The 256,605-nt window shown below is 45.1% G+C and overlaps 6 protein-coding genes across 19 annotated transcripts; 2 read left to right on the forward strand and 4 right to left on the reverse strand.

Moving 5' to 3' along the window:
• Positions 1-8,534: 8,534 nt before the first annotated feature.
• Positions 8,535-12,388, reverse strand: LOC143838474 (uncharacterized). The gene is made up of 4 exons (XM_077339811.1): positions 10,328-12,388; positions 9,688-9,771; positions 9,425-9,508; positions 8,535-9,145 (listed from the first exon to the last, which is right to left on the reverse strand). The coding sequence occupies exons 1-4, from the start codon at positions 10,947-10,949 to the stop codon at positions 8,604-8,606; spliced, it is 1,332 nt and encodes a 443-aa protein (XP_077195926.1). The 5' UTR covers positions 10,950-12,388; the 3' UTR covers positions 8,535-8,603.
• A 24,197-nt stretch (positions 12,389-36,585) lies between these two features.
• On the forward strand, positions 36,586-81,939 carry AKR1D1 (aldo-keto reductase family 1 member D1). 2 transcript variants are annotated; one of them, XM_077339812.1, is made up of 9 exons: positions 36,586-36,839; positions 60,273-60,440; positions 62,017-62,133; positions 65,846-65,923; positions 67,988-68,110; positions 76,684-76,793; positions 77,892-78,057; positions 80,143-80,225; positions 81,498-81,939. In XM_077339812.1, the coding sequence occupies exons 1-9, from the start codon at positions 36,744-36,746 to the stop codon at positions 81,538-81,540; spliced, it is 984 nt and encodes a 327-aa protein (XP_077195927.1). In that variant the 5' UTR covers positions 36,586-36,743; the 3' UTR covers positions 81,541-81,939. The 2 variants fall into 2 exon arrangements, with proteins under 2 accessions (XP_077195927.1, XP_077195928.1); XM_077339813.1 differs by lacking the exon at positions 36,586-36,839 and adding an exon at positions 51,175-51,300.
• A 1,676-nt stretch (positions 81,940-83,615) lies between these two features.
• On the reverse strand, positions 83,616-94,266 carry LOC143838477 (protein mono-ADP-ribosyltransferase PARP12-like). 4 transcript variants are annotated; one of them, XM_077339815.1, is made up of 9 exons: positions 94,088-94,266; positions 93,604-93,687; positions 91,516-91,722; positions 91,035-91,155; positions 89,731-89,827; positions 88,983-89,067; positions 86,994-87,124; positions 85,607-85,758; positions 83,616-84,541 (listed from the first exon to the last, which is right to left on the reverse strand). In XM_077339815.1, exons 3-9 carry the CDS (start codon positions 91,597-91,599, stop codon positions 84,261-84,263), a joined length of 951 nt encoding a protein of 316 aa, XP_077195930.1. In that variant the 5' UTR covers positions 91,600-91,722; positions 93,604-93,687; positions 94,088-94,266; the 3' UTR covers positions 83,616-84,260. The 4 variants fall into 4 exon arrangements, with proteins under 4 accessions (XP_077195930.1, XP_077195933.1, XP_077195929.1 ...); XM_077339818.1 differs by having other exon boundaries at positions 85,607-85,754; positions 87,005-87,124; positions 93,544-93,687; XM_077339814.1 differs by having other exon boundaries at positions 93,544-93,687.
• Positions 94,267-98,983: 4,717 nt separating this feature from the next.
• On the reverse strand, positions 98,984-142,408 carry LOC143838478 (cystine/glutamate transporter-like). Of its 8 annotated transcripts, none has more exons than XR_013231398.1 (15): positions 142,240-142,408; positions 135,268-135,354; positions 122,383-122,670; positions 117,555-117,681; positions 115,748-115,863; positions 113,990-114,115; positions 112,030-112,129; positions 111,862-111,906; positions 110,361-110,484; positions 107,924-108,027; positions 106,833-106,929; positions 105,298-105,447; positions 101,223-101,397; positions 100,584-101,016; positions 98,984-100,472 (listed from the first exon to the last, which is right to left on the reverse strand). XR_013231398.1 is itself a non-coding variant. In XM_077339822.1 (15 exons), the coding sequence occupies exons 4-15, from the start codon at positions 122,576-122,578 to the stop codon at positions 100,952-100,954; spliced, it is 1,425 nt and encodes a 474-aa protein (XP_077195937.1). In that variant the 5' UTR covers positions 122,579-122,670; positions 123,030-123,134; positions 135,268-135,354; positions 142,240-142,408; the 3' UTR covers positions 98,984-100,951. The 8 variants fall into 8 exon arrangements, 7 of the variants coding, with proteins under 7 accessions (XP_077195937.1, XP_077195936.1, XP_077195938.1 ...); XM_077339822.1 differs by adding an exon at positions 123,030-123,134 and having other exon boundaries at positions 98,984-101,016; XM_077339821.1 differs by adding an exon at positions 135,853-136,071 and having other exon boundaries at positions 98,984-101,016.
• A 5,025-nt stretch (positions 142,409-147,433) lies between these two features.
• Positions 147,434-169,738, forward strand: LOC143838482 (cystine/glutamate transporter-like). The gene is made up of 12 exons (XM_077339829.1): positions 147,434-147,762; positions 150,649-150,775; positions 152,143-152,258; positions 154,245-154,370; positions 156,493-156,592; positions 158,380-158,424; positions 159,070-159,193; positions 160,281-160,384; positions 162,146-162,242; positions 163,889-164,038; positions 165,212-165,389; positions 165,987-169,738. The coding sequence occupies exons 1-12, from the start codon at positions 147,549-147,551 to the stop codon at positions 166,049-166,051; spliced, it is 1,446 nt and encodes a 481-aa protein (XP_077195944.1). The 5' UTR covers positions 147,434-147,548; the 3' UTR covers positions 166,052-169,738.
• On the reverse strand, positions 168,219-226,455 carry KDM7A (lysine demethylase 7A). 3 transcript variants are annotated; one of them, XM_077339826.1, is made up of 20 exons: positions 226,100-226,455; positions 204,350-204,435; positions 200,730-200,847; positions 198,696-198,856; positions 197,754-197,895; positions 195,177-195,363; positions 194,344-194,506; positions 191,772-191,859; positions 191,103-191,209; positions 188,965-189,056; positions 188,707-188,796; positions 187,976-188,185; positions 185,068-185,192; positions 184,297-184,454; positions 182,669-182,766; positions 181,035-181,180; positions 180,092-180,297; positions 175,003-175,085; positions 173,774-174,050; positions 168,219-172,764 (listed from the first exon to the last, which is right to left on the reverse strand). In XM_077339826.1, exons 1-20 carry the CDS (start codon positions 226,225-226,227, stop codon positions 172,670-172,672), a joined length of 2,760 nt encoding a protein of 919 aa, XP_077195941.1. In that variant the 5' UTR covers positions 226,228-226,455; the 3' UTR covers positions 168,219-172,669. The 3 variants fall into 3 exon arrangements, with proteins under 3 accessions (XP_077195941.1, XP_077195942.1, XP_077195943.1); XM_077339827.1 differs by lacking the exon at positions 226,100-226,455 and adding an exon at positions 225,035-225,249; XM_077339828.1 differs by lacking the exon at positions 204,350-204,435 and having other exon boundaries at positions 226,100-226,270.
• Between the last annotated feature and the right edge of the window lie 30,150 nt (positions 226,456-256,605).

Here is a 256,605-nt window from a genome sequence, read left to right on the forward strand (position 1 = left end):
ACTTATCAACAAAAGTCATGTAATCTTCTTCTGCTTTTTGTCTAATGTTGGCAAAGGACCCTACAGGAGCCTCAGCTTCAGAGAGCTTATGCCACACATCCTGTCAATTAGTCTGATTTGGTCCAATGACTCCTTTGGGAGAGAGCAATTTATTGATTAGTGGTGGGATACAAACTTGTCTAAGCTCACGGCCACATTATTGTTTAGATTTTCCATTGCCTGAGTAGCTGCAGCATCCTTCCATTCATGTAGAAAAAGAACATATTGGAGCTGGGGAAATAAGAGCCTTTATCAGTCTGAGGGCACCATATTCCCTGCCCCTTGGAGACCATCCAGGAACCGTCTTGTGAAAGTTCTATGCAAACCATTATCTAATGCACTTGGCTTTAATTCTTTGTAGACTCCAGAAGGGAGGCTCTCATGGACACGTTGTTCCTGTTGGTTTTGCATAACCAGGAAAACTGCAAGCATGGGAAGAACACATTCTATGCCCCCTGGGTCAGAGCTTGCTGCTGCCCTAGCCACCATTTCTTAAATGGAGTTGTTGTTTTGACAACCTCTACTAATGGAGAAGGTAGGGAAGGCATGGAAACACTGGGAAGCACGGATGGTAGTGGAGAGCAATGCGCTGATGCATTTACAGTACCAGGAAGATTCAGCAAGGGATTGCTGATTTTTAAAACAGCTTCGCGGCAGAGATGCCATGTATGCAGCAACTCTACTGGTGCTGGTGGGTCTTTATGTAGTTTTGCCCCTATTTAATCCCAATCAGTCACATGTAGGGTCTCTTCTTCGGGATACCATGGGCATTGTTGGTTTATCTCCTTGATAAGTTGTTCAACTGCAGAAGACATGCCATGGTGTCCTGCTTTATGTGGCAAAAATAAAAGATCTTTTTAATGCTTGGTTTGTGCTGTGGATAGGTGATTCCCTATACTCACCTGGGATCCTTGGAAGATGCAAGGATACGTCTTGCCAGGTGAGGTGAGTCAAATGTTGTCAGGCCCCGCGTTCAGGTGCCAGATGTTGGAATTATGCACACGTACAAAGAGCTGGTCCAGTCAACTCCGACTCCCTTCTCCTTGGCCTATTATGCACAGCCGCTGAAACGGTGGCATAGAGGACGAGGAGGAGGAAAAAGCGAAGCAAACCAATTACGCACGGGACGGAACACAACGGCGGCAAAACCCAGAGTATCCGATTATGCACACGGATACTGTGGAGCCACTTCTGGTTGCACCCTGGTCCCGGGAAGCTCCACTTTCTTCCGCATCTCGCTAACATGGCTTTTTCGGCGGCATACGTTGACTCTGCGCATGGTTGCCGCCTGCAGCATGCATAATTGGTGATTTTAGCTGCTGCCATTCCACCCCGAATGTGGACTTTCCACTCCGTGCATAATGGGCCCTTGAGAGGCTGTTTTTTATTGAAACATAAAAATCACTACTGCACATATGTATAGTTATTTCCACTTCTTTGCTCAGATGATGCATAGTCTGCTTGCTGTCATCTGGATCCTCATAAGCCAAAATTAAATCATCTACGTAAATTAGCATATAAGTCCATTTCCCATTTTGGACTTTGTATACAAGCATGCATCAGCTTCACTTCTTGTGAAGTTTGCTTGTAGTAATAAGTCATTAATTTTCATGTTCCAGGCAAACAAGATCTGCCTTGTCTCTGTCCATGAAATCTGGAGGCTGTTGCATGTAAATTGTTTATTTCAGATTGCCATGCAAGAAAGCCGTCTTGATGTCTAGATGATCAGCATGCATATTCTTGCAAGCTGCAGCACTTAAAAGTGTCCTTACAGTGGTATGTTTGACAACTGGAGCAAAAGTTTCATCAAAGTCCACACCATATTTCTGTGAGTATCCTTGAGCAACAAGCCTAGCTTTGTAGCTCTGGATCTCACCTTCTGCATCATGTTTCAGCTTAGAGACCCATTTACAACCGATGGCTTTTCTTCCTGGAGGTGGTTCTGCAAGTGTCCATGTATTATTTTCTTGAAGTGAGGGTATTTCATCTAGAGCTGCTGCCTTCCATTTCTGCGCTCCTGTAGTGTAGTGTAGTCAGATGTGGTGTAGTCAGTTCTGCCATTTTTGCAAGGTAGGACAGTCTGTCTGGTGGGATGTTCTTCTTAGTACGTTGGGATCGTCTCAGCTGGGTTTCTGTGTTGGGTTGGATCTCGGTGGGCATCTCTGGTGTCTTGTCCAAGGCCTCTTCTGCATCCTGCGTAACACTGGAAACTCCCTCTGCTGGACTGGGATCCCCCTCTATCACTGGTGCGACATCTGGAACATCTGCAGGCATCTCAGCTGCATGTCTGGAGTCCTCTGCATCAGGCTGCATCTGGTCAGGATTCACAGTTTCTCCTTCTGCACTATAGCTGTCATCTGTGGTATAGCTGTCATCTGGGTACACCATCAGGTCTCCTGCTTCGATAGCCACCTCCTCTGAAGCTTGAGGTCACTGGCCTTCCTTGAAGTGGACTGATCTCAAGATGGTTACCTGTCTTGTGACAGGATCAAGAATTCTATAGGCTTTAGACTGAGCTCCATAGCCTACCATAATGCCTTTCTGAGCTCTAGTGTCTAGTTTGTGCCTCTTTGTGCAAAATTGCATGTCCTTCCTTGCTTGCATTAAGACAAAGTCTATTTCCAATAAAAACAGGTGTCTCAGGAATATCAAACAGTTTATAAAAGAATTCAGCTGTATTTGAAATGTGATCAGTGCATCCCGAGTCCAATATATATTTATTGTTTGTTTGTTCCAAACTGACAGAGTAAGCTTTGTGAGACTTTTCCTCACGGTTAGAGTTCATCACTTTACTTTTCTGGCTGCATTGAAAAGTCTTATGTCCAAGCTGACCACAAAAGTAGCATCTGACCTGTCTGTCTCTCTGCACTTGCGTTTCTCTGCTGGATTCAGTGACTTTTCTTGTGCTTCCCAACTGGCCTGGAGTTGTTCTTTGCTGCCTCTTGTGGCCGGAATGCGCAGCTCTATTGACACTCGATACCTGGTCAGTTTCTGTCACGTGACCTTCCCAGCCACCTCTGGTTCCATGGCATCTCGTTTATTGCCATGCAAATTGCGATATTGTGGCCTATCGTGGGGTTAAACGAGTCGGGGATGGATGCCAGCAAAACATTCATCTGTGCTGCTTCCGCATATGGCTGATTACAAGCAGCAAGTTCATGAAAGTATGATTTCATAGTTAACCTATGCTCTTCAAATGATTCTCCTTCCTCATATTCCACTGCGTGCAATTTCTTCATCATTCCAGAAGGATATGCCCAGCCTCTCTTGCACAATTGTGATTCCAGAAACTTTAACATGTTGTGGGCTGACTTTAAATTCAATAAATCAGGAAAACGAGCCGTACTCACTGTGGAGGTCAATAAAGTGGTTCGCCACTTTGTATAATTCCTCTTCTCATACTCTGTAGCTTGAGGGCTAGGAACGGCAAGCAGAGGGTTCTCAACAATGCTTGAAAGGGTTGAAATGGTACAGAGGAGAGCGACGAGGATGATCTGGGGCCAAGGGACCAAGCCCTATGAAGATAGGTTGAGGGACTTGGGAAGGTTCAGCCTGTAGAAAAGGAGGTTGAGAGGGGACATGATAGCCCTCTTTAAGTATTTGAAAGGTTGTCACTTGGAGGAGGGCAGGATGCTGTTTCTGCTGGCTGCAGAGGAAAGGACGCGCAGTAATGGGTTTAAACTTCAAGTACAACGATAAAGGCTAGATATCAGGAAAAAAAATTTCACAGAGTAGTTCAGCAGTGGAATAGGCTGCCTAAGGAGGTGGTGAACTCCCCCTCACTGGCAGTCTTCAAGCAAAGGCTGGATACACACTTTTCTTGGATGCTTTAGGATGCTTAGGGCTGATCCTGCGTTGAGCAGGGGGTTGGACTAGATGGCCTGTATGGCCCCTTCCAACCCTATGATTCTAATGTCCAGCAAATTTTCTGCTGTGAGGACCATGAAAAAGTGCCCACGCCTGTTGTGGAAGTTGTCTGTTCTCAAGGGAATGAGTCCTGCCTTCAGTTCAGGCTTCCTGGGCTCAGCCATCGTTAAAATAACAATATTAGTTAAGTACCATGTTTGTGAATGTGTGTTTCTTTGTTTGTTATTTTCACTCCACAAGCACTCTGTGTCACTTGCCTCATCAAGGCACTCTGCTAACTTTAAGGATATTAAGACTTTACCAATCCTTAATATCCAACAGGTTTTGGGCCCCAACGGTCATAACCTTCAGCTCTCCAAATTTTGAGCTCCAGGTATTTATGATTTTTTGCTAAAAGGCATATGTGCTTATTTGAAGTGGCAGAGAAAACTTTTTGAATGACTTGTGAACCCCAGTCAGCTCAGAAACTCAGAAGCTAGATGGGCAGGTTTTGCACAAGTCAAAGAGAGAGATCCGTGCATGTTTCCTTGAGAGCACAGCTTGATCTCTATAACTACTGTTTATTAAACTACTGCTTAATAAAGAACTTAATACTACATACTTAGTCAGCAAAGACTAAAATTAACCTCTTGCCCTTTATACGACTTCACCAAAGCCCTGCCCATATGTTCAGTTTCAGTGCACTAACCACACATAACGTGAGAATGTGCTATCCATGATCCTTCTCATATGCACTGGAGTCATTTTGTGTGAATACTAGAATGTGTGGATTTTTCAGGGCCATTTCGCACAGAGCTCAAAGTTGCTATTTGGTTGCCGTTTGTGAAAGCGCTACTTCAAGTAGCGAAATGTAACTAGCCGTGCCCGTAACGCACAGCTGCGGTTTTTGCGGAATTTGGCACTTTCACTTCTCGCCACTTTCGTAACCCACAGGCTTCCGGTTCTCCGTCTTATCGCTACAAAGGAGGTCCCTTTTTAGCGCTTCTGGCCTCCCGTGCCCGTCAATCAAACTGCAGGCACACCTTTGACCTCGACCCTAAAGCCGAACTTGTCGGGGTCCCCTTTTTTTTAAAAAAACCCAGGAAACCCCGTAGCAACGCGTTATCGTCCGATCATTGGCGCCCTTGGAACGTGTTTTCTATTGTTTTCTAGGAACCAGATGCATTGACATGTTTGATTGGTTAATCCCCGCCCACAGTACACGCCCACAGGTTACCTGCTTATATGCACCTGGGCAGACACGCGGTCGGCCTCACTCTTTTGTTTGCGTAGCCTACTGCCCGCAGCACAGGTCAACGTTGCAATGGAGAGGCTTATTTTTCAATTGCTGGCTTACATGCTCGCGGTGCTCCAGCGCATGAATACCGCCTTGTCGCGTCGGACGTCTGCTATCGCGGAGTACCGAGAACGGGTGCCCGGAACGCTGACCAGCAGCAGAAGACGTTCTGTAAGGGTAACCATGGCGGCCAAGAAACGCTGGCAAGCACTGGCAGAGGTCCGGTTCCCCAGACAGTTCTGGGTGGACGAACGATCCTCTGACTGGTGGGAGAATTTTGTGTGGACTCGCTGGGATGATGACCACTGGATTGCCAACTTCAGGATGTCGAGGGGGACATTTTTTGAACTCGTGGAGGCTCTACGTGGACGCATGGAGAGGCAAGTCACTGGCATGCGGCGCCCCGTTCCAGTTGAAAAAAGGGTGGCTGCCGCATTGTGGTACTTGGCCACCCCTCAGTACTTCCGGACAGTAGCCCAGCAATTCGGACTCGGAGTCACTACGGTTGGCGATATCCTTAAGGAGTTCTGCCTCGCCATGGAGGCGGAATTGTTCAGCAAAGTCGTGTGCCTCGGAGACCGGCTTGGAGCGGTGAGTGTCATTCTATCCCCTTTGCCCTTTAAATTTTTTTTCTTGTTTGACAGGTCAGCAACGAAGACGCGATACACCCCACGCTGACATGCAATGGCTTATATTCTTTTCTTTCCCTTATTCCAGAGTATGGACGGGTTTGCCAGGCTTGGATTCCCGCATTGTTTTGCGGCCGTCGATGGAAGCCACATCCCTATCCGTGCCCCCGGGGGAAGCATAAAAGAGTACGGGAACAGGAAGGACTTTTGCTCTGTTCTCCTGCAAGGAACAGTGGACTTCTCCGGCCGGTTTATCGATGCCGAGGTGGAGTGGAGTGGCAGGAGGCATGATGCCCTTGTTTTCAGGGAATCCAACCTCAGGAAAGCCATGGACGAAGGGGTCTTTGTTCCAGGAAACCCCACCGCCACCATTGAGGGCGTGCGTGTGCCGCCGTTGGTGCTCGGGGACGGAGCCTACCCAATACGACGCTGGCTCATGACTCCCTACAAGCGGCCAAGGACAGACGTGCATAGCCACTACAACCTCACTCACTCCCGGGCAAGGAATGTAGTGGAGCGTGCCTTTGGACGTTTGAAGTCCCGGTTCCGTTGCCTGATGTCCCGACTACACGTGCATATAGACAATGTGACTCCGCTGATCATCGCGTGTGTCATTTTGCACAACATATGCGAGGACAAGGGACATAACATCCCCTTCCCTGTGGATGAACCTGATCCTGTTGTCCTTGAGGACACACAAGACATCCCTGAAGCAAGGAGAAGAAGAATCTATGCAGAGGGGTGCAAGGTTCGGGACGCCATAGCCACCCACATCTACAGAAACAGGAGGCGTGTTTAATTGTTTTTCCCACTCTCTTGTTGGTGAATAAAGTTTTGTGTTATTTGTTTAACCTTGTCTTGTGCGGTTTGTGTACTTTGCCAGCAAAAAAACGGGGATTCTCTGGTCCAAAAGCACTTTGACAGCCCTAAATGCTAACTCCCAACTGAAATTGACAAACACAATACGGAAGCGCTGAATGGGGAAAGTTCGGGGAGGCGGGTAGCCAGGAAGTATTGGCGACCCCTGTCAAACCGGAGGATCAATCCACTTATGTTCCAATGAATAATTTTATTGGTGGGCAGCTTTGATACATTTAAAAAACGGGGTGGTCTATCGGAGCAACGCACGTTCGTTCCCTAACCGTCATTCCGAAGATGCCGAAGCCACGGAAGGGCTCCTTCTGGCAGCGCGCCGAGGCTGAGGCACTTCTGGAGCTTGTGCTCCAATCGAAAAGTGTTGGCCGCCTTATGGCCAGCACCCACTGCCACACCAAGGGTGCTTACCTGGTGTTGGCTTCAAAGCTGAGGGAAAGGGGCTACGTCCGGACCTGGGAGCAGGTCCGGACAAAATTCAAGCGCCTTAAGCTGGACTTCCTAAACAGTCTGGAACAGTGGGGGGGGATCCCGCAGCCAAGTGGGAGGACGGTCTTCCACGACCAGATGGTAAAAATATGGGAGAAGGCTGGGAAGCCCCCCCTGGACATGAGGAGGCATATGGGTGAGTGCTGCCCTCGTTGTGTTTTACCCTTAAACATGCATGGAATGACTAGCTGCCTCTTTCCCCTACTGTCCCCAATGAAATTCGAGAAAGTATTTAGATGCTGTCAACCCCCTCAGACTTAGCCAGCCAGTACTGTAGAACCACTTTGGTTATGCGCTTAGACTCTAACTGTGGTGTGTCCACCAGCTGTGTTTCATCTCTGTTTTGTGTGCTTTTAATTATGATTTGTCTTTTTCTTTGCCCAGCCACACAATCACCATCCAAGCTGGCAACAGCACCTGAGCGTGAGGAGGGGGAGGAAGAGGGACCTTCCACCTCGGGACAGGCTGCAGGTGAGAGTTTTATGCCTGTGCGGGAGACCCATGTGTGTGTACCCCCATGGAGCCATATGGGAGCCTGCTGTGATGCTCCCATTTGAAGTGTTATTAAATTCTTTGTTTGATTTCTATAGCTGAAACTGTGGAGGCAAGGCTGCGTGCGATGGAGGCCAGAGTTACTTCCCTGGAGGCTCAAGTGGCAGAGCTGAAAGGGGAGATTGAGCAGCAAAGGCAACAGAGGGAGGCGGAAGAACGTAGGTTATGTTCCCCACTGCCCAACTCTTCTCACACTGTGGCTAAGGCCACTTAAAAGTGTATGCATGTAAACTAAAGAAATTTGAAAATATGTGTGGCACTAATGTGTACTTTTTCTCCCTCCCCACACAGTTAAGAAGAAGGAGGATGAGGACCTCTTCCGCCGCAAAGTCCGGGGGTCCGTGGGAAGGTTGAGCAGGAGAGTGAGGGAGATGGAAGGGGCTGGGCAGGGGAGCAGTGGGACCTGAGTTTTGTTTCCTGTTTGTGTTTTGGGGTAGGGGTTGGGGGGGGGGCTCCAAGTTTCATTCCCTAATGTTTTTCCCCTGTTAAATGTATAGTTTAGTTAAAAAAAATAGGTTTTCCAGGGGGGTGGGGGGTGGTGGTGCTGGTGGGGCTCCAAGTTTCATTCCCTAATGTTTTTCCCCTGTTAAAATGTTTTTTAAAATAAAATGTTATTGCAAATTTTATAACAAGACTCCAGTGTGACTTCTTAAACTCGCACATATTTAACCCCACACCACACTCCTAAAACTCCTTGAACTAACACCCCTCCAACCTCCAACCCACACAGCAGTACCACAATATAGACAATCACTAGAGAGGCCGCTTTCGGCCTTGCAGATTCTACAGTAGGGTACACAGAGACAGAGTCAAAAATATAAACTTTATTCAACAAACAACAAAACACAGATAACATGAAATAGAAAAAGTGGGCAAAACTAGGAGGGGGAGTACTTGTCTGCTGGTTTTATTTTCCTCTTTCCGAGAATAGTCCTCCTTCGTGTTTGGGTGGAGGCATTCTGAGAGGGAGTCGGTGGGGTGGGTGCTGGAAGTGGTGGTGTTGGTGTGGGTGGTGGTGGGGGTGGTGGTGTGGGTGGTGGTGGGGGTGGTGGTGGGGGGGCGGGGGCGATTTGTGGAGGGTAGGCCCTTTCCATGACCACTACAGCCCTCTCCATGAGTCTCCTTATCAGTCGCACCTCCTCCACGCCTTCGCGTAGGATTTGGTTTGTCTCTCTAAGGACTGCCCTCAATTTTCTCCCCTCCTGGGCAATGAGTGTGAGCATGGCTTGGTCAGCGGCAGCGGCACGCCGTGACTCCTCATAGCAGTGCTCAAGGAGCCTCTCTCCCACGCTTGTCAAGACGGAGACGCGCCTCAGCCTGCCGCGTTCCCTCGTAAGCCTCTCCTCTGCTGGGAGCGCACCTCTAGGTGGTGGGCTGCCTGGAGCCAGGGGTGGTTCCTCCTCCTCATCTGAAAGAACCTCTGTTGGCAAAAAATGAGAAACAAAACTGTTAGTGACATCAATAAAGTCAAAACACACCATGGTGGACATGGTGTTCTTTTTTGTCCCCGTGTTTTCCTGCCAAGAATTTAAACAATCCCCGGCGAGCACATGGCTATTGTTTGTTTGCCCATGGTGTGCTTTTACTTTTGCCTACTTTCACAGCAGGACTCTCAACAATTAAAAGGGAGCACATGGTTAGTGCCTAGCGACATTGTCCTGCAGCTATGGCTCGAAAGGAACAGGTCATGCACGCTCACCATCTTGAATCTGTATCCGCCTGCGCCGTGCAGGAGGTCCAAGCAACCCAGGCTGTTCCTCCTCCTGTGTTCCGGGTATGAAATCTGCAAAAAAAGGAAAAAAAACAGATCTAGGACCAAAGGGTGGCAAAGCCAGCTTCAAAGGCTACACCAGCAACGCAGAGGGACTCTCTTCTTTCTCTTAGCAGTGCTGCTGCCCTGCACAAACAGAAAAGCACAAAGCAGTCAAAACAGCCCCCCCCCCTATTTTAACTAATACTTACCAATGTTAGTTGATGCCCCCGAATCACTATCCACGTCAGGTGCTGCTGGAGACTCGAGGGGCCCCGTCCCTGGCAACTGTGTCTCTGTGGACAAGAGCAGAAAATAGTGAAAAATGAGCAAGCATACACCATGAACCACAAAGCAAGCTCCCAAAGTAGTGAGCCAAAGTACTGCAGAAGGCCTATGGGCGAGGCATGCAGCAAATATTTTGGGGCTGTTGGTTAAACATGACCGTTTCAAATACTAACCACATCAAGCACTCCACAGCCAACCATCTTTTAAAATCTTTTAAAAATTAAAATTAAATTATAAAATTAAAACCGTTTCAAATAGTAAACACAGCAAGCACTCCACAGCCTACCATCTTTTAAAATCTTTTAAAAATTAAAATTAAATTATAAAATTAAAACCGTTTCAAATAGTAAACACAGCAAGCACTCCACAGCCTACCATCTTTTAAAATCTTTTAAAAATTAAAATTAAATTATAAAATTAAAACCGTTTCAAATAGTAAACACAGCAAGCACTCCACAGCCTACCATCTTATGCGTTGCAACGAACTGACGAGAAAACGATGGCCAAACGTCAGAACACACATTTGCTCAAAAGGAAATATAAAATAAAAATAAAATCACTTACCGGAGGCAAGGGGCGTTTGCTCAGGAGCCTCCTCTGGCTCCCCAGGAACGATGGCGATGAGGTCCAGCGTTACCGATTCCGCGGCTCGTTGCTGGACGGGGGGTGGAGGGCGAAAGCTGGACGAGGTGCCCTCGCCGGGATCCTCCTCAGCGGGTGGTTCCTCGACCGGGGCAGCCGGCTTCCGAACCACCTTAAGGCTCCGGCCGACGCGCTTCGGCCTGCCGGATCCTTCCCCGTCTCCGTACAGCTGGCGCTGCTCCTCGAAGTAGGGGCAGGTAACCTTCTCGTTGCCGGAACCCTTATTATGGTTCACGGCACGCATATACTCTGCCCTCATTGTCTTGGTCTTCGACCGGCATTCAAGGCCGGTCCTGTTGTGGCCCAGGGCGCGCATCTTAATGGCCACTTGTTCGAATACCTCCCTATTCCTGTGGGAGGACTGGAACGCGTCCTGGATTTTCTCCTCCGAGAAAATCCCGATCAGGTCCCTGATCTCCGCGTCCCTCCAAGTTGGGCCACGGCCGGTTGCAGGGACGGACGAGGCTTGAGAAGACGATTCCATGTTGCTTTCGCTGGTAGCTGAGCAAAATGGTGGTGGAAGGTGCAGGGTGCAACGGATCATATACCTTCCCGCACACAAAGACAAAGGGACTAGCCGGCTCCTGATTGGTAGAGGGCAGTAGGGGACACGCGCATTGGCCACATTAGGTCACATGTCACGTTCAAAACTCCTCGCGCGGGAACAGGATCTGCTCCTAATGGCCAGATTGGCGCCCTTGTTGTTTGACTTAACGCATGCGCTGATTCGTTTACACGAGAGAAGAGCAGTTTGAACATGCAGCGGGAGCCATTTTAGGAAAATGTCCGCCATTACACAAACGCATGCCGGTGTTCAACCGAGAGCAAGTGCGGCAGTACTCGGCAGTTCCCCAATAATATTCACCAGCCACAGCATAAATCAACCAAACATGACATGTTACTGGCGTACGTTCGTTGGCACGCTCAGAGGAATGTTTTTTAAAATGAACGGGGGACGGCGACTCCGCTTGCCGGAGGTATAGCTGCCAATGGAAGGGGTTGTCCGCACCCAAGCACAAGCACGCACCGGGAACCACACAAAGACCCACTACACATAAGCCGCCCCTCATGATATCACCACGAATCATGTCTATTGAACCCCTCTAAGCTAAGCAGGAGACTGCGAGCGGCGACCGTTCGTTGGCACGCTCAGAGGAAAATTTTTTAAAATGAACGGGGGACGGCAACTCCGCTTGCCGGAGGTCTAGCCGCCAATGGAAGGGGTTGTCCGCACCCAAGCACAAGCACGCACCGGGAACCACACAAAGACCCACTACACATAAGCCGCCCCTCATGATATCACCACGAATCATGTCTATTGAACCCCTCTAAGCTAAGCAGGAGACTGCGAGCGGCGAATGTTCGTTGGCACGCTCAGAGGAGAATTTTTTAAAATGCTCCCTGTACGTTGACTCCGCTAGGACTGGCCGATGGTAGACGGGGTTTTAAGCTTTGGCCAAATTTAGGGAACGTGACGGTGTGTGCCACTGTGCTTGTGAAAAACTCTTGTGGTGTCCGGGCAGAATTTCCTAAAGTGATCGTGCTTGAAAGCCAGTCGCTGTCCCGTTGCCTCGTAGATCCCCGCTCGCTCGGAGAAAAAAAAAATGGCGAACAGTTCGCCGGAAGTTTCGAGGACAGGCTCGGGAGGAGGGACTTTGAAGAACCCGCAACAATGGTAACGCACAGGTCTTTAGCGCTACTGTTGCAGATTGGTTGCAGGAGTGTATCGCTATCCGGAGGGTGAATCCAGTTTTCTGGATTCCCCTAAAAGCGCTACAACGAAGCGCTTTTGGCGGGTCGGTTTCAGGATTGTTGCAGATCGTTAACGACGTCGTGCGTTATGGCAAATTAGTAGCGTTTTCAATCAGCAACCATTGTGCTATTTTTAAGCCGTGGGAAATGCCCCTCAGTTTTGATACACGCAAACTGAAAACTGGATTTTAAATGAAGGCATTGGCTCATACTGAAGCTGAACGTGTATTTTTAAAAATGTTCTCTATCACCTTATTCATACAAAATGGTGACCATCCACTTGTTGTGCACATTTCCATTACACATAATTGGCATGTCCAAGTAAAACAGGGCTCTGAAGAGCAAGGCTCTTAGGAGCATTTGTATGTATTCACTCCCTACTTCCTGAAAGAACCAGAACTTCCAAGTGGTCTTATTATGCATGTTGTTATGCTTTGGAGGAGAGGGGTCTGGAGGTTTATGGCATTCTTGTAATATTTGCTTACTGCTTACAAATACAAGTACAGCGCAACTGGGATCCCTCTTTGAGGGTACAGATCCTGTACTCCCCAGAGAAGAAGAAGAAGAAGAAGAAGTTGGTTCTTATATGCCGCTTTTCCCTACCCGAAGGACGCTCAAAGCGGCTTACAGTCGCCTTCCCATTCCTTCCCTGTGAGGTGGGTGAGGCTGAGAGAGCCCTGATATCACTGCCCGGTCAGAACAGTTTTATCAGTGCTGTGGCGAGCCCAAGGTCACCCAGCTGGCTGCATGTGGGGGAGCAGGGAATCAAACCCAGCTTGCCAGATTAGAAGTCCACACTCCTAACCACTACACCAAAATGGGATCCCAAAATTTCAAGATACTTCCATTCACACCTGTCTGCTTACTATAGTCTCTATTCCAACGCAAACTGATCTTCCTTCACTGTCTGCATCCTCAGCTGAGGTCAGCTTCCCAAACATCAGGCTCCCCTTAGGCCAGACTCCCATTGATCAGACACCAAAGCAACAGCAACCGTTCAAACAATGATGAACTATCTAAAATAAATTCAGGTGGGCAGCCATGCTGGTCTGAAGCAGCAGAACAAAGTTTGAATCCTGCAACACCTTTAAAACCAATAAAGTTTCATTCAATGTGCAAGCTTTCATGTGCATGCAGGCTTCTTCAGATACAATGAAACAAGATTTCCTCGACCATAACATATAGGGAGGGGGAGGGGGAGGGGGGGTTAATTGCCAGAAAGGGCTAGTTGCATGCATAAGAAACTAGATTGCCAATCTCATCTATAATCACCCAGTCTTTCCAAGCAGTTACCCCACAAACACATCCCGGTATGTTATGGATGAGGATTTTTGGTTTCATTGAATCTGAAGACATGTGCATGCACACAAAAGCTTATATCTTTAATAAAACTTTGTTGGTCTTAAGGGTGTCACTGGACTCATTTAAAAGAAGAGACATTTCTGTGAATTCCCCCCCCCCAGATCCATTGATGCATCTGATTTGACTAGTAATTTCAAAAGAGCGCTTTTAAGGCTAACCATGTTATTCCAGCATCAGCTTTTTATGAGTCGGACTTCCCTTCTTCAGATGCATTTGAAATGGAAATTTTAGATGGAATTTTATAACCAAAATCACAAGCAGAAAGGTGAGTGAAGGAATCGTGGTAAAAGACACAAATTGTAAATTCTGTTGTAAATCATTCAAGTGTGAGTCTCTGTGGTTGTTATTCCACACTCTCATGGGGTTCCTTGATTTATAACCTGTCCTTACTAGTTAAGTAAGGACTTCCAACTCCCTTCCCCTCTTGTGATCAGTATCCCTAGGCTGACATCGCCTGGACCACGAAGAGTGGACAGACTGGAACAGCAAAGTTGAGGCTCCACGGGAAAGAATATGGTATTGTTTGTTAGCACCATTGATGGTTTATTGAGTTATAATTAATGTACTGGGGGTTTTAATGGCTTTTTATATTTTTATCGTAAAATGCCTCAAGCCGGCCTGGCTGAGAGGGGCATTCTAGAAATTAGATTATTAAATACATCAATTTATCTCCTACTATTTATCTCTTCCTCAGCATCTCCAATCATAGAATCATAGAATCATAGAGTTGGAAGGGGCCATACAGGCCATCTAGTCCAACCCCCAGCTCAACTCAGGATCAGCCCAAAGCATCCTAAAGAAGTGGTCCCCAACCCGCGGGCCGCGGCCAGGTGCCGGGCCGCGAAGGCCTTGGTGCCGGGCCGTGGCTCCTTCTTCCCTCCCCCCCAAGCGAGAAGCCCGCCAGGCCACGAGCAAATCGGCCACCAAAGCGGCCAATTAACTCGCGGCCCGGCAAGGTTCTTGTTTCGGGAGGGGAGGGAAGAGAAGCTTGCCGAGCCGCAAGCTAATCGGCCACTTTAGCGGCCGATTTGCTGGCGGCCCGGAGGAGCCGGGAGGGGGAGCCGCGGCCGCCGGCATGGCAGCGGCGCAAACGCGCGTGCGCGGACTGCTGCGCATGCACGTTTGTGCCCCTGCTGGGCGCAAACATGAGTGCGCGGCAGTCCGTGCACGCGCGTTTGTGCTGGGGCTGCCGCGTGTGCGCGGGGCCCCGGGCCGCCCTCTCCCCCCACTCCGGAGTGGCGGTCCGCAGTGGGTGAAAGCTTGTATGAAAGTGCGTATCCAACCTTTGCTTGAAGACTTCCAGTGAGGGGGAGCCCAACCACCTCCTTAGGCAGCCTATTCAGGTAGTATGTGATGTGGATGACCTCTGCCCAAGACCCTGAAGAGCTGCTACCTGTTTCAGGGGTGGTCAAACTGCGGCCCTCCAGATGTTCATGGACTACAATTCCCATGAGCCCCCGCCAGCAAATGCTGGCACGGGCTCCTGGGAATTGTAGTCCATGGACATCTGGAGAGCCGCAGTTTGACTACCCCTGGAGTGGATGATACTGATCACTCAGGACCATTAGTTGGATTCACTTTTAGGCAGTTTCATGTGTCCATCTGTATCTACAGAGACTTAGTGTGGAAAATCTACTTCTAGTTCAGCCCGGTAACATTACACGCCATGAAAATCCAAGCCTGCGTACATAAAATTCCATTAGCTGGTGTTGACATATGTTAAGAAATACACTCTTATGGTTACTCTCAGCCAGGGACGAACTCACAGTTCCATTCTAAGCAGAGTCACACCCCTCTAAAACAACTGAAGTCGATATGCTTTGAAAGGTATGACTCTATTTAGGATTGTACAGCCAGACATGTACAAACTGGTGGAGAAGTTCTTTGAATGAAATTCTTGGGCTGCAGGAGCCAACCCGGTACCAAGACTGTGGTCTGTGAGTCACATTTTACCTTTGCAAATGTTCCTGTCAAATCACAATGGGGTGTTTATAAGTGCTGCTGCTGTCAGGTGGGAGGGTTCAATTTTAACCAGGTTAGTAGAAGCTGTCATGTTGGGGTTGATGTCTTGGGATGATTAATGCTGCCACATCCTACAGAGATGTCCTCCCCACAGAGTTCATTACAGTGACCTCAGTTATGCCACCAAGACAACATGAGAATCACATCTCATCCTACGATAGGCTGCCCCCAGCAGAGGGATTCCTCCAGCCTGTCGTCCTCTGATTTCTCCTTACAAGACACTGGTGGCCTTTTCAGGTCAGTTCAAGCTGAGCAACCATCAACTTGGCTTTCTGTAATGGCTATCAGTGGCTACCAGCCCTGGTGACTGAAGAGGGTCAAGCTACAACAAATAAAATAATGCATTAAATATTTATTATATAGTGTGCACATATGTGAAATTAAAAAGGTTAAGTGTCTGAATATCAGACGGCACAAATTACAAGCATTCCTAGTGGATGAGTGTGTCTCTTGAACCACATGAGTGTGTCTCTTGAACCACATGGCCTCTATTATTATTATTATTATTATTATTATTATTATTATTATTATTATTATTATTATTATTATTATTATTATATTTATTCCCCGCCACTCCCTTGCGCCTCGTGGTGGGTTCTACAGGCTTCCTCAGTGGTCAAAAATACATTAAATATACAGAACACACATTCAGGGAGTATTATATCTTTTTCACAACCCAGTGTTCTCTCCTATATATTAGGCAAAGATTTTTTATATATACAACAGAAGAAGAAGAGTTGATTTTATACCCTGCTTTTCACTACCTGAAGGAGTCTCCTAACTCTTCCCACAACAAACATCGTATGAGGTAGGTGGGGCTAAGAGAGCTCTGAGAGAACTGCTCTATGAGAACAGCTCTAACAGGACTGTGACTAGCCTAAGGTCACCTAGCTGGCTGCAGGTTGAGGAGTAGGGAATCAAGCTTGGTTCTCCAGAATAGAGGCTGCCGCTCTTAACCATACCAAGCTAGCTCTCAGGCTACTCCTCCTCATGATGCCTGTAGTCACACAAGCATCTTCAATCTGGAATTGAATTTCCAATAGCTGTGGATGTGTGTAATATCAACCAGTAGATAGAGTTGAGTAAACCTCTGAACTCCAGTGCCAGGGGACAACATCTATGCTTTGTGGACCAGTTCTGACTATGCCTTCAATGTATTTCTAATAAAGAAACTTTATTTCAAAGAGTTTGCTTATATAGAACCAAAGTGTCTCACAGTTAGTCAGAACTCCCTTGGAGTGCTACGTGCATACTCAACATGTAGGCGGAGGAAAAGTCTTCAGAAACCTGAATGGCAGAGGCCGCTATGGAGTGAGAGATGGCTGTCTCCACTAAGGAACCCGAGTAGGGCAAGAAGAAGAGAAAGGAGAAACACACTGTGCCACGGTTATCAGAGACGGTGAAGGTAGTGGGCACGCCATCCTGGTGTGGCTCAAGGACATCCCAGTACATGATGGAGTGTTGAGAAACCTGACCTGGTATAACGAGGACCCCAATCTCTCTGGTCATCTGCAGGAGCAAGGAGCTGCCCAGATGTGGAGACAATGGTTGGTTGCATCATGCGCAGGCTGCAAGAGAAACTGGATGGTGGCCCAGACCTTCTTGCTGTGATGTGTACAGGAAAAGGCAAGAAGCTGAGAGGAGCCGGTCAGCATTCCCTGATCGAACTGGGTAAAGAACTCCCCAAGGAATGGGACAAGGAGTCCTCATCAGACTCAGAATTGGAGTCTTCAGACTCTGACACTTTAAACTCAGGAAAGGGGGCTGGAAAAATGGCAACAGGAGTGGGCCTGTCCACACCACTGGCAGACATGCCAGGATCAAGCCAAGGAACAAGAGCAGTGGATGGCAGGCCCATGCCATCAGGATTGAGGTGGGATGCCCCCCCAGAAGCCCCCATTTGCCTTTTTAGCCACTGAGTCACACTGCTGACTCATGTTCAATGTATGGTCTACTAAGACTCCTAGATCCTTTTCGCACATGCAACTGCCAAGACCCCCCTTCAAGGATCGCTGCCTTTCCATGGCAAGGGGGCTTGCATTGCTCAGTGAAGCTATGAGCTATGCCATGCAGGTCCACCCAAGACGGACAGATCATAGCAGAGAGCTCTGACAAAAGGTGATCCACTGGAGAAGGAAATGACAAACCACTCCAGTATCTTTGACATGAAAACTCTATGGACAGTTCCAAAAGGCAAAACGATATGACGCCGGAAGATGAGCCCCTCAGGTTGGAAGGTGTCCAATATGCTACTGGGGATGAGCAGACGGCTAGTACGAGTAGCGCCAGAATGAATGAAGCGACTGGGCCAAAGCCAAAAGGACGCTCAGTTGTGGAGGTAACTGGAGGTGAAAAGACAGTCCGATGCTGTAAAGATTTTTATTCCATAGGAACCTGGAACGTCAGATCCATGAATCAAGGCAAGCTGGACGTGGTCAAACAAGAGATGACAAGACTGAACATCGACATTTTAGGAATCAGTGAACTAAAATGGACAGGAACGGGTGAATTTAATTCAGATGACCATCAGGTATACTACTGTGGACAAGAATCTCGCAGAAGAAATGGAGTAGCCTTCATAATCAATAAGAGAGTAGGAAAAGCAGTCTTGGGATACAATCCCCAAAACGACAGGATGATCTCAGTTTGAATCCAAGGCAAACCATTCAACATCACAGTAATCCAGGTCTATGCACCAACCACTGCTGCTGAGGAGCATGAAGTTGATCAGTTCTATGAAGCCCTACAACACCTTCTAGAAGCAAAAAATGATGTGCTTATCATCATGGGGGATTGGAATGCTAAAGTAGGAAGCTAAAAGATAACCAGGATAACAGGCAAGTTTGGCCTTGGAGTACAAAATGAAGCAGGGCACAGGCTGGTAGAATTTTGTCAAGAGAATACAATGGTCATAGCAAACACTCTTTTCCAACAACCCAACAGACAACTCTACACATGGACATCACCAGACAGTCAACACAGAAATCAGATTGAATATGTGCTCTGCAGCCAAAGATGGAGAAGTTCTATACAGTCAGTAAAAACAAGACCAGGAGCTGATTGTGGTTCAGATCATCAAGTTCTTGTTGCAAAATTTAGGCTTAAATTGAAGAAAGTAGGGAAAAGCACTAGGCCACTCAGGTATGAACTAAATCATATCCCCGGCAACAAAACTAGAATTGGCCAAGAAATGGAAAACGTAAGAACTACCCTCGACAGAAGACTGGGTGAATAAACTAGCTGATCTTACCAAGATAGCCAAACTGACACTAAGAGGCCTTTCAAGAATAATGGGGCCCTTACCTGAACTATTTACAAAAGGGATTAAAAATGGGGAACCAAGTGTATCAAATGAAGAGTATAGCTCTCCTTTTCTGTATTAACAATGTAGATTGCATGTATCTCACTGTTTTCAACTCTGGAAAATAAAATAAAAACTTTCTATAAAAAAAATAAAATAAATCATATCCCCAACAAATATACAGTAGAGGTGACAAATAGATTTAAGGAATTAGATCTGATAGACAGAGTGCCTGAAGAACTATGGACGGAGGTTCACAACATTATACAAGAGGTAGCAACTAAAAGCATCCCAAAGAAAAAGAAATGCAAGAAATCAAAATGGCTGTCTGAGGAAGCTTTACAAATAGCTAAGGAGAGAAGGGAAGTGAAAGGCAAGGGAGAAAGAGAAAGATATACCCAATTGAATGCAGAATTCCAGAGAAAAATTTGAAGAGATAAGAATGCCTTCTTAAATGAACAGTGCAAACAAATAGAAGAAAACAATAGAATGGGGAGGACCAGAGATCTTTTCAAGAAAATTGGAGATATCAAGAGAATGTTTCATGCAAAGATGGGTATGATATGGGACCAAAATGGTAGGGACCCCACAGAAGCAGAAGAGATTTTTAAAAGGTGGCAAAATTATACAGAGGAACTATACAAGAGCGAGTGTAACATCCCTGATAACCATGATGGGATAGTTACTGACATGGAGCCAGACATCCTGGAATGTGAAGTCAAATGGGCCTTAGGAAGTCTGAGCAACAATAAAGCTAGTGATGGTGACAGCATTCCAGTTGAATTATTCAAAATCTTAAAAGACGATGCAGTAAAAGTGCTACACTCAATATGCCAGCAAATTTGGAAAACTCAACAATGGCCACAGGATTGGAAAAGGTCAGTTTACATTGCAATCCCAAAGAAGGGCAATGCCAAATAATGTTCAAACTACCGCACTATTGCACACATTTCTCATGCTAGCAAAGTTATGCTCAAAATTTTACAAGCTAGGCTCCAGCAATATGTGGACCGAGAACTTCCAGAAGTACAGGCAGGATTTTGAAGAGGCAGAGGAACTAGAGATCAAATTGCCAACATACGCTGGATCATGGAGAAAGCTAGGGAGTTCCAGAAGAACATCTACTTCTGCTTCATTGACTATGCTAAAGCCTTTGATTGTGTGGAGCACAACAAATTGTGGCAAGTTCTTAAAGAGATGGGAATACCAGAGCATCTTATTTGTCTCTTGAGAAATGTATATGCAGGTCAAGAAGCAACAGTGAGAACTGACTGGTTCAAAATTGAGAAAGGAGTTCGGCAAGGCTGTATACTGTCGCCTTGCCTATTTAACTTGTATGCAGAGCACATCATGAGAAATGCGGGATTAGAGGAGTCACAAATTGGGATCAAGATTGCAGGGAGAAATATCAACAACCTCAAATATGCAGATGATACCACTCTAATGGCAGAAAGCGAAGAGGAACTAAAGAGCCTGTTGATGCGAGTGAAGGAGGAGAGTGCAAAAGTTGGCTTGAAACTCAACATCAAGCAAACAAAGATCATGGCATCCGGCCCTCTCAATTCCTGGCAAATAGATGGGGAAGAAATGGAGATAGTGACAGATTTTATTTTCCTGGGCTCCATGATCACTGCAGATGGGGACTGCAGCAAAGAAATTAAAAGACACTTGCTCGTGTGGAGGAAAGCTATGGCAAATCTAGACAGCATCCTAAAAAGCAGAGACATCACCCTGCCAACAAAAGTGCGTTTAGTCAAGGCTATGGTCTTCCCAGTTGCAATGTATGGCTGTGAAAGGTGGACCATAAGGAAGGCCGAGCGTCAAAGAATTGAGGCTTTTGAACTCTGGTGCTGGAGAAGACTCTTGCGAGTCCCTTGGACTGCAAGGCGAACAAACCAGTCAGTCCTAGAGGAGATCAGCCCTGACTGCTTATTAGAAGGCCAGATCCTGAAGATGAAACTCAAATACTTTGCCCACCTCATGAGAAGGAAGGACTCCCTGGAGAAGAGCCTATTGCTGGGAGCGATCGAGGGCAAAAGAAGAAGGGGACGACAGAGAATGAGGTGGCTGGATGGAGTCACTGAAGCAGTAGGCGCAAACTTAAATGGACTCCGGGGAATGGTAGAGGACAGGAAGGCCTGGAGGATCATTATCTATGGGGTCGCGATGGGTCGGACACGACTTCGCGCCTAACAACGACTGCCAAGACAAGTCTCCCCCATCTTTTATTGGTGTATTTGGTTTTTCCTACCTAAATGCAGAACTTTACATTTGTCCCTATTGAACTTCATTTTATTCAGTTGAGCCCACTTTAATTATTTCTTGACATTTCTAACCCTCTCCGTTTGACCAATCTTGCATACCATGCTCCAGTTTCATGATGTTTCCTGATTGCATCAGAGCATCATAGAAAGTGTACATTGGCCTTGCCTTGTTATTTTGATTAAATATGAAATCATTAAAATAATCTATCAGTCTCTCTCTATATTATGATACAATATACTTGCTCCTTGCAATATCTGCCTTTCTGTAGTAAAACTCATTGCTTTTATGGGCTGTCCTAATGAAGGTTATGAGCCTCTTGTGGCGCAGAGTGGTAAGGCAGCCGTCTGAAAGCTCTGCCCATGAGGCTGGGAGTTCGATCCCAGCCGTCGGCTCAAGGTTGACTCAGCCTTCCATCCTTCCAAGGTCGGTGAAATGAGTACCCAGCTTGCTGGGGGGTAAACGGTAATGACTGGGGAAGGCACTGGCAAACCACCCCGTATTGAGTCTGCCATGAAAACGCTGGAGGGCGTCACCCCAAGGGTCAGACATGACTCGGTGCTTGCACAGGGGATACCTTTACCTTTACCTTTAATGAAGCTTATTTTCTAAGGCCTCTACACCTATGGCCTTGGCAATTCCGGCCCCAGTACCTATCCCACCCAAGATTGATTCAGTGAGAGATCATGGGTGCCTTGTTTTTATCCAAGACTCAAGGATAGGTGCGGCCCACCTATTACATTGTGATTCTATTCTAGATACATTATATGCAGTAATGTTGATGCTAACATGATAAATACACCTTTGAGAGTCCTCCATATCAATAGTAGATGGGTGTGCTTCGCGTACCTGATATGCTCTAATGAATGAAATCAATATAAAAGAAACAATAATGATAATGAGATATCTTGCCCCTTGCAACCTACCAATTTGGGGATTATTACTCTGGCCAACTTTGCCTGTGGTGCTTGGGAGCCACCTCTTCTGGAACATGAATGGTTGCTCACACAAAGAGATGGTGGTCACATTTTCTTCACTATAAGCTGGCCAGCAATACATCCAGAAGAGGATCCACAGCATTATTCCCCACCACTGCATTTTTCCTGGATCATATAGGCAAAAGGAGAGGAGTGACCATTTTCAGCCCCAGCACACTGAAGGCAACAAACAACTGGTAGAAGGGGAATCCCTGTGCAAGCACTGGGTCATGTCTGACCCTTGGGGTGACGCCCTCTAGCGTTTTCATGGCAGAGTCAATACGGGGTGGTTTGCCAGTGCCTTCCCCAGTCATTACCGCTTACCCCCCCAGCAAGCTGGGTACTCGTTTTACCAACCTCGGAAGGATGGAAGGCTGAGTCAACCTTGAGCCGGCTGCTGGGATTGAACTCCCAGCCTCATGGGCAGAGCTTTCAGACTGCATGTCTGCTGCCTTACCACTCTGCGCCACAAGAGGATCATAGAAGGGGAATAGCATCACAAAAATATCTAATACTCATATGGTGCCAAGGAAAATGTAAGATGTTTTCTGGGATGTTTCAGTTCTGCGATTCTACACTAGGGCCTATCCAGAGCCCTTAGAAGAGATGACAGCATGAGAATCTTCCCAATTATCATACCTAGGCTCTCCTTCTCATTAAATGAGATGAGGGAAAGTGGATCCTAGCCAACTTTAGATCCTCCTTAAACTTTCCCAGCTACAAAGGATTTAGATAAGGATTTAGATAAACATGTTTTTGTGAGCTATACTACTTCCTTATCAATGTGACTTAGCAAGAAAAACAAAACACAAGAAAGTGGAAGAAATACATATATGTGATGTGAGCGAAGTCAAGGCCTGCCACTGACTCCTCGTCACGATCTCTTCCACATTATTGCCCATACAGTAACCTCGCATGGCGAAGATGGTAAAACACTGTGTGAGCTACTCCCATGACTTGGGCCTCCAGCTAATTAGGGTGGCATCCAAGATCCCCCTCAAATTCATGGCCAAGGGCAAGCTAATAAACTGCACCCCAGTCAAGGTGGGAGGTGCACTTCCTGACCCACAGGACCTCCATCTTAGAGGACCTGAGTTTCAGGCAACTCTGCTCCAATCACCAGCCACAGCTTCCAAATATCTGGCAAGTGTATCTGGGGGGAGGTGTCATCTGCATACTGGTGACACCCCAGCCCATGACTCTGGACCAGCTGGGCCAGAGGGTGCATGAAGATATTAAATAATATAGGGGAGAGTATCGCCCTCTGTGGAACCCGACAAAGGAGTTGATAGGGGCGCAATAACTCTACCTCCACTGCTACCTTCTGTGTCTAGTTCCGGAGAAAAGAGCACAGTCACTGAAGGGCTGTCCCCCATATCCTGACCCTGGCAAGGTGGTGGGCCAGTAACACATAGTCAACCATTTCAAACATGGCTAACAGATCAAGCATCATGAGTATGGCCGACCCACCCCAATCCAACTGGTGCCAGAGATAATCTGTCAAGGCAACAACACAATTTCTACCTCGTGGCCAGGACAGAAGCCCAAGTGGTATGGATCAAGCACCAAAGCTTCCTCCAAGTACACCAGGAACTGGTCTGCTGTGGCCCTTTCAATCATCTTGCCCAGAAATGCAGGATGTGAGACCAGGTGGTATCTGGCCAGGTCCCACATTGTTTTTTTCAGCAAGGGATGAGCCACCGCCCCCTTCAGCCCCTCTGGGAACTCCCCGGTAGACAGGGAAAGACTGACAATATTTCCCAGGGGGCCTCCTATCTGTCAGTCACCTGATTTGAGTAACCAAGACTGACAGGGATCCTGTGTTTATATAGGTTATATAGTTTCTCACAGTGGCCAACCAAATGCCCTCAGAAGGCCTACAAGAAAGACCTGGAGGGCAGAACCTCCACTCCTTGTGAGGTACACTGCCTCTAAGCATGGAAATGTCATTTGGTTATCACAAATAATGGGTCTATCTTCAAGTTTGACTAAACCCTTTTAAAAACTAAGTTAGTGGCCATCATTGCACTCCACACATTCTACTAGTAAACTGTACAGAATTCATTCTTAATCTTCTGCTTTCTGCCCAGTTTCTCTTTATGTGGCTCATCAGTGTCTTTTAGTTTGCCCACTGGAGCTCCATTCATGTAAGGGCTTTGAGAGGACTGGCTCTTTTCATTTCAACAAAATAATACTGTAAGATAGAATTGGAACTTGGAAGGGACCAACCAGGCCATCTAGTCCAACCCCCTGCTCAATGCAGGGTCAGTCTAAAATGTTTGGCATCTTTCTTTCCTTTAATCCAATTGTTGTTTGGCTGCGGTGTGATGGGATGCATGGGAGCCAGGACTCTCTAGCACTGGCTGTTTTCCATTTTTCAAAAAAAAAATCACCTCCTATGATTGTTCATGCTGTATTGGAAAAGTACAAGGAAATTAATGGCACATAAACAAAACTTTCACAGTAAATTCCATAGTTAAGGCAATGTACGTCGACATAAAGTGCATAATTTCTAGATGGAAAATGAGGTCACTTCTCTGCCTCCAGCCTTTTTCCACACTTCCCATGGCCTCCTTTGGTTCTCCATCCAAGAAAAATGAACAGCTGGTGCATGTTGCTGGGAGTAAGAGAATCTGACAGCTGCCTGGGTAGTGTCAGGTACCGTCCCACAGGACTCCAGAGGATTACTGGCACGCAAAGTCAGTTTGCTTATTCAACCACATTCACCAAACAATCCAGGCTAACAGATTTCAGGGACCACAAAACACAAAAAGGAAAGGAGCTGATATAAAGCCATCTTCAGTAGAAAGGAACCCAAGCACGAAGGCCACTGGAAACTCAGGCAGAAACTTCTTGCAAGTCATCTGTTCCTTCTAAAGCCAGTTTGGTGTAGTGGTTAGGAGTGCCGACTTCTAATCTGGCATGCCAGGTTCGATTCTGCGCTCCCCCACATGCAACCAGCTGGGTGACCTTGGGCTCGCCACGGCACTGATAAAACTGTTCTGACCAGGCAGTGATATCAGTGCTCTCTCAGCCTCACCCACCCCACAGGGTGTCTGTTGTGGGGAGAGGAATGGGAAGGCGACTGTAAGCCGCTTTGAGCCTCCTTCGGGTAGGGAAAAGCGGCATATAAGAACCAACTCTTCTTCTTCTTCTATTCAGAATTTGACCTCCCTGTTCCCTCAAAGGAAGGGCAGAGAGAAATGCTAGGCTAGTACAAAAAATGACTGTTAGCAGGCAGAAGGCTGGCAATTACTGTAGCAGCCATCAGTGTGATCTCTTCCCTAGCTTCAGTGGTTGCATGGTTGATGATCTGTCTTGGAGAAAGGCAAGTCTGGCAAATAGCAGTGTCCTTTACTCTGTTCAGGCTTCCCCACACCCCTAGAGGCTGCAGCCAGAACTGCCTCAAAAGGGAAATCACTGGAAAGGCATTGGGCAGGATGCAGCATGAGGAGCCCTCCAGCTGACTCCCACCCCCAATTTTGTCCCCAGTCCTACTATCAGAAGTCCGTTATCAACCATGCTGTTCAAGATTTATGTAAGATCGTTGGATGAAGTCCATAGTTTTGGAGCTGAATGTCATTCACAGGCTGAGGGTACCTAGTGATATATTTATGTCAACCAACCAAAACAGCTTTCTCAGTTCTTGGCCAAATACCTGTCCACTGTGGTTAAGTGGATGAGGGCAGAACAAGCTAAAGCAGAACGTTGACAAGATGGAGGCAGCATTGGCTGACAAGACTGACTCCACTTTTGGCTGTGATAATAGGCGTAGGGACCTAAATGGAGTCAGAGCTGGAATCCAGAAGAAAAAATTGAGTTCTGTAGGCAGAACCACATCATGTATTATGGTCTCCTGTGTCTGTGTAAACACAGATGGAGATACAAGCTGTTAGAAACACAAACAGAAATTTGGAAGTAGTATTTGTATTTCTTGTGCATCCCAACACAGGGCATTGAGCAGTTATACTGACCCATTTCCTGAACCATCTCATTCCTCCCCACCCCATTTTTGTACATTATGTCCTGCTGGGTGAAGTAACTGCTCGCTCAGCCCAGAAAGATTCTGTGTGTCCTTGGGCACACCATCTCCTCAGATCATGGTTGTTATACAACATGTACCCTGAAGTAGGGAATTAGGTCTTCCTCTGCCCTGCCCTGAAACATCCTAATCCTCCCTGGTCCACCTTTGTACATAGCATCCTACCAGGTGATGTAACTTCCGTTGTAGCCCAAATACACTCTCTGAGCCACTGTTTCATGGGTCACAATGATTGTGTAATGTGTACCCTGCTGTGAGAATTAGGTTACTCTGCCATGCCCTGGAACATCCCACTCAGCACAGTTATGCCAAAAAATGCAACAAGCGTAGAAAGATGGTAACAGATTGTTTTAATGGCCACTCCGACAGAAATCACCCTGCCATCTTAATCACCATCCAGAAAAAAAAATCATGTTTCCCTGTCTTCCACTGAGCACTTTTTTGACTGTCATTTTCAAAGATGCTGTTTCAAAGCCGCAGTCTTTGCATGTTTTTTTCTAGAGCAGCCTCATTGAAATTGACAGCAGTTACTTCTGAGTAAGCAAGCATAGGCTTGAGCTGCAATCTTAGGGACCTACCTGGGCTTTATTGTATCCACAGGTTTACTTCCATGAAACTGCTCTCACGTTTGCAGTTATGTTGAGAAGCAGACCTGTTCTATAAATAGAGACACAGACAGGGCGAGCCCCAAGCAGGAAATGAAAGGTTGTTACTATAGAATGAATCCTGGCCCCGGGTCACGGGTGACATCACAGCAGTATGTGCCTGGCTTGGGATCCTTTTGTATTACAAGGCAGTCCTTGCCAGCTAGTAACTTGCTTGGGAATCCCTCGCTATCACACAGGGAATCCCCCCAAACGCACCAATCACAATTGAGTGTTGTAACTGTCAAATAAAGTCCCGCAAAAGGTCCACCTTCTTCATAACACATGCTTCCAAACCTCAAACGGAGTTTAAAACAACCAACACGGAGAGGCTTAGAAGAGATGGTGTTAGACCAATGTTTCTCCTAGCACAATATCTCACTTCAGTCATAAACAGAATGTGACTCTGCAGGCATTTGGGAGCTGCTCTGAACATAAGTGTGGTGTGCTTTCAGCATCCACTCGCACCCATTGGAAGCTAAATGGGATGGAGCGTAGCACTAGAGCAGCCGGTTAATAGCAAAATTGGGTCACTGCTGCAGTGTCACCAAACCAAGGACATAATAGCAGGCACCCTGCTGTCACACAAGCAGCAGGAAATCCAGGCAGCATGGGTTACCCTGACTCGGTATTAAGGCCTTGTCCTGCCTGTGTACAATTCCAGGTTCAATCCTTAGCATTTTCAGTTCAAGGATCTTCGGTTCTAGGATAGCCCCATCTCTGCCTGAGCTAGAAGAAAGCCATTCGCTATGTCTGACTTAACACCTTTATATTTTCCACTTTAGGAGCATGGGGAGAATGTAGGGATGATGTCAGTTCTCCACAATCATCACTAATTTCCTTTATCAAGGCCCTCTGTGGGCAGCAAATAGAAGAGCTAGCTTTAATGCCCTGTTACTAACTGATAGCTCGAAAACCTGCAGAGAGGCTAGACACCAAAATAAAAGAATGAGGCAGATTTTAGGAATGCCTCTGTCAGCTGTCTAAGACCCAATCACTGGTCAGTCATTCTCAGCCTAAAGAGAGCCAGCATGGTGTAGTGGTAAAGAGTAGGAGCCTGTAATCCGGAGATCTGGGTTTGATTTCCCCACTCCTCCACATGTAGCCAGCTGGGTGACCATGGGCTAGTCACAGTCCTGTTAGAGCTGTTCTCACAGAGCAGTTATCTCAGAGCTCTCTCAGCTTCACCCACCTCACAGAGTGTCTGTTGTGGGGAGAGGAAGGGAAGGTGACCGTAAGCCGCTTTGAGACTCCTCTGGGTTGTGAAAAACACAGTATGAAAACCAGCTCTTCTTCTAAACACTGGCACACAGTTATGAGTACAAAATGGACTGGGAGGAAGGTATCTGTATATACCACCCTGTTCGCCTTTGTTAGAATGGCGGTTTTAAAATAGAATAGGATACCTCTGTTCTGCAATATAGTAATACAAGCCAGGCTTCATAAAACCGCTATGTTTACTGCAATAAAACACCCAAAGGTCTATGCCATACAATTGCTAAGGGTGGAGCTAGAAAGCAGAGCTGTGTGGTCCTTTAACTAGACCCAGCATGGATTTTTTGAAGTTCTCCTGTTGTTTATAACCTGTGAAATAATTACACACCAGTGGTGTCAGGTGTCTGAAGCAGCTAAGTTTTATCGTTCATTCATACTGGTTTAAAATGGCTCTTTAAATGATAGACCTCATGATGTCAAATGTAGCCATTTAGGACACATTAAAGGAACATTCACTAGTGGACAAGGAAATGAAAACTCATGGCTGTTGTTGTTGGCATCTCCACCGGGATTCCCATGGCTTGGATCAGACCAGCGGCCCATCCAGCCCAATGTCCTGTTTAATGCAGGGGCCCATCAGCTGTCCTGAAGGACCAGCAGACCATACAAGCCAAGGCCCTCCCCTGATTGGTACTTTGCCGTGTCATCGTGATCTGGTTTAGAGAATTTCTATCCCATCTTTGTTCTTATATCCCGCCCTTCCCATGAGGCTCAGGGAGGGCAACATCAAAAGATACAATCATAATAATATTAGAACATTAAAACAAATGTTAAATTAAGTCAAAGACATTTTACAGTTAGCCAGTTGATGTAGCTATTGGAGAGGGTTGATTTCTTTGGGTAGATGGATCTGTTCTTGGCCAGATGTTTCCTCAGGGCGGGAGGGCAGCCAATAAATGTTGATGGGTGTTGTATTCTCAGCCTCAACCATAGGTCTGGTGGAACTGATTAAAGCCAGGAATGCAAACCACTAATCTGGTGATCTGGGTTCAGTTCTGCACACCTCCACATGCAGCCAGCTGGGCGACCTTGGGCTTGCCACAGCACTGATAAAGCTGTTCTGACCGAGCAGTGATATCAGGGCTCTCTCAGCCCCACCTCCCTCACAGGGTGTCTGTTGTGAGGAGAGGAAAGGGAAAGCAACTGTGAAACTCCTTTGGGTAGAGAAAAGCAGCATATAAGAACCAGCTCTCCTTCTCCTTCTGGGCCCCAATCTCAGTTGGCAGAGCATTCCACCAATCCGGGCCCAGGTCTGAGCAAGTCTTGGTCTGTTGACTGTAGTGCTCTTTGGAGGACATAATGGCAGAGGCAGTCCCACAGATATGCAGGTCCCAGACCTTTAATATACCTCTGAGTACAACATACTGAGAATAGGGAATTGTTATCACCCATATGCCCTGGTTTCATACAGTTTCCTTAAGCCTTTGGCTTCCTGCTGTTGGAGGCAGAGTTTTGGATTAACTGGACCTTTTGCAGCAAGGTAACAGCTAATTTCCATGCCAGGTATTCGGCTCCCTTGTTAAGTTCATCTCAGCCTCGCATCTAACTTTGCCTTGGGATCCTTAAACCAGCAACAGTAGCACAAAAACCAGCATCATCACTACCGCAGCAAAAACAAACAAACATTTGGAATGGAACTCCATCAACCTTACAAAGAAACTTGCACAGGTACAGTCTGATATATCCTTTCTTACTAAATGCAAACACCTGGAAGTACACTGAATTCTAGGAGACTGATTGGCTGTTTTGACAAAGGATTATCATTGGCTGTATTTGGTTGTGACACAGTCTACTGATGTAACAGAATTGATTTTTGCTATATATTCCCTGTCATGTAAGAAGATCATAGTCTGACGAAGAGTGCTTGCACTCGAAAGCTCACGCCCGGAATAAATCTTTGTTGGTCTTAAAGGTGCCACTGGACTCTGATTTTATTGATTAACATTTTGACAGTAAGACATGAGATCAGAATGAACTTTACCTGGCACTTGGTGAGGAACAAAGGTGGTGGCAGCGGAGGCATCAGGTCTCAGCCAATTGATGGTGACACCATCAGTATTTCAAGGGATAAACAGAGGAGGTTCACTGTTTCCTTCCTCTACTCAGCAACCCTCATCTTCCTTGGTGTCTCCCATCCAAGTGCTTCCGGCTTTTTGCAGGGCCTGCAAAACAGAACTCTTCCGCCAGTTTATGGTTGAGGCCAGTGCCAGAGGAAGATCCGAAGCCCCCCCCCCTCCCGCCCGGAAGATACGATGCCACATTGGCTCTATTGTTGGCGTGACCAGTTGTCATATTCACTCGCCACCCCGGTTGACAGCCTCCCTGTGATAGGGAAGGCTTTGTTATTTTTTACCGCCATCTTTAGTGTATGGTTGAGTTTTTAAGGATCTTAAATGGGATTTTAATTGGGGATTTCATTGTATTGGATTGGTATGTAGCCCACCAAGAGCTGGCATGCTGGAAATGGCGAGTACTAAATCATCATAATAAATAAAATCAGAGTCCAGTAGCACCTTTAAGACCAACAAAGATTTATTTAAGGTGTGAGCTTTCCAGTGCAAGTACTTTTATTGTGCTACTTCAGACCAATACAGCTTCCCATTTGAACCAAATAATAAATAAACAAACAAGGCTGACCCTGCTTAGCTTCTGAGATCCTGACAACATCAGGCTGTTCAGGGGCTCCATTAATTGAAACACACCAGAAAATCCACTCTTTTTTTCCTGCATGAACTGGATTTTTCTTTTGATAAAGTGTCCGGGGGACAAAATGTTTGGTGACTGGAGGACAAAATACCAGTTTGGGTGGGTGGGTGGGGAAAATATATGGTAAGTCAAGTGATTTGTTTTCATACGAGATTGCCAACTCCAGCATGGCAAATTGCTGGAGATCTGGAGGTACTGACTGGGGAGAGTAGAGTTTGAGAAGGGGAGGGAATTAGCTGGGATGTAATTCCCTAGAGTGCTCCCCCTTGAACCTGCAATTTCCTTCCGCAGGATGAATCTCAGCAGATGAGCTGTAATTCCTGGTTGTTGACAACTATATTTTCATATGATGTTTAGGATGGGACCAGGTGGTTTAAAAGGCCTGATCTTTACCTGGGAGCTCATGGAAGTAACTTCATAGCCCTGGCCAAGTTGGCCAAAAATGGCCACTGAGCAGGTGGTGTAGATGGGGCAGGGGGGGGGGGGGTAGGCAGAAGAAATGAACCAATCAAACCTGACCTGGAAGGGAAATGAAATGAAAATCCAACAAATGAGACAGGATTGTTACCTGCCTGAAAGCAAGGACAATTGGAGACTCTCATAAACAGTGCGTGAAAGTGGCAGAATGACAGAAGAACACAAAGGAAGATCCCCCCCCTTTGAAAGGACAGCTCCAGAGTCAAGAGGTTTGCCCTTTTATGTCAATTATCCCACCGTAATGCTTGTGCTGGGTTGTCATCAGGCTGGCCTTAAATCAACATGACATTTTTATTTGCCTCATAGCCAGGCTCTTTTAGCTCAGTCTCCTTGCAGACGGCAGACAATTTAAAATGAGCATCCTTTGAGACTGTGATCAACAGAACCCTCTCCCCCCTGTGGGGAAACCAGGCACCATCAGCCATGAGATGGAAGACTGGACTTGGGGGAGGAGTATTCACAGCTCAGAGCCCCAGTGAATTATCTGCAAGCTCCCAAGCCCTTAATGAGACTCTTAACACCCATGTGGGACTCCTAAAGAGTCTGCAGTACACTTTTAAACTGTGGAACATATTCCCAGCCTTGGTATAATACATGGTTTGAGGGAACAAATTTAATGCAAGAAAAAAGGCAACTTTACAGATGTGCATTTTCTAGAAATCTTAAAGCTACAGCAAAATCTGTGTTATTTCTCATTGTTTTGCAGTCTGAAAGGGGGGGAAGCCACCCAAGAAAAATATGCATATTTATTTTCTTGTCAAACTTGAAGTTATTTTACTGTTTGTAAGAGCATGCAGTTCATCATTTATAACGCTGCCAGTATCTAAAATTGGGCTATTCAGCATTTATTTTACTTATTTCATTCCTTGTTCATTATTCTAATAGTGACTCGAGGTAAATTGCCTTTTGTAACTCTAAACACACCCACACCCCCAAAAAAAACCTAACCAAATTTTCCTTCATACAAGACAATGCAATAAAATTGGGTCATGCTAACTAAAGAACAATGAAACAGTAAGTACTATACTATGTCCCAAACTGGATTTTACAATTAGAGTGCAGTGATTCAACAAACTGGATTACACAGAATGCTGAAGTTCAAAGACTGTAATAAACAGTGTAGTATAAAGGTGGGGGGAATAATGAAATACTAAATACTATTGAAAGGTTTCCCGGGCAATTAAATTAAAATCTTATTATCTAAACTGAGAGCACCTGTCATGCAGAATTCCAGTTTATTTCATTTGTGTTCCCTTTATGAAAATACCTTCTGGAACAGTTCTGTTTTATACCTTTTCAAAAATGAAATGTGGGAGACTTGTCAAGGAATGTCATTCCATCAGATTGGGGACAAGACAGAGAATGGTTAGGTAACAGGCTGCTGTTTGTTTTTACCCTTTTGCAGGGCAGGTGAAAGAGTCTCAAAGCCTTCCCTTCCTCTCCCCACAACAGACACCCGATGAGGTAGATGGGGCTGAGAGAGCTCTGACAAAACTGCTCTGTGAGAACAGCTCCAACAGGACTGTGAGTAGCCTAAGGTCACCCAGCTGGCTGTATGTGAAGGAGGAGTGGGGAATCAAACCCAGCTCTCAGGATTAGAGCTGGCCACTCTTAACCACCACTTTGTCCTATATATACTAGTGAGAGCTGCAAACTGATGAACCCAAGCACACGAATTCTAGCCTGAAGCAATACTTTTTATTTCACCAAGAAATGCATGCCCTGAGCGAAAGTCAAGAATGCTGACTAGGGAACTCAAATAGCTTCTAAGGAAACCTTCCAGAAAAAGCCTGGGGGAAATATCCTGTTGTCCCATTAAAAGAGGCTTAACAGAATTGCATTGACCAGGTGGTCTTCTCCTAGGCCAACCTTCAGCAGTAATTAGCAACCCTAATTGCTGATAATGTCTTGGAGGAAAATCACATCACCTGGTAAACATCATCCAAGCAAATCTCTATTAAAGGGACAGAATATCCTTCTCCAGCCCTAGTTAAAAAAAGGTAAAGGTAAAGGAATCCCCTGTGCAAGCACCAGGTCATGTCTGACCCTTGGGGTGATGCCCTCCAGCATTTTCATGGTAGACTCAATATAGGGTGGTTTGCCAGTGCCTTCCCCAGTCATTACCGTTTACCCCCCCCCCAGCAAGCTGGGTACTCATTTTACCGACCTTGGAAGGATGGAAGGCTGAGTCAACCTTGAGCCAGCTGCTGGGATTGAACTCCCAGCCTCATGGGCAGAGCTTCAGACTGCATGTCTGCTGCCTTACCACTCTGTGCCACAAGAAGCTCTTCCAGCCCTAGTTACTAATACCATAACTTGCCAACCTCCAGGTTGATGGCTGGAGATTCCCTGCTATTACAACTGGCCACCAGGTGGCAGAGATCAGTTCACCTGGAGCAATCCGTCACTTTAGAAGTTGGACTCTATGGTGTTATGCCCCCAACCCTGCCCCCCCTAAGGCTGCACTCCCCCAAATCTCCAGATATTTCCCAACCCAGAGTGGGCACCTCTACTGAACTTCCACAGCCCAGGCTAGCCTGATCTTGTCAGATCCCAGCAGCTAAGCAGAGTCTTCCCTGGTTAGTCCCTGGAAGGGACACAAGCAAGGAAAACCCAGCATGGCACAGAGCGAGGCAACGGCAAACCACCTCTGAACATCTCTGGCTTTGAAAACCCTACAGGGGGTGCCGTAATTCCGCAGGGACTTGATGGCCAAAAAAAAAAAAAATACTGATCACACAATGGAGGTAAATAACATTGGCCAGTAGCATCCTCTGTTAAAGGGACAGGACTTTTCCTGGCAGCTAGATAATCCCATTGCTCTATCATGATCTGTATTGTCTACTTCAATTAGTAGCATTTCTCCAGGGCCTCCGGTGGAGGTCTTTTCCATATATTACTTGATTGTTTCAAGGGACCAAGCCCTATGAAGATAGGTTGAGGGACTTGGGAATGTTCAGCCTGGAGAAAAGGAGGTTGAGAGGGGACATGATAGCCCTCTTTAAGTATTTGAAAGGTTGTCACTTGGAGGAGGGCATGATGCTGTTTCTGTTGGCTGCAGAGGAGAGGACACGCAGTAATGGGTTTAAACTACAGTAATGGGTTTAAACTACAAGTACAACGATATAGGCTAGATATCAGGGGGGGGGAATTTACATGCAGAGTAGTTCAGCAGTGGAATAGGCTGCCTAAGGAGGTGGTGAGCTCCCCCTCACTGGCATTCTTCAAGCAAAGGTTGGATACACACTTTTCTTGGATGCTTAGGGCTGATCCTGCGTTGAGCAGGGGGTTGGACTAGATGGCCTGTATGGCCCCTTCCAACTCTATGATTCTATGATTCTATAAGTAGAACCTGGCAACTTAATGGTCTGCTTCAGAGCTATGATGCCTTCCTGTGCATGAGCTACTTTTTACTCCTCAGACCTGCTTTGGCAGAAATAGATCTAGCATTTGCAAAGAATCCCCATGGCAGGAATAAGTGCCCCAGTTCAGCTGTTACAGGTCATGATTGCATGTATTGATGGTTGGATCAAAGAGGCACTTTCTGCAGATTCACGATGATACCTTGCTTTGTTGTTTTATATTGTACCTGCCAGAACATCATCCTGTGAGAGGCACAAGGATCTTCCTTATCTTTAATAGGTCTGGGATACAGGCCCAGAGGAATGGCCAGAATTTCTAAGCAGGACCAAGCAAAATGGCACAACATATTGTGCAAGTTTTCCGTGTCACAGGACTGTTAATTGTTAAAGGGGGAAAGGTGTTTCAAGACATGCTAGAATCAATTGTTTGATGGGTCTTAAAGAAAGATCCAAACTTGATTGGATCAGATGGTAGGGACACAACTGGGCTAGAGAAACAAGTGAAAGAATGTCTTCTTTTCTCTTAAGAAGATAAAGAGCCAGAGGAGAATCAGCTCCTTCCACACAGGGATGAAATCTTTGGATGTTCCTGTTGGTGTGGCTGCAGAAAAAGCATTTTCCCTGCCTTGATCTTCAAGAAATAGCCACCCTCTTCACCTGAAACCCCAGGGCTTTTGCAATTTAATAAACAAATTATGCACTGAAATATTCTTATATCAATATAACAATGGAACAGCAAGTGTATCAGGTTCTGTGAATTACCAGCTTTTGTGATGTTTAAAATTAAATTTCTAGCCCTTTTGGTTGCAAAGATATGCCTTTTTCCTTTCTATCACCCAAGGGAAGGAGCTAGAAAGCTACTTTTTAAAAATATGAAAGATGAGAAGGAAACAGCTGTTAGGGTGAACAGAATCAAGGAAAACAGCTGCAAAATGGGCTAGAGAATCCAAATTTGCCCACCTAACCAGCCACTAGCCAGGTTTTACTGTCTTCTTTCCCCAAACTTAGGAGCAACTCAGGTTTGAGAAAGACTGGGGGGGGCAGAGAAGCCCCCAGCAATGTGCAAATGCATTCTGATGGTGTGGAGAAGTAAGTCCCTCACTTTCCAACAGCATTTCCCTTGGGGCAGAAAATCTGTGGGGCAAGGATTTAGAAGAAGAACAGTTGGTTCTTATATGCCGCTTTTCCCTACCCGAAGGAGTCTCAAAGCGGCTTACAGTCGCCTTCCCTTCCTCTCCCCACAACAGACACCCTGTGGGGTGGGTGAGGCTGAGAGAGACCTGATATTACTGCTTGGTCAGAGCAGCTTTATCAGTGCCATGGTGAGCCCAAGGTCACCCAGCTGGCTGCATGTGGGGGAGTGCAGAATCGAACCTGGTTTACCAGATTAGAAGTCCCCACTCCTAACCACTACACCAAACTGGCTCTCATTTAATTTTTTAAAAACTTTGGTGTCGTTTAGAACTCTAAGCAAAGGGTCATAGATAGATTTAAAATACAAATACCAAATACATGGTGGAAGACACTACAGGACACAGTTGCCAACTTCCAGGTTGTGCCTGGAGATCTCCTGCAATTTCAGCACACCTCCAGGCAACAGGGTTTCCATTCCCCTGGAGAAAAGATGCTTTCACTTTGGATGTGGACTCCATGGGATTGAAGGCTCCGAAGTCCCCCCACGCCCCCATTTCCAGGTATTTCCCCACCTGGAGTTGGCATCCTCGCTACAGAGGAAAGCTAGGCTCCTGTGCCACACTTCCACACCCTTGTCCGACGACCTGAGCTGTCAGGGTCCAAGAGAGGCTGCCAAAGCCGCCCGATACTGACCCAAAGGTTGGCTTTGCCCTGCCCTCCCGCTTTCCGCTCCTCCTGGCGCTTCCAACCCGCCTCTTTTGAGCCATCCAGGGCCAAACCCGCGGGGGGGGGGGGGGATTTGCCGCGCCTGCCAATCATCCCCGTGACGAAACTCCCCAGCCATTTAAATAGATGGCGAGCGGCCGGCGGGCCCACAGCAGGTTGCGAGAGGCAGATGCTTGCGGGCCGGTGCTGGCTCTCTGGCGCCCTCTACCTGTAGGCGAGGCTGCCTCCCGGAGCACACTGGCTCACACAAAAGACGGCTCCGCCGCTCGCTCTCCCTCGCAGCCTTCCCGGGCATCATGCTCAACCTCTCCGCCGAAAACCACCGCGTGCGCCTGAACGACGGCAACAGTATCCCCCTGATTGGGCTCGGCACCTATGCTGATCCCAAAAAGGTAAACGCCTGGGGGGGGGGGCTCCCCGGGGCATCACCCTCAACCCACTGGTAGGATGTCTTGCTTTGAATGAATGCACGCCCCCCTTCCTCCCCCCCTCCCCAGTCTCTTATGGACTTGGGACTCCTCGCGTGCAAGGCAGCCCTGTGCATGCATTTCCCAGGAGGATCCCCTGCCCTCCCCAGAACCTGCAACGGAGGCTTTCCATGTGGCCAGCGGGGTAGTTTGGGAAAGTGCAGCGGGCTCTGCCTCCTCGGTCCCTGTGGCCTTTGACCACAACTCAGGGTAGAAATCAATACGATCTCGGCTGCAGTGTGTGTACTTTTCCCGAGCCTGATGAACAAGTAATCCCACGGGGTTCAATGGAATGGCTTCCCCACCCATTGTCTGGTGCCCTCCTACCTCCCTGCTTCTGATAAACCTCAAGGTCAGAGGAGGAGGAGGAGGAGGAGGAGGAGGGATGGCGCTCAGGCACGGATCAGTTCCAGAGTCGAGATTCTGGCTGAGATGGCTGCTCCTTTGGTGTTGCAGGGAAGTGGGGTTGACTCGGGAGTTTCAGGGTCAGCCTGAATGTGGAATTGAGGAGGGTGGTGTGAAAGACGTGCCTGGGATGGTTAAAGAGCATGTTTTGCCCACTCTTAGTGTTGACAGATCCTCCTCTCTCCGCCACTGGCAGGAGCTGGGGGGGGGGGGGAGAAGCTTGCCAGACCCAGGTTGAGAAAGTCCTGGGGAGGACAGGGACTTCAGTGGGGTACAATGACACAGAGTCCACCCCCCCCCCAAAGCAACCCGTTTCCTCCAGGCGAACTGATCTCTGTAGTCTGGAGGTGAGCTGTAAATACAGGGGATCCCCAGGTCCCTCCTGGTGGCTGGCAAGGCTACTCATTCTTGTGGGAATCCAGGAGTGCCAATCTCAGTGAAGGTGGATAACTTTCGGGACACAGTGCTAAGAGCGTGGTTGGGAAAGAGATGGCAGAGTGGAAACCTGGCTCTCGTGAGCATCTTCTGTTGGTAGCAAAGTAGCTCTAGGGGGAGGCTGCAGTGGCAAATGAGCTGGGAATCTCCTCCAACACGTTCCTGGAGTCTTGGCCAGACGCACTCCTGTTTGCCACCCATGATGCTTCTGGAAATGTGTCCACAAGATGTAAGTTGGGTCTTTGCCTCCAAGCCGCTGCCCCGGGTCATGACTAAGCTTCCGAAAGCTGCAGTCCAAGGGAGCAAAAGGAGCGGGACTTGCTTCCGAATCAAGCATGAACAGCAGATCAGGCTGGGGACGTTCTCATTTGGCTTCTGAATCTTTCTCACCCTTCTTGAGAGGGAGAATCGCTCCTGGCTGCTAGTTTTATGTGTCCCCGTTTTCCCGCAGTGCAACCACAGGGTGTGGGTCTGTCACGTGACAACAGTTGTTGATCAAAGGGTAATTAAATTCAGATTGATTGCCCGGCACTTGATTGGTTCAGAGAGAACCAAGTTAGCACTAAGCTTCTCGACTTGATCCAATGAAGTTTGTGGGAGGTTTGGTAGTAGGGTGGGCACATTTCTTTCCCCTTTGTCTAAAGAGAGCCAGTTTTGGTGTAGTGGTTAGGAGTGTGGACTTCTAATCTGGCATGCTGGGTTCAATTCTGCACTCCCCCACATGCAGCCGGCTGGATGACCTTGGGTTCACCACAGCACTGATAAGGCTGTTCTGACTGAGCAGTGATATCAGGGCTCTTCAGCCTCACCCACACCACAGGGTGTCTGTTGTGGGGAGAGGAAAGAGAAGGTGAATGTAAGCTGCTTTGAGACTCCTTTGGGTAGAAGAACCAACTCTTCTTCCTCTTCTTCTTCCTCTTCCTTCTTTTCTTCTTTCTTTTTTCTTCTTCAGGAGGTAAGCCTATGCCTCTTCCTGGAAGTGATGTCTTCCCCTTCTTCAAAGAACTATTTTTAAATGACGTTCCCACCACCACCTCTTCACACACAGACAAATTCTGAAAACAAGTGAGGATGGGCTTAGATCGCAAGCAGAAAGGCAGCAAGTGGATATTAGGAATTTGTTTTCACTGACCGAGTAGATCAGCAGTGAGGCTGCCTAAGGAGGTGGTGAGCTCTCGCAGCAGCTGGACAGATACATATCCTGGATGCTTTGGGCTGATCCTCCATTGAGCAGAGGGTCAGACCAGATGGCCTGTAGGGCCCCTTCCAACTCTATGATTCCATGTTTATAAGAAAGAACTCTCATCCCTTTCAGCTTTTAAAGAGATTTAATGAGTAGCAAAGTGGTCAGGGTGCTTGGCTTGGAAAGAAGCTTATTTTAACTGGGCCGAGAGGGGTGGTCTTATAAATCATTGAATCAAATAAATAAAATGTAAAACCACTGGCAAGGAAATGGTGTTAACTCCTTCCAATGTCATTTGGGGGGGGGGGGAGCTGAGCACCGCCACCCTCCTCCCTTCTCACTCCTCTCCCTTGAACAGCAAGGACAGCCCATCACTTTATCCCCACGGCAGGGGAAGGGGGGTGCTGGGCATAAGGCGGCAGCCGAAGGTCCAGGAGCAGAACCAGCCCAAACTATTTTGCAACCTGACTTCTCACAGTGTCTTGAGTGGGACAAGAGGTGCCCATGACACGCTGTGCCACAGGAAATAAACTGGTGTGTTAGCAAGCAAAAAAGAAATCAACTCCCCCCCCAGGCAGTAAAACGCAGTGTTGTGACTTCCCCACAACAAAGAAAAGCTTCCTGAGCCACAGCAAAAGCTGTGCATTGACCTCCCCCTCCCTGTTAATCAGAAAAGGCATCCATATGGACCCCATTCTCTGGAGGGCTGCCAGCCTGCAATTGATTTCAGTTAAAAGATGCTAAACTGAGAAGGAATCCAAGAATGAACCCGGTTGCTTTAGCATCCTCAGCGTCTGTGGTTTAGCCGGTGTTCCTAGAAACCTGGGCTGCAGTCCCCCAGTCGTAAAAGGAAGGGAAGCTGAAATGCAGTTGGGGGGGGGGGATCTGCCTCCTCTCATTGATCCAGAGAACCTATTTAGGGCTGCCTGCAAGCAAGTGTGGAGAACACTGTAAGCACCTTGGGGCTGAGACCTCCAAAGGGACAGGTGCCGTGAGCCAGAGGCTGTTTGGGACAGAAGGGGATAAAAAGATTTCCTTTGCCTCTGATATCCTTTCAAAGCATCGGCTTTGCCAGGCAGCCAGCCCTGCTGCGCTGAGCAAATATAAAAGATGAATCAGTTGTGCACAAGACTATCTCACAGCTGGCTCAGATGCTTTCAGAGGAATGTGCCTTCAACAAAAGGCTGGATTCCACGTGCTCAATTCCCAGGACTCCAGGATCTCCAGACTCCAGAACCAACCATCGGAAGAGTCCCAAGCGACTGCATTCCCCTGGGTGTCTCCGGCAGACACACTTATCCCCTTTGGCTAACCTGACATTTCTTGCCGGGTAGCTGAGGCTTACAATCTGCTCTAGCTTTGCCCATATTTCAAAGGATGGCTTAGAGTAGGCAGAAGATTACTGTGCTTTGTGATTGTCCACCTGCCGCACATGCAGTGTGGCGGGTGGGGTTGTTGGACTTTTATGTATAGGAAATGATCTAGCCCAGTGGTTCTCAACCTTCCTAATGTTGCAACCTTTTAGTACAGTTCCTCATGTTGTGGTGACCCCCAACCATAAAATTATGCAAGGGTTCGTTCACAAAAATTAAACCAAAACTGACCAATGGCATGAAGATCCATTGTTCATGATTGTATATAAATGTTTTTTTCCTGGGGTTTCTCAGTTCAGTTCTGCCTCTTGTCGCACCATGCTGATCTCGCTCTTTTCCACTGCTCCAGACAGACAGACAAACGCTCTATCTCGATCTACCCCGCAAGGTTGTTGTGTAGATGGCGCCCCCCCCCCCGGCCAAGTGCTTGCCCTGCCGCAACCCCTGTGAAAGGGTCATTTCACCCCCAAAGGGGCCCTGACCCCCAGGTTGAGAACCACTGATCTAGGGGGAAAGAGAGGCAAACAACCCCCTGCCTCCTCCCTTCCTTACTCTTGCTGTTAAGGCATGCTGGGACTCCAGTGTGGCATGTTGGGCAGAGTATCAGACTAGGGAAGGGCTGGCCAAACTGTGGCTCTACAGTTACCATGAGTCCCTGCCAGTGTGCTGGACTAGGGTCTGGGAGACACAGGTCCAAATCCTTGCCAGTGACACATGCTCAGCCTTACCTCCCTCACAAAGGAGATGCTCTGGCTCCTCAGAGGAGGTGGAAGGGGGTAACAATGAAGTGAATTTAAAAAGTGTGTGAGAATGTATGAGCTGCCCTGTGAACTTACCTTATTTGTCTATGGGCACTTTCACACCTTCAATAATGCAGTTTCAATCGACTTTCTGTGCGCTTTGCAGCTGGATTTTACCTTGTGAAGAATGACATCCATTTACAGCCTATCAAGCACATGTGAAAGTGCCCCATGCTTCCTGCTGTGGGTCTGCTTGTATCCCTGCTCAATTTATGTATTGACAGTCAGTGTGATGTGGTAGTTAAGGGTGCTGGGTTAGGATTGGGGAGACCCAGGTTCAGATCCTCACTCTGCAATGAAGGTCGCTGATTCTTGGGCCAGTCGCATGCTTTCAGCCTAATCTGTTTTGTAAATGTAGTGGTTGGTGTAGTAGCCAGCTTGGTATAGTGGTTGGGAGTTCTGACTTCTAATCTGGCATGCCGGGTTTGATTCCCCGTTCCTCCTCCACATGCAGCCAGCTGGGTGACCTTGGGCTCCCCACAGCACTGATAAAGCTGTTCTGACTGAGCAGTAATATCAGGGCTCTCTCAGCCTCACCTCCCTCACAGGGTGTCTCTGTTGTGGGGAGAGGAAAGGGAAGGCGATTGTAAGCCACTTTGAGACTCCTTCGGGTAGAGAAAAGCATCATATAAGAACCAACTCTTCTTCTACCTAACAAGGGTGTCTATTGTGTGGAGAGGAAAGGGAAGGTGAATGTAAGGTGCTTTGAGATTCCATTGGGTAGAGAAAAGCAGCAACTCTTCTTCCAACATTTTATTTATATTCCCCCTTGTCCCAAAGGTTCAGGGAGGTAACAGCAGACGTATTACTACAGAAACAATACAGTAACAGTAATTTACTGTAATCTAGGATGTTTCAATCCTAGAATATAGTTTATAGTTTATATTCAGTTTAAATCAAATTAACACTACCTTCTTCTCTCTGGGTAGAAGGGTCATGTAAGCCTGTCTGATGGCTGCTAGAAGGGAGATACAACTGCAGTTTTGGACAAGGTTCTTCCGAGAGTAAAACGGGATGCGGAAAACCACAGATGAACAACCTGAGTGTTTTGGAGGAAAGATGCTTTTGCAATCAATAAATCTACTATCTAGTTTACTACGGTTGCGCTAAAACTGTGATAGATCTCTCTCCATCTTGTGTTTGGAACTAAAAGCTGGAAGGTGGTCCTCCAGATGTCCATGGACTTCAATTCCCATGAGCCCCTGCCAGCATTTGCTGGCAGGGGCTCATGGGAATTGTAGTCCATGAACATCTGGAGGACCACAGGCTGACTACCCCTGTGTTATAGGACACACCCCCTTGTGTGTTTTGATGCCGCTGCTCACTTTATCGAGTATTCTAGCAGTGATGTGTGTGTACAGGAGCGTTTGCCAGCAAACACTTCTGGGTAAATACGATCAAAGCAAAACCCACTTGAATGAGTGCCTTGGAGGCAGAACAAGAGCGGGAGCCAGCTTTTGCTTATCCCAGAAAGGTGGTTGCTTTGGTCTGTGAGCAGCAAAACCAGCGGCAGATTTATTGTGGAATCCGCCTTCATGGACGACAGCCCACATCTTTGGGCAGGAGCGAGTCCCAGTGAACAAAACCTCATAAACCTCTCGTTCCTCAAGGGACCCAAAAGTTTTACTGGGAAGACTATGACAGCCAAAAAAATGGCAGGGTCAGACAGGAACCTGTTCAGTTTCAGTCCAACAGGGAGATGTTTGATCTCACTCTTTCCCCAAGGAACTTGAGGAGGCAGCCAAGAGACCCAGCAAGGCAGGGCGGTTAAGAGCAGCAGCCTGTAATCTGACAAGTTGGGTTTGATTTCCTGCTCCTCCTCCACACGCAGCCAGCTGGGTGACCTTAGGGCAGTCATAGTCCTGGTGGAGCTGTTCTCACAGAGCAGTTCTGTCAGAGCTCTCTCAGCCTCACCTACCTCACAGGGTGTCTGTTGTGGGGAGAGGAAAGGGAAGGAGATTGTAAGCCGCTTTGAGACTCCTGGTAGAGAGAAGCAGTACATAAGAACCAACTCTTCTTCTTCTTAAGAGAAGCGGCCTCTAGTCTGGAGAGCCAAGTTTGATTCCCCGCTCCTCCTCCACATGCAGCCAACTGGGTGACCTTAGAGTAGCAATCCCCAACCTGTGGGCTGCAGACCACATGTGGTCCTTCGACTAATTGGAGGTTGGCCCCGAAGGACGCCTTCTCCCCCCCCCCCGGCCTTTTACTTCATCCCCCCCAGCCCTTTACAACATACTTCATTGTTGTGGTGTGTCTGTATCTTATTTTGAAGGGATGTTTAAACATTACCATAGTGATCAGAGAGCGCTAGGGCAGTGGTTGGGAGTAGAGGAGTAAACTACCCCTCCCCACCGGGCCTCAGTAAAAGGTGTTGAGTGGTCCCCGGTGATAAAAAGGTTGGGGACCACTGCCTTAGAGCACTCATAGTCCTGATGAAGCTATTCTCACAGAGCAGATCTGTCAGAACTCTCCCAGCCTCACCTACCTCACAGGGTGTCTGTTGTGGGGAGAGGAAGGACAGGCGATCATAAGCTGCTTTGAGACTCCTTTGGGTAGTGAAAAGCAGGAAATAAAAAACAACAACTCTTCCTCCACTGCAACAAATGAATGTTAGGTTCCTGTATAACGAAAAGAATTGCATGTTACCATAACCCTTTGCTGTTAGATGCTAGTCCAGGCAGGAATCTGGATAATTATTTAGCCTTGGGAGGACCTCCAAGGAAGGATGCTCTATTAAGAGCACCTCTCCCTGAGCCCTAATTGAGAAACCAGACTGCACTGCCTGTGAGCCAAGAAAGTACTCTGGAGTGCTTCCAGTGAGGGATAAGAGACAGGATTTCCAGGTCCAACTTGGGAAACACCTGGAGGTTTGGGGAAGGAACCTGGAGAAGACAGGGACCCTAGTGGGGGACAATTCCATAGACTCCACCTTCCTAAAGCATCCGTTTTCTCCAGGGGAACTGATCTCTGTAGTCTGGAGGTGAGCTGTACTTATGGGGGATCCCTACCTGGAGGCTGGCATCCCTACCAGCAGAACTCCTTCTAGGATCCCAATGATCGTGTCACAGCAAATATACAAATATTTTACAAAGCCAGGAGGTGTGGATTTTCTATTGCCTGTCTCAACTTTTTTACCGTTGATAAACCGCTGAAACATTCTCCAGGATTTGAGAAACCCTCGGAAGTGGCACAATTGTGCGTAATATGTTTGGGGAGCATACCTGTGTACATGCACACCTGGGGGCCATCCCCTTCCCACCCCCTCCAGGACCATCATTGGCCATTTAGGGAGGGTGGGCATGATGACGTGATAAATGTTTAACAAATTTTAAATATGTATAAAATTAACACCCACCCACTCAGGAAACCCTGCTTTTATAGCCATGCACGGATTGCATTACCTGACTACTCTGCCTTTCAGGCACAAAGCCACCATAGGGACTCACACTGGCAAGCCTGTAAATCCTTTATTGGAAAGATCGAGGCTCGCTTTTGCTGATTCTCTTCTTGTGCCTTCCATACAACCTGAAAAGCACAAATTAAGATGGCAGAAAATGCTTTGCCGACTGAGCGAAGAAGCCACTCTTACTCGGAAGCAAGTCTTGCTAATTGCAGCAAAGCTTCCACTCATGCCATCCTGCCCACCTTCAGCTTGAGCCTAGCTTCAGGTACTTCTAGCCAAAGAAGCGACTCAGGTACCTAGAAGAGGGTTGTCAATTTCCCTGCAGTGGCTAGAGATCGGCTATTCCAATTGATTTCCAAACAACAGAGAAAATGGCCAGTTTGGAAGGTGGACTCTATGGTATTGTAACCCTCCCCTCTTCAAAATCCCACCCTCTCTGGGTCTTCTCCCTCCCCCATATCTCCCAACTTGGCAACCCTACTGGTATCTACCTTGTTGTTTTTCAAGATGCTGAAAAGTTTAATTTGCCTGGGCTTTTACTTGCCTGGGCTTTTACTTGCAGTTTTTTACTTGCAGTTTTTTACTTTTTACTTGCCTGGGCTTTTTTTACTTGCAGTTTTTGCTCCTTGCCCCTTTTACTACCCATTTTTATTGCCTCATTTGTTCATTTTAATGTTGCTTGTTTGGTTTCTTTCTGTGCATACTTTGATTGTGTCCTGTTTTTTTATCGATTTTTTAAATTGATTTATTGATTTGTTGTGCAGCTGCTGCATTCTTGTGTGTGTTTTCTATTTTATGCTATATTTTGCTTGTTTGGTCCTACATTGTGCAGGGGGTTGGACTAGATGACCCCAGAGATCCCTTCCAACTGTTATTCTATGATTCTATGATTAACTTTTGCCCCAATCAAAAGAATAATGGAAGAGCTCTGTTTTACGAGCCCAGTGGAACACAGGCCTCCGATATGTTCCAGGAGCTCATTCCACCAGGTAGGGCCAGGACGGACATAGAACTAAGCATTTGGGGAGGGGCGAGAGTCCCTAATCTACTCAGATCCTGATCAGCAAGGATTGGCTTCTGTGAGACCGTTTATGCACTGGGAACTTCACTGCTCCAGCTCTTGTGCAGGAGCAACAATTGGGGGCAGATGAGGCACACTGGGCCAAATGCTCCCCCTTGTGGGTGCAGGAAGAGGTGGGGCAACCTGCCATGACTAAAACTCCAGCCTGCAGCCCGGCATGAAACCTCCAGTGCATAAACGGTCTGAGTGAAGAAGCTGTTAGAATAGCATTTTCCCAGTAGGGCAGACGACTGTTGGAAGAATCTTTTGAGCTTTATCAGCAGGAAGAGAGGGAGATAGGAACCTGAGGTTTAGGGTGGGGACGTTTTCTGCACTTTCTTGTGTTGTATTTATACTGGAAATGTTATGCAGGGGTAAGTAATGGAGAGTTTAAGCCCCTTCTTCATGTACAAACAGGAACAATAGAATTCAGTGTCTGGGACCTGAGAATCTTTGTGTAGTCTGAAGCAGCCCCTTAAACTCAGGAGAGCTTATACCATAAATCATTCTTGACAGATGTTTACCTACCTGGCTCTTAAAACCTGTAATGGAAATTCATGATTAGACTTAAGCCCACTTCAAATGAGTAAAATAGGCTTGTATTTGGAAACACACCATTAAAATTTAACCTACCTCTTCAACTCCCAACCTCTCCCCATGTTAAACTTGTGCCTTTAAAGGTATCTCAGCAGATCACCTCTAGGTTGGACTTCTGTAACTCACTCTACGTTGGCCTACCCTTGTCCTTGACCTGGAAACTCCAGCTGGTGCTGAATGTGGCTGGTAGAGTCCTCACTGGAGGATCCACATCTAGCCTGTGCTGAGACAGCTGCATTAGTTACTGGTCTTGGCCCGGATCAAGTTCAAGGTTTTGGTGTTGACCTTCAAGGCTATCTGCGGCTTGGGCCCTGCATACTTGAGTGACCACTTGTCTGCTTATGCCCCTTGCAGGGCCCTTCACTCTGCAGGTACTAATCTGCTGGTGGTCCCTGGACCCAGAGAGTTATGCCTGGTCTCGACCCAGTCCAGGGCCTCTTTGGTCCTCACCCCAACCTGGTGGAATGAGCCCCCGGGAGAGCTGAGGGCCCAGCCAAAGCTACCAAAGTTCCGCAGGGCATGTAAAATGGAGCACTTCCACCAGGCCTTTGGTTGAAGCCGTGTCTCTTAAGAGAACTGGGCCCTCCTCAGGCGATGTTACATCATCAGATGACCCTCTTGACAACTATGGGGAGGACTGGAGGGTTTTTCTGCCGTCTGAGGTTTTTTACTTTAAGATTGTGGTTTTATGGGGTTTTGTCCTATAATCCAGCTTGAGTCTAAGGAGGAAGGTGGACTAGAAATCTAATAAATAAATAAATAAATAATAGATCGGCAATCTCTCCACCTCTTTTAATCACTGCACCTGTGGGGTCCCTGCCTGTCAAAGTTCCATCCACAGAGCCTAAATAAATTCTTTGCTTTGTCTCGTTTTTTCATGGCAGCTCTTCAAAGATCAGAACACCGCTCGAATTTAACATAGCTTGATTCCTTTTTGAAGTTTATTCCATTCTAGTCTTAAACCTTCAGCTCACTTTGAAATCCCCTGTATCAACGTGGAATTTCCTCAAAATTACATAATCATGCAGAAAGTTAGCCAATGACTCTTTTTCTGGTGGGCAGGGAAGTGATGTGGAAGGTTTTCATATCAAGGTGGAGAAGTCATGCCAGGAATGGGCAGTCAATACCACTAATTTGTATGAGTGACTGCTGCAGGCATCACAGGGCTCTCTCTTGAATTACAGTGCTTAGGTGAATAAACATGGGGGGGGGGGATGACTATTATCTTTGCAGTTTAGGGATTGTGCAAAAACCTTAAAAGCTTTGGTTTTATGCCAGGTGCATGAAGTGAGTGAACTGGGAATCTGTGCAGGGAGCGGAGATTGTTTAGATTCCAGGGGAGGAGATTTTAAAAACTGCTAGTTGAAATGCTAATATGACTTAACTAGCTAAAATGTGAAAGGCAGGCAGCCTTTGAAAAAGCGGGGAGAGGGGAAATGAGCAAATTGTCTGAATTGGAATGCAACTTTGCAACATGAGTAATGAAAGAGGCCCATTCTAGTCCTTTGGGGAGAATGTGGAACAGTCTTTTAGGGATCTGCCCAGATGTGTGTAATTTTGAGCAGTCACACTACCAGGGGAACACACTTGCCACATTGAAAGTTAACATATTATGATGGACCCCCCACATACACACACTTCCCCATCCTGAGGTAAATTTCCCCTCCAAAATAATAAAGCTGTTTCCCCACCGAGTGAGCTGCCCTTGTAGCATGATTTTCTTTGTTATAAAATGATGCTGATTGCCCTGCTGTGTCACAGACCTTTTGGGCTTTACTCAGCCCTAGAACTTTTGGGAAGGTGTGGAGCCCACTTTTCTGAATCTTTGTCAGAATGGTGTTTTTTCAACCAACGCACAAAAGATTTCACTTTATGTTGAGTGTGAGGATAGTTGTGATGAGTTATTTTATAGTTTCAGGTTCTTAGTTATAGGCTTTTAAAGATTTTCATAACTTTCAGATTTTAAACTTTCATGTAAACGGAGAGGTTCTAGTCACAGTGTTTATCCAAAAACACTTGTTTTTTTTCTTGTGTCTTTGTGATTTCCACTAAACTCCCCTGGCTCCTAGATGGTGGGTGCTCTTCTGCTAGTACCTTCTATTTTCCCTTCCTAAAAGTACTGGTATCTCTCTGTCTATTGAGAAGTCTGAAGCACTGTCTCTCATACAAGTCTGGGGAAATCATCATACCTGATTTCTCCTTTTTAACTGGTCAGGGATACTTCTTAGAATTCTCCTTTTACTTCAGCCTGATTTGGGAGTATCACCTCACATCCCAAATTCCACTGCTTTCCGTCACCTGAGCACACAGAGAATCAGCAGAACGGCAAGACAAGGTACTTAGCAGAAGACAGTTTCTTCCAGAACTCTGACCCTTGGAATGTTCCTCACTAGTGTATACCTCGAGATATTTGCATGTGTTTGTTAACACGGTCTCCTATGGTCTTGGCTTTGACCCCAGTAAAATCATAACCTTGTGTCCCCTTTTCCTATCTTATGTTTGTAGCTCAGTCGGTCCCATGACCTAGGTCTGGAAAGACTGAGGACCACTGGTTGAAGGAGACAACATAATTTCAGCCAAGATGTTAATTGTGGACTAGGAAAAAATGAGGCTGAGGCAAGCTCTCTTTTTAGAACAGTGCAAAAAACCCTCTCTAGATTAACATTTCCTTGCATGCCCTTGCCTTGTCTGCTGTTATCACTTCTCTTGGGCTAACTTGACTCTTTGATAGCTTCCCTTCCTACCCAGTATTTGTGATGGTCATACAAAATTATCCCAGCCTTTCATTCAATATGAGTCCTTTCACTCCATGTCTTTTCTGTCCTCTCTTCCCTGCCTGCTGTCCTTTCACCCAATTCTTTTTGGCACTTGGTGGCCTTTTCTGCCCTGTGAGCTTTCATATCCCCTGGAATCACATCCACTGTTCTCATAGTATGTTTTTACCACCTTTTCCTCATACAACTCCTTTTACCTGTAGGATCTCTGGTGAGAACTTTCTCCAAGCTGGACTGTTGTGAAGATTCTACTGCTGATAACTTATCTCAGAAGATACCAGCTCAGACAGTGGATTCCAGGGGCTCCTGTCTATTGAAAAAGAATCCCTTGTAGTGTTATCAGATTAGACTAGAAGCCTAAAGCTAAAGAAGTAGCTGGTTGGTTCAGCCTAGCACATGGAATTTAAGGCAGTAACACTGTTGTTCTTAAATGCTCTCATCAGAGAAATATCCCCTAGGTTGCTCTGCCAGCTTCCATAATGTATCAGACAATTTTCTCATTTGAAATGTTAAACATGGCAAAGCCTCAAAGGAGATCAGTTTTGCCATAATCTGTCTACACTTTGGTGCCAGCTTGGTGTAATGGTGAAGAGCGGAGGCTTCTCGTCTGAAGAAGCAGGTTTGATTCGTTGCTGCTCCTCATGCAGCCTGATGGGTGACCTTGAGCTAGTCACAGCCCTGATAGTACTGTTATCGCAGATCAGTCCAGACAGAGCTCTCTCAGTCCCGTCCCTACCTCACAAGATGCCTGTTGTGGAGAGAGGAAGGGAAGGTAGTGAAAAGTCAGGGTATAAAAATCAACTCCTTTTCTTCATAAATTTGCAAAGCTTTTGTTTAATTTGATGCTTATTATTCCACAAGGAAAACCTACCCCTGTAGGGTGGATCGCTAGCATCACCTAGCAGGGAATTAACTGCAAAATTGTTGCATTCCACTACAATCTGCCTGCTCATATTTTCCTCCCATGTCTATCTGGGCATCTATCCTGCTTAGCAGGGGAAGATAAGATGCAGTCCTTTGAATTCGGTTGTCAGTGAAATACGCAATGTTATTCTATGTCTTTTATATCATAATATACCATCATGAACAATGGATCTTCATGCCATTGGTCGGTTTTGGTTTAATTTCTGTGAAAGAACACTTGCATCATTTTATGGTTGGGGGTCACCACAACATGAGGAACGGCATTAGGAAGGTTGAGAACCACTGCCTTAAACATTCTGGTGGACCTCCATGTGTCAAGAATGCTCTAACTTTGACTTTCCTACATTGAACAGAGGGCTGGTCAGACTAGATATCCTACATTGTGGTGGCCAAATTGTGACTCTCCAGATATCTATGGACTACAAATCTTGCCAGGATATTGCTGGCAGGCGCTCGTGGAAATTGTAGTCCATGGACATCTGGAGAGCCACAGTTTGGCCACCCTGGCCCTAGGTCATGATGACCCTAGGAACCTTAGTCGGTAAGGGATGCTCAACAGAGCCATGGGCCTTATTGTTCTCTTAGGGCCAAACTAGATGAGGTGGACATTCTGAGGTTAAGTTCAGGGACATGCCCCCCATTTTAAAGAGTGAGTTCCTGCCTGGGAGCTCCTTTAAACTGAACCCTGGGGGTTCTGCCTCCTCCCCGCGCTTTTTTTTTCTCACCTAGAATCATAGAATAATAGAGTTGGGAGGGACCTCCTGGGTCATCTAGTCCAACCCCCTGCACTATGCAGGACACTCACAACCCTATCGCTCATCCGCTGTAACCTGCCATCCCCTTGAACCTTTCCTATTGAATTTCATTTTATTCAGTTCTCCAGCCTATCAAGATAATCCTGTATTCTGACTCTGTCTTCTGTTGTGTTTGCTACCCCTCCCAGTTTAGTATCATATGCAAATTTAATAAGTACACCCTCTAATCCCTCATCCAAATCATGTATAAATATGTTGAACAACACAGACCCCTGGACCAGATCCCTGTTTTGTGGAGGGGAGGGATTCTCAGTTTTATCATGTAATACGCTTGCACAAACAAGCGGGATATAAAATGCTAGATCAATGAAAACTCAAATTCTGGGCCAGGTTTGGAATAGCGTTTCCATATCTTGTTTTGAAGCTGCTGTCTGAGGCGCACAGCTTGGGAGTAAACCCCTGCTGAAATCAATGGGACTTTCTCCTGAGTACACACAGTTTAAAAACAGAATGTAAACAGAGCTTGCACCTAGGTCTCCATGCCAGAACGACATTGACAGGACGTTCAGTCACATCGTGTGCGGACCTTCCATGTTTCCATGGCGGGGAGGGGAACTGGAAGTAGCAACCGAATGAAGCCTCTGCTGTATTGGGTAGAAAGGGAGGAAAAAACACAGGTAACCAAAGAGCATTTCGGTACTCTCAGGTATCCTATACATGCATCCCGGCTGCCTGTATGGTTCAGGTTGCATATAGAAGCTAGTGTGTTGAGGAGAATTCTATTCCTTGATATTTTAGCTTTCTAGGGCATTTTTAGGGGAGGGTCCTCACCTGACCAGTATTGCTCAGGCACAGGTTTGCCGCTTTAGGGAGGACTTAAATAAATACTGAACACTTCTACTCTGCAAAAAGCAAGTGGGAGAATTCAGACTGGGGTTGCATTAAGGAGTTCAACATTTTCCTCTTGACATTTTGGCAACCTCTTGAGGCTCTTGATCTTGCAGAGGGGGAGGGAACATACAACACAGATGCAGGTATATTTTCCCCTGCAAAAAAAAGAGGGTGAGTGGAGGACTAACGCTCCAAAATCTCTCACCAACCCCCCAACCCCCCCCCCCTCCCCCAGCATCTACTAGTTGTATTTTAAGAATAGTTGGAGCTTCGGTCATGGATGGCCCATCTAGCCCCAGCATCAGCTTCACATTTTTATGCTGAGTCAGACCACTGATCTGTCAAGGTCAGAAGGGTCTGCTCTGACTGGCAGAGGCTGGCCAGGGTCTCCAGGCTTTCACATCACTACCTTATCCGATTCTTTTAACTTGAGGTACTACGGACCGAACCTGAGACCTTCTACATGCAAAGCCAAAGAAGAAGAGAAGCAAAGTTGGTTCTTGTATGCCTCTTTTCTCTTGTGCCTCTTGTGGCGCAGAGTGGTAAGGCAGCCGTCTGAAAACTTTGCCCATGAGGCTGGGAGTTCAATCCCAGCAGCCGGCTCAAGGTTGACTCAGCCTTCCATCCTTCCGAGGTCGGTAAAATGAGTACCCAGCTTGCTGGGGGGTAAACGGTAATGACTGGGGAAGGCACTGGCAAACCACTCCGTATTGAGTCTGCCATGAAAACGCTGGAGGGCGTCACCCCAAGGGTCAGACATGACCCGGTGCTTGCACAGGGGATACCTTTACCTTTACTACGGACTGAACCTGAGACCTTCTGCATACAAAGCCAAAGAAGAAGAGAAGCAAAGTTGGTTCTTGTATGCCTCTTTTCTCTACCAGAAGGAGTCTCAAAGCAGCGTATAATCGCCTTCCCTCCCCTCTCCCCACAACAGGCAAGTAGGGCTGAGAGAGCACTATCAGGGCTGTGACTAGCCCAAGGTCAACCTGCTGGCTGCATGTGGGGGAGTAGGGAATTAAATCCGGCTAGCCAGATCATAAATCACTGCTCTTAACCAAGCTGGTTCTATCACGGAGACATATGTTCTATCACTGAGTCACAACCCTTCGGCAAAGTATGTTCCACTTTCCAGAGGCTAGAACATGTTTGTTTTAGAGCTCCAGGGCTGCTTAGAGGCATGTTGGGGGATGGTGATGTCTAATTTATTTTCATATATTTCCTTTATTTATATTCCACCATTCTTCCCAAAGGGAACCCAGAGCAGCTTACATCGTTCTCTCCCATTTTATCCTCACACCCAGACCCTTCAGTGGGCTCAGGGGTCTCTCTGCCATAATCTAAATCTAAATAAATAAAATAAATAATCCCCTTTGCCAGTGGGGGGCAATTATTCCCTTTCTAAAAGGGAGGAGCACCCAGCATTTCAGTGTTGTGCCTACATGGCACAGGCAGATCAGGAACGTCCAGGGTGACGCTCTCAGTTTTGGACAAAAACTCTATGGTAGGAGCTAATTCTACCATTTTGCCCAAGAACCACAGCATCATTTCCCCCCGATGTGCCTACATCACTTCTGGGTCATTTAAGCACATCACTGGAATGTCAGGCATTGCTCCCTGCTCCCAGTAAATGCATCCCCAAATTCCCACCCACTGCTCAGAGGGACATGGCAATCCTATAACCTAGGGGTCCTATAACAACCTGTGGTCCTCCAGATGTTCATGGACTACAATTACCATGAGCCCCTGCCAGCAAATGCAGGGATTTAATTCCCTACTCCCCCACATCCAGAACACCTGGAGGACCACAGATTGACTACCCGTGCTATAACCAGCCTGTGGGACAAGTTGGCTGGAAAGTGAGACTGACCCAAGATCACCCAGCAAGCTTCCATGGCAGAGTGAGGATTCAAACCTGGGTTTCCCAGGTCAGAGTCTGGTACTTTAACCACTATGCTCACATGGATGGTTCTCTAGGATATTCATTTTTGCTTGAGTGAGTTTTTGAACTCTCCCTCTTCTCATTCCCCACCCCACCCCAAATATTAAAACAGTTTTCTTGAGTTAGGGCATTCACTCACAGCCACATGTTGAAGTGAAGGAACAGAGCGTTTAAGAGCATTTTGTATACCTTCTGTTGCTAGATCAAAGGCAGGAACGCATAAGGCATCAATGGAGATGAAAGTCTGCCTAGAGGTTCCGGAAGTCCTGGTGGATCTGGGCCTCATTTTGAGTTAATTGGCCCCAGCTGTTAGACTTTGTAGCCCAGGGATTGTGGCTTCAGGTGAGGCACTCAAAAGACCAAAGGAAGGATCTCTTTCATCAAGTGACCCTACAAATAAAGCTTTTTTGAGTGGCTGGGAAAAATTGGACTCTACTAAAAAAAATAAACTTATTTTATTAAAGGAGGATTGGGCAGACTTTTGGATCTTCTACTCAAGTTACTAACTTTTTAAAATCAGCTCCTTGATGGTGTTTTATGAATGTTTCAGCCAACCCCCTGCCCCAAAGCCTGGCTCAGTGACAGCACATCTGCTTTGCATACAGATGATCACAAGTTCACTCCTCAGAATCTGTGATTAAAAGGATCAGGTGTAAGTCATGAGCTTCACCTGGACTTCTTTCCTAAGATCTCAGGAAAGCCTTTGACCAATAGTGGACCACCAACTACTGTATTTACAACAGCCTCTTGTGGTGCAGAGTGGTAAGGCAGCAGACATGCAGTCTGAAAGCTCTGCCCATGAGGCTGGGAGTTTGATCCCAGCAGCCGGCTCAAGGTTGACTCAGCCTTCCATCCTTCCGAGGTCGGTAAAATGAGTACCCAGCTTGCTGGAGGGTATAACGGTAATAACTGGGGAAGGCACTGGCAAACCACCCTGTATTGAGTCTGCCATGAAAACGCTAGAGGGTGTCACCCCAAGGGGCAGACATGACCCATTATTATTATTATTATTATTATTATTATTATTATTATTATTATTATTATTATTATTATTATTATTATTATTATTTCGATTTATTTCCCGCCACTCCCAAATGGCTCGCGGCGGGTTACAATGTCTTAAAAAACCCATTAAAACTCCCATTAAAAGACTTTAAAATGTCACAACATGGCAGCACAATAATAAGATCCCCTTCCTACCCCCATTCCTAAAAAAGGGGGGGTGGAGGAGAAGGAGGTCAACGATGTTCAACATGTTCAAAACCCAGTGCTTGCACAGGGGATACCTTTACCTTTACTGTATTTACTTCAAAACTAGTTCCCCTCCCCTGGTAGGCCACAAAAATAGTAAGATGTGTTAAAGTTACAGCTAAGTCCCGTAAGAAAACTCATTTGTGCATGTGTATCTATGGAAGGTTCTCTTGTACTCAGGGCCATCCTCCTTTTCAGTAAGGCCTATTCTGCACACAATAGTTAATGCACTTTCAATACACTTAATAAGTAGATTTTCCTGTTCTGCATAGGAAAATCCAGCTACCAAAGCACATTGAAAGTGCATTATCCTATGTGTGAGGAATAAGGGTGGAAAGGGCTTTCGTCGCAACTGACTTATGGGGACCCCAGTGGTGTTTTCAAGGCAAGATGTGTTGTTTGATGTATTATTCTTGTTTACATCCACGTGAACCACCCTGAGCCTTACGGGAGGGCGGTATACAAATGTAATAAATAAATAAAAATACAATCAGTAAATATGGCAGTTCTATTGAGGCAACTCTTGCGAATTATTTTAAGCCTCCCATTATATTGAGCAAAATATAAGAAGCGCCCTGCTGGTTATCCATCTAGTCCAGCATCCTGATCAACCAGTTCCTCTGGAGGGCGAGTTACAGGGCACATAGGCCAAGGCCTTCCCCTGATGTTGGCTCCTAGTAGTAAGCAATCACTGATAGAGTAACTAAGACAGTCAGTTCATGAATAGGCAGAATGGTGAATCCACATGCATGTTTATATTCAAGAGGATTATCTTGAGTGTTTTTAAAAAGCACAGACATTTACATGACATTTGAGACGGTTAAAAGCTTACAGCCCTTTCTGTGCAAAACCTGTCCCTGTGGCTCTCCCTACCAGGAGAAAAACTGGGAAAGCAGCAGTGCTAGCTTTCTGTCTAATTTTTTTTCCCCAAGTTCATCCACTCAGAGCAATCTTCATTCAATATAACTTCCATAGCTAGTTCGTAAAAGGGCCAAATTAATGCTCTTCAAGTGAATTTAAATCCCATGATTTGGATTGGCTGGTAGGAATGTCTTTTTAACCAGTGGAAAAAATGTAAAGATCACCAATGACAAGGAGATTCCAGTCCTCCAGAGCAGGGGTAGTCAACCTGTGGTCCTCTAGATGCTCATGGACTACAATTCCCATGAGCCCCCTGCCAACATCTGGAGGACCACAGGTTGACTACCCCTGCTCCAGAGCCCTGGCTTGGTTTCACAACGTGCCAAATCTCACCCTGTCCAGCTGTGGTGATGGAGAAACTCCAGGTGGGAAGTGAGCAGTTGCTCCCTGAGTGGGGCATATTCTACCAATAGGAAAAAGATAGTCTGGGCTTGTCAGCAGTTGCTGGGCAGATCCCTCAGACTGCCTTTTCCCTATTAGCGGAATACCCCCAGTCAGGTCCAGTTGCCTCCTGTTTTAAGAAGTGAGTCATCAAGGGGCCACGCAATGCCTTTTATGATATGGAAAGATTGTTTTGAACCTTGCTTTCATTGGAATAAATCATTTCGCCATCGCCAGCTTGGGACTTTTTTCTTCTGCTTATATTACGGCTGATGGATTGTATCATTGGAAGAGAGGCTAGCATACAAATCCTTGGTACGGGAACTGGGTGTTGCTCATGGTCTCCTTTGCAAGAGCTGGAGGACATGTATCTTTGCAGAGAACATGGGCAGAAAATTCCATGCTTTTCTGTGTTTTCTTTCTCACCAGCTGCTTAACATTTTTTTTTTGTTGTTACATCTTTTGCTTGTGTGAAACAAGAGGGTACTTGGAAGAGGAGTTTGGAGGGAAGAAAGGAAATCCCTTGGCTACATAATCTCTCTGAAGAAACTAATGCCAAATATCTGTCTACACATGATATTGATTTCTTTGCAATGCCAGCTCCAGACTCTTAGATATGGAGCTAATGCAAAGTTCCCTTGGTGGATCCCCTTAATGTGGTAGGGGAAGTATACAAATAGTGAATTTGTTTGTGTCACTTTTACTTTGGGGGGGGCTGGTTACGAAGGTGGTGGCTCTTTGAGAGTATTGAGTCCACATCAGGGTCAGTTCCAAGGTTTTGTAGGGTTTGGTGACAGACTATAACCAGATTCAAATGAGTAGCCATGTTGGTCTGAAGTGGCACAATAAAATCAGAGTCCAGTAGCATCTTTAAGACCAACAAAGATTTATTCAAGGCGTGAGCTTTTGAGTGCAAGCACTCTTCGTTTTTAGTCTGACGCAGAGTGCTTGCACTCGAAAGCTCACACCTTGAATACATCTTTGTTGGTCTTAATGGTGCTACTGGACTCTGATTTTAGAGTATAACCAGGTCAGCCTTTAATCTGGAGAACCAGGTTTGATTCCCCACCTCCTCCACAAGAAGTCTGCTGGGTGGTCCTGGGCCACTCGCAGTTCTCTCAGGAAAGGTGGGAAGGAAATTGTAAGCTATGTTGAGATTCCTTAAGGTAGAGAAAAACCAACTCTTCTTCATCCCTTTGATGCAGCAACTTCCTCCTTCAGCCACATCCTTTCCCCTTTAGCTCCTCCTTTTGCTCTTTACCTTCTCCTTTTCTTCTTAATTTCTTTAGCTAGCTGTTTTGTTTCAGTTTGCTCACTCTGGTAAAGAGAAGTTATGCAACATTTTGCTTTCTTGGTTTCTTCTATTCTTTTGGCTAAAACCAGAAAGTAGAAAATGTACTTTCCATGTTTTTATTTGAAGTTCTATTCAATAAACATGGCAACTGACCTTTGCCCAGGAGAAACAGTCTGCAGCAGGCACCAGATTCCATTTGTGGGAAGAGCAAGGTCCAAAGGACACCTGAGGTTTCTTTCCAGAACAGGGGCTTGTATTCCTTTGGCACCTTTCTTCCAGCACTGGCCACACATACAAGTCACCACCAACCCACACTTTTCTGCCCCTCTGTCCAGTGTAATGCCATGATGTTTGTGTTGCACGAAATTAAAAAAGAATTCTTCTCAATGTCAACTGATATGCTATTAACAAAGAGAGAGGGAGTCCCTTGGTGAGAGTTTCACTTGTGGTTTTCAAAAAATCCATCGCCCTAAAGTAAAAACATATATTTCACAGCAGGGGTGGGACTCAAGCATCTCCCCCGACCCCTTCAGCCAGTGCCAAGGCTAGCAATGTATCCTTGTTTGACTTTGCTATCCCGTGAAGGCCACCCTTGCTCTGGTTCTGGAACAAGACTTAAAACGCTGTTGACCCAGTAGCTTCCCCATCCCACTTCCAAAACTGGGCTTCGGCAACAGCAGTCTGCAGGCTCCCAAGTCAGGAGAGCAAATGAACCTCTTGTTAAATTAGTGCTATCTTTTCAAGAAAGGCACAGAGTGTCCTTGGAACAACAGACTTGAGCTGGCTGGGGTAAGATAGCCCCTGGACACCGAGCCAAAAAAAACAGTAATAAAGACAATTCCCTCTTGTGGACCCTTGGCTAAAGCCTAGAAAGCAACGTATCTGGCATGTATCAAAATGCTGTGTGTGTAAGTATCAGATCAGCAAAGGAACCGCTGTGTGAACACCCAAATGCACTGTGGACAGCCATGGGGCAAGTCTATTAAGACCATTGAGAAATTGAGGCCTAGCTGTATTTTTGTTTGCTTTTAGGCTTACTGCCAGGAGGACAAAAAGGTGAGGCAACCACAGGGGTGGCCAACCTGTGTCTCTCCAGAAGTTCAGCATGATAGCAGGGGCTCAAGATAATTGTAATCCATGAACATGTGGAGAGTCACCATTTGGCCACTCCTGCACTATGGCTTGTGTAGGTAGGTGTGTTTCAAGCAGCAGACTTTCCATTGCAGCTTTTGCCATGGGAAGAATCTACAGATGTTCCCATACCCCTGGCTCTCAACTCTCAGATCCCCCTCTCTAGGATCTGATCTTCATTCTAATGGATTTGTTCTCAAATAGCATTTAGAAAGAAATTTCGGAAGAGATGGGGAAAGGGCCAATCAAGTTAGGGTTACCAGAAGTTTCCCCCAAGGGGAAGTTGGGATTTTTACCTCACTTTTCACTACCCAAAGGAAGAAGAAGAACTGGTTCTTATATGCTGCTTTTCTCTACCTGAAGGAGGCTCAAAGCAGCTTACAATCGCCATCCCTTTCCTCTCCCCACAACAGACACCCTGTGGGGTGGGTGAGGCTGAGAGAGCACTGATATCACTGCTTGGTCAGAACAGTTTTATCAGTGCCATGGTGAGCCCAAGGTCACCCAGCTGGTTGCATGTGGGGGAGTGCAGAATCAAACCCAGCATACCAGATTAGAAGTCCGCACTCCTAACCATTACACCAAACTGGCTCTCTCAAAGCAGTCTCAAAGCAGCTTACAATTAGATTCCATTCTTCTCCTTACAACACACACCCTGTGAGGTAGGTGGGGCTTAGTGAGTTCTAAGAGAACTGTCACTGGCCCAAGGTCACCCAGCTTGAGATATGGAGAATCAAAACCCATTCTCCAAATTAGAGGTTACCACTGTTAACCACTATACCTTGCAGGCAGGGTATTATACTTGGCTGAGGTCCCATCCCTCCCCAAACCCTCCCTCTGCAGGCTCTATCCCCAAGTTGCATGTATTTCCCAGTGTGGAGTTGTCTACCCATGAGGTTCTTTTTTGGGTCCCATTTCTGATTGTTGTCGAGGAGCCCGTTGCATTCAGGAATATAATGGGCACTAGATTAGGGGAGTGGAGAGGAAGAACTCTACAGATGGCCTCCCCCCAGAACCTGGAAAGACTGCAGGCAGCTGTTAGAGAACTCACTGGCAGGGGCAGCTCTCACACAGCAGGGATTTGCAGCCTCCAAGCCTCAGAGGGAAGGAGGAAGAGGTGATCGGGGGTGGGGGGATGGAGGGCAATTAGCTGGCCGCTGGACAAACTGGCAACCCAGTTGGAAGAGGAGGCACTCAGGGGTGGGACAGCCACCCTGAGTGGGTGTTAAGCGCTGAGTGGCAGTTAAGCCATGAGATAAACTCCTCCTCCAAGGCCTTACCAGAAATCTTAAGTGGAACAGATTTTTATATCTAAGCCTCAACCACCTCAGCGGTGACATTGGTTGGTCCGTCCATCCGTCCGTCCGTCCATCCATCCATCCTCTATCTTCTATCAATCTTAGTTTTATTTGGGTTTCTAATTAATTACAGATCAGAAACAGAGAGAACAGTTGAAAGTTTGTTTTTACAAAGACATAAAGAATTGTCCCAATGTCTTTGAAAATCCACCCTGGTGCAAAGTGCGTGTGCGCGGGCTACACCGGGGCGTCTGCATATGGCAGAGAAGCCCCGTACATGGGCGTACATGCCATGGCACGGCGGCTGCCCGGCGTAGCAACTGCTGTGCATAGTGGGTCTGTATGGATTATCTTACCAAATGGAGAGTCAAGGAGACATCGAGGACGAGGGATGGGGATTTACTGTGATCAACTGTTATTTTTTTCTTTTCCATATACTTTTATAGTTTAAAAATAAAAAGATAAGGTTATAAAGAATAAAAGCAAGAAAATCTCTAGTGGAAAAACAAATGATGATGTGGATTTTGTTTTCTTGTACAGACCCCCAAAGGCACTTGTTTAGAGTCTGTGAGAACAGCTATTGACACAGGCTACCGCCACATTGATGGTGCTTATGTGTATTACAACGAACATGAAGTCGGGCAGGCCATCCGAGAGAAAATTGCCGAAGGAAAGGTCAATCGGGAAGACATATTCTACTGTGGCAAAGTAAGAAACCCCTTGTGATTTTTTAAAGTGTGATGATAGTTATTTGTTTGTTTATTCCACTTATACCCAGCTTTCTCCCCCCCCTCCCCCATGAAAATGCTTACATTTTCTCTTAGGAAACTAACAGCAGTTTTCTTAGGAAACTAAAAGCAGTTAACTTATGGTACAAGATGTAGAATTCTTTGAATGCAATTAACTCTTCTGCTACTCACTCAGACGTTTTGTTTCAATGTCCATCTGGAGTGTCTTTTTCTTTATTATCATTGCTGATTGGATAGGAATGAAAATTGCAAAGAAATTCTTGAACATGAAGTCTCATTCTTTTATTCTACAAGTTGTCCAAACTAGTAATTGGATATTGAATTTGGTGGGCTGCAATGGAGAGCAGGGGGACTCCTGGGCATGTTTCAATGTGTTATGCAACATTCTTTGCTATCTAGTTATTTTCTATCTCTATCTCTCTGGTTATTCGGTCTCTGACATTTTTATATGTGCCGAAGTCCCTGGAGTAATCACTTTGCTGAATCATAAAACATTTGTTGGCTGAAATCCTCAATAGCTGTACTTTGGCATATTGCTTAAAGAAATACATGTTTAGCATGTATATTTCATGACTCTTTGCCCTAGGAAGACTTATGTTTTTGTTGCTTGTAGGATTTGGAATTTCTCTGGGGTTCTGGAGTCTTGCAGGAATTGTTCCAGTTTAAGCTTTTGAGCACCAGAGCTCTCTTCTTCAGGCATTTGAGTCAATCCTCTAGTCAATGAAAGCTTATTCCGGAACAAAAATCAGTAGTTTTTAAGGTGCCACAAGCTTTCCCCTCTGTATCTGAAGAAGTGTGCATGCTCAGGAAAGCACGTACTTTGGATAAAACTGCCTGGTCTTAAAGGTCAGGAACTCAAAAGTTGAGCTATAAAATATAAAATAACAAATATTTATTAAAAGTGCACCAATAGAACGTTAAAAATAAAGTAAAAACTATACAGATCTAACTTCACATGAGCAGACCAAATGCATTTTGACCCTCATGGGTCTTCCTCAGTGGTCAATATTATTATACAACGCACTCCTATCTGAAACTAATTCTAAAGTTTAGCTGGGTGGTCAAGTGAAATCTGTTTGGTGTAGCCCCAACAAATACTTCTATATTGTTTCTTTTTGGAGCCCACCTTCTAAGACATATGTCTAGGACCACCACTCTCAGCTATTGTCTCATTCTGCATAGAGAGTGCATTACATGTGCGTTAGAAAAAAGTTTTCAAGGTGCCACAAGCTTCCTATTTATTTTGATGCAACACGACTACCCCTCTGTATCTGAAGAAGTGTGCATGCATAGGAAAGCTCATACTTCGGCTAAAACTTGGCTGGTCTTAAAGGTGCAACTGGACTACCACTTCATTCTGCTGCTCCAAACCAACACCTGAATCTGCCCCTCTGCTATTATGTATACAAGTGTGGTGTCCCTGGCTACTACCTCTTGTCAATCTGGCCAGAACATTAAACGTTTCAAGGATGCTTAATTTTCAAGCTCACTAACATGGAGGTTCCTAATTTCTCGTTATCATTTTTTTGTCTCAGCTGTGGAACACGTGTCACCCGCCTGACCTGGTGCGGCCAACTTTAGAGAGGACCTTGGACATCTTGAAACTTGACTATGTTGACCTCTACATTATTGAGTTGCCGATGGCTTTTAAGGTAAAAAAGAGGACTTCTGTTGAAAGGGTGGTTCTCAGCCTTGGGGTCCGACCCAAAGTAGGGTCACCTGGCCCCTTCCACGGGGTCGCCAAGACAGGCTGCTACTGCCGCGACAGCAGGTAGCAGCTGCAGGCGGCGGGCGGTGGTGGCTGCAGGCAGCAACGTGAGGCTGCCGCCACCGGAGCCATGGCACTGGCTGCCTCCACACTGCCTCCTGATTGTTGAGTGTCGTTGCGCCTGCGTGCATGTGCGCGCACTGCCCCTGCAGCCACAGTTGGGGTTGCGGCATTATGGCAGTTGCAAACCGCTTTGTTAAAAGCTTTCCCTGGCAGGCTGCAATGTGAATGGTGAACTCTTTGGAGTCAATGTCAAATTTACAGACTGCCGTGCCTTCGTGTGAAAAGATTGCTCCTTGTGTTTATTAGCGGACGACCACAATGACTTTGTTACAGTCACGCAATGGGAGTTTTGTGCCTGCCTCCCCGACATGTCACCCATGCTTTTGTCCTCTCTACATTGAGCAAACAAAATGGTCCCTATGCAAAAGAATAAATGGGCAGAAATCTGACCCTAACAATCGCGGTATTCAGAAACCAGTGACTGACACCTTAAATCTTCCAAGACATGCTATAGCGTATCGGAAAGTTAGTCTTGTTTGTTTGTTTTTAAGCAGCTAGGGAAATCTTGTAACGAGCCTCTTGTGGCACAGAGTGGTAAGGCAGCCGCCTGAAAGCTTTGCTCATGAGGTTGGGAGTTCGATCCCAGCAGCCGGCTCAAGGTTGACTCAGCCTTCCATCCTTCCGAGGTCGGTAAAATGAGTACCCAGCTTGCTGCTGGGGGGTAAATGGTCATGACTGGGGAAGGCACTGGCAAACCACCCCGTATTGAGTCTGCCATGAAAACGCTAGAGGGCGTCACCCCAAGGGTCAGACATGACTCGGTGCTTGCACAGGGGATACCTTTACCTTTAGGGAAATCTATCAAAGGGAGAATCTAATGTGAAAGTGCTGAATTAGGATTCATCCAGAGATTCAATACAGTCTCTCTCCCAGACATGGGCTTCCTCATTCACTGTAGCTTGATGTGAGCTGCTGATGTAAATTAGTCTCATGCTACACTTCCTTGATTAGTTTTAACCCCATATCTAGCCAGTGCTGAGGCAGCTGCATTAGTTACCAGTTGCAGCCTGGATCAATTACAAGGTTTGGGTGCTAACCTTCAAGGCCATATATGGCCTGGGCCCCTTATGCCCCCCACAGGGCCATTTGCTCTGCAGGTGCTAATCTGCTGCAGATCCCTGGCTCAAGGAAAGTTCACCCGGCCTCGGCCAGGGCCTTCTCAGTCCCGACCCCAACCTGGTAGAATGAGCTCCCGTGAGAGTTAAGGGTCCTGATGAAGCTGTCACAGTTCTGCAGGCCCTGTAAGATGGAGCTCTTCCACCAGGTCTTTGGTTGAGGCCAGAGCAGGTAAGATTGTGGGCCCCTCCCCAGGCTAAGCTGGGTCATCAGGCTACTCCTCATGCCCCATGGTGGGATGCTGTCAGGAGTGGGGAGGGGATTTGTATTGCCACCAAGGTATGTGTGATTTGAGGGGGTTTAATGGGGTTTTTATTGAGGGTGAATGTTGGTTCCCTGCCACGAGCCACTTTGCGGGAGTGGCAGGCTAGAAATGCAATAATTAATACATAAATAAACAATCAAACAATGCTTTTGATACTCAGCCCATCTTCAACAGGTAGGCATAGTCCTTGCCCAGTTTGAATGGATTGGCTTGTCTTTGATTGGACTAAATGTTGTTAGTTTTCAAGGTCCCCTTGAACCTCATTGTTATTTAACTTCAACAACGTGGTTGCATTACGTACCTTCAGACCTTGCCCTGTGACCCATATTTTCTATTGCAACCCCAGCAGCCTGGCATTTTGCTATCCTGCAGCATTGATTTTTCTGCCCTGTTGATTTCACAAGCATTCATCGGCTGCCTCTGGTCTTTGCCAACCATCTGACAGCCATGGATAGCTACTTCTCTTTAAATATCTAGCATGTGGCGCTCAAAGCACCTTGGAATAAATAAAACTGCAGTCTGTACAGATATCTTATTAGTGTAGAGAGTGATTGTAGTGTGGATTGCACAAACCTTTATAAACTTGTATAATATGGCCTATAATGCACAGGTGTTTTCCCTCATTTTTACTGCCCACGTCCATCAGGTTTTTCTACATTGATTTTCCTTGCTCCAGTGATCTGTTCACTTTCTAGTAATTGTTTCCCCTCTCTCCTGAGCTTCTGCCAGAGGACTCCTCCTCCAATTGCAGTCCTCTTACGAGTGATCACACCATTTGCGTTGCCAGTGTCAGTGGGTTCTACTGTACATACTGTGCCCTCAACATGTTCCCTCATATTATGAGATCATGTGACTTTCCCCCATTTTTCACAGTGGCCAATAACACAGCAGAGAATCCGTTCGTGCTGGGCAACACTGTATTGCAAATAAAGTGCTTATAGAGTCTCCCAAGCCACCAGTTAAACAGCATTGAAAACATTGGCAAAAATATGAAATCAATGCACCTCAAAATCATGGGTAGAAAGTAGATTCGATGAAATGCAGACTCCTCCTAGTTTCTGATGTGGGACACATCTTCTGGCGTGCCTCCTGAAATGGATATGGATATGGATGTGATGTAGTACATAGTCCCGCACCAGGGAGCACACCAGAAGAGGCAGAAGAGGCCAAGGGAGTTGAGGTGGCCGAGGCAGAGACCTCGGTGCCCCCTGAGGGCCCAGCCAGCACCTGTGATGCCAATAGGGAGCAATGAAGTTTCTGTGCTGCTACCAAAGCCGAAGCAGAAGAAATACAGGCAGAAGAATGTATAGGAACTAGAACCACCTGTGAATCTCACATGGGAACATACAAACCATGGTCCATCATGTTTGACTTTTATGTATAAAGAATCAAATTAGCTAAGCCAAGACCATTCCCACACTGGGAACTTTGCTGCCCTACCTCCCATGCAGGAGCTCAAATATGGGGTGGATGAAGTGTACCGAGCCAAATGCTCCCCTGTAAGGGAGCAGGAAGAGGCAGGCCAGCTCCGACTCAAACTCCAGCCTACAGCCCGGCATGAAACCTCCAATGTGGAAATGGTCCAAGTCTTTTAATTAGTAATATGCTGATGTTATGTTTCCAATGTAGTAATGCAAATGTGTGAGTATGAAATTTGATATGCGCATTCAGGGCATAACTCCACATTCCTGCATTTTATACCAGCTCCCCTCCTTCTCCCCGCTACACACCTGGTTTCATTAGAGTGGAGGGGTACAACCATAATACAGATGAAGGCTGGTGAGCATATTCAGAACACAATTCTTCATTTCATGTTCAAACTTGAACTGTCCCACACACCCATGATTCAAGAGGACACCGTGATGCCACTCAACCTTTCCGCTTCCCTAGTTTTATTATTTTAAAGGGATTTCAAGGGAAGATTAACTTTATACCCGATTTATATTTGGATTTACATATTTTGAATCTTTGGGGCAATAAAATTCCTGCGTGCCTTTGCTTTTTCTATAGACCCATTTCTTATGTTCACAAGTGCTGAGCAATGAGGAATGAGAAGACGTACCTTCTCAACATGTTTGAAGGAAGGTGAAAGGTGAATACTGAATGTAGCGCTCATCTTCCTTCTCTTTTTCTCTCTTGTCTTTTTCTTTAGCCCGGAGAGGCCATCTATCCTTTGGATGAAAACGGAAAGTGGATCTACCATGAGACAGACTTATGTGCCACGTGGGAGGTGAGTTGTTCACCTAACATGGGTTGAGAGACAGTTTGGTGTAGTGGTTAGGAATGTGGACTTCTAATCTGGCATGCCGGGTTCGATTCTGCACTCCCCCACATGCTGGGTGACCTTGGGCTCACCACGGCACTGTTCTGACCGAGCAGTGATATCAGGGCTCTCTCAGCCTCACCCCCCTCACAGGGTGTCTGTTGTGGGGAGAGGAAAGGGAAGGTGACTGTAAGCCACTTTGAGCCTCCTTCGGGTAGAGAAAAGTATCATATAAGAACCCTCCTCCTCCTCCTCCTTTTTGATTTGTTTCATCTGTTGACATGTTCTGCCCTAAGTAGGCTGCAGGCATTTTGTTAATTGATAGGCAGGAATGGTTTCTACTCTTCCTCCCTATGTTGTGAATTATCCAGCTTTCAAAGAGGAGTGTGCCTCTATAGAAATCTGTTGTTTTTATATTGTCTGTATGTACCTTTCTTAACAAAGTCTTATAGATATACATTATAGATATACTACCCTGAGCTGATCTTGGGAGGTTGGTCTATAAATGTAATTAATAATAAATAATTATTAATTCTTAATTATTAATAATAATTATTATTGGCATCTCAAACTGAATGGTAGTTTCAGTTCACATGAGTCGCCAAGTTGGCCTGAAGTCACAGAACAAAGTTTGAGTTCAGTGGCTCCTTCAAAGCCAAGGTGCCACCTACGTGGATGCACACCCAAATATTGAGCATTTGGGGATGGGGACTCATACAAATGGGCTCGTGCCTAATGATCAGAGATTCTTTTCGAAAATGCAACTCATGAAAAATAAACCCTAAGTCTAGAATTGGCTTAACAAGAGATGGAGGCAAAACGTACAGAATGGTCCCATGTACCCTTGTCAGTGAGATAGCTTGCAGTGCCATCTCCTCGTTTGTGAATCACAAGCAACCATTGAATTGCAGCAATGGTGACATCATTAGATCACCCCCCAGGTCCGTGTCCCATCAGATGCCTGCCTTATTCTGGCCACCCTATCTATTGACCATAGTTAGTTTTAAGGGTTTCATGTCTGTGAAGGCTCAAGGGGGTGGCAGGTGACACTGGATGAGCGATAGGGTTGTGAGTGTCCTGCATAATGCAGGGGGTTGGACTAGATGACTCAGGAGGTCCCTTCCAACTCTATGATTCTATGTGATGTCTGAATGCAGATATCTTTGCCGAATCCTAGCTTAATCCTAGCTTGTCCTACAAGACTGCAGAAAAAGAAATGGCAATCCTCAAAGCAAACCAGGACCGGGACGATTATCTGTGAGCTGAAAGTGGGTTTCCCAAACTAGCCTTGGTTTCACGTGATGTCTCAACGGAGAATCCTCTTCTTTTTCCATCTACTGTTGGCATCCCTCCTGCCAAGTACAGAGCAACCATCTTTCTTTACTTCATTTGCACCCCCGGCTTCCTCTCCCACAGGGGCCCAAAGCAGATTACATCCACCTCCTCTCTCCAATTTTATCCTCCCCACAGCCCTGAGAAGTAGGTTAGGCCGAGAGCGGGTGAGCATCCATGGCATAGTAGGGAGTCAAACCAGACTCTCCCAAATCCTCGTCCAGAGTTTGGGTGACTGCTGTGCACTGGCTTTCAGTCTGCAGTTGTTAGAGCCCTTTATAATTTTAAGTTTCTGCTTGACATCATTGCTTTACCTTCTCGTTCTCCTCTGTTTTTCCTCCTGCGTCAGCCAGTGTGGTGTCATGGCTAAAGAGTGGTGGCCTAATTGGGAGAGATGGGCTTGTTCCCCCGCTCCACCACATGTAGCCAGCTGGGTGACCTTGAGCCAGTCACAGTTCTCTTTGGGCTGTTCTCCCAGAGCAGTTCTGTGGGAGCTTTCTCAGCCCCTCCTACCTTGCAGGGTGCCTGTTGCAGGGGAGAAGAAGGGAAAGGTGTCAGTAAGCTGGTTTGGGACTCCTTTGGGTAGTGAAAAGTGGGGTTTAAAAAAACAGCTCTCTCTCTGTCTCTCACTCTCTGCCTCTCTGGAAATAACGATAAGATTTCCAAGCAAAGCTGTGTTTATCTGCTTCCACATGGCAGGCTTTGGAAGCATGCAAAGATGCCGGCTTGACAAAATCCATTGGCGTATCCAACTTCAACCGGAGGCAGCTGGAAATGATCCTGAATAAACCAGGTCTTAAGCACAAACCTGTCACCAACCAGGTAATGGTCAAGGCTTGTATCTCATCACTCATCTCAGCAAATTTGAAGCCTTAGCAGCAACATGCGATGGAGAATAAACAGATGGAGAATAAACAGATGAAGGCGGACCATGGCAGGATCATGGCTAGTGGAGGAGCACCTGTTTTGCACACAAAAGGGTCTAAATTCCGAGGGGGTGCTGCTAGTCAGAGAGGACAGCACTGAATCAGGTGGTCTTCTGTGTAGGGTAGATTCATGTCACCTCTCTACATTGCTGAATCCCTATTCTATGGCACTGAAATCAGGACTTGGAAATGGTTTCCCCGCCTCTTTAAAGGTCCTGCGACTTTTTATCAAACAGTTGAAGACCCGTCAGCTGTAATACGATCAAATTAAATGATTTTCAAGCCGGCAATGGCGAATAACAGTTTATTTCACTATAAACAATTCCTCAAACTTCCAAAACTTCGAAACGAACTATTAGGGTCACTACTAAAGAGCATTTGCACTTAGTGATGTTAATATTTGTAGACCTCTGTAAAGTGGATACCATAGAAACATTTGGAGATTGAACCACATACACATTGCCATAGGCTTAAGGTCATATCCTTCTGATGTATGATAGGAATTCATTTAAAGAGGACTTGTTATAAAAGGTTAAAGAGTATCTTACATCACTGACGAAGAGACCGAAAACAAACAAAAAAATACCTAGGAGTTCGTTTTGATGTTTTGGAAGTTTGAGGAACTGTTTAAAGTGGAATAAACTTTAAATAAAATAAATAAAACTTAAAATAAAATAAATTTGCCATCGCCAGCTTGAAGATCGTTTCATTTGCCACTTTTTATCTTCCTGATATAGAAGCCCAGTGTCTTTGATTAATCAGGGATCAGTATCTTGAGCTGTGACTCTTGATGCTGTTCAAGGAGCCATATGCCTGAAGGCATTGGGTGAATCAGTCTGAGTAGTGGATGAACACAGTGTACCCAATTTATCACAGACATTAGGTCGTATTACCTGTTAAATGGGAAATGCTGAGGCTGGGGAAGCTAGAGGCTTAAAAAAAAAAGTTTTATGGGTTCAATTATCTAACAGATGATGAATTTCTAAGCTCTCAACACAGAATCTACCACGAGGGCTGGAACATGGTTTTCTTGGCAACCCGAGAGGGTCAGCATGTTCTACCAGATCAGACTGAACTTGTGATTGGAAGCGCTTTGACTAGCATAGCTGAGGACATTTTCCAATTTGAGCAAAAGAAATTTAACGTGAATTGGAACAAATGCTGAGCTTGGGGCCCCACATTGCGGTAAACTTCACACCACTAGTTGTGGGTTAAAATGAAACAGCTGTGTGGAATGTGTTCCATCTTTGCAGCTACGAGACTTTGGCTTTTATGAACTGGGTCAGCAAGAGTTCTCAGAGGCCCAGGGCAAAAGAAGACCATCTTCCCCCATTCAGTATTTTTAAACTAAATTCAGGCCTGGTTTTGAGATGCTTGAGGGATGAATTGGTCCCCTAGTCCCCTCCCCCCTGCTGGAAAAAACCAGATAAGGGAGAAATCTTTTTAAAAAATGCTAATAATAAACTTCATTTGATGTCAGACTGACCCAATGGTATGTCCTGAAAACTGAAAGGAGGAAAAAAAATGCTATTGGGTTGACTTCCTTCTGCAGGTATTTTGTTTATGTTTCATAATCGTACTAGAGGCAAAGCCTGTTGCACCCAGGATTACAATGGGAGTAGCACATACACCTGCAGGTGGGACCTTCCTAGGTTCTTCCCCCACACTCACACACTCCCCGCTCCATCTTGAGATCCAGTGTGGTGAAGTGGTTAAACAGTAGTAGACTCCAATCTCAAGAACGGGGTGTGAATCCTGACTCCACCTCCATATGCAGCCAGCTGGGTTGCCAAGTTCCAGGAGGGGGCCTGGAAACTTTCAGGAAGGAAGGAAGGAAGGAAGGAAGGAAGGAAGGAAGGAAGGAAGGAAGGAAGGAAGGAAGGAAGGAAGGAAGGAAGGAAGGAAGGAAGGAAGGAAGGAAGGAAGGAAGGAAGGAAGGGTTCTAGAGAAAACAGTTGCTTTGGAGGGGCACCCCCATACAACAGTGTCTACACAAGTGACCACTGTCCCCACCTTCCTATCAAAACCCACATCTTCTAAAGGCCAGATGGGGCAGGCCATGGAGGGGTGGGCTGCCACTTTCCCATCCCCACATCTTCCAAAGGCTGGTCTGGGAAGGCCACAGGGGAGGTGGGATGCCACATTTCTTACACACACACACATCCCAAAGGCTGGGCTGGGCTGGGAAGGCTGCAGGGTTGCTGCCTCCTCCCTACCCCTTCCTCCATATCTCCCAAAGGCCAGGCTGGGTAGGGAAGGCCACAGAGGGCTGCCTCTTTCCCACCCATCCCCACATCTCCCAGAGGCCAGGCTGCTCATGGAAAATCACAGCGGAGCCTTTTTCAACCTTTTGATCAAATTTTCAGGCTTTGAGTGATGTCAGCTGGCCATGCCTCCTGGCCACACACCTGAGAAGTGCCATGAACCTGGAATGACATCACCACTCACATGGGGCCCTTCCAAAACAACTTCACATCATTTTAAAAATATGCATGTGTTTCTCACACAAACTATAAAAATGCTTGCTTCATTTTTAAAAATGGCCCTGGAGTCTATAAGAACAAAAGTTGCCAATCTCCAGTCAGGAGAAGGCTACAGGCAAAAAAGAAGAAAAAGGGGACCACCCCCCCCCCCCCCAGTTCTCATAATATAAATCAACATTTTCTTATACATGAGACACACATTTAAACACTGGTTTCAGATTACAAGCTTCAGACTACATCAAAACCTATGAAAAACAGGAATGTGGACATATTCAGAGGCAGACATACTTGTGCACTTCCACAATTTTGAGGACCACATATTTTTAGACACATATTTTACCACATTTTGGATTTCTAGAGTGGAAAAGTCTCACTTAAAAGTCCTTCTGTTTATGTTCCCTCTCTGAGACCACATATAGTGCCCCCAGTCCAGGCGTAGTCAAACTGCTTCCCTCCAAATGTCCATGGGCTACAATTCCCATGAGCCCCTGCCAGTGATTGCTGGCAGGGGCTCATGGGAATTGTAGCCCATGGACATCTGGAGGGCCGCAGTTTGACTACCCACTCTGACCGCAGAAGAGCAGAGGAGGCAAAAGGGGGCAGAATCTCTGAAGTTTCAAGGCGTAAGATATCACCTCCCAGCCAAACGAAGAAAAAAAAGAAAATTACTTTGAAACTGTTGAGGACACTGCCTAGATATAAGCTGCTAGTTCACCGAGTCTAATTGCTTTGACTGTTAAATGTATTTCTCTAACATACAATGTTATTCTTTGAAGAATTACAATTTGTACCACAGTAAGGCTTTTGTCCTGTGAAAAGACTGGACAGTTTAGATTTCAGACAATGCTATGAACAATTTTCTCACTTAACCTTCCCTAAACATGCTAACTCTTTTCTCTAACATGCAACTGCCTTAGACAAAACTCATAATTTCCTGCCCTCCAACCTTTAAAAATAAATGCTTTTTGCTCTAATACAGTGTGCAGGCAGCCTCAAAACATCTCAGAACAATTGGTCAACACTTCCATGACCGTTCATTCATTACCAAGGCATGTCAACTCCCTGGAGATTTTTAAAAATCTTCTGTTTAAAAAAGCACTATTTGATCATGGGAGAAGGAAACTACAACGAGAAAGAGAAGAGGGGGGGAAAGTTTTTTGGACTTTTCTCCCCCCTCCTTGCCGCCTGTATTGAAGGGAATGGGTGACAAGGTGGGTTTTTCTACCCAAAATGATTCCAATGCATAATAACACAACAGCGCAATAAAATTAATCACAGTGTCTTATTCACACACATTCTCACTCTTTGTCTAAAAAAATATTAAAATAATACACCTTTTGTCAGAGATTTCCAGAAAACAGTTACTCAAGAAACATTGTTTTTTTTCCTATAAAGCTGGCACAATCTGTTCTAGGTCTCAGTGCTCAAATATTTTCTCTGTCTCTCTCTGTCTCACACACACACACACACACACACACACACACACAGAGGATACTGAGAACTTCTTTGAGTGCTATTTAAAAAAATACTCAGCCAATTTATAACATAATAATAATGAATTTCTCCATAGACAGGTTACCAGCATGCCAATTGTTTATCATGTGCCCAAGCAGGGTTTTTGACAGAATGCTTCAGTTTTTTTGCAGTCAACATGCAGGCAGAGAGCCACAAACAACAAACAGTAACAGAAAAAAGGTCTGGACACAAACCACCAGATGTCAATGACCAGAGATAAGCAAGGAAGCCGCACACAGAGAGAAACACTGACATACAAGAGTGGGGAACTTCACACAATCAACTGCCACAAATTGCTGGCTGTAAGAGTGTGCCTTCTTCTCAGGCCTCTCTAAAATGCAGTGGCTTTATTTCCAGGGGCCTTGAGGGCGTGCCACCCCCTCAGGCTTCTCCAAAAAGGGGAGGGGGCTATGTTTCCAGGGGCCTTAAGAGCACAGATCCCCCCTGGGCCTAAAAGGGTTCTAGTCCTGAGGGCTCACCAACCTCTTGGATCTCTCTAAAATGGAGGGGGCCAGCTAGTCTTGAGGGCATCTCTCCTCCTCATAAACTCTCCCGTGGTCCTGAGGGCACACCATTCTCTCGGATCTCCCAGAGAATGAACCCAACACTTCTAACTCATAAAATTCTCATGTCTTGGTTCTCAAATGGTACAGCTAGCAGCTCCAAAAGGAGGAGCTGCTAGGAGTCCACTCAAGGATTTCCCCCCCCCCATGGAAGAAGGGAATTGCTCCCGGCCAGCTGCCAGCTTTTCAGCTCCCATTCACCTCCCCCGCCACTGGATAGGAGCTGCTGGATTTGGAATACAAGATGGATTGCAAGGCTTCCCTTAGCTGACAAGAAGCACTCACCTCAGTTTTTGCTTAATCCGAGTTCTCTCCTGACAAAAAGGGACCTTCTGCAGTTCTCAGAAAGCTAGAAACAGACACCCAGAAACTGAATGGGGAGAAGGCTCAGCCTATTTGGTGCACTGGTCCCAAGTCAGTTCTGGAGTCTTAGAGTGGTCCAAATGACCCCGGAAGTCCCATCTGGGGCACGAAGCCTGTTAAGCCTAAAATCTTCATGACAATGCTCAAAAGCCATAATAGCACAAGTTCCAACAATTCAAAATAAAGCAGGCAAAAAAAGTTCTGCACGAAACAAAGAAAAAAGTTGATTTAGAGCAAAATAGGGCCAGAGAAACAGTTTCAATACTTGGCATTCCCATACTTGTACAGTAGCCATCACTGATTGGTACACGGACATATGCTAAAGATTTAGGATGATATTGGGTTGCTCAGATACCAGCTCCATCATTTGGATTCTGCTCTGATAGGTCAACAGAACTCTCACTCTGGTGTCAGCGGTGGGCATTAGAACATCATATCTAAAAACATTCACATGGGAATTGCCCTTGAATGGACACATCTCTTATCGTCAGCTGGTAACAATTACAATATGAAGGAACAGTGATTAGTTTCCCAAGAACCTAACAGGCTTCTTTGTGTTACTGCTACCGGATTCCATGGGGTACACAGAGTACAGGCTGCCTGACCTTCTGGGTGAGCTTTGGTCAGCCTCGGCCAGAATCCATGCTGGTTATGATTCAGCTTAACAGCGATACAAAACAATCACAATTAGTATTCTTACTGACTATGGATCTAATAGGAAATAATCCCACAATTTCTACAAGGCTAGCTTTTCTCAAATGTCTTCTCTCAGGGCTATCTCTACTTGAGGTTCGGCGTTGTTCAGCCAACTTGGCAATCACCGAAGCATTGCTGGCCGCCTCGGTCTTCGGGGATCACTGAGGCGGATGAACCATGAAAAACTTTGGCTGCCAATTTCTGCACATTGTGCCTTCATTCAAGGGACAAGACATTTTTCATCAGGCCTTTTGACAAGCCTAAATCTTAGAAGATAAATTAGAAGTAGGATAAGGTGGCTAGTTCCTCTATGAAATCCAGCCCCACACAGCTTCTAGGCCTTCCTTTCCCCCTCAGGATGACCAGGAGCCAATGATCTGAGCAGTGTAGTCGCCGGGTTTGCAGGTAACCCAAATGATTCAGGATGGTAGAAACCAAGGATTTGGTGTTTGGAACAAAGACTCCCAGCTTCAGGTGTAAGCTAATGGGATCTGAACTTGCTGAAAGTGAGAGGGGGGGAGATCTTGGGGTCATAGTGGGTCTCTCAATGAAAGTGTCAGCCTAGTGTGCTGAATCAGTGAAAAAAAAGGCAAACTCTATGTTAGGGATTATTAGGAAAGGGATTGAGAATAAAATGACCCATGTTGTAATGGCCCTGTATAGAGTTATGATGCAGCCTCATTTGGAATACCGTGTACAGTTCTGGTCACGATATCTCAAGAAAGACATCGCAGAGCTGGAAAAAGTACAGAGGAGGGCAACCAAGATAATAAGGGGGTTGGAGCAACATCCCTAAGAAGAAAGACCAAAGAGTCTGGGACATTTAAGGCCATACACAGTCTGGGCCCAGTATACCTGAGGGACCGCCTCTCCACCTACACTCCTCAAAGAGCCTTGCACTCTACTACTTCCAACCTCCTGGTGGTCCCTGGCCCCGAGGAAGCCCACTTGACCTCAATCACCTGGTGGAACGAGCTCCCAGAGGAGATCAGGGCCCTGACAGAACCTAAACAATTCCACAGGGGCTGCAAAAGGGAACTCCTCTGCCAGGCATTTGGTTGAGGTCGACCCAAACCATCACTTCCAACTCCCCCCCCCCCACTACGCCTGACACTAATTGGCCTTACCCACTGGGTCCCAGTAAGAGTTGAGCTGAGGCTCTCGCAATTTCTGTTTTCTAATGTTATTGTTATGATCATGCTAAGTTATTATTGTTATAATGTTATTACTGTTATCGTCTGTTACCATATCTGTGTCTTTTCCTGTTTCCTGTAAACCGCCCTGAGCTCTCGGGGAGGGCGGTATATAAATATAATAATAAATAAAGTATTTTATTTATCCCCTCTGAGGGGAGACACAGACAACTGAGGGGAGGCGCAATAGAGGTATATAAAGTTATGCACGAGTAGAGAAAGCTGACAAAGATACATTTTTCTCCTTCTGCCAAGATACTGGAATGCGAGGGCATCCAGTGAAGCTGATGGGAAGCAGGGGCAGGATGGACAAAAGGAAATACTACTTTATCCAGGGCGTGATTAAAAATGTGGAATTCAGTGCTGGAGGATCACCCTAGGAATAAACAGCTTTAATAGGGGATCACATTGATTCATGGAGGGGAAGTCTACCAGTGGCCATGGTAACTGAGGGGAACCTCCACAGTCAGAGGCACTCATCCTCTGAATCCCAGAGCTAGGAGACAACGTCAGGGAAAGGCCTCGGCCTCTAGACCTCTTGTTGGCTGTCTAAAGAAACTGGTTGGCCATTGTGTGAGACAGGATTCTGGACTAGATGGCCTATTGGTTTGATCCAACACGGCTTTTTTTATGTTCTTATGATCTATCAACAATATAAATCACAACAGACAAAAGTTCCCATTACTCTTAACAGTACATGGTGCAGCTCTATACATATCAACTTGCTCTCAGGCCTAGCTTCAGTTGCTTAAAACTTTATTCTTGTTTACCTTTTTCTAAATCCCATGGATTTTCTGTCTTTTTCCTCAAATTTTAATCCACCCTTGCCTCCAGTTATGGATTCTTAGCCCAACACTTACACTGCAGTATGGCTGTCAGAACTGGGTGGGGAAATATTTGGAGATTTTGAGGGTGGAACTTGGGGAGGGCAGACCTTGGCAAGAGCAGGGTTTGGATAGGGAAGGGATCTAAGCAGGGTATGATCTCCTAAAGGTCATCCTCCCAAACAGCCATTTTCTCCAGAGGAACCAATCTTTGTCTCCTTGAAAACAGTTGCAATAGGGAGGCCTTTCTGCAGGTCCTCTGACCCTTAGCTTCTTACCACTTGGAATTTCTTCCCAGTCTTCAGTATGCTGAAACAAGCTACTCTTGCCCTAAAGGTTAAATTTGACGATTCTCTTTTCTCACAGAAATTGGACTGCAAACATATTAGAAGCTTCTCTTTATTACATTTCTATATCACTCTTCTAATCTCCCATGAGAGCCAGGCCCTGTCTTCAAATTTCACAATCTAAAAAAGACGAGATTTTTAAGGGAAGAAAAATGGAGGGGAAAGACAGGGGGGAAAGATTAGTTTGACAGCTAGAATGTATATTGTTGGGCCAAGCAGGTAGTACATTGCTGGTAGTCTTGCTCGTTCTTCTGGCCAGTGCACACGGTCCTTTCCCATCTTTCCTTCAGTCTAGTCCCTGAGCAGTTGGAATGTTTATGAATATTCTGTAGGAACTCAGCCACAAGAGCAATACATTGTAGATGTTCAGGGCTTTCATCCACCTGAGAAATGGGGGTCCAGCAAGCCTAGCTCTGTATTCAATCTCTGCCTTTTGCCAATTCATTTTATTCTCAACTTGGTTCGTTTCTGTTTTGCTTATGCAGATTGAATGCCACCCCTATTTTACCCAGCCAAAACTCTTAGAATTTTGCAGACAGCATGACATTGTCCTTGTTGGGTACAGCCCTCTAGGAACTTCAAGAGACGAAACCTGGTGAGTAATGTATCACTGGAAACACTAACTTATAGAGCAGAATGACAGATTCATAGTTCTTTGCTCCTCAAAACTTGCAAGCTGTTGACACAGTTTTATCAGACAATGAGGTACCTGTGTGTGCACATAATTACATCCTGGGATTTTTAAGAAGAAAAAGAGGAAGAGTTGGTTCTTATATGCCGCTTTTCTCTGCCCAAAGGAGTCTCAAAGCGGCTTACAGTCGCCTTCCCTTTCCTCTCCCCATAACAGACACCCTGTGAGGTGGGTGAGCCTGAGAGAGCCCTGATATCACTGCTCAGTCAGAACAGCTTTATCAGTGCTGTGTCAAGCCCAAGGTCACCCAGCTGGCTGCATGTGGAGGAGGAGCGGGAAATCAAACCCAGCTCGCCAGATTAGAAGTCCACACTCCTAAGTACTACACCAAGTTGGCTCTTAATTTACCAGTCACTACACTGTTAACATGTAATCACATCACCCACCTGGGTTACAGGTGTTTGGCATAGTAGCACTGGACATACAGAAGGTGATCTGGCATACACTGGATACCAACATGCAGAGATAAGGCTGTGTGTATTTTTACAAACATGGTATCATGTTGAAACCAGCCCTTAAGTTAATAACTTCACGGGGGTTTGGATGAATGATTATACCATTACCATTTCTGACTTTACAATGCAAAAACAGAGCAAATAAACCTCTCCTGTCTATTGGAAGGAGTGCTGAAAGAGAAGCTTCATACCAGCTCACCTAAAAGCCAAAGGTCCAGTTTCCATAATTCATATAAGTTGTCTTGATGTAACCCCATGAATTGAACACTTCCAGGAGATGGGAGGGGAATTTAAAGAATTATAGAATCAAAGAATCATGGAAGGGGCCATACAGGCCATCTAGTCCAACCCCCTACTCAACGCAGGATCAGCCCTAAGCATCCTAAAGCATCCAAGAAAAGTGTGTATCCACTTTTTTGAGATGCTTTCAAACCTTGTTTGGTTCAGTCTTTTCTCCGTCCCTCTCGCCTCCTCCCCTCTTCCCCCCAAATGGGCTCAGCTTCCCATGTAAAGAAAATCTGTTTTGTTTTGTTTTCCTTGATGCAAGGGTCAACGTATCTTCCCCTCCTCTCCTGGAGGACCCGGTGCTGAATGCCATTGGAGACAAGTATAACAAGACAGCAGCACAGGTGGCTCTGCGCTTCAGCATCCAGCGAGGGGTGGTGGTCATTCCCAAAAGCTTCAACCCGGAGCGCATTAGGCAGAACTTCCAGGTAAAATGAACACCCCTCAGTCTTCACATTTTATTCCAGTATGAGATGAGATGTCTTTGGCCCGGGCCAGCCCAATCTAGAGCCTCTTGTGGCGCAGAGTGGTAAGGCAGTGACATGCTATCTGAAGCTCTGACCATGAGGCTGGGAGTTCGATCCCAGCAGCCGGCTCAAGGTCGATTCAGCCTTCCAACCTTCCGAGGTCGGTAAAATGAGTACCCAGCTTGCTGGGGGGTAAACGGTAATGACTGGGGAAGGCACTGGCAAACCACCCCGTATTGAGTCTGCCATGAAAACGCTGGAGGGCGTCACCCCAAGGGTCCGACATGACCTGGTGCTTTTAGCCCAATCTAAGCAAGGTTGGTCCTGGTTAGTACCAGGATGGGTCATCCCTAAGGAAGTCCAGGGTTGCCCAGCAGAGGCAGGCAATGGCAAACCACCTCTGTTTGACTTTATGGGGTTGGTGTAAATAGGCTATGACTTGCTAGCATTTTCAACCACCGCCATGAGCATTTGTGGATTTACAGCCAACTTCCTCACGTTGTGGTTTCCAAGTAAAACTCTCCATAGCAAATTCTAAGTTAACTTTTATCTGGGCAGTTAAAATATATCCTTTATCCCCACCTCCCCCCAAAAAGTTAGCGATGTTCTCTCTACGCATGAAATATCCTTGGTTATGCAAACAACTTCAAAAGGAGTCTTGTTAGTGAGATGGAAGGAAGATTCTGCCCAGTGAGCACAAGTCAAAAGAGCCAAAGAATGACTCATCCCATCAGACATTGTTGCCCTGAGGAAGCTAATAATGGCCCCCCACCTATGGACTTTGGGGGCAGGGCCACATTCCGAATGTTGTGGGGGCCCCTCCCATCATACTATCTATTAAAATTATTTATTGATATAACTTTAAATATATCAACATTCAATTTCTTTCCGGTTTTAGGCAAAATGTAATAAATTTTCCTGGGCCCTAAACATTTTGTTTTTTTTCTGATGTGAGATTTAAAAAATTAAACCTTTTCTTCAACCCTGAAGGTTCATTTTGTCATCTTCTGATTTTAAAAGAAATTGAAACATGTTCATGGGCTCCTAAAAGTATCATCGGCCCTAGGCACTGGGCCTAATGGATAAGTTGGCCCTGCCTGGAGGCCACTTCCGTTGTTGTTGTTGTTGTTGTTGTTGTTGTTGTTGTTGTTGTTGTTAGACATTTTCCACCCTATCTCATGCAACTCAGGGTGGATTGCATTGCAATAAAATCACATCAAGATAAAATATAGCATAAAAATATAAAACTACTAAATCTAAAAACAGAATTCAGTCATCTATTGTGCAGTCTTTCTCATCCTGGATGAGAAAGAGAGTGGAGGTGGGAAGATCTTCCCAGCCCCAGCTGACATATATATGGGGCTTTGGTGGGGAGGCCAGCATTCAGATGTTGCTTGGGGCCCCAACCATGGGTCTAGCAGGATGGCATCCTTTTGAGGGTAACATACCAGTAAGGTACAGGGCTTGGAGTTACAATCCATCTCTCAGTTTGATCCTCACTGAATGGATCCATAATTATCACCTTTGCATGGTGGCTGTGAGCATGGGTTTCTTGGAAGAAGACACCTCCTTGGGCACATGGAGCCAGAAAAAAGAGTCTAAAAGCCCCTACCCAACCTTTTCTACTGGCAAAAGATGGGACAGGAGGGGAACTGGCAGTCTTCAAGCAGCGGCTGGACAGATACTTAACAAGGATGCTTTAGACTCATTGTGCATTGACCAGGGGGCTAGACTAGATGGCCTGCATGGCCCTTTCCAACTATGGTTCTATGATTCTAAACCATCAGCTCTTTCTCTCGCCTCCTAACACCAAGCAAATGAGTGCTGTTTAAGGTGAGCAACCACAACATATATCTGAATACAGATCTCGTAACACGCATGCCCCAGCATGTGCCAGAGATAGTGCGTTTCCGGGCCCTTTGGCAGCAGAATCCATGACAGCATCTGTCGCATTGAGAACTGTAAAATTTAACTATCTACTTAGTCACCCCAAGGCAGAAAATAACTAGAGTTTGATTCTCCTCCTTCTCGTCCTCCTACCTCTAGATCTTTGACTTTTCCCTCACTGACAAGGAAATGAAGGAGATTGCAGCACTGAACAAAAATATCCGCTATGTGGAGATGTTAATGTAAGTATCTCTCTGGCGCCCCTGCTTTTTCAAAGGGACCCTTAGGATCTCGTTCACAGAACTGCCAGTAATATGCAGAAAGTGGCCTGAAGTCAGTGAAAAGCTGCTGTAGTTTATGGGGAAGCTCCCCAGGGTGGCAACAACTGTGTGTGTTCCACAGCCTGAGATGACCTTCATGATTTGGGGGGGATTTATGGCCGCTGTCAATACAGCTTGAAGCACACATGATGTGATCGTTTTATAATGTTGCTAAATCTTGCCTAGGGACTTGCACCACTGGGGGAATAAAACTGGCAAGCCTACAGCAAAATGGATCTGAAAAGAACTGCATTGATAGATGCCAACTCTCCTTGTAACAGATTTCTAGAAGCAGCCATGGAGGACATCGTTGTCCTTACATGACTTGCAGAGGCTTCCAGAAGCCAGCAGTTCAACTCTCGGAAGTTTAATCCAAGGGGGCAGCCAGGTTTCATTTGGAGGATGGGAGGATTTGCTGATGGAGCTGGAAGACCGGGGTGGGGGAGGAGACGATGAGAGCCAAACCAAAAGAAAGAGAAAAAGAGCCAGCTCATCTTATCCTTTGCCAGCTCGAGGAGTTCAGCAAATGCAGCGATGTTTGGCTTGCTACATGTGACCAGGACACAGTTATAAAATCCACACTGGCATGATGCCGATAGCCTTAGCTGTCAATATAGTGCAGCCATGCTTACGGAGAAAGCCTTAGCTGTCAATATAATGCAGCCATGCTTACGGAGAGGCAGTCTTGGAACAGAAAGTGCTAAGTACTAGTCAGAGTGTCTGGCTAGTAATGCCTAAGCTCAAATCCCAGCGCTGCCTGTTTAGGTCCTTGAGTCGGTTGCATTGGATCAGCCTCATCTATGTCAGAGTGGCTCAGAGGACATAACAGAGGAAGAGAGAATCGTCCATGGGTGTCTTCTGGCTGAGGGAGTGATGGGCAAATAAACATGTCAGCCACCTTTCTGGAGTAGGTTTTCGATATAATAATTGATTGAGGGATATAATAAGTAATATAATAAGCGATTGAGGGAGTGATGCTGGGAGCGATTGAGGGCAAAAGAAGAAGGGGACGACAGAGAATGAGGTGGCTGGATGGAGCCACTGAAGCAGTCGGTGCGAACTTAAATGGACTCTGGGGAATGGTAGAGGACAGGAAGGCCTGGAGGATCATTGTCCGTGGGGTCACGATGGGTCAGACACGACTTCGCAACTAACAATGACAGCTTAATAATCATACCTTCCAATTTTCAACAGGTGGAAGGACCACCCTGAATATCCCTTCCATGATGAATACTGAAACTATGATGCTTCCAAGGATGTATTCTCAACGTAGTGGTTACTTTTTCTCTCTCGTTTTTGTTTCCTATACTGGCAAACCTTTACCCTCATCGCAGTACACAACCACTCCCTCAATACCACCACTTAGGAATATGTAAACCAAGGTGCCTTCAGAAGAGCAATTCAGTGCTCACATGCACCTAATTTTCGAGATCGTGACTCACACTTTGATGAAAAGGGGATGGATCTGCTGCCTTAAATTCTGGATTCCACTTTTTTTCACTACTTTTCTCAAATATATCAGGTGCTACGAATTTTAGAGACATGATATCAGGAAATAAGCAATTATTCAGAACAAACTGTGTGAATTTTGGAAGCAGAACTTTTTAAAAAATAATAAAAGTTTTCTAGGTCAAAATGTTCTCTTGCCTTCTATTGTTTTGGCTGTGATGTTCGTCTTTACACTGCGTAAGAGGCAGGCTGGCTTACTTAAAAGCCTGCGGCAGATCTGTGCACAACTTATACAACTAGTAGCCCAGATGGGCATTCGCAATTGAACAAGACTCCTATGAGTTGGGATAGTCTCCTGCAGATGAAACCTCCTTTTGTGATCCAAGTATATTACTGTACACCTTCCTTAAAAACAATGGGAGACCTGCCATTAACATATCAGGACAGTTTTAGGGTCATTAGATAAGAAAAGCTGAGGGTTTTGTACCCTACTTTTTATTACTTGGAGAAGCCTCAAAGTAGCTTAAAAACATTTTCCCTTCCTCTCCCCACAACAGACACCTTGTGAGGTAGATGGGGCTGGGAGAATTCTGAGAGAACTGTGACCGGTCCAAGGTCACCCAGCTGGCTGCATGTGGAGAAGGAATGGGGAATCAAACCTGGTTCTTCAGATTAGAGGCTGCTGTTTTTCACCATACACTACACTAGAGTGTAGGTAGGGACTGTGAGATGTATGGCTGGCCACCTCGTGGAAAACAACTTTTTCTGCATTCATGTGCCATTGTAGGCAACTGCAAGGATGCATCCTAGCAAAGAAGGAGCTAATTTACAGCCTGTGAGATGCATATTTCAGGATGAGGCCACAAGGTAGCAGAAAGGCAGGGTACAAATTTCACAAATATACCCAGAGCATTGCTTTTTTCTAGAGAGTTGGTTCTCACGGCCACAATTTACACTCAGCCTCATTGTTAGCTATTTCTCTGTCAGCCCAAGCCATCCCTAGATGTTTTGGAACCTCACCCTCCTGGACTGAAGAGTATTCCCCTCCCCAGTTTCCTGGTGATGCTGCAGAAGATGTGATTACTCTCATTCACTCAATCCACTGGCAACCACTGAGGGTGAGGGCCACAAAAACACTAAACTGGCCACTTGGGTAATGAGGTCAGCTCAAGAACTTAAATTCTCTTTGGTAACCCAGCGTTTAAGCCTCTTTCTTTCAACTGTGCTCAGGGCCCCACAAGCAACTTCTGTTTGCAGCAGGTTTGTTCCATAACCACCTTTCTATCCTGCTCATTCCACTTGCATGGCCTTTGTCCCTACGACAATCCACTACAAATTAACCACCACATGTACAGGGCTCAGCATTATGGGGGGAGGTGGGGAGAGAGAAGCCACAAAAGACCCTCTCTCTTTACGGGGAGTAAAGTAGACCCTCAACACTGCAAGCCTCAGCTACACTTTGGGATTTTAAGCATCTTCTTCCCTGGCACAACTAAGCCAGGACCATTTATGAAAAATGCTTCCAGCTAGTTAGGAGGACACTTTCAAAGCACTTTCACTTCCAGCTGCAAAAGCACACTGGAAGCAGATTATCCAACATGTATGGAATAAGCCAAGGCCCGATCACTACATTCTAGCTGCCCTTCTACACGGAGCCATAAAATTACAATCTGCATTGATCTAGAACATCTCCTGTGTGCACTTATCATTATGCTTCCTCAAGTCCCCTTCAGAGATTCTGGCCCCAGACCTGTCCCACTTTTCTACCATTTGGACTAGGCCTAGCAAAGAGTATATGTCTCAGCCCTTCAACTGGGGGTCTCGCAGATTTGGAAAAGAAGGACACCGAACCCATCAAGGAAGCAGTGTAAAGTTTGTTTTTATTTTTTTATTCAGAAAAGTCACTCCAACCAGCTGCAGCTCCTCTTTTATTAAAAAGTAATGCCAGTAACCCAAAAAGCGATTTGGGTTGTCCAACTTATAGCATTTCAGGTTCCTAAGGCCTGGACATTTTTTTTAAATCCAGTAAAAATATTTAATTAAAAATATACATGTGCCTTTAAGGTTTCATGAAATCCTGGGGTTTCTTGAAGGCCGTGGAAGGGTTTCCCAAATGAGTGAGAGATTCATTCATTCATCCATCCATCCATCCATCCATCCATCCATTCATTCATTCATTCATTCATTCATTCATTCGATTTTTATATCACCCTCCCATATGGCTCATGGCATTAATTTTTAATATATTTTTAAAATGCGTTAAGTATTTATAGGGTGATATGACTATATGGTCATGTCACCCTGCCCCCCCCCTGCCACATTGGCCCATGATGAGACTGGAAAGTGTGGGGTGGATTGGGCCCCCAGGTGGGCGTGTACACAGCCATGCTTCCCACCCAAATTCTTCACAATCATGCACTTCTAGAGTTTCTCAAGTCCTGAAGAATGTTTCAGGGGTTTCTCAATGGTCAAAATGGTCAGAAAGAAGATAGACCTTTTGCTGCCGCTTCACATGACCCGGCACCGGGATATTTGCTTGTATTCTATGACGTATTGTGGGTAAATCTGGTGCTTTTCGAAGATGACAAAAATGGAAGGGTCCAGAAGGTTGTCCACGCAGCTGTCGTAGAAGCCGTTGCTCTGGCCAGGTCTGGGTGGAGGGCGAAGGTAAGCTGCCTTCCCTTGGACGTAGTCTCCAACTAGAACACGAGCTACTAACATCTTCTTGCAGCTGGTCCCTGCCTGGCAGTACTGATGCGAGTACCTGGCATCTCTCGCGAAATAGCTTCCTGGGGGAAGAGATGCCAGTTAAAGCAAAGCTTTTCAAGCTGGGTGGGGATAGAAAACCAGCACCCAATAAATGTCCTGAGGAGGCTAACTGTGGTAGATTATGATTATGGGACATGGATTGTGTTGCCTCACTGTGGAAGCTGCCTTGAGACTCCATGAGAAAGGTATATAAATAGTGTAAACCTCTATGCCAGGGGTAGTCAAACTGCGGCCCTCCAGATGTCCATGGACTACAATTCCCATGAGCCCCTGCCAGCATTTGCTGGCAGGGGCTCATGGGAATTGTAGTCCATGGACATCTGGAGGGTCGCAGTTTGACTGTCCCTGCTCTATGCCAATAAAAGGTTACTGACTGACTGAAATTGTAAATCCTAATTCCACTTATAGACAGTTCAAAAAAATTGACAGGTATGAACACTTAAGCTGTTTTTTTGTACCGCACTTATTACGACCCAAACGAGTCTCCAAGCGGCTTACAATCCCCTTCCCTTCCTTACCCCACAGCAGACACCACATTAGGTAGGTGAGGTTGAACTGTGACTGGATCAAGGTCACCCAAGCTGGCTAGCTGTAGAGGAGCGGGGAATCAAACACAGTTCTACAGATTAGAGGCCGCCACTCTTAATCACCCCACTGAGCTGGCTCCCTGCCCCATATTTATTTATTTTAAAAGTTAATATTGAACTTCTTAAAAACAGTCTATTTATTTATTTAATTAGTTAGTTAGTTATTATATTTCTTGCAAGTTCACCCGTATGTTGTGATTCTTGAGCTATCCTTGCTGTTCTAAAGCAAGTTAATGCCCTGAGATTATTTGGCCACCAGGGCATTAACCGATCCTCAATGGCTCTAAAGAGGGCTCTGCTGGGGAGAAGCAGGTTGATGCACAGTTATATAGGGAAACCGTTCTCTGAAATCTGAAAGATTTCATCTCAGAGCATCCACCTGCCATTTGGGGGTTTTCCACTAAGAACCGAAACCAGAGAGCTTCATTTCTCTTGCTCAGCCTTGCTGAACCAAAGGAAGACCCTGCACTGCCTGCCGACAGACACCCCCTTCAGCACCTTTTCCATACAATGTCCCATGGGTCCCACAGATCCTCCAGTCCAAGTTCTGCCCACAGATGTCGTGCAGGTGAGATGCGCTGGTGCCATGGAACAGAAGCCTTTCATCTACCGGTTTCCCTCCGTTCTTCTTCCTCATCTGCTCTTTCTGCCTAGAAAGGAAAGTATCAACATTTGTAAAAAGAAACCCACTGATACCCAAGTCATGAACAAGCACTTATTTATACGGCCCTATTCTTAAACAGAAGAGCCTCTTGTGGCGCAGAGTGGTAAGGCAGCCGCCTGAAAGCTTTGCCCATGAGGTTGGGAGTTCAATCCCAGCAGCCGGCTCAAGGTTGACTCAGCCTTCCATCCTTCTGAGGTCGGTAAAATGAGTACCCAGCTTGCTGGGGGGTAAACGGTAATGACTAGGGAAGGCACTGGCAAACCACCCCGTATTGAGTCTGCCATGAAAACGCTGGAGGGCGTCACCCCAAGGGTCAGACATGACTCGGTGCTTGCACAGGGGATACCTTTACCTTTACCTTATTCTTAAACAGATGCCAGACCACAAGGAACCTTGCGCCCAAACACTTTTTCTGAATGTCTGGTTAAGATTATTTTGTCATAGCTGGAGATCTCCAGCCACTATTCGGAGATTGGTGATCCCATTGCTAAAACCCATGCTCTTATTATCCCACATAGGCCCAGCAACCCCACAAATAAGCCCAGCTTGGGGGTGCAGATGGCTGCTGGTGGGATGAGAGGGCCAGGAAGACTTGCGGCCATCAATGCTGGATTGTAGGAGCCAACCATATTTCATGTTCAGCGCCCTTTCATTACTTCAGAAACTTGTAACGCCTACTTCACTAGGGTGAAAGAGGGGGAAATGAAGCCTAGTATGGGTAGCTCTGTCCCACCCCATCAGAAAAAAAAATCAATAGGGACATGGATACCAAGTTGTAAGCTCTGACAGCTTGGTGTAATGCTTAGGAGTGCGGACTTCTAATCTGGTGAGCGAGGTTTGATTTCCTGCTCTTCCCCCACATGCAGCCAGCTGGGTGACCTTGGTCTCCCCACAGCACTGATAAAGCTGTTCTGAGCAAGCAGTAACATCAGGGCTCTCTCAGCCTCACCTACCTCACAGGGTGCCTGGTGTGGGGAGAGGAAAGGGAAGGCAATTGTAAGCCACTTTGAGATTCCTTCGGTTAGAGAAAAGTGACATATAAGAACCAACTCTTCTTCTTCAGAAGCTGTCACCAATAGATGGAGGAAGGAACAGAGGAAGAGTGTGAGGTTCATGTCAGCCACAAAATGGGTGCATGTTTACAAACCTTCCTGGACCAAATGCTGATGCAGTGATCATTAAACTCAAGAGTACCCTCAAGAGTAAAGATCCAATACAAACCACTGAAAGACTTGCCAAAGAGAAGGGTTCTGATTCCTTAGGAGTCTCTGGATCACGAAACCTTCCATTGACTTCTCAAAAAGTTCTTTGATAGCATTATATTCTTCAGTAGAACTGGAGACCACCACCAACTGTGTGTCAACAAACAGCACAAATAAAAGGGCTCTTTGTGAATTCTGCCATGTGTTTTTTTTCCTTTTTTTTTCAAACTCTAAATGCCAAATGCTCAAAAGCACCAACATATAGAATACACACAAGAAGTCAAGAGCAAAACAAATTAACACAGCAATACAATAGGCAGATCAACACACACACAAGTGGATCATCCTAAAAGACACAGCGGATGTCGTATCTATTCCAGTCACCCCATTCTCCATATGAGATTTTATTTCGTGGGCTTATAAAAGCATTACTCCATGGGTGTGGTTATCCCAGCAATTCATTTTCATGTGTTCGTGTGCAGCACAGTAACTGCAGTTTCTAGATCTGCTTTCCAACTTCCTCATCCCCCAGTCTGAGAACATCTTGGTCCAAAAAGAAGTGCGGTTCAGAGTTACTTTTAATTACAAACACAGAGGAAGATTTAACTCCCGTAAGACCCACTGGTCCAGCACCAGGTGGCCAGATGGCTCAGAAAGGCTCCCAGAACAAGCCCTGAGTTTCGGACTCTCTTCTGATCTTGCTCCCAGAAACTGTCTTGCTTCTGGACAGGGAAAGCCACATTTAGCCGTTATGGATGGCTGTGCGAAAGGACAATCTAGCGCCTAAGCCAGCTGCTGCTACATCCTGCAGCAGGCAGTTCCACAAATGAATTAAGTGTTCTGGGAAGATGCTCTGTTCTGTCAGTCTTGAGTCAGCTGCTCGTTTAATGGGTGCTGTGCTAAGTTTCAGTGTTTCAGGGGGACAAAGAAAGCCCCTCCCCCATTTCACCCGTTCCCTGAATCACTTTAAAAGCTTTTATCACGCTTTCCTTGAGTTCTCACATTTTATACAGAGAAGTCCCTAATGCAGGGCTGGCCAAACGGTGGCTCTGCAGATGTTCATGGCAGGGACTCATGGTAATTGTAGTCCATGGACATCTGGAGAGCTACAGTTTGGCTACCTCTGCCTAACGCATCATCCTTTTCTCACCTTGGTTCCCTCTTCTGCACTTGTTTCAGCGCTATATTATCCTTGAAGTGCACACAGCATTCCACATAGGAGGAAACCTCATAGAACGTCAGAATTAAGGCATGCTAATACTAAGGCACTACAGTAGCAGCCAGCTTGTTTTCAGTCTCTTTCCTAACCCCTCATTTAATGCCTCCCCCTGCTGTGCAACAGGTCACTATGTTCATCATGATCCCAAATTATTTTTGGTCATTCACCACCAGTTCACACCTTACTGGTGTGCAGGGAGAGTGAAGATTGTTTCCCTATCCTCCTGTTGTCTGTTGTGGGGAGAGGAAAGGGAAGGTGACTGTAAGCCACTGAGAATCCTTTGGGTAGAGAAAAGCGACATAGGAGAACCAACTCTTCTTCTTCGTCTTCTTCTTCTAAAACTGGGGCAGATCTTCTGTTCTGGTCTGAAGAGGGCGGTACATTTCCATGTAAAACTTCATGCTTTAACAAGACGTTTCCTTTCCTTAAAAAGGAAGCAGCACGGAAAGCTTAAGGCTCTCAAAATAAGCACGTTCCTCAGAGGCAGGGCACCAGTCCCTGGACCATACATCCTGACTGCCACTCAAGCCAGTTCACATGGGATGAAGTCACCACAAGTCCAATGTCACCGTGAATTTTGTCACTGCCAGTCTGTCCTAGCAAACAGAATCTACACAAGAAGGGTATATACATTGGGACAACCGACTGGCAACCTTTGGCCAAAGGTAATGCAAGTCTGCAGCATGACTTGGTCATTCTGCAGCATGACTTGGGTCAAGAGGACTCCTGGAAGATCCCCCCCCCCGCCCCTTGCATTTAGGGACTTCTTGTAGGAAGCAACACATGTACCTTATAGCCGATGTCCGGCAGTGCTGAGTGGTCCCAGCTTGAAGGAAACAAATGGAAGGGAAGCGAAGAGGATTCTGAGCAACACCTTAAAACAAGAGCCAGAAACAAAGCCAATCACACCAATGCACTGCAGGCAGCCAGTTCTCAAATGTGAGTCAGCCTGGGACACAGGAGGACTCCTCAGGAGAGGAGGAATCTGGCTCTATCAGTTTGGACCCAAAAGTAGGCAGCAAACAGCCTGAAGCAGAGTCTCTGGAGAGAGACTCTACAAAAGGTTTGTCTCCTGATAATGAACCTCCCGCACCAGAGCCATCAGCGCTGTCAGAAAAGCCAGGACCCAGCTCACCTGAAGCACACACACCATTAGAACAAAGGAGTCTGCAGCACAGACGTTAAACAGAGAAAATGTAGTACTCGGCTACAGACTCGCTATCATAGGGAACCGGAAGAGGAAGGGAGGTCTTCACAGCATGAGGGCTGGATGCAGAGTCCCAGCTGCTGGAAGTAATTCCAGGATTCATTCTTTGACTGACATGCTTACCCTAGCCACAGAGTAAGATCCTTCTGCTGTAGTGGCAAGCAGTGCCATAACAATGGTGTACAAAATCTACTGTCCCCAGCCACTTTTTCAAAACAGCAGGAAAAGGGTCAGCCAGCAGTACTGCAGTACCCCATGAGCTCTATGTCGGGGACCTCTGCTAGACACACAATGCTTTAGCGTTAGACCGAAGGAGGATATATCCAGTACCCCTTTCCAAGTTTGTGTTCCCCGCCAAAAAACACAAGCCTCGGCCATCGGCAAACTCTTCTCCGAGTTTGATAGTGCAGGTTTCTCTGGACCATGCCTGGAGGGGAAACAGCAAGGATTGACATTCAGCAACTTGCCTCTAGCACCAAGCGACAAGCCATTTAAGGCTTCAGCATAGATACAGATTACGATGCAGCAATATACAGCTGGCCTTTCTTATAAGATTTGGACTCTGGTCTGTATTCCACAGTGCCATTCCCTCCTTTGCATTCTTCACATAGCTACAGATAAGCCTCGGAGGGGGAGAGATTAGTCCAGAGATGCAGATCTCTGCTCAGCACGGAGATTCCAGGATAGATCGGACAAAGGACAGGAGTTAAATTATCAGATTAGGACCAGGGAGAAACCACAGCCATGAAGCACCGCGGGTGACCCTGGGCCATGCACCCTTGCTCATCTTAACCTACTCTGCAGGGATGTTGTGAGGACTAGAAGAAGAGCTGGCTCCTTGTACCCTATTTTTCACCATCTGAAAGAATCCCAAAACTGCTGTCAAACATCTTTTCCCTTCCTCTCCCCTCAACAGACATCCTGTGAGGTAGGTGGGGCCAACAGGGCTCTAACAAAACTGCTTGGGGAAAACAGCCCTAAAAGAATTGCAACAAGCCCATGGCTGCATGCAAAGGGTGGAGAATCAAACTCGGTTCTCCATATTAGAGGCCAACGCTCTGAAAAACAACACCATATTGAGGAAGTGTCATCCACAGTTTGTATCCTGCAACCCATCAAGTGAAGGTGCGGAGAGATGCCAGTTTTCTCTTGTCCTCCCTCCTCCACACCCCTTCCTGACCCCTGGAAAGTTGAATCTCGGGTTTGCAAGACCTAAAAAGGAGAGCAGGGGGAGCCAGGGAGATAACCTCACTCCTAAGAGGGTCTTGTTTTCATCTCTCCTCTGCAAAGTCCTATCTGACTGGCGGGGTAGTCAACCTGTGGTCCTCCAGATGTCCATGGACTACAATTCCCATGAGCCCCTGCCAGCGTTTGCTGGCAGGGGTTCATGGGAATTGTAGCCCATGGACATCTGGAGGACCACAGGTTGACTGTCCCATTCCCAAGCACTATGAAACCAAGAAAGCACACCGTAAAGACACCTCAAACAAGGGACAATGGTATTCTGTGGTAGGTTGTCCGCTTTCAGGCTGATAAAATCCCATGACCAAGTTCAAGAGCCATAGCATGAAGGACCAATACAGAGGCGAGAATAATGGATAAATCGCTGACCCACAGAAATCCACCCAACCTACCCTGGAAGCTGAGTTCGTACAGCTGAGAACCAGCACAAAAGAAGACGGCTCCTCTCTGGTCAGCTAGAAAAGCAGACTCCAAGTCAGAAGAGGATATGTTAGCAGCACTGTGCTCTGGATGCTGCAATGAAATGTGGGATTTGGGGGGCAGAGAAGGACAACAACAAAAATCATACTGTTAGCCTAGCTTGCACGGGGTTTTCGACAACATTCCTAGCCCCTAAGCCCACACAAGGTAACGAAGCACAGGTAAACCTAAGGCATGGGCTGCACATCAGGAAGTGCCATGGGGTTGCCTCAACCCACCGGCAAATAATCACAAGACGGCCACCAGATGGACATAAATGCAGCTTCAGTCCCGACACACTGCTTTTGCATTCTTTGAACGGAAATATAAATTTTTACAAATAATCTGCATAAGACATTTTGGAATGAAAATATCACTGCATGAAGAGCGCCTGGGTTTGGGTCACCCACTCACCTTTTTGCCATATTCGACCCACTGCCCAGTGCCGTCCAGCCAATACCAGGTGAATTCTACTCTGACAATAGACTCCAAGAGCATGGCCGGGGAAGGGGGGGTGGTCTCAGGCTTCCCTCCTGGTGCCAGTCATTGTCTGAAGTCTTCTTGAATTGCAGCACATGCTGGGGAATAGTGCCGGAAAGCCCCTGGAGCCAGACTTTAACCCTGAAATAGAAAGTGAAACACAGTCATGAACCCGGCACCCCACATGCATAGTCATGCAAAGCAAGAAACTCTCTCCCTATAGGAGCACAGGTTTCTCTGTTGCTGGGAGAACTCTTGACGCACACCACACCCGTCCGACCACACTTGTTTCCACTAAGACACGTCTCAAGTTCAAATGCCAGCTCAGAGTTTTGCCCCTCATGAATGCTTTTGGCAGCTTCTGAAATGTGTTTTCATTTGGACAGTTGCCCAGCAAGCACATCTGGTTCAATTTTTATTTGATTTTTTCTAAGGCCAGTCTTTGCATTTGATGAGCGCTTGAAGAATGTGACGAGCTTGAGGAACTGGATTCATGATTGCAACATATTCCAGCCAACTGGTCCTCTGAAAGGAGGAACTGCCGGTTATTCTAGAGCAGGGGTGGTCAAACGGTGACTCTCCAGATGCCCATGGACTACAATTACCATGAGGCCCTGCCAGAACACTGGCAGGGGCTCATGGTAATTGCAATTCATGGGCATCTAGAGAGCCACCGTTTTGCCACCCCTGCTCTAAAGCTTGTCTCCAGTTTTACAGCCAAAGAGAAGAGCAAAGGTCAATTTAGTGAGCCGGCCTTTGAGGAAATCCTCCATTTCTACTAAATCTTTGCATACAGGTTGCATGTCAGTTGCAACTCTCCTGTTTCCCTCTCCCCCCCCCCCAACTTCCTACATGTCTGCAGTCTCTATGCTATTATTTATTTCATTTATATATGCTGCCCTTCCCTATGGCTCAGGGTTTGAAATACACACAGAAAGATAATATAAATAATATAAAAATTCAATAAAATTGCATAAATTGTACCCGTTCCATCTGAAACATCCCCTGTTTCTAGGGGGATGGGGAACAGTGATGTAGGGATTGATGAGTGGGTTCAGGGGGGGAGGCCAGTCGATATTATCAGTAGTCCACAGGCCTCAACCATAGGCCTGGCAGAACAGCTCTGTCTTGAAGGCCCTGTGGAACACTTAAAAGCCCTGCAGGGTTCTGATGTCATTCAGCAGAGCGTTCCACCAGACTGGGGCCAGAGCAGAAAAGGCCCTGGCTCTGGTTGGGGCCAATTTTATCTCTTCAGGGCCAGGGATCCTCAGTAGATTTTGGTCTGTGTCTGAAATTTGCCTGAGACCGACAACAGGTCCCCCCTCAGACGTCCTCTCCATGGCCTGAACCAGTCTGTCCTCTCTAAGGGCCTTAGCTAAGTTCTGTTCCTGTTATTGTTTAAGATCACTGAAACTGTGTTACGTAGATTGTTGTTGTTGTATTTGTTTATGTTATATATTAATTCGTTCCATGTATCCCCCTTGATGTTGTATTTAAACCGCCCTGAGCTATATGGAAGGGCGGTATAGAAATCAAATAAATGAATTAAATGAATTAAATGAATTAAATGACTAAATCAATAAATATGAGAGGGAAAGACAGACAGGTTGTGTTTGAAGAACCTGCAAGCTTTCACTCGGGAGAGAGCCCCTCAGAGTACCCTTTCTCCTCAGAAGGGAAGGATCTTCCCATTGCCCACTTGGGAAGAGAGAGACCAATGAGCCATCCCCACCTCAGACCCACCAGCATGCCTGCCTAGCAACCAAGAGGCTTTGGACACAGGGCCCCAGGCAGCCCACCTATAACCAGGGGAAGAATTCTCTTGGGGGTCTTGGCATGCAAGAGATCAGTGCAACTACTAGCTGGCGGCCAAACAAGATGGCCCCACAAAGGGACATAGGACAGCTCCAAAAACAACTCATCCTTTCTTTTCATGCGGATCACTTGAGATGTCCACTTTACCCTGGAACTGGAAACGAAGAATTGGGGTGAGCCTAGTTCAAAGCAGAGAAACAGCCAGACCTCGATAAACTTTCCTCGCACAATCCGCTAGAATGGTCCGCTTTATGGGCAGGCCTGCATTTGTTGGAATCAGGTCATTTCCCCCTGGGTAGATAAGAAAAGTAGCCATTACCACACAAGGGTCCAAATATCACACTGTGTATTCCTTGAGGCAGGGACCTGGCTCCCGGCCCACAGGGGTAGTCAACCTGTGGTCCTCCAGATGTCCATGGACTACCATTCCCATGAGCCCCTGCCAGCAAACGCTGGCAGGGGCTCATGGGAATGGTAGTCCATGGACATCTGGAGGACCACAGGTTGACTACCCGAGCTCTAGAAGGCATCGTGCATCTTGACAGCATTATATGAAAAACAGCAGCCGAGTTCCAGCTCTTGTGCCTCCCCACCCACCTGGCTGCTCCCAGGGCAGGGCCACAAACGCAGCCAAGCAGCCGGGAAGGAGACGTTCTGCGGCCCAGAGGCCTTTGGCCAGCGGCCCTCTTACCTCCACAGAGGCTTCTGGGGCGAAATCCCGCTGGCTCCTCTCCCAGGCCAGGGGGCGGCAGCAGCGCCGCTCCAAAGAGGCCGCGGCCCCGAGGCTGAGGTTAACTGAGGAAGTTGCAGCACCTGCCAAAGAGGTAAATTGCTCGGGAGACGGCGATTGGGCCGCACGCTCGGCTCGCGCTCCGGAGAGACTGGGGGAGCCCCGAGGCAATCGCGCCCCGCCGTCGAGAAGCCGAGCGCGGCTGCAAGCCAAGCCGGGACCAAACTTCTCCCTCCCCGCAGGGACGAGCGAGGAGAGGAAACCAGCCGCCGCCCTCGACCGCCCACTCCGCCCGGCCCGGGCTCTCCCGCCCGCCTCTTCGGCCTTGCCGGCATCGGGCGAGGAGGCGGGCAAAGGGACGGGTCCAGGGGCGCAGCTGCTCCAGGCCGCCTCTGGCGGTTCTTCCCCCCTGGCCGGGGAAAAACGCTGGGGATGTCGATGAAGAAAGAGGCTGCCCGTAGCAGTAGAAAGGGGCAGGAGCGGCTGAAAAAGTTGGAGAGCAGAGAGGCGCTTAGCAGACAGCTCAGGCAGGACGCAAAGGTAACTGAGACGGGAGGAATTCAGGAGGGCTAACTGGGCCCTTGTGGGGATGCATCTGGTACTCATCACTAATTTTGACATTTTCATTCTTCCTTCTGCTATGTTTTAGAACCGGCGTTGGACCCAAAGGACTGATCAGCAGATCACCTTCTGCACCCCTCTTGGTATCCTAGCAGGGCTTTTGAATCAACTGGGCATGTTTGTTACAGGGCATGCTTGTTGGATATGTTCATGATGCTGTTTACTAATTAACAGCGAATTTAGTCTCTCCTTTGATGTGTGGCCTAGTGATTTCCATTTAATTGTCCGGAGAAGCACGCCTGCACACGAAAGCTCACACCGTGAATAAAACTTTGTTGGTCTTAAAGGTGCCCCTGGGCTCCAATTTTGTTGTTCTTTAGAGAAGCCCCTGGGAGACTCAGCTGGTGGCAAGAGGGTCCCCTCCCTCTCCCCCATCTTGTTTGTGGGTATGCCAACTTCTTCCCAGGCAGGCACTGCATTTCCCCTCTCCCCTCCTCCCTGGAATCCATGATACCTGCTCTTAAACATCTTTGCTGACTCCCTATTTGCCTCTCAGTTTGATTTCAGGTGTTCGTTTTTACTTTTAAATCCCTTCTAGATCTGGGTTCTGTATAAAGGTAAAGATATCCCCTGTGCAAGCACTGGGTCATGTCTTGGGGTGATGCCCTCTAGCGTGTTCGTGACAGACTCAATACGGGGTGGTTTGCCATTCCCTTCCCCAGTCATTACCGTTTACCCCCCAGCAAGCAAGCTAGGTACTCATTTTACCAACCTCGGAAGGGTGGAAGGCTGAGTCAACCTTGAGCCGGCTGCTGGGATTGAACTCCAAGCCTCATGGGCAGAGCTTCAGACTGCATGTTTGCTGCCTTACCACTCTGCGCCACACGAGTCTCTTGGGTTCTGTATATGAACACGCAAATACATTAAATCAGATCCTTGGTCCATCAAGGTCAATATCACTGCTCAGCAGCTCTCCAGGGTCTCAGGCTGAGGTGTCACCCGCAACTTGATCTTTTTAGCTGGGAATGTCAAGGATTGACCCTAGGCCCCCTTCTATATGTCAGGCAGGTGCTCTGCCTCTCCCTCGAGGGCCACATCTTCTTCTGCTATGAACCCACATTTCCAGTTACCGCTCCCGCTCACTGCTTTCCCTTTCTCATGGTTCACGTAAAAGGCTGAAGCGGGGCACATCTAGCTGCTGGCATTTGCCCTCTTGCTCCTCCTGCTCTTTAATTCTCCTCTTATCAAACTGGGCTTGCCTTCAGTCCTGCTGTGCACACTGAATAGAGTGCCCCCCCTCCCCCAACTGTTTTCCTCAGCTTAATCTTTGACCTTGTTTTTTTCTTTCTAACAAACGGGAACTAATCGCTCAGCTGCCGAGTTGCAGCTATTCCCAACCAGTCCTCTTCTCTGTTCCCAGCAATGTGGCTCGTGATCGTGATTAACAGATTGCTGATGAGCCCATAAATCTAGGTGTGTGTTGTTGAGGTTTAGAATCCATAGGGTCAAGGAGCAGTGGGCCTTGCCCTTGAGAGCCAGTGTAGTAGTTAAGAGCAATGGGCTCTAATCTGGAAATCCAGGTTTGATCCCCCGCTCCTGCATATGCAGCCAGTTTGGGGACCTTGAGCCAGTCACAGTTCTCTCTCAGCCTCACCTACCTCATAGGGTGGCTGTTTGGGGAGTGGAAGGGACAGTGATTATAAGCCACTTTGGGATTCCTGTGGGTCGTCAAAAGCAGAGTACAAAAAATAAAAGCTGTTGATTGAACTCAAGAAACCAAACATTGGATTGGCTGAGAAGCTCTCACACCACGAGCTTCTCCTACCACGTGTCAAATGGACTGTCAAACAATTTTTAAAAATGACAAAAGGTATGTACATTTTACCTGAAAATATTTCAGAGTCAGTAGCAGAGCCATGGATGTGGAGAAAATAGATTAGTGATGTCACAAGTACTAACCAGTAGTCTCCTACAGACTGTTTCTCGGCAGTTCAGACTCACACAAGAACTCAAAAGTGAGTCCTACTGTATTCAGTGGGTCTTACTCCCAGGAACATGTATTTGGAACCATAAGCAGCTTTTGAACCACAGAACTTACAGCCCTTGAACTACTGTCACAAGAATCCCGGCAACATCATTCATTAGCAGAAAGTGCCACTAAGTCGCACCTGGCTTTTGGAGACCCCAGAGGGCCTTCCGGGCAAAAGCTGTTCAGAGGTGGTCTGCCATTGCCTGCCCCTACTTAGTAACCCTGGCTTTCCTTCATGGTCACCCATCCTACTAATAACCAGAGCCAGCCCTGCTTCGCTCCTGAGAGCCAATGAGACTGAGTACTTACAGGCTGACTGACAAACCCATGTTTCTCTCGAAAACCATTTTCAGCGTAATTTTGGATATGCTGCATTTGGAGAGACAAGCAGGTTCTTAGCTACTTTGACACTGCCAACTGTTCCTCCCCCTCCTGTATATAAAACAGTACGTGGGAGCTGCTAAATCTCAGTGGAGAAGTAGATTTCTTTCGTGGCAACCTGATTGACTCCTGAAAAGGGGCCATAAGCTCTTCACCTGGTTTTGTCTTTTGTTGTTAAGTCACTTATGATTTATGGCAACATCATAGGGGTTTTAAGTCAAGGGCTGTTCAGAGGTTGCTTGCCATTGCCTGCCTCCACAGTGGTAACCCATCTAAATATTAACCCTGTTGATGAGATAGGGCTAGTCTGGGTTCTCCATAGGAAAAGGGGGGAAATAGCAGGACATCCAAGCTTCTGTGAACTACTCAATATAATAATATATAGTGTAATTTTGAATTTAACTCTCTGGTCTCAGGATAAATAGTTGTCAGCTCAGCTTCTACCTGTAGGAATGTTTCACACTTGGGTGGAGACAGATGGGGCAAGCAACAAATGGTAAAGTGTAATCCGTTAGTCACTAACATGGACAGTTTTATTCCTCCTATGTTTTTGTGAACTACAACTGAATTCAAGGGGACTGATTGGCTGTTTTAGCAAAGAATTATCATATGGCTGTATTTGGATGTTGTGACACAGTTTACTAATTTAATAGGATTAATTTTTGCTTATGTATTCCTACTGTCATGATGGTCAGTTCATGGTCCGAGGAAGAGTGCTTGCACTCGAAAACTCATGCCTTGAATAAATCTTCGTTGATCTTAAAGGTGCCACTGGACTCTTATTTTGTTTTGTTGTACTTAAAACATAATAGTTTCTTACATGGTAGCATTCACTTACAGGAAAACTTGTGCAAAACTGTGTGCAGTTGTCACAGCTAATAACTTCCTTTGTGCCTGCAGCTGGGCTTGGCTCCCTAGTGATGGAAGCTCATGACCCTGGTGCATTTGTATAAAGCAGAGCCACATGTGATATCCTGTGAGCTGAAGCACAGATATATGTCTTCCTCTCCTTATCTGCAACTTCTATCTGTACAGGCAAGCTGTCGCAGTGAAAATGGTTCATGACCTTCTCAAGTTTCATTCGGTGCTACAAAATAATTACTATTGAAATGTACAGAGCATTTACAGTGGACTTGACCCGCAGTATCTCAAAGGCACTTTCTTAATTCTAGTCGAAAGAAGCAAGGAAAAGCCACAGCAAATGTTAAAAGGCACAACTGCAGGAAGACATTTATCCATAAATATGCATAAAGACATCTTTTGTGCTGAATTTTAAAATTACATACATAAAAACAGGAGCTGGCAACCCTAAGGGCAGCTGATTTCTGTAGCTAGGAGATCCATAGTGATTCCATGAGATCTCCATGTTGGCAAATCTAGGAGGAGAGAAGGAAGCAGGAAAGGCTATAGGGCTTTTAGGAAAAAGAGGAAATAATAGGGGAGGGGGAAGTGGGGGAAGTGAGATACTTTCTACAAGTCCACATGGGTTCCTGCTTGTAAATATTAATTACTAAATCAACAATTATTTCCTTTTGTTCATCCTGAATCTATTGCCCATCAAGTTCAATTGTTCCCCTGGAGTTCTTGAAGTAACTCCTCTGAGGATTTAACAGGTTGGAAATTTCAGAATAAATCTCGAGCCATTAAAGAAACTAACCTGTTTCAGAGAGGTTTATATTTCCATAGTATTCAAGGAAAATTTCTAATGAAGATTTTTCCATTTAAAAGAAGGAAAACTACCAGACTTCTGTGCTTGGTTTTATATATTTGGTTTTATGTATTTGGACGCCTTCTTACAACTTTGTAAGTACCTTAAACTTCATATTTCATTTTTTTATATAAACTTTTATTCAACATTTTAAAATATAGCACAGATGAGAAAGAAGTAAGATGCAGAATATTTAATAAAAAAAAGGAAAAGAACGAGAAAAAAGAAAAGGCTTCTGATTTTATCTATGATGATTATAAAACAAGTTGTTATCTGTTACCATTTCCACACCAGAGGATTCATGCCGGGCTGGAGTTTGAGCTGGGTAGGTTGCCCAGCCTCTTCCTGCTTCCGCATGGGGGAGCGTTTGGCCCGGTGCACCTTGTCCACCCTGGATTTGTGCTCCCGCCTGGGAGCCAAGGCAGCAATGTTCCCAGTCTGATAGTATATAAAGGAATTTAAAACCACTTTTAAAATGTACCTTCGTATTTTTTTCCTCATAGTCTTCAAAGCCATAAATCCTCATTTTGTTTTTGTTCATATCATGCAGGAAGTCCATAAAAAGTTTCCAGACAGACAAAGAAAATTACATTATTTGTAACCAAGTAAAGCAGTAAGCTTGGCCATTTCAACCAATTTATCCACCATTCTCCAATGGTGGGTAATAATGAACTTTCCTATATTTGAGAATATAGCAGTCTCATTGCTGTGATCATTCACAGGCATTTACATTCAACTGCTACAAATTCAACTGACTATGCCTGTGGAGCCATGCAAGTGATTTCCCCCTTACTGATATGGAGACACCAGTCTTGACCAAGCATCAGTAATGGCAACTGAAGGAAGATGGCTCTGGTGGCCTTTCCTTGCATGCCCAGGGAATTGCTGATCACCACTGTGGGAGGGTAGGTGAATTTCCTACAGGCTAGACTGGATTCTGGAGATTTTTGGTGTGTGTGTGGGGGGAATCACTTGGGCATGAAGCTGGGGTCACTGTGGACAGGATGGTAGTTGTGAATTCCTGCATTGTGAAGGGGGTTGGAATAGATGACCCTGGAGGTCCCTAACAATTCTATGATTCTAAGATGGGAGGTGAGGGAAACCCTGACCAGGCTCTGTTTCTGTAGTTCTGTAGAGGTGTGAAATTAAGCAAGCAACTTTGGGCATTGTCAATTTCACTCTTTAGAATGTGCTCCCTTTCCAAAGGGAGCCCATATGATGTTTCTATTATTATTATAATTTTGAAACTACACCAGATCTGGATGAGTGGGAGGAGTCCACAATGGCCACACCCATAAGTCACATGTGTGTTTAAAGCAGCATCAAGTCTCCAGGTGAATTATGGCAAACTCAGCAAGGCGCTGCCAGGGCAAGTGATCAAGCAGAAGAGGCTCCCCAGGGCCTTACCCTGCAGTGTTTCCTTGGAGGCCTCCCTTCCACGTCCTGATGCTGCTTGACCTCTGGGATCTGATGAGATGGAGCCGTACCATACCACCTTCCCTCCCCATAAGTTACTCAGGTGCTGTAATTTATTCTCCTGGGTGGTCAGCTTTGGCTTTTCCAGGACAAACCCTAATGAACATCAAAACAGACACTGTCCAGAGTACAAAAAAAAAAATAACCTGGTTACCGTAGCCAATGAATGGTCTACTGCAGGGGTAGTCAACCTGTGGTCCTCCAGATGTCCATGGACTACAATACCCATGAGCCAGCAAATGCTGGCAGGGGCTCATGGGAATTGTAGTCCATGGACATCTGGAGGACCACAGATTGACTACCCCTGGTCTACTGTACTGCATCCTACATCTATGAATAGCTATGACGTGTAAGCAGTCTGTATTTAAGGGTGGAAAACTAATCCAGACATCTTCAGGGTGACTCATTTCAAGAACTGGGTGCTCTCCTGTCCGCCTCCATGGCTCAGGGGGAAGGCATGGCAGATTGCATGTCTCGTGAAGTCCAAGGCGGGACATAATAGAAGAGTGCTCTCTGCCTTTGGTTTCGAGGACTCCTCGTGGACACAGTGCCTAGGGACAAAAGTACTACACTGAAAGGAGAAGCAGCTCCAGCGCATCGTTAAATGCAAGCCAGCTGGGAAGCGTTCACAAAACCAGAGCATCTGTCAATAACGTTTGTCTCGTGCTCCTCAGTAAGTCTGGATCTCTTGTTGCACCACTTTCAAGAGTATCTGAAGCTTCACGGTAAGATCATCTGCAATGGAAAGAGAGATCCAAAGCAAGATTAGTTTAGCTGCCAGTGTTTTTACCAAAGGGGTTGCTGAAAAGCTTAGTGCCTTGACAGAGGGCAAGACTATAATTTGTGACATTCTCCAGCCAGACATTCTCCAGAGCAACCACTCCTGGTATAAAGCAATTCTGTACTGAACAATAATACAAAATTAACTAGAGCTTACTCACGGAAGGTAGCTCGGCAACAACTGGGCATTGATCTTTGGATGAGCAAATAGTAAACTGGAAAGCCGCTCAGGACCATGGCACAACCGATGCTGATGCTTACGGGATCAGAGTAGAAAGACATCCCCACCGTGAAAAGGCAGATGAGCGTGAAGGAAACCGGAATGAACAGCGGAACCTGATGGGGGAGGTGACAGGTATTGGTATAGGTAACAAGCTTTCAGGAAAGGCTTTTCTCTTGATCTTAAATTCCACTGGACTGTATTCCTCGTGCCTTTTCCAAGTAGCACAACAATTTTTGCTGTCACACATACAAACCCTCTCCCATGCCGATCTTTTATGCACACTTGATTTCTGTAATGTTCCTTACATGTTCTGCAAAGGGCCACCAGTGTCTCTATTGATACATGCACCAACCAGATCAGGGGTATTCAAACTGTGGCCCTCCAGATGTCCATGGACTACAATTCCCATGAGCCCCTGTCAGCATTCGCTGACAGGGGCTCATGGGAATTGTAGTCCGAAGGACCTCTGGAGGGCTGCAGTTTGACAATCCCTGAACTAGATAAATGCAGCCATGAAACTCACTGGGTCACTTTGGAAAGCCACCCAAACTTGGCTCAAATCTCATTTATCTTGCATTATTATTCTATGGAGCATGGTATTTTTAGAAGAGGAGGAAGAAGTGGGTTTTATAACCCACTTTTCTCTACCCAAAGCGGCTTACAATCACCTTCCCTTCCTCTCCCCATAACAGACACCCTGGGAGGGAGGTGGGGCTGAGAGATCTCTGTTATTACTGCTCAGTCAGAACAGCTCTATCTTTCTTCTTTTTGCTGTCCAATCATAGCTGACTCATTACAACCCTGTAGGCGGGTTTTCAGGGCAACATATTCTCAGAGGTGGTTTGCCGTTGCCTACCTCTGCACAGCAACCTCGGCATTCCTAGGGGGGTCCTCCCATCTAAGTACTAACCAGGGCTGACCCTGCTTAACTTCCAAGTGCAGCTGGTGAAACCGGCCTAGCCTGGCCTATGCAGGTCTTGCATTAATTCTATTTGCTTCAATGTGGCTTGCAGAGGACAACTTTGTGCTTCCCCTATCACACAGTGATGTATACAAAGTTCATTTGTGCAGTCAGCATTGCATTAACCCTTTCCATGACATGCTGGAGGGTCTGCACTGTTGCCAGATGGATTCTGGATGGGCTAAATGCCTGCCGGCAAATCCTGCACAGTTGAGAAAAGGAAGCTTTCTTGAACATAAAGGCATGAAAACAGGAGATTTTGATCTTGAACCGCTAGAGGGCAGTAGATGAATGCACACTGTGCAACTGCTCCGACTGAGATTATGTTTTAATCCGAATATAGTATTACGGGGGTTAGACAATAACATCAGTGCTGCTTAGCATGTTTTTGAAAACTTTCTTAACCACTAAAAACTTTTTCAAGAGGTAAACACAACAAGCCTTTGTCCAGCCTCCCTACTATGCATCTGATTGTTATTCTCATATTTAACAACACCATGTTCCAGAAAGTCGTGACCACGGAATATTTTGCAAGATGCAATTAGGTCGCAAAGGACATTAATCATCAACAGAAAATGTAGTCCCAGCAAATCTGTTCAGACCCTCTTATTACAAATACAGGCTGGATGTCGTTCTTGGGAACATTAATTACCTCTCGTATTGAGTGACAGCAGATGCATTACAATAGCCCAGGATAATTATGGTGACAAACAAACCCACGTCTGCTTTTATAATAGATGTTGTGATATCTCTCGCACAATAATGCTGAAAAAACTGGGAGTGGGGGGGTTGGGAATAAACTCCACACTCTTGCCTGGAAACTCAAAACAAATCATATTTCTTCTTTTGAAATAATGGGCATTGTTCCAAGGACCCAGAATCAACATTTTGAAGGATCACATTAGCATGATTCCTATTAAATATGGTGCATTCTCATTCTCCAGTCCTGTCATATAACCAGGAAATACTCTTGGACACTTCAGAGAGAAAAAATGAGGTTCAGTAACTTGAATAAACATTGGAACTTTCAAGAACAAAAAGACCATAAATGAATGCATTGATACAACACTTTAAAGTATTCAAGGCACATTCTATGCACAGGTTGTGTTATTCAGATCCTGAGATGCTGGGGAGCGGGGTCAGTAAATAAATATTTAAAATAAATCAACTTAGATGTGACAATAAAGTATGGTTTGTCACTCTAGGAACAAGCTTGCACAATCTCCCCTTTCCCACGACATGCACTTGTCAGATACTGAAGAGTACTTAATTCTCAACAAACCGACATCCTAATTGGACTAAGCAACTAACTGTGGTTTGCTTTCTTGCCTACAGGCAGCATTCAAAATAGTGGTTTGGAATCTTTTCAAGGAAGAGAACTAACCACAGTTTCTCATTGCACCTGACGGGATGTAACAACAAACCATAGTTTGTTGGATAGTGGGAAGTCTTCAATATCTAAGCTGCTCATGGTAGAGGGAGGAAAACACAGTTGTATGAAGGGGGGGGGGGTGGCTTACACAAGCCTGAAGATTTCAAAGTTACACCTCAATGGAATATTGTAATGAAGATCAGTATTATAACTTCCTATAACTATAGATAAGAAGTTGAGGCAGAGATAAATTCAGAAAAGGCTGCTAAGGCCAGTGAGTTCACTGCAGTAGTGAATGTTGGCAGACTAATGGAGGAAATTTGAATCACATGAAATAAGCCACACACACTGATACAGGAAAGAGAAGGGCATAAATCAGTATTTTACTTATATTATATGAATTACACTAATGTCCAAGATATTTCCCTTTTGGTCTCCTTAACTTTTCGAAACTTTCCTAGAAGGCTTCCTCTCTCTCTTTTACTATACTGTTTTCAATTAACTGATTTTTATTCCTCGCCCTTTTTTTGTATACTGGCATATCTCTACAACTACAATAAAATGTGTGCGAATAAACTGTAAAGGGGAAGAATAAGAGAAGGGGGCCTCCTTGAAACCAAGCCATCTGCAAGCCCAGCTAGACTCTAAATGAGAGAGCCATCAATAGGTCTTTTAGAAAAGAAGCTTTTGGATCATAGCCTGGGAAAGGGTAGGTTTAACTCTTCCCCCTGCATCATTTTCCCTGTTAGAAATCCCTTCTTCACTGTTGTTAGCTACAGGAGAAAGGGGGGGGAGTCGGGATAATAGAACCATTCTGATGCAGGGGTTTAGTGAGAACTTTCTCAATCTATGTCCCATTATGGAGAATGGCACTCTGCAGGTCACCCAGCAGAAATGGACTTGACAACGGGCAGTTCCTCTGAGGCCAGGAATTTAAGATTCTGCAGGCACAAATTCACAGCTCTGTCACACCTCTGGTCACCCAGTGCCTCTCACTCTACAATTGCCTGAGGCATATATATGTTCCTAATTTAGAGGACATCCAGCAACATCATGGTGCTAGGCTCCGAGCCAAAGTGCTGCCTGTCTTGCAGCCTGGCTAACCCTGGAGCTTGTGAGAGGATTTTAGCACTTTCGGTGCTCAGTTGAAAACTTTGGCAGGGAGTCCATATTGGGAACTGTCCCTGGTCCTGCCCTGACGTTGCTTCTTAGACATTGCTGTCTCCAGAGAGACCATGGCTTTTACAGCACATGTTTGGTATTCAGAAGGCCTCAGGTTCAATCCCTGGTGCCTCCACTTCTGGGGTCAAAGGTAACAAGTATCAGTAAAAGATCTCGCCCAAGTCTTTAGACAACCATGTGACTTGATGAACCAATGATCTGATTCAACTATCAGTCTTAAATTAGCCTGAACTATCTTTCTGCCAGCATCATGCAGGTTCCCGACTGGCCACAACACAAGAGACTAAATACCTTTTGATGATTTAGGTTTCAATGACAGCTCTTCTGTTCTTTCATATATGTTTATATTCTCTGTACCGGCAGGCATACCATTTTGGATCCATGCTGTCTGTTTCTTGGCTCACTCCTTCATCTCTTAAGCACTACATTGCCTCACCATACAGTGATAAGTCTAAAGAAGAGGAAATGCCATGGTAGTCCCAGGAATAACTTCATTACCTGGAATGGGCTTGGTATCTCAGGGTGACGGTGACGGTGAACTATAAGCCCAAGGGTTGCCAGCCCAATGAAGAGCCACCGAGAGAAGCTGAAGAAGTTCAGGAGGTGGTAGAGGTCTCCCACACAAATCATGGCTGTCACCAAAGGGAACTGCAGAGGGTGGATGTAAGAATTAAATCAATTGAGTAAAAGTGCAAACTCAGCTCATGCAGGAAAGGAGCTGGAATCTGCATGGAACTATTCGGCACCCCTGATAATCCAACCTTAAATAGATTTGCACTGGAACAATGCCAAAGGCTGCAGAATGGGTGGAGAAAACCAAAGGAAGGAGGGGTGTGGGTTTTTGATTTCAGGCAGCTTGTTTTATTTAGATGGTGAAAGCTGAGAAGCCCAAGGTCAATGTTCACATTAAAGAGCAAATCAATTACAGAATTCTGTATCTGAGATAAACAGGAACAAAGCCACTGAAATACTTTCTAGAACATCAATTTAAAAATATGAGCACAACAGTGAGGCTGGCAGCCAATGAATGATTATTGTTAGATCTGTCATCAAGTTTTAACTCATGTTCACATTTGCATATTAACAAAACTTTAACTGATCTATGTAGAAATTATGTGGACATAGAACTGAGGTCACTGTGGGTATACAGGTAGTTGTGAATTTCGTGCATCCTTCAGGGGGTTGGACTAGATGGCCCTGGAGGCCCCTTCCAACTCTGTGATTCTGTGATTTCTTTTCCTGGATCACTGTAAACAACAATGTGGTCTTCAAAATTACAGGCCAGTTGAGGTAGTGGTATACCACCCTAAGTTCCTTGGTGAGAAAAAACATATTAAAGTGAAACTTCAGTGTCAGATTCTAAACAAGATGGGTAGCCATGTTAGTCTGTCTGTAGCAGTAGAAAAGAGCAAGACTCCAGTATCACCTTAAAGACTAACAAAATTTGTGTCAGGAGATGAGCTTTTGTGAGTCATTGCTCCAGATGCAGCTAGAATGATGCAGCTAGATAGAACTTCTTTCTTGATGCACTGTAATTTTATTCCATTACACAGAGAGTCACTCCTGAAGATGGAATTTGTACCAAGCGTCTATCTCTGCTCCCAACTCTTCCCCTTCTCGCCCAACTTTGATTATTTCCCCTAGAAGAAAGTGGAATACGGTTTCCTCTTCATTGTCTCTGAAAAGAGGAGTTCTGATTCAAGAAACCTCATGCTGGAATAAATGTTCTCAAGTCCTTGAGGTGCCACCAGAATTCCACTTCATCTAGCCTAAGGGGCCCTCCTTCAATTTCACTGGTAGTTTAGCCTGAGGGAAAGCCTCTTAAATTGTAGGGAGGCTCCTTGGGCTGCAGGAAGCCTTCAGGCCATGCTGTGCACAGTAGGAAGATTCCTGCCTGTGTCCAGAAGAAATATCTGTTGTAATGTGAATGCTGTTGTTCTAGGATTTATCATTTCTCAGACCACTTCAGCCACTTTAAAGTAACTGGTCACCTAAAATGTTGGTCGCTTGATGTTGAAGAAGCAGAAACTCACCATCAGCATAACAGCAGGTAAGGGCGTGTGCCTTTGAATATGGATCATGGAGAAGAGGGGAGGCCACTGCCCCTCCCTTGAGGCCACAAACAATGTCCTGGTGGGGAAAACAAGCAACACAAGACCTTGAGTCTTTTATTCATTACAGGCCATAGCGGTGATCAATTGCACTTCTGGACAGATCTATCTTTCAAAATGATATAGCTTGCTGTTGCCTACTTGCTCTGCTCTTATTTGTTCTCCAGAGGAGCCCAGGAGACCTCACCTGTGTATCTTCTGGGAGCACCCATCCAGTAACACCATCTCCATCACAGGCAGATACTTAGAATCATAGAATCATAGAGTTGGAAGGGCCACACAGGCCATCTAGCAGGATCAGCCCAAAGCATCCTAAAGCTTTGATCTGACTTGAAACCTCCCACAGTTTTGTGATTGGTCCCCGCATCCCATGAGGCTTTGTTACTGGCCACTGTGGCAGCCACTTTGGGGCAGGATCACTCAACATTTCAGAAGCGCCCACAGTTCTCATGGAGACTGAGGACCTCTGCCCTAAAGCACCAGAATGGGATCTAATACTTCCCTTATGCCAAGCTGAATCCAGCTGTTGGGAGTTTCCAGGAGATACCAGGGGCTAGGAGAAGAGTTAAGCCCTCCTTGCCCCTCAGCTCACAACTCCAAATCACCCACCACACATTCTGCTTTGAAATGGAAAAGGAAACTGTCTTGGAAACTTCTCTCATGCATTCACCTATGACACTGGCCATCTTTAGGCAGCCGCTGGACAGATACTTATCCTGGATGATTTAGGCTTAACCTGCACTGAGCAGGGAGGTGGACTAGATGACTCCTTCTGACTGTAGGGTTCAAATTTCAGCGCAGTCATGAAGTTTAGTGGATTACCTTGGGCCTGTCGCTCTCTGTTGAGCAAGTCTACCTCACAGGCTTGTTGTGAGGGTAAAATGGAGGAGGAGAGACCTATATACACTTACCGTGAGCCCCTGGGAGGGAAGCTCAAAATGTGACTGATGTAGCTAGGAGGGAGAAACTTTCAAAAGTAGTTTCCAAAGTTTAAAAAGCAACAAGTCACTGACCTTGAAAATGTAAAGATACCTCCATTCATGGTCCCGAAGCAAGACAAGGCAACCAAGACAGGAATCACTGAGATAAGACTCTGGAATGCTTTGCGTGCAAAACTCTGAAAGAGAGACATGCTTGTGGTCAACAACATCAAGATCTTAATGAATGGGCTTCAAGGTGGATTCAAATATCTGATGTATTGGGGGGTGTAGTCATCTCAAGGCCTGGGAACCTCTCTGGTTTGCCCCCCTTGTATGTAACAGGGACATGTAAGACACCCAGCTTGGTATAGTGGTTAGGAGTGTGGACTTCTAATCTGGCGAGCCGAGTTTGAATCCCCCACATGCAACCAGCTGGGTGACCTTGGGCTCACCACGGCACTGAGAAAACTGCTCTGACTGAGCAGTGATATCAGGGCTCTCTCAGCCTCACCCACCTCACAGGGTGTCTGTTGTGGGGAGAGGAATGGGAAGGAGATTGTAAGCCACTTTTGAGACTCCTTCGGGGAGAGAAAAGCCGCATATAAGAACCAACTCTTCTTCTTCTTCTTCGTTTGGCTGCATCCACACTGCTGTTGGAAAGGCACAAACATATTGGTTGGACAGTGAATTCTTGCTCTGCATAGACCACCTTTCAGGACTCCCACCGCATTCCTGGGCAAAACCTGTCTGCATCATTCCCCTTGTATTTCTACAATGAAAAGGGCCACGGATTTAATTCAGCTTCAGGAGCACGGAGGGTTTCTGATGGTATCCTCCCATACTCAGAGGAGAGAATGCTTCTGGGTAATTAAGATCAAACGAAGAGGATGTATCCTAGCTGCAGCTTTTAGGAGACAGGCAGGAAAATGGGATTCAATACGGAGGCTGCATGGTCAACATGGAGCAGGGGTAGTCAAAGTGTGGCCCTCCAGATGTCCATGGACTACAATTCCCAGGAGCCCCTGCCAGCGTTCGCTGGCAGGGGCTCCTGGGAATTGTAGTCCATGGACATCTGGAGGGCCGCAGTTTGACTACCCCTGACATGGAGCCTGAGAGATGCACAAACTACTGGCCTGCAGTTGTCCTGTAGAGGCTGCCACGGATGCTGTCCAAGAGATACGCCTAAATGGGCACACACCTGTTGTGTGCACACACCTGTCGTGTCATAGTTGGCCACCTCTCTGAGCTCTCCTTTTCAGCTGTTTCAGGGTATTGTTTGAAAACTTGCAAAAAAAACCAGGCTGGCCAGAGACCAAAGCAGAAAAATGCAGGCAACAATGACTTATGCAGGCAACAATGCAATATGAATGCCACAGAACTGATAAGTTGTCCGCTGAATACATTCTGAGGTACGCTATGTTCCTACCCGCAGAACATTACTGTCTTATACAATGGCTGTCCCGGGGAACATTCTGCCTTGCCAGGACACGATATGACAAACTGCGCCATTTGGGCTCTTTCCTTCTTCCCCTCCCCCCCAACACACCTAAACACTCCACGGCATTTGCTTACCTCATCCAGACTAAGGCACATGAAAGAATTTGAACAGATAAAAGACACTGGCAACTGTACCACCATCCATGCACAGAAATTCTTCTCCACTCCTGCAGCCCCTTCTAGCCCCCCTGCCCCAAAAGATAATTTTCTAGGTTATGGGACCCTTGTAGAGAAATGGCAGTGATCATTGGTGAGTTAGAGGGAGGAAGGGCCAAGGGCACTGTGCTTGCAGGAGAGAAAATATTTCATCTGCTCATTCTTCCTGACTCCAGTACCCCTCCAGCTTCTCCATACAGGTCCTGCCACCTTGAGAATATTTATTTATTTCCCACCATCCCCGGCAAGCCATCTCATGGCGGGTTACATAATAAAACCTCACATAACAATAAAACCCCATTAAAACCCAATTAAAAATTAAACAACATGGCGGTAAAAACCATCAACCCTGCCCCACAACAGTATGACTGCCACTAGGGGCGCCAGAGGGACTGCACCAGCTGGCCGCCATCAGAGTGATATTCCAGAACAGGGGTAGTCAAACTGCAGCACTCCAGATGTCCATGGACTACAATTCCCAGGAGCCCCCTGCCAGCATTCGCTGGCAGGGGGCTCCTGGGAATTGTAGTCCATGGACATCTGGAGGGCCGCAGTTTGACTACCCCTGTTCCAGAACTTAAGGTGGTGTATCTCCCTGAGGGGACCCATCTGATCTTTCTCCAGCACTGGCCTCAACCATAGACCTGCTGGAAGAGCTCCGTCTTACAGGCCCTGCAGAATGCCGCAAACTGAACCCTCAGGAAATGACAGATAAGCGACAAAACCATCTTAATGTATTTATTATCTTCATGTTCATGTTTCTTGTCTAAATGAAATTGTGTTATCACAGTATTGTTGTTGCCTTGAGTTCTAGGGGGCTTAAGTAAGGTGGGTATCAATATTCTACAGCAATCAATCAATCCGTCTTTCCACTCACCACTGCTACCGCCTGGGAGGCCAGGACGTCTGTCGCTGTCAACACAGTGTAGTAGGACACATTGGTAAGCATGTAGCCCACAATCACAGTGATCACGGACACAATGACTGCCAGAGGAATATTTCTACAAAAGAGGGAGAGGGGGAACCGGGGGGAGAAACAAAAAGACCATAATGGAGCTATCCTGTGTAAGTTTAAAATCAGCAACAGCCTGCAGAACTGTTAATGTTCTAAACAAAAATATTCCAGGCAAAGGAAAACTCCAAGCAAGGCTGTGGTTAGCTCCTTTTTAATGTTACTCCTAAGAGACTAGAATTATGCATGGAATCTGCAAACAATTCGTTTTTTTTGGCACGGACAAGCAAAAGGCTCCTTAAACTAAAACTCTGACTTGGGTGGGTGGGTGACAAGTTCAGAGGAGGCAAGGAAATGCCTGCAGAAATCTTCCAAGGCGCTTTTGATAAAACACTGAACCGCTAGAGGGAGTCAAAGATAATACCTGGATTAGTGTGGCTCTAGATGCCTGCATGGTAAAGGTAAGCTCAGGTCAACTGAGACGTGACATCAGGGTGAACTGACGGGAAGATCTCTGTCTGGGAAGGGCCATGGGGGACTCCTGATTCAGACCAGTCCACTATACGAAGGGAAGGAGAGGGCTAGCCCTCCCCCCTCCTGCCCCTAATGCTATTGGAGTCTGTATATCAGCAGCAGCAGCAAATGGCAAGATCAAAAAACCCTGGGCTTGATCCAAATCTATGCAGCTGCTACTTCCTTTTTTAAACTGGAAGACCCAGTCTTGGATTTCTTGACAGCAGGACTAGGAGTGGTTTAAGGCTTCGAGAGCCCATAGCTCCAGAATTTGTAGAGCCCGAGCAGAGTACAGTTGGAGAGGGAGCAGCCAGATTGGGGGCGGGGAGGGACAGGGGAGAATACCCCACAGTGGAAAGGGGTGTCATTCTGAGTGTCCTTGAAGATGGAAAAGGGAGGAGGAGAGAGGCTATAACCCTGACCTGTGGGGGGGGGGAGGCACTGTGCGGGGTCCCTGGAAGCAAGGGGTTTATAGCTGGTCTAGGTTCACATTCTAATGTCTCCAAGGTTAGGTTCAGTATAAATCAGTCACTTCCCTCCCTCTCCTGGGTCTGTTCATCGCCTTCCTGAAGAGCTTCTCACACAAATTATACAAACTCTACTGACACAACCTCACTCCACAATTAACCGGATAGACACCACCTCTTTTCTTGAGTGGCGGAGTGAGCCTTTTTACAGGCTTTTTTATTTATTTATTAATTTTGTTCTGAGGGGTTCATATCTGTATATCGAATCACAAGGTCCCTAGTTCTAAGACACGGGTAGTCAAACTGCGGCCCTCCAGATGTCCATGGACTACAATTCCCATGAGCCCCTGCCAGCAAACGCTGGCAGTGGCTCATCGGAATTGTAGTCCATGGACATCTGGAGAGCCGCAGTTTGATTACCCTAAGAGATAATTTCTCAGACTCACCGTTCTGGCCTCACTAGCTCTTCTCGGACAAAACTCGTCTGGAACCTATCATTTGAGGGAGAAAAAAAGAGGACCAAAAAGGTTTGTGGTGAGATTTCAACAGTGTTGATAGAATCCCGCCCCCCTCTTCCCCAAAGTTTTATAAAGGCGTTCTTTAAGTAGGCATACCATCCCGAATAGGCAAACATCCCTGCATAAAACGCTAGTGGTAGTTTGTCCAAGGCAAGTGCTTGGGTGTTAAAAGGATCCTGGAAATTTTCTGTGTGGCCTAAAAAAAAACAACAGCCCAAAAACAGAAGATTATAAAGCAAGAGTGATACGAACAGAAACTGTCCTGGGATGGTTAGAGGGGCATATAAATGTGTCTCAACGTTTCTACATACATTTGACATAACCCAAGGGCATGTCCCTGTTAGAAATCCCTTCTTCACTGAGTGGGCATGTACACAGCTGTGTTTCCCAATAATATTTCCCAAGTATATTCTCCTAGAGGAGATCAGCCCTGACTGCTCCTTAGAAGGCCAGATCCTGAAGATGACACTCAAATACTTTGGCCACCTCATGAGAAGGAAGGACTCCCTGGAGAAGAGCCTAATGCTGGGAGCAATCGAGGGCAAAAGAAGAAGGGGACGACAGAGAATGAGGTGGCTGGATGGAGTCACTGAAGCAGTCGGTGCGAGCTTAAATGGACTCCGGGGAATGGTAGATGACAGGAAGGCCTGGAGGATCATTGTCCATGGGGTCGTGATCGGTCGGACACAACTTCACACCTAACAACAACAACAACAACAATTCTGCACAATCATGCTAATTCTGGAGTTCCTCAAAGCCCAAAGAATGCTTCAAGGGGTTTCCCAATGCTAAAAAAAGGTTGAGAAAGGCTGCTGTAGAGTTTTCAAGACAAGAAACATTCAGAGGTGGATTGCTGTTGCCTGCCTCTGTGTAGCAACTTTGGTGTTTTCTCATCCAAATACTAACCAGAGCTGACCCTCATGAGATTGGGCTGGCCTGGAAAGAGGCATAACACCTTATAACTGTGTGCCTTTGTAAATTAAAACTCATGACCCCTGAATACAAGGAGGGGATTCTTTGTTCTTTTCAATCTTCTGTCTCTTGCCCTACTGTGAGGCTTGAAACAATGTTCTACAGTGACAGTTGTGGAATAGATTCAAGTGGGCAGCTGTGTTGGTCTGAAGTAGCACAACAAAATCAGAGTCCAGTGGCACCTTCAAGCCTTGAATAAATCTTTGTTGGTCTTAAAGGTGCCACTGGACTCTGATTTTGTTGTGGATTAGTTAAGCCGCAGTCTATATGAAGTGATGCCCCTGAGGATCGTAGCATGGTAGAAAACAACACTTTCGCTAAACACAGTCTACAAGCAACTAGCCATGTCAATAGGAGAGGCTGAGATCCTAAATCCTAATACTTTCCAGGGAGTAAGTCCCATTTAATAAAGTGAGGCTTACTTCTGAGTAGGCCTGCTTAGAATTAGAGGGCAGAACTTCTTGGGAAGAAAGGCAAGAGCTCTGCTGGATGAGGCCAGTGGGACCCATCTGTTCCAGCATCTGGTTTCACACAGGGCCAACCAGTTGCCCAGGGGCCCACAGAGAACAAAGAGAACCTTCCCCGATTCACCTTCCAAGTACAGGCGTTTGCTTTTTCACCGCTGTGTTTACTTTTCCACCCATGTGGTGCTGCCGCATCTGACTTCACGTCTCCATTACAGGGCAAGCCCAGCATCTTTCCTTTTTTTCCAGTCTCAGCCAGTTCAGACTACTTCCCTGTACATTTGAAGTTGGGGGGGGGGGAAGGGAGTTTGTTCCAACGTGCATCCTCTCACACTCACCTTCATTTGCCATTTTGCTGCCCCCATTTAGACAGCTCTTCACAATCCACCTGGGTTTTCGCCCCGCTGAATATTTTAGCATCATCCCCAATCTCGGCCACTAGACCCCAAGTGCAGATCATTTATGAACAAATTAAATAACGCTGGTCCCCAGACCAATCCTGGTGGGATCCTGCTGCTCAACATCCTATACTGTGTCCATTTCTTCCTAACTTTAGCATGAAAACAGACTAGTGAGATGGACAGACAAACAGACAGACATGTGGACATATGAAGAGATACCTTGGGCTAAAAGCAGCATGCCCGGGACAACGATAAGAGCAAGAGCGGCAATCTTGACAACAGACAAGACGGTCTGAAGCCTGGCGCTCCAGCTAACGCTCCAGGAGTTCAAGATGAGGACGATATCTGGGAGAAGAGAGAAGAGGCAATGAACTGGTCCGGCATGACCCATTCATATCAAGGGCCACTCCCTAAAAGTAGAACCTGTGCCATTTCCATGGGTTTAACTTTGGCAGGACTGTACAAGAAGAAACCCAGGAGGGTATAATCCCTTATTTGTGCATGCAAACAAAGGGGATGACCAAGAGGGACAGGCCTTTAAGGATGACAGGAACATGCTAGGGTTTTTTTGTTTGTTTGTTTGTTTGTTTGTTTGTTTGTTTGTTTGCTTGCTTGCTTGCTTGCTTGCTTGCTTGCTTGCTTGCTTGCTTGCTTGCTTGCTTACTTATTCGATTTGTATGATCGCCACTCTCAGAATCCGGCTCGTGGCGGTCCACAATGTTTCAATACAAATCAATACATTAAAAGCCATTAAAATTCCCCCATTGAAAACCCCATAAACAGTGACGCGCTCCCAATGGTGGCGACTGAATAAAACTATTCCCACACAGCCCCACTGGATGGGCAGAAGGGAGCAGATGGATAATTGGGCATTATCAATCTGGGGAACCATGCCAGTCTAATACTGGCCAGTCTCCAGATGGTGACCAACCAAAACGGCCTTCCAAATAAGCATAGATCTATCTCAAATATAGTCTGTGTCCTTATTTTGTTGTGAACCACCTCAACTGTATTAAAATGCATAAACTGCATCAAATGCATTATAATACAATACAATAAGGATACAGACTATATTTGAGATAGATCTATGCTCATTTGGAACATTGTTTCGGTTGGTCAATTTCTTCATTTTGGTGCTTCTACAGAAGCTTCACCCTCCAGATGACGGCTTGAGATCACATGGGATGACAATTGATCTCCAGGTAGAGGTCAGTTCACCTGGAGAAAGTGCCCGCTTTGGATGGTGGACTCTGTGGCCTTAGACTCCACTCCCTTCAGTCTGCAAACCTGCCCTCCTCAGTCTCCCATGCCAAAATCTCCAGGTATTTCCCAGCCCGGAGCTGGCAACCCTATTTCTGCCCCAGGAAGTTCACCTGGCACCTACTTTACAATTTTTCACATACAAAATAAAGACAATTCTATTTGTCTGGGTGCTGAGCAGAGTTTTTCCTGCCTTACAGTTGACAAACTTCCTCTGATGGTTTAGGACTAGTTAGTTAGTTATTTAGTTTTATTACGGTCATAGACCAGCATAAGATGATACAGAAACATCCATTAAAACCAGGAATTAAAACATCTTAAAAGATAACAATAGAAAATAGAAAAGGTAGATAAACACAGCTGTCCAGATTCATTTAAAACAAACCATTCTATTATGAATTTTGATCGCTGCTGGTTTAGGACTATATCATCAGTGCTGTTAGCTGATTAAATCTCTCCGTACGGTTTATGCACTGAGTGTTGTTTTTACAACTTGCACTAGTTTTTCAATGACATTTAACGCGGGTATCAATGATCATTGTATTGCTGTTATCCGGGAGACAGGGCGCTGGTGTTTTCATTTGCGTTGTTCTATTATTATATTTGCTTTCACTAGGCTGGGGTTTATTTTGGATTTGCTTTAAGTAGATCTCAAGTCAGATTTAGATTCTTGCAGTGGCAGCCTAGAAATGAATCATATCCATGAAGCATACTTACAATATCCTAGGAGAGCAACCAGTTTCACAGCTAAAAGCGGAGCTCCGCAGGGAGCGAACCAGGGCTCCAGGATGTAGCGGCCAAATGCCAAGGCTACAACAGCACTGTTGGCCGGCCTGCGAAGGAGAGGGTTGATGAGACATTAAGAAAATTGCAGAGACACTTGGCCAGCAGGACACAAATGTCCCTTGCAGCTGCCCAATCAGCGTCACTTTATCGCGGTTCTCTGCATAACCATGGCTTGAGGTTGCCTTTTCCTACAAGTGGGAATTCTTATCAGCCACAGTATTTATCTGGCAATCTGCAAACAGCAAAACAACAGCCAGAAGGGTATGGCACACCGGTTCTTGAGAGCCATACTGGAGATGAGTTCAAATCCTTGCTCAGCCATGAAGCCCGCTGGTTGGTCTGTTTCAGACCAACCTCAGCACTTCTGTTCCCAGGTGTGAATTCGCTCACATCTGGGGGCTTTTCGCACCGGGATCTTTGTAGCAAATTGGTTGCTGAATGAAAAATCGCCATTTAAAATAGTGGAATTCGTCGTTATGCATACCTGCCTTTGTAGTGGAATCCAGTTGCGTTTTGTAGCGTTTCCCACAGGCTTCCGGTCTCGGCAAAAATCGCTAGAAAGGAAGCGCTCTTGCCAAGCTCGTCCCGCCCCTGGCCGTCAAGCAGCCAATGGGCAGCCGTTAGCATGCTCCCAAACAGCCCCTTTCCCTTTTAGAAAGTTTTTAAAAAAAAAAAAAACAGACCCATTGCAACGAATCTGTGTTGATTCGTTGCAACGGAGAGACCCATCCAGCTGCCTGGTGTGTTTGAGCTGTCATTTATTCGTTGCCACGCTCCCTCCGAGTGAAACCCCCCCCCCTCTCACGGGCCCGATTTTCGGCTGAATGAATGTATAAAAAATAAAGGGAAAATACATCAGCAAACGGGCTTCTCTTGTTTGTGCTTAGTGACTGAAGGGGAGGGACTGAAGCCGGGGAAGCCTCTAAACAGAGGCTCGCTGGTGCGTTTATCCCCGTTCGCTCGGAGAAAAAAAAATGGCGATCGCTTCGCCGGAAGATCAGAGGAGAGAACTAGGGGGAGGGACTTTGTAGAAACTGCAACAATGTTAACGCACAGGTCTTTTTCGCTAGTGTTGCAGATTGGTTGCAGGAGTGTATCGCTTTCCGGAGGGTGAATCCACTTTTGGGGATTTCCCTGAAAGCGCTACAAGGAAGCGCTTTTTGCAGATCGTTTTCAGGTGTGTGGCAGATTGTCAACGACGTTGTGCATAACAGCAAATCAGTAGCGTTTTCAATTGGCAACCATTGTGCGATTTTGAAGGCGTGCGAAAAGCCCCCTGGAATTCAGATATTTCTTGCCACTTAATGTAGCGGTTCCCCTCAGTCACCAGGGCTAGTAGACCTATCCTTTATTAATCTAATCCAGGGGTAGTCAAACTGCGGCCCTCCAGATGTCCATGGACTACAATTCCCAGGAGCCCCCTGCCAGCATTCGCTGGCAGGGGGCTCCTGGGAATTGTAGTCCATGGACATCTGGAGGGCCGCAGTTTGACTACCCCTGATCTAATCTAATCCCTCTTTAAAGCTGTATGTTCCTGTGGCCATCCCTACATCCCTTGGCAGCAAATTCCACATTTTTATCACTCTCTATGTGAAGAAGTAGTTTTCATATTTTGGTCCTGAACTACATCCTTTTATTAGCACAGAAATACGTATCATATACTTGCGTGTGCAGAGTGCTTCAGAGCACAGCTACTCCATCTTTACATTTATGGCAGGTTGCAGATGGCAAAGTTTACCTTATAGCGAAGTATTCAGCCCACAGGAAGAGGAAGCCTGGCAGAGGGCCCAGAGTCTCCAGGACGTAAATGTAATGGCCTCCAGACTTTGTGATCCGCGTGCCAAGCTCTGCGTAGCTCAAAGCTCCTGAAAGAATTCAGATACAAAAGCACTTCAGGAAATAATCCCAAGAAGGTTTTTTCCCCCCTGAATGTTATCTTGAAGAGTTGTTGTCTTGGTGAGAAGCAGGAAGCAAGAAATTGTAGTTGCATCCACAGCTGAAGCGGAAGAGGAATCCTCAACAGAAGTGTGCAGAAAAGTGAAATGAATACTACAACTAATGCAAGACTTTGACAGAGAGAAACCCAAACCAGTACGATTCTTTGAAGACGACTAAGGGTGCATAACATTCGCATGGACAGAGAAGATCAACTCAAGAGTTGAATGTGACACATCACAAGAAGAAGGGCTTTGTTGAGTTGAAATACTTTCCTACAGGCGAAAGGCCTGCAGTTGTACGCACCAAGCCACTTTCTCAAGAAAAGTTTGAAAGTCTATGTAAGAAATTTAATCTTGTTGGTTTTGTACACTAGTCCTTGAGAAGGAGTGTTGGAAAAGGCAACAAAGAAAAAGAGAAGATGTCCTGGGGGGGGGGGGCAAGAAGGCAATTAGATATGATAGTGAGGTCAGCACCTTCTCTCCTTTCAAGTGTCATTCCTTGTCCATCTCCAGATTGCTACTCTCAGGGCAATTTCCCCTTTCTCCTTGGAAGCCCCACTCTCAGCCTTACCCTCTCTCTCAGCTAGAGGTGCAGTTAGAAACTTCTCTCTGTTGTATCTTCTTTTCTATCAAGTAATCCTAAATAAACCTTTATCTATTCTTCAATCATGTTGTGCCCCATTGTTGTGTTAATTAGTATGCCAGCATTTGGTTGGGGCATCTGTAGTTTCACCTGGACCTGGATAGACTGTTCTCATCAGATCTCAGAAGCGAAGTAGGGTTGGCCCTGGGTGGGAGATCTCCAAGGAATACCAAGGTCATGATGCAGAGGCAGGCAAAGGCAAGCTACCTCTGAACATCTCTTGTCTTCATAGAATCATAGAGTTGGAAGGGGCCACACAGGCCATCTAGTCCAACTCCCTGCTCAACGCAGGATCAGCCCTAAGCATCCTAAAGCATCCAAGAAAAGTGTGTATCCAACCTTTGCTTGAAGAATGCCAGTGAGGGGGAGCTCACCACCTCCTTAGGCAGCCTATTCCACTGCTGAACTACTCTGACTGTGAAAAAGTTTCCCCTGATATCTAGCCTATATCGTTGTACTTGAAGTTTAAACCCATTACTGCGCGTCCTTTCCTCTGCAGCCAACGGAAACAGCATCCTGCCCTCCTCCAAGTAACATCCTTTCAAATACTTAAAGAGGGCTATCATGTCCCCTCTCAACCTCCTTTTCTCCAGGCTGAACATTCCCAAGTCCCTCAACCTATCTTCATAGGGCTTGGTCCCTTGGCCCCAGATCATCTTCGTCGCTCTCCTCTGTACCCTTTCAATTTTATCTATGTCCTTCTTGAAGTGAGGCCTCCAGAACTGCACACAGTACTCCAGGTGTGGTCTGACCAGTGCCGTATACAACGGGACTATGACATCTTGTGATTTTAAAACCCTATGGGGGTCACCATAGGTCAGCTGTGACTTGATGCTACTGTCTACCACCATCTATAGTTCCAGGTCCAGATAGTATAGAACAGCATGACAAGTTGGGACCAAACTTGATGGCTTTTGAAAAACCTGAGCAGGAGCTCCATGCAGTTTGCTTTGAAGATCAGGGAAGGGCCTGCTGGCAGAAAGCATTTCGTTTTTCCCTCCATGCCTCTTTGATTGTTCAAACAGACCTTCCAAATATGCAGTTAGCTCCATAGGTGGGAAATGACAAGGTCAAGCACCTGTACTTGACCTTCCCCCCCCCCCATAGACACACACATACTGGGATAATGGTGGCTTCAGAGGGGCTACTGAAATGGTGGGTTTCTACAGCCCTGCCTGGAGCTTCAAAGCACAATCCCGGAGCTGTTGAATGATGCGCAGTGACAACCTGAACATAAACCTGGAGGCTGCAATCAGTTCCATGATGCCTCCATCTGTATACCCACAACGGTGCCATATGGCCAATGGTTATCTTACAGCCTTAGCCTGTATTATTTTTAGCTTAAGCTTCAGGCCTGCTGGATGCTTTATACATCGCATTCGACGTGAATAATTTGTACAGCCCTCCCGTTTAAAGTTGGCTGTGAACTGCGAGTTTCCTGTGAGGCAGATGGGGATTCTGTGCGACTTTGAATGAAAAGGATTATAAAAAGCGACTGGGTGTTTGTGGTACACCTGTAGTTAATCCATCATTGCCTGGGTGTTTGCGGTGTGCCTGTAGAACTAGGATTAAGCTGTCCGTTCTATTTGGCTCGTTTTTTCCAGGGACTTTTTTCCATTACAGGAAAATGCTTAAGTACCCCTCAGCTTTTAAATGGTCAAAATAGGGATGCACAATCAAAGGAAAAAAAGAGTGTGCAGAAGAGCCCTATTTATTTATTTTATTAATTAATTAAATTTGTATACCACCCCTCCTGGACCAGCTTGCTCGAGGTGTTTCACAACAAGGCATTACAGTAAAAATACCCTAAAAGTACCAAGTACATAACCCCTAATGCTGGCACAATATCCTCCAGCCAACACTGTATCACAGATGGTGGGAACCATCCTCATCTCTAATAAAAACCCTGGATGCCTCAGCACTTCCATTCCCAGGTGTGAATTCGCTCATATCTCTGGGGGATGTTAGCCCAAGGGGCCATGTTTGGCCCCCAGGGAGGATACTGATTATACAAGGACAGGGAAGGACCCGATTGTATTTTATTGTACACACAATCTTGGGGGAGGTTAGCTCTCAATTTTACTGTAACTCATGAAGTAATAAATTCATAGTTGGGAGTCAGAGTCCCTTTACTGACATAAATCATAGTTGTGATACAGGATTCAAGGAAGCTGCCAGTTGGGAATCCTGTGTGTCAAGGTCCTTTTTATCCAGGACTCCGTTGTTCCACCTTTATAATTTGGGTGCCATATCCTTATCTACATTTGCAACACTCAAGTATTTTGTCAGAAGAACTCTGAGGAGTCAAATTGCCTTATTACAATTTCTTTAAATGTTTGGGGAATGTTTTACAACTCTAACATATTACGTGCCGTGACTGCTCCTAAGACAAATCATTTTGTATTTGCCCAACACTGTGTTGTTTTCTGCTTTTGTGGTTAAGGTTCTCAAATTGGCATTGCCAAATTTCATTATGCAGCATGGGGCTCCTAATAATCAAACCACAGTGATCTAACGCAAGGGTATTCAAACTGCGGCCCTTCAGATGTCTATGGACTACAATTCCCATGAGCCCCTGCCAGCGTTCGCTGGCAGGGGCTCATGGGAATTGTAGTCCATGGACATCTGGAGGGCCGCAGTTTGACTACTCCTGATCTAACGTATATGAATCGATACAATAGTAGCATGAATTCCACAGCAATACAGTTACAGAAAAGGTGAGACACATTGGGGGGGGGGGGGGGGAGGACAGGGAATGCTCTCGATAAAGAGCCAGCCTGGTGTTGTTCTTTGCAGGCTGCCTTCTAATGTGATCCTTCTTCATAATAGTTTACACATTAACTCACTGTGTCTGCTCAAACTCAAGGCCAACCCAAGGCAGCTGCCGGAAAGGGAGGCAGTATAATTACATCAGCTTTTGAATTACACATCTGAATATTATTACCCCTGCACCACTCATCTGAGGCAAGCCTCATTTTTGTACACCAGAGTTTGTCCGTATATCTTCTGCACTGAATTTTATTCTAGTCAATGCAAGCAAAAGAAGAAGAAGAGTTGGTTCTTATATGCCGCTTTTCTCTACCCGAAGGAGTCTCAAAGAGGCTTACAATCTCCTTCCCTTTCCTCTCCCCACAACAGACACCCTGTGAGGGAGGTGAGGCTGAGAGAGCCCTGATATCTCTGCTTGACCAGAACAGCTTTATCAATGCCATGGCAAGCCCAAGTTCACCCAGCTGGCTGCATGTGGGGGGGGGGGGAGCGGGGAATCAAATCTGGCTCACCAGATTAGAAGTCCACACTCTTAACCACTGCAGTCCTAACCACTACAACAACACATCCATGTTGCTAGAGACAGTGTGTAAGGCAACAACAGTCTTATAATAAGGTTCTTGGCAGCGTGACCTCAATGCCTTCATTTCTTGTTAATTTTATTCATTTATTCAAAGTATTTATTAGCTGCCTTTCCTCCTATGGAGCAAAAGACATTAAAAGACATTAAGATGATATTTAAATGTAGCCAAAATTTAAAATCACAATTGAGGGTTGTTTTAATTAAATGCAGCCCTAAATAGAATAGTCTTCAGTAGTGTCTTAAAGATCAAAAGACGTACCTCCCTGGGGAAGTCATTTCATTGCGGGGCCGCCACTGAAAAGACCCTCTCTCATGTACCCATCAAATGAGTGTCTTTGGTTGAAGGGGCAAACAGGAGGCCCTCTCCCTGTGATTTTAATTCCTGGCAGAAGATGGTCCTTCAAATACCATGATCCCAAACTATGTAGGGCTTTAAGGGTGAGAAACAACACCTTTCTTTAGGTCTCCAGCCATCTGTACTACCTGCATCTTTCCAACACCCCTCCAGGGAGGCTAGAGAGTTCTGTTTCTGTGGCCAGTGAAAGAAAGTTTTTGTTTTGGACAGGATTGTTTGCCAGTCACCTAATTCACCAACAGCTAAAAGAAGGAGAGGGAAAAGGAACTCACCACGCACCAAGCATAGAAAGGATCCCACAGCCAAACCAGACGACCAAGGAGAGACCCACGTTGCCAGAGTTTTTCAGCACCCCTTTAGGGGAAATGAAAATGCCGCTGCCCACCATACTGCCAATGAGGAGTGAGAAAGCCCTCAGAAGGGTGATCTTTTTCCTCAGAAAGACAGCCTCCTCTTTCTTCTTAGATTTCCCCATGGCTGGTGGGAGTCAAAGAGTGCTCAGGTGTCAAACGTTCTTGTGAGTTGAGGTGGGACTACCATAGATGTTCTCCCTGGTCCCCAGTCCACCTGTATATAAAAAGAGAAATCAGAATATCTGGCATGATTTGTTTATTTATTGTAAAAGAATACTGAGGGTTCAACTACACAGTGTAGTTAATGCTAATGGGTAGCGGTAGAGTACTTAATAGCCTCTTCTACCAGTCTCCACCCCCAATCTGTCCCACATACCAAGGAGAAATACACTGATCCCTGAAGCGATACTTTTATAGGTAGGTAGGTAGGTAGGTAGGTAGGTAGGTAGGTAGGTAGGTAGGTAGGTAGGGGATAGATGATGGATGGATGGATGGATGGATGGAAAAGTGTTTTTTTCCCTTGTATGTGGGGAAAATATAAACAAGCAAACTGGTACAGCCCAGAATAGTTACCCCTGGTTTTTTCTCTGAATGTGTAGCTTTCTTCTAAGTCTGTTACAGGATTACATCCGCCATCTATGGCTCCTGCACTTGCATTGCATTGTGCTATACCCACAACTTGCAAGTGGGTTATTGCATGTGGACAAGACAAACCAACTGTGAATGACTGATGTAGTAGCACAATAGCACAATATCTAAAGATATGTGGATGCATTCTAGGTCTATACCATTGTGACACAGTATCTGTATTTAGAAGGAGAAGAACTTCTCATTGGACAGCAAGAGATGGGAAGTGGTGTTGAACTACACCAAGTCCTTCCAGAATTCATTATATAACCCCTGAAGGGGACGGAATTTGGGGCGGGGAAGCAGGTGAGGCTGAGAGAGGGCTGACAAAACTGCTCTGCGAGAACAGCTCTAACAGGACTGTGACTTGCCCAAGGTTACCTAGCTGACTTCATGTGGAGGAGTGGAGACTCAAACCCAGCTCTCCTTCAGGGAGTAAAAAGTGGTGAACAAAAATCCATCTCTTCTTCTCGTCTGTGCCTAATAGATAAGTCAACCCCAGTAGCAAGTGCCTAGGAGCATTATGTTCAGTTGTTTCTATCTTTTCATCGTCTTTAAGCACTAAACTCAATTTTGGGGATTATAACAAAACTGAAACAAGTTTGTAGATATTATGCCAGTAATTAATCCTCATCAGGGACCACTCTGAATAGATGAGAGCCAATACACCCATCCATTGCAACTGAATGAATGTCACAATTAACAGAATGTATTGCTTTCTCTTACATTCATTCTGCACCCAGAACTCCTCTACACAATAAAGTGAGCCCATTCATCATTTGTAAAATGTTGATTTTTCTGTCCCCTTCATTCACTTGCAATATTGGCTATGGTAGTTGTAGTCAATACATTGACACCCATTGCTGGGCCACAACCCAGCAGAGAATTACTAAGTACCTTTAAACTCATGCAGTCCATTCTGGACTCAATCGTGACCTTTTGCATTTTATTTAGTGGGCAAAAGCTGGTAACTGCTGCAATAATAAAAGAACAAAAAACAACCATCTGTCATCTGAATGGTGCGTGGAGTATGTTTGATGATGTTGCGAAATTGGCCCGTTGACACTTGCTACTTCCTGAGCACATAGGGGCTGATTCTGCACTTACTTTGTTTTTGGTTGTTGTTGTTGTGGATCCTGCTGAATCCAGATTGATCTGGACTCAGATCTTCCTCTATTCCCCCCCCCCATTGAAACAGAAAAGTGTTCTGCACCCGATTGGGGAAGCTCAGAGCAGGGGGGGGGAGGCATTTCTTGAATGAGGGGGCAGGGGAGAGCACAGGAGACAGCAGAGGAAGGGGGAATAAATCCAAGAGGCAAATCTCTGCTGAGAGAAGTTAGGGCTTCTGGACCGCAGTCACTTTAAGACAAGCCTTGTAACCAGGAACCAGGAATTCTTTGAACTCATGCCCTGGCCAATCAGGGAAGACTGCTTTGCTACAAGGCACAGAGAAGGAAGTTAATTAGCAAAAAGCAGAAATCTGCACACACTGCTGGTGATTTTTCAAATATCAAGGGTTATAGCCACCTCTGGATATTGTGAGGGCAAGGTAGGGTCTCTCTGGATCAATCATGCGTGTTGCAGAGGGAAAATTTAAAATGCCCAAAACCAAAATTTAAATCAAATTTAGTGTAGGTGGGAGAGATTTATTCGAACTGGTAGTGGGTAAAAAGCCATGTACAGACTACACCAGGGTTGACAGGCAGTAGCCAGCTGGTGATAGTGGGATTTGAGGATGTGACAGGGAGCTCCCTAATATGCTGATGACACACAGAAATGACATCAGCACATCAGAGCCATTGTTCTGACTTTTGGACAAAACCTTATGTCCCAAACACCACCTGCCACCATCACATGTGTTAGCTCCCACACACACACACGCTAGAAACCTGTGGAGCCAGCAGCCAGCTACACAGGGTTTTTCTGGGGGGGGGGGAGCAAACGAGTTGTCAGATGCCAACTATGTAAGTTTCAGGCAAGGGGAGCTGGTGCATGTAAATCGGTGGGGAGAAGGCACACTCAATGGTGGCAGATGGCATCTGTGGTGAAGACACAAACATTGCTCCACAAGTTTCAGGTGGGAGTATTAGGGCAATTCCCCCATTTTATTAGGAGGTCTAGCATCCCTATGGTTACAGAGCAAATGAGATGCAGACAGAAGGTCCAGTCTCCAGTACCTCCAGTTAAAGGGACCACAAATTCAAGAAAAGAGCTAAGGGGAAGTGAAACGTATGGACCACCGAGACAACTTCACACAGAGATGCTGTTCTACTGCTAAAAGAACTTAAAATTGACAGACAATATTTGTGCACAAGTGCCTAGAATTATATTACTGATGGGTATATTACTTCAGTTGTGGATGTAGACGAGGACTTTCCTCCACATGCACCTGTATGGGGTTCCCAATACATTTATATGGATGGGGCAGTTCATTCATGCATACACTATCGCCTTGCCCTTGAAGTGAATGGGGAAGAATGAGGACTGCGCTTTGTAAAACTTTAGAGGTGCTGTACAAACAGATAAGGACTGCAAAGGGTTATTTCTTCACAGAACCAAAGAGGCTTGAGTGTCAGGTTGTTCAAGGAATCTGATTGGTTAGCATCAGCTGAGCAGAGAATGACTAGGGAGCTGCATGAGTCAGATTTCTGCCTTGACTGGAGAGAGTGATTTTGGTCTTAGCTGAGAGCAGTTTAACACAGACAGAGAACTGGGAGAAAAGCTGGCAAGGAAGTTTAGGAAGTAGGCAAAGACTTTCATTTGAGCCAAAGAAAGGGGATACATCTTAGAGAGAGAGAGAAATTTCCTATCCAGCCAAACAGGGATACCAGATATCCCTAGTCTGGTGTGGGTAGAAACGTTCAGAGTAGTGTTGTGCAGTTCAGCGCTGTTTGGCGATCTTGGCATCACCAAAGCCCAAGACGGCCAGAACCACAACATGGAGAGCTCTGTGCCTGCATGTGGCTGGCAGCTGGTGCTCTGCCACCATTGCCACCTGTAGAGATTCGGCCTGAGGGCGTTGGCAAACCACGCTCTCTGAGGCTGCACCTCTGCATCTAACCTAGACCAATCAGGATACTACAGCACAGCAATTACCTCATATGTTAAAAGGATTACTTGAAGCCTATCAGTTTGCTCCACGCTACCTCGCAGGATTACTTGAAGCCTATCAGTTTGCTCCACGCTACCTTGCGGGATTATTTGAAATGATTTACGTGTATGTATAAATAAAGGATTCCCCTCTGTTCGAGAGGTCTTTCGCAGGAAATCCTTCTCCGTGTCATTCTTCCTCATTGCTTCCCGACAAGTGGTGACCCCCGACGTGATTCCAGACCCTGTGCTCACTGCGACCAGAAAAAGAGTCTTCGTGCACGATCAGCTACGGCTCCCTGGTGAGTATGGGGGAATCATTGTCTAAGGAACAGGTAAAGCATGCTGACAAATTGAAACAGGCAGTGAGACAGTACACAGGAGAGGCGATTTCAGTGAAGGACCTCCGGGAACTGATACAAGAGGTATCTTGCCAGTGCCCGTGGTACCCTTTAGCGGGGACCAGAAGAATAGGAGACTGGGAAAAAATAGGGAGGGAGTTAAAGGCAGAGCCCCATGCTCCCATGCTGATCTTATTGACATGGCAGAAAGTACACAAAGCGCTGGAAGTCATGAATTCAGAAGCTGGAAATCTGCTATTGAAAGATATTGCACCTTTATCCCTTCCCTATCCCACTCTCTTACCAGTGGCCGTTACACCGACCACTCCCAAAACTGTCGCCTCGCAGCCATTAAGGACTGGGGGCCACTCCCAGATCGTTAACGCGATTCGAGCTGCCCGTCAGGCCGGTCAGCTCGATCTCTCTGAGGACTGGGAGGGAGAAACCCCAGCGTGGGGAACCACGCGTGGGGAACCACGTGGGGAAGGGGAAAAGAGGCAGATCCCGTTAACGTGGGAAGCCATTCCCTATTCAATTCTGTGTGAGTTGAACAAAGCTATAAAGGAAAATGGTTTACAATCCTCTTATTTTCAAGGAATGATAGAGGGGATCACTAATGTTAGGCAGAAAGTCTCTGAATTCTTTCTTGATTTCATCAAGCACCTTACAGAGGCACAGATTAATAATCAGGAAGCCCAAGCTGAATTGCTCAAGAAATTAGCTAAAGAAAACTGTATTTCAGAAAATAGATGCATTATTCAGGGTTTGGGCCGTGATCCAGATATTGCAAGCATGATAAAATCTCACTGGGATTTTGGCATAGGTGACTACCAAGCTTCTTTTGACTCAGGGTAAAGCCCTCGGGAATATTGTTCATTTTCCAGATGCTTGCAATGATCTTTATCAGGGATCAATAATTCTTAGTCACTGACCTTATTAAAATTTCTGTTCCTCTTACAAGGTATGCATTTTCTCTAATTTTTCAGCTTTCTTCTCTTCTACAACGTGCTTTGGAAAGATTTTGTAGAACTGAACACTAAAATGATGGTATTCCATTCACAAAGAGATTTTCTTGTTTTTCTCAATCACTGCACATGCCAGTGGATTAGAACTGAACTGTTGTATTTAGCTTTGCATTAATGACCTCTTTTCTTATTTCTGTGTTTTACTCAGTTGTTTTCAATTGGCTTATATAATGTATCAAATAATGTTTTCATGGTTTTGATGATTAGCCACCTAAAGACATTTTAAAATTTAAAATTTGGCTGTAATTGATAGAGCCTCCAGCTGCAGTAGCAGGAGTGCTGTTTAGCGATTTGGAATCAGGCTCTCTTTTTCCAGTTCCTACGCTAGGAGCTTAGTTAGAAACTTATCTTGCTTTCTTACCTATCACCCACTAATCTACACAACTTAAAAGGTTTTCCGTAGCACAGGAATGATCCTTTGTTTACAGCCCAGGAAGAACTTTAGCTTTTGTTTCCTCACCCCCGCTTCAAGGAAGAAAGGGGGGGGGGATGGAGTTTGGTCTTAAAATTTTTGGTCAGCAGTTAGGAAGTGTGCTCACTGAAACGCTGCTATGCCTCAATAGAGCTTTATCAGTCAGAGCTGTCTAGCTGCGTAATATTTATAAGTCAGGGTAATGCCTGGCTGTGATGGAGATAGAAATTTTTATATAAGACAAAATCCTTTTGTCTTTATTTTATGTTTTGCTACCTTTTGGGTAAAAACAAGGCACAAAACCTCTTTGGGGAATGTGTCCACAGTTTTTATTACATCATCAATTTTTTAATGTGTAATTAGCAGTGAGAATTTTTTCTTTTGGTCAAATTCTTTTTGGGTTGTCTATTTAAAGGAGGACCTACATTTTGTTTTAACTCAGGCTACCTGATTTATATCAGACAGGCCTAATCTTTCACAGGTCAATTGTTTGTTTGGTCACTGGAATGTGTGGAGATTAGCTCTCTCTTGGAGCTCTAGCCATTCCAGCCCTCAACAGATGAGATGACTCATGGAGTCCTTTCTGTTCTTTGAATTTGATTGGTCCAATGCTTGAGCACTATGAAAGCTCTAAGCCTCCAGGTTTCCTTCCAAATGAGTATTTGCTCTATCTTGTTTCTAACGTTTTCAGTTGTCATTTTCTTTGAAAAGGGTTATTACTGATGTCCCAGTAGATGGCCTAACGGTGTTTACCGATGGATCTCCCTCACCAGGAGTCTTAACCTGGCAACAACCAGATGGTATATGGTACAGTAAGTTTACAGGTCTGCGGAAAATCAGCCAATGGTTGGAACTGGCAGCAGCAGTGTTGGCCCTGGTCTTTCTGAGTCTCAACTATTTAATTTAATTTAATTTAAATTCTGATAGTTTGTATCTCTGTAATCTTTTATCTGTAATTGAATATTCATATTTGTCTCCAGTATGTGATGAACAACTATTAAGTGTGCTTTTAGCTGTACAAAAATCACTGTAACAGTGATCAGCTCCAATGTATGTAGCTCATGTGAAAAGCCTTTTCCTGGTTTTCTCACTGAAGGAAATGCTTGAGCTGATTCTCTTGTTTCATTTGTTGTTCAGTCTCCAATTGAGAGTCATGCCTTGCATCATCAAAATGCAAAGGCATTAGCCAAGGAATTCCACCTTCCTTTGGCAGAAGCACAAGCTAATGTCCACTATGCGCTAATCAGGCGTATCACCTCTCCATTGGTGTGAACCCCCGTGGATTTGGAGCTAACCAAGTTTGGCAGATGGATGTCACTCTTTTTCCACCCTTTTCCCCTTGGAAGCATCTCCATGTAGTCATTGATACCTACTCTGGGTACATCTTTGCTACCATGCAAAAAGGAGAAAAAAGAAAAACATGTCCATGCACATTTACTCCGAGCATTTTCAGTCATGGGTGTTCTAGGCACCCTAAAAACAGAGAATGCGCCTTCATATTGCTCCACAGCTTTTGCTCAGTTTTGTGTGCAATGGAACATCAAACATGTCTTTGGAATTCCCTATAATTCCACGGGTCAAGCTATTGTAGAGCGTGCCAATGGGACCCTGAAACGCATGCTCGACAAACTAAAACAAAAAGGGGGAATTGGGATTTCCCTTTTAGACAAGGAATCCCTGCTTTCAAGTACTTTGTTTACTCTAAATCATCTTAATCTTATTTCTTTTAATTCTCAATTTTTAGCTAGGACTCAGCGTCATTTCCAGAGCGTCGTCCCTCTTCCTCGGCCCCAGGATCAATACCGTCGTTTACCAGACCCGAGGTGGTACGGGCCAGTCCCATTGATTACCTGGGGCTGGGGCTACGCAGCAGTTGCCCTTCCCTCTGGATGGGTTCCTGCTTGTTGTGTCCGCCCTGCACTTAATGGTTGGCATCAGGGGTTAAGCAACCCAATTCCTCAGTTCAACCTGCAGCTGCAGGAGATGGAGCCCGTGGTCAAGAGAAAACGGGGAGGGAAGACATCCAAACCCCCCAGTGACTTGGGGGGCAATAAAGGGCCTGTCTGATCAAGCCGAGCAGCAACTCAAGGACCAAGGACTTCCAGAAACTCTGGAAAACTTTCTTGCTGCTGTTATAACAGCCTTACATTTTAATTCTGTTGTTATTTGGTTATGTTGTATGTGTGGGTTTTTACCAAGTGGGGTTGCTACTCCGCATTATATGTCTGCGCCTAATCACTGGGTCCGCCATGCTGCTTATATGTTTCAATTTCATGGGAAAAATGTGTCTTTAATCTATGAATCCCGTCTGTTGGTAGCTTCTATGTCATTTATCCCCACTCCCTTTAATTCACCTGAGATGGTGCTGGCTGAATTACAAAATGTAGACAAATCAAAGTTATTTGCAGGGAACTTTTCACAAGTTAAGCGCTTTCAACAATTTCGATATCAGCGCACAATGCCAGGTCTCTGTTTTTGTTGTCATGCAAAAAATTCGGCATTTCATAATTGGACACCCAAAAATCACAGTGATAAAATATGGGTAATGTGTTGCCAATCCCATGAAACTTTTCAGCGCCGAAACATGTATCGGGCTTATCATTGCCTTAAAACAAAAAAGGGGGAGATGTAGAGATTCGGCCTGAGGGCGTTGGCAAACCACGCTCTCTGAGGCTGCACCTCTGCATCTAACCTAGACCAATCAGGATACTACAGCACAGCAATTACCTCATATGTTAAAAGGATTACTTGAAGCCTATCAGTTTGCTCCACGCTACCTCGCAGGATTACTTGAAGCCTATCAGTTTGCTCCACGCTACCTTGCGGGATTATTTGAAATGATTTACGTGTATGTATAAATAAAGGATTCCCCTCTGTTCGAGAGGTCTTTCGCAGGAAATCCTTCTCCGTGTCATTCTTCCTCATTGCTTCCCGACAGCCACCCCACCTCTCTTCTCCTCTCTGCGCCAGGGTGCTGGTCTCCTACAAGCTGCTTCGGGCTTCGGTGATCACCAAGGCAGCTGAACCACACCAAAGCGCACAACCCTACTTCAGAGTCAGTAATAAACTTAAGATGAGTACGGGTGTTTCAAGAGAAGGGGTTTGGGTACTGGAAAGAATCTATCAGCCTTCTGGAAACTAAAAGACTTGGAGATTATTCAAAGGAAGGGTACTACAGTGTTTGGGGGAAACACTGGAACAAAAGCCTCTCCACATAAAGAATTAAGTCACTATGAAAAGCTTAAGAACAAAAGCCTATGCATTTATTGGTTTCACCTCAGAATTTTCAACCCCTGATTACACCTGAGCCTTCCCCTCTATGTTAAATTATTTTGGGGGAGTTATTTTTGAGTTTTAAAATACCTTGAGTGCCATTTTAGTTGTTTAAGTTAAAGAAGGCTCCCGGTCCTTCCCTCAGGTTCCTGGGCTGAGCCAACAGCCAGAATATTGTACTGCAACAGGGTGGGACAGCTGAAGTTCTTCAGCAAAGGAGAAAACACTTTACTGGGGTGACACAATGTGACAGGAAAATCAAAAGATGGAGGGGAAATTGACAGGGCCATTATATGTTTGGGGACTTTGAGACCAACAGGTGACTGGTAAATTAAGAGCCAACTTGGTGTAGTAGTTAGGAGTGTGGACTTCTAATCTGGTGAGCCAGGTTTGATTTCCCGCTCCCCCACATGCAACCAGCTGGGTGACCTTGGGCTTGCCACAGCACTGATAAAGCTGTCCTGACAGAGCAGTAATATTAGGGCTCTCTCAGCCTCACCTACCTCACAGGGTGTCTGTTGTGGGGAGAGGAAAGGGAAGGTGATTGTAAGCCGCTTTGAGACTCCTGGCAGAGAAAAGCGGCGTGTAAGAACCAACTCTTCTTCTTCTAAAGATATTGACATAAAACTGTCTACAAGGCAGGGGGGTTTCCACAGTCCAATACAGAACAGTCCAATTGCCAGAAGAGAGCACTGAACTCCTGTCTACATAAACCTCTGTATGTACACTTTACTTACGACCCTGTAGTCATGGTTTTATATCATTCTCACCCAGAAATGTTTAGAAATCAGTGGGCAGCTACCCTGTATTCAAACACTGCAGAATCCAATGAGACTTCTTCTACAATATCCTAAGGGAAAACATTCCCATTCTCATTTCAGCTCTTACCACAGCGATCCTCTAATTAAGCATAGTGTATTACATTGGATAGGTAAGCCACCTTGGTTTTATTTATTTATTTTTATTTATTTTTATTTATTTAAATTTGCAACTCGCTCTCTCCATTGAGACAACAAGCTGAATTCCCTTCTATAAAAAAGATTAAAATACAGATACAGGCTGGCTTAATATTCCAGACGCGTTGGGCATTAACACAGTTGCAAAGCAGATTCTTGTCCACAGCTGCCGCTTGTTGGTTCACATCTGTCCTGTTCCTTTCCAAAAATGCATGTTATGCTAATGTACAGGTGTTGTCACCAGCATGTGCCACAATTTCTGAGCTTGTTAGTAGAGCTGAAGAAAAGTGCCATCTACCTTATGCTCCAGAAGTTGAAGATATAGAGCAAAGAGGCACCAAAGTTAGAAGGCTGTGTTGGTATAGATCCATGAACGTTTAGTATTAAATTGAAGCGGGGGGGGGGGCAGTGAGATATGGACAATGGCTGTGATATAGGAGAAAGGATATAACTGCCCCCCCTTTCCCTCCACCCAAAATGCCAAAGATCGCTATAAACCCTAGTCATGAAAACAAATATAAGAACACTAAGGGTACCTCTCTCCCCCCCTAACAAGAGTTAAAGAAGTCTGGGATTTTTGACTGGGTAAATTGAGCCGGGAGGGGCGGGATATAAATCAAAGAATAAATCAATCAATCCGTATCTCTCCTCCTCTCAGCTGCTATCTGCAGTTAAATGACATATTTGGGGATCTGATCACAGATCCTTATCCTCACATATTCTGTCGCCTGGGTCCAGATAAGCTGAAAGCTGCTGGCAGAAATCCAGACACACCTAGGCTGCATTAATAGTCTGTGATACAACAGAGATTCATACAAATGTAACTCTCTTACTGAAATCAATGGCACTCAGCATTAGTACATTTTGACCTGGTGCACTCAAGGCACTCAAGAACTTCAACAGGACAAAGAGAGACAACCATGGTCACTGTCAACATTAATCTTGGGCTACTGTTGAGTAGCTATAGTCCTCCATCTGTCTTTCTGCCTCTCTCCTCTTCATTCCAAGGACCATTGGCCTCTGTCCTTCAAACAATCCTCTGCTCAGATCGCAAGAAAAGTTCAGGTCCAGGATATTTCATACAGCTCTTTGATCTTAACCTCAACACCATCAGCAAAAAGGCCTCACAGACCAGATCCCTACTTGCACATTAACTGTACCTACTGTCTGATAACCAAAGTTGGATTCTCTGTCCTTTAAGATCTGCAGTTAATACTCAAAGGGGTAGCCATCCGTCTCTGTCTTTTAGAGTTTTAAAAAAATCCCTAGATTTCTATGGGTGGCAGCTTAAAGACTAGCATGCTTAGATCACAGAGGTGTGTTATCAGCCAACCACAGCCAAAATAACTAAGCATCTTGTGATATTGTGGGGGGAAATAAGCAATGTATAATATTATTATTTAAAATTATTATTTTTAAATTTTATACATACAAAACATGCTCAAAATTATATATAGATATAGAGAGCAGAACGTTATTATCCTTTGGTCAGCATGGATGCTTTAGGTTGATCCTGCACCGAAGGGGGGCTTGGACTAGATGGCCTGTGTGGCCCCTCCCAACTCTCTTCTGGGATTAATTCTGTTCTTCACCTCTTACCTGAAATCTCTTATGTTATTAGGTTTTAAAGATTCATCCTTTTGACCAAATGATCAGACAAAACAGATCCAATGCAACGCAATGCAAAACAAAATGACTCAGCAGACTTTGGACCTTTGACGAGTGACCAGGGTGTCCTCATCTCGGCAGGCCATGGGCAACCAACAATGCTTAAACAGCATGTTCTTCCTGGCTGAGAGGAGGGAAAGATTGTTCCTCTTTTGCGCCAGTGGTTGGGGCCAAGCTGGTCTCCACACAACACCTTCACAGGCAAAGGGGCTGCAGCCTCCCAGTGGGCCTTGGGCAGGTGGCCGGGGCCAGCAATTCCTTCCCCCTTCCCCCCTTTATTGTGGTTCCATGGATCAAAGGCCATCTCCATCAGCATCCCGCCGGGTCACTGCTTGTTTTGTGCAGTTGGCTTATGCCACGGAAAGGGTAGGGTTAACAACCTCCAAGAGGGCAACAGTAACTAAAAACGCAGCACTGGTAGTACATATAAGTGTGGTAATTAAGGGTGGCACAAATGTCTAATAATTAAACCACAATGGTCTCATGTACATGAATCAATAAAATAGTAGCATGAACTCCACAGTAATGCAGTTACAGAAAAGGTGATACACATGCACTCACAGTAGAGAGCCAACATAGTGTAGTGGTCAAGAGCAGCAGCCTCTAACCTAGAGACCTGGGTTTGATTTTCCGCTCCTCCACATGAAGCCAGCTGAGTGACCTTGGGCTAGTCACAGTCGTGTTAGAGCTGTTCTCACAGAGCAATCGTCTCAGAGCTCTCTCGGCTCCACCTACCTCTCAGTCTGTTGTGGGGAGAGGAAGGGATGGCGATTGTAAGCTGCTTTGAGACTCCTTGGGGGTGGTGAAAAGTGGGGCCTAAAGACCAACTCTTCTTCTGTATTTACTCTAAGTGCTGCATTATTAGTCAGTGTTGCTGATACTTCCTTTGAGAGTTCCTTCTCTCATTTTTTTCTAACCTCCAAGTGGGTCCTGGAGATCTCCCAGAATTACAGCTGATCTCCTGGCTTTGGAGAATCGAATCTCTGCCATTCCATCCAAATGAGTTCCCCCAACTCTGCCCTCCCCAGGGTCCACCCCAAAATCTCCAGGAATTCATCAACCCTGAGATGGCAACCCTATAGAACAGGGGTAGTCAACCTGTGGTCCTCCAGATGTCAATGGACTACAATTCCCATGAGCCCCTGCCAGCGTTTGCTGGCAGGGGCTCATGGGAATTGTAGTCCATGGACATCTGGAGGACCGCAGGTTGACTACCCCTGCTATAGAACCTTTTCTTTCGTTTCCTTATGCTTCTATCCTACATCAAACCAGAAGCCATGCAAAAAGAGATTCCACCTGTTTGCTTGCTAACCCCATGCCTTTCCTTTGGCTATAAAAACAGACAGTGATGGCAGACTTTTGCCAAATGTATCCATAGCTTATAAATTGGGGGGGGGGGGGAGGAGAGACAGGACTTACCCCAAAGCTAAATGTATTCCATGGTCTGAAAGGGAGTTGTTAGCCCCACAGAGGGGAGTAGTGAAGGTCTTCTCATGCAGCCAGTATCTGTTGGCGAGAACACAGAGAAGAGGAGAGCAAACTTCACAAAACTCTTCTCCGAGCAGAGTGAGGAAGCTCAAGAAAAATCCGAACTTCTCGAAAGAAAGAAGTAAGCAAGGAATGCAAAGAGCTTTAGTTGGGGCAGATTAAAAGGATTATAGGGTTGTTTGTGAGCAAGCACAAGCACACAAGCAAGAATCTGTCCAAAGCAATGGTATGGAAACATGTGCCCTAAAACTGTGGCATTCCCCACAGTTTTAGATAAGATCCTTTGGGCGTTCCTAAAATGCAAGAAATACCTTCTCCTCCTCTAGTTATACTCCCAAATCTCCAGGAGAGCCAGCTTGGTGTAGTGGTTAAGAATGGCGGCTTTTAATCTGGTGAGCCGGGTTTGATTCCCCACTCCTCCATATGCAGCCAGCTGGGTGACCTTGGGTCGGTCACAGTCCTAATAGAGATGTTCCGACTGAGCAGTCCTGTCAGAGCTCTCTCAGCCCCACCTACCTCACAAGGTGTCTGTTGTAAGGAGAGGAAGGGAAGTCGGTTGTAAGCTGCCTTGAGACTCCTTCTGGTGGATCAGTGGTTCTCAACCTGGGGGTCGGGACTCCTTTGGGGGTCAAATGAACCTTTCACAGGGGTCGCGGCATGGCAAGCAGCTTGGCCAGGGGGCCACCATCCACACAACAGCCTTGTGGGGTAGATTGAGATAGAGCATTCATCTGTCTGGAGCAGTGGAAAAAAGCAAGATTGGCATGGTGGGACAACAGGCAGAGCTGAACTGAGAAACCCCAGGGGAAAAAAATTATATCCAATCATGAACAATGGATCTTCTCGCCATTGATCAGTTTTGGTTTAATTTCTGTGAAAGAACACTTGCATAGTTTTATGGTTGGGGGTCACCACAACATGAGGAACGAACGGTATAAAAGGGTCACAGCATTAGGAAGGTTGAGAACCACTGTAGCAGAGAAAAGCGAGATATAAAATCCAGCTCTTCTTCTTCCCACCTGGAGCTGCCAGTCCTAGGGCTGGGGGACCTCATAATCCTCTCAAGTCATGATAAAGTCAGGACCAGCAGTTTCCAAGGCACAAGATGAGCATAGGTGGTCGTGCCATGGCCACCTTCTGTGTTACAACCCCAGTCTTCCTTGGTGGTCAACCACCCAAGTACTAATTGTGGCTGCCCTTGCTTGGCTGTTGTTTATTTGGCATCCATTTATTCCACACATTTTTCTGCTCTCTTTCCTCTCATGAGTTCTCACTGGCATACATGCTCTGTCCCTCTACCCCTCCCAAGTTATTGCCACTGGTGTTTTCCCACATATTCTAGCCCTGCGCCATTTAGGTCATGACCAGCACTGTTAATTCAGCTTGGTGAGCCATGGAAATCAGAACAATTTAGTGTTGTAGGAACCCTCACTCTCCCTCCAGGAAATAGCTGCCTGGCTCTGGAACTTATGAAGACAAGAGGCCAGTTCTTGAACTGAAAATCATGGTCAGCCAATGGAATTTGGGGAAGTCTGTGAGAATCACCATTCTGCTTTCTTGCTAAGGACAGGACTCATGGATTTTAAGGGGTAAAACTGTGCAGAGGACTGCATTGTAAGAGCAGCACCATGTGATCCAGATGTTCCAGAACAGCTGCCCTTTTGCTTATGAACCCCACGCCCTTCCTTTTTGATGATGGTGACCTTGCTGGTCTAAGCCTCGAGGACAAAAATGAGATATTTTGTCTCACCCCTCGAGTGTTTTTTTAGCTGTGCAGAAGAAAGCAAAAAGAAGCCTAAACATCCCCTACCGTGTTCTGGTATTTTATCAAGCAACAAGCTTGCCAGGGAATTCAGGCTCCTTTGACCAATTCAGCTCCAAGAACCATCCCATATGATATAGGGACATTCAGCAGAGGGATTTGTCATTCAGGGTTTTTAAAGGGGGGTTAGGCAAAGCTATGGCAGGTGTCAGTGCAATTTAAAACAAAGTTACATGATCCTTCTAAGTTCTACGGTGTCCATGTCATTAAGTGGGCGTACCCCTGCTTTGATTGCCCTGTAGCTATAGCCATGATTATTATATATAACTGCTAAGTGGAACCTCTATACCGGGGTAGTCAAACTGCAGCCCTCCAGATGTCCATGGACTACAATTCCCATGAGACCCTGCCATCAAATGCTGGCAGGGGCTCATGGGAATTGTAGTCCATGGACATTTGGAGGGCCGCAGTTTGACTACCCCTGCTCTATATTCTACAGCAGCTTGCTGAGTATCAGTGGCTAGAGGGACAAACAGCAGGAGAAGGCATGTTCCTCCAAGTATTTCTCATGGGCTTCCTGAAAGAGTCTGGCAAGAGTCAATCAGGAATGGCCAAACTGTAGCTCTCCAGATGTCCATGGACTACAATTACCATGAGCCTCTGCCAGCATGCATGGTAATCGTAGTCCATGGACATCTAAAGAACCACAGTTTGGCCAGCCCGGGACTAAATGGTCTCCTTGTCTGATCCAGCTAGGCTTTTCTTGGGTTTCCCACCTAAGGTTATAGCCTATGTTTAACAAACATGGAGCATGCAGGTACATATTAAGATCCACAAAGCTGCCATATGGTTTTACAAGGTCTGAAGCAGGACCTTTTCTCAATCCTGGAAGTGCCACAAAATGGACTGCTCAGCAATGATCTGCCCCTGAGACCTGAACCTGAGATTCCCTGGTTCCCAGCTTTCTCCTTCTTAAAACTAGGAAGAGGAAGCAGGAGAAGAAGAGCTGATTCTTTTATTTGTACCTTGCTTTTCATTACGCAAAGGAGTCCCAAGGTGGCTTATAATCACCTTCCCTTCCTCTCCCCACAACTGGGTTATCTAGTCTGACCTTCTGCACAATTCAGGAAACTCACAACTACCTGCCCACCTACAGTGACCCCAATTTCTTGCCCCGAAGATGACCCCCCCCCCCCCCACATCAAGAAAGCCAGAATCCCTGACCAGTCTGGCCTGTAGGAAATTTGCCTCCCAACCCCAAATGATGATCGGCATTTCACAAGGTCAAGTCTGGCTACCAGATCTAAGTTCTAAATACCTGGAGATGTTGGTGGTGGAGCAAGGGGGGAGGACTGAGACTTCAGCAGGGTATAATGCCATAGAGTTCACCCTCCAAATCAGCCATTTTCTCCAGGGGAACTGATCTCTACTGTCAGCTATAATAACCAAAGATCTCCAGGCCCAACCTGGAGGCTGGCATCCCTAGCAACAAAGTGAGGTCACTTTTTATGCATCTGATTAATTATGTATGTCATAAGTAATCTGTCTTTCTGGGGTCTTCCCATTCCACTCTCCTTCCATGCCCCTCAACAGCTTTCTTGAAATCAGCAAAGTCACCATTACAGGACATGTTGCATTAGAAGCTTTTAAAAACACAGATAAGAAAAATCCTACATGTACTCAGTAATACTCTTGGGGGGGCTTATTCTCAGGCATTCTGTGAAAAGGCAGGAAATTCTTAAGGACAGTGTCGCATCCATTTTCCCCTTGCTCCATTACCACACTGGCCTCTTCAAACAGACTGGCAATTCATTCCGGGGGGTGTGGGGAGATCATGCCTTACTCTGCCTTGATCCCACTTACTGTGGTCTCTCTTTCATTCTGACCCCCTAGAGTTGCAGACAGCACACGCTTGAAGCCTGACCTCCTCTACAGAGCTGTTGTTGGAATACGCAAAATCTGCATTGTGCATAATTGCACAGAATATAAAGAGTATCCTGCAGGGGGCACCTGAGGAGATATATATTTTGCATAGTGAGGGAGTTCCCGATGGTTTTCAAATTAGCCGGGGGAGGACAGGGACCTCAGTGGGGTACAATGTCACAGAGTCCATGTTCCAAAACATCAATTTTCTCTGTAGTCTGGAGATGCACTGTCATTCCAGGAGATATCCAGATCCCACCTAGAGGCTGGCATCCCTAACCCTGCCCCACTCCAGCCTAATCTTTTTTTAAAAAGAGTGACCCCCTGCAAAGGATTGTAAACCAAGCAGCCATTAAAGGCAGAAGACAGCCTGGCATGTCTCTAACTTCCTTCTCCATACCAGCTTCCTGAATTACCCTGAACCTAAAATAGAGATGCTAACAGGCCTGCAGAATGATGTCCAGTATGGACGGTCTTAACACATAGAAAAAGGCAGTTAAGCTTTTCACTGCATGGAAGTAATTCACATCACCTGGTAAACAACACCCCCTTATGAAGCCTCTCTAAGGGGACAAGATTATATATAGCTTTGCCCTCCAGGTTCCTGGCAACCCCAATTCTCTTTAAGAATCTCCGCGTCTCTGCAAACCACTCACCTGTCATCGCAGAGCCAGCTCCCAGGGAAGGAGTGCCTACCCCAGCGTTAATCTCCAGTTTAGAGGCCCTGGCTCAGCGGAGGACCTTAATTTCTCATCCAAAGCAAAACTCCTCCTCTGGAGGGCTCTCTGTTGGGTGCCTCTGGCTGCTGGCCTCTGAGCCACTCAGCTGTTATCCATTTATGACAACATAAGCCAAAAGTACAAGCTGGGGCTGAGAAAGCATGTTTTCCCTCTTGTTTTTAACCCTCTGAAATGCTATTTGCTATGTTTTCATCCCCTTCCCTGTTACTGGAAGCACAATTGTGTGCAACGAGCTGCCTCTACAGAGAGCCTATCAGGAGAGCTTAAATGGGCAAACACAGAACAGAAGTATTTGTCTCCTACAGTCAGAATGGTCATCAGGCATGGAAAGAACTTCCCTCGCTCTTTAACAGAGGCTCAATGGGTGGAAATGGGTGGTAGAGGGTTTTTTTTTTATGGCACAAATGTAAATAACGCCCCATGGGAAGTTCTACTGAAGCAACAGGGCATTGTCCTCCCAGCAGTGAGTCCCCCTGTTGAAGGATATTTTGCTGCTTTCTATCATCCAAGGGCTTAATGTACATTCATTTTTTATGTTTGCCGGGAACAACTCTGAAAAGACTGCATCCAATAGAAATGAAGTACCTCCTGCCAAGAGCTGCCTGGCTGGAAGTTTCGAAAATGGGCTGGGCAAATGCATGGAGAAGAAGAGGTCTCTAGATGGTTCCCACCCATGACCACCGAATGCAACTTCTGTCTTCAAGGGCAGATTATCAGGTGCTGAGAGCCAACAACTGCAGTGGCTATTCCCATTCTGCCCAGGGTTTCCCAAGGGCACCTACTGGCTACTGTGGAAGACAGCAGATAGAACCCCAATAATCTTGTCGTCTGGGGACTGCCCCACTTCCTCTTTCTCACTATTGAAAAAACTGTTCCTGGAGGCTGAGAGGCCTTCCTAAAATGGAGTGGGAGGCTACACTACAGCTCAATGGGGGAATCAGTAGATAGGGGCCACCTTCCTATTATTTGAGCCTATGTGAGATATTGTTTGGACCCCAGCTAAGGCACAAGGCTTCACTGAGCTGCCACTTCTAACATTACTTAGAGCAGGGGTAGTCAACCTGTGGTCCTCCAGATGTCCATGGACTACAATTCCCACGAGCCCCTGCCAGCAAACGCTGGCAGGGGCTCGTGGGAATTGTAGTCCATGGACATCTGGAGGACCACAGGTTGACTACCCCTGACTTAGAGCATTGCCCTACAAACTTGCCAGAGGCTGCCTCTAACCCCTGCGCAGCACCAGAGGACCCACTAAGCTGTCGCATGAAATGAAGGGAAGGAACTAGATCAGCGGTTCTCAACTTTTTCTTTGCCGCAACCCCGACTTGGGTGGCAGCTGGTGCGGTGCACAACAATCAAGGCGGCAGGGAGGCAACCATTGCCATGGCTCCGCCACCTCTGCCCGCATCTGCCGGTCTCTGGCCGGCGCCTCCACCCACTGCTGCTGCCACCCACCTCCACACTCCGCCGCCACTGCCTGCCGCTGCCCGCCGCCACTGGCGTCAGGCAACCTGGCAACCCCGGGGAAGGGGCCAAGCGACCCTAAATGGGGTCGCGACCCCAGGGTTGAGAACCACTGAACTAGATGATCTAGGACTTGGTCAGGACCATGGGCAGCATGCCAAGGGAGTCAGGGACAAGCTGTGTACCATAGTACAGGATAACACACATTCCTGACAGGGAGGAATCCTCTAATTTGCTGAGGGACCTTTCCTCATCATCCTGCATGCAAAGGTAGCATGACGTGTGGCACTCCCTACACAGCTGTAGTAGCAACAGGCCCTTCGGAACAGCAAAAGAGTGGTAACCCTATAGGGCAAGGGTAGTCAAACTATGGCCCTCCAGATGTCCATGGCCTACAATTGCCTTTCGCTGGCAGGGGCTCATGGGAATTGTAGTCCATGGACATCTGGAGGGCCGCAGTTTGACTATCCCTGCTACAGAGATTCTGTATCTTGCCTGGATAGTCTAGGCTAGCCGGATTTTGTCAGATCTCGGAAGCAAAGCGGGGTTAGCTCTGGCTAGTATTTGGATGGACCACCAAGGAATACCAGGGCCATGATGTGGGGGCAAACAATGGCAATGGCACCTCTGATTGTCTTTTGCTATGGGGTCGCCGTAGATTAGCAGTGACTTGAGGGCACTTTCTCAACACCCCCACAGGGATTTACAGCCCAGCAGGTGGGCTTTATAGAATCACAGAGTTCGATGGTACCTCCAGGGTCATCTAGTCCAACCCCTTGCACAATGCAGAAACTCACAGCTACCTGCCTACTCACAGTGATCCCATTTCATGCCCGAATGACCCCCCCCCCCAAATTGGACAGTTGCAAGACAGTCAGTGCAGAAGGGGAGAAGGGGAGGAGGTCCTTAAAAGGACAGTCAATTGCCCCCAAACCAAACTTGTGTTCATATCTTGTTATTCAGAGGAAAGAAACCCAAAGCCCCAAGGAGAAAAGGAGGAGGGAATTGACTTACCTGATTCTAGATCACTACCAAAGCATCACATTAAAGCATCCTACAATATCCTTCCGTTTTCCCCTTGGCTTATTTTTTAAAAACTAATTAAAATCTTTAATGCCATCATCTCTGACACAATTCAGGAATGTTTCCCCCTCTCTCCTGCACAGAGAACTTTCTCTCTTCTGAGCACCGCATAAATGTTAACTAGCTTTGTGAAGGAGGAATAAATACGATTTTCTTGTTTGACTGAGAGATGATGAAACGGAGGCAAAGAGCAATTAAATCGCTTAGCAAAAAGCAGCGGGGTGTGCTGAATAGTGCCAAGGACATGGGCTGACAAGAATCCCCTTCAAATTCTGGCTTTATTGAAAAAAAGTCATCAATAAGCTGCTGGTTCGTCTTGCCTTAATGCTTGGAAATACTGGTTTTTGAGCCTCCGTTCTCATCTCAAACATGAGGAAATGTGTAACTAACATCTTGGGTATGTACTAGAATGAAAACCAACCTATTTTCCAGCAGTTTCCAGAAAAACACATAAAGAAATATTATTTTTTTTTAAAGAAAGAGCATGTACTAGAGCTATACACATAAAACTGGAAGGGACCTTGAGGGTCATCTAGTCTAACCCCACCTGCACTGTTCTTCAGTTCCTAGAACGACCCTGTTCTGAGAATGAAAGAATCGGTTCATTAGCCTCTGGCCTAAATTAACTGGATTAAAAATAGAAACCCGGCCTCCAGCAGCTGCCAGCTTCTAAAGGTGAATGTCCAGCATGCCAGGATCAATGTTAGCATGATAGGGGAAAGGAAATTATTACCTATCTGATAAGATTGTTTTCTCACACAGCCAGACTAGGTCAGAGTTCAATATTTCCTCAAGCACATAATTTGTTTGACAAGGAAGGCTGAGGCTCTCCTTCAGTGATGCCTATGTCAGGCTTAGCAGTACTCAGACCAGCATCCTGAGGGGTTGGATATCATTTCTGTGCTCATGGCTATCAGGTGGCCCAGAGGTGGTGGTCCCAGGGCCCATGAAAGGGCACTAACATGTCTCCCCCCATTCTTGGCCCCAGCTGTGTATTAGCTGGCCCAGTGAAAAAGATCTCCATGGAGCCTGATAGGGGTTGATGCTTGTACTTGTGGAGTGTAAGCTAAATATGTGCAGACAGTGTGATGCGGTAGTAAAGAAGGCAAATGCAGTCTTGGGCTGTATCAACAGAGGCATCACATCAAAACTGCAAGATGTCATAGTCCCACTCTATACTGCATTGGTCAGACCCCACCTGGAATACTTTGTGCAGTTCTGTAGGCCTCGCTTCAAAAAGGACATGGACAAAATTGAGAGGGTCCAAAGAACAGGGCCTGGACACTCTGCCCTCTGAGGAAAGGCTGAGGGACTTGTGAATGTTCAGCCTATAGAAGAGGAGGTTGAGAGGGGACATGATTGCTCTCTTTAAGTATTTGGAAGGTTGTCACTTGCAGGAGGGCAGGGAAAGGTTCCTGTTGGCAGCAGAGGATAGGATCTGCAGCAATGGGTTTAAACTATGAGTGAAATGATACCAGTTATATATCAGGAAAAACATGTTCACAGTAAGGGTAGTTCAGCAGTGGAATGGGCTGCTTGAGGAGGTGGTGAGCTCCCCCTCTCTGGTGGTCTTTAAGCAGCAGCTGGACAGATACTTATCCTGGATGCTTGAGGCTGATCCTGCATCGAGCAGGGGGTTGGACTAGAAGGCCTGTAGGACCCCTTCAAACTCTATGAATCCATGGGAAAGAAGGGGCTACTTCTGACCTACTCGATTGATTGAATGTACACTGGCCCCAGAGATCCACTATTCCCGGAGTGGGGAAATAACTCAACAATATCAATGTTCCCTCTAATTCCTTCCCTCTGCTGAGCAGCGCAGATCCCATCCTGACCAGAATATAACTAGGCACAGTTCCAGGATGCTGCTGAGCAGAGCTTCCGGTGTCAATGAGCATCCACTCACAGGCACAGATTAGAGGAAACACTGACAAAAACTCACACACACATAGTTTTCCCACTGGGAAAAATAGTGAATCCTTGGGTCCATTATGAATAGGGATAGACATGAACCAGAAACATACCGTTCATGGGGGTTTGTGGTTCAGGGCTGAACTATGGACTGAATCAAACTGTTTTGTGGTTTGCGACCCTGCAAACCCCATTGAAAGGGACCTCAGCCCCTTTCAACAAGGTTTGCAGAAGGCCTGAAAAACAGCTGACTGCACAAGGGACTGCACAAGAAAGCCCACCACAGCGGAGTTGCCGGGAACAGGCTGCTCCCCACCACTCAGCTGTTTTTGTGCCTTTTGCAGGGAACAGAAAGCAAGAGTTTAAAGAGTCTTGGAGTCTCTTTACATCCGCTTTCTGCTTTATCCATGAACTGGTTTAAAAATTTGTGGAAGTTTGTGATGACAGACCAATCACAAACTTTGGTTTGCAAATTGTGAACGGGGCAAAATTTGTGACAATTTTGCTTCATGGTCCCATTGGTGCCCATCTTGAAACCTGGATCAAGATAAAATGTGCTTAATTTCTAAGCAGAAGAGACTATGGCAGCTAGGTGGAGGACATGATGCCCGCAATGCCTGAATTGGCTGCTTGGTCACAGAACTGCAGCATCACATGAATTTTGACTCTAGGCATTAAAAAAGAAGGGAAGAATACACACTTGTGGGTACTTGAGTTCACCCATTTCAGTTCCCTTCGGAGCGGTAGGGAGCTGACACACATTCTTAAATTTTGCCAGCTAGATCTCTGGAAGCAGTTCAGCTCCTTTACCAAAAGGCAAACAAAGTTCCAGCCCTTCAGGGTATGAGCTGAGAGAAAATCAACACCTTTTTCTGAGGTTCTATGTTCAAATGTAAAAAGGCCTTTTCAGTTCAACTTGGTTTAAAGAATCAAAGTGCTGGCCACCCCATCCTGGAAAATGTTTCTCCAGAAACCCAGTGTGGAGTCAGAAGGTCATTGCATATTTGGAGCTCCCTGTACACCAAGTCCACAAAGAGAGGTTCAAATAAGACCTGAAAAACAGGAACATTTTAGCAAAAAACATCATTTAGGTATCCAGCTCTGGGTTGGGAAATTCCTGGAAATTTTGGTGGAGGTGCAGCCTGGGGAGGGTGGAGTTTGGGAAGAGAGACGCTCAGAGGTAGTTTGCCATTTCCTGCTTCTACATACTGACCCCGGCATTCCTCAGAGGTCTCCCAATTAACCAGTCAAATCATGATTTGTTTCCAAGATTATTTCTTTATTTATATTTTTACTTATATACCGCTGCTCTCAGACTCACAGCGGTTTATAATAAAAGAGTAAAACAACCCATCCCATAAAACCCCAATGACAGAAAATACCATTAAAATACATTAAAATATGGCAATTCTCCCCTCCCCTCTCCAGTTGCAGTCAGGAGCTCTTTTGTTAGGAGTGAGGGTCTGATCTAACCAATTCTAGGGGATCCGCCAAGACTTCAACTGAGAGCCAGTTTGGTGTAATGGTCAAGAGCAGCAGCCTCTAATCTGAATAACTGGATTCTATTTCCCATTCCTCCCTATGCAGCCAATTGGGTGACCTTGGTCCAGTCACAGCTCTTCCAGCCACACCTACCTCACAGGGTGTCCGGTATGTGGAGAGGAAGGGTAGGCGATTGTATGCTGCTTTGAGACTCCTTCCGGTAGTGAAAAGTGGGTTACAAAACACCAGCTCTTCTTTTGTTTGTGAGCATCAGTGTAATCATTAATGGCAGACATATCCTTAGAGCAAATAAAAAAGGAGATGTAAATACTGAAGCATGCAGCATGGGCATGAAACCAGCATGATACACGGACCATGGGCTGTATTGCCACAGGAGGCCACTGATGCTAATTGGGCTTAATAAAGGATTAAATTGCTGGCAGACTAAGAACACCATTAGCAGTTCCGCACATTAAAATAAAGGCTGTCATATTACATGCAACAGAGACCCATGTGATCGCCTGGGGGGAGTGTGAGGGAACATTTCTCTGCCACATGCTGCAAAGCCCACAGGTCAGCCTTGCGAAATTCCACCTGTTCAGGGTGAAAAATATTTTCTGACATGTGGATAAAGCGCTGCTTGTTGTTTTTTCCTGCAGAGGTCATCATCATGCCGGCCAAGGCAGAGATCGTGCTGATAGGTGATCCAGTGACCCGCTGGCAGAGGCTTTTGATGGGCTTATGCTTTCTGTGAACGATTTCAGTTTGCGCTTGGGGTCTCTTTGAGGCCAAGAGGTGAACCCAAAGAGCAGATGAGGCCAAGGTGCCTTTTAGCTGTCTGGGTTAATTCACTAGCTGAGTTCACTACTGAAACAGGAACATACAACATTGCCCAGTTCGTCGTGATTTCTAGATTGGACTCCAGCAATGCAGTCTCTATGGGGCTGCCCATGAAGTCTTTCTGGAAACCAATGTATCCATCGATCAATGGGTGTCTGTAGATTGAAGCATATTATACCAGCACTCCAGCAAAAGCACTGGCTACTTACGTTAGCAAGCACAATTCAAAGAATTCTTTTTTAACCTTAAAATCCAGACTTGGTTGGGCACAGAATACCTGCAGATAGGCCCTTCCACTCCAAAAAATATCTCCCAAGAAGCCCTGCTCAAGGTATTATTTTTATCTTTGTACTGTTAAAGCCCCAAACTTTTTAGACCTTTTTTAATAGAGATGATGCCTTTTTAGCGAGAAGATTACAATAAACACAGGCTCCCAAATTTGTCAGATAATGCAGAAGAAGCAATACTGGGGAAACATCAGAGGTATTCATATTTTTAGTCCTTTTCCTTATAATCTGTATAATTGCAAAAAATTGTATTTGACACCCTTGTAAGCGGTTGCCCCCATTTTTAAATATCCTCATGGAATCAGACATTTGCTTCTGCTCCTTTGTGTTTCTATTTCCTTTTCCCCCCAAAATGAAATGAGCTCTGCCTGAGACTGGACTTGCACCTTCTGCCCTGGCAGGTGTCAAGATGGTATTCCTACAACCAGATAAAACCAGTCACAGATTTGAGGACTGGACTCTGGCTACGTCATACTGGTGATTGATCCAGAAGCCCCAGACTACTCCTGTCCTTAGGATTTTGATCCCCATTTCCCTCCCACCTGATATTTTTGTTTAAATATTTGTTTACTCCCTGCTCCTGTCATTTCAAAGGCTTCTGGGCCCAACTGTGCTCTGCCTGTTAAACAAAGAGAGTGGGGCGAAGGGGAAAGTTGCTTAAGAGTAGGACAGAACCTCAGCACGGACCTCCTGTAGCTTGTTGAGAACACAGAGTAAGGAATGGGACGCTGCATGAAAAAGAGTGATGTGCCAGAGGCCAAAGAAGCTGTTTTTCTCAGGAGGAAGATCACCCTCACGCGGGCCATTGCTCTGGCCATTGGCACCATGGTGGGCAGTGGGATCTTTGTTTCCCCCAAAGGTGTGCTGCAAAATTCTGGCAGTGTTGGGGTCTCCTTAATTGTCTGGCTGGCTTGTGGAATCCTTTCTCTCTTTGGTGAGTTGTCCTTTTTGACATTCATTTGTTTGAACTGCTGTTATTCCAGACCGGGGGGGGGGGGGCACACACATTGCTCCCATGCCCCCAAATCTTCGAAGCAATTGCAGAATATTGCTCAGGGTGTGCCCCTACAACCCACTGGGAGGAGAGATGAGTCCAAGAGAGTGAATGCCAAATTCAGATTTTGCACTGAGGAAGAATGTGTAGTTTTTGCAGCCTATGTCGTGCTCCCACCCCCCTAGGACTAATGCGCTGAACAAAAATGTGCATTGGTGATTGTTCTGTAATAGTCCTAATGATGCATTTGCAATGTCTTCTTGGGACAATACAGGTGCACTACAGCTGAAAGGGGCCATAAGGAAGGTCAGAGAAAATAACGTTTCTTTCACAGCTTGTCTATTGGCAATGGCTTACAGTGACCCCTGAAATCATTCCATCTGCAGCATGGATCAAGGTCCACCATGATTCCATGATTCTGGAATGGATGGATACCAGAAGGCCTGGAGTTTATGAAGTGCACCACATCATAATCTTTAGGTCCTGTATGTGTCTCTTTGTACATCTCTGTCTGCAAAATTAGTGTTTGATGGACTTACAGAATCACAGAGTTGGAAGTGGCCATACAGCCCACCTAGTCCCAGCCCCTGCTCAATGCAGGATCAGCCTAAAGCATCCAGGATAAGGATCTGTCCAGCCACTGTTTGACGACCGCCAGTGAGGGGGAGCTCACCACCTCCAAGGCAAGCCATTCCACGGCTGAACTTTTGCAGACATTCCTCTTGAGCCTTCTTCTGATGCTTTGTGTTGCTCAGGGGACAATTTGAGACATGACAGTTTGCTGTCTTTTTTAGACTCACATTGCATTTCATGGTGTAGCAGCAACAGGGGAAATGCTCACCTGCCTTGGCTCCCCATCTGTATCAACCTGAGATATGACAAGGCTGGTCTAGCCCGGACTATCCAGCCATGGCCCTGTCCCTTTAACAGAGCCTTCATGTACGGGAACTGGCATGGAGGGTAAATGGTAGATTTGCCTGTTAAGTGGCATTCTATTTAGCCTGTATTAAAAGGACAGGCTGTTCCCCCCCCCAAAAAAAAGGACAGGGAAGGGGTTATGGCTCAGTTGTTGAACATCTGCCTGGCATGCAGAAGGTCCCAAGGTCGATATCTGACACCACTGGTTAAAGTACCTAACAGTAGGCAATGCAAAAAAAACCTCTATCAGAGAACTTGCTGCCAAACCAGGTAGACAATTCTGATGATGGACTGAAGGTCTGATTCAGTATAATCATGTGTTCAAAGGTGACAACCCTAAGCTAAGTTCCTTTCACTTCATCTCCCTAGATTTGGGCTCCATTTCATTGCTTGGCTAGCCAATTTACCCGTGTCCATTCCCTCTCCCCCAGTCACTCTAGTTTTGCATGGCTGATGTTGACCAAATGTCAAAATAAAACACTCTGGTTGTCAGTTCACTGTGAAAGGGCAGAGGAAGGGGGAGGGCATTTTTTCCCATTTAAGCACAAGGCGTACTTTTCCTTTCAGATTCAAGACAAAGATCACCGTGATCATTTCCTACCAAGAGGGTTTTCCCCCTTTTAATGGAGCGATTTTTTGATTTTTGCAAAATGAATGAGTTGTGCGTGTCTTGTGCCACAATGGAGGATGACGTCACGTGGGAGCCCTTTTCAAAGGGCATGAGTCAGGTGGCTGAAATGGGAAGGGGTCAATGCTCCCAACACAATCCACCCAGGTGTTCTCAGAAGGGGGACCTGAAGTTACTTCTCTTCCTGAGACCTGGAACAAAGATGCCCAGTCAGACAGCCTCTGCTGTTCGCCTGTGAAGATTCTTGTGTCATAGTAGCAATGTTTTTTTTTTAATTTTCCATAGCCAATCACATCTCCCATGGCCAATCAAAAGCCTCGATGGGCAAAAGTCCCCTCCCATTTCCTAAAACACTTGGCAGGTGCCAGGAAAGATGCTCACAGGCAAAGCCTTGGGGATCCTTGAGACAAAAAGCAAACAATAGCTGGATATTCAGAGAAACTAAAACTTTCCAGGAGCTGAGGGAAGGAACAGTTGGGGGCAGGGAAATGGTTGTTGTGAGGCCCAGAAAACCCCTTCCCAATAGCACTGAACTTGGGGGAGATGACACATATGGCAATAGGTAGGAAAGTTTCAAAGCCCCTCTCCCAATGTAGAATATTTAAGGTTGTCAGCTCTGGATGGGGAAATATCTGGAAACTTTGGGGTTGAACCCTAAGAAGGGTGGGGTTTGTGGAGGGGAGACACCTCAGGTTGGGATGACGTCACAGAGTCCACCCTTCAAAGCCGTCTTTTTCTCCAGGTGAACTGATCTATGTTGCCAGGAAATCTCCAGGAGATTGACAACCCCAAGGACAGCCCTTACCTCTTCAGCTGCCGGGCAGTGATGCTTCTCTCTGCACTAGATGTATAAAGTTGGGAGCGGGAAGCTATAATAACTGCAACCGACACAAGGCGACCTCCCAGTGGGAAAGACTCCAGGGCCATTTATCCAGCTGCAGATCAGATAACACGTACCCCAGTCCTGCAGGCTTCCCTTGAGCAATACAGTCTCTGGTTTCAACACAACTCATTTGCAGGGGGGAATTCGTGGCATGGAGGATTACTGTGGCTTGGTATTAGCAAAACATGCCTTACACAGGCAAAAACTCACCGGGCCCCTTTCCCTTTAACATGCTTCAATCCAGATGGGACAGCAGAGAATACAACAGAGGGAGAGGAAATCTCCCCCCCTTAAAAAAAAACTCCAATTAAAATTCGAGTCATTGCATTTTGTGAATGCTCAGTTGGGCTGGGTGCAGGGGCCAAAGTTGACCTTCGCCTTGTGGCTGTGTTTCCAGGTGCCCTGGCCTATGCTGACCTTGGGACCAGCATCACAAAGTCTGGCGGCCACTACATTTACCTCCTGGAAACGCTGGGGCCCTTGCCGGCCTTCCTGAGACTATGGGCCGAATTTGTGATGATCCGGTAAGGGCTGCTGGACTGGGCTGGTGGGCGCCCTGTCTCTTTCTCTCCATGAGGCACGGAGGAGGGTGAGGGAAAGGGGGAGAAGTAGGAAAGGAAGGATAACCGCGGAGTGGGGGGAAGACTGACACCTGATCTCTCTTGCAAGCTGCCTGGTAAGGGGGGCGGGCAGGACCTTGAGCTGGGCAGAGGTCAGTGGGAAACACAATCCGCCCTCCCCCCCAGCGGAACCAGATCAACAAGGCCGTCTGCCACGAAACATCTGGGCTCTGCCTGGCCTGGGAGAGGATGAGAGCCCGGCTTGTTCAAGAGGAATCCAGCAGCATTCTCTACCCCCACCCCCACCCCAGTGCAAACACAATAGGCACAGGCCCCCATAAGCCCAACTCACAAAAGGTCAGAATAATCAGTTCAAAGCGGTAGATTTGTTTGTGGGGTTGTCCCTATGGCTGGGGGGGTGGCGCTTAGGGCATCCAGAGATCAGACAATAAAAAAGGCAGAGATCTTTACATGTAGGAGATTTTGGCAGCTAGGTCACCCTCTCTAAATCTTTTAAAGGAATCATTTACTGCATTTCATGGTCTCCTCCCCCATGTATTTCTCTATAACCATGTTTGCATGCATATAAACACATACACATGTGCGCATACATATTTTGTCCATTAAAAACACATCTTTTCTCCTTTAAAATGCTAACAGAGCCAACCTGGGCTGCCTCCTCATCTCATTGGCTATTGGGCTATGGTTGCACTAAAGCCATACTTCGCAATGGAACCATCCTATCTAGGAGAATCCAGCTCTGAATGATTGCCCAAGTAAAATAGGAATGAACATCCATCCATCAGTGTGTGGATGGATGAAGATACTGAGTGTTTCTGCACTGGTCACTCTCTGGATGCAACTGTAGTGCAGAATACTCCTTGGGTCTTAACACTGCCTGGGTTCCAGCTCACCCAAACATTCGTGGTAGAACATTAATAAGAGAATTTTGTCGACCACTTAAGGGCATTTGGGAAACAGGGGTGTTCAAAACATTCAGCCAGAACTATTTCAGTGATCATCATCCTCAGCAGCAGACTGAGACACAGGTATTAAACAGGTAAATCTTTTTCTGGAACTGAATAAACCCTTGTGATTGGAACAAGAACAGAGCCAGAAAAAAGACAGAAAAATCGTCTACAGTGATATTCATACAGAGGCCTTGAAGGGTGGAACTCTGTCTTCATTTACAATTCCTTTAGAGTGGATATCAACAGGCATTTATGGAACGGAAATAGAACATAAATGACGGGGGCTGTGGTAGCCAAATAAAAGAACCCCCCCCCTTTGTCTCCAATAATAATCTACAACTTGTGAGTTTTATATTCCAGTCCTGCAAATATGGCGGTGGTGTCCTTGGCTTTCGGACGCTACTTAATCGAGCCTCTCTTTGCCCCTTGCCATGCTCCCGCCTTGGCTGTGAAACTCATCACTGCAACTGGAATCAGTGAGTACCTTTAGCCTCTACGCTTGCAAAAGTAATCCTGAGCACAGTTTGTGAAGATTTGTACCCAATGAAGATCATTGCAGAGGGGAGATGTTTTTGGTCTGCAGGAAAACCGTTGAGTCCAGGAGCACTTTAGAAGCCAACAAAAGGTTCAGGATATAAATTTCCAAGAGCTAAAGCTCCCTTCTTCAAATACGAGTGGGAAAGGCGTTCTCTTAATCTTTATATCCTTTGACCCCGAAAATCTTGCTGGTCTCATATCCAATGAAGACACTGGGATATTTCTACTGAGTTTGACGTTTGGAGTTTGGCAGGGCCAGAGGCTGCGCACACTAGAGTAGACCTATTCATAGTAATGGAGGCTATCCTGGAACTTTAGATCATAACCGTCCTTCATATAAAAATCCTTGACCCAGTCATTATCACTCAGCCTAACTTCGCAGTTGGATAGTATTTAGGGTGTCAAACTAGGACTGAGAGACCTAGGTTCAAATCCCCGCTCTAGCAAAGAAGCTTGCTTGTGTGATCTTTGGGCAAATGGAATCACAGACCTCCAACTTACCTCAGAAGGTCGTTCTGAGGATAAAATAGGGGAGAATGATGTGTGCCTCTTCCAAGCTTTTGTTGAGATAAAAATGGTTGATAAATAACCTACCTCACCCGTGGGAGTTTTGAGTTTCAAAAGCTCATACCCCAAAAAACTTGTCTCTGAGGTGTTTGTTCAAGCTGTTCTACCTCACACAATGATTTATAGGACAAAAACAGAGAGTGAAAGATTGTTTATGGCATTCTGGGCAGCTTGAAAGCAGGGTGGGAAAAACACTCTAGCAAAATTATGTGTTGAAGATTTACCTGGTGCGAATGTTGTAGAGGAGCAGTAGCCATTGTAAGCATAACGTAGTGATGGGCTAGGAATGAGGAGACCTGCTTCAAACTGCCATTGGCATTAAACGCCATTGGCATTAAATTTGCCTCCTCTGACTCTCTTCTGCCTCAGAAAGCTGTGGCGAAAATAAAATGGAGGGAGATGCCATATACACAGCCCTGAGCTCCCTGGCATAAAGGCAGGATAAAAACCTCATTAATACATCAGATATGAATTACAGCCATGTCGGCCAGCTGTGAACTGATGGGATTTTTTTTCAACTGGAGCCAACTGGCAAAAGAAGAAAAGGGGCTTTAAACTATTTTTAAAAGCTATTTAAAAGCCAGCCAGTTTGGTTTATAACAAAAAGAAAAGCATGAGGTTGAAATCTTAAACACGCTTACAAGAAAGAAAATCTCTATTGGTGTAGTAGTGATTAAGAGCGGCAGCTTCTAATCTGGAGAGCCGGGTCTGATTCCCCGCTCCTCCACATGGAGCCAGCTGTGGGGCCTTGGGTTCGTCACAGCCCTGTTAGAACTGTTCTCGTGTCTAATTTCCCTCTCAGCCTCACCTACCTCACAAGGTGTCTGTTGTGGGGGGCCGAAGGGAATGGCAATTGTAAGCCGCTCTGAGACTCCTTTTGGTAGAGAAAAGCAGCATATAGAAACCAACTCAACCTCTATCAAATCAATGGGATATTGATTTGATAGAAGTTGAGTTCTATCAAAAAAACCCCACAGTATTCATAATGGCAGTGAAATTCACACAGTGCTAGATCAATGCATGCTGAGGATCTACACTATGTCAAATTTGGGGGGGCTCCACCGTATTACCAAAAATTGTGATGTTTTTAAACGTATTTAGAGCCCCCCCCTCAAAATCTGAACCCCTAAACAAAAGGCCTCACCCTCTATGCCCCGCTGTTGGACCTCCAGAAGAACTGGTTGGCCACTGTGCAAGACAGGATGCTGGACTAGATGGACCACTGGTCTGATCCAGCAGGGTTCCTCTGATGTTCTTAGTTGATGTAGCTTGTACATAAATCCAGCTCTGGCTTCCTTTGTCCTGTAGCTGAAGCAACAGCAGCTGTTCCTGACCTACCTTTGTTCCTTTCCTTCCAGCCCTCGTAATAGTTCTGAACTGCTGGAGCGTCACCTTGACCGCAAACATACAAACAGCCCTCACAGCCCTCAAGATGGTCTCCATTGGCTTGATCATCGTTCCTGGGATGATTGCTCTGGGCAACGGTAAGACAGGGGGAGTGTGAGGGGGACTGGTCAAGCTGCCTTGGGTCCAGCCATAGGGCCCCTCTAGCTCAGTAGCAACTTACAGCAGCACTCCAGGGTCTCTGTAAGGAAGAACCCATTCCCAGAACGACCAAAGACATTTGAACTTGGAGGTGCCGGGGAGCATCTTCTGTAGGTGCTCTTCCAAAGCCACAGGCCTTTCCTGGAAAAAAGAGCAGGGATGGGCAGTGGCCATCGCAAAGGGAGAAGTATGGGCTAAGCCAGAGAGGGAAGGGGCTGTGGCTCAGTGGCAGGGCACCAGATAGGGTTGCTAACCTCCAGGTGGTGCCTGGCATTTCCTTGGAATTACCATTGGTTTCCAGATTACAGGGTTGAGTTTCCCTGGAGGAAATAGTATCACATCCGTCCACAAGCACTACTCTAAAAACCTCCAGGAATTCACTAAACTGAAGTTGGCAAGGCTAGTTCCTGGCTCAGTGCCCAGCAGGGCCATAAACAAGGACCCAGTAGTGGGTGATGTGCAAGACTGGAGACCATGGCTCTTCCAACTGCAGTTGGAAGCATAGCAGCCTGTTCTTCCCACTCATGATTGCCTAGGTGGGAACAGGCCTTAGGTGGGTCCTTTAAAGGGGGCATTGCTTGGAGATTGATCCTGGCTGGTTTGGTTCACTGCTGAAGTGAACGCCCAGGGAAGAGGAGACAGGCCAGTCTGGTTATTTATTTACTTATTGGATTTATATCCTGCCATTCTTGGAGACCGGCTCACGGCGGGTTACAAGAAAACAATCCAGGAAATTAAGCTCCATATAATACCCCTTAGAACCTAAACAATTACAATTCTGTGACACTTTAGACCTAGAGCATATTGAGAAAGGAAGGAGAGCATGTCCCCACCCTGCTTGTTAAGGCTGTCAACTCTGGGTTGGGAAAATCCAAGAGATTTAAGGGGCAAAGCCTGAGGACAGGGAGGTTTGAAGAAGAAGAAGAAGAAGAAGAAGAAGAAGAAGAAGAAGAAGAAGAAGAAGAAGAAGAAGAAGAGTTGGTTCTTATATGTCGCTTTTCTCTACCTGAAGGAGTCTCAAAACGGCTTACAATTGCCTTCCCATTCCTCTCCCCACAACAGACACCCTATGGGGTGGGTGAGGCTGAGAGAGCCCTGATATCACTGCTTGGTCGGAAAAGCTTTATCAGTGCTGTAGGGAGCCCAAGGTCACCCAGCTGGCTGTGGGGGAGTGCAGAATCGATCCCGGCATGCCAGATTAGAAGTCCTCCCTCCTAACCACTACACCAAACTGGCTCTCTTTGGGGATGGAAGGGACCTCATCGGTATATAATGGCAAGGAGTCCACCCTCTAAAGCAGCCCTTTTCTCCAGGGGAGCTGATTTCTGTCATCTGGTGTGTCACTGGATCTGGGGGCCCAGAACCCTACCCCCTATTCAGATGCTCCTGTCCAGAACCACTGAGAGTGCATGGGAGAAAGGGTACAAAGTCATGCCGCTGAGGGAGAGCCACTCCAGGCAGGAAAATGAGTGGAGTCAGCCGGAGCACTAAGCGTCTCTTCATCTCCTGAAATGCAAAGCAGCAGCTGTGAATGGGAAGGAGGGCTTCGGTGCCAAAAGATTAACACACCAATGGGCTGTTAATTGGCCACCTTATGCTGGCCTAGTTTGCGTCAGCTCTGGTGTCGGACTTTAATGTCAGGATATATCCGGAAAACATACAGGGAAGTGTTTTTGAGTTTGAGCAAGGTGTGTCTCCCTCTCCGCTGAGAAGCTGCAAACGAGGCCGGAGATTATGGAAAAAGGAGAGCCAGTTTTGCTATTTCTACATGTCAAGTACTGATTCACCTGTTCTCACCTTTCCACTTTTCTTTGAACACCATAATCAACCTGGGGTTCAGGGGGAAAGAAGATAACTTGTGAGGCTTCTTTAGGTGCAATTTCATCCCACCTTCATCCCCCTACAGGCTCCAATAAGGGAGGAAAGGGCACCTTTTGGATTTTCCTCTGACCTGATGCTGTCACAGCACCCATGTCAGAACACACAAAAATGAGCAACCTTTCACTTTAACTTGACATTCACCTAGATGTGTCATTTTTTTTTTTGTCTGTTCTTGCTCAGGCTCCTATGAAAATTTCCAGGAAGATTTCGACACCAGCACATTGACTTTGGACAAGCTACCCCTCGCTTTTTATTCCGGCATGTTTGCCTATGGAGGGTGGTAAGTTGCCGAGTTGTACACTGCACTGGGTTGAATCCAAGCTAAAATGTCCAGGAATGGAAGGCACTCATGTGTTTTTTTTAAAAAAAAACACACACATTTCTGGTTCCCCCAGTGTATTGAGTGAACTAACAATGGTGGGTGACCTATCACATGACCTACCATATCATGTGGCTTTTTCCCTGCAAGGAACAGGGCTGGGTCCACCTGGCCGATGACACAAAGCTTGATTTCTCTGAGGATACCGGAAATGTTTTTACAGTAGTGCTATCTTTGGTCATTCCCATACCCATAAAGAAAGGTAAAGGTATCCCCTGTCCAAGCACTGAGTCATGTCTGACCCTTGGGTGATGCCCTCTAGCGTTTTCATGGCAGACTCAATACGGGGTGGTTTGCCAGTGCCTTCCCCAGTCATTACCGTACCCAGCAAGCTGGGTACTCATTTTACCGACCTCGGAAGGATGGAAAGCTGAGTCAACCTTGAGCCGGCTACTGGGATCGAACTCCCAGCCTCATGGTCAGAGCTTCAGACAGCATGTCGACTGCCTTACCACCCTGCACCACAAGAGGCCGTACTCATAGACCCACCCTAAAATTCACAACCACTTCTCATATGTGGTAGCTGAATGAGGAGGTGTAGCCACCAGCACATGCTCCTAAGGAAGATTCAGTGGCATCAATCCGTTATCCTTTCAAGTCCCCCCCCCACACACACACACACACACCCCGTCCCGTGCCAGTGATAGATGCTACCTGCCATACACATCAGGTGGATAAACTATAATGGCTGAGATTGGAGAGGGGGGGAGTGAGGAAGTTAGACAGAACTTTGTTAGTGCGTTAATGTGATTTTTAATCATACTTAATTTTAATTTAATCATTTTTATGTATTTTGATCCATGTTGTAAACCTCCCCAAGCCCTTATGGGAGTCAGGCAGTAAAAAAAAAATCCGATAATAAATATATAAACGGAATAAAATCATAAGAACCCTTCTGGATCAGACCAGGTGTCCATCTAGTCCAGCATCCTGTCTCAAATAGTGGGCTCTGGGATTCAGAGGTTGAACATCTCTGAACACGGAGGCCCCCCTCAGTCAACAGGACAAGTAGCCACTGATAGATTTAACCTCCGTGAACGTATCTAACCCCCTTTTAAAACTGTCTATGCTGGTGACCATCCTTTAGTCATCTCCTAATCCTAATGAGGCATCCTAATCAGATCTACTTTTCTAAATCCACCGGAGCCAATGGGCTTAGAAAGAGACCATTCTGTTTATGGGAGCAGGGTGCTTATCGTAGAAGTAGTCTCTCTCCTGCCACAGGAACTAGCTGTGCAAGATTTCATAGGAAGGCTTCTTCAGGTCATGTAGAACAACAGCGTTCACTGCTAACATCTGTGGATTAGACCAGGGGGAGTCAACCTGTGGTCCTCCAGATGTCCATGGACTACAATTTCCATGAGCCCCTGCCAGCAAACGCTGGCAGGGGCTCATGGGAATTGTAGTCCATGGACATCTGGAGGACCACAGGTTGACTACCCCTGGATTAGACTACTTTTAAAGGCCTATCTGAAGAAACAGCTTAGACAGGCCGTCAAGTTTGCTGCAGACCAATACATACTTCGTATCCTGAAGGATCTCTCTGCTTGTTATCAGGCAGTTTCCTTTAGAGGGGAATCCCTGCCATTGTTACCAGCTAGCTGTTATGCAATATATCCAACTGGAGAAAACAGTGATAGAAAACTGACCCTGTGACCTAAATGCTGTTCATTTTTTTTTCATTCCAGGTTCTATGTAAACTTTGTAACAGAGGAAATTGTAAATCCTAAACGGTAAGGATATAATGGAAGTTATTTTCTGACATATGGGGGGGGGGGAGAACATAGTTTAATCCTCCTTGCTTGAGTCCCTTTGTTAAATAGAATAGTTCATAGTGACATTCTTGAATATATCTCAAGAAACATGCATGCACACAAAAGAAGAAAAGCTGGTTCTTATATGCTGCTTTTTTCTACCAGGAGTCTCAAAGTGGCTTGCCTTCCTTTTCCTCTCCCCACAACAGACACCCTGTGAGGTGGGTGAGGCTGAGAGAGTCCTGATATTACTGCTCGGTCAGAACAGCTTTATCAGTGCTGTGGCAAGTCCAAGATCACCCAGCCAGCTGCATGTGGAGGAGGAGTGAGGAATCAAACTTGGCTCACCAGATTAGAAGTCACTGCTCCTAACCACTTCACTAAGCTGGCTCTTAATCAAGCTTATACCTTGATTAAAATGTTGGTCTTAAAGATGCCACTGGACTCAAAATTTATTTTGCTGATTCAAGCCAACCTGAATCATTTTGAACGTATTTATTTTCCCACTTCTTACAAGAATAATTTCTGTATGAATGGAGGGCATTCCTGTAGGCGAAAGGAAAATGTGCATTTACAATCAGGTGACTGAATAAAAGACGGGCTCTTCTTCCTCTCCTTCTTCAGGAATATCCCACTGAGTATTGTGGCGTCACTAATTGTCGTCACAGTGTGTTACATCCTGACAAATGTATCTTACTATGCGGTCTTGACACCCCAAGAAATTCTCAGCTCCGAGGCTGTAGCTGTGGTAAGTTTTAGCAGCTCCTTGGGGTGGGAGAATTGCAATTTCAGATGAGTCTCGCCAGGGTAAGGAAAAACAAAGGGTATGTGTATGTCTTCCTAGGAGGACTGTTGGAAAAGATCTCAAGCTTAATTAAAGAAAAGAACAGATTGTAAATTTGTGTTGCCTCGGGCAGACATCTGTTTCGCTGTGCAGCAAAAAGGAAGAGAAGCAGACATCTCAGCACAACATTCAGTTGTGAACCTCCAAATGAGAAAACAAACAAACATAGATGGCCATGTTCTGTTTGCAGAGCATACAAAATCTGCCCTATGCTGAAGCAGATCATTGTCCCATCAAGCCCACAGTTGTCTTCTATGAATGGAGACAAGGCATGGCTTGGTGGTCATCCGCTTTGTGTGCAGAAGGTCTCAGGTTCAATCCTTGGCCTCTCCTTTTGAAAAAGGATGGATTCTGTGCAAGACTTACACCTGATGTACTGGAGCACTGACTGCCCATTGGATCAGAAAAGCTTGACCTTGTTGGACCAGTGATCCATATAAGGCAGCTTCGTGTGTGGTCAACAACACGGTCTTTCCCAGTTTTGCTGTGCAATATCCCTCTCCATGAGTTACCAGGGTTTGAGCCTGGAATGTGCAAACCTTGCACTCTGCCACTGGGTTGCAGTTCCTTCAGAATGAAGCAGTGATTTCTTTTTCCAAACAAGGATGCAGAAAGTGTTTATTTATTTATTTGCCATTAAGTTCCAGCCAACTTACAGCAACTCAGTAGGGTTTTCAAAGGAGACAGTCAGAGATGCTTTGCCATTGCTTGCCTCTGCAGAGAGGCCCTGGACTTCCCATCCAAATACTGATTAAGGGCAACCCTGATTAGCGCCCAGCAGAAACTGGACTAGCCTGGGCCATTCTGCACATAATAGATAATGCACTTTCGATGCACTTTAGAAGTAGATTTTCCTGCACAGGAAAATCCAGCTGCCAAAGCACATTGAAAGTGCATTATCCTATGTGTGTGGAATGGGCCCAGGTCAGGGCGAAATAGCTACAGACATGAAAAGTAATTATCTGACTAGGCTTTCTTGCTCTTCTTCTAGAGCTTTGCCAACAAAGCTTTCAAGAGCATCTCCTCTGTGATTCCCATCCTTGTGGCTTTGTCCTGTTTTGGTGCTCTGAATGGAGGCATTTTTGCTGCTTCAAGGTAAAATCTTGTTCTTTTCCAATTATCTTATCTGCATTAACAGAAATCATCTGTGTGGTTTGCAATGCATTTTCTATTCAGGTTACCACCACCTTCTTAGGTTTATCCCAACAGTACACTTAAGAACGTTTTGGAAGATCTTATTGTAGCATGATATTTAATATAGTCCAGCACTGGCCATAGAGATTGATTGAAGAAATTGATTTATTAAACAATAAATTTCAATTGAAACTAAACAAAGAAAAAACTGGAGGTTAGTGGCATGTTAACTACTGCTCATGTATATATCCTGGTTATATTTTGTTCAGTGTTTTCCCTCAGTCTTCTCACAGCCCTCTTTTTGCCCAACTGCCACCAACTGACGATAACAGTAAGAATTTTCAAACTTTCACCTATCAGGCATACAGGTTACCAAGATGCCCAATCACACACCAGCCAAATATTGACCAATCATTCAATTCCAGCTTCATCCTCCTAAAGTTATTCTTATCATATTCCACCCTGTACTTCCTCCAAAGAGCTTTTAGATCTAGCAAGCAAAACTTGCTCAAGATCCCCAATCCCAAGGAGTGCCCTGCATAGTGCAGGGGGTTGGACTAGATGGCCCATGAGGTCCCTTCCAGCTCTATTATTCTATGATTCTAGGTCAGCTTGTCCTTAACCAGGACCTTCTTGGCCCTGGCCTCCACCTGGTGGAACACTCTTCCAAATGAGATCAGAGCCCTGTGAGAACTTGGATAGTTCCATGGAGCATGTAAAACAGACTGATCCACCAGGCCTATGGTTGAGAACTAAAACAACATCTGAATTATGCTGGCCTTCCTGTCAAAGCCTCTCAATAAATATACCAACTGGGTTTAGTATGACCCTCCCACCTCCTTGCTCTTCTTTTTCCAGTAGGTAGAAGAGCTAGGCAATTGTGGGCTCGATTTTGTACTTATTTTAACTGTATTTAATTTAGTCATTTTGTAGTTTATCTGTATTTTATGGCAGATGTGATCATAGAATCCTAGAATCATAGAGTTGGAAGGGGCCACACAGGCCACATAGTCCAACCCCCTGCTCAACACAGGATCAGCCCTAAGCATCCTAAAGCATCCAAGAAAAGTGTGTATCCAACCTTTGCTTGAAGACTGCCAGTGAGGGGGAGCTCACCACCTCCTTAGGCAGCCTATTCCACTACTGAACTATGATGGAACCCCCCCCCCTGGGTCTCAGGAGATAGGGCAGGGAACAAATATATAATTATATAATTATAAATAAAATAAAGCCCTCATTTTGTCTCTTCTCACCCCCGCCACCCCCCAGCTTGCTCTTCCCACTTTGTTAGAGAATGTGGAAACCAGCAGCTTCTCCACAGCACCATCTTCCTTGTAGGCAGGGATTCTTTGTTCTTAGACCAAGTTCTTACACGTTATTTAACTTGTCACCTGCCTTGCTCACTGAAACTAAAGGCAGATATGGTATCATGTGTCTAATTTGATGTACCTATCAGCTTGGAAGCTGCACTGAGACGTAACTTCCAAAACTGGTCCAGAAACAACCCCAAACCCTCATGTAAATGTCTAGCAAATGATGATACAGAGTTGTAGGTTTGTGCTAGTTTTAGAGGTAGAGACAGCTATGCTGGGGGGGGGGGGATATATTATACATAAAAACGTCTTAATAAGCCAAAAGTGGGGTCCTCGCAGAGGCTTGATTTGTGGCTGTTGCTTCAAGCGAGCCACGAACACCGTATTTAAAGCTAGTTGACTCTTACAGGATGCTGTTTGCCGCTGCCAGGGAAGGACAGTGGCCGGCTCTCTTCTCAATGATCCACATTCAACGGCACACCCCGCTGCCAGCCTTGCTACTAATGGTGAGCACATGGAAAGGTCTGGGATGGAATCTGCCCTCTTGCCCATTCCACAATTAGGGATGGGTCAGCCACTCTCTTGTAAACCAGCCTCAGAATAAGCAGCCTCTTATTTGGTGTCCTCACAAGGCCTAGCATGCATGCTTGCAGTTAAAGAGCAACGATCCCTTAACATTTGGCAGGTGTAGGCCAAGGTTGTGCGCTCCGGCATGCTTCCGCGATCACTGAAGTCCGAAGCGGCCATCGCTGCAGCATGGAGGAGACGGGTGCCCATGTTGCGTGCGGGCACCGCCCCTTCCCTCCACGCCGAAGTGCAGCAGAGCGTACAACCCTAGTGTATGCAAAATTGCCTTCTACAGCAGGCTTTCTCAACCAGGGGTTCATGAAATCCTGGGGTTTCTTGACAGCCCTGGAAGGGTTTCCCGAATGGGTGGGAGTTAATATTTTTTTAATTGGTTAAACATTTATTGGGTGATATGACCATATATGGTCATGTTGACTCACCTTTCCCCCTCCCCGTGGCCAATGATAGGCCTGGAGGGGGCAGAAGGGGAGGGGACACCAGTTTGCAGAATTGTGCAACTTTAGGGGTTTTTCATAGCCTGAGGAATGTTTCAAGGCTTTCTCAACCATAAAAAGGCAGAGAAAGGCTGCTCTATAGAGACAACTGTTGGTGCATCAGCTATGTTGGCTGGAAGCATCTCTCTCATGATATGGGCAGAGAAAGGTCTTTTTCTACCCAGTGAGATCATTGGGTCAAATAAGGTCATGGGCCCAGCTTACAAGCTCCTGGGGCTTACAAGCACATGGAGCTCCTTCTAAAAGCTGGCTGTACCCAGGCACTCTATTTTCCTGAGCTTATTTCTGAGAAAATGCATTCACAGAATCTGTGGAAAAGATATGTCTGGATGAAAAAAGCTTGCTGAATGTTCATTCTCTGTACTGTATTATCATCTAAAGCAGGGGTAGTCAAGCTGTGGTCCTCCAGCATTTGCTGGCAGGGGTGCATGGAAATTGTAGTCCAGGAACATCTGGAGGACCACAGGTTGACTACCCCTGATCTGAAGTACATTCCATAAGTCCAGAGTCCAAAATTACTTACTTCCAAATACTAGCCAGAGCTGACTCTGCTTAGCTTCTGCTTAGCTGGGCTATCCAGGTTTAGAGCACCTGTATGATCTTTGGTTCCTTAATCCCCCCCCCCCGGCCTTTGCACCAGATTCAGAGGCTGCTCCAGAGTGGCCCCAGCACCATTTCTGGATTACGCCACTGCCTGCAGGATGCCTTGCGCAGCTCCCATGCTGTGAAGGTGTTGCACCCAGGGCCCCTTCCCCCTCCAGGCCCATCATTGGCCTTTTTGGGAGGGGTGGGTGGGTTGACATGGCCATATATGGTTATATCACCTGATAGATGTTTTTTAAAAAATTAAGCATATTAATAAATTAATTCCCATACATATATATGTATAGAAGAGCCATCCTGTAGTGAATGCAAGCTGGAATTTCTCCTTGCAAAAGGAGATAAAATATAAATGTTCTTCTCCAACTTCATGTAATCAAAACTGTCCCTCCACCTACTGATCTAAGCAGGGGGGCCAGGATCGTTTTCGGTTCTGCTAATGGTTTTACGCTACTCTTTCTGTATGCCAGTTGCCACTGATCTACTTGATGGTGTCCATTGGCGACATCTATGGCCTGCTGAACTTCTACAGCTTCTCACGTTGGTTCTTCTTAGGGCTGGCCACCCTGGGACTCATGGTACATCGCTATCGTCATCCAGAACTGCCAAGACCCTTTAAGGTAACAAGACTGCCTCACTCGGCCCATTTACATAGACTGAACTACCCAAAAAGATAAACCACATCAAATAAGGTAGAGCTTTACTGTTATTTCTTTCATAAGCATAATGCAACAATCCATGACCAATGCAGCAAGAAATCTTCAGAATACAGAAACAAGTATTCTAAATTGGCCAAGTCATTACTTGCCTTGACCTGGGTTTGATTTATCCAGAAGGGGAGGGGGGAGAGGAGGCACCATTGGTCTACATCAACATTTCAAGGTGAGAACACTGTGTGTTAATGTCAAATCACTTCTGTCCTCCCTATGACCTCCAAAATACTCTATCTTTAACAGCCTTCTTCATGTCTTCCAAGCTGAGGGCTGAGGCTTCTTTGAGTGAGTCAATCCATCTCATGTTGGGCCTCCCTCTTTTCCTGATTCCTTCAACTTTTCCTAACATCCCCCCCCCCTCCAATAATTTGCCTTCTCATAATGTGACCAAAGTACAATAACTTTAGCCTGCTCCTTTTAGCTTGTAGGCAGAGTTCAGGTTAAATGTAGTAAACAGCGGTGGCCTCTAACCTGGAGAACTGGATTCAATTTTCCCCCTCCTCCACATGCAGCCAGCTGGGTGACCTTGGGCCAGTCACAGTCCTCTCAGAGCTCCCTCAGAGGGTGTCTGTTTTGGGGACAGGAAGGGAAGGCGATTACAAGCCATGTTGAGACTCCTTTGGGTAGCCAGTTTGGTGTAGTGGTTAGGAGTGTGGACTTCTAATCTGGCATGCTGGGTTCGATTCTGCGCTCCCCCGCATGCAGCCAGCTGGGTGACCTTGGGCTTGCCATGGCACTGATAAAACTGTTCTGACCGGGCAGTGATATCAGCGCTCTCTCAGCCTCACCCACCCCACAGGGTGTCTGTTGTGGGGAGGGGAATGGGAAGGCGACTGTAAACCGCTTTGAGCCTCCTTCGGGTAGGGGAAAGCGGCATATAAGAACCAACTCTTCTTCTTCTTCTAGTAAAAAGGGGGATGCAAAAAATCCAGCTTTTCTCTTTATTAAATCTAGAACTCCTAGAAATCACTGACATGCTCAGTACCATGGACTATAAAGGATATTTTGCTGACTAATTAGAAGTTCTATGGGCTGCATGCCAGACTGTTGATATCCAACTCTCCTCTCCTTTTCCTTTAGGTGCCGCTGGTCTTCCCGCTAGTCTTCACCATAGCATGTTTCTTCATTGTGGGAACATCTCTGTATTCAGATCCTGTGAACACCAGCATTGGTTGTGCCGTCACACTGTCTGGCTTGCCTGTCTACTATCTGGTGGTTCAGAAAACTAGAATACCAGGCTGTTGTACATCCAAGTTCAGTGAGTATGGCATCAGTTAGGACGACTCAGAGTTCAACATTAGCATGAGTCGGAGCTAATGTTGTAAGTACACTATGTGAACTTGCAGTGCAAGTGGCCTCGGCTTATTTATTATTTAGATTTTTACCCCACCCATCCCACCAAGGCAGGCTCAGGGCAGGTTATACCATATATAAAACACAATACAAATACAATAAAAATATTAGTACCTAATTCCCACCCAACCTACCAAGTATGATGACTGGCTAACAGAGAGGGGAGCTTCAGAGATTGGTAGTAAGGGGTCAAGGAGCCAGAAAGAAAGGCACGGCCCCATCTCTGTTGAATGGAGAATGGTTTTGCAGGCCCTGCAGAAGAGACCACAGGCCCCAAATTTCCATTGGAAGGGCGTTCCAGAGGGTTGGGGCCAGGACTGAAACCGCCCTGATCCTTGGCTGGTGATAATTGGGCCTCTTTCAAACTGGGATTCTCCAGCAGGTTGGACCCCTGGGAGCATAACACTGTGCTCAGGGTATAGGCTTGGTGTTTTCATCGAAGCATTCAGTGATCACTGTTTTACTTAAGAGTGCCTTATTGAGATTTCCTTCTTCCATTTAGACTCCATGATGGCAAAACTGCAGATCCTAATGAAAGTGGCGCTCCAGGAGGTCCAGACTTACTGAAAGAGTTGTGCATCCTTAACAAGGAAAAGGACGTACATCCTTCAAGGACCCTTCGTATTGATCGTCTTTGACAAAAGGTGGCAAAAATTACCTCACACTCCAGTACGGGGGAACACACCTCCAGTTCATGATCCTGTTGAGTCATGTTCCTCACCACTTAGCCATAATACCCATACGGAAAACGTGAAGGACAGTCATCTTCTACCTTCTAATGAGGATGCCTTGATGGTTGTTTAGGCAGTAGTATATGAAGCAACGAGAGCAGGTATAATGGGCCATGTCAATGGTCAATTAGCATAGCATTGCACTTCTGCAGCATGCCTCAAGAAGTGAAGCCACTATGTTAGAGGTCTCCGCCACAAAAGGCCTCGTTGAGCAGCGACAGCCCACCTAAGACTCTCAACTTTATCTCTAGAAGTAGTTGGGCTATGAGGCTGTAGGGAGGGGCAATATTACCTGAGCTACCGCACAGCCGTGAGATAGATGACCCTGCCTTTTGTCATGGGGGCTGATTTTTTTAAAGTTTCTTCTTAGTATAAGAGCAAGGGGTGTATAACAGCAAGTTTTAGTAGCTGGCTAGTAAAATGTTTGTATGTGTCAGAGTTTCTTTACACACACTTGCCATTGAAGATGGCTATTGCGTTAGGGTAATGGTAACCCCTTTGCAAAATATGTCAACACTGCTGATACTATGAACCACTTCAAATCACTTTATGTATTACTCTTTCAGAATTCCTCTCTTTAGTGCAGAATACATGTGTAAACAACATTTTGTAGGAATAGTATATCAATTTCAGTTTTCTTTGCCAGCTACACACATGCCCATAGTCCCACCCACCCCAGTTAATGCTCACCCATATTCTGCCTCCAAAACTACAAATGATAGACAAGTGCCATTTTGTACTCTATACTGGGATCTGCAAACTTAAAAAGGGCCATGTATGTACAACTCAAGGCTTACATTGCAGCAACCAAGAATGCATGAGGAAGAAAAGATTCTTAGAAACACAACCATGTTACCCTTGAAGACAGGAACTGGCCTCCCCCTCATCTCGCATAATAAGATGGAGACAGAGTGGCGGAAGACAATGGCCTCTGTCAGTCTTGAGGATCATGGTTTCTCTCAAGGGGCTTGGATTTCTCCCAGATGTTCAGTATAAGACGATCATATTATACAGGCTCTAATCCTTTTAATACCTTGATTATACTACTGGGCTCTCTTAACGTACACTGGCATTGTGTTTCACGTAAGCAGGGAAAGCAATTCAGACCATTTATATTTTAAGCCTTTTAGCTTAACCTTGGCTATTTAGTACTTAGAATATTCACACTACCTGAAGCCATTTCTCAGAAAGTAAAATCAAGTTCTGTTTCACTTCACAAACTTCCATGCTACAAGCGAGCATCACTGCATTTCCCCCTTTAAGACAAGGGTCTGTGCCTTCTGATGTAAACTAGCACTGCACTGCCTTAAACCAAAGCTACCAGCCAAAATCCTGTGTCGGTGGCTTAACAGCATATAAAAGTTTATATAAAAATGGGGGGGGGGAATGGACAGTTGCTTGCACAGACTACTAGAAAGCACACCTCTAGGCATTGTATGGAATTGTAGTCCATGGACATCTGGAGGGCCGCAGCTTGACTACCCCTGCTCTGCTGTGTGGCCTCCCATCAGGCACAACTACTGTCCACCAGCAGCCCAGTTAGAAAAACAATGAGGGTTGTGGTCTGTGGCTACAAAGGCAAGGGGACTGTCCAGCACCAAGCATGAAACACTATGTGGCTGGTTGTGTCTTGGAAGGGAAGGGAGGGGCGGAGCCAAAATCATAGAAGCTGTACAGATATCTTTCCCTTCTTCCCATATAGTCATGCACTGGTATCAAAACCCAACACTGGAGATCAAATTCCTTATTCTTTTAGTGAAACACTGCTGACATCCCTCTGAACTGCTGCATCTTCTTCTCATAGGGCAAGCTTTTGAAGTCGGTCTCCCATTACTTTAGTCATTCCAACTCTTTCGAAACTCAGGGTTTGCCCAAAATCCCTGACCTACAGAACTGCAAAAGCAAAGGTGACAGCAATCAGAAGCATCGGATACTCTGCATCACATTAAATATTTACACGGAGCAAATGAACAGGAAGAAATTAAAACACTTGAGTGCTAAAATCGAAAACATAAGCAATACAGGTTTTAATTTCAGGATTTTAAGGTACAGAAAGTGGAAACTATGTCAAATACAAATTTAACCAAGCCACTTGTCCTCCCAAACAGTGAGCTACTTATAGAAACTTACAAATTTCAAAGTAAAATTGAAACAAAATAAATACTATACATACTCTTTCCCTGCCTGCAGGCAAAAAAAAAAAAAGGGGAGGGGGATGGGAAACACTGTTATAAATTGGGGGGAAAGCTCTTAAAGCTGCAGTATCCCACTTCCCAGCCAAAACACTCCACGCAGTAGTGTGTTTCTGTTTTAAAAAAAAGAACAGAGGACACACAAACCCCTATTCAGAAAGACAGCTATTTCACAAACATTCAAAAAGTTAGAAATTAGACTATGACAGTAGAAAAAGGCATAAGGGGAAAAGACACATCAGCAAAACACTACTACAAAACTAGTAAATATAGCCAAGACCTATCCCCCCCTTCTTTTCAAATGCAATGAATAATTTTAAAAATGCCGAAGTTATCAGCAACATTAAACATTTTCCCAGCAGAAGTGATCATTCATAACAATATAATCTCTTAAAGTGATTTTTCATTCCCCTTCCCACAGCAAAGAAACTATTATGGCTTCAGTTTATATTCCAAGTAGAAAAGTCCTTTTCCAAGTGGGAATGCTGCTCTAGCAACAGCTGCATTCCCTCCTTCAGTGCTAGTCTTCTTCCCACCCAACGCTGCACGATTCACTCATTTTATATCTTTGCCTTTTTGGGAAAGGAAAAAAAAAAAAAGAACAGATGTTGCAGCTTTTCAATCCAGTTGAACTACAAACAGTAAGGCCCTTTAGATCAGTTTATATTTCTTCCACGAAATAAAAATTTGCCCTGGCCTTACTTAGAGCCAGGGCCGTGAACAGCTTTTAATGGTCTGGAAGTATGATGCAAGGTTTCATAGTATTATTTTTTAAACAAAAAGACACCTTGAGATATTTGGTGGCACAGAAATTGTGGGAGAGGAGGAGAGGCACAATCCAAAATAATTCAGTCTTTTCTTTTACAGCATCAGATTTCCTCAAGTTTCCTCCAAGTTTACCGATGAAAAAGTTACCAACCTTTGGAGTCAGCCCTGGGTTGGTTTAAGTCCTACAAAAATTTCAGTGGTTAATGACTATATATCCTGGTGAATGAAGGCAGGTTGTGGCACAAATGCTAATGTGATTAAGTTTCTTTGACGTGACCCATGATACTGTGATCTTAAACCAAAGGAAACTTAATACAAGCGATTCAGCTACAACAAATCGAGGCTGAAAAGGCAGTTCTATCGGTTCCACCCTTCTGCAAATGGTTTGAGAATGGTTAAGGTTGTCAATGTTATTGATTGCATAGGTAGATCTACCACAGAGGTCATTTAAGGCTACTTTATAGCCTGAGTTTATTAATGTAAAAAAATGAGGAGGTAACTGGAGGTGATGCCTTGGGTTCAAATCGTCTGGTCAAAAATAAAGTTATATGAAACTGGAGAAATGGAGTTCAATATTTGCATTTTGCCTATTTCTCTCCCCTACCTCTCTCATAGGAAAGAAAAAAGCCCCATATAATTCCACCCTACATATGAAATTCCTGGCCGATTTTTCTTTCTTTTTTTAAAGGCTTGTCTTTGAAACAGAAATTCAGTAACCTTCTGTCAAATATGACTTAAACACTGCTTTCCTTTCTCTCCCCCACAAGGAGGTGGAATAACAGAAGTAGGGCCACTGCACCAAATCCAGAGACAATCTTCATATATAAAGCAGGAGGGGTCTCTATCAAGCATGTTACCAGCAGTACACATACAGACAAGCATTGGCCATTAAAATGTCTTCATCAAAAAGAATCGGGCATCTCTTTTCAAGGCAATTTATTTGCACTTACACAGATCTGGCATCCTCTCCTAATCCAATGACTTATTTTACTAAAATATTTATTAGAGAATATTTTCTTACACTGCCATTTCAAACTTGGGGACTCTCAAAATTGGGCATGTTGTCCTCTTTTGGGTAGGTGATAGAGAGGTGTTTGTATGCTCGGCCATGGAGAGGCAGAGGAGTGAAACAAAGGGGGAGGTATTAAATTTACCCCTTTCTCGTTCTGCCAATAATGGCAAAGCTATAAATTTTAGAATAAGGATACACTTAGAGAAACTGGACCAGTTCATGAGTTAGTGACTCTAAGTCGAGCAACAGATTTTCAGTTTAATCATTGTCACGTGCTTCTCATTCACTGTACTTTGCCTTTAATTTAAATTTAAAATGTTTGTAGACCTCTCTGAATCTGTTCGGAATATCTTAAGAACAACTGGGAGGTGGGGAAATTAGAACCAAACTCAATGCTTCAAAAATCAAAGCACTGTTTTTCCTGCCTACTGCAAGATACAAAAACCATACAAATATTTCAATTTAAATATACTAAAGCTTAGTTAGGGACACATGAATTGTTACAAATATCATTTTCTTGGATCAATACTAGTCATTACAGCTGCTCTCCAAAGCACTGAACTTTCTTTTAGTAATTATGCTGGCAATGTACAAATTCTCTAATATGGTTTCCAACCTAGACAGTTTTGAGCCGCACTGTGATGAAAACTCTTATTCAAAACTAACACAGGAAAAGTCTTATTATTTGATCTGGTTTTATTCCCATTTAACCTCCAAATCTCTAACCACATTTATTCAGAAATGCCACTGATTTCAATGGGTCTTTCAAAGTATATATAATTATGTACTTTTAAGTGTTTGAGTGCCATCTTGCAACCACCTGCATACTACTGAGCCCATTGAAATGAATAGGATGTAGCAAGTGGATTAAGGACCGTCACCTTGAAATGCTTCCACAGAGAAATTTGGCCAGCTTTTTGCAACTGAATCTGCCAGGGGACCTTAATTAATGTTGATTAAAGGGTGAAGGGCATTACATACAGTCTAATACGGACATCCAAAGGTACAGGCAGCAAATATTGAATATGGAGAATATAACTAAGCACAAGTTCTGTTCTGGGACTTATACTTTGAGATTTAACATGGAGGATGGGAAGTTTTTATTGTCATTAAAAAGTCAAGCAACTGAGTAGCTTTGGCCATGCTTTAACTCTTGATCAACAGCAGAAAAAAAAAATTCCAGAGTAGTATTCTCTAGTATTCCCACTTTAGTACTGAGTAGCCCTCTTACAAAAAAAAGTAGTATAGGTGCCTCTCCTTTTCCTCCAGAGAAGAGCTTAAATATTCAATTTTATATTACAAAAATACAATTTTATCATCTAAGTTATTTACATATATTTCAGAATTGGCATTTCCTACTAGATCTTTGCAAAGCATGACATAAAATAGTCATTCTGAGATTAGCGAGCTATGAAACACATTTACATATACATATGTATACACAAGAACCATTTAAGACCTTTTTGGCTGGCATATGCAATCAAGCAGTATTCTGCCACCATAACAGTCTACCTCAACAAGAAGCATTTAAGTGTCTACAAGTACTAATTGTAGTGCTATTCTTGGTGTACAGGTACCCATGCTTTGCATGGATCATCCTCTATGACATGAAAACAAACGGGGGGAGGGGGGGAAGAGCACATATATGAGAGCAAAAGCACTGCTGAACCCATAGATCCAAGCTTCTCCCTCCCAGTGCTATGTCAATTTACAGTCCACAATAAATGGCTAAGCAGGGGAGGGATAAGAAGCAGGGATGAGAGAGACGAGACGTTGACTAAACAGGCAGAGAATACGTACTTTAGAGAAGTCCATGAAAAAGCCAGCCAAGAGCTTATATAAAGGACAGAAATTAAAGTATGATTCCATGTGCCTTAATTTAAATTAATAATGCACCACATCCATGTTTTAAGACTATAATCTATATCAAATGCTTGAATCTAGCGTAAATCATTCATGTGGCTCTCCACTGCAGACATACATTAATTAAGGACAATAAAAAAAAACCCTTCACATTTCTTAACATCTAAAAATTAAAGTCATTGTTCCCACAAAAGAAAATCTTCCAAATAAATAGTTTAAAAATGAATTCAAATAGTTGCCAAGATCGGTCAAATAAATTATTGATAACCACCTTCATCCCACTCTTCTGTTCACGAATTAGCTCAGACACTACCAGCAACAAAATGATTGAGCCCTGAAGAAAGACAGACTTCCCAAATCCATTGTCTCTTTGAATATTTCCCTGTTTACCCAAATGGTTATTGCTGAGCAGGTGTGGCACAGTGAAAATGCAGCATTGCGTTTTTTTTGTTTTGTTTTTTTGTTCATCAGGCAGTGTTCTTACAGGATACATGCATTCTGTTTCAAGCCGAGGAATAAACAGAAGCTCCAGGCACTGTTACCCTCAATACTGGTCTGTGTGTTTAAGAGAGAGAGAGAGAGAGAGCGCGAGCGTGCAGCAAGAGAAGCTGCTCCTGCATCAAACAAAGAAGCGGGCATGGCCATTTCGGTTCAGCTTTAGAATCTTTCCAAGGCGTTGTTTGGCAGTTGCCATTCCTTTCTTTGGGCGCTTGCCTGAAAAAGGAAAGAGAAGGTACTTCTAAACACCACCTTGACTCAGGGACGTATGTTCAGATTTCATTAAATGAGTTCCATGCAGACCCAACTTGAGTTTCCAGGCATCATCAGTAACCATTAGGCCACACAAGATCAGTAGTTACAACCTCTCCCACCTTTTACAAACTGTAGTTATCTTTGTAGTTAACTCCACAACTGACTGAGGCGAAATACACTCATTCAAGTCTGAGACTGTACAATACAAAATAATACACCCCGCTTTTATAGAACATATTCTTATGCAATTCCCAGTAACTCTACCTACCCTGCAAGGCACGCCACTGTTTCTGTAACCCATATTGCAGACTTGCACTTAAGTTTAAGAGTCAATTGCCTAAAACCATCTGTGTTAGCTGCTTAAGTATGAGTTGAGCTGGCCGCTCCCCACTGTCCACTCTTAGCTGCTATGCCACACTAGTTTAATACCTTTGTCTTCTGCTGGATTTTTCATATGGACTGACACTTGTAGATTTGGTTAATAGGATTCTGTGAAGGTTCAAGGGGGTGGCAGGTTACAGTGGATGAGCGATAGGGTTGTGAGTACGGTTGCGTGCTCTGGCATGCTTTAGCCACTTCAGCAAGCACCAAAGACTGAGGCGGTGAGCGCCGTGGTGCAGAGAAGTGGTGCAGGTGCACTATCCGCATGCAGGCGCAGAGTTCTACGCCTGTATGCAGGCACCGGCTGGTATGCCAGCGCCCCCCCCCTCCCCTCCATGCTGCGGCGCTTGCTCACAGGCTTCGGTGCTCACTGGAGTGTGCAACCCTAGTTCTGAGTGTCCTGAATAGTGCAGGGGGTTGGACTAAATGACCCAGGAGGTCCCTTCCCTCTCTATGATTCTACGATCCAGAAGTAGCCTCAACCAACTTTCTAAATGTTAACATCCCTTTAAACTAGCACGCACTGCAAAAACAGTTTACACTTTAGAAAATAATGGTAGGCACTTCTGCAAACAAGGATTATAGCTACCTTTTGTTGCCTGGTTGCTGATCGGGGGTGGATTCGAAGCAGGTCGCTTGGTTGGATGAAGAGGGACGGACAAGGATGTTTCGCCATAGGGCCCATCAGGGCTGAGGCTGCCGTCGCTTAGCCTGCATTCCCCTTGGATTAAGCTGGAGTCCCGCAGACATTTAGCATGCTGGAAGTTCAAGCTGTTACTTTGTAAATGACTTCTGCTTTCTTGAATTTTGTAACTGGCTTCAGATGCACCTTCTTTCTTCATACATTTCTTAGTTTTATTTATGTCCTGTGAAGGGAGGGAAATAGCATTTGTAATGCAAAGCCACATTGTGACAATTGCAAATGCAGCCTTCAAAACAGTATCAGCATTTTCTGTAAAAAATAAGAAAGCTGTAATTTTATTGATTTGAATTCTTTATAGCTCAATTACTATAATCAAGATTTTCATTCTGGACTACATACAACCTAAGAGCCAGCTTGGTGTAATGATTAAGAATGCGGATTTTCTAATCTGGCAAGCAGAGTTTGATTCCTGGCTCCCCCGCATGCAACCTGCTGGGTGACCTCAGGCTCGCCACAGCACTGATAGAGCTGTTCTGACCGAGCAGAGATATCAGGGCTCTCTCAGCATCCCCTCCCTGACAGGGTACCTGTTGTGGGGAGAGGAAAGGGAATGTGATTGTAGGCCACTTTGAAATGCCTTCTGATAGAAAAAAGTGGAATATAAGAACTCTTCTTCTTTTAAGCAGCTGATTCATGCCAGTTCATACTATGAAATGATATTAAAGTTCTTAGTGCCATTCCAGCTTGGAGGCTAAGCCAATCTGAGTAGTAGCACAGGTGCAAACAAGGGGAAGGCAAGTAGACAAGCTCAAGGAAGTTGCCCCTCAAGGAAGCTCAATGTCCCACATGCTGAATCAACTACTAATTAGCTCTCATGGCATTATGCAGCAAACTTTGTCTCGAATAATACAAATGGCCTGCTTTCTAACTACATTGGATACATTTCTTTAAACCTGCTAGCAAGCACAGAAGTGAAAAGCATGGAATACCACTAATATTTCAAATGGCAACTTCTAACAAAGACGATGGTTTGGCCACATGACAAATCTGATTGCTTGAAAGTGCAACATGGACTATTCTTAAGGAGCCATACATACTTACAGAATGTAACATATTTTGTTGGAATATGTAATTTAAAATACAGCTGCCATTTAGTCTGGTACCTGGAAGCTTACCTGAGGGTTTACTCTAGAAGCTGCATGCAATGGTGTAGCTAACGTTAAAGTCCCCACATCTTTTTCTTCTTTAATGTGCTTACCTGAGGAGAAATTAAGAAAATTCTGAGACTCTTTAAAGGATTCTTTTTTTTTAAACCACAGCAAATATGCATTTTCTGATAGGGAAATCTCCTAGAAAAGCCTTTTTCTAGCCATTGACGAGTTGTTACTATTCTGCTGTTTATTCATTCTGACTTTAGTCATTTTCATATTTGTCCTAGTTCATACTGCAATAAGGAGTGCCCCTAAAGGAAGTTCAACATCCTGCATGCTGAATCAACTACTAATTGGCTGTCTTGACATTATGAAGCAAACCGTCTTGAATAATACAACAGCTTGCTTTCTAACTTACTTGGCTGCATTTCTTCAAACCTGCCAGCATGCACAGAAGCTCACAGGCTAACTTATTTTAGGACTCCTTAACTTACAGAGGTACTTTTGAAACCCAGATCTCCTGGTTAATATCAATGAAGCTATGAAGGAACCTCGATTCATTGGCAAACATGAAAACGAAAACAACTTCCCAAAAATTTTCAGCAATTATTGCTACCAGGATAACATGCTTTGCATTTGCACAAGAGAGTTAGATTTCTTTGTCCTTCCTTCACAATGTTTTTTTTGAATAAGGACAGAAAAATTCTTTTTTTTTTCACTCAGAAAAAAAAAACCTCAAGCATTTTGGATCAATACCATTTGTTTAGGCCATCTGGGTTTCTTTGTAGCCATAGATATAGATGGGTGGAAAAGCTTTGAACAGATTACAGTGGAGACCACATCTGCTGCCACAGCTGTCAAAGCTCCTGTGCTCTCGTGTTTGTGTTGAGAGCAAAAGCAAACATACTGCCGTCTCCCTGAAGTGATGAAGCAACAATATAGCTGTTGGGGCAAAGTACAATTCTGAGCCAGCTCTCGACTGACAACTTATGCTACTATTAATTCTTCTATTAAATGCATAATACCGAACTGCATCATTTCTACCTAATGACAGAAGTTTCTTTCACTGACATACAGTTACACTGCTGTTTTTTGAAACAATGCATTTAAGGTATATGTCTACTTGAGGCTCTCGGGTGTACTCAAATATCCCCTCGCCTTCGGTGCATTTATTTTAGTAAATTAAACTTGTTGGAGCTTGGTGTGTATCCTGTCCAATGGGGTGTGTGGGTGGAATCGTTCTCCAGCTTTTGCACTGTCCCGTTCACACTATGACCCTTGCACATGTTAAAGCACTGCCTACATCACAATTGTTGCACAATCTGTACCACCAGCAGTTCACTACAATCAAATTTCATTTAAGTCCTTCAATAATATGTCAGATCACTGTGCTACTTTGAACGAGTGCCAAATGCGGTTATTAAATGTTTAGCTGTTTGTTCTATACCCCCCACCTGCCCACCAGGATCTGTTTGTGTGGCTTTGGACCTTTGTGCATATGGTGTACTTTTCTCATCTTCAGGAGCATAATGTATATTCATATTTATGAATGGAAAATGTTACAAGAGGCTGACACGATGGATATGTAAACAGAAACAGAGAAGATTTAATCATTCTGCAGAAGAGCTAGGAATCTGATAACAGATACGCTGCCTGGTGAATAATGAATGCAAATCTCCTGAAGAAACAAGCCCTTGGTCCTAAAGTTTATCTCTGCTATATTTGAGAGGGGGAAATTTCAAGAGAAAAAAATTAATATTTTATACATTAGTGGCAGTCAAACTGAAAAACCAGTAACCACTGAAAACGGTTAATAAAGTTATTCAGAAAAGCTCTATGCATATGGACATACAAGTCACAGTACCTGAAAAGAGGTGGAAGTAATTTAAGCATCTCTGAAATCTCTTCTGGCATTAAAGGGGGACACCTTTCCTTTGCTATTAAACTCCCATTTTCCTTTACTGTTAAGAAATATGCTTTCACTGAAATTTATAGCTCTCATTGAAGTTTATCTAAAATTACTGTATGTGCTATTGTAAAAGCCCTTGCTATGGCAGCATGAACATGTGAAACTAGTTAACACAGTGTTCAAACAAATTCTAATAAGTAGCCGTGTTGGTCTGAAGTAGCACAATAAAGTCAGAGTCCAGGAGCACCTTTAAGACCAACACAAATTTATTCAAGGCATGAGCTTTCGAGTGCAAACACCCTTCATCAGACAGATGTCACTAACCCAAGTAAGTAGCCAGAGGAGGACTCTTCTCTTTTAGAAATATTCTTCTTCCATTCAATAATTTGAGAATGCATACATGAGGAACGTAGTTACTTCTGGTTCCCTGACTTTCTAAGCCAAGTCCCATGAAACTACAATCAAGCTTGTTGGTCCCATATGCTAACTGAAGATGATGCATCTGCCGTGGACTCTGTAGGTGCACAAATATCTAGGGGAAGTATAGATGCTGGGACACGTAAGCTCTGGTCACTGCACAGGAACATTTCTCCATGGGCTTTCCTACACGGGGTTTTTTCATTGGTTCTGACCCCATACTGTTTCAGTTCATCCCAATTTTCACATGCATTGTTGTGCCTTTTCAATTCATCCCATCCCCCACCCCCCGTGTTTCCCTTCCCAGCTCTTTTGAGACAACTTCTACCCCAAGGTTTTTCTGGAAGCCGATTTTGAGTCAGCTTTTTTGTAGTGTGCAATGTTTCTATTGGTTTTCTTTGTCCCACCCACCTCCAGCCCACTTTTCAATGATAAGACTGTCATGATAATTAAACCATGACCTTTCCCTGCCGGGACGCGTGATTTCAATTTTTAAAAAATGGCCCTGAAATAATATAATGCTGTAGCCTGCTCCTTAGAAGGCCAGATCCTGAAGATGAAACTAAAATACTTTGGCCACCTCATGAGAAGGAAGGACTCCCTGGAGAAGAGCCTAATGCTGGGAGCGATTGAGGGCAAAAGAAGAAGGGGACGACAGAGAATGAGGTGGCTGGATGGAGTCACTGAAGCAGTAGGTGCAAACTTAAATGGACTCCGTGGAATGGTAGAGGACAGGAAGGCCTGGAGGATCATTGTCCATGGGGTCGCGATGGGTCGGACACTACTTCGCACATAACAACAACAAAGTGTTGTAATGATAGTTTCAGTAGGTTCTCTCAATTCCTAGTTTTCATTTTTTTTAAAAATCTCTAACCCTTTTCTCTCCTGGAAGCATGCTTTTTCCTTATATTTCTGAGAAGGTCTAGAACCATACTTAAAAAAAATAAAGCTAAGAATTCAGAGCACACGCTTAAACTATCATTACGCTACAGCATTATATCAATATTTTAGGACCTTTAAAAAAATAGGGGGGTATTATGATGCCACCGAAAACACCAACAACAACAACAGCATCCTTGCTTGAAAATCCTCATTGTTTAAGCCACTTCTGAAAGAAGAAATGCAACTGGAAAAATGGACAGTGGGAGAGATGTACAGAAGAACCCAGCCAACGTGATTCCAGTGCTTGTGGATCGGCTCTCAAGAAAATCAGGAGTAACTCGAACATGCAGAAAAGATCCATTACAAAGTAAACTGGCATAAATGTATGCTATCGATTCTCTTATCATTATAAAGAACACCATGTACCAAATCTATGAAGTTTGACATTTGTTCTAAACTAGAGGCAAAGCCCATTGTATGTGGGAATACAATGGGCGCTAGCCTTTTCCTGGAGGGGAATGCTTTACTAAGAGAATTGCTTACCCTGGGATGCTTGAGTAAGCGAATTGATCGGCTAGGCAGACGAAACCTCCAGCGACTCATCAGCTAAGGCAGTGGTCCCCAACCTTTATTAGGCTGGGGACCGGCAGGGCATCGGGCCACGCCCACGCTTCTGGCCGCGCTTGCGGGCCGCGCCCGGAAGCCGCGCCCGCGGGTCGGGCCACGCCCGGAAGCCGCGCCCGCGGGTCGGGCCGTGCCCGGAAGCCGCGCCCGCGGGTCGGGCCGTGCCCGGAAGCCGCGCCCGCGGGTCGGGCCGCGCCCTGAAGCCACGCCCGCGGGTCGGGCCGCGCCCGGAAGCCACGCCCGCTGGTCGGGCCGCGCCCGGAAGTCACCCCCGTGGGTCGGGCCACACGGACGCGGCGAGAGGCGCTTCGCGGCGTCAGGCTGCCGGACAGGGAGCCCCCGGCAGCCGCGCTCCGCGCGACTGCCGGGGGCTCCCTCAGGCTGGGAGCAACTGTGAGCCACGCTGCGCGCGGCTCGCAGTTCCTGGGGCTTGGAATCGGAGGGACCAATTGGCAGGCGCTTTGCGCCTGCCAATTGGTCCCTCCGATTGTCTGTCATGAGGAAGGGTCCAATCTGGACCCTTCCTCATCCCGGACTCATCCCGCCCCAGGACCCCTTACTGTTTTATTTAGTCCGTGGCGCCCGCAGCGCCACGGGCGGTTTACAGATTAAGGTGACCAGATTTTAACAGAGGTAAAGTGGGACACCATCCTGGAAGGGGGCCAGCCTGGCCTGAAGGTAGCGGGGGCGGGACCCTCCCTCCCTCCCTCCAACTGGGCTCATGGTCCTAGGAAGAACCACTCCAAGGCCAGCCAGCTGGCCAGCTTCTCCCTGCCGGCCACCAGGGGGTGCACGCACCTCCGTCCTGTCTCCAACTTGGCGCAAAGTTCCGGCTCCAGCTGCAGGAGGTAGCAGTCGGCAGCATCCGCCTGGGTACTGAAGCTGAGGCACTGCGCAGCCGGCAACAGCTCCACCAGGTACACCATGGCCATTTGCAGCGTGGCATCCACTTTCTCCTGGCTCCACATCGCCTGGGCGCAGGGGAGGGGGTGGGGGGAGGAGGAGGCTTGGCGCCATCATGGGAGCGGGGCCTTTATAGAACGTGGCGGGACGCCGGATATTTAGATCACTTGCGTGACAGTCCCGTCAGAATCGGGATGCCTGGTCAGCTTATTCTAAATGTTAAATATGCAGCATTGCGCAGAGGTTTCAGCAAATTACCCACAAAAGCAGGAGCATACAAGACGGGTATTTTTACCACTGAGAAGGCAGCATACACCTAGTTGAGCCATGCAACACACTTCGCTAAAATACAGTATATAATTGCAAGAAAAGACCTACCACTTTCTGCTTTATGATTCTGGGAAGACAGTTTGTCTTTATGCCGACTTTTGGGATAGCTTCTGTGTTCCTGAAGAGAGCTTTTCCTATCAGTGCAGTCTGTACTCTGGGTGTGGCCTGGTAAACAAGTGGTATAGTGCAATCCTGCCATAGAAAGCATGCCCTGAATAGCTTCTTCCTCTGTACTCGTCGAGGTAGGACATTCCCTGGAAAAAATATTGAAGAATGGAATACATTCTTGCAAGAAAACATTTTATGTTCTTACCAAACAGAAAGCAAGAATACCATCTGTTTATTTTATTTTTAAATTTATATCCCGCCTCTCTTGACAAATGTCACCTCGAGGCGGCTTACTGGGAAAAAAACCCTAAAACAGAGTAACCTATAAAAGCCCATTAAAACATTAGAAAACATTATCCAAACAAAGTTATAAAGATGGCTGCAGGAACTCAACAATAAAACTTTCAAATCCAATTTAGCTAATCCCAACCAGGACCAATGTCATGGTCCTAATTATATAAAACTGGGCCTTGGTTTTCCGAGTTCAATATGGGAATGCCGAGGATAGGGCAGGACCCCCTTTTTGTAACTCCATTCACACTCTCTCTCTCTCTCTCTCACACACAGCTTCAACCAAAGGCCTGGTGGAAGAGCTCCGTCTTGCAGGCCCTGCAGAACCTAGATAGTTCCGTCAGGGCCCTTAGTTCTTCCAGGAGCTCATTCCACCAGGTTGGGGCCAGGGCTGAAAAGGCCCTGGTCGAGGCCAGGCGAATCTCCCAGGGGCCTGGGACAATCAGCAAATTCCTACCCGCAGATTGTAAAGCACTGAGAGGGGCATAAGCAGACAAGCGGTCCCTTAGATAGGTAGAACCCAGGCCACATATGGCCTTATAGGTTAAAACCGATTGGCTGAAGAGCCCCTAAATATTACTTTTTTACAGACCTTTTACTTATAGTTATATGTGTCGATGGCTTCTGTGAAGATTGGTAGAGGTCACTTGTTACTTCAGATTCCTCTTTAAAATTTGAAGTTACTTCCTGTTTCTCATCTCCTGAGCTTTCTGACTCCTCTAGAGAGGAATCTTTTTGCTGGTGGAGGGGAAAAAAACAACCTCAGCATTTCATGGGACAAGCCTCAATCCCCAAACTAGCCAACAGTTTGTTTTTATTGAAGTTAATGGTTACCAGCTGCGATTAATCGCATATAGCGTGTCAACAGAAAACTAATAATAGAAGGATAACAAACTTGTCCTATAGAAAGTTCCTCTTTGTAAACCCTTACAAACTGAGATTTCTCTTCAACAGGAATATTCTAAAGATAGGAATTCAACACTGCATGGGCAAGTACAATAATATCATTTTTCTAGATCTCTAAGAGCACTTGCTGACTTGAACTAATATTCTCTGCCTAATATTTGATCTGAGATGACTACTTCTCTCATTCAAGTTACCAGCTGATGTTGGTAGTCCGGAATTAAGAAACAAAGAATCGGAATAAAGAGAGGAAAAGGCTACATATGTAGGGAAAGCAAAAATCAAAGAGAAGCATGAACTGTCTAAATCTATCAGATCTCTGGTATACTGATCCCAAACTGAAACTCACATGATGCTTTACACAGCTTACTCATGTTCATCCCAGCTGTGTACAGGTGGTCCGGGAAGGTATGGTTCTTTTACAAAAAAGGCCATGCCAAATTAAGCATCTCTCATACACACACACTGCTACCTGTAGCTGTTGGTGTGAACTAAAACAAGAACTAGTAAAACAAGAAAGTCTTGAGCAAACAAGTCTAGAGGTATTAGAAAGGCCCATAAAACATATATCTGCCTAATGAGGACTGGGCATAAACATAAAGAAACTCTATTACATAATTTCCCGCATGATTTGGGAGTGGCAGAAAGTGAGAATACATATAGAACATTCGATCAGAGCTGCACACTGGTGAATTAACAGTATCCTTGATTTTTATTATTTCTTATATTTATATACCACCCTCCCCCTTGTGGCTCAGGGCCGTTTACAAGATAAAGAGACAGTTAAATCAACCTGCACTGTCCTAAGAGAGAGGTTGCTATATGAGTGAGGCCCCATGCCTCTTATTCTGACAGCATCCATGTGCTCTCGGTCGATACATTACCATTAACATTCTTTTAATAATGCTGATGCTGACTCGTGTTCCATGTAAAGTAATTATTTATCCAATAATTACAGACAGTATTGGGGAGAAAACGTATTGCAGAGGGGGACAAAAGACATGCAGTATATATTTCTGAAACAGATGCTAGGTTAGGAGAAGTCATCTTCCTTTGGAAGCCAAGTCTTCAACAGCAAAACATTAGCTAAGTATATGCTAGCTATGTCTCCTGATTTTAAGAACAATGAGGATTTCAGAAGGGTTACGCTACAGGATAGCTATTCTTGTCTTGATATAAATTGCCTAAGCTACATTTTAAAAACATAACTGATATTGCCATTTTCTTCAGTATGAGATGCTCTTAAAGTTCTAAAGTTTAACAACTCATGTGACCATTTCCTGTGACACTATGACAATGTACCAGCCATACTCTGGTATTTACCTGGTTAGTGCAATCAGGCTCAGAGTCTTCTGAATCAGAAATATCAGAGTATTCTGAGGTTCCATTCCTGAGTTCTGATTTCACACTTTCAAAGAACACTGAGGGGAAGGGAGAAGAGTAACGACATGAGGATATTTTTCACACAGCCATAAGGATACCAGTCCTCCAGATGGGCCCTGGAGATCCCCCGGTTTTACAGCTAATATCCAGATGACAGAGATCAGTTCCCCTGGGAAAATGGCTGCTTTGGAAAGCACACTCCATTATGCTCCAATGAGTTCCTGCTCCACCCCAAATCCTGCCCACTCCCAGCTCCACCCCCAAAGTCTCCAGGTATTTCCCAAACCAGAGCTGGCAACCCTACGTAGTCATTACATATGCTCTTTTTACATTTCTTTATTCCAAATGACTTTCACCAGGGTCTGTGCTAAAGGTGTGCATTCAGGTCTACAAGAACCAAAAATCCCTGAAAAAAATCCCAGATATATTCAGGCATTACTAGCAAACCAGAACAAACAGTTGAAAGGCCGGAGCACTCGCCTGCCACTCACCTGTTTTTGGAGGTTCTTCTGCAGTCCCTTTAAACAGGTCATGTTTAAAGGCATTGCAGAAAAAAGCCCACAAAACAGCCAAGGGAGGCACAATTCCCGCTAGCTCAGCTGGGGCTCTTTTGGGCTCTTCTCCCTGCAGGATCAGCTCTTTGTTAGGTTCTGTCCAGCTGCACTGCCTCTCAGCTGCTTTTGTTGCCTCTGCTGCTTCTTTTTGTCCTTGGTATTTTTCAGTTTGGGTCTAGTGGATCCCCCACAATTTGGAATTTCTGAAAACATCCCAGATTTGAATACTTCACCGATATTGGGATCAGCTTTTTTCCAGGAATTCCAACAGAGCCAAACTGAAAAATACAGAGAGAAAAAATTGCACACCCGTAGTTAAGTACACTGCTTTGAGCCCACCTCTATACTTGTACACACAGATATGCACATTCCAAAAAATTAAAATGTCATTCCACACAGTCAAGCAGAATAGGAATAAAAAGCTAACAGATTACTGCCAGGTTTTAGGAAATTAATTTCTTCATCCAAGAGACTGATGTAACTGCTAGGCAATACAACCGTTCAAATATCTAACTCTGTTATAGAAGTTCGCTGGGTGACCTTGGGTCAGACACACAGTGCAAGATACTTCATAGGGTTGTTTTGAAGAAAACACTGTGGCAGGAAGAATGTGGTAAGCTGCTTTTCTCCCCACCAGATGGCCAAAGCAGTGTATAAATATCTAATCTAAATCAATAATAAATACCTGCATCTCTAACAGAACTGGCTCTGAGGCTTCCAGTCAACATACCAATTTAGAACAGACTTTATCTATATCTAGGACACTATAGCAACTCAGGGTATACAAACATGTTAAGTTTGAGTTGGACTTTTAAAGGAACAAAGATATGGGTTAAATATTTTACTAGCTTTATCATAGTTGCTGAAAAGTACTGAGAAACCCTCCCATAATGTTGTTTGGCATTGTTAATATATACATTAGGAACACTATCTCAGCCAATGAATTATCAGCTTAGGTTTCTTAGTATAATAGTTCTGGCTATCTGATTCAAGATACAGCCATAGCCAACTTACTGTTCAGTGGTTTCTGGGCATCAGCACCGCCATCTTCTTCCTGGGAGCTTTGCTCTTCTGATTTAACTGTTTCGTCTTCCTTTGATTTTGTCCCGTCATCCTCATTTTCACTGTCCGCAGTGTACAGACTTGGATCTCTAAAGGGCTGCCTCTCATGTCTGTTATAAAACAAGGTGTTATAAAGCAGGGGTAGTCAACCTGTGGTCCTCCAGATGTTCACGGACCACAATTCCCATGAGCCCCTGCCAGCAAATGCCAGCAAATGAACATCTGGAGGACCACAGGTTGACTACCCCTGTTATAAAGGATATTCGTATGGCCTTTTCTCCATCTTTTTAAAAGTTGTAACAGATTTTTACTTGATGAAAGTACCCCTTAGGACTGTTGCAGTAACACTTTCTTTTCTCTACAAAGCAAAAGCTGCTGGCTAATCATTTATTAAACTGTATAAGTAAGAAGATTATTATTAGATCAATAATTCATTCATGTTCTCTGGTATCAGTTTGGCTACAGTGTATTTTTGGTGAAGAATTTCTCAGCACTGTTAGCTTTAACTACTTTCAATTGGCTGAAAACAATCCAAGTTAGAGGCACAAAAAAGGTTTCCTTTGCTCCCAAATGTGTTCATCTTTCTGAGTTTGCTCACAGAACTGGATTCTCTCTATATCCTTTTCTTAACCCAGATCTGTCAATTAAATCCTAAGTAGACAAGATCTGCAGAACTACCCAAGGCAAAGGACAAGAAGCAGAACACAGGGTGGTGTTTTATACCTAATTATTCTTCCATTTGACAGCAGAAGCCGTAAATCATTGTCTTTCGTTCGCCATTCAGGAACAGTTGAAGATGGCTGAAGAGGCTTGTTAAATTTTCCATTCAGTTTATAATTTGCTGCGTCCTGAAGCAAAAGACAAGTGTAAGATTTCTCCTTTAGTACCTGGTATGTTAGTAAGTTACTTCTTTGTGCAAACAGCATCAATGTTCAGAGGTTTCAGTGTAACTTGGCAGTAAAGGAATGAATACCATACTATCAATAGCAGCTATAGTATAGAAAGAGTAGTTTTGGGTATACATCTCTTACACAGACATGCACATACCCTAAATTACTACATCTCTTGACCCAGCCAAAACAATGGATTTCACCTGACCATTTTCTGCATTGTGTGTGTGTGTGGGAGAGGAGCCTGGTGCACACAATCTCTATCAATATGTTTCAATTGGCTTGACATCACAGCAACTTTTACAAGGTATTTGCATAAATACTCTTGGGTTCCTGGCTTCTGGAAGTGATCAGTAAAAGCAACAATGAATATTAGTAACTCGTTCTTGAGGAAGTTACCCTCTACCCTTTGTGAACTAGGAACTGGATTACATGTTTTCAAACCTTGTCATAAAACATGTCTCCTATTTGAAATTGAGAACATGAGACATCTTAGATGCACATAAAACTGCCAAATGTCCTTTAAAGAACACAGAGTTCCCCAACATGGTCCTTGTGCGTACCATGGCACCTGCCAGTATTTCCTTTGGCAACCTCTGAGCTCACCAGAAACTGGGGGGGAAGGGCTGTACAACAGGATTTGCCATCATTCAAATGAAAGTGATTTCTGCTGCAATAGCACCTGTACCATTGGATGGTCACAAGGACAGGTAGCACTCAAAATGTCCTTAATTCCCATGTGGTTCCATTCCCTCTTCTCTTTCTCCCTTCTCTACACTCTGCCTTCCTTGCTTTTGTTTTATCCCCAATCTGCAATCCTTTTGCAAACCAAGGAGAGAGAGGTATTGCATTTGGCTTCACCTCACTTGGCAGCCATTTTGGGTCTGGTTCCACCTCCTGAGGCAGCCATCTTGGAGCGGTGCTCACCATTCCCTCTCAAAATTCCAAAGGTGCTAACTGACTCAAAAACATTGGGGGCCCTGCTTTACAATCTTCACCATATGAAGCTCTTCACATAAGGTTCTCTGATGTGCTATCTTGGAGAAAACTGTGTTGCAGTTACCTGAAACTGTTGCACACTGAGTTGTCCCTGTGCAGACACAGATGAGAAGGGTGCACAAACAGGCCAGCCACTAGAAGTTTACAACCTTGCACAGCAACAGGATAGAGGGAGCCACTTCCACCTGGAGCTGTTGGAGCCATTTCTCACCTAACAGTCCCAGGGAGGGACTTCACACACTCCATTCTCCTGAGCTGCTGCTCTGAGCAGGATATGAAAGGAGATCATTCAGTAAGGTTTCAACATAAGAATTGTTGATCTAGGTGCACTTGGTTACAGTGGGATAGGAAGGTGGGACAACTCAATGAATAACAGTTACAGGTAAGCAGAACATTATTTTCATTTTTGTTGTCCCACAAATGAACAACTAAGATGACCTTTGAAAGTCTGCTGACCCTTCAAAATAAAACAGCAGTGAATGTTTTACATCCTTTTCTGCCTGGGAGAAAGGGTGGACAAAAATGTTGTGAGAGACATCTTTGTTTAGATGTAGACACCATTTAAAGCAGGAACTTTACGATAGGTCTTAATGCAACTGTGTTTTCATGACATTTAATAAAAGGATAATCAGCTCTCAAGACTGAGATCAACCACTGAATCACTTACCATGAATGGTCCTTCTCCTTGAAGTCAGGAGGACGCCTTGGTTAAAGTGGCGGGAAACACCCACCGAGGCGTCCTCCTGAATATCAAGGGAGAATTCACCGACCCTTCTCGCCTGATGTGATAGCCACAAGGAATGCTATCATATAAGGAAGCTGCTCCATTGAGCATGAGGCCAAAGGCTCAAATGGCAGTACATCAACTGTGTGAAGACCAGAAGATAATGACCGTTGCTGGATCCGAGCAAGGCCTGGATTGAGCCAATCTTACTGATGGAGCATGAGAGACCTTCTCCAAGGAGAGCTTGGCCACCTGGGAGTCTGAATTGCCCACCATGGGTGAAGACTTAGCTGGGTGAGTGGAAAGGGCTTTTTCTCAAAGTGCAGCTTTCAGCCACGAGGCCCTGGCTTTGGGGGGATGAACCACTGGCCAATTGAATGTGCCATTACGTTGTGTCCCTTCAAGCAGATGAAGCTCATCAATTTTTTTTCCATCTTCGGTGAGCAGGAAGTACATTTTTTAAAAAGGATTTTTTTTGTCTTTTAAGTACAACTAGCTTGCACACGTTCTTCTCAGGCGGTGGCAATAGGAGAACTGGGGGAGTGTGTGGAGTCCTTCCCTGAAGTATATGACAATTAGGCAGGAAACGGTTCCAGCTCTGAGTAAGGTTCCTCCTACTCTGTTGCTGTGCTAGCTTAAAATCTTCTGGTGACTGGTCTGTGAAGTTCTCATGTAGAACTGCACAGGACAACAACAATGAACAAGAGGAAACAATCCCAAACATGAGTCTCCAAGCATCAATAATGTGGTTTTTCCCACTCCAGGAAAATTAGAATACTAACACATATATTTCTGGGAGCTTATCCAGTGCCCTAAATAAAATGTGATCTGATACAGCATGCTTAATTTGATTTAGGTTTAGTGAACAAATTTTAAATTTCAAACCACCCAGCTTACTAGTAGACCTGGCCCAATATCATCACGACACTGCATATTCCTCTATTCTGTACTAGTATTCTAGTATACTAGTATTCTAGACTGTGTATCGGTTGTGCTTTCTTTCTCTAAAAGTACTTGCCTCTTCCCATGGGGACATCTCTAGTCTTTTGAGTACTTCCCTTGTGTGGAGTTCCAGAATGTCCAAATTAGAAGGCGTTTTGACAGCATGGTCTCGTAGCTTCCTTGCTTTTCGTCTGGAATGATGACTGGAGGCTGGCTCATTTGAGGACCGTGAAACTTGACACACACCAAGAATTCCCTGAGTTTTCACTGGTTTGCTGTTCTCTTCCTTTAAATAAAAGAGAGTTGCTCAGTTGTTCACATAGTTGTAACAAAGATTTTCATTTCAAGTTAACTGTTTCGTGGACTAAGCAGCTTGCCAGTTTGAATACAGTTATTTTATCTACTGCCTCTGTGGTTTAGCACAACGATAGTTCCATAAACTATGTGTACTACTGAAATCTAGATAAGAGGCAACTCCACGCTAAAGGTCAAAACCATATTCAGATATCAAGATTTGATTCACATATATTTTTCTCCCAGCTTCTTTTATCACTATCCCATAAGCATTCTGATCATTACAGTTCTGCAATTGTGCAAGAGTCTTTGGGACCGATTAATCTTTCTTCGAAAAACTGTCATAAATTGATATTCACTTACCGGCAAAGATGCAGAATAAGAGTGTAGAAATAATTAGCCAGAGAACTAAACTTCCAAGAAGACAGGAAAACAATGGAAGGATAGGGAAGGTAATCTAGAATCTAGTACAAGGATACAATATTTTATCATCATCACTAGTTTTATTCTTACCTCTACAGAACGAATCACTTTAGAGAGTTCTTTAATGAGCTGCCCTGGCCTAATGTTGTCTGGAATTTCAAAGGCATGTTCTGTTACCAACTGTAAGCAAAATGTGAAAAACAATCAGTGATATTTCCCTTAAATGTAAATCAAAACAGCATATTTCTATGTGGAAAATGTAAACTGGAGCTGCTTTTTGGAAGGCTCTCCTATCAGTGATGTGAAACAAAACTTTCTTTAACAGTATAATCATACATTCAAACTTACATCTTTTTTCATCCATAACTTTAAAGCAGTAAGTAAAGCTTTTACTCCTTGCACCAAGAAAGTTTGGGGCTGAAAACCATCTTCTCTCAATTCTACAAGGGGAAAAAATGTAATTAGATAAAATCCTAATATTGGCACTAATCAACTGATTTACCTCTGAGCTTTTAAACCTGCCAGAGGCAATCTAAACATTCAAATTAAGATGAGCATCAAGTTATAAAAATACAGCCTCTTTTTAAAAGCTCTTCCTACTACTGCAATATGTTACAGTCCTCAGTAAACCCTTGTACGCAGTCGGTGAGAGAGCCCTGCAAAATCTCCACTGATTTTGCAATGCAAAGAGTGTTTGTTCAGTTCAAAGACTTAAGAAGGGAAGGGACCAGAAAGTCATCAAGCTCAATCACTGCCTCAGAACAGCATCCTCAGCTTGCAGCTCTCCACAAATTAACTCAACGGGCTATCACATGAAGGGTACAATTACCAAGAGCACAGAGCAAGAATCATCTGACGACTGGGCAACTAATTCAGATATATCTGCAAAAGCTTTAAGGGCCAATTTCTGCTTGAGAAAAATCACTTTCCAGGCCTGAATCAACAGCCAGGAAGAACTGGGACATGAAGCAAAACCAGTTCACAAAAATCCCCAGAACCAAAAGTATAGTGGAATACTACATTTCTTTCAACTTGGGGGCAATCCACACTTCTGAGGAAGACAAATGACTGCTACCCAAGTTCTTTTAACATTTTCACCCAACTAGATAAAAATGGTTTAAAAAGCTAATGTAGCGTAATAGCTCTCATAGCACCAAGATTTCCAGAAATTTTACATTTCTTATCATAACAGGAAATCTAAACAAAACTCAGTTTACTTTTATTCAACTGTTCTGATAATAGCATGGTTCCTTCTACTCTCGGCTGCTTTACGGAAACTAATGCAAAATGCTGTTTCAGTTTTCAACCATATATTGTTAATACCTTCAGCTTTATTCCTATGATGCATCCTCTTCTCAAAAGAAAAATGCCAAAATGGATAATGAATCAGACCTATAATCCTTTTTTACTAGCCAATATATCACTAAATTACATTTTACTGTATTTGCCTAAAATCACATGTCTTAAATCTGTACACCGCCCGTGGCGCCGCGGGCGCCACGGACTAAATAAAATAGTAAGGGGTTCTGGGGCGGGATGTGTCCAGGATGAGGAAGGGTCCGGATTGGACCCTTCCTCATGACAGACAATCAGAGGGATCAATCGGCAGGCGCTTTGCGCCTGCCGATTGGTCCCTCTGATTCCCAGCCCCAGTAACTGCGAGCCGCGCGCAGCGTCAGGCCGGCCCCTGAGGGAGCCCCCGGCAAGACTCCAGCCGCCGAGAACCTCCAGCCGCCAAGACTCCAGCCGAGGCAAGACTCCAGCCGCCAAGAGGGAATCAGGGCCAGGCCGCCATGAGGGAATCACGGCCTGAAGCGGCGGCGTGGCGGGCGCGGCCCGATGCCCTGCCGGTCCCCAGCCTAATAAAGGTTGGGGACCACTGCCCCAGAACCTGCAGGAAAAAAAAAAAATACCCAGTGGAGCCTTTCGCCGCTTCCAGCCGGCGCGCCTCCGAGAAGCAGCAGAAAGAACCCACCCCCCCCAGCCGCAGAAGATCAAAAAAACGCAGAGGAGCCGCCGCAGCCCAGCGCACCACGCCTGGGACTCCCCGCCAAAAAACACGAGACGCCGAGGAGCCGCCACCCGCCTCCTCTTTCAGGTAGCCTGTCCCTTGCTCTGTCCCTCGCCTGCCCCTCGCTCTGGTCCCCGCCTGCTAGCGCCCATTGTCTTCTGGATACAATGGGCTTTTTTACTAGTGTAACAATAAAAGGAATCCTACAATGAGAGAGAGATCCGACAAGTGCTTGGTTTGAATCTTGCTTCTGTCGGGAATTCACTAAGGACGTAATTGCACACAATGCTTAGACGGGCATGGCTGAACTCTAGATGTATTATTAGGCCACAGAAAGCAATTGCGGAGCACAGAAGTACAAATATGAATATGAATAACTTGCCCCTGCTCTGAAGCGTGATCAGGTATGGGTCTTCGCCCAAATTATACAAAAGAGCCTAGCCTCAAGATCTTTTCAAAACACAAAATCCATTACCTTTCAAAGTTTCCAGTACGTTTTTGGCCACAAACCAACAGATGGCTTCAAAGAAAGGGAATTTGAAAAGATCTGGGGTTTTTAGCCTTTTCTCCATTTCATAACACCTAAATAGACAATTTAGAAGGATTATTTTATGCAAATATATGGTATGTTAAAATCGTTCATTTAAATTATGACTGGAAGCAAAATGAAGCAGACCACAAAAAACAAGACACATTTAGACTCAAGCGTACTGTGACCAAAATTTGAAAAAGTTAGACTAAACTCTGACAAAGTCTGTATTCAGCTCTTGAATCCAGTGCTATCAGGCTGGACTTTATAAAGGTAATAAACCCAGCTTTACATAGACAGAGCATTAGCAGATTTTGCTGTAAGAATATATTTTGAAAAAGCAACATTATTACTAGATTTGATCTAAAGGGTGAGGGTTTTTTTTTTACTTCAATCTCATTATCAGGTTTGACAAATGTCAGCTTCTTTTGAGGTTATCTCCCACATAATGGGAGATTTAAACAGATCATTTATTTCTGCTGTAGATCATTCTTGGTCATCAGCAGAAATATACAAGCCTTACTTTGTCATTTAAAACTATGAGATCAACTGAATGGCAGGAATGGTCAAATTTGTGGGCAAGTTACAAAAGTAAGAGAAAGTTCCAAGACCAACCTGAGCTGCATGCCAATATTTAGGTTGTGCAAAAAATTTCCTCCAAAAGCCATACAGTCCTGAGACGTGAGCACAGCATGAATCCAGCCTGAAATGACAAGTGGAACCTGAATATCTCCACATTTTTTCATCAGAAAATAATCTACACAATATCGTTACATTTTGTATTTTGATTATTCACAGGGCAAGGCAATCAATCACCCTACAGAGCTGACATATTAATATAATGTGTTTTAACAGCCACTAACGTTACTGGTGCACAAAGACATCCCCACACTACTAACTTGTCTCTTGTTGTGCAAGCTTGACACACATCCACACACAAAGTAAATGTGCTTGGAAAGTGGCAGCAGGAGACTCCTAACGCCGTTCCTCAAGAGCTTTCTCAAACCTCAGTTCTCCTGTCAGAACAGCAGAAGTGTTATTTTTGTCTAACTCCATCCTGAAATCAGGAACAGCTTTTAATTCACTGAATACTACTGAGATACTATATTATTTTTACTACTCCAGCTGAAACGTCCTTAGAATTTAGGGTTGTTGTTCCTTTAAAAAAAAAAAACCTGCTCATTGAGCTAGATTAATTCCTTGCACTGTGTTTAAACAGTACCCCTAGGAGCAATTATTATGTGGCATATACAAAATAATATTCAGCCTATGAGACCCAGTTAACGATAGAGATTCATAAACTCAAGCATTCTAAGAGAAAAGCAGAAATGGGTAGATGAATGCTGCTTACTGTGATTTTCCTTATAAAGCTTTGAGTTCCATTATGTCCTTTTAACACAAGTCTAGACTTTTCATACACATGCACAAAGGCGAACACGTTTTCCTACTTCCTAAGAGGACAGTGCACCGCTCTTTACCAGTGCCCTGGGACATATATTGGCTCCAAACAGTTTTCCAGGCATACTGCAAACTGTAAAGTCCTTCAGTAATTTGATCCTACATACTATAAAGGCACATTTGGCCACAATGATCTCTTGATAGTGTATGCCATTCTCAAAGTAAGTTTGAATAGTGAAAGTTACAATGAAGTATTCCATGATAACCATCCCACAGTTGGAATCCCCCCACCCCCTAAGTCCTAAGTATAAACATCAGGGCTTTCATTTTTTTTTAAAATTAAATGGACAAGATTACACAGGTCCAAAAATTATAAATATTTTACTGTAGCTCTCTCTCAGTTCCGCAGGGCCTATAAGACAGAGCTCTTCTGCCAGGTCTTTGGTTGAGGCCAAGCTAGGAAGATCTGGGTCCCCCGTTGGCTAGTTAATCCATCAGCCCCTCCTGTCCCGTCCCCCAGAGCACCGGTTACTGAAAAGGTCTGTTGAGCTGGGGGGAGGTGGGATTGGCTCCGGGACAGTATGCTTATAGGGCTATACTGTTTTTAGGGGATTTCATGTTGGTTTCATTCTTGTGACCCACCATGAGCCACTGTGTGAGAGTTGCGACGTACAAATTGAAACATAAATAAATAAATATACACAGCACACAGTAATTTCCTTCCTTCCTTCCATCCATATACCGCCCCTCACTATGACGTCTTTCTTGCTCATATTAGCATATCATGTAATGGAGCCAGAGCCAAAGTAAATTAAATGGCAGAAGATCCATGACTGTCTCCAGAGATTAAAAAAAAAAAACACTATCCACTGTTAACTTCTTGCTCCAGTGCTGTCAGTGCAAATACATTCACTCCTGCTGCTCATGTGCCCATCTAAAAGTACTATATGATGAGGACTCTCACCACCATGGCTGCTAAATGTACTTTAAAAACAATGACAGCTCCAGGCATGGATTTCTCACCAGCTCATGTGTCAGCCTAAAACTGTCAGCTGAAAACTAAGGGTAAGATTAAGCCTTAAGATCAGGGGTAGTCAAACTGTGGCCCTCCAGATGTCCATGGACTATATTTCCCATGAGCCCCTGCCAGCATTCACTGGCAGGGGCTCGTGGGAATTGTAGTCCATGGACATCTGGAGGGCCGCAGTTTGACTACCCCTGCTTAAGATGTTTAATGAATAAACCAGGGGTTGAGAAAAACACAGAGGGAGAGAGATGTGCAATGATTTTACTACACATGAGAAGAGCCCCTGAATTCCAGAAGAGGGAGAAAATGTTCTCTCTTTCTACCCAGGTTTTCTAGACTTTCCCCATAGAAAAGGTGACCCAGCCCCAGTCATCTTATTTCCCCTTTGTAATTTTTTTCCAGCTCTCATACTAAACATAATTTGATATTTTGTTGTCCAGTCACCCAACTGAGAAAGATCCTCCTATAGCACTTTCCCATCCCCCCAAAATTTAATATTGTCAGCTTGGCTATTACACTGCTCTCCCCCCTTCACCAATATTTCTCACATTCCCATGTTTAATTCTTCCTTTTACTCTATAAGAATCAAAGATTAAAAAGCCGCAATCCTTCTCATAAATTGCTCTATAAAATAGCTGAATCTATTAGTACATTTAAAAAAATAATAAGAAATCTCTTTTTCTCCCAGGTTTTCTGAACACTAACTAACAACAAATTCAGCATATCAATAAGCATGATGGTTCACATTAGGAAGCAGGTTACCTGTGGGAACAAACAAAGTATGCCCTTGCTTCACGACACATTTGTAACACTGGTCAACTTTATCTCCAAAATAAACTTCACTCTGGGTGACAGATGAACTCCATGCTTCGTAGATTGCCAAATTTTCATTGGTAGGTTTGATTAAGTAGAAGATTTTCTCACCCTGTGCATAAAAATAATCACATGAAGTGCTTATCAGTTCTTTGTGCTTATCAGTTCTTAAGGTCAAATACACTATGATGATAGTAGCATATGCTACTGCTATAAAACTATTGCAATTCATCCGTGCCATCAAGGAGAAAAAGTGTCATAACAGTTGGTTAGTATAAAGTTTAAAAAAAGAACACCCCCAAATGATGACAAAATCTCTTAAGGTCTCTAGTTATTGTAATGAAATATAAGAAGTCCTCTTTTTGCAATTTAAACCAGTCCACTGAATTGTATCTCCCTTCCACTGAAATCTGTCTTAACCAAAACTTAAAAACACTTAAAAAAACTTGAGGCTGTATACAAACTTTAAAATAATGCACATTTAGAAGACTAACGACAAGAAAGATAAGAGAACTGCTTAACCATTCATAGTTTTGGGGTCAGTAATCCAAATCCCCAGATCTGCTTCCAAAACAATTAATAATTTGACTCTCAACCATCCAGTGGATTGTTTGCAGCAGCTGACCCCTTACTTTCCACAATTTTTAAACAAATGATTTTATAAAATTGCACAGCAGGTTGAAAATGTATAAGAAGCAAAACAAGGCAATCATACCAACCACCGCTATAAGAGGTCACTGGAAATGAGATGTACCTTTAAGAAGTTAGCAATATTTTCTTACCCAGAGAACATGATACCAAACAGAAGTGCCCCCAAAATCAATATGGAAGTCTGTGTAGCTATCCTGGACTCCCATCAGGCAGTATTTCTGAACAAAAGGCTTAGGAAAAACGGAGTCATCTGGCCAGTAATTTTCCACCCATGAGAGTTTTCTGGCAATTTCAGGAACTTCCACTAATTCTGACATCCTTAAAATTACAAAGAAATGCAAGAGTAAATAAGACCATCACCAGACAAGCAATATTCTGATCCACATTACCGACTACACTAGAATAGCTTTCTACGAAATAAATTATGAATTAAAATTAAGTATTTTTTTTCCAAATAGTATAACATGCATCTTACCACCCTAGCTGAGTGTCATTTTACACCAAGAGTAAACATGGATGAAAACCAGATTTCTATCCAGTTTCAGATTTGTACTTCATGTATTTTGCACTCATTATTTTCATACTAACACCCGACAAATATGACAGGATCCAGAGCAGTATGAACTAGGGTTGAGCGCTTTGGCCACCAAAGCAGCCGTTCACGCCCAAAGCAGCTCTGCGCATGCATCTGTGTGCCAACTGGTGCACCGGTGTCCACGCTGCCCCCCCCCCCCCGTGTGCCACAGGGCTGGCTGCTTCGGGCACAAATGGCCACTTCAGTGCCCGAAGCGCCCAACCCTAGTATGAACATCATTTCACTTGTACAATGGGATTTTCCTACTGCTTCTATCCTGTTGAATGACCCTCACCTAGGTTTTCCAGACCAAGCCTGGGATCTAGCAGGAGACTCACATGCAGGGTGGCCACTGCACCTCCCAACAGTGCACTAGCATTTAGCCAAACCTTAATTGTTTTGAATGAATGCTAAAGCATCACCTGACAATGATCACATCACTTTCAGATCATGCTGGAAGTGATGTAATAAAGGAGAGACAGAATCTGTCCAGTGGCTTAATTAAATATAAGAAGATAAAAAGTCTCTTATCACATTTATTTAGACTTTGACTCTGCCAAAACGGTCTCTAGATTCATTCGTTTTCCGTTTTCAGTCTGGCTTTCGTCAGTGGCAATGAGTCCGTCCTTGTATAAAAAGGCAAATGCTCTTGTATAATGGAGAGTCAAGGCTGTAAGCTGATGTAATGGCATCAGGATGCCACTGATTCCTCCCCTCTCCATTTCCCCATTCCTCCACTGTCCCGCTGAGCGTTGGCAAGAAGTCTCCTGCCAAAGCAGGAGGCCTGCAAGCCTGCCCCCGCCCCCCACAAAGCCACTCATGAGAGTAGGAGATCTTAAAGGTCTGGCCTGTGGCTTTATGGGTTGCTGGAAAAAGCAGCTCATTAAGCCCATGAAAAAGGAGCCCATGAATAAAGTACTTTCTGCTCATTCAATAATTCTTTGGGTCCTAACAACTGCTTTTTCATTACAGCACATGGACTTGTTTCAGTGTTTAGAACTTTTTAGAAACAAGGCCTAGAAAAAATTTACAATGTTTTACAATGAAACTGGAAATATTCATGTTGCTTGACTGGATAGTAAGAATTAAAACACACATTAAGAAATGAACAAACTGCAAAGTTTAAGTATTTAGAATACGCATTATTTTAGAATAATTTTTTTATTTTAGAATACGCAAAACAAGATGAAATCACTGGATCATCTTGCTGAAATACAGGAAAGCACTTCCCGGTGCCCAATGCCTGCAGTGAGTTACCACTCCCTACAACTCTCCCCCAACTACAAAACCTATAGTAAAATACTTGATCTGACACTTTATTAGCACTGGCCTAAAAAGCAGACACTCGACCCATCCCGACCTACCCCGCAACTTCTCTTTCTAGAAATCAAGGATGCTAACTCTGGTTCAGGAAATGCTTGAAGATTTGGAGGGCATGCTTGTGGATGAGGAGGAATTTCATCTGGAACCTCTACTAGGAGCCAGTTTGGTGTAGTGGTTAGGAGTGCGGACTTCCAATCTGGCATGCCAGGTTCGATTCTGCGCTCCCCCACATGCAACCAGCTGGGTGATCTTGGGCTCACCACAGCACTGATAAAACTGTTCTGACCGAGCAGTGATATCAGAGCTCTCTCAGCCTCACCCACCCCACAGGGTGTCTGTTGTGGGGAGAGGAATGGGAAGGCGACTGTAAGCCGCTTTGAGCCTCCTTCAGGTAGGGAAAAGCGGCATATAAGAACCAACTCTTCTTCTTCTTCTTCTACTATACCATGATTCTGCCTTCTGACACTGTCATTATATCCACATGAACAAGTCTCTGGAACCTGGATATCAGCTGTAATTCTGGGAGAAACCCAGACTGCTTCAGGAGGTTACTAGCTCCTCTAGAAAGGGATGTAAACACAGTACAGCAAAACATTTACTACTGTAGGGTATTCCAGATGGAATCTTTAAACTCTTGTACTAGTTAAAGTACTTCAACAAATTACTGCATTTGGGTTTTACCACCAACCTGCCAAATGCTAGCAACCAAACCAACTTTCCAACTTAATTGTCAAGCAATTATGCTGTTTGTCTATAAAGTGCTTCCTTATTACAGGATTCCCAGCTTAGCGTATCAAAGCTGTATACTCACTTTGTGTCTGAAAATTCCAGGCTGATCACATTTAATACTTTTGGTCTGTCAGGATTCATAAAATACTTAACATAATTATGGAGCTTCATTTTACTGTCCGCCTGTCTTGCCACATCAATAACATCTATCACTTTATCACCACCTGTAAAAGCAAAGCATGCTTATGTTTTCACACAGACAAGGAACATCAGTAACTATCAGAGAAAGTCCACCAGGATTTTGGCAAAACTGCGCTAAAACTCCCAGTGTTTATAGGATAATATAAAGAAGGATAAGAAACACGATCTACCAGAGAGAGGAAATCTAATAATGTATTCTATTTCTTTCTCATGGTAGAAGAGATTCAAACAGTATTTGTGAGGTTTAAATTCTGTAAGTCACAGAAACCTGAATACCCAAACACAAACTGTCCAGTCTTATTCTCACTTTAGAGCTTTAACACCAGAGGCAATTAAAATGTAGTTATTATAACTTTTACTTCTGGAGTAGTCCCACAAATTCTGATGAGATTACTCTGAGGAAGACATTTAACTCTATAACTCATCCACCCTAAGGACTACAATTGCAATGTGTGGAGAATTCAGCTTAGATGTGTTGTTAAAGGATTCTTGGACAAAAAATAATGGATACATTTCCAATTATGAACCATCATTCTCCACAATTTTACCCCCACTACTAAGTGGAACACAATAACCACAGATGACTGCCTATAAGGCTAACTGCATGGCAGCAACCAAGAGCTGAAAGTTTAGCTTAATGCACATTGGATTCACAAAGCACTTTTGAAGAGGTTAAGCCTTCATCAGTGACATCATGCACTCCTTTGGATCGATTTTTCTCACTCTGAAAAGAACAATGGTTTTTAAATATTTGAGGAGGACAACCAGGTTATTTGGTGAATCTATTTTTATTTGGACTTTCTATCATAACTACAGACCATACCTACGTATCGTTCCACATCCAAAACAGAGAAAGTAGGGGGAGGAAGTCTCAGACCTAAGCCGTCTAATTTGGGAACCATGATGGGAACATCAAACCCATGCTTCTCCAGGTATCTTTGTGTTAGCTGGCTGCCATGCATTTTCAAAATGATGTCATCAGCACTAGAACAGAAAACATTTAAAAATTAAACAACCAAAGAACAGGATTAGTAATTACTGATAAAAAGGAGAGATCCCTAATAAAAAGAAGTGATCGCAACTGTTTTAGATATCCCACTGAGTATTTAGAACAGGAGAAATTTGCACTCACTAAAATCTAAGGTTATTTCCTAGATGACTACAGTATATGTCGAATTTATTATTTATTATTATATTATATATGTATATTATTAAATTTATACGCTGCACTCCCATTGCCAGCTCAGGGCGATGAACAACATATAGCCGTTCATACAATTATTATTATTACTAGCTTCAAAGCCGGTTCCTAAGAACGGGCTTCGAAAGTGTCCCCTCCCCTGGCTCCTGGCCAGGCAGCTTAAGGTGGCTTTGGGATGGGTGGGGCTGGCCAGCTCATTAGCAAGGCCAAGACAGAGCAGGCAGTCAGTAGGCCAGGAGGCCCTCGTTAGCAGGGACAGCCTAGCAGGCCAAGAGGCCCTCATAAGCAGGCCCAGCCTTGCAGGCCAAGAGGCCCTCGTTAGCAGGCCCTCCACCACTACCCTTCGCCCAGCACACTCTCCCCTTACCTGCTGCTGGCTCCAGGCACTGAGGCGCATCTGAGAGCAAAGAGGCTAGAGTCCAGGGACAGAGGGCGGGAGCTGCTGGAACAGGGTCAATCTGATTGGCCCTATTCCAACTTGGACAGCCAGACACGTTCCACCCCCCAGGCTGTATCACAGATATATAGAGGAACCATGGATAAGGATTATTAATGTATATAAGTACTAGTAATCAAGCCCGCTGTAGCTGAAATACAGCGGGCTCTAGCGGGGCAGTGTGAGGCCCCTGAGCCAGCAGGCCGCCGGCAAGTGAGCCATGGCGAGCCGCGCTGTGCGCGGCTCACAATTGCCAGCGTGCCGACGTACGGCCAATCGGAGGGCCCAATCGGCAGGCGCTTTGCGCCTGCCTATTGGGCCCTCCGATTGTCAGTCCGAGGAAGGGGCCAATCGGCACCCTTCCTCATCCCAGACAGAGCCCGCCCTAACTCCTCCCCACCAGCCCTTACTGCATTATTTAGTCCGCGGCGCCACGGGTGGTGTTAAGATGTTCTCTTAAAATGACTATAACACTGACACAGTAATTCTAGTTTTCTGAAGCTGGCAAAATTTTGTGGTGTGTTCCTCTAGCATTATCAGTTGTCCCAACCAAACCCCCAAGAACCCATAGTTCCTAATGACGTAAATTTAAGCAAATGAATGCAAACTTGTGGTCTGAAGCAGTTGCTAGACAGACCGAAGAGTAAGAAGCTCTTTCAGAAGAACTGTGGAATGATCTGCCTCCCCAAGCTTTTCCCTCAACTTCGACAAAACTGTCATAAAGGTAAAGGTATCCCCTGTGGAAGCACCGGGTCATGTCTGACCCTTGGGGTGACGCCCTCTAGCATTTTCATGACAGACTCAATATGGGGTGGTTTGCCAGTGCCTTCCCCAGTCATTACCGTTTACCCCCCAGCAAGCTGGGTACTCATTTTACCGACCTTGGAAGGATAGAAGGCTGAGTTGACCTTGAGCCAGCTGCTGGGATTGAACTCCCAGCCTCATGGGCAAAGCTTTCAGACTGCATGACTGCTGCCTTACCACTCTGCGCCACAAGAGGCTCTTAAACTGTCATAATCTATTGTAATTCAAACTACATGTTAATTATGTTTTCTCCTCCCTAAAGCCCAAACGCCTTTGACGACAACAATGAACTCAGTTTCACAGTTAAACAGGCGGAGTAGTTCATACTGTTTTGGAAATTCCTCTTTTGAATTTGATCGGTAGTAAGTACGTAACTAAACTCCTAAGAACTCTCCTTCCAGTAGCACATCTCTTACCTTGGGAATGAACGAGCTCGTAGTTGTTTTACAAATGTTCGTGTTCCAGCTTGAACTGGTTTGGTACCATCATCCAATTCAGTATAGTCATGCCTGTGCCAGTTCCTTCTCCTTTTCACTAGAGGATTAAAATATGAATTAGCTATTAAAATTATCCCATTTGTACCCTGCCCCTCTAACAAGCTATTATAATCTATTTGTTTGGGACTGCTGAGGTGTGATTTCCTCCATGGCAATTTCCTAGAGGGCCTTGGAGGGAGGGGAATTACTATAACCTATTCTTCAATTCTATTTTGAGGGAATCCTGCTTGTATTTTGCCTGTTCTTTTGTTTTCATGCACACTTCCCAGATGGGTCCAGGACAAGCTGAAGAATCTACCTGCAGTCCTTCCTTGGAATCACAGAGATGACTGCGCCATGCTCCTTCACTGCATGTGGCACTGTGGCCTGGCATCAATGTTTGTTGAGAGATGAAGGGAATTTTGAGGCCTTGGGTGGAGGACCATCACAAACACCATAACATAGCTTCTAGGTGATGACCCAGAAGTGATGTTACATTAATCGCAACTTTGTCTTGCCCCATGTTTTTTCTCCCACTACTACTCAGCGGAGGAAAGTATTCACCCACCATGGGCAGGTAAATGGTAAGATTACTTCAGCCAATGCAAATATGGAGGCATATGCTTCATTGTACAGGTCATCTTAAAACTGTAGCAACAGTCCCAAAACTTGGGGTGGAGCCAGCTCAGTTCTTTGCAGTCTCAAAACATGGGACTGCAAAGACCTGAGCTGGCTCCACCCCATCCTATACACTTAGTCATCTCACCCATCCCCCAAAAACTATGTGCAGAGAACCCCAACTCACATGAATCTTGTTTCTGAAACAATGTTTATTAAAGCTACCGCTGATATTTGTTTTTGCAAATTAGTCAAGTGCATACTAGCAAAGTATCAGTAATTTCATCTAGACGTTCACAATCTATCAAGGACCATCAAACAAAGGGGGTAGAGTAGAGAGTGCCATAAATGGCTCCCAGAGATTGCTCTCTCCACAGGACAAAGTATTCAATACAGGAGCTCACTATGTATACTGGGGCATGTCCTGGATACGACTGCAAATCTTTGGGAGAACAAAAGTAGCAGCAACAGCAGCATGCATGCATGCAAACAGTTTGCTGGGTGGAGGCAGCTGTCACATGGGAGCCATTCAAAGCAGCCTCCATGTGGTATGCAATTTATGTATACCAACGTTTAGTGAGTGAGCGTGTGCGTGTTTCTGTGCAGAAAGATGCATATCATTCTTTCTATGTGCACACACCTGTTTTTACAAGCTCAATGACTGCACTGGAAAGCAGCCAATAGCATCTGACAGTTATTAAGGTAGGCAGCTGCACTACAAAAGATGAGACACAAAGCCTCTGATGTAACTGAACTCCTTTTAAGGATAAATTGGTATATCTGTTAAAAGGCTAGTGTTACCTACAAGTAGTTATACTCTTACAAATTGCATATTCAAAGGCTGAGATTAGTCTATCCAAAGTGTTCAATATTTATTCTAAAAAGGAGCTTGCTGGGTTTAACAAGGGAAATATAAAAGAAACAAAGCCCCATTTCAACTATAATACACAGGTGGAAAGAGATACAATAAAGAGCTATTTTGTTATTCTGCAAAGCCTAATTAGGCTGAATGTACCTTCACGCCACACCTTACAGCTGGCATCCAATGAATCTTACCCTCCAATCTGCATGTGTGAAAAGGAACTAATTGTTGCAATTGATATATTATCCTCTAACTATAGCCTCTAATATATAGTCAAGAAAATACACTTGGGATCTATTAAACATCATAATGCAGTAGTACCTTAAAAGTAATATTAAATACTGTGTATTTAATCGTTTTAACGCTAATTTTCTTAAGAGTCTTAGTTAATATTTAAGTCAAAATGGAATTCCAAATGTAATACCTCTTTTGTATTTCGTAACAGTTCAGTGCTTCGTATTTTAGAAGTGACTGAATTAGTTTGAGAGCGTATGGGTAATGGCAGGACACAAATACACATATTAAGGTCTGTCAACAAAATACGTAGTATGAGAACACATCCACCCTCATTTGTCTCTATGAGAAAAGTGCGTAGTCTAATTCAGGGACTTAATCTTTGTACTAAGGGCTTTTCAGTACTATAATTTTGGATAATTAGATTGACCTGGTGATCTCCCCATCAGAGCACAGTACTGCAGAATACTTATAACAATATATGCAGAGCAGCCTGCTGTGTTCTATGGCAGGGGTAGTCAACCTGTGGTCCTCCAGATGTTCATGGACTACAATTCCCATGAGCCCCTGCCAGCAAATGCTGGCAGGAGCTCATGGGAATTGTAGTCCATGGACATCTGGAGGACCACAGGTTGACTACCCCTGCTCTATGGCACTGGAAAGGAATCCCTGCCCTTCCTAGGGTGTTACATTCCTACTGCTATGTTAGTCACATAGATACATGCCAGAGAAACTGACTTTCGGTGTCCACCTGCCAACTGGATCTGGTATCCTACAGCCTGATTCATAGACATTAGAGAGACACTTCTGTGCATTAATAAGTAATTATTAATTGTTCTAGGGAACAATGGGCAATGAGGAAAGACCTCAGGTGGAATCCTTATCAAGAAAAGGTGAAGATAATTCAAGGTTTTTAAATCCCTGTCTGTGGAGAGGAAATAAACTCCAAGTCAACAAGTCAAACTAAGCAACTGCCTTTACACTCCTGGTCTCTGTTTTTAAGAAAGATGAGCAAAAGAAAAAGTAACAAAGGCAGTTCACTTGTACAGAGCCCTATCTCACCACAGGCAAAAGCCACGTTGGGAATAAGGGGAATACTTCTGCTCCCTCTACTTAATATAATTGTTCTAATCTGTCTTTCCAGACCAGGATTTTGTCATTCAAAACTCTTTTCCTTGCTTCTAAAAACTGGCTGTCTGAAAAATAGCTAATAACCTGACAAGTATGGTAGAAGGCAGAAGGAAGGAAAGCAGCTGTGCAGGTATTTGCCAGCTGTTTCCAAGCTACGCATATCTGAAAAATAACTGTTTTACTGCAGAATGCAGAAATACACACACAGTATTAAAGCCTTTTACCAATATTGCAAAGCACTTATGTTTTCTAACAAGAGGCTCTTTTGAATTAAGTTTCATCCCTTAGACCAGGGGTAGTCAAACTGCGGCCCTCCAGATGCGGCCCTGGCAGGGGCTCATGGGAATTGTAGTCCATGAACATCTGGAGGGCCGCAGTTTGACTACCCCTGCCTTAGACTGATCCATTTCTTACCGGAGATACTAAAATTATTTCTGCTGCTCTGCTTAAATGGGGCTATAGCCACAACCTGCAGAACCATATTTCACACAGACACAAATCTGAAGCAAGATTTAATTTGCATGAACTGAAATTCCTCATTTTATACTTAGTGAATTAGGGTTGCCCTGATCCACAATTTAGAATATTTTAAAAGGACTTAACAGGTGCTGTAAAATTACCACCGTCCAACATTTATTTAAATTTTGCAAAATTAAAAAGTATTGCAGACACTCAAATCAGTAAGATTTGAGTATTGCTATCGTTCATTACTTACTTAAGGAGGGTCCGTGAAGAACTGCACAATTGGGACAGTGATACAGGTCAATGTCAACAGCATGATGTTCTTCTACTCTGACACAGCTAAAAATAGAAGAAAATAATCTTTAGAGACTCTTAAGATGTTCCAAGTACATCTTCACAGGAAAATTATCAAGGGCTGCATTTTGATGTCATGATAAATAAAAGATTTTCAGCATCTCATACTGTCCCGTTGCTTCTTCCCCCTGCAAATGGAACATGCTTGAAGTCTTCCTGGTTTGGGAACTCTTCTCAACTCACCATGACATATGAATACTGAGCAAACTGTTTTTGTTTCTTCTCCAGAAACAGGATTCTTCACTTTTAATCTTAGCTGAGAATCCAAATTTAGGGTGAGGAAACAAATTCAAAAGCCGCAGTGAATTCGGGATTTCATTCAAGAATTCCCAAATCTGGAAGCTTTCAGCTGCACTCCATCTGCAAGGAAAGGCAATAGGAGTGAGTAAACATGGCAGCAAACAGCGTTTGTCCATGTGCAGCCAGGATTGCTTTTATTTGTACTGGACCAGCATTGAAACCAGCTAAAAGTTTTAGCAGGTCACTAGTAAGAGTTAGAGAGTAAATACACATCTGTTTCACATAATATATTTCTGGTAAGGCCTTGGAGGAGGAGTGTGTTTCAGGGCTTAAGTGCCACTCAGCGCTTAACACTCACTCAGGACAGCTGAGTATCCTGCCCCTGAGGGCCTCCTCCTCCTGTCTGTCCAGCAGCCAGCCAATTGCCTTCCATACCCCACCCCTGACCACCCCCTCCTTCTTCTACTTCCCTCTGAGGCTTGGAGGCTGCAGATCCCTGCTGCATGAGTTCCCTAACAGCTGCCTATAGCCTTTCCAGGTCCTGGGAGGGAGAGGCCATCCACAGAGTTCTTCCCACTCCACCCCCCTAATCTAGAGCCCATTGTATTCCTGAATGCAACAGGCTTGGCCCCTAGTTTACTATAATCCTTCTGGAAATATCATCTGGGCTGAAAAAAAAAACCTTGATTTCCTGATATTTCCGAATCGAATGCTATTCAAATTTGGTAAATATCAGGGAATGCTGAATTTTTTCAGCTCCATTACAGCCTCTGGAAATCGTTAAAGTCAATCATCCCTGTAGGCTATAATGGAAATCAACCTGGGTGTATCAGGGGCTCTGGGGGAGTTGAGGCATCAAATTTGCAGCATAGCTGCTGGTGCCTCTAAAAAAAAACCAAACAAGCCCAAAGTTTGAAATAGATTGGACCGGGATATTCAATTCTATGGGCCCTTTAAAAAGGTGTCCCATTTTCAATGCGGGGGGGGGGGAGGCATTTAAACTTTAAAAGGAACATGGTCCCTGTAAAATTTAAGTGCCTTTTTCTGCGTGTTCACCCCAAAGGCATTTTAAAGACTCCTGGTCCCTTTAAGTGCCTTCTCCAAGCTGAAAGTCTACTTGGAAGGCATTTAATGAGACTGAGAGCCCTTTAAATGCATTTTGACCACAGTTATCCTGTAGTCCTTGCCATTTCGGGAAGTCAAAAAATATCAGCTATCTATATCTGGCTGAAATCATACCTGGAAAATACCATATAGCAGGACTCCCGATAAACTGCTTCAGAACAATATTGCCTGTGTACCTACCACAGGAACACCACAAATCTGTTTGAGAAATGCAAAAACTGCATTCACTTTCACTTGCCTTTTCACAACCAAAGGTGCAACTGTAAAATTATGATGAAAAGTGGAATTGGCTGCAACCCACCTGCCTGCCTCAGCTATTGCAGCTACATGAAATAATCTATTGTGATATAATCTGGTAAACAGCCATTTTAATGTAATTATTCCAGCATTTTGCTCCTTCTCACCAACGGGGTCCCAGAGTAGTTTACGAAAAACAGTAATCCAATAAAACAAAACTAAATACCGTAAACTCATACATCCTTCACACAAATATCAATATGATTCACTTCAACAAGCACTAAACTGACTAAAGGCCAGTTTAACCATGGGGTTATAATTTACTTTTTTTATACCCCTTTTTCTCCAATAGGGACCCCAAAACAGTTTGCATGATTCTCCTCCTCTCCATTTTATTCTCACAACTCCCCTGTAAGGTAGGCTAAGAGCATGTGTCCAGTGCAAGTCACCCAGCAAGCTTCCATGGAAGAATGGATTGTCAAATCTAGGGTCTCCAAAATTCTACTCAACATTACACCACACCAGATCAAGAAATAGACAACTACTTCCAGTAACGTAATTCAAGGTTCTCATAAATGTCTATCACAATATCATGCAAGACACCAGTAGGAAGCAAGTTTTTCTTTCAGTAAAAACTCACTTTTACACAACCAAACCTAGAAGTATTAACTAGATACTCTTGGGATTTGTTGCACAGACCACCCAATTCTCTCAAATATTTTCTGGGCAAGCAGCTTGGAAGAGAGCAATTTAGATAAAATGGAGACACCAAGAAGCAAAACACGCCTCCCCCCCCCCCTTTGCGTTTGTGCCCGTGCCTCCCACCAGTGCCCGAGCCTCCATCTCCCCCCCCCGGTCCCCGGTCCTCCCTCTCCCCCCCCCCCCAGTCCCCAGCCTGAAAAAGGCTGGGAACCCCTGGTCTAAATGATGTTAGTTAAATGTCTAACGGTGCAACCTACGCAAAAGAACATTACAAAACTCCTACACCCTAGTCACCCTATCAGGTCTTACCTTTTAACTCTGTTTCAGCGCTTTCCTAGCAATAAAGTACCCTATTATGGAAAATGCCATCTTTGGCGGATGGGGAACTTTATTACTTCTGTTCAGTACTAATTTTACAGAATGTGATAGATACATCTTCAACATTTGCAAGAAGGAAACTGTTACTATTCTGTATCAACACTAGTAAAGACTGATAGATTCAAGTGGGTAGCCATGTTGGTCTGAAGCAGCAGAACAAATTTAGAGTCCAGTGGTACCTTTAAGACACAACCAAGTTTTATTCAAGGTATGAGCGTTCGTGTGCATGCACACTTCCTCAAATACAATATAATCCATTATATTGTGTCTCAGGAAGTATGAGTGCACACAAAATCTCATATACTTTGTTGGGTCTTAAAGGTGGCACTTAACTCTTTTTCAGTAAAAGACTGAGTAATTGTTAATCCTCAATTATACGCCTGGGTTGTATCAATAAAAGCTCATGAATTCTTAGCCAATAATTTTATTAGATTAAAGCAACATACTTATACAACCAGCCATTATTTTTTGCCATCAAGTCACAACTGACTTATGGCAAATCAATAGGATGGTTCAAGGCAAAAGATGTTTAGAAGAGGTTTGCCAAGAGGTCTGCCTCTGTATCACAATCCTGGCATCCAAATACTCACCAGAAGACCATCCTGATTAGCATCCAAGGTCTGACAAGAACAGGCTTGCCTGGCCTATCCAGGTCAAGGCTTGTAAAGCCTGTACTTACCTGTAATTACCCTGGGCATATGTTGATGAGTAGGTAACATCAGTAAAGTTTTTATGATTTATTTTTCGTAATTAGTTTTTGTGGTAACATTGTATTTGTAAGTACTGCTGAAAGTACTCACCAATAACCTAATCGTTTTCAAATAAGCAGCTATGAAGTAGAACAGAACTATTTTGCAGGTTATTCAACAAGTCTGACAATAGGGTCTGTCTTTAGCTATTGTACGCCACTTTATTTGAAAAGTGCTTAAGACAATGGTTCTTAACCCTGGGGTCCCAACCCCATTTGGGGTTGCCGGGCCCCACTGTGGCAGCTAGTAGAGGGCGGCTGTAAGCAGTAGCAGTGGCTGCAAGCGGTGGTAACCGGTGGTGGTAACCAGTGGTGGTCAGGCAGCGGCAGGCAGCGGTGGAGGAGCCATGGCAATGGCCGCCTCCACGCCACCCTGACTGTTGTGCACCTGCGTACATACGTGGACACATGCACACACACGCACTTCCTGTGTGCATGCCAACCCTGCCGCCACCACAGTTGGGGTTGCCGAGTTGGAGCGGTTGAGAACTGGCTTAAGAGGAATTAGGCCCAAATTAAATCAAGCCAAAAAGATGGCCAATGGTGTGCAATCTCACCAGGCATTGTTCCTTACAAAGATGAAGACAGTCAGACATTGGGTTAGCCCCATTTCAACATATTATAAGATATTTTCAATGTCTAGTGAGGTAAATTCTAAGCAGCTTGCCTCTTACTCTGCCTGATCTCTTTTTGCAAGAACAAGTTAAGAATCAGTGCTGTATAACTGGTAGAGCTTTGGACTAGGAAGACCTAGGTTCAAATTCCTATTTAACTATGAAGCTTGCTGAGTGAACATTGGGTCAATTGTTTACTCTTTGCCCAACCTACCTCACGGCGCAGCTGCAAGGATAAAATGGTGGAGAGAAGAACTATATAAAGAAGCTTCACTGGAAGAAGGAAAAGATAATATAATAGGCAGAAGGTGGTAGGCAGGAAACGAAGATATAAACACTGCTCTCTGAATTCTAACAGTGCAGGGTGTCTCTGTTAAGCAGGCCTTGTTTTTAAGTCAAGTGAAGCAGCCTTTTTCCTTATATTCCCCCAAGAGCACTGAGATCCTCAAAACAATATCTGCCCAGGGTCCCCAGCCAGAAAGAGGTGAAGTTGGCCTTCACCTGGGCCAGGGCTTTTTCAGCCCTGGCCTCAACCAGGTAGAATAATCTCCCAGAAGAGATGAGGGCCCTGCAGGATCTAAACCAGTTCTGCAGGGCCTGCAAAACAGAGCTATTCCAGTCGGCTTATGGTTGAGGCCGGAAATGACATCTACCATATAAGGCTGGCCTCACCATTAGAGGAGGAAGGGAAAAGGAAGGCTGAAGATCGGCTCCAGCCACAACCTCCCCCATTGGGATTTTAGTCAGGAGCACAAATTATAATGTTTAAAAATTTTATGTGTGTATTTGTTTTTATGTTGTTAACCACACTGAGCATTAGAAGGGTGAGATATAAATTAAATTTTATTATTATTATTAAAGCAATCAGAAAACTGTACAATAATGGGCAACTTCCAATATCTTCATGTCGTCTAGATGTATGTTAATGCCATATAAAAGATAAAATCTGTAATATAATAAATGATCATGACTTGGAACAATCTCCCATGAAGTTAACTAAGGCAGCCATCCTGGACTTGATCCCGAATGGTGCTCAGGACATGCTGCAAGAAGCCAGCATTGTTAAGCAGTGATCATAGCACTACTATTTTCAGCATTTATATGGACAGAAAGTTACTCAAAAAGCCCAATGTCAATTTTCTTCTTTTCTAAAAAGGAAAACCTCCTTTAAAATGAGGTGATTAATCAAAATGAAATTGAAAGTGATGTTAAAACAGGGTTAAATCCCTTCAGGGTATCTGGAATTTATAGATTCAAATAATGTAAAGTCACAAACAATGGACATTGCATATTAGATCTGTTCCTACCCCTCTGAAGAGAACTTTGGTGTTATAGTTTATTTAAACAGTCTTGGACCAGAGCAAGGAGTTGAGTGTAGTTAACAAGCAAATTCAGTGAGCAAAGTGGTATTGTTCAAATATGTGAGATGAACAAGGAAGTGCACCAGTTGATAAAACAAATATAATTTTCACCTGACCAGAAGTGGCAGATAGGTGCAAGGGGTACATCTAAAACAGAGCAGAGCTGGAGCTGTCCACAGGATCAGGAGCAAAAACCAGAGAACTAAGACAAGGGGCTGGTTAACTAGGACCCTCTCAGCATGGAGCTGTCCAGGCTGGTACATAAGCTGGTCCCATGCTGTGCTGAACCAGCACATGTTAGATTTTCAGCTAAGGAGCTCCATAGGAACTGTCCAGTCCATCCTTCTTGTTGCTGAAGTAACTGTAATGACTACATTACTTCATGTATAAAACCAAAATTTAGGACTGCTTTAATCAAATGTGGCCTTGTAAAGATCGAAAGTGGCCACAAACACCTCCCTCAGAAGGCTGTTCCATAATCGTGGAACTGAAAAGGCCCTCTCTCATGTCTCCACCAAATGAGAAGTCAGGTTGCCCCGGAATCTGTCTGTCTGCTGTTTCTATGAGCAACTCTAAAGTTTCCTCAAGGATCCTTCCAGCCTATGTTATCCTGGCCTCTAGTAAGAATGTGTTCATCAAACCCTGGACTCCAATGTAGTCTGGACAACTCTGGCTTCAGCTCAACCAGTTATTCTGACATTGGCCTGATTCATCAGCCTGTTGCCATCCCTGGGAATTGGCTACCACCTGGCTCCTCTTTTAATCTGCTGTTGGCTCCAAGGACCTCGTTGCTACCAGAAGGGTGAGTGCCAGGGCTGTCTGGCAAGTAGGCTTGGTCCTGGTGTAGCCTGCGCTCAAGCCCCATGGAGCAGTCCAGCACCCAACTATTGATCCATCTCCACCACAGTCTGGGTGGGACTTCCTCCTAACAACATCACTGAATACACCTAAGGCCCTAGAATTTGGTCATTATTCAGCCTGTTGGAACTGTTGCCATCATGGTCATTGGGAGCTTCAATTTTACTTGCTTCTGCTAAACCATCTATATCCCTCCTACAATAGGGGTCTCTGCAAGAACTTTTGATTTCTGAATCTTAAGATCCTGGACCATTGAAAACCCCCACTGATTGTGGGGGGACCAATAATGTCCAGAGAATATGGGGACTATGGTTGTGGGAACGAAGAGGTTTGTGTTCACTATATAGTTTTACTGGGGCTGTTGGGAAGAAAACAAACCGGGGTGGGGGGGGATGGAGGATCCAGTGGTTTCCAGAACACTCCACAGGATCCAATGTCTCCCTAGCACCCTTATCTATTGACATTCGATCTAGCCACTGTAATCTATGCAACCGTCACCTTCAGGCTATATTACTGTAATTCACTCTACCTGGGGCAACCCTTGAAGTTGCTCTGGAAACTTCAACCAGTTCAGAACACAGCAGTGAGGGTCTTGACCAGGACCCAGTGGAGAGAACACATATGACTAGTGCTCTCCCAGCTGCACTGACTCCATAATGAAGACCAGATCAGGTTCAAGGTTTTGGTGCTCACCTTTAAAGCCCTAAACTGTACTGGACGGTTGCATCTGGGGACCACCTCTCCCATTATGTCCCCTAAAGAACACTAAGATCTAGTGAGTAAAATTTGCTCAGGATCCCCGGTCCCAAAGAAATCAAATTGGCCTCAACCTTTGTGGCCCTGGCTCTGACGGAACACTCTAACTAGCAAGATCAAAGGCCTGCGGGACCTCAGACAATTTCACAGGTTTATAAGATGAAGCTGTTCCACCAGGCCTATGGTTGAGGCTTGATATAACATCAAATCTGCTGGCCTCCCTGGTAACATCCACCTAATCAAAATGCCATCAAAGGTTACATTGTGTGGTCCTCCCTCACCTCTTTCCCTCAAGAGAGAGACAACTTCAATCAATTTTTTCCTGTTCTTAGTTGTTTTTAAAACCTAAGATTGTTTAAATTCAATATGTGTGTTGTCTGTTTTAATTACTGTGATCTGCTCTGAGCCCTCTAGGAAGAACAGAATAAAAATATAACCATAAATAAATAAAAACAGCAAGGAAGTATCCATAGCAAAGTGTCTTCTAATCAAGAGTTGAGAGTGACTGATCATAACTTGGGTGGTCCTACAGAATCAGCTTTTCAGTTGTGGCCCTACAGAATCAGCTACCCTCTAACACCTGACCTTGTACACCTTTTACAGACTATTTCATTTAAGCTTGCTACTAAAACATAGCTGATATGGTTTTCACTGTTGTGAGGAAGCAAAGATTGAAGGCCACCCACCACAGAGTATGTATTGCTTGCTACACAGATTGTGTATAGCATGTGTCCGGGTATAGCAAGTGTCCGGGTACAGCATGTATCACTGAGGGAAGGGGGGCAGAGACACATGCTTTTAATTCAATCAGGCTACTAAAATTTAAGAAATGCTGCTTTTAATAAAGCTCAGCAAAATACTAGCAGTGGGTCACCCAACAGCATGAGATAAAAATAAACAATTTTATACCTCAATATATTATTTATAATGCTTTCTTACTTGAGCTGGCTTTCAAAATTAATGTTAAGAGTGATTTCATGTACAAGCTCTTTGCTTTTGTCGCAGCATCAGCATTATACCTTTCTGAGAAAGAATGAACTCAACATTTTCCACAAGAATCACCAGTTTAAAGGCCTACTTCACATAATGCCAGACTAACGGACATTAAATATTAATTCCATTCAATGCATATCTGGCCTGAAAAACTAGTGCTATCTATTTAGAATCCCTGGTGTCAATAAGTGACAGATCTGAATATACTTTTTTAAAAAACTAAAGAATATATCATTTGTTTGGCACATTTTGATGACAGCTGTCATATCACTATTATTAACGAGGTATTCAAATGAGTTATATTCCCATTCTCCTGAAAGGGAAATACTTTGCATGTCCTCTCATTGTTATGCCACCAGGTGGCAGGTACACAACCTGTTCCCACACTGCAGAAACACAAAAGATCTATTTTGACCATTACAATGGCATGGGGAAGACAAGGTTCAAGGTACTTTTGCTTCCTGCTTCTTATACAGTGTCATATGGCTTATATTCACACAATATCTACTCTCTATATCAACATGGCCTGAGAATTTCATCTAGTTGAAATTCTGAATCAGATAATTTGTGATGCCTATGGTTGCAGGGAGCTTCTTGAGCTATTAAATCTTCCAAAAATAAGATTTAAGAGATTAAGCAAGAAGTCTTGAGTCAATCTAGTTTTCAAAAGGACTTCAGTATTTTCAAAGATATTATCTGATAGAAATAGAAGCAGCAACCCAGCTATAAATGAACAAACATATAAAAAGCCTTTCGTTTTATTGTCTCAGCATGTTGAAATGTTAGGAGTTTATCAATTAAGTCAACCTCTCATCATTCTTTTAAACATTCAGCTGACAAGAAACTACCATATTCTAAAAGATGCCTGATGGTTACTGATCCTTAAGCCCATCACAAGGGATATGTGCAGGGGGGAAATGAGAAAGAATGTGCAATTCACCTAACTGTATTTCACCATATCTGCATAAGTGTAGGTCCAATAATACAAACTGCAAATATTAGAAATCAGTTTGCAACAGGTACAGAACTCATAGAAGATATTAGAGATGTCAAATTCTGATTCATACTGATCTGTGCTCCCTAAACAAAAGTAAAATAAATTAACTTTGGATCAGCAAATAGGTCCTCTGAAATCTTTTTATGAAACCCCAAATGTTCTGGATGGGAGCTGAGTTTTCAGAGTAATTAGCAATAGGTCACTGGATTAAAACTCATGATCCTCAGACTCTACTGCAAGCAGCACCTACAGAATACCATTTATATCCATCTCCCCAGCACATGCTACAGCTCCCCAGAAGAATACTGGGCATCATAATTTCCTATAAATACTATCAGAAAAGGCTCTCAAGCACAAGTCCAGGAGACTGATCAACCTTCACAGCAGGGATTCAAGAAATGAATCCTGTTGTTGGAAATAACTGATCACATTACACATGGTTCACCCATCACTAACAACAATCAAGACGTATTACTTTGTGCTCAAAGACAGAAACTGATAAGTGAAAATTACACAGTTTAAGCATTAGGTACCTCTGAAGTTTCTAAAGAAGCCGAACATATACATGGATGTTTATTTTCCCTAATGAGCAATCACCAGCCTGTTTTTTTCCATCCAAGCAAGCATATCAACCAAGCAAATCTTTCATACACACCTAAAATAACATTTCCACTGAATTGTATATGCTGACAGATTTTAGGTAGCAGGCGGATACCAGAAAATGCAGACTACAGATGTTCCGAAACATACAAAAAACAAAAAAAGAATACGTCAGCATTCTGATCCAGTACTCACCCAAACATAATTTGATGAACTGCCACTTGCTAAAACAGTTTACAGCCAGGAACCTGGGTGAGATCTTCAACACCTCCCCCCCCCCCCCATGGAGAAGCAGGTCACCAGAGTAACAAGGCTAGTGTTCTTTCACTTACGACAAACCAAGGCACCAAATCCTACCTGGCCCCAGAACATCTAGCCACAATGATCCAGGCTGGATTTCTGCAACTTGCTCTATGTGGGCCTACCCTTATCTCTGATCCAGAAACTACAACTGGTGCAGAATGAAGCAGCCAGGGTTCTCACAGGAACACTTTGGAGGGCCCACATCCGGTCTGTGCTCCAACAGCTGCACTGGCTACCAGTTTAATACCGGATCAGAAGTTGTACCTGAGGGACCACCTCTCTACCTATACTCCCCAGACAGCACTACGCTCTATAAACACCAACAAGCTGGTGATCTCTGGCCCCAAGAAAGCTTGTCTGGCCTCAATAAGGGCCAGGGCTTCCTCCATTCTGCCCCCCACATGGCCACCAGAAAATATCAGGGTCCTGCCGGAACAAAAACAATTCTACAGGGCTTGAAAACTGGAGATTTTCCATCAAGCCTTTGGTTGAGGCCAATGAACCAACTTCATCAACCTACAGCCCCTAGAGGCCTCCTCCACAAACTGTCCCAGTACCTGGAAAGGCTGCAGGCTGGAGGCTCCCAGGAAGGGAACTCACTGGAAGGAGCAGCTCTCACGCAGCAGGGATCTGCAGACTCTGAGCTTTGGAGGGAAGGGGAAGGAGGACGGGGTGGTCAGAGGTGGGGGACGGAAGGCAATTGGCTGGCCAATGGTCAGACAAGGCATGGAGGAGGCACTCAGGGGCAGGGAAAGCCGCCCTGAGTGGGTGTGAAGCGCTAAGTGGCACTTAAGCCATGAGACCAGCTCCTCCTCCTAGGCCTTACCAGAAATATTAAGTGGAACAGATAAATATAAAATAAATAATATGTTAAAATGTAGAAGGGAAGAACTGGGAAGTGTTTTCATAAAAATAATACCATATCAGCAAAGAGGTGCTCCTCCTGACATTTGCCTGTTATGCAACTGAATCATGCACTAAAGACAGAAGTTCCTGTCACAAATTATATGCACAATACAGTACAGTGAGCTTGAAATACCAGCACAGGTAGAGCTATCTGTCAGAAGCAGACAGGTCAAACACATTATGTAGCTTATACTTTCATCAGCAATACTGTCCCCTCATTTTGGGTCATCACATCACTGCAGTCATCCTGCAAAAATACTCCCTCAGCATGAACCAATTCTCTAACAACACAAAATGGACACATGCCATGAAGCTCAGCTTGGCTGCAGCTCACATATTCTGTGCAGTAGACGATGCACAAGTGGCAGGGGGAGAGTTGCTTCTCCAAATTCACAGGTGACATGAATTGGGGGGAGATGCATCTCTCCTTCATACTCTGTGCACCTCTTGTAGGGAACGGTGATACCTGTTGCACTTCAATTTATTAACCATCCCTCTCTGCATCCAGCTTGGGGCACTGTACAATAGATATTTCTATCCCAGTGCTCCATCTAAGTGTATATCTGGGTGGCATGGGGGTGTCTGGGCTGGGGGTACAGTCTATGTATCTTGGCCTCAGCCATGTGCCTGGTGATATAATGCCATTTGGCAGGCCCTGTGGAACTATGATAGCTCCATCAGGGCCCATGTTTCTGCCAAGCAGCATATTCCACCATGCTGGGGCCAGGGCCAAAAAGGCCCTGGTTGAGGCCAGCCACACTTCTTTAGGACCAGAGACCACCAACACATTTGTATATCTTAGAGTTCATCTGAAGGGGTATATCAAAAGAAGCAATCCCTTAGATATGCAGGGCCCAGACTGCGCAAGGCCTTAAAGGTTAAAATCAACACCTTGAATATGATCCAGAATTCCACCAGCAACCAATGTAGCTGCTGGAGGATTGGTTGAATGTGTGTCTTCCACAATGTCCTCGTGAGGAACTGTGCAGCTGCATTTTGTACCAGCTGCAGTTTCCGGTAAAGGTCAGGGGTAGGCCCACACAGAGCGAGTTACAGTAACCTAATCTAGAAATGACTGTATGAATCACTGTGGCTAGGTTCTCTGAGGTCAGTTAGGGTGCTAGTAGCTTATCCATTTGCTCTCTAATATTAAAACAAATCTATTACATAGTGTTTTAATCTAGAATAAAGTTCATTCCTCTTGGCACACTGCTGTATGGATTACTGTGTAATGAAATGCTTTGAACACTCCAACAAATATCAAATTTAAAAAGCTCTTAAAGTGCTTGGCACTTCCCAGAGAAATATATGTACACTCAATAAATGATAATTTATACATTTATTCCTAGCCCCAATATTTTGTGCATGAACACAAGATCCAGCAGTGAAACGTTATTTAAACTGAGAACCCTGTCTAATATTTTCATCTCATCGTCATATACTGTGGCTATGGTTAATGTTTTGACGACTTACAAAATAAAGGTGATATTTCCTAACTATAAGAATATTTATACCTCAGGCAAAATAGTCCTTAAAGCAAATATCAGTAGTATGCCAAAATTACTATCATATTTATTTTAACAATTGCACAGATTCCGTTGCTCTATCTAAACCTAACAAGTATTTTATTTGGTGGGTAGTCATGTTTGTCTGAAGCAGCAGAACAAAGTTCCATTGATCTTGGCTGGCAGAAGTAAAGAAGGGACCATAAAAATGCAAACTAAACTGCCACAGAGTCCAGATATTCACATAAGAGATGCATGCAGGAAGTTATGTAGCTTGGGTAGTTGTTAACTAGACTTGAAGTGAAAAGAATTTCTTTAAAGTGTTTTTTTTCTTGGAACAGAGCAGCCAGTAGGTCAAACTGGATCTTAGACAGCTTGGAAGATAGTGCTGGGGAGAAGTCAATTGTAGAACATGCTTGCACCAAGGTTGTGGGGACATGTAGTCATGAGGGAAGCTGAAGTTAGGCTGCTAGGTAGGAAACAGAAAGTCAGAACCTCCAAGGTAACTTTCTCTATGTGTTTCACAACCGTGGCCACAGGCACAACTGGGGAGTTTCATTGCCTCAATACGATGATGGTGTACAGAGGAGGATTTTAGAATATTTAGGCACTGAGGGGATGTTTGGTAACAAGCCAAGCCTGTTCAAAAGGGATGGGTTCCATTTGAACCAGGATGGAACCAGAATGCTGGCATTTAGTTAAAAAGTGACAGAACAACTTTTAAATTGAAACTGGGTGGAAAGCTGACAGGATCTGAGCAGCGCCCGGTTCGGATGGATTTGTCCCCAAGGGACAAAGGGGAAAATGTTTCCAATTCCACAAATGGGGATAAGGCAGATAAGGAAAGTGAGGATAGCAAGGCTGACAATCAAAAGCCCAAGGGCCACAGTGAAAAAGGCACACCTCAGAGAAAGGCTGTGCACTTACTGGGTGATATGACCATGGTCATGTCAACCTACCCTCTCCTCCCCCCCCCCAAATGGCCAATGATGGGCCTGGAGTGGATGGGAAGGGGAGGGGGCCCAGTGGGTGTGTACCCAGCTCTGCTTCCCAACCATATTCTGCACAACCACACCACTTCTGGAGTTTGTCAGTCTGAAGAATATTTTAGGGGTTTCTCAATGGTAAAATTGAGAAAGGCTGCCGTAGACAGTTGTTGCCAATCTGAACAGACAACTCTGGCATTATTCATCTATTTGATTTATGTATTGTATTTGTATACCACCCACCCATAAAGTTCAGGGCAATTTATATAAAGCATAGGGCTACATTGCAATCATAATAGTGGGCCAATGAGCTGATTCACTATAAGGCGGCTTCACACGTATTCATGTGTAATGACACGGAAGGGTGTACTGGAGGAGGTGTTGATATGTAACTTAAGGAGGGCATAATATTGAACGAACTAGAAACCTTAAAAAGGGCCAAATTTCCAAAATATTGCTGACAATATTGAGTAGTGGGTACCCGAAAATGGCAAATTCCATGCTGGCCATAATTAGAACAGGAACAGAGAATAAAACTGCCTTGGGATATTGTGTGCAGTTCTGGTCACCGCACTTGAAAAAGGATATTGTAGAGCTGCAGAAAGGTGCAGAAAAAGAGCAACAAGAATGATAGAGGAGCTTGAACAGCCGTCCTCTGAGAATTGTTTAAAATGCTTAGGGCTTTTTAGTTTACAAAAAAGGCAAGTAAGAGGAGATATGAAAGAGGTTTATAAAATTATGCATGGCATGGAGAGTTCTGGTCACCGCACTTGAAAAAGGATATTGTAGATCTTGAAAAGGTGAAGAAAAGAGCAACCAGAATGATAAGAGAGCTAGAGCAGCTGTCCTATGAAGATCAGTTAAAATGCTTAAGGCTTTTCAGCTTGCAAAAAGGCAAGTAAGAGGAGATATGAAAGAGGTTTATAAAATTATGCATGACATGGGGGAGGGTGAACAGGGAGCATCTTTTCTCCTTTTCCCACAATACCAGAACCCAGGGCCATCCGCTGGAGCTGATGGGTGGGAGACTCAGGAAAGTATTTTCTTCTCACAATGTATAGTTAATTAATAGACCTTGTTGCCACAGGATGTGGTCATGGTCGCCCACCTGGAAGGCTTTAAAGGGGGAAGGATTAATTCATGGAAGACCAAGCTATTAATCATGATGGATATGCACTCCTCCAGTACAAGAAGTGATATGCCTCTTTAAATCAGTTGCTGGGGAGCACTGGCAAGAGGCTGCTGCTGCAGTCTTCCTGTTTGTGAGCTTCCTAGAAATACCTGGTTGGCCACTGTTCAAACAGGATGCTGTAGTGGATGTGCTTTTGTTCTGATTCAGCATGGCTCTTCTTATGTTCTTGGAAAAGTGCGGGTTCTCTCATATACCAGCTAGAGAATAATCAAATACCTAATTCTGAATCTGGCCCATAACATGCAGCTCAACAAATCCATACAATGGAGCCATGAACAGATTGTGGGGATGTCCGTACAAAGCTGGGACAGACCCCAAGTTTTCACAACAATCCAAATTTTAAAATAAATTTAACAGGATTTTTAAAATGATAACTTATTAGGAAAAAACGGAGATCACACAACACTACGTTGCAAAGATCGCAGCCACCATTTTGAGAGTTGCTTAACAATCCCATAAACAGGTAAAGCCAGCCGGATTGGCTGGAAAGGACTGTTTCCAAGAACATCAAGAGCAGCCAACCAATGGTAGAAAGAGTAGGGAAATAGGAAGGGTGACATGAGCAAGCAAGTTGGTATGGTTGGCAAGCAGAAAAACAGCAAGGAAAGAAGTAGGAGGGGTTGGAGAAAGTGAGATACCAAAAGCAGATGAGCCCAGGGAAGAGAAGTAGGCAGAAGAGGGCAGGAAAAGAAAACATATAGGTGGGAAAATGGAGGGAGAAGGGCAGCAGGTGAAAGAAGGAGGATAGAATGAAGCCCCCTCCCCAAGTCCCTGCTTGTAAAAATTAAGCGTAACTGGACAAATGTATTCAACAAATTACAAACTACTGTAAAACAGTCAAATCTTTAAAGCATAAACGTATTAGAACTATTAACAAAATCATTAGATTGTTAGCTGTTATTACAAAGCAACATTATGTACTTCATTAACTGCCATAATTTTGAACTGGAAGTCTCATGCAAATAGCTCTTACAATCCCAAGTGAATAGTGATAGAGGAAAGAGAGGCAATAGGAAAGGAAGCATAGTAGGAAAGCCTTATGCCCAAAAGACAGATGCAAGGACAACATACAAGAGAGAACATACAGGCATGTATGCCCTAGAGTTGAGAGAAAACAAACTAGAAAGAAGAAACCTATCATTTTTTACCAAAATGGCTTGGGAATTAATATTACTTTTAGTAAAATTGTATAATTAGGACTAATGAAGAATCTACAGCATTTTATAAGCCTGGAAAATGAAAGTTATGCAACAACATTACGGTGTAATATTTGCAATGGAGTATGAAAGGTCAAAAGTATGTCATGTCTAAAAAGCAGTAGCATGCTTGACACTATTCAGAGATAAAATTCTAATCTAAATTTGCAGTTTGACATGTCTCTCTCCAAAGGAGACGAAACCCAGACTACCAAACAGCTACATGAAATGACTCACTAAAAAGCAGTAACTATAATAAAATTTCAGAAAAACTTAATTAATGGGACCAAAACTGGCAGAGGTTACACAAGGATGGAATAAATTGGTAACTACTTTGTGTAGTACTTACAAGGGCATGCATAAGGCTGATGTTAGAGAATTCTGCTTCTGTGAGTTATAACTATCAATACTAAATGAGAAGAGGCAATCCAATAGCTATACTCCATTGTTCTAGCATTGCAGAATATACAAATGTTTCCAAAGAAACTCCAGTCGTATTAGCTTACTTATTTTATTTCCTTTGAAGTTGTTTTCAGCCTAATATTACCCATTCTCACATAATAATAACATATAATACTCCATGTCATACAAATTAAGAATCTGGAAGTTTTCCATTGCTTTTTTAGGCCGGCAAGAGATGAAAACTCCTAGAACTGTCAGATCACCACAATGGGTTCAGCCCCCAGCATCAACCTCTATCCCAACCAAACTGGATGTCACTATAAATAAACAGACAAAACTGACCATGTGATTTGACTGTATGCAGAATATCTAACTCGGAAGTGAATGTCTGAGCTATCAACAATCCTGGATGAGGATCATAATAAATGGATTGAATTTAGAAGGTGTTTTCAACATGGGAACAGACTTATATGGTTTCATCACTGTCATTCTTGCTGCCAATACAAAATAGTGGCATGAGTCTTCCACAAGGCAGGTGTCTTACCATTTTCTCTATTCTAGTTTCCTGGCTAACATGAGATCTCAATAAAGGAAGCCATTAGGGCTGGGCGCTTTAGCGTCCAAAGCAGCCACTTACGCCCGAAGCAGCCAGCACCGCGTTGCGGGGGGAGGGGGGGGAGGCGCAGACATCTCTCCGTTTTCAAGATCTGAGCAAGGTAGTTACTAGGACACGTTTTGGATGACATTAATTCATAGGGTTGCCATAAATCAGAAGCAACTTGATGGCACATAATACACTCATGTATACATAGTCCCCTGGCAGTGCCCCTCCCCTTCCCTATGCCACTGCAGTGTCCCCCCCCCAAAAAAAATCAGCAACAGAATATTGTTATATCATCTTTAACCTCTCCTAGCGGAGCCGGTTAAATAATTCGTTAAGGGCCCCGAGGGTGAGCCCTGTCTGTGATGAGGAAGGGTGCCTATAGGAATCTTTCCCCTGACTGACAATCGGATTGCAATTGGTCCCTTGCCACCGGACTGACTAATCGGGAGGCGCGTTGCACCTCCCGATCCGCCCCCCTTCCTGCTCGCCCGCAGCTGCCCGGCCGCCACCATTACCTGCCTTGGATCCAACAGGGCAGGTCGCCTCCTCGCCGCGGCCTCACCACCAGTGACAACACGGGCCCAGGTAGGCCACGCCGCGGGGGGGGGCCAGGACGAGCCGAATCCAGCTCATGCGCCGCCCCATGCCCGCACCGACCCCGGAGACTCCCGAGCCCCACTAGGGCCTGCTGAATTCAGAGTGCAGTGGGCTTATTTACTAGTCATAAATAATGATACAACAATCTAGATATTCTAGGAACTCTCCATTCACTGGCTCTCTCTTTTAGTACATTCAAGCACATATCTCTGTCTAGTTGTAAGCACAACACTCCAAGGCCCTGTATAAAAATCTCAGCCATGAAACAAACATATCTATTCTGCACAGATGTTTAACATGCCTAATACTTAAAGGGCACGCAAAGCAATACAGCTTAAACAACAACCAGGGGATGTCACAACAGGCAGGCTTTTCTTAGACACTGACTTCATGTTTAAATTGGGCCAAAGCCTCTCTCTGCCTTGTAAAAAGACAGAATGAATGAAACATAAATTTATATGGTTACTCATTCAAAGAATGCTGCATTCTTTATATGCTAGTAAACTACCAGGTTTCTCATTTAAAGCATACAACTCTCAGCTACTTTTTATTACCATAAGTATCTCACTTAAGTCAAGGGAATTATCGTGTGGCTGTGTTTGGATGCTGTGACACAGCTTTCTAATGTAACAGGATTAACTTTTGCTTATATATTCCTACTGTTATGATGTTCAGTTCTTGATCTGAGGAAGAGTGCTTGCACTCGAAAGCTCATGCCTTGAATAAATCTTTGTTAGTCTTAAAGGTGCCACTGGACTCTGATTTGATTGTGCTACTTCAGACCAACACTCACTTAAGGCAAGACACTTCTCCTCTGCATATATAGATTTTTTTCTCTCATTTGGACATGGCAAACTCACTTCTTAAGAATTTACCATAAAAGTTCAAAATCTTGAAAAACTGTATAGGTGACATATATCCTAAGAAGTTAACTTACCATCTGTTATAACAGAGCAGAACTCAGCTACAGCTCTCCACAAAGAACATCCCGCTGAATTCTGCACTATTTAAATCAAGTAAGTCTGATCTCTTCAGATCTCAGAAGCTAAGCAGGGTTGACCCTGGCTAGTATTTGGACAGGGGACCTCCAAGGAATACCAAGGTTGTGACACAGAGACAGGCAATGGCAGACTATCTCTGAACAGCTCTTGCCTTGAAAATCTGCTGGGGTCACCGTAAGTCAGCTGTGACTTGACAGCAAACAAAACAAACATGTTTAAAGTTAGCCTATAAAACAAGGTAAGTGATGAATGAATTGTACTCTGCACCAGAGGCCAGTCTCTGAATCTCTGCACTACCATTACAGGGTAACTCACCCACAGGTGGATTATTTGCTTCCCAGGAGACAAAACACAATTGTCATCAAATTAGATAAAAGCTGACAAGGTACAACCCACAGCTTTATTCAAATACACCGTTGACTGACACGGTAGTTACAGCATAAGTAACAGGTTTTGTACCTGAAAAGATTTTGTAGCTGAAAAGATAAGAATGACTGCAGTAACACTTTAAGAGAGTCCAAAAAATGTTCAACTATAGGTCCACATTCATTTAGGTCAACTGCCAGCTAAACAAGCAGCTGAACATGGTGTTTTGACAACAGTCAGTACAGCTTGTGTAAAAGGAAGCCATGCCTCACAAAGTAAAGTATCATCCAGTACATATACTCCAGAAGCAGACAATTGTAATCTAGTAGGCCCTTCTAGCAAATGAATTTTTGCTATATTTGACAAGTTCTTGATTCATAAGAAGATGATACTCTGATGAAATTGTAATGGAGTTAATGGGGGGAGAAGGAATTCACAAATATATGGATAACTTGCACAATGGCAACAAACAAGCTCAAGAATCTATACATGTTTAAACTGGTACTAATTTTTAGAGATTTATTGAATGACAGCAATAAAAGCAAATAAATTAGGGCCGCATCTATGAATGAACCAAGAGTATCAAAATGCTGAAAGACAAAGCAAAACATGAAGAACCCTTGAAGATTTTTCAAAATGATAAACCACTCCTTGATGATCTAATGCTTGTAACTATGAGGAAATATCCACTGAACAATTCCACACATAACTAGCTGTAATCTATTTGGAACAAATTAGGAAGTTATTGTTAGGGTCACAATGAAAAGTTGATTGAAAATGCCAATGCAGGGTGTTACTGCAGCCAAAAAGGCACAAGGTCTAAAGAGGTCCAAATAAGAAATGTTGCATAAACCTACAGAAGTCGAAATTTAGTGATGCTTGGATGTCTTGCTTGTGAACTTTCCTATGATAAAAGGGCCAGGAAACAAGCAACAACAATGCTGTTCTCAAACTACTTGAGAATTATTTCAGTTTAAGGGGACATTTGTGGACAAAAATGCAAACTACAATACAGACTTGTGCTGCAATCCTGTTCACATTTACTTGGAAGTGTATTAGAAATTGCTTTTGACCAGGATACTGAGGACCTGGCAGCATATTTAGATAGCACCATGTTTATTTTTATTTAAATCTATAGTTTGATTGATATACTGCCCCTCTCAGACTGGCCATGGAATTTGAGTCTTCTGCAGGTTTTATGTGTATAGGAGCTATTTAAAAGTTTTCACTGTTGCTTGCCCACACACAATTAACAAATCCAGAAAGCCACCACACATACATACCTCTCAAGTAACTGAACTTTTATTCATAACTATTTCCATCTGGTTAATCAAGCAGAAGCCTTTGAACTATTGTTCAGTAATTCCCTGCTGTCTTAATTCTATAATCTGTGCTTTGTCACCTAAATTTATAAATTATATACAATATATATTCTGCATAGACTTTTTTGTTGCTGGTAAACACATGAGTAATGGTCAAATTCAACAGGATTTAATACACAGCATTCTGCAAATGGTTTGTTCAACTGCTTATGTAACAGTTTAAAAACTCTAAAGTATTTGGACCTACGTGAAATTGTTATTTGCCCTTTTTCAGAACCTCAGCAGTAACACTGGCTAATAAGCTGTTTCATTTGTGGTTTTACAGATGCCTAAATTAACTTTGGGGCTTTTATTTGCACCCATTGGCAGCATCGTAACATCATTTTATGAGTATTCCTGGTAAAGTGCTTAAATCTCCAATAATCCCATCTGAAACTGAACACAGCGAATCCACTCTATTCAAACATTGGGAGGAGGGGGACCGCTGCACCTGCAAGGGGAGACAGGTGCATTTGGAAAGTGGGCTGACCAGCCCAGCATACTAGAATAACCGCTGTGAGCGGCTTAACTCCAGAGGAACAACTAGAGCCCTTACCTTTTTAATATCCATGTCTGAGACTAGGGCACTACCTGAAACGTAAGCTCTGGCCCTTTAAAATTAGCTTCCCGTGGAAAGCCAGCAGAGGGAGATGAGGCTGTCTCGCCTGCTCCATCGTGACTCTGTTTTTGTTAAATGGGGGTATTTAAATGTCCTGTTGTCAATCAAAGCGCACTTCCCCTAAACATCCACGGCGGCGGGGGTCCTCAGATCAAGTCCCCCCCCCCCCCAGTCGCTGCCTCTTCCTCTGAAGTTCGCGCCACGATCCGGCTTCGGCCAGGTAGTCGGCAGATCAAAGCCCAAGCGAGGGGATAAAAGCCCCTTGCGCCACCAAGGCAGCCAGACCCCTGAAACTTGCTCCTTTGTTTAAATGCCCATGGATACCCCCCCCCCTCCTCCCTCTCGGCCAGGAGGCGGCTACTGCGACCGCGCTGCGGGGCCTTTTTATGAGCTTTCCGCACACACTTTTCCCCTTCCTTCCTTGGAGGGGGGGATTTTCCGGAGAGACAAACGACACAATACACAGACAGAGACACACGCGCGCGCGTGGGGCGACGGCGCAACGTCAGGAAGCGTCCGAAGCAACGCGCAACTCCGGCAACCCGTCCGCACAGACGGGCAGAGGCCCCCTCGGCCGAGACGTCCCCGCGGCGGCGCCCACGGAAGCGTGTCCGGACCCCCAACTGGCCCGGCGCGAGAGGACGGCTGGGGGGGCTTGGAACCAAGCGAGGCTCAACTTTTTGGCCGGCCCTCCCCCTCCAGCGGGGGCTGCCGCGTCCTTATATAACTCCCGGCGGCGGGGGCGACTCTCTCTCTCTCCCTCCCTCCCTCCGACGCCGCTTCCTGGTTCCGCGGCAGCCGCGCTGCCTCCCTGCGGAGCCGGCCCCTCGCCGCGCAGCCCCGCATTGTCCTTCCGCGCGGAGAGTGGGGGGGGGCTGAGGGGGTCTTCCCTCGGGAGGGGAGGGGGCGCCCGGGGGATGCTGTGGCGGTTGTTGTTGTTGTTGTTGTGGGTCCCCCCCCCCGGCCCTCCCGCGAAGGGCGCGCGCGGCGTCCGGCGCTTACCTGCCGTGGAACCAGTCCTTGCAGATGTCGCACTCGATCATGAAGCGGCTCACGTCGTAGGGCTCCCGGCACACGCAGTACACGGGGGCCGCGCTGGTGGCCGTGGTGGCCGCAGCCGCTCCGGCCATCTTTAAAGAACTCCACTCTCCCGACTGGCTGGCTCACTGGCTGGCTGAGCCGCCCTGCGCTCCTCGCTCGCTCTCGCGCTCCCTCCTCCTCCCCCGCCGCCGCCGCCAGCCCGGCCAGCCAGTCACTCAGCGAAGCCGCACCAATAACAGCGCGCGTGCAGGACTCCCACACAGGGCGCGCGCGCGGCGGCGGCGGCAGCAGCAGCGGCAGCAACCGCCGCCGACACCTCCCCCTCCCATCCTCTCCTTGAGGAGCGGACAAATGGCAAGGGCGCGCGGCAGTCCGGGGCGGGCGGGGGGAAGAAGAGGAGGAGAGGACAGTCACGTAAGGTACATCGGGGGAGCATGCGCCGTGGAAGCGAGATTCTAAGAAGGGAGGGGGGGAAGACGTCGCGGAGACGGAGACAAACCGCTCGACTCCCCGCGCGCGCGCGCGCGCGCCAAGAAGAAGAGATGGAGAAGGCGCGCGTGCGCCCTTGTGCCGAAAGCCTCTCGCGCGCCCGAGACAGCGGCGGCGCTCCCCCAGGCTCCTTCTCTGAATTGGACGGCCTCGCAAAGACGGAACACGTGCCGCCACAAAACCGTCTCCGCCCACCATTCTTCCCTCTTCTCCTCTCTCCCTCCCCTCCTCCCCATCTGGGGTTTGGAAGGCGGAGCTTGAGGTTGGGGAACCGGATCAGTCCCAGGCACGCGCTGACTCCGCCTTCCCCCCTCCCTGCCCGCACCCCCCCGGAACTGTCACGTGGGCGGGGATGAAAGAGTGAGAGAAGGTGCCGCGAGGACAGCGATTTGAATAATAATAGCGATCGGGGAAGGCGGGGGAGCTTTGCAGAACTTGCCCGGCGGTGGTCGGAGAGATTGGCCTTCTCGCACTTGTGCAACCAGAGGAGAGGGAAGCAGAAGGGGAAGCGCGGCGGAAAGGGACGGGAGTGGATTGGCCTCGCCTGTTTGTTCAGCGCAGCAGCGACACGGCGATGTCCTAACCCGGGGAGGGAGGCACGGTGCAAAGCTGTCCACGCTGTTTTGTGCTGCGGTCGGGGATCAAGCTGTAGGTTGTGCGGGTGTTGTCCCACCAGCGGCGTCGCGTCCCAAAATTGTGCGGTTTTTTTGCTATACATGTCCTGTATAGCCGCATTTGTTCAAAATCTACAAATGAGAAGCTGCGATAACACTTTTTCTTCAGATTAAAAAACACACAACTATTAGAGCCGCATCCCTCCTCAGTTTGCACGTTTTCTTTCCGCGCCCCTTCCGTTAACGTTTTGCAGAACTGAAGAGGACTGATCTCTAGGACTGACCGGTTTATTCGCCTTGTAGTCCAAGGGACTCGCAAGAGTCTTCTCCAGCATCAGAGTTAAAAAACTAATTTTATATTACCATTTGGTTGGGTTCAGTTCACGGGGGTGGGTGGGAACCTAGTGAAGGAAATAAATATGTCAAAATTGGAGACTTATGGGCGATGTATCAACTGTGGAATGCTGAGAGTAAATTACCAAGACCTCACTATTATGCTCCATCCATCACCTCTCAAGCATGGAGGCAACCTTTCAGCATCTTTTTCTTGGCCAATTCAATATGGTAACCATGTAAACAAACCTTATTATTCAGGTTTGGTCCTTGAATCCTCGTTATGTCATATGCTGACTTGCTGCTCACCCTCTCCAGATATGTATGGACTGATAACTTCCATTTCGTTGTATCTGAAATGTACATGAACACTAAAGCTTATACCTTGAATAAAAAGTTGGCCTTAAAGTTGGCCTCTGATAGGTTAGCACATACACGGGAATATACTAGTCTACCTTACCTGATAGGCATAAGGATTAGAAGATAATGTACGTAAAGCATTCTGAATACTAAAAGCAGTATAAAATAGCCAAGTATTCTTATTACCACGCCAGGATATTATTTTTCGATAAGACACAATGAATGCTTGTACTTTCACCCTACTTTCTATATAGCATTATTATAGATATCGCAAAGATAACCTTTGGATTTTTTTTGGGTTGTGTAAGTCTAGTGAGAAGGAAGGAGGAGAGTGTGAAGGAGGAGAATGCAAAAGTTGGCTTGAAACTCAACATCAAGAAAACAAAGATCATGGCATCCGGCCCTCTCAATTCCTGGCAAATAGATGGGGAAGAAATGGAGATAGTGACAAATTTTATTTTCTTGGGCTCCAAGATTACTGCAGATGGGGACTGCAGCAAAGAAATTAAAAGATGCTTGCTCCTGGGGAGGAAAACTATGGCAAATCTAGACAGCATCCTAAAAAGCAGAGATATCACCCTGCCAACAAAAGTGTGTCTAGTCAAGGCTATGGTCTTCCCAGTTGCAATGTATGGCTGTGAAAGTTGGACCATAAGGAAGGCTGAGCATCAAAGAATTGAGGCTTTTGAACTCTGGTGCTGGAGAAGACTCTTGTGAGTCCCTTGGACTGCAAGGCGAACAAACCGGTCAGTCCTAGAAGAGATCAACCCTGACTGCTCTTTAGAAGGCCAGATCCTGAAGATGAAACTCAAATACTTTGGCCACCTCATGAGAAGGACTCCCTGGAGAAGAGCCTAATGCTGGGAGCGATTGAAGGCAAAAGAAGAACAGGACGACAGAGAATGAGGTGGCTGGATGGAATCACTGAAGCAGTCGGTGCAAACTTAAATGGACTCCGGGGATTGGTAGAGGACAGGAAAGCCTGGAGGATGGGTCGGACACGACTTCGCACCTAACAACAACAAGAAGTTATTCTTGGTTGGTCCCTGAATCTGTTAAACATCTTTATGTTGTACGCTAATTTACTGTTTACCCTCTACCTATATGTATGGATTGATAACTTCCTTTTCAGTGTATCTGACGAAGTATGCCTGCCAATGAAGCTCATATCTTAAAAGTTGGTCTTAAAAGTGCTCCTGGACTCCAGTTGTGCTCTTGAGTGGGAAGTCTTTTGACTAGACTGCCCCGTACCTGTGAGCCAAAGGCTACATATATATTATTTAAATCCTGCCAAGAAGAGTTGTGTTATTTTAGATCCTAAGAGCCTCTTGTGGCGCAGAGTGGTAAGGCAGCAAACATGCAGTCTGAAAGCTCTGCCCATGAGGCTGGGAGTTCGATCCCAGCAGCTGGCTCAAAGTTGACTCAGCCTTCCATCCTTCCGAGGTTGGTAAAATGAGTACCCAGCTTGCTGGGGAGGTAAATGGTAATGACTGGGAAAGCACTGGCAAACCACCCCATATTGAGTCTGCCATGAAAACGCTAGAGCAGTGGTCCCCAACCTTTTTATCACCGGGGACCACTCAATGCTTGACAGTTTTACTGAGGCCCACTGCCCTAATGCTCTCTGACTCTGGTCGCTGTGGTAATGTTTAAACATCCCTTCAAAATAAGATACAGACACGCCACAACAATGAACATAAGTAACATTTTATTTTCATGGAAATTTTAACTCATGACAATGACAAATCAATGGGAACCCTGAGCTTGTTTCTCTGCAACGAGATATTCCCATGTGCGCCTGCTGGATCGTGGATGAAGTAAAGAGCGGGGGGGGGGGAGAGAAGGCATCCTTCACGGCCCACCTCCAGTTAGTCGATGGATCACATGTGGTCCGCAGCCCACAGGTTGGGGATCGCTACGCTAGAGGGCGTCACCCCAAGGGTCAGACATGACTCGATGCTTGCACAAGGGGATACCTTTACCTTTTAATTTTAGATCCTATTGAAGGACTTCATTAGCAAACATTAAGTTGAAAAACAACCACTGATGAAAACTCAGGTGCGACATCTTGGCAGCTGAACTTGGGTTTTCGTGGTCACTGACATTCCCATAATGTGATAAAAACATGTTGAGAGTTGAAGAAATTGAAATATGTCAGAAACCAAGTTTAAACTGGAAGTGTGTCCATAAAAGAGCTGCCCTGTTCTGTCTAGGCCAGCAGGGGCCATGTGGGTGGGGGTGGGTGGGGACCCTGACTTATTTGAAGTGAATCACAGACTGAAAAAAATGTGAGAAGGGGAGCCCAAAGTGTTTACCCTTTTTGTCACATATGTTGTCATTAATTGCTAGAAAGTTTGACCTTTGTCAAGGAAAAGAATAGAAAAATATGCAACCCATTCCTTTGAGTGTGCAGGAATAAATACATTCGAGGGGGAAAATGAATGCACATGCTTCGCTAGGTCAAAGGTTCTAAACTTTAATTTCATGCAGTCTTTTAAAAAGTTTTTTCCAGAGTATCGGAATGTTCAGATTTTCCTAGTGCTCAATAATAAATGGTTTTCTGTCTATCTATCTGTGTTGTGTTGTATCCTTGTTTGATTGTGTGTGTGTGGGGGGGGGGGTTGCGGGAACATGAGAAGAACTCCTAAAATGGTTGAGGCCTAAAAAAGGTTGAGAATGGTCTGTCTAGGCTCCAGTGTTGACTCCCCCTGAGTTGCCAGGGAAGGGCAATTTACTAGTGTAAAATTAAACTAACTACCATGATTGCCAGTTACAGGTTAGAAATTCCTTCAGATTTATTTATAGAGCCCCAGCAGGGTATAATATTGTAGTCTTCCCTTTCTAAAGCAGCCGTTTTCTCCACAGGAAACTGATCACTGTGGAGTGCAGATCAGTTGTAACAGAAGGAGACCTTTGAGCCTCACCTAGAGGTTGGCAACCCTAGTTTATTCAGCAGTGGTATTTAGCCTTTCTGAGCCTGTGGACAACGTTAGAATCTTGACACCACACAAAATGGCTGCCCCAGCAGGTGGAGCCAACCACACAGAGGATGCCCAGGTGCAAGGAAGAAGGGTAATTTAACAAATGCATTGGAAAAGAAGAAAGAGAATATGATGACCAATTTGGCGGCCACTATCTCTGATGGCCTCTTTTAAATCTGCACTGCTGGTTGGTTCTCCAGTGACCACTCAGAAGCTCTGCCCCACCTACACTGGTAGGGCTCCACCCCTGGGCTACAGGCACTTGGAAGTTAAAATGGAAATGGTTCTTCCCCAAAGAAGCATTTCTTAGACTTAGACAATGGGTTGTTCCTTGCTGCCTTTCCCTGGCCCTCCTAGATCACAAAATGGAGGCAGCACTCTCCAATCAACTGGTGCCGTGCCTGGACAATGGGACTGCGGTTTTGGCAAACAGTGGGGTAGTGGGCTTGACTTTTCCTAAAGGCCTCAGGTTTTATTTTGCCTTCTAAGGGACAGTTTTCCTTTCCCCGCTTAAGTATACAAGAGGAACAGGAAGGGAAATTGGAATCCTCTATAGGTGTCGGTATAATCAGGCTGTGGATATTTGGGGGGGGGGAGCCCTGATGAGGCCTCAGCTGTTGGTGACAAGAGTACCCCATTTTTCTTATGTTCATTTGATCCAGCCTAATCTTCAGTGAAAAGGTGGCTCTTTGCCCTCCCAGTATTGTTTGGGCTCTGAAAAAAGAAGGTGGCGGCTGACGGAGTGAGTTCTGACATTTTAGACGGTGACTGACAGAATGATGTTGCCTCTGAGACCTGTCCTCTCTTTGCAGCCTGACAAGTCCCAGCTGCGGGGGACCATCCGTTTCATAAGCCAAACCGCGGTATTCAGTGAGGCCAGCTGCAATCTGCTCCATTTTATGGCAATTAAAAAATAGCATTTGGGCACCTGGTCGGCTGCCAGTGCAGCTGCTGCGATAATATTGCATTTGAATGCCTCGATGCCATACGTACACCCTCACCCTTTTGGTTCATCTGGAATATGCGACGTAGCAAATGTGTTTGACTGCAATTTACAAACCAGTCTCAACAATTTAATGTCTAGAAGGGAAACAGTTCTGGCCTAAGCAAGCTATAGGTTTATACTTGGAGCTTGTGTGGGTGGGTGTTGATAAAAAAAAAATATTCATACTGCAGGATTAGGTTAAAAGCATGTTTTTGTGGGAGATCTACATCTCCACTCATTCCATATCAAGGACATCCCCCAATTGGAGATACAGTGCTGGACGTTGCTTTCATCCGGACCCCGCTACTTCCCAGCTTGCCTCTCTGCACTTCGAGATCAAATACCAGAGCCGGTTTATCCATGTAGCATGTGCTATGGGGCCACACTTCCAGGGGCCACGCATGGTGCCTTCCTCCTAATGGATCAGGGCTATAGCCTCTCTCCTCCCACCTTTTCCCTCAAGCCTTCATGGCATGATGTTAGGGTTGGAGCAGGAAGGAAGGTGGCTGTGTTACACAGGCACAACCCTAAGAAAGTGGAGCCAAGAAACCCGGCGGGAACTAAGAGCGCACCTGTATGCACATGCTCACTGCACTGCAGAGGGGAGAAAAAGGAGCACACTTTGTCCCCATCCTCCATTTGAGCCCAGTTTCTTTCTCACCTGCTGCCTCCTCACCACTGCCCCTTCCTCAGTTTCCTGCTCTCATATTGCCTCCATTGCCTACACACACAGGGCTGCAGCTGCAGGTGAGTTGGAGGTGTCCCCCCCTTCACTCCTTGCAGCACAGTCTTGGAAAGGGCCTTTTAAAAAAGTGAGCACCTGTCATCTGTATCACAGGTTGCAGAAGGGAAGAGAAGAGCGTCCTGACTCCCTTGGAATGGTGTCTTCTAAGTGCAATTGGAAATTGGTTCTGTGCACAGGCCCCATGAAGGCCAGAAAGTACAGGATGTGTCCAACATTGTAGCTTAACTTTCCTTAGTACATTTCAGTTAGTCTCGTGGCTCCTTTGCTTGGCTCAGCACTCACTTCCTTAATAGTTATTTCATTGCCTGTTAATATAAATCTGTTGCCTGCTATGTAGTAATGCCCGTGGGTGGTTTTATTGGAATAGATTGTGGCACATTGTTTTTCCAAAGACAAATCCATTAGGCAAAACAGCCCACATAAAATATTTTCTCCCCCTCTTATCCCATTATGAACTCTATCATTCTCTCTTGGTAAAGGCAGCAGCACACCAAGTTGCTATTAGATGTTATAATTCTGCATGGAAGAGGATCTGGGAGGCAAAGGGTTAAGAGAATTCTCTCACTCAGGTACTCTTGGTAGTTAGCTCCACCCTCTCATTAGTTAGATACTGAGCTTCTCTTGCATGGATTACCTTTTGTTTCATCTTATATAGAACCTCTCCTCTCTCTTACCTGGGCACCGAGCTGTAGCAAATTGGATTTTTAAAATTAATCTATTCACAATAAGTTAAATATACCTACATGAAAATGTTGTATAAGATATGTTTCTATTTTTGTAAGTAAAATTTATTTTTGTGTTACCATTGGAGTCAGATCATCTTTGTAATTTGCTTGACCAGGATTTATCCCTTAACTGGGAAATGTGAAAGATCAGAGATACTACATAAAGATTCTTTGCTTCCAAGTCAAATGATTTTTTTCCACACTTAATCCAATAGGTTATGGGCCCAGAGTCTCTCAGAAACTTGGATTAAGCTTAATATTTAAAAGGGATTTAACATCTTTAGTTAGCAGATCCCTTTAAAATTTTCTTCATTATTCTTCTCTACATTGCTGTGATAAGGATGGCTGAATCAAGCAGATATTTGAGATTTCAAAACTTACCACTGAGAACTATAGAAACTGGCTTAAAAGACTTCATAAACTCTTTGAAGCAAACTGAGTGGCTAGAATCCCAGAGGAAGAAAAAACAACAGAAAAAGTCAAGGAGTTGGAGTCTTGGATAATCAAAGATGAGATTGCCGAGGAAATTATTATGGGAGCATTGGATGACAGTGAGACTTTAATATTCGAAAATTCCCAGACAACAAAAGAAATACTTAAAAGTCTATAAGAAACTTTTGGGCTTCCTAAGATTAAGTTACAGGTAGTATGAATAAGAAAGCTTTGCAAAGCCAAGTTACCTAACAGGGAAATTAGTGAAAAATATATATCTGAACTGTGGCAGGTATTTGAAAATCTAGCAATCAGTAGCTTTAATTTAAATGGTGAACAAAAGGGAAATTTTATGCTTGGGACTTTGGGGAAATATTTTTCTGCATTTGGTAAGTGTGCAGAGACAAAACCAAAAAAAGTTCAAACACTTTCAATCTGGCACTAAAAGAATTGTGGGAGGAATGCTCAAAACAGTTTGTTGAATTTGAATTGCCAAATAGCTCAGGTTACATTTCTAGAAAAAACTTGAAAGAGCAAGTCCCATCCAGTGAAAGGGAGAACAACCACTGAATGCAATGCTTTAATTGCAACAAAAGGGACTACTTTGCAAAGGACTGTAAAGACCCACCCATTAACTATAGTTTTTCTAAGACATACAGGAACAGCACACAAGCTAAACAAACAGAGAAGTAATTTTAAAAATCAAAAATATGCTGGTCCTAAGGTAGGATACAAAGATAAAAGTTTTTTGCTAATTGACCTGAAAAGCCTGATTGATTGATTGATTGATTGACTGACTGACTGACTGACTGATTGATTGATTGATGGTTGGATTTATATAACCACCACTCTCAGTGAACTGGCTTGCGGCGGTTTACAGTCTTATAAATACACATGCAATACAAATACATATACAATACAAATCATCAATCATTTAAAACAATCCCTCATTAAAACATAATTCTAAAATCTCAGCTATACAACTGAGGGTGGTATCAATTAATTTAGTTAAAAATTCATCCCACACAGCGAGACCACTGGCAGATGTGACAATCGAAGTTGATATCACCAGAGTACATCACCATCATTCGAGGCCAGTCTAATACTGGCCCAGTACTTTTAGAGGAGGGGGAAACCTGATCTTATGAAGATGCTGAATCAGAATAAAAAAGAAAATCAGAGTCCGGTAGCACCTTTAAGCCCAACAAATATTTTATTGTGCTACTTCAGACCAACACGGCTACTCATCAGAATCAAAAGATAATTGACAGTGGTTAATAGACAGTGGATAATCTATTCACAACTTACTCTGCAAGGATTTCTTTGATAAACTTAGAATCATAGAATCATAGAATCATAGAGTTGGAAGGGGCCATACAGGCCATCTAGTCCAACCCCCTGCTCAACGCAGGATCAGCCCAAAGCATCCTAAAGCACCCAAGAAAAGTGTGTATCCAACCTTTGCTTGAAGACTGCCAGTGAGGGGGAGCTCACCACCTCCTTAGGCAGCCTATTCCACTGCTGAACTACTCTGACTGTGAAATTTTTTTTTCCTGATATCTAGCCTATATCATTGTACTTGTAGTTTAAACCCATTACTGCGTGTCCTCTCCTCTGCAACCAACGGAAACAGCATCCTGCCCTCCTCCAAATGACAACCTCTCAAATACTTAAAGAGGGCTATCATGTCCCCTCTCAACCTCCTTTTCTCCAGGCTGAACATTCCCTCAACCTGTCTTCATAGGGCTTGGTCCCTTGGCCCCAGATCATCTTCGTCGCTCTCCTCTGTACCCTTTCAATTTTATCTACGTCCTTCTTGAAGTGGGGCCTCCAGAACTGCACACAGTACTCCAGGTGTGGTCTGACCAGTGCCATATACAATGCGACTATGACTTAATGAAAATGAGAGCAGACATCAAAATTGCTAATAGTGAATGCATACAAATTCAAGTCATAAGTGCTGGCACTTTATGTTGTAGCACACTTCACAAAAATATCCTAAAGTAAGGTATAAGTAGCACATTGTCGACCTCTTTCCTCACCCGTCTTGTAGTGGGGGTTGGGTGGGGGGTTTTCCGCCATGTTGGGGTTCTTTTATGTCTTTTAATGGAGGTTTTAAGTGGGGGGTTATAATACTATGTAACCCACCACAAGCTCATTCGGAAGTGGCGGGGAATAAATCTAACAATAATAATAATCATCATCATAAGTTGGAGATGTCCTGTACAAACCTGAATCAAGGTATAATTTATTTTGTCTGCATTAGCCAACAAAGATAGCATATGTTTTGGAAATTTAAAAATTACTGGTTGTTGTGGCTTTTCCAGGATGTGTGGCCATGGTCTGGTAGACCACAGCCATGCAGCCTGGAAAACCCACAACAAAATGTTTGACTCCAACCGTGAAAGCCTTTGACAATTCAAGAAATTTACTATTACCAAAGATTATGTTGTATATGCACAAGATTATGTTGTATATATCCCTGTTTTCTCCCTAACTCTAAAGGTAAAGGTAAAAGTATCCCCTGTGCAAGCACCGAGTCATGTCTGACCCTTGGGGTGACGCCCTCTAGCGTTTTCTTGGCAGACTCAATACGGGGTGGTTTGCCAGTGCCTTCCCCAGTCATTACCGTTTACCCCCCAGCAAGCTGGGTACTCATTTTACCGACCTCGGAAGGATGGAAGGCTGAGTTAACCTTGAGCCGGCTGCTGGGATTGAACTCCCAGCCTAATGGGCAAAGCTTTCAGACAGCTGCCTTACCACTCTGCGCCACAAGAGGCTCAGTCTGCAAATGGGCCAGGAAGGTTCCAGGCCTGCTGGAAATGCTGCCGTCCCCAGTAGTGGGGTATGCTGATCACGATCTTGTGTGACTCTATTTAAGAACCATCTTTAGTCCCACAAACAGTGCTCTAGAGAGGGGAGGACAGTTTCTGTGTCAGGTATGATGATGATGATGATGATGATGATATCCATTCAGTCGTGTCCGACCCTCAGCGATTCTATAGTAAAGTCTTCGTCATGTGCCCCTGTCTCTGACTGCTTCTTTTAGTTGGTTCACGGTCATCTCTGTATCGGCTTTGATCATGTCGAGCCAGTGGATCCTTTGGCGACCACATTTCCTTTTGCCGCTGACCATGATTTTTCTAGCGAGTTTGATCGCATGATGTGTCCAAAGTAAGTGAGCTTCAGCTGTAATATCTTGCCTTCTATTGACATAGCTGGTTTGCTCCTCCCTAAAACTATCTTGTTGGCAACTATGGTATTCGCAGCATTCGTCTCCAACACTATAATTTGAAAGGATCTGTTCTCCTCCTGTCTTCCTTCTTCAGGGTCCAGGTATAATGTTGTTTTTTTAAAATACTCTTAATCTGCTTCTCCAGTAGCCAAGATGGAACACCATCCCTAAATTGTCACCATATCTGTAGGGAATGATTCCTCCCCCCCCTCCCAAATCTAAATTAAGCAGCACAATTCCTTCTAGAACATCTGCTCTACCAACCAGCATCACCTCTGTTTTGTCTGGATTCAATTTTAGCTTGATAAAATTAATTAAGGAAATTGCTTATAAATATGTATGCTTGCAAATTCCAACCAGGGCTTGGGCTGGGGGCTGGTCACCAGGAGGCTTCATTTTGCCCAAAAAGAACCAAGCTACGGATTAGGGGAATTATGTAGATCTCAGCATGAAACCTTCCAAAACTGGGCATGCAGAATTCGCATCAGTAGGGGGGGGGGGAACCTACTGAGTCACTCTTGTCCACCCCCATGGTTCTTACGAAATCAAAAGCTGAAATGAATCAAGATTCGCCCACACAGTGTTGGAAGAAAACATAAGCCCTTTTCAGTCATGCCCCATGCCGCACAGACTGTTAGCCAATACTCCATGTACAGAAAGAAATCCTCTCCCTCACTCAGCCTACACAGACTTCCTTGAAAATACCAGGGTGATTTCATCTCATTCAGCAGCACGTCTCAGTTACGCAGGAGAAAAAGAGGATGAGGGGCAGGAATGCTTTTACCAAAAAGGAACATATTTGGTCCAGCTTCCCAAGCAGCCCGTGACCGAATCTGAGACCTGAGAGTGGGAACCAAAGCCAAGCTTCCATATGACTTGTTTATAAAGGTATCCCCTGTGCAAGCACCGGGTCATGTCTGACCCTTGGGGTGACGCCCTCTAGCGTTTTCATGGCAGACTCAATACAGGGTGGTTTGCCAGTGCCTTCCCCAGTCATTACCGTTTACTCCCCAGCAAGCTGGGTACTCATTTTACCGACCTCGGAAGGATGGAAGGCTGAGTCAACCTTGAGCCGGCTGCTGGGATCGAACTCCCAACCTCATGGGCATAGCTTTCAGACAGTCTTTCAGCTGCTTACTACTCTGCACCACAAGAGGCTCTAAAATAAAATAACACAATTCTTCTTGGCAGGATTTAAATAATATATATGTAGCCTTTGGCTCACAGGTACAGGGCAGTCTAGTCAAAAGACTGTCCCCACTCAAGAGCACAACTGGAGTCCAGGAGCACTTTTAAGACCAACTTTTAAGGTATGAGCTTCATTGGCAGGCACACTTTGTCAGAGGCTCTTATAAGAGGCTCTGGTTTATAAGTAGCAGCGAATAAGATAATTTTAAATAATTTCAGAATGGCAGCATACAACAGTAATAAGCTTGGCGGGGAGTACAGATATTCAGGCATTCTTGTTGCATCCTTACTTGATAGGGATGGCTGCTGTGAGTTAGGAAATTCCTAGCGATCTGGGGGCGGTGCCTGAGGAGGACGCAGTTTGTTGACGGGAGAGAGCTCAGTGGGAACATGATGTCATATAGTCCGACCATTTTCTCCAGGGAAACCTATTTCTGAAGTTAAAGTCTCAGCATAATTCCATACTCCACTTGTGGGTGAGCAGCACTACCTGCCTTCCTCGTCCTCTGACATTAGCTTTCAGTGGCTCCTTGAGGGAGGCTGCATTCACATATCAGAACAGAATATGGCTTAATCAAATAATCTCATCTGAATGCAGATAAAACTGGGAGTTGCAAAGTAGATATGTCTCCTCTTGGGAGAGAGAGGAGCCATACTGATGGCTGCCATGGCTGTGCCCAGCCTCTGCCTCCCCAACAGCCACCCACGTCAAGGCGCTGCTGTGGCAGATGCAACCCCCTAAAGAACGGAAGAAGGAGAGCTGTTTTTTGTATCTGGCTTTTTACTACCTGAAGGAGTCTCAAAGCAGCTTACAATCGCCTTCCCTCCCTCTCCCCACAACAGACACCCTGTGAGGCAGGTGAGGCTGGGAGGGCTCAGAGAGAACTGTGACAGGCCCAAGGTCACCCAGTTGGCTGTAGGTGGAGAAGAAGTGGAGACTCAAACTTGAGTCTCCAGATTAGAGGCCACCACACTTAACCACTACCAGCAAGCTGGCTCCCAAGATTGGATGGATGGATGGATGGTATCTATCTATCTCAGGCTTTCTCAACCAAGGTTTCATGAAACCTTGGGGTTTTTTGACAGCCCTGAAAGGGTTTCCTGAGGTAGTATGAAGGGGAGGGGCCCAGGTGGGCATGTACTATGCTTCCAACCATATTCTGCACAATCGCGCCACTTCTGGGGTTTTCTCAAAGCCTGAGGAATATTTCAGTGGTTTAATGGTTTTAAAAAAAAACTGAGAAAGGCTGATCTATTAGAATTACATAGCAATCCTAACAGCCCAGAATAGCTTGACCTCATCCATGCTTGGAAGCTAAGCAGGGTGGTACTTGGATGGGAGACCACCAAAGAAGACTTGAGCTGCCACGCAGAGGAAACCACCTCTTGCTCATCTCTTGAAAACCCCATGAATTGGAACAATATGGGGTTGCCATGAGTCAGTTGTAATGTAATGATACATTGTACTTCCTTAATACCACTGTAAACAAACCCAAAGCAATTTAATCATATCTCTAAGATTATTTTTTGAAAGTTCTTGTTAGCTAGTTCAAAATAAGTGCATAGCAGCATTCAAACAGTACAAAGACTCAATGTATAGTAAATCCTATTGCCAAAATCAGTATGTTATAATCAAACAACATAAACACCATTAATAACAAGTAAAAACAATTTGCATAAACAGTTTAGTAGCATTAAAAGGAAGGAAGGAAAGAAGGAAGGAAGGAAGGAAGGAAGGAAGGAAGGAAGGAAGGAAGGAAGGAAGGGGAGAGAGAGGGAGAGAAGGAGGGAGGGAAGGAAGGAAGGAAGGAAGGAAGGAAGGAAGGAAGGAAGGAAGGAAGGAAGGAAGGAAGGAAGGAAGGAAGGAAGGAAGGAAGGGGGGAGAGAGAGAGGGAGAGAAGGAGGGAGGGAAGGAGGGAGAAAGGGAGGGAAGGAAGGAGAGAGGGAGGGAGGGAAGGAACAAACAAACAAACGGAGTCTGGGTGAATACAAAGAGGCTAGTTGGCCAGTACGTGGCAGGAGGGGGAATGAGATAACTGAGGCCACCACAGAGAAGTCTTCAAACACCACATAACATCAGGAGACTGGAGAACAGCAAATGGCATCAAATGTCAGTCTTATTGAGTGTGCAGAAGGAAGTTCCTAAAGTACCTGAGTCCCAGACCATGTAGGGCTTAGAAGGTAACGCCCAAGACTTTGAATTCATCCATGAAATGAATTGGGAACAAGTGTTTGGAAGCAGGCAGGAAGTGTGCTGCATTCTGTACCATCTGATATTTCCAGATAAGCCTTCCAAGCCAAATTAGATCACATTGTTATTACGGATCCAAAATTTACAACAGCTGAAAATGCTAGGAAACATTTGCACAAAAGAGCATACGTGAAGCTTATACTGAATCAGACTATGGGTCCATCAAGGTCAGTACTGGCTACTCAGACTAGCAGTGGCTCTCTAGGGTCTCAATGAGAGGTATTCCATATCACCTACGGACCGGTCCTTTTAACTGGAGGTGCCAGAGGTTGTACACACAAAACAGAGAGTCTTTTACAGAGCCTCTTCACAATTTGGAATTTTCTTTCGTTCTTTCTGCCAGGTGGCTGGCTTGCTTGGAGTTCAGAATGTCCAGAGAGAGATGAGTGATTCAAGGGATGTATACGTGAAAATAACCATCAGTTATATATCAATCAGGCTGTGCAAAAGAATTGCATTAAAAGCTCTTTCCAAAACGTTGACATCATTGGGCCTGCTTCTGAAGCACGTGCAAAATAGAATCAAGGATAGAAGGCGTCCGTTTACTATTGTGAAATAAAGGTATCCAGTATAAAACACACAGGGAAGAATTTTCAGTAACATGTCATAATGGATAGCATGTGTGGGGAAGGTGTTTCAAGCAAGTACCCATACGGCCAAACTTTTGTAGGTGTAAGTTACATGTTTGTTTTAACGTGCAAAGCAAAGTGCAGGGGACTTGCTTTAATAGCGAAAGGGTCGCATTGGAGAGGTGCTAAATCCCACACACACCTGGCCTCTCTTCATCGCTAAACTATTTTGTTTCCAGCTCACTTCTACTTTCAGAGCTGGGAAGAAAGAAAAGCAACAGGAGTGATGGAAAGTGGACCTGAGAAGGGTTCAGCACACCTTTGCTGCTTGCTTCTTTTCCTGTTAAACTAAGACACTCACACGCTTGGTAGGTAAATGGAACACACATGATTGAAAACCTCTCCGATTGCAGCAGGCTTTCTCAGCCAGGGTTTCGTGAAACCCTGGGGTTTTTTTGACTGCCCTGGAAGGGTTTTTCTGAATGGGTGGGAGTTAATTTTTTAATATATATTTTTTAATTTGTTAAATATTTATTGGGTGATATGACCATACAAGCATCAAGAAAACGAAGATCATGGCATCTGGCCCTCTCAATTTCTGGCAAATAGATGGGGAAGAAATGGAGATAGTGACAGGTTTTATTTTCCTGGGCTCCAAGATCACTGCAGATGGGCACTGCAGCAAAGAAATTAAAAGACGCTCCTGGGGAGGAAAGCTATGGCAAATCTAGACAGCATCCTAAAAAGCAGAGACATCACCCTGCCAACAAAAGTGCATTTAATCAAGGCTATGGTATTCCCAGTTGCAATGTATGGCTCTGAAAATTGGACCATAAGGAAGGCCGAGCATCAAAGAATTGAGGCTCTTGAACTCTGGTGCTGGAGAAGACTCTTGCGAGTCCCTTGGACTGCAAGGTGAACAAACCGGTCAGTCCTAGAGGAGATCAGCCCTGACTGCTCCTTAGAAGGCCAGATCCTGAAGATGAAACTCAAATACTTTGGCCACCTCATGAGAAGGAAGGACTCCCTGGAGAAGAGCCTAATGCTGGGAGCGATTGAGGGCAAAAGAAGAAGGGGACGACAGAGAATGAGGTGGCTGGATGGAGTCACTGAAGCAGTAGGTGCAAGCTTAAATGGACTCCGGGGAATGGTAGAGGACAGGAAGGCCTAGAGGATCATTGTCCATGCGGTCACGATGGGTCGGACATGACTTCGCACCTAACAACAACAACAATGACCATACATGGTCATGTCTATCCACCCACCCCTCCCAAAACGGCCAATGATGGGCCTGGAGGGGGTGGGAAGGGAAGAGGTTGTGGGTCAGCCTGTGCACCGTAATGCTTCCCAACCAAATTCTGCACGATTGCACCACTTCTGCAGTTTCTCAAAGCCTGACGAATGTTTCAGGGGTTTATCAGCGATAAAAATGTTGAGAAAGGCAGACTTATAGTTTAGGTTTACATGCGACCAAAGGGGTGTTAGAAACACTGCAGAAGATGGTTTAAGGAGGGCAATAGAAAACCCAGGTCTAGATTCAAGTCAGGAGCAACGTAAAGGCCACCAAGGTTTTTGAGAGTCAAAGCTTCCTTTGTCAGCATCTATCCCTGTGAAGTCAAGGGAGGGATGTCATGCGCAGGTAGGAGCTCAATTGCCTTTGCTTTAAAACCTTTTCCACATTCCCATGAAATGGAATATTTATGTGCATGCTGGGATTTGCCTGGTAAATAAGTAATGAACCAAGAAAACGGCTGTTCTTTTTTTTTTCTTCTTTTTTTCTTTTTGGTCACTGCTTATCACATTCCGTTAATTAACATTATCTTAGCACAACGCAACAGTAACTTGCTTCTTGTTCAAGCTCAGTAGCTGGAGCCAGCCATTTCCTTCTTTTAATGGTCGCTGTTTACTGAAAGATTAATGAGCAAGCCGTATTATGCATAAGTGACTTCCCCTTACTTCTCTCCGAGGTCGGAAGTGATCCTTAAGTAATTGGTGTTTACCGTGGGGCCCGGTTACACAGTTGTTGATAGATGCAGCAAGCAGCTCTGTGTCTGAAGAAACACCCATGACCCATACCAGCATTTCATGAAAAGCAGCACCGCTACCCATGGATTTTTCTGATATACGCGATTGCCGTTTTGTATGAAAGAGGCAACACAAGTGGTTTCAGCTTCAGTTGCTGCTAAACAGAACCCTGAAAGAAATCGCTGGTTGCAGACTCTTGGTTTTTCAGCCACTGGTTTGATAGTTCACTGATTCGTTCAAGCGTGTTCGGCATAATGTTTCACTGTTGGAGGTGGACAGCTGATCCTTATTAGCCCTTTCTGGACAAGGCCTCCCTCCTGATTGGGGCTAGACTACTAGGGCGGGCCATTCCTGGCTGAAGGCCATCGCCTATTAGGGGAATACCTCTGGGGGGGGAGTGATCAGGTAGGGAGTGATTTGTCTGCTTGCAATTTGAGCTGATTGACCCACATTGGCAGAGTGCTTTCTCTCTATTGTTGGCACACCCCCAGGGAGGGCCAAGCAGGTAGGGAGTAAGTTGTCAACTTGAGCTTTATTATGTTTAATTATTTATTTATATTCTGATGTATAGGTCTCCCCTCTCCTCGTGGTCTTGGAGCAGCTTATATAATAAGATTAAAACCAGTACAATAAGTTAAAAATACATTAAAGCAGGGGTAGTCAAAGTACGGCCCTCCAGATATCAATGGACTACAATTCCCATGAGTGAATGCTGGCAGGGGCTCATGGGAATTGTAGTCCATGGGCATCTGGAGGGCCGTAGTTTGACTACCCCTGCTAAGACAATCTATACACATCACTCCTGCTTGGTTGGTCAGCCAGGGACAAAATGGAGGATAGTGGGGGGCCTGACTTGATAGTAATGGTGGTCCTTGACCTCAACCAGATGCCTAGTGAAAGAGTGACATCTTTCAAGCCTTCCAGAACATAGGATGTGCCATGAGGACTCACACCTCAGCTGGCAACTCATTTCACCAGGCTGGAGCCAGGGCCTAAAAAGCCATGGTTGAGGCAAATTGCCTCTCTGCAGCCAGGGACCATCAGGAAGTTGGTGTTTGCTGAATGAAGAGCTCTCCAGGGGACGTATTCAGAGAAGCAGCCCCTCAGGTTTGTGATTTCATGCATGTGTGTTCTCACACAGCCTGTTTGAAGCCTACAATTCCCCTCCATCCTTACCCCTGAATTGTTCTGCTCAGCAGAAAATTGTTTAAATGGACATTACTCACAAACCATATCAATCAGCCATCCATAAATTCTGTGTTTCAATCTAATCTTGTCCTTCAGCATTGGTCTGAGTAGACATTGGTGATGCCAATGGTCACCAACCTGTTTGAATAGGTGGTGTCTTTGCACATGCACAGTTTGGGGAAACAGTGCAAACAAGAAGAAGAAGAAGAAGAAGAAGAAGAAGAAGAAGAAGAAGAAGAAGAAGAAGAAGAAGAAGAAGAAGAGTTGGTTCTTATATGCCGCTTTTCTCTACCCAAAGATATCTCAAAGCGGCTTACAATCGCCTTCCCCCTTCCTCTCCCCACAACAGACACCCTGTGAGGAAGGCCAGGCTGAGAGAGCCCTGATATTACTGAAAAAGAAGAGTTGGTTCTTATATGCCACTTTTCTCTACCCGAAGGAGTCTCAAAGTGGCTTACAGTCGTCTTCCCTCTTTTCACCACAGCACTGCAACTATGTCGCCATGAAGGTCCCACAACCCCAGGAATGATCTTCCTAGAAGGGGCTGGCTGAACAGAAAGGAACGCAAGAAAACACCCTGTGCCTTTTGTGCATGCATGATTAGACAGACACTACTATCTAGGAACGTTGGGTGGTACAAAAAGAAGAAAGGTCTGCTTCTTTCAAGCTGGATAGGGGATAAGCTGGCAAAAGGACCATTCGGACCCTGACAAGCAAAGTAAAAAAAAAAAACCTTCCAAATTCCATTCCTGCTTCCTTTGAGACAATAGGAAACTCAAAATTCCTCTATGTGACATCACAGGCATTATCCAGTAGGTTCCTGTTTTGCATTTCAATGCTTCTTTCTGTGCTGCTGTCTCAGCAGACATCACTGCTCCTGTCTCCCCCCCACACACACACACATATAATTCTTCTGGTTTTTCCACAAATTTCAGAAAGTAATCCCATTAGTCTACAGCGGCACAAAAAAAGCAATCTCATTGGATAGACTGCTGACAAAATCAGTTTTATAGCACTTTAACTTCATGGCTTTCTCTCAAAACCTTGGAACTGTAGTTCGATGCAGCACCAAATGTTCTCTGTTAAAGATTCCTGGATCCCCTACATCCCTTCAAAGAACTATAATTCCCAGGGATTTGAGAAGACAGTTAAATCTGTACCGCGGACATGCTTTAAAAGGACTGTGGCACCTCAGAAGCCATCAGCTGCAACTACACGCAGTTAGGCAGTATAAATCTTGCTGACTCTAATTGGATTTAAACAGGCTTATCTGGGCACAGGACTAGGGCCCAGCAGACTTCAGACTGTAGACAATTACCTGCTTGAGGGGAGGCAGAGAGCGAATTGTTTCCAAACACCATCAGTTCCCTGGGGATCTTAATTATGGAGGGGGAGAGAAGTGACATGGGAGAGCTCGGGATCGACAATCATTCCTATTTGTTGAGTGGGTTTATTAGAAATAATTGTGCAATTAACATTTTTATTTGCTCACCAAAAAAAAAAAAAAAACCAGTACTTCGCAATCGTTGGGATTGCCTTTTTGTTTCTCAGAATTTTCCCCAGTTCCTGGTGTTTGCTGTTTTTCTTCATATCCTAGAATTTCAGTTCTCTCTTCTTTTTTTTATGCCACCATGACACAAACAAAAGATACTTCTATAAATTACTTAAGTGATTGCTGATGTCTGCTGATCTCCCACCCTCCTCTGTCATTTCTCTTTCCCTTTTAATGATGGTCCAGAACCAGGGCTGAATCAGCACGGAGCTTTTATTCCAAACTCAGGTCAATTCAATCCCTGCCATCTACAATGAATGCGATTTCCATTTTGATTTGGGGCAATTTAAAATTTTAATCTGCATGATCTGGAGTGACCCTACCTTTCCCCTGCGATATCCTGGAGTGGATATAACCGTCGACATTTGAAAAATCAGCATGAAATAACTTGCGGCCAAGCCTCCAACGCTGTAGAAAAGCCCTGATTGGCCAGGTCAGTTCCTGGTTCCCAGGTTACAAGGCTTCTCTTAAAGGGGAAGTCCTAACTTCTCTCAGCAGAGGATCCAGAAGCCCTCACTTCTCTCAGCAGAGATTTTCTTCTTGGATTTATTCTCCCTCCTCTGCTGTCTCCAATCCTCTCCCCCCCCCCTTCAAGAGAAGAAAGAGGCTCCTGCTGCGCTTGCCCCCCCCCCCCGAGCTTCCCTAACAACATGCAGAACACTTTCTGTTTCAATGGGGGGGGGGAGGATAGAGGAAGACCCGAGTTCAAACCAATCTGAATTCAACAGGATCCACAATGGAATAAACAAGGTAAGTGCAGAATCAGCCCAGGGAAATATAGACCCATCTATCTATTTTGTTCCCCCCCTCTCTCTCTGTTTTTTTTTAAGGAAAGGTAAGCAAGAGGCTACAAAGAGTGTGACTTGTAGCATTTGACCTGGGGAAAGAGTTTCTTTTGTGCTGGGACCTTAGTCCTTCTTGTAAGGTGGCCCATTAGGCTCCTTTCCAGAAAATCAAGGAACAGGAATTCATTGCCTCAAATGAAAATGTGTAGCACGTGCATACTATAGTGATTGGCAGGTTCCTTCTCTTATTGCCATGGAAACCTTGACACCTCCACTAGAAGTTCAGGCAGACACCAGACAAAGGTGCAAATTGCTTTGATGCACCCAGGTTAAGCAACAGCATCCCTAGAAGACAATAGCTGACCTCTATTGTCATCCCAGCTCTCTGAACACAAGGAACTGAGGGTAAACCAGGTCCTATATATGCTATCTGCCTGGGACCCTCGTTTAAAATGCAGACCCTAAGCCACATCAGCTACAGCCTCCCTTGTTCCCTGTGAGTATTTATTCAGAGAAATGTATATTCTGACTCTCCTGCTAAGGGTGGCCAGACAAAGACCTCCCCCTAAGTTGAAAGCTTGCTCGCTGTTTGGCCAGCCCAAGGCAGACCAGGGGAAGTTTTCAGGTTTCAGGCTTTGCATCTTCCACAGCAACAAAGGAGAGATAAGAAGGGCCTGCAGACTAGCTGCCTGTCAGACAAGGAAAGAGGAGGGGTCCAGAAACAGCTAATTTATTTGCTGCAAGGGGTTTCAAGAAGGCTCCCTTATTACGATATTGTTTCAATTCTTTTGTGCTGCCAAACGAAATCTGTAGCAAGGCAGCAGCAAGAAGGTTTTCGAGCAAGATGGAAAACAGGGGCTGCTTAAGACAATTCCTGGCCAGACATTTATCAAAAGTTGTTGGGGTTTTTTTTGGTGCCATGACTTCAAATGTTTTAAAGAACCGTTTTGTTTACACAGAAGAGGATCCAATCTATCGATATGTGATCATTCGTTTCTACTGTGGTTCTTTAGAAATGATTTATCCCTACAAGATGTGCTTTAGTTTTTACAGTGTTTAACCTTGTTGTTGTGAAATATCTTAGAAACAACAACAGAAAGTTGCTTCCATGCAGACATTTCCACATTCTATGTCAGGGGTAGTCAAACTGCGGCCCTCCAGATGTCCATGGACTACAATTCCCAGAAGCCCCTGCCAGCGGCAGGGGCTTCTGGGAATTGTAGTCCATGGACATCTGGAGGGCCGCAGTTTGACTACCCCTGTTCTATGTCATTCTCTAAATTTCATTATTTGGGTACATCGATCCCTCCCTGGCCCATTGGTGTTACCAGCAATATCGCAAGCACATACCTTGGCCTTTCTGGTGGCAGCCAGATGTCCAAGAGGGGATGCCAGTCACCTTTCTCGCTGTCAGTCAGTAGGAGCAAGCTAACCGGCTGCAATATATCAACCTTCCCCTCATTATCCAGTCCTTTGGGTGGCTTTGCTGGAGAATCAACTTTGACATTAAGGTTATTTGGATTTGAGCGCGCAGGCACTACTGGCATTCTGGCACAGGAGACAACTACAAAATGGCTGCCACAGGAGGTGGAGCCAGCCACACAATGTCAGGGAGCAAGGTTACGTGTAACTCAGGGAGGTTATGTATAGGTTAAATGCTAACTAGGTTATGTGCGAATTGATTATACACTAACTCTGTTAGATTTGTTAGATTTATTGAAATACGGCTCCAAGCCAGTTACCAAGCTCACATTCTTTACAAAACCATAATCATGGCAGTGTACAAATGAGCAACAATAAAAACACTTTAAAATCAAACATTTAAAAACATTATCTGTTCCACATAATATGTTTCCGATAAGGCCTTGGAGGTGGAGCGTGTCTCATGGCTTAAGTGCCACTCAGCACTTAACATCCACTCAGGGCGGCTGTCCCGCCCCTGAATGCATCCTCCTCCAACCGGCTTGCCTGTCTGTCCAGCAGCCAGCCAATTGCCTTCCATCCCCCACCCCTGACCACCCCCTACTAGTTCCACTTCCCTCCGAGGTCAATCTAGACAAATTATCCTCACGCTTTTCATGCCTATTTGAGTTAGAGCGGGATAGTGTAGAACATCAACCCACGCCAAGGTGACCTGATGCCTGCATCTCTGTTTCAAATGGAAGGGTCCTGAGGCCACTGAAGAAAGAAAAGCAAACAGACTTGGAAGCTGGCATCTAGCCATTTGCTACTTACTAATTTATTCATTTAGGAAACTTACAAGCCATGTTGCTAGAAACCTGCCTGAGGCAGCAAGAAGACTGCTTGAAGATAACATGGGAATAAACTAGCAATGTCAGTCTAAGGCAGGGGTAGTCAACCTGTGGTCCTCCAGATGTTCATGGACTACAATTCCCATGAGCCCCTGCCAGCAAATGCTGGCAGGGGCTCATTGGAATTATAGTCCATGAACATCTGGAGGACCACAGGTTGACTACTCCTGGTCTAAGGCACTGAATCCCAGCATGGTACCCAAGGGTGCTATGGTGTCCACAAGGTGTATTTGCACATCCAGACCACTCACCTGGGAACCCTAGTTCTTCTTATGCTGGAAGAAGACTTAAAACTTTGCTCAGTGGAATAGCAGAATGGGATAGGATCCATCTCACTATCACTAACAGTTGCAGGCAGAGATCCTTGAAACAAAATAATCCAGAGGGGTTTTGTTAAGGCGTATGCAGGACTTGGGACATTCCAAGCTTGCCTTTGATTCCCAGGACAACTCCAGATGCATGACTGAAAGACAGCATACAAAGCTTGGGGTGGGGGCTGATAGAAACACATCTAATCTACATCTGTAAAGGCCACCCATGATGGATATACCTTCTAGTCACACACTTCCATTTCTGGAGATCCCTGTGAATTACTGTTCAATTTCAAGTGGGTATAGAAAACTGGAAGCTAAATTAATAGGGGGAAACTGATGAATGACAGAGTCTGGCTGTCTCCAAAGGAAATGTTCTTGTTCAGGAAGTGGCTTGCACATGAAGGAGTACCTGGCATCTGTGTGCTTATATCTTCAGTGAGGAGGAAGTGAGACCTGCTTTGAAGGAGTGCCAGTTGTGGTTGTTTTGTAACAGAGATTAATGCAGTGCATGAACTGACTTACTTTACTATGTAAAGATCATCGAAAAGCCCAGCAGAAAACCTGGGATGACACACAGAGAGAATTGGAAGTGGAAACGGTTTGAAATGGTCTTATTAAAGGAGGGAAAGTGGATTTCCAATATATTTCAGTGCCTGTTTTAAAATGCACATTAACCCCCCACCTTTTTCTAATACAGCTTTTAAAAATTTAGTTCTTAATTTTTGTGAAGACGCTTGGATATTATTTGCGACAGCTGATCTCAAAGAATTGTGTAAATAATGTGACGGGATAGGGGTATTTGTGTTTGTGTTTCTATAAACCCCTTTTGCCTGGCAACCAGCTAGGATACCACCGAGGGCTGTGATTCTGTTCCCAGTGTATACAACAAGCTGAATGGACGGATCGCTTCAAGGGAAGCCGACTATACACAAGTCAAACATTGTTCAAAAGCCCGTTGTATAAATGTCCTATTGAAGCCAATGATATGGCTTAATCTGGCTAGAAGGGACACTTCTATGGCGATCTAGGACAAAAAAAAAAAAGATGGTAGCTCCTTTTCTGTGTGTTATTGACAATGTAAGCATTCAAGACACACGGGGCATTTAGGCAAACTGAGACATTCAGAATGGCTCTGAAGTCTGCATCCTTGCCAGCAACTAATTATCATTAAATACCATTTGGAAAAGGGTGTATGGGACTGTGTCCATACCCTCCCCATTGCCACCAAGGATCTTGTTTTGCAGGTTCTGTGGTCACAATTGCTACTTTTAATACCAATAGCAACAGGAGGCCAGATGGCTTTTCCCATCGTGCTCCTGGCAACCTACTCCTGTGAGAAGGCACACGTTTACTTAACAGCTAACTCTTCTGGATGGAAGAAACCATTGTCTTTATTCATTCTATGTTGGTGCCTTCCGAGGGAACTGCAGGCTGCCTATCCTTTGTTTCTGCCAGTGCCTTGGAAGTGGCACCAAGAAGTCAGTGATTGTGGGGATCCCTACAGACCTATGGTGGGAAGCTGCCATGGCGTGAGGGATTGCACAGGCCTGCTCTAGACATTAGGGGGAAATGAGACAACAGAGTCCTCAAATGGTAACATGGGCAGCACTTCTTCAGAATATGGGGGAGGTATTTTTTTTTCAAAGCTTCCCTATGTTAAAACACCAGTTCCAAACTAACTATAGCATATAAAGGGGCCAGAACCTCTCTTGCTAAGTTTTTATTTATGGGGTTTTGTTAATCCAGCTCTGAAAAGGCCCTGGATTGACTTGCCATCACTGAATAAAATGAGTTCTTTGTGAATGGATTTTTCCTCATGGAAAATTTGGAGCCTGTATCTCCCTACAGTAAGGTGACCAGATTGTTCCACTTTTGGAGGGACATCTGGGGGTACCTAGCAAATTGTACTTATGTTGAAATTACAATGCTATTTTTGCATTCTATGCGTTCTATGAAACTTTATGTTGCTCCATATAGACCACATTTTTAATCAAGACCCGCCCCCCCTCCCACAGTCAATGGTGTCCCACATTACCAATGTTAAAATCTGGTCACCTTACCCTACAGGCATCTTTACCCGATGGGATTATAAGAACCCTAATTTATGTGTGTGTTGACTTCATTTATACCTCACTTTTCTCCTTCCTGGGGACCCAAAGGGACTTACAACATCTTACAACATCTCCCTTTTAACTTCCCAACAACATTGTGAGGTCTTTCCTCCAGCTCAAACTGGACAGGGATTCTGGTTAGGGGGGGGTGGCATCATCTGGGCATGGAACTGGGGTCACTGTGGGTGGGCAGGTAGTTGTGAATTTCCTGCATTCTGCAGAGAGTTGGACTAGATGGCCCTGGAGATCCCTTCCAACTCTATGATTCTATGATACTAGGTTAGGTCTTGTGGCCTGTAAAAATGGTATCCCCTTTGCAAGCACCGGGTCATGTCTGACCCTGGGGGTGACGCCCTCCACCGTTTTCATGTCAGACTCATTACGGGGTGGTTTGCCAGTGCCTTCCCCAGTCATTACCGTTTACCCCCCAGCAAGCCGAGTACTCATTTTAATGACCTCGGAAGGGTGGAAGGCTGAGTCAACCTTGAGCTGGCTGCTGGGATTGAACTCCCAGCCTCATGGGAGTTCAGACTGCATGTCTGCTACCTTACCACTCTGCGCCACGAGACTTGTGGCCTGTAATCACTCACAAAATTTCATGGCAGAGCAGGGATTTGAACTTGGATCTCCCAGCTCCTAGTCTGACATGGGATAATGAACTGAAGATCTGAGACTGAGGTAAGTTAGTTAACAGTTTTTGCCTGGGGGGTGTATTAAAAATGTGATTCCTTGAGTTTGTTTAGAGGCTCTAGCACAGGAGAGCAGTTATCGTATACCCTTGACCAAAGAACGGTAAGCTCCTTCTATCTGGGATGGTCATCTTCTTCCACCGAGCCCACAGCTGCAGGAGGGACACACATGGAGCAGTGAGGGAGGTAGGGGACACCCACCTAGCCAGCCAGATCAGCCGAATCAAACCTGGCAATCAATGGGGTGACAGGTGTTGCAACCAGATCGCCCTCACAAATTTTAAATAATTTTTTTAAGTCTTATTAAAAAAATCAATTAAAATGTGATTCCTTCCTCCCTGCCTGCACTCTGAGGTAACACCACGAGGATTGGCCACAGACCTGAAGGAATATGTCCTGTCCTTTTAATAGAAGCGTCATGTGTGAAAACCAGCAGCTGACAACTTCCACAGCATGGCCGTAAATAACATCACCCGTTGAGAACGTGCATTTATTGGCTTCCTTTATAACCCACCTTTCTCGCTGAGATTTAAGCAGGAGTACAAATTATTATTTTTAAAAAAAATTTCATCAGACAGTATAAAACATTCAGTATGCAATGCAGGAGGACGAAGATTACAGAACTAGGAAACAGCGGTCAGGAAAATCCCATTAAAGAGACAGGACATTCTCTTCCTCCATGCCGTTAGCAATCCAAAGTACGCCCTGTGCCACCACTTTGTTCTGCTTCATGTGTGGACCAGGCCCCAGCAGCCCTTGGGTGGGAGGGAGACTGAATACAAATAGCGTATCAGCCTCACAAAGTCCTGTCAGCAGCTTTGAGGGCTTTTAAGAAAATGCTAATGTAACTACCAGCTCATTCACATGACACCCCCCCCCCCTCCACCACCAACGGAAGTACCCAAAGGCTATCAGTGTGCATCACCCTGGACAAACACTCATCAATAAAGAAGAAATATTTTCTGGGAAAAAAACCTGATCCCTACGGACACCTTTGATTTACCGTATCCTCTAGCCATGCCGTAAATTGATCCCGTTGACTGCCCACATCCTCTCCAATATAACTAGCTTCCGCCAGCGCTAGAAGAGTCATTTACATTGACAAGTGAATCCAGCGCAGGCACCAGTGAATCCCTTTTCTCTCCCCCAACAAAACAGCCTTTTGTGCCTCTAAACCCTGAAGCAGTCTATGATTTCAGCAGGAGACACTCTGTCTAAAAGTCAGCTCTGCTTGGCTTTCTGAATGAGAGGAATGGATTTGTCAAGACAGGAAACACAGCGTTTCCTTTGTGCCTCCAAAGTCACCACGGCATCGAAGCGTGGCATCTTGCAGTGCCCTATTTTTCTACACGTTATGTCATTTGAAAAATTAATGCCCTTCAGGCTTCTCACAGTGCAATCCTAAGCGCAGTTTTGCCCTTCGGATCACGTCGGCTTCAATGAGCCGAGAAGAGTGTAAGTCTGTTCAGGACTGCACTGGTGACATGGTACAGCAGCTTGCATTTCCAACTAGGACTGGTTCAAATCTACACTCTCCCATGGAAGCTTGCTGGGTGACCTTGGGCCGGTCACTCATTAGTGGTTTAACCTATCTCAGAGGTTCAAGTGGGCAGCCGTGTTGGTTTGAAGTAGCACAACAAAAATGGAGTCTAATAGCACCTTTAAGACCAACAAAGATTTATTCAAGGTGTGAGCTGTCGAGGGTATGCACTCTTCCTTAGACAAAATGGAATAAGGATCATGAGAGTACAGATATAAAGGAAGGTTAAATTAGTGGCAAATTAATTTGTGTCATAATACCCAAATTATGCAATATGCATCCACTCAAAAGCTGATGCCTTGAATAAATCTTTGTTGCTCTTAAAGGTGCTATTGGACCTGTGTTATCTCACAGGGTTGTTGTAAGGAGGCTGAAATATTTATCCATTTCACCCTGAACTCCTCTGTGTAAGAACAACATAAAAATATAATTGTAAGCGTATGCAGTTGATTCATAAACCCAGGCAAGCCTGCAGATATAGATCTTTCCAAAGCCTTGGTACTATCTGGGAAGGGTAGTTTTGAATCTTACACCCTCATTGGTTGGTTGGTTTTTTCACCTGAAATAGCCATTCTGTGAATCCAGCCCCAGAATGGCTTGAGTTAGGCTTTCCTGAAATTGCCATTCTCTTTCCTCCATTAGGGAAGTCACACTGTGGTGACTGTTACATTATGTTCAATTTCCTTGCACTGAATTTCCCCTCACAATGCATGTATTTTCCAATATTATTTCCACATCAACAAATCAAGATTATGTGCATGTCATGTGTGAGTGCCACGCACTGCTTGTATAAAAGCTGTGCATAGTTCTCTATGAGGCAGTGGCAGCAGGCAGTGGTTTGTCGGAAATGGCAGCCTCACCCACCATTGCCCCATCCTCACCCAAGCCGTCATCATATTACTGTCACCTCCACCTTCCCTGTCATCTTGCCTCACCAATCTTCAATTCTCACACAGGAAACAAAGTACCCAACACTCCTTTCTTCCTCAGTACTCAGATACCTTTCAATTCTAAACTCTTGCAATATATGGAAGTTTGGAAAGTCCTATTGGTCATGCACAGTTCACCATGCTGTATTTAAAGACACGTGGGAATGCAACCAGGGGAAAGGGCCTCAGGGAGTACCCCCTTGTCAAGCTCCCCCCATCATTGGTGGCAACCTGTATCCAACACAAATGAATCTGCAAAACAGCAAAAAGAGAAGAACTGAAACCATGGTCTAAATAGGAACTAACAAAGAGAAATGAAATAGAGTACATTAATTCATCCATATAATTGTCTAGAGTTTGGTACAAACTCCAAGGAAGAGAACCGTGCTGCTTCATGCATTGCAAAACAACAAACTGGGGTTTGCCACCAGGACAGTGTGTGCTCAGATAGGGAATGTCAGCCAGACATAGCTCTAAGACACAAATATATGAATATGACACCTATTGCTATGTTAGAAAAATAGAATCATAGAGTTGGAAGGGCCATACAGGCCATCTAGTCCAACCCACTGTTCAAAGCAGGATCAGCCTAAAGCATCCAGGATAAGTAGTTGTCCATATATTTGGCAGGGGAGGGGGTGGATCAGGAGAGACAAAAAACATAGCCCTGTGATGAGAGGGCATAACTCCATAACTATACAGAATGGTTTGTCAGTGTACCCCAAATTCCAGGGTGCTGCTTCCAGCAGAAAGGCTTCACTGCGGTTCAAGGAACAGATATCACATCCCAAAAAGACTGAAACCAAAGCTCCTAAGCATGAGAGTTCTGATGGCTGGGCTGTCAAGTAGATTGAATGTGAACAGCTTCCTCAGGCACCTTTTGACTGGCCCGCTTGACCAGGTGAGGGTTTATAAGTCCCAGTTTCCTGTGGAAAATTTAAGCCTGTGGGGCACTGGGATTCACAGGAGTTATAAAATAAGACCCCAAAAACTGGTACTCTTTGTTCTCTTCTTGATCATCATGTGGCAAGGAAGGTGGAATGGATCCCAGGCAATCAGCTATCTTAGATGGTTAGGTTCTGTGTCTAGCTACCAACATTTCTTTTCTCTTTTGGGTTCCACCTGGATTCCTGTTAATTTCAAAGTAGAATTGTACTCCAGCCACCCACCTTTATCTGTTCCCTTCTGTGGCCCAAAACACCTTTTGTTTTTACTTGAAATAAGCATTGCTACATTTTCCTTTTGAGCTCTGCATATGCCCAGGAGCCTCTTAGCCCAGTTGTCATTAAAAAGTAAGGAAATGTGTAACCACCAATCTTTGGCATTAGTCCTTTCTTGATTCTCCCTGGTGTACTGATGGACCACTGTCCAAGGTCCTGGAGGAACAGGCAGGTGTAACAGGAAACACCTGGATTGATTAAAAGCAATTTCCCAGTTGAAGAAAGTAGCATCCCTTTCATCTCTCTCTCTCTCTCTCTTTGGAGGGGAGTTTCCAGCTATATTGACTCCAGACCCTTTGGCAAAGCCCCTTCCAAGTTATCATGGTCCCTCTGTTCAAAAACTGAAAGAGGAATCCAAAATGCAGTACCCATTTTGCACTGCTCATTATTCAACTGATAATAACTCATAGATGGATTATGGGAACTGTATGAAGCCCTAGGAATTCTGGAATGTATTTTAACAATGTCAACAACAACAACAACCCCCCCCCACCGCAAGTACAGTTACAAAGGGTCTGTGTTCAAGGTCAAATAACTCCAAAGATATGGCAGAATCCAGCCAACGCAGAGAATATTTGCTGAACTAATTCTCCATACCGTAGTTCAGAGGAGGTGATTTTTAATCATTTTAAAACTTTATTAATTTATAACTCATTACTTTTGTTATCCATGCAGTTTGTGGTACTGTTGTTTGATTCTGATGTCCCCCACCCAGAGCAGAACAGGATATATAAAAATAAAATTGTTATTATTATAGTTTCATCCTGCTTTCCAGGAAAGCACAAACTATACTTTTCAACTTCAATGGCAAACCACCGTTTCCTGCAGAAGTGGGAACCACCGGTTGGATCTCCCACTGTGCACAGTTGCAGGAAGGATGTGTTGAGGATCCTCC

Source organism: Paroedura picta, chromosome 5 (genome assembly GCF_049243985.1).
Source record: "Paroedura picta isolate Pp20150507F chromosome 5, Ppicta_v3.0, whole genome shotgun sequence".
Lineage (NCBI taxonomy): Eukaryota > Metazoa > Chordata > Lepidosauria > Squamata > Gekkonidae > Paroedura > Paroedura picta.

Coding starts and splice junctions, on each gene's coding strand:
- LOC143838477 (XM_077339815.1), bottom strand. CDS start 91,599: ATGCTCTTGGAGTCTATTGTCAGAGTAGAATTCACCTGGTATTGGCTG. Junction 89,828..91,034: donor GTACGAACTCAGCTTCCAGG/GTAGGTTGGGTG, acceptor TTTCCCCTCCAG/GCATGGTCCAGAGAAACCTG. Junction 85,759..86,993: donor CTTTGGCAAGTCTTTCAGTG/GTTTGTATTGGA, acceptor TTTCCTTTCTAG/GCAGAAAGAGCAGATGAGGA.
- KDM7A (XM_077339826.1), bottom strand. CDS start 226,227: ATGGCCGGAGCGGCTGCGGCCACCACGGCCACCAGCGCGGCCCCCGTG. Junction 198,857..200,729: donor CGAGCTCGTTCATTCCCAAG/GTAAGAGATGTG, acceptor TTTCTGTTCTAG/TGCTGATGACATCATTTTGA. Junction 180,298..181,034: donor CATATAACTATAAGTAAAAG/GTCTGTAAAAAA, acceptor TATTTTTTCCAG/GGAATGTCCTACCTCGACGA.
- LOC143838482 (XM_077339829.1), top strand. CDS start 147,549: ATGGGACGCTGCATGAAAAAGAGTGATGTGCCAGAGGCCAAAGAAGCT. Junction 154,371..156,492: donor GATGATTGCTCTGGGCAACG/GTAAGACAGGGG, acceptor GTTCTTGCTCAG/GCTCCTATGAAAATTTCCAG. Junction 156,593..158,379: donor ATGTTTGCCTATGGAGGGTG/GTAAGTTGCCGA, acceptor TTTTCATTCCAG/GTTCTATGTAAACTTTGTAA.
- LOC143838474 (XM_077339811.1), bottom strand. CDS start 10,949: ATGATCCGTTGCACCCTGCACCTTCCACCACCATTTTGCTCAGCTACC. Junction 9,772..10,327: donor GCAAACGCCCCTTGCCTCCG/GTAAGTGATTTT, acceptor TCTTGTCCACAG/AGACACAGTTGCCAGGGACG. Junction 9,509..9,687: donor GGGGGCATCAACTAACATTG/GTAAGTATTAGT, acceptor CTTTTTTTGCAG/ATTTCATACCCGGAACACAG.
- AKR1D1 (XM_077339812.1), top strand. CDS start 36,744: ATGCTCAACCTCTCCGCCGAAAACCACCGCGTGCGCCTGAACGACGGC. Junction 60,441..62,016: donor ACATATTCTACTGTGGCAAA/GTAAGAAACCCC, acceptor TTTTTGTCTCAG/CTGTGGAACACGTGTCACCC. Junction 62,134..65,845: donor AGTTGCCGATGGCTTTTAAG/GTAAAAAAGAGG, acceptor CTTTTTCTTTAG/CCCGGAGAGGCCATCTATCC.
- LOC143838478 (XM_077339819.1), bottom strand. CDS start 122,578: ATGGGGAAATCTAAGAAGAAAGAGGAGGCTGTCTTTCTGAGGAAAAAG. Junction 108,028..110,360: donor CCTCCCAGGCGGTAGCAGTG/GTGAGTGGAAAG, acceptor TCTCTCTTTCAG/AGTTTTGCACGCAAAGCATT. Junction 105,448..106,832: donor TACCTGCTGTTATGCTGATG/GTGAGTTTCTGC, acceptor CACCCTCTGCAG/TTCCCTTTGGTGACAGCCAT.